This window comes from Lichenostomus cassidix, unplaced genomic scaffold (genome assembly GCF_008360975.1).
Source record: "Lichenostomus cassidix isolate B80296 unplaced genomic scaffold, HeHo_3.0 unassigened_scaffold_chr26, whole genome shotgun sequence".
NCBI lineage: Eukaryota > Metazoa > Chordata > Aves > Passeriformes > Meliphagidae > Lichenostomus > Lichenostomus cassidix.
Window position 1 is genome coordinate 798471 of NW_028147268.1, and position 285334 is coordinate 1083804.

General features: G+C 50.6%; 2 protein-coding genes and 2 long non-coding RNA genes across 8 annotated transcripts in view; 2 read left to right on the forward strand and 2 right to left on the reverse strand.

The window, feature by feature from the left end:
- Positions 1-5456, reverse strand: part of CD34 (CD34 molecule) — a 12899-nt gene extending 7443 nt beyond the window's left edge. For 2 of the 3 annotated variants that reach the window (XM_085044224.1, XM_085044222.1), the window contains exons 1-2: positions 5055-5456; positions 124-267 (exon numbers count right to left, since the gene is read on the reverse strand). In XM_085044224.1, coding sequence (XP_084900350.1) covers positions 124-267; positions 5055-5133 — 223 coding nt within the window. In that variant the 5' untranslated portion in view covers positions 5134-5456. The remainder of the gene's footprint in view (positions 1-123; positions 268-5054) is intronic. The other variant, XM_085044221.1, reaches the window with a different exon arrangement.
- Positions 5457-18664: 13208 nt separating this feature from the next.
- Positions 18665-19831, forward strand: LOC146423890 (uncharacterized). The gene is made up of 4 exons (XR_014847250.1): positions 18665-19017; positions 19150-19265; positions 19536-19624; positions 19702-19831. It is a non-coding gene; the product is annotated as an uncharacterized LOC146423890 (long non-coding RNA).
- Positions 19832-24728: 4897 nt separating this feature from the next.
- On the reverse strand, positions 24729-162655 carry PLXNA2 (plexin A2). Of its 3 annotated transcripts, none has more exons than XM_085044352.1 (32): positions 162416-162655; positions 143247-144501; positions 142639-142821; positions 108022-108156; positions 83686-83786; positions 80227-80350; positions 79214-79367; positions 77893-77989; positions 74719-74833; positions 67645-67845; positions 65852-65948; positions 65383-65576; positions 60100-60251; positions 56815-56932; positions 56235-56371; positions 53443-53610; positions 52799-52892; positions 51412-51651; positions 51120-51263; positions 49765-49999; positions 48614-48756; positions 46530-46798; positions 42943-43009; positions 42234-42380; positions 41714-41873; positions 41492-41595; positions 37570-37669; positions 35357-35547; positions 34403-34572; positions 32576-32788; positions 32118-32268; positions 24729-31156 (listed from the first exon to the last, which is right to left on the reverse strand). In XM_085044352.1, exons 2-32 carry the CDS (start codon positions 144432-144434, stop codon positions 31061-31063), a joined length of 5688 nt encoding a protein of 1895 aa, XP_084900478.1. In that variant the 5' UTR covers positions 144435-144501; positions 162416-162655; the 3' UTR covers positions 24729-31060. The 3 variants fall into 3 exon arrangements, with proteins under 3 accessions (XP_084900478.1, XP_084900479.1, XP_084900480.1); XM_085044353.1 differs by lacking the exon at positions 162416-162655 and adding an exon at positions 155613-155990; XM_085044354.1 differs by lacking the exon at positions 162416-162655 and adding an exon at positions 145727-145819.
- A 58262-nt stretch (positions 162656-220917) lies between these two features.
- LOC146423892 (uncharacterized) lies at positions 220918-223362 on the forward strand. Its single transcript, XR_014847249.1, has 3 exons — positions 220918-221216; positions 221317-221606; positions 221766-223362. It is a non-coding gene; the product is annotated as an uncharacterized LOC146423892 (long non-coding RNA).
- Positions 223363-285334: the final 61972 nt, after the last annotated feature.

Genomic DNA, 285334 nt, shown 5'->3' on the forward strand with positions numbered 1-285334 from the left:
CAGCCTCTTTTCCTTCTGCGAACACAAACCATGCCTTAATGGTGCAAGCCTGTGCACTTAATAAACCTAATTATTCATACAAAAGCTACCAGGAATCACAGGGGGAGCAAAGGGAGAGGTTACCAGGTATTGTTGTGGCAGTGCTGGCATCTCCCGAGGCTGTGGCAGCAGTGCTGGCCTTGCTGGCTGTCCCACTGCTGGTGTCCTTCTCTGTCACCGCTGTGGCTGTCAGGGTTGGGGTCTCTGCTGTGCTCCCAGCAGTGCAGCCTGAGGGAAGAGGAAGCTCTTAGGGGCTGCTGAGCCCCTGGGGAAAAGCAGGAAAGGTTTAGCTGCTCTCACAGATTCACTTTTTCTTGCCCCAAACTGGCAGGAAGCCTCGCAGCACATCTGGGAGAGGCTTAGGGATGAAACATTTCACCAGACACTGGTGCAGCCCCTCCAGGGCTCTCAGGAGGAGAAGGACAAGCTCCCTGCTATCCTCATCCCAGCCCATCCTCGGCTCACTGGTGGATGCACAAAGCTCTGCACAAAGCTGGATTTCATAGCAGTTTGGGTTTATAATCCTGGGAGGGAAGAATCAAGCCTTGGAAGAGATCACTTGTGTGCCTCAGGATAGATAAGTTGGATTTACAGTTGCAGGCACAATCTCAAAGTAAATAGAAACATTCCCACTGGCTTGGGATCAGCCCTGACTCATGAGCGAAAACATCTTTGGAGGTAAAGCAGAATGTTTGGAGAGTGCTCTGCTGTTCTAACTTAAAGTTTATGTATTGCTTCCTGCTGTGTTACAGAGATGACACTTCCAGCTTGTCCTTCTGAAATGAACTACATGAGTCAGTGAAAATGCATTCCTCCCCATTCCTCAACCTTCTCTTTTAGTGAGATCTATTCCCACTTTTAACAAACAGCTTCAGTCTCTACCCCAGGGCTCTCGGTGTTTAAGATTCTTATCCAGGCACTAAAGAGAAAATCATCCCAAATGTGTTGTTCCATTTGTAGCTCTGCCCAGGGGAGCCCCAGCTCCAAGAAAAGTTACTTCATCCTCCCAAAGCCACCCTGAGAGATGGAGCAGCTCTGGCAGGGCCAGAGGGGGAAATGTGTGCCCCAGACTGGGGCTGCCTGCTCTGCTGCTGCCCTTGCTGTTCCATCCCATCCCATCCCATCCCATCCCATCCCATCCCATCCCATCCCATCCCACAGCTGCTCTGGGGTTCCCTGCCGAGGGCTCAGCGCAGGTGTCTGGAGCTGGAATTCAGGTTCTGGCACAGCTGTTATTTCAGGGAGAGGAGTTCCTTCTTCTCCAGGACAATTCAGTTCCAACTGGTTAAATCAGCGAGTTTTCCTGATGACTTTTAGCAAATCAAAAGCAGCAGGCATGACTGCCTGCCCAGAATAAGGAGCAGCACGAAGCCAAAGCCAGGCTTTACGCACAACTTTTTGTTTTCGTGGCCACGAGCAGGAAACTTTACATCACCAGAACAATGCAGAGCCTGGGCTTGACCTCCCCCAGTGCCACAGCCACCCAAGCACCTCTGAACTCTTCCAGATGTTTGTGAAGCACCAGGGGTATTTCTAATCAAAGCCTTTTCAGCACTGAATATTGAAATGGGAGCCTGGCTGCGGCTCGGTGTAATTTGGGAGAGGAGCTGTCACTTTGGATTTCTTTTTCTTGCCTTTCTTGGAGCATGTGCAGGAGCTTTCCCCCAAAACAGGGCTGAGTTTTTTTGGAACCTTTGGGCTCATGAGATAAATAATGATCCAGATGTGGGCTGGATAATCCACGTGGTGCTCAGCTAAAGAGGGTTATTTATTGCACCATCCATTTTTAATGGCTTTATTAAACTTTGTCAATTTGTTAGGATTGAGGGTTTAGAGTTTAAGCCAAGCTATTTATTAACCTGGGAGAAATCTTCACCTGGCAGTGCAAGCACGTGCAGGAGCAAAACCATGCAGAGATGGGAAAGAAAATTGCACTTCACAGCACCCATTGTGTTCACCTGCCTGGGTTTAAAAAGTAAATGATTTTTTAAAGATATTTTAATAACGGGGCTTAGGAAGGTTCTGAGGTTGAATAAAGAAGAGGCAACAATATAAATGTTAAACTTGCTCCAAGACTCATCCCTGAGCTCTGTGCCACAAAACAGCTCTGCAGTGGCAAAGGTTCAGGAAAGAGGAGAGAAGTTTCCATGGTTGGAGCCCAATTCTGCACCCACAGCAAACAAAACTGGGGAGGCAAATCCCACTGGGAATCTCTGGGCAGGACCTGCAGCTCCTGGGCTGGTTCTGGTTACCCAAGAGGTCTCTTGGGGAACCTCTGGCAAACCCTTTGCTCAACCTTTGGCTCTCTGGACCCCTTCTGGGTCAGGGGAGTTTCTCCACTTCTGTCTTGAACAGAATTTATTTCCAAGCTCTGGGTACTTCAGGAGCTACAGCAAAGGGATGCCCTGAGTTGGCACAAGGGCACTGCTGCTCCCAGAGGCTGCAGACGAGGGTGGGGATGAAACCCAGGAGGACACAGAACCATGGGATGGAGACAAGGAGAATCCAGAACTGTGGGGTGTAGGGGAGGAGGGTATGGAACAGTGGGATGAAGAACAAGGGGGAACAGAACTGTGGGATGAGGAAGAGGAGGGTAAAGGAACCATGGAATGAAGAGAAGGGTAAGGAATCACGGGATGAAGAACAAGGGGGTACAGACCCCGGGATGCAGAGAAGGAGGAAGGTATGGGATGATGGGATGCAGAAGAGGAGCTGTGGAGCTGTGGGATGCAGAGCAGGAGCTGGAGCCAGCCCAGGCTCCCGCAGCAGCCCCTCCAAGGGCTCCAGCCGGCATTACTCATGCCTTTCCAGCCTCACAGCTCTCAGCCATGTGGCAGGAATTCAAGCGGGTGGAGCCCTCTTCCCTCTGGAAATATCTGATAAAAATCCCTTCCCTCCCCCTTTTCCTTCGCCCAGACAGGATGTGGGTGTGGGGCTGGGGCTGGGGAGCCCCCCGAGCTGCCACACCAAACCCAGCTGCTGCTCCAAGGTTTTCCTTGGGATTGGGGCTTCTCTGCAGCCTGGGATCCCAGCACCTTCCCGGGGGGTTGGGATTTCTCCTGGCTGGAGCAGCAGCCTCGAAAGGATGTTAAAATGGAGCAGCTGGAACTTTTAAAGTCTCTTTTTCCTTTCCCGATGTTTAGAACTTCAATAAGTGTTGCAAAGGAAATGAAGGGAAAGAGAGAATGCTTGAAAATGGCAAGGAAAGAGATTTTTCTGAAAATCGAGTTTGGCAGAGGTGAATGAAATATATATAAAAAATAAATATATAAGGTTAAATTAAACTCCAAAGTTTTCATTAGGTACAAACGCAATCTATACTCCCTTTCCCATGTTCACTCTGAGACAAGCACGGGACAGCTCTCCATGTGGTTTCTCCATCCCCAATTTTCCAACACAAGCTGCTCACAGCATCCTCCCAGGAGCTTGGGAGGGTCTGGGAACAGCAGCCCACTCTGCAGGGCAGGGATTGCTCTAAACCTCTCCTGTGCTCCTTGAAACTCGGGAAGAACCTCAAAGAACCAGGCAAAGGCCAGCAGGAGATTTTTAATGGGATTTACTCCTGTGGGGTTGGACCAGGCTGCTCCTGGCTCTCCAGGTACCCAAACTCCATCCTCCCCACACCACATCCACACACAGCACTTGTAGGACCCCTACCCCTGCCCCAGCATGGCAAAAGGGTATTTTTCCTACAAAACACGTGGCTTTATCTGGAGGTGTCCTGGGAGCAGGAGGAGGCTGGTGGTCCCACCCTCAGCAGCACTGCCAGGAGCAACTCCAGCCCAAACCCACAGAATTGGGATTTCCACAGGAGTTGCACAACTGCAGCTTTGATGAATTCCCTGGGACTCCCCACGGAGCTGAGGAGCAAGCAGTGCCCCGAGGGTGAGCTGCCTGATGTTCCTCAGCAGCTACACTGAGAGAAAATCAACCTCCTGCACTTTCCAGCCAGGAATATCCTGCAGGAATGATGGGTAGGGGCTTGGCAAGGACATTTTTCAGCATTAAAACCCCTGCTGCCCAGTGACTTTGTCCTTCCAAAATCCGAGCTTGTTATCACTTTTCCATCACTTTTGTTTTGTATAAGAAGCTCAAGGTTTGAAACCCAAGCTTTGCATCTCACCTTTGTCTCACACCCTCTCTCACTTCAGCCCAACCACACAGTCCTGAATGGCATTTCTCATAAATAAAAACTGGTTTTTTAAAAAATTCCTGTAAAATTAACACAGACTGGAGGGCCAGGAAGCAGCTCAGGTGAGCAATTTACCTGGGCAGCCAGGGGAACATGAAAGGAGCTCTGTGAAAGAGGAGAACAAAACACAGCAAATTCCTGCAATAGATCTCGTCGCTCACATTTGTGTGAGTAAGAAAAAATTACATTTGAGGAGACACCCGCAGGCTCCTGGCTCCTGTCCCAGCACACCAGGCAACACACAGAGCGCTGCTTCACTTTTTTAGTCCTTTTTTATTACCTCATGGTTGTTGGGTTTGGGACAAAAATGATAGTATTTCCCTAAAATATAACCCTTTCAAAAGTAGTACCCAGAAAAATCTCGGTGCTGTTATTCATTGCTTCATATGATGAATATTTGAAGAGCTGCAATAGGAGATTTTAATATTTATGGAGATTCATTTGATTTTCAGCAAATGTTTAGTTCCAGCCACAAAACAAAAGTGTGGCTCATTTACACCAGCGCAGAATGAGAGACAACTTGAACTGTGGCTGCACTCTTTGCCGGCTGCATTCATGTTATCCAGGATTTTTCAGGGAGTTTAGATCCTGATTCCTCTCCTTTTCTAAGCAGCACCAAGTTTTTTAAGTTTTTTTTTCCCCAGCACATGGCTGTGAGCACATTGGCCATGATGTGATGCCAACTCTGCTCTGTAAAATGTCACCGCAGAGTTTTTGGGGTGGAACTGCAATCCCAAACTCACAAAGAAGCATCTCCCCCCCAGCAGCTCCCCCGTGCCCCAGTCCCTGGTGTCACCCAGGATTTGGGGCAGTCACTACTCACCAGCCAGCTCCACCATGCAGACAGCAATGCACAGCAGTTGCCTCCACTTCATGATGGAGAAAGTTCCCAAAAAGAGCATTCCCTGCTCCCAGGCACAGAGATCCGGCCGGGACAGCTCCGGCTTCAGCCCTGCAGCAGCTCTGAGCTCATGCAGCTTGGTTGGAGTTCAAGCCTTTGAGATCACTCACTCGTGGGGTGGGTTTCTCTTCAGGGGTTGTGCTTGTGCTCCAGGACTGCGAGGTGGAGTTTTCTCCGCTTTGATTTCCCAGTTTTATATGGTTCGTGGCAACCTCACTATCACTTAGGTAATTTTCTCCTCCCCACTTTCCTGCCAGCAGCTTCAAAACAAACAAAAGATCAGCCCTCTCCCCAGCAAAGGATCCCAAAGCCTCGCCGGGATTAACTCTTTCCTGAGAGCTGCTGCTTTCCTGTCCAAGGCGAGGCAGGGACAGCCTGATCCAGCTGGATGGAGGGATTGCAGCTGAACTTCCCCCAAAGCACAGCAAACGCAGCCTGAGGAGAGCAGTGACAAGGAGAAGCCCCAGGATCAGCCCAGCGCTGTGGAAAACGGGGGAATGCTGAAAATGGGCTTTGGAATCAGAAAATTTCTCAGCAAATTAAGCAAGGAACTCAAGGATGTGAAATCATCACTGACCTGGAGAGAAGTAACTCCATTAGCTCCACTAAATTGACTTCAGTCAAACAGGGAGCAGGAATGAGATGGGTGAGAGAAGGTCTGGGGGAGACAAAAACCCACAGGCAAAAACTTTGGCATCGGAGCTGGAGCTGGAGAGGGACGGGAGAGCAATGACTTCCCCGAGCTCATTAGGAATGCTTTGTGGGAGCTCTGAGCACAGCCCAGAAACACCACTGCACTTTTATCACCAGGCTGAGCCTCAGCGAGTGGAAAACTTGGCTCTGGTTGTTCAGTGACTGTGCTGCAGGCACACCTGGGAGCAGTGCTGGAAATGCAGGATGGAGGATGCTCTGCATCCTAACATGGGGATGTCCCATCCCTGGAATGTTCCAGGCCAGCTTGGATGGGATTTGGAGCAGCCTGGGATAGTGGAAGGTGTCCCTGCCAATGGCAGGGAAGGAACTGAATGATCCTTAACATCCCTTCCAACCCAAACCAGTCTGTGATACGAATTTTAGCCTTTGGGTATTTAAAAAAAAAAAAAAAAAAGAACACTTGAGAAACTAAACTCCAGTTCAGTCTTAATTCCATTTTTTCTTTTACAGCTGCATGATGAGGTGACTAAAGCAGTCGTTGGGAACAGGAAATCAAAAAATGAGGTGGACAGGAAAAAAGCTGTGGAAAGAAGGATGAGGAAGCTCTTGCTCAATGTATTATCTTTTTGTGGATGCCCCTGAAACAGCTCTGAAGTCACAGAATCATAGAAACTGCTTTGGGTCTTAAGGGACCTTAAAATTCATCTGATTCAAACCCCCATTTGCCTACAACCAGAAAAGGATCAAAAGGCACAAAAAAATAACAGGTTGGTGTCACCTACAAAGAAATCCTCAAATAGTATTTCCACATTTATTGTAGGACAAAATTCCAGTAGGTTTTGCTTTTAGCTCAGCACAGGAGTTGGATGAGATGATGCTTCAATGTCCCTTCCAACTCCAAAAGCGTTCTGTGATTCTGTGGCAGGAAAATGTTTCTTGGAAGGAAACATCTGCAGCTCAGCAAAGGCCTCCAACATCTATATAAAGATTTCTATTATGTTCAGTAATCTATTACTGACTGACAGGGACACACAGCTCTATTAAAGACCAAAATATCCCAGTAAAATATGGTCTAAGAGCTGAGTGTGGGCACAGCCCTGCTGACTCCAACAGCTCCCACCAAGAATTTTCCCTTTTTTCCTCTCTCAAACACACACACACACATTGGGAAGCGCCTGACTCAGTGTGTAACCAGGTTTTACATTGCATATCAGCCCAGAAAATGAATTCAGAGATGAAATGTGAAAGGCAGAGTGAGACAAGAGTCTTATTTAAATAACAGATATGTTTTTGTCTACGAAAGTGAGAATTTGGGTTGAGTAACACAACTGAAAATCAGAGTGATGGATCCATAGAGTGGTTTGGGTTGGAAAGAACATTAAAGATCATCACATTCCACAGCTTCCACCAGCCCAGGCTGCTCCTGGATGAAAGAAACCAATGGGATCATCCAGGTTTGGCTGCTGGGTTTGTTTCACCTTTCAAAACCAGACTGAAAATAGAGAGCTGCACTAAAAATAGGCAGTGACCAGGGCTGGCAGACACTGCACGGGAAGCTCGTGGGTTTGGTTTCCAGTGGAAGTTGGTTTGGATTCAAATGACATCCCCACTGTCAAAGATGTGGGATTTCATGCCTATTTATGCACTATCCATGTCAGGACTCCTTTTGGGATAGTGGCTCAGCTGAGCACAGGGAAATCCAACATTTCCTCAAAGGAAGAGCCACAAAACCGCAAAACAAGTTACTTATTAAGACTATGCTTTAGCTGAATGCACTGTCCTCAGAGGATTTCTGTGGACAGATCTAGGGATGATTCCATCCATCCATCCATCCATCCACTCATGTTTTGAGCCTGGTCATTCCTCTGGCACAGAAATTTCTCTGCCAGACACACAGCAGAGGGTGGTGGCAGTGGGACTCTCCTTCCCCCCACAGCTGACAAAAAGCTGAGCCAGCCTAACAAGGAGCAGGACAGGCTTTGTTGTTGGATATTTCTGTGTACACTGAGCATATCCAAAATACCTAAATATCCAGCTGTAACCAGGCCCTTCAGTTATTTCTGTTTATTCCATGAGTGGGGGACAACACCTTTCCTCATGGATACAACTCTCCCTTTGAACCTGTTTAAAGTGACTCGAGCGTGTTGCAAACGAGTCCTGCAGAATGATTTCCTTTCCTTCAGAGCCCTAACACGTTTTTACAGCCCAGAAATGGAGAGACCACAATAAGGAACGTGGCCTTGAATTATCTCGCAGCACTCAGCATCAGCTGTATCAGGTTAACAACGCCTGAGCCAATTCCAGCCCAACATTTATGGGATCAAGTGTCCAAATTTCATCCAGCAGTGATGAAGGCTCGTTCACACGGGCTGGGAATTTGTCCAAGTGTTTAAGGGTGATTTAATTTAATTGTGAGTGATGCAATAGACATATGGCTGGAGAGCTATATGCCAGGAAACATGTTTTCTATAAGTATTTTAGCAGGCAGATGGCACACAATGGTTTCGGTGTAGTCATTTCCTCACCTCTTCAAAGTTACTATTTCGGACAGATGAAATAATTCGATTCCCACCATCCTCCCAAGGCAGCAGCACTGCTGACCCAGAGGATGTGCAGTGTTACAGTGATATTTCTGTGCAAAATCACATCAAATAAATCAACCTTACACTCACCTACCCATTGCCATTCACGAGTTTCAGAGCATTTTAATAACTTTCCCACTTAAACCGGAGTGAGTAATAACACTTTACAGCTCTTCCAGAGGCACGTGGAGGAGCTTGGAGCAGGGCCACGCCACAGGAAAACCCCAAAAGGCACAAGTTCTGCATCTCAACCCTCAGCCTGAGCCACCAAACTGCCCCACGTGCCAGCCAGAGCAGCTTGCTGGAAATGACAGCTTCTCTCTGACATCCAGCATGCTCAGCCCCAAAAAACTGCGGATGGAGGAGGAGGAGGAGATGCTGTGGGAGGAGAACCAGCTTTTGGGAGTGCTGTCTGCGTGGGGTGGGACAGCCAGAGCAGAGTATAAGCTGCAAATGAAGTAGTATTTAGTGAAGTTTGGGTTATTTGTCCCCATGAAATGCTGTTGGGATCACAGCTGCTTTGGGCTAGCAGGTACAGCCCCAAATCCTGCCCAGGATCAAGGGCAGCCCCTGTCCCTGGAGGGGAACACAGACTCTGCTCTGAGCTGGCAGTTCTTGAGGGATGAACTGATGGAATTCATCTAAAAAAGGGCAAAGAGCTCCAAAGCTGCCCTGACAGTATCATCCTTATTGTGATTTCCTTAAAACTTGTCATCCATTTGTTTTATTGGGTTGGGATTTGCACGGTGGTGTAATGATATTGTAACTCTTGAGGCAGGAAATTATTCCTTTATTTGGGCTTCAGGAACACCATCCCAAGCCCCTGCCAGAGCATCCTTTGTGGGAATGCTGATCTGGAGAGGTTGTGGCCTCGAATTCTGCACCAGAGTGTCCTGAAGAGCCCCAGGAGTGCCCTGGGTAACCCAGGAGGGAGCTGGGGAGACTGGAAGGTGCAAAAGGTCTCCCTGAATCCCTCTTTTCTTTCTCCTCCAGCCATTTTCAGGACTCCAGTGAGCACCAGTGCCCACCCAGTGCCAAAAGCACAATTTGAAGGGTTTTTTAGGTGAGTTTCATGGCTGTTGTTTGATTATCTTTCTCCCTCCACTGCTGCTTTTGCAAAGGGAAGGCTGCAGAGCTCCGGCACGGGGAGATATCATCTCCACAGCCCTCCTTCTTCCCGTCTCAAACCCAGCAGGGATTCCTTTCCAGGACAACAAAGGGCTTTATTTAGCCCTGGTGCTGCAGCAGCCAGCGTGGTTTCCTGCCTGCTCTGCTCCATGTGCCACCAACAGTTTCCAGGTCACGCCAGCAGCTCCGGCGAGCATCTCCCAGCTCAGTGCCCATCCTGTGCCAGAATTCCTTTCTTCCCACCCAAACCCCCCATTCCTGCAGCTTGGAAAAGCATCTGCTCCTCACAGCCTGCTGGTTTTGCCCATTCCCGCCTTGTTTTTCGAGGCAATTCCTCCTGACTCGCCCAAGCTCCGCTCTTGCTGCAGGAAAATATTCCTCCAGGGAAGGATTTCATGGAAAAACACTCAAGTGCCTTGATTTCCATGGCAGCCTTCCCCTTAAACAGGGATTAAAGGCCTGGGAATAGCCCACAAAGCGCTGAGCAGACAGGAGGCAGTAAATGAGCATTGCCTTGATTAGATTTGAACCAACAGGCTTGGAGTGAAAGTTTCAGGCATAAAACTCCTCAGCAATGTCTCCACCAGATGGTTTGCTTGACTGCAGTCGTGTGTGCACTTCATATTTGCTTTATTATTTGAAGATATTGATTTGAGCAGGATGATCATACAGAGCAATTTGTTTTAATAGACCACTTTTATTAACAGTGTGTTAGAGTTGCAGCAGCCATGCATCTTTTTTTTTTTTTTCTTTCCTTGAGGTTTCCAAAAGCTTATTGAAATAAAATGTATGATCTAGAGAGCGAAAGTCTGTGGTTCTGAGCGGTTTTTTTCACTCTGTTGAGTGTAAAAGGGTGATAAATAGCAAAGCACAGTTAAATGCAGTTGCAAGGGTTATGAAGAGGCAAGAATTTGTTCAAGTTTGAAAAATATATATACATATATTTGGTCTTTAATTCTGAGAACAATGTTTTAATTGCTGCCCAAGCAGTTGGACAGGGCTTAGAACAACCTGAGAGAATGGAAGGTGTCCCTGCTCATGGCAGGGGTGGAACTGGAGGATTTTTAAGGTTTCTTCCAACGCAAATCATTCTGGAATTTTATGTTAATCCCTTGGGAAGAGTAAATGAGTGAGTTACCCATCTCTGCAGGATGCATCAGATTCGCAAAGTGTGATTTTAGGCAGCTACACTCAGTGTGTTGAGACACCAAGATCTCCTTAAAATCTGGGTTTTTTCAAATTTTTCTGCAAATTTCCCCATTAGTTTGAATGTACCAAAATGAGTTGAACATACCAGGAGCGAGAAGGAGCTGCAGGAATGTGAGAGAGCAGAGCTGGACCAGTCCCATTGCTGTCCCCATCCATCAGTGCCCCTGGACGTGTTGGACTCTCATTAACCTGATTCCATCGACTGCTTTTCCCCTCTGCCCCCTCCCAAGTGCGTCACTGTAATAAACAGCAGCACAGCAAAACACCAATAAAAATCATTAAAGCATAAGTCGAGTAATTTGGGGTGAAGATTAGCTCCTCCATCCCGATCTGCAGCCTGCTAATTGCGATTTATTTCTCCCATTTATGGATGTCATAGGGACATGCAGGCTGGATTCATGGCTGGGGCTCTCCATCCACCCAGCAAGTCCATCTTGTTGGTGCCCCAAGTGAGCAGAATCCGAGACAGATGAGATGTTTAATTTAAAATGTAATTCCAAATAAATGCTGTTTGCAATGCTGCTCATTTTAAATGCAATTATGGAATTGTGGAATTGTTTAGGTTGGATAAGAGCTTTGAGATCATGGAGTCCATTCCATTCCCCAGCACTGCTGATCCCAGCCATGTCCCCCAGTGCCACATCCACACATCTTTTAAATCCCTCCACCACTGCCCTGGGACACCTTTTCCAATTCTTTACCAACCTTTTGGTGAAAAAATATCTCCTATTGGCTGCTTTTACATGTTTAATTTACTGTCTTTACAAATATACTTCAAATATAACCAGCTGAGGGGTTGCCTTGTTGATCCCAAGTTTACACTTGCCAGAAGCCTGGCTGGCTCCTGCTGAGCATCCCTTCTGCCCAGGGAATTAGGGAAAAAATAAAATCCAGTCTGCGTTGCCTTTGTTTCCAGGGAGATCCCCCCTCCAGCTGTAATTCATGCAAAGGAAGTACAGCCTAAGAAAAAAACTTCGGTGGTGTTTGTCGGAGAGAAACCAAAGCTGTAATTAGGAAATAAAGGAATGGCTTTCACTCTGAGTAAATAGCAGATTAGTGCCAGGTGTTCCTGCAGCGTCAGAGGAGACGTGAAGCTCGTCAGTGGCAGTGATGAAAGGCAACTCCAGCAGCACCAGGGGAAAAGGGCTGCACAGGGCTCCTGCTCCACCCTGGCAATCACCGATAATAAAGTGCTGCTGGTTTCTACCTGGGAAATGAGGTCCCAGAGGGACGAGGCTTTCCATTTTTCAAAGGAGGATTTGTTCAAATACAGGCTCGGGAGCATCCTCGGTCATTACCGACTCCTGCTGCTCCTGACCCACTGCACTGGGAACTGCTGGGGCCTGAATTCCAAACCTCCTTTTGTCTGGAGTTTGAAGTCACATCCTTGTTCTTAGGAGTGATAAATAAAAAAGAAATAGAAATCTAAGAGCCACTTCTTTGGTTGTCTCCTGAAGAGAAGGATGCAACAGCAAAACTATTTTAACTGCAGTGCCAGATGACCTGGAAAAATGACAGGGCTCTGCTAACAGTTACACAGCACACAGCTAAATTCAGACACCACTTATTTATTGATGTGTTTGTACAATAGGAGTGGCTGGGAAGGCTGCAGACTCCCAGGTACCTTCTGATGGCTCATAATAAGCACAGACAACACAGACCGGCGGTGAATAATAGAACAAAAAGCTCCCAGGATCACTGGGAATCAAAGCGCATATGGAAGTAGATGGTATCCAGTGAAACCTCCAGGGAAGGGAGCGAGGGGCAGCTCAGGAGCCTGGAGGAGGTGGGAGGTAGAGGACAGTGACATTAAATAGCAACATCCCACAGAATTACCATTTAAAACCATAGTGCTGTTTTACCTCACAAATTGCAGTGCTAGGATTGGGTCTGACTGAAGGAGAAGCACTGGAAGTGGGTTTGGATGGGAGACTGGGAAGGAATTCCTCCCTGTGAGGGTGGGGAGGCCCTGGAGTGGAATTCCCAGAGAAGCTGTGGCTGCCCCTGGATCCCTGGAAGTGCCCAAGGCCAGGTTGGACAGGGCTCGGAGCAGCCTGGGACAGTGGAAGGTGTCCCTGGCCATGGCAGGGGTGGGATGAGATGATTTTTAATGTCCCTTCCCACCCAGGCCATTCCATAACTCTGTGATTCCACGATTCTGTGAAAAGGTATCCAAATTGTGACACCATCCCAAACCTTTCCTCTCAGTACTGTGGTGATCTACAGTGGAAAAAAATTTATGAGAGAATAAAAAATGGATTAGAAATGACCACGGTGCAGAACTTGCTGCAGTGACTGAGAGTCAATGGCTCTGGGTGCTCCCAGAGCATCTAGAAGGGTTTTAGGTCCAGGAAAAGCTTCCCAAGCACAGCCCCTTGTCCCCTCCATGCTCAGGATGACACCTTGGTGGCCACAGCAGAGTCACCAGTGCTGCTCAAGGTGGCTTTGGCCGGAGCAGTGGGAGAACTGAAGGAATTCACACAGCAGTATGGAATGAAGAATGCTCTGAACTGCCTGTTTTTTCCTCCTAAAAGGACTTTTCCTGCGATCCTGTGGGACACAGCTCCCCCCAGCACCATTTGTCACAGCAGGGAGAGGTCGGTGATGGGAAGTGACGCTGCATCATTTACTGAAAGCACAGAGGTGACAAAGGCCACGCGATCGATCCGGGCGGGCTGAGCTCCATCACTTACCAGGAGTGCTTCAGAGAGAGCCTTGGAAATGCAAACCCCATCCTGGGACCTCTCCTGGACTGGTGCAGATTAATTGCTACAGGTTTGCAGGTTTGTTTTTGTGGAGGAGAGAAGGTTTGTTTGCTTTTCCTCCCCTTGGAGTTTAACCATCATCTTTTCTCATTAGGACGGTGGCAGGAGGTCAATAGAGGCTCCTGCCTGGGTGAGATTCCTCTGTAATTTGGAAGGGAAATTTCCAGAGCTGCAGTGCCCCGGGGCACCTTCCACAGAGTGTTGGAGAGCAAACTCTGGACCACACAACCCCTTCCCTGACCAGCTCCTTTGTTAAACACAAAAACCTTAAAATTACTGAGGAATAAGAGATGATTGTGGCTCTGCTGTTCTCCAGGATCAGCCCTGCTGGCTCTGTGGTGCTCCAGCCACTGCTTGTGGAATTTTATAACCAAACCCAGGAACAAAGGACAGCAAACCTCCCCAGGCAGGGTTTGTCAGTGTGTCCTACCCAGAGCACAGGTCGAGAGCTGCCTCCCCTCCCTCTGCTCCCTCCTTGTCATCGTTCTTTCTGCTTCTTGATTTCCTTAATTATTTTGGAATCTGGAGAATAATCCTCCGTCAAATCCTGCAGAACAAATTGAACGTCAGGTTTCCAAACCCTCCCAATAAAGCAGATGGCATCACACGCCCGCAAACCTCCTCCCAACTTCCAGAGCATCCAAAGGCTGACAGATTATTCATTAATGGGCAGATTAATCCTGAGCTGCAAAAACAGTGGGATGGAAAACACAGGCTTTTGTCTCCATAACAGGGAAAATGAACACGCTAATGTGGACAACTCACAGGAGAGGGGCAGCTCCAGCCGTTAGGAGTTTGTGGAGCAGAGCCTGGGCCAGGAGAGGAGCCCAAGCCAGCAGCTTCCTCAGCCCCCAGGGGCCAGGAGGAGAAAAATAACTTTATACTGGGAAGGGCAGGGCTGACTCTGGGTGGTTCTGATTATTTTTCTCCCTTCTCCAGCGAGACCCAGCCTTGCCACGGATCCTTTCCCCATTCTGTTTCTTCATCTTGGCCAACTCTCTTTGTCCCAACAGCAGCCAGTGCTGCTTCACTGGCCACCCTGCAGCCAAGTGAAGGATTTTTGGTGTTCTGTGAGCAGGCAGGGCCCCCCCAGTGCAGCATCAATGCCATCCCCTCCCCTCCCTGCCACTGATTTGCTTGGCAGGTGTGAAATATTAATTGCCTCACATGGGAGCTTGGCTCACTGTCTGTCGCGTTTGACTGAAATATCATTCTCTGCTGCAAATATAATTACTGGGGGTCTGGATTTTAAAAATAGCCTCTCGCCTGTCTGTTAATTAGGAGCCACGCTTTGCTACACAACGAGATATTTTGGTTAATTATAAAAGAGAAAAGGACAAATTTGTCACGTCTTTTGTTTTCGTTCCGCCGCGTCTCCCGGTGACAGCGGAGCGGAGCTGTGATGGAACTGCTCAGCCGACAGCACCAGATGTCCCCCCAAAACGGGGAGGGGGCCAGGGCTGCTGGGGGCCCACAGCTGAGGGGTGCTGGAGTTAAACAAAGGGAGCAAAATTCAGTCAAAACCTAGAGCTTCGCTCGAGTCCTCCCCGCGATGTTCAAGGAGCTTCATTCCAACCATGGATTTATTCTTATTTAACTGTGCAGAAGTGCTGAGCTGAGGCACCCAGGGCTGCAGCTCCACATCCAGCAGAGCCTCTCCTGGCCACCCTTGGCACAGGTGACACAAGTGACACGAGTCCCTTCTGTCCCCATCCTTCCCAAATTAAGAAATCCTCTCTTCTCCAGATTGCTCACACCACTCTTCACACCCATCTCTGGTTACTTTTTTAAAAAATAATTTTAAAAAATAGGCCTTTCCTGTGCAGACGGAGGTGATGAGTTTGGCAATGGCAGGTGAATTGCTGACAAACCTCCCCTCGGCCTCACGTGCTAATTAATAACGTGTTAATAAACCTCCAGGAGATTAAGGGTCAATGGAGGTGTTGGGCTCCTGCCAGGCAGCAGCAGAGGGAGAGGGAAGGACCAGGAGTGGCTCTGTTGGCCATGGAATCCCATGGAATCCCCAATCCTTGGCTTGTGCCAAACACAAGACACTATTCTGGTTAAGAAAACTCATTTTAACCCAAGTTGTGGAAATAACCAGATTATCCCATGACAAGGAGGAGCCAAAAAACAGTGAAAATATCCAGAAAACCATCTATTCATGGTGCCAGGGATTCCCTCCTCTCTTCCCAAGTTTTAGTCCTGTGTGTGTAAATGATCAGCAGCTCTGCTTCGCCCTAAAACCCATCAATAGACTGTTTTCTAATTATTTATGTAATTATCCAGCATTTCAAAGAATCCATGATAACAGCTTAAACTGATGTATTAAACAAGCATAATAATTATTCCAACAATATTGAATGCTGTTCTGTCAAATAATCATCTCGGATAGATGAAGAAAGTGCTCAGAAACAGCACCATAATTCATGATGCTTCCAGATTAATGTCACAAAAGTTCCACATCCTTTTGCTGGAGACACGCAGAACTTTCTGCATGGAAAATTAAATATGTATACACAGAGCATATATGAAGGTATCATACATCAAACCCAGTGAGAAACAATAGAAGGAGAGCAGAAAAAAGTCACTTTTTTAGCCTGGAATGGTTTTGCAAGGACTTCACTGCTTCAGAGATTTCTTCAGGTATCAAAGGAATCAGGAATAGAAAATGTTGTCTCTAAAATAGCCTGGATGGCATCTTTGGGGCCCAAATTTCATTCCAAGCCAGGTCCATACTGTCCTCCCAGGCTTAGTCTGCTCTCAGTAGTAGTCACTGGAAATAATAATAATAACAATAACAATAATAATAATAACAATAGTAATGAGGTTGGTTCAAAAGAGCACAGGAAAATCCCACTAAATGAACTGCAGCAAATCTGCACTTCCCTTCTCCTTCTGCTGATCCTTCAGGAACACTCAGAAAAGTGGCACAAATTTTATAACCTTGTGATGAAGATTAAAAAATAAAGCCCAGTAAAAAAAATCCCTGTGAATTATTGAAACTGTAGCTCATTATAATGGGAGAAATGAACCTTTATTTTCAGTAAGTGACACAGTTGCAGAAGAATGTCGGGATAATGATGCTCAGGCAGAACAATTATTTTTTGTGATAGAGAAGCATAAAGTTTATCACTTTGATTACTCCCCTGATTGGGGGCTTTTGTGTGCCCAGTTTAGAGGTCAATAAATCAGAAGGGTTTCTAGGTGCTGGAACTTCTCCCTGCTCAGAGCTGAGGTGCTAGGGTGGGTGTTTGGTGTTTCCTCAGGACGCTGCATCCTCACCCTGCATCCTCTGCCCTCAAACCCTCAATTTCTCACAGCCCCAACCCCTCATTTCACAACACTCTGACACAAACATTGTGAGCTTGGACAAAAGCTCGGGATTTACAAGTCCCACCCTTGGCCATGTCCTGAGGGTGTGATGCTGTTGGTAATGATCAAAACCAGCTGCTGCAGCAGAGGGGAGCTGGGGGGCTTTTGCTGCCAGGAAAAATGACAACAAAAAACCTGCACAGGCACAATCTGAGTGCCCAGAGCTATGCTGAGCACACCTTTCAGGGGCATCCTGCCCAAGGAGCAGGTGGGAAGAGCAGGGAGCTGTGACCAGCCTCTGCTCTGCTGTTTTCCCTGGCACTTCTCTCCTTTGGCTCTGTTTTCGTGACACTTCCCCCATAAACCATGTCAGCGCGGGAGTGACGTGACATAACTTTTATCAAGGGGAAATTTAAGGCTTAAGTGCCTTTAAAATGCTGGCATCAGTCACCATTCATGCTCTCTCTCTCTGAATATTACACCCATTATATGTAATTCTTTCTCCTCTTGGAGAAATATTAGCATGTACTTTTCTCCTCGTCAGTCATTTCTCCTGACCTTTGCATCAGCAGCGTCTTCAAGAGGGTCACATTTATTCTGATGGCTGTGCCTCTGTGAACACCAGCACGAGGCCAGGTGGCAGCAGAATTCTTGTGCTTTAATAGGAAATGTTTCCTCCAGGGAATTCGAAGGGTTTCAGGCTCAAGAGTGATGCTCCCATCATTTACCTGAGAGGAACACACTCAGAGCAGCCATGGAGTTGCTAAAATGCTCTTTATCCCATTTATTTCACAGATTTCCTTCTGCCACAGCAGCTGGTCCTTGCAGGGTCATGGCTGTGCTCCCAGGGGCTCCCATCCCATCTGGACCGAGGTCACATCTCCAAAATTCTTTCCCTCATAGCCCAGCTCCTGCAGTGCAGAGCATCGGGGCAACTCAAAGGGCTGATCCACAGTTCCTAAAGCATTTTGGGGTGAGAACCATCCCACTGAGTTCCTAAGTTCTCACTTCATTTTACCCTTTTCCCCCCAAAACCTTAAAACTCACCAGCAGGAAAATTCAGCACCATGTCCCTGCCCCAGGGTGACACTCTGAGGACAAGCTTTCAGATATTTTAAAGCTACTCCATTTGCAATCCACTGCCTCTACACATAGATCAGGGTTAATGTTTTGTACTGTTTTATTTACCATTTGCCCTGCTGCAAATCAGGATCCGAGTTCCCGGCTGGGCTGGGAGGACAGGACATGGCAGATCATTATTCCTTGTCCTTGAGTTCATCACCAGCATCTCTGAGCTGGAGACAGGGCTGACGTCAGTGTCTGTGTTCCTGGGGTCAGGAGCACATTCGGGGCATCAACGGCGAAAAGCTGAGCCGAACAATACCAGAAAGCGCTTTAATAAAGCAATCTGATATAAATCCGGAATAAATCCGATGTCGCTCCCCACCCAGCGCAAAGCTTTCTGATCCCTCCAAAGCCTGGCCGGCACTTCTCTCCTAACCCAGCTCGGTGTCCACGGGAGCTGCGAATCCAGGGAAAAACAAACGCTGGGAAGCCAGCAGATGGCAGCCGGAGCGGCGGGAGCGGAGCATCCCCAGCATCGCACCTCTGCATCCCCAGCATCGCACCTCTGCATCCCCACCAACGCTGCGGGGATGTCAGCGCACTGCCAGGGTGTCCCCTGGTCCTCCCGCTTGTCCCCTGGTGGGGGACAAGGACCGGGCATCACCCTGGGGACCCTGGACCGGCAGCACTCGAGCTCCGCTATCATCACCCGCGTGCGTAAATTACCCCGGTAATTACAGCGCGCGCACAGATTGCGCCGTATTAATCACTATAGGATACTAATTACAGAACCCACCGCCCCAGCCCCGGGGGGAACCTCCCTGCCGAGCCCCTCCGCCCCACAGCCGAGCTTCTGCGGCTGCTGTAACCGGAGCTGCTCCATCCCCTGTCTGCCGGGGCCGTGCGAGGCTCTGGGCACGAAAGGCTCCCCAAAGGGCAGTAATTAACCCAGCTGCGGGCTGTGCTCCCCGAGAAATCCCCGTCCTGCCCTCCGCGGGAGGCGTGGGTTTTAATCAGGCTCTTTTGTGTGCGTGCTGCTGGCTGCTGCCGAGGTTTCGGGGCTGTAATTGCGGGAACAGATGCTGGAGGAGAGAAGTTCCAGTCCGGAGCTCTTGTCCTGCTCATTACAGCCTCTCTGCGCGGCCACTTGCACCCCAAAGCTGCTGGGTAATGAGCCTCGCTCCGCAGCGAGAATCAATTAATCCTCAAGCGCCTCGGCTCGGGCTTGATGAATGCAAAGCCACCGAGTTAAAGGAAAAACAAGTGAAGAGCAAACCCTGCTGAAATCCTCCTCCGCAGGGCAGCACAACAATCCCGGGCTGTGCCATCGGGTGGAGTGTGTGTTATCCACGAATCCCATTCCCCGTCCCAGCCAGCTGTGGTGTTTCAGAGGGTTTATTCCTCAAAATTACGCGGTGAGGAGGGAATGGGAATCTGTGCAAATGCGCTCAGGAGCTCTGAGCAAGGAGCAGCTGCGATCTGCCAAAGCAGGCGGAAAATCACCGATTGTTTTACAACCACGCAGAGCACACGGGCTGGGCACACAGCAGGGCAGGGGTGGCCCTGGCTCCCAGGGTCCCCTGCCATCCCCGCAGGGCTGGAGCTGTTTGCCCGTGCTGGAAGGAGGGGATTTGCGGTGCCTCGGTTCTCAAATCGCCTCTGCCAAAGGCTGCTTTCATCCCCAGAGCAATGAAAGGCAATTGAGGGGGACGTGAGCTGTGCTTTGAGCTGCAGGGGAGGTCGTAAAGCACTTGAAAGTCTCCTTCCCTTCCAGGTCAGTGCTTTGCAGACAGGTCAGGGATCCACCTGTATGGTTAACCTCTTTTTGAAGTGAGAACCCCTCGTTTTCAGGGCTTGGCAGAGGTGGAAAGGCTCAGTGCACTTCAGAGCATGGCAGGAGCCCCACATCTGTGGTTTGCAGTGGATTTTTCTGCTCGAGACTCGTCCTGCAGCTGAGCCGAGTTCACTGAAGGTCAGGCAGCTGCAGAGGGGTGGCTGTGGCAGTGTGACCAGGGTCAGCATCCCTGCTGGAGGGCAGCAGCTCCAGCGCTGAGCTGAAGGTGGTGACAGCCCAACACCTGGAGCGGTGCAGCCTCACCTGCCAGCTGTGAGACATTCCCAGAGCCGCTCCAGGGATCTCCTGGCATTCTTCACCCACCAGGCCCGAATCCATTTCCTGCAGTGGGTTACAAGAATTCACTCTTACACTCTAATTTAATGAGGTGTCTTAAATGTGGGTTTAATCACAGCATTAAGGTAACGGTCACTGCGTTCAAACTGGAGAGTGCAAACATCTCTCCTGAGCAGACAGCTCTGCCGCATCCTTATTAATCCAAAAATCATCTCCATATTAATCACTCCGCAGATTATTGCTCTACCCATATCCATTACCAACCTGCTAATCCTCCAGCTCGTGTGCTGGGGGCATTGGCTCCCCACCAGCAGCTCCTCTGCGGAGGGAGGGAGGGAATTCTGCCTTGATTCGGAGGTGCAGAGCTCCTCACTCCTCAGCTCCTCATCCAAAGGCAGTCAGTTCATTAGGGGATGTGTGTAAATGAGGTGTTTGCTCGAGACCTGCAATTAGCACAGCGCTGAGGCCACTGCGGATGCATTTCCCACACCCTCACCCTGCCAACACACACTGAGCTCCAGCAGCTCCTCCCCGACAGGAACACAGGGATTACAGCATCTCCAGAGGGTGATTTGCCTTCTAGAAGCACTGATCTCTTTTATTCATCTACAGCAGGTGAGGTGAATTCCATCCTTTAGCAACTTCTGGCCATTTTGCTGCCAGCCTTGCTCCCGATCCTTCTGGAAACATCAGGCCATCTCCCTGAGCAGGCAAGCAGGCCAGGCCATGCACAGAGCAATGCTTTGAGTTCTCTCCCACAGTGGATTGGAGCATTTCTGGTGCTTGATCCGTTTGTTTGGTGCATTTGTTCCGTGTGACTTGCCTTGAGCCACGTCCCTCCCAGGAAGGGTGCTGGCAGGCTGACCCGGGCTTGTCAAAGGGTAAAATGCTGTTTGAGCAGATATAAAATATGCATGAGGTCCGTGACCCAGGCTATAAACCCCTGTACAGCCCGAGGCAATGCCTTTGTGGGGAGCTCAGAGACGTCGCAGGTTCCCGCTGCAAAAATCAAATGAGCGTCAAAAGAATCCTGAAAAACTCGTGCCAGAGCGCCTCTCCCCCTGAGATCCTCCCAACACTTCCCTTTGTGAAGGCTGAACACGGCGAAAAAGAGGAACTTTTAAGCATTTCTATCTTCTCCTCAAAGCTCAGCCTAATTGAGTGCGAACAAAAGAGAAAATGCTTTCTCCTCTGCAGGCAGGCAGCGGCGGCTGGAGCGGAATGACAATTCCAGCCTGGAGAGACAGCAGCTCCGGCAGCCCTGGGATCACCTGCCAGCTCTGCCACCCAGCAGCACCTCAGCACGAGGTGTCTGAGTGTCCAGAGCCATAGCATGATGTGTCCATGTGTCCAGAGCCAGCTCTGGCAGCCCTGGCTATGTCCTGGTGGCTCCTGGACAATCACTGCCACCTAAACATGAGGTGTCTGAGTGTCCAGAGCCAGATCCAGGACATCCCAGAGACCCCAGGCCACCTCTGACCAATTTAAATGAGGAGTCTGTGTGTCTAGCACTGCACCCATCATGGACTAAGGAATGGATTAATGCCTGGTGTTTCTGCAGTGCTGGAGCTCTCAAAATACCATTAAATCTCCCAACACCCTGTCACAGGGCGCCCAGAGAAGCTGTGGCTGTCCCTGGATCCCTGGGAGTGTCCAAGGCCAGGCTGGATGGAGCTTGGAGCAGCCTGGCACAGTGCAAGGTGTCCCTGCCATGGTGGCACAGGATGAGTTTTAAGGTCTCTTCCAACCCAACCCATTCTCTAACATTATTCCTGCTGCTCAGCCCACAGACTAACCCATTCCCAGGAGCAATAAAGGCGAGCAGGCATCATAAAACTCCAGTAATCAAATGTGAAAAGAACAGCCCAATTCATTAATAGCCAGACAAGCTGATAGAGACATTCTTAATTATCAAATATTACCATGGAGTTCATTTTTACCTGAGTTGTTTAAGCTTGGCCATCCTCCTTCTTTTCCTACACACATTGCCCCGGGGCAGCATCGAACATTTCTAATTAGATTCCTTCACTCGAGTTAATTATGAAGTGACAATAAAGCCTGAGTGGTTCCCATTTTCCTAAGTATCATTTGGGAGTAAAAACAAACCCTTTGTTTTTGGCATCAATATTTGCAATTTTAAGTTTAACATGAACCTCGGGCTGTACTCTTGATCCAAATAGATACAGACGTGTTCATGTTGGATTATGCTGTACATCTCTTTTATATCATGTTATTATACTTTCACATTATTTTATATCCACTTGCCTGCACAAGCCTATCAATAAACCAGAGCACAGACAAGATTTCTCTTCGGGATGATCTCTAAATTAATTAACGAGTTTTCATCACGTTGATGTCAGACTGGGACAACATCAATATTTTGCAGGTTCTGGGTTGACCTGGCACCTGGGGTAATGTGTTTTATATTTTATTATTATTACTTTTAAATTTTAATTAAATTATAATTTTTATAGCCCCAGCAGGCGAGGGGTCCCAAATGTCCCCTGGAAAGAGTCTGGAGCTGGGAGGAGAGGATTTAATGTGGGTTTTAGTGATCTGCTCCATTTTAAGCAGCGAAGTGTCCAATAACACGGAATTAAATTTCAATTACAAATGAGTTGGCCACTTAAATATAACCAGACCCTGCATAAATAAAAAGCAGGAGGTTTTTGTGGCCTTTATTGCCAGTCTAAGATCACTGTCTGATTCCATACAATTCTATGTCACCCTCTAGCTAAGCACTCACAGAAGGGAAAAGATGCTGAAATTTAAACAGGTCAAAATTAATGCCACGATTGTATTTGATAATTGAAAGTGTCACCTCCATTAGCTCGCCCTGATAACCAGGCTGGAAAAGCCAGCACAGGGATGTCCAAAATCTGCTCCACGATCTCCAGACTGACAGTGATTAAAGCACTGGACAATCCCACAGCTTCAGAAGGGGAAATAAAATCCAACCAAGGGGATGCAGATGGTGGGGAGGGACAAAGGGGGGCATGAGGGGAAACTTCAGGGTGTTTTGCTGCTTTTGCAGTGCTGAGAGCCCCAAACTCACCCCTGGAAGATCCAAACCTGCTGTTCTCCTGATGATTTCCATGCTGTGCCCTTGGTCCTTCACTCCTCTGCACTGGATGTGGAGGATGATAAAGGGATCTAAGCCATCTGCATTTTATATAACCTTTATTAAGCATCACTTGACCTTGTCAGTGCCAATAAAGCCCTGTGAAGTGCACGCCAGATAAAATGTAATTTTTAATTGAGTATCCTTATTACATCTATTAACAAGGTGCAGATGAATACAAATGACCCCACGGTCGATGCTGTCGATTCGTGTTGGAATTTCTTTCTCCTTTGTTGAGCTGAAGGAGTCAATAACCTCTCAAAGGGTGCACTGGGAGTGGAGATTTTCCTGGCAGCTGCTGTCCTTCCTCCAGGCTCTGTCTAACAACACAGAGGCCACGGATAAAGCAGCACAGGATGAGCATCTCTGAAGGTAAAACACAAACCCCAACTCCCCCAGCCCTTGGGAGAACCCTGGGAACATTGGTCTAGTTCCTGTTAAATTCTTTAAATTCAGACTTACCCGAGGCACAGGTGAAAAACAAGCATCTCCTCTTTTATTCTCTAATTCACAAATCATGTGAAAAACCCACTCCACGTAGGGTGGGCATAGCTCTGGAATGGTTCCAGCAGCAGAGCCCATGGGATCCATCTGGGGAGGTTAAAATCCGCTGGTTTCAAGTGGGAGACAGCAGGATGTGGCCAAACTGCCCCCCTGAGGCCTGTGTCAAGGTTTGGTCTCAATTTGAGGGAAATAAGCTGGAATGACCTGCCTGAGGAGCAGAGTGCTGCTGTGACATGATGGATTTGCATTCCCCTCAAACGGGAGTAGTTTCCCATCTCCCCATTAGCTCCTCACTAAAACAAGTGGATTGAGAGTCAAATATCTATAAAAACTACATCTCAGGGCAGCACTGAGCTCTGTGCTGTGACCCACAGCGTGCCAGACTTTCCCCTTCTGGCTTAGATTTATCCTTTTTAGTACTTAATTTAGAAAGGAGAAAAAAAGAAACCCTTAAGATCCTCCAGAAAAAGCAGAGAGACCTCTTATTCCATACCCACATGTTTCTTCTTTAATGCTTCCTTAAGGGTCTCCATTTTTCTGTCACTTATCATCATCCAGAGTAATTTTGGGCTGTTAGAGAAAGTTCATTGCTGTAATTGCGACCATATTGGTCATTAAAGTTGACAGACAGCTGCTGGAGAAGTCACTTGCTGATTCCTGCGACTCAGCAGATGCCTCTCAGCGTTTGCTGAGATGTTGGCTTGAATTCCTGAGATGGAAGCAGAAGTGTTTCACCTCAAGGACTGAGCGTTTCAGAGAGGGGGAAACATGAGGAGCTCACCCAGGTTGTTTATTTACAAGCAGGGGTTGCTGCTCCTGCTCCAGCTGGGGTGGAAGGATCTGGGATTTCCTGCAGGATTGGGGACCTCATCCAGCCCAGCTGCACCCCAGTTTCACTATTCAGGGGTTGTTTCCAGATGTTGTATCCCTGGAATGGTCCAAGGCCAGGTTGGATGGGGCTTGGAGCAACCTGGGATAGTGGAAGGTGTCCCTGGTTGGAACTGGATGAGTTTTAATGTTCCTTCCAACCCAAACCATCTCCACTCACCCATTTCTTGCTGTGGGATTTGGATAATAACTATTCCTCACACAACAAATGCCACACAGCACATGTTGGGAAATAAAGACCCACTCAGGAGGGCTTTTTTAACCAGTAAACTTTATTTATATATAACAACAGTACAAAGTGAGTCCTTGGCTTGCAAAATAGGAGTGTTTCATATTTACAATAGGTACACAATAATATATTAGAATAATAACAAAACCCCCTTTTATTTCCTTGGAACATTTTTAAATACTTAAACTTTCTTACATTTGTTTTTCTTTTTTTTTCCACAACACTTGTAAAAACAACAAAAAACAGACAATCATCTTTAAAAAAAAAATATAATACAGAACTCCAGTGTGTCAAGTATAACGGGGAGGGGAGGAGCCAGAGAACGACACGGTGGAATGGGCACAGATACAAATCACTTCCTTCTTCCTGCCAATACACAAATCCCCTAAAACTGGCGGGTGTTGGTTTTTAAGGAGAAGGGGCAGAAGAAACCAGGATCTGTTCCACGGCTGATACCTCTACATTCTGTGACATTTTTGGGGGACTCCAGAAGTTTTAGTACCTGTACATTCCCTTCCCCTCGCTGCTTCCCCTGGCAGCCCCCAAGGTGCCATCAACACCACAACTCAGTAAGAGGACATTTTACTGCATTGTCTTCTGAAGCCATGAAATAACGTGGCAAAATCAGCTCATTTCCCTCCCCACAGCTCCTCCTGCACCTTCGTGCTGCTCAGTCCATGGGGTGGAAATGTCACATGGAGAAGCTGCTGCATCAACTTCCAAGCTTATTCGAAAGAGAGGTATTCAAAATCCCAAAGGAAAGGCCATACAGGAGAGCTCGTGTTTGACTTGGCAGCCTCAGGAGGCCCAGGGAGTTTGGGATGTTTGGGATATTCTCCGTGCAGTTGGATGGACCTTGTGGGTCCTTTGAGCTGCAGAAAGGTCAGCTTTTCCAGGATTATTTTCCACTCTTACAAAGGAAGGAGAGGGATGGGTAACACCAGGACAAAGGGGGATCTGAAAGAACAAGCACAGGGACACTGCCATGCTCCCAGCACAGCCACACCACCTCTGGGTGCCACCTCAGCAACGAGGGTGGGACTGGAGTGGCTTTTCCAGCAAGGAGCAGCCAGGCTCTGCCATCCTGCACTGCCCCACCCTTCCAGCTCCCCATCTCCCACCCCAGCACCCAGCAGAGCACCCTGGGGTGCAGGACATGCACCACAGAGCCCCAGTTTGCTCCCAGGAGCCAGGAAGGCTCCAGGCACCACCTGCTGCTGCTCCATGGCGTGCCCAGAACAGGAGCACCACCTGAGTTTCCAGGGTGAAGGGGCTTTGCACAGAGCCTTCCAGGCAGCCAAAACTGGCCCAAAGGCTCCCATCCTCTTCCCCTGCAAAACTAAACTGCCCAAACGGCACTGGAGTTGCCTATTTGGGGTTTCTCAGCTCAGCAGATCCCCAGCAATGCCTCCTCAGCACACATGGGCACCTCGTACTCCAATATTGCCCCACTGAGGGTCTCACCAATAAAACCAAACCACCCTGTCCGTGCAGGTGGCCTCAGAGCTGTCCCCAGTGCTTTGCCCTCAGCCCCTGACCCCCTGCTCTCTGGTTTTGGGTCCAGGCTGGGTGTTTTCACCACAGAATTCACCAAGGACAGGACTGTGTCTGAGCTCTCCTCGCACACAACTGCAATGTCACTGCTCCCTGCACTATTGCCTTGCACTTCCTGCTACAAACATGATTCTGGAATAGGATGGCTGAAGCTCTGTGGCATTTTAATGCATCTTTGATGTCAGTTATTTACCCTCCTCGGAACATTTTTCCTTCTCTCCAGGGCACAGTCACACGTGAGCTCTCCCTGATGGCCCAGCTTATCCGAGTCAGTCTATTTTAGTTTCGTTTAGGTTGGGGAGCTGAGTCCCTGTGACAGGTGAGCTCTGACAGCGCAGGAAACTGGATGGAGGACAGCCAGTGACAGCAGAGCGTGGCTGGGCTGCTGCCAGGGAATGGGCTGGAGGCACAGGAGCAGCACAGGGACTGTGAGGAGCTGCTCTGTGCCAACCTGGCCTTCCTGTGCCCTGCTGGCTCTTTGGGACTCCTGGGAATGAGATTTTCAATTCAAAAAATTGAATTTTTGCCCACTGGAGGAGGGGAGTGCTCTGACCCTTTTTCCTAAGCACACAAGACTCCCACAAGGTGCTCGGAGCCAGCAGAGTACAGAGGTGCAATCCCAGAGCCTTAAACCCTCTTGCTTTACCCTCCACATGCCCACCCAAGCTGCTTCCTGCATTGTGACCTTTTCTGTGGAGTCCAGTGGAAGGTAGGAGAGGACACTGACGTGGGATGGGCCACCAGGGTTTTAAGACAGAGTGTGGAAGGCACTGCTGTGATGAAGGTCTCTGTTGGCACCGCGGCGAGCGGCTGTGCTCACTGTCCCTGGCGTGTCACAGCCCCGAGCCCTGCAGGGAGGCACCGCTGTCCCCACGGCCATCCTTCAGGGACAAACCTGAAATTCCACTCCTGGAATGCTGCTGGGATGCAGTGAGGCCATGGCAGCAGTTTGTTCCCCACGGTGAGTCCTCAGGGCTGGATATTCAGGGTTTCCAGGGATATCCATGCTGGATTTCACGGGGTTTTGGCCGTGCTGATCCCTCCTGCCTCCCTCTAAATTCATCCTTTATGGCAAAGTGTGGACCACTCACTGTCCACACCCCATGAGCTGCTGTGGCTGCAGCTCCCCAGCGGGGCTCACACAGGGACAGCTTTGCCCACGAGTTCTGCTCTGGCAATGTGGGGTTTGTGGGGTTTTCATAAAGGCTTTCAAGGTGGAGAAGCGTTTGATTAGCACCTCGCTCCCCCTCGGAGTGGGTGCTTTGATAGCTCGTGAGCAGGAGATTAAACGGAATTATTCAAGCGGTGACACCAGGCAGAGAGATCCCGGAAAATGACGTCTCCTGCTTTGATGTTGGAATACCTGAAACGGAGAGAGCCGGAGACTCCAAACACCAAGAGGCCTCGCAGGAGGAAGGGGGCAATGAGAGGGATGTGAAATCGTTTCATCTAAGGCAAGTGCCCCCTCCTGACCAAAGCTTGAGTCCAGTTTGCTGCGAGCGCAAAGAAAATGCCATTTTGAGATCTGAAGCTTCCTCCTCCCCAAGGAGGAGATGTCGGATGCAAACAGGGCAATAGATTCCCAGCGCTTTGCCCCAGGGGGATATGTTGCTTCATTCCATATAATTGCCTGTAAAGATCCATAATTAATGTCAACCACCATGAGTAGACACTTGGCAATATATTTCTAGGCCACCCTTCCAGCCAGGACTGTGCTGTTCCCTCTGCCATCCTCCTGAAGCTTTTCCAGATGATGGAAGAGGTGTTTTTGCTGCTTCCTTCGCAATTCAGTCAGAAGTGTAGGAGCTTCTTGATTTGCAAAGTGCTCCTGCTGCTTTCCGTTTTTTCTCTCTGCTCAAATCTCCCCTCAGCATGGAAGATCAACTCAGTTGTCCCCTTCTCTCCCTAATGTTCTGCTGGAGAGTCCAGGGGTGCTTGGTGACTTCCATTTCTGCTGAGAAAATACAGGGGAGTGGGGAATGACTTTGGGGTGCTCCGGCCAGAAGGGAGAGAGCAGGAGGAGGAAAACCAGGATTAAAACACAAAAGCCTCTCAAGGAGATGCAGAGAAGAGCACCAAAAGGGCTTTTGGGCAGGGACACAGTCACCAGGCCCAGGTGATGCACAGCCAGGCCTTTGCTTTGGGCTGTACTGATAGTTTGTGAATCCTGCAGAGAGAATCCTCCAGACTGATATTCAGAAGTGTTCAGAGTCTATTTGGGAACTTTTTTGGAGCGCTCTCTTTGGGTTTCAGAGTACCATGAGAATTCAGTGAACCCAAACCAACAATCACAGCTAGAACAGATCTGGAAATCCCTCACCTAAGCTGTGGGAAGGATCACTGGGAACAGCAGGAACAGAACCAGCAAAAACCTGCAGGATTTCAAAGCCTGACCCTCTGCCATCTCCTGTGGTACCTCAGTGAGGAGCAGGCCAGGCTGGGGACTGCTCCAGGGACATTCCTGGTGCTGATCTCCTCAATGCCTGACTTTTAGTAGGACTTTCACCCAATTTCTGCCTTCAAAATGAGATTCACTGTGCAGGAGCAGGATCCCTGGGAAGAGAACTCTTGGATAAAGGGCAGAACAAACCCTGCTCTGCCTCAGTCTCTGTTTCTGCCACTCTCCCCCTCTCTCAGTAAATCCAGTGCTCAGGCTGTTGTAAATGTCAAGAACTTATTGCACAAGGTTGATTATTATCATCAGTATTTTCTCCTTTTCAGAGACACTCACAGAAGTGGATTACCAAAAGAAAGTGGACTTGGCATGGCTTTTACTGAATGGTAATTAAACCAAGTTTCCTGAGTATTTCTCTACGTGCTTCTCCCCTCCCCTGTGCTGGACTGCAGGACACCAAATCCAGCAGCTCTGGGAGCCTTGCTGGGCTCCTCCAGGCAGGAATGGTGGAGGAGGGGGACGGATATGAAAATGGATTTTCCTTCAACACCCACTGGCTGCAATCTGAGGTCCCATTCTGGTGTGACACAGCCCGGGCAGACACCAGGAATTCTTCTGCTGCCATAGCCAAGCTCCTGCAGCCAACACTTGTATTTCCATCAGCCCTCCTCTCCCTGCCCTCCCCACTGCAGCCTGCACACGTATCAATATTTACTACAGAGAGAAATATTTACAGCATTCCTTCCCCTCCTGGCACTCTACAAAGGGACACACATAAGCTTTGGTGTCTTTGAAAGAAATAACACTCACAAACATTTGCCTGTCCCTGGCCACAGGAACGTGTGCCGTGGGGCCAGCAAGGAACTGAAGAGAACAACGAGACGCCGACACAGAGACACGACAGCAGAGCTGGCTGGCCTGGGGGTGCTGGTTAAGGTTTGCCCTTGCCTGGAGCAGAGATTTCTCTCCCTTTCCCAGTGGAAATGCAAGTCCTGGCCCTGGGTGAGGCGGCGAGCACTGCCGGAGAGAGCCAAAGGGAGCTGTGCTGAAGGACTCTGCACGTCCAGCAGAAAAGCAACAAATATCTGCTCTCCCAACATCCAGGCTTTTCAAGTATTGGCACCGTAAACATCAGGGTTTGTGGGGTTTTACTGCAGAAAATCCGGGGTGGCTGCTGGAGACCCCCAAAACCAACCCTGGAGGAACCTGCAGTTCCACAGTGCAGAACCAGCAGTGGACACTCAATGGATTGCTGCTGGATCATCACAGCCATGCTGGACACTGCTGGACACTGCTGGATCACTGTAGCCACGCTGGACACTGCTGGATCACCACTGGACACTGCTGGACATTTCCAGATCACCATGGCCATACTGGACACTCCTGGACACTGCTGGACATTTCCAGATCACCATGGCCATACTGGACACACCTGGATCACCACTGGACACTGCTGGATCACTGTGGCCATACTGGACACTCCTGGACACTGCTGGACATTTCCAGATCACCACAACCATGCTGGACACTGCTGGATCACCGGCAGCCAACGAGGTGGGATGGAGGAGGAAAAGGGAAAAGCGATGAAATTCAGATCTTTCCTCATTCGACAGTAAATGGGATTTAAAAAAAATATATATTGACACTATATAAATACATGGATAAAGCTGGATTTCAAGACAGGTCGGATGGTCTGATGGTTTTGCAATTCAGGTAAAGTTCCTTCTAGTGCCTCTAAGTTACTCAGCCACTGGACTGTTTTTGGGCTAAAACTGCTATTTCGCTTGTGTAAAAAGGTGTGGTGCAAACTTGTGCTCTCATTTCTTGTAAGATCCCAAAACAAAGACATTTCGGTTTTCCAGATGTTCCAACTGGCATGAGAGTCCTTTTGCAGAATGCCTGAGCCATGTCCTCGGGAGACTCTCAGGGACAGGAATCAGAGCTGATCCTTCTTGCCAGGATTATCTCTATGGCCTCTGTGATTTTTGCTCTATTTCTTCTTATTTTTTTTTCCTTTTTCTTCCTTTTTTTTTTTTTAAAAAAAAACCCCCTTTAAATAAAGTTTCATTTTCTAATATACATTAAACAATTTTCATGCAAAGCAGCAGTCATGGAGACATCCAGACTTTCCAGGTTCCTTCTTTCCACGTACGCTCGAAAAAGTGATCCCCCTTGCTTGGACTTCGATTGAGATGTTTCATCATCTTCTCTTTCTGCTCTTTCAAACTGGATCCTGTATGATTTTTGAGCACAGCTGGTCCTTGTGCCAGGCTTTACTCCCTCCAGAAGAGCTTTGGGGGGTGTGTCCAGTGCTTTCCATGCTTGTTCTCCCTCTAAATTCCCGAGAGTCCGAGCGATCCTCTGCCCTTTGCTGTCCGTGACCTTTCTTCAGCTCTCGAAGGACATGGCCCCGATGAGTTGCTCCACTTTGTAAGCCAAGCGCTGCCTCCGAGCCTGCTCATCCTGCTCCAGAGCCCCGATGAGCTGGAGAGGAAACAGAAAAAAGGGGGGAAAAAAGGATCAGAGAGAGAAATCAGTGTGAGAGAGGGGGTGGGAGAGGTGGGTGGGCAGCGAGATGTGAGCAACTCGAAATGGGGAGGTGTGAAATTCCAATAAAAGGCAAAGCAACGCCACAAGTGCTTGGCTGTTGTTGGTTTGTTGGACCCCTTGATATCCACCCAGGAAAACCCACTCTGGTGCCTTGGACTCCACATTTCTTGTCTCGTTTAGCACGAAAGTGATGAGATTTTTTCAACCCTAATGGGAAAATAGCCGTGGCGTTGTATCACAAATGGCTACATGCAGTTCAGTGACAAAACCCTTCCGTTTCACGGACATAATTACAAAATCGGTTCTTCTTGCAGGGAAATGAAGGGGTGGAACAGATGGCGAGAACTTGGTTTAAAGTGATGCATTCATTAAAGGAGCTCAGGCTGCCAGGGAGCTTTTGCAAACAGGAGCCTGCATCACCACAGTGGGGATTTGGACCATGCTTCTCCCAAAGGACATGGAGCTTTCTGGAGAGCTTCACTAGGTCATGAATATTTTCCACTGCACTGGCTGCATGCCAGGGCTGAGGAATCCAGGTGCTCCCGCAAGATTTTAGCTGTCAATCCTCCTGGGGAGGATGCTACAAGTACAGCCAAACCTCTCAGTGTGTGAGGAGAACAGCAGGGCAGCAGTGGCTCCAGCTACAGGCAGGCTGCATCCTGGGCTGGGAAGGATGGAGCTCTGGGAGGGAGCAGAGGGGTTCCTGCACAGCCCAGCACTGCATCTTCTCTGCCACACATGTGCCATGGGGCCCTGCTGCCCCAGGGCACAGCATGGCCAAGGAGACAGCATGGCCCAGGAGACACCATCACTCCAGGGAACACCATCACTCTACAGGGGTGATGGTGGAGTGATGCACAGCACAGCCCCAGGGGACACTGCTGCCCACACCCACCTCCTCACTGTACTTGCTGACGTAGGAGTAGATCTCGTTGAGTGCACTCAGCATGTTGAACTCCACGGCGTGCAGGCGCGACTGCTCGGCGAGGTAGGCGTTCATGTCCTGGTCACTGATGGCCGGCAGCTTGGCGATGTCTGCATAATACCTGTGGGAATGAGGGGTCAGGGAGGCCATGAGCAACAGGAATGCTCACAATGCCCCTCTTCCCCTGAGGATTTAAGCTGAGCTCTGCAGGGAAAGGAACATCCTTTTGCTTTATGTTTACATCCAGCAAAACAGGACTCTGACCTGTAATGAGCTGAAAACACGAGCAGTGATGCTCGGCAGGGCTAAGAACCACCCAGCAGCATCCCTGATGGTGCTTTTGCTTCCCTCCCCACTCAGGATGTTCCATTCTGAACCCATGGGATGTCAGGCAGGTCCAGAGCACCCTGCAGCCACGCTGCCCTCACCTCTCCACCCAGCTCTTGTAGCTGGGGATGTCCTTGGCGTACAGCAGCTTGTTGGAGGGAGAGTCCTTGCCCAGGCGGTGCTCCGAGGTGGAGCAGGAATCCATGAAGGTCTGAGCCACCACGGAGAGGCAGGCGTCCGTGATGCTGCCCTTGTGGATGTCGAACACGAACTGTGGGTTTTTGATCACGTTCACCCAGAAGCGCAGGGGGAGGCTGAGGGAGGCAAAGCAACAAACAAAATGAAATGTGAAGACAGAGGCGAGGAAAGGGCAATTGCTGTGGATGGTGCTCCCAGGCAGCACATGAATGGTGGGAAGAGTAAGAGAAGAATTTAAATAGGAGCTGGGCTGAGGCTGCCCAGCATCAGTGCTGCCCAGATTGCTGGTGGTGGAGCTGCCATGCTGGGAGCTGTTCTGGGCTGATCCCACATGGAGCTGTGGAGGAGCTGAGGGGCAGGGGGACAGCCTGGCTGTCCAGGGCAGTGTTTGGGGGGACTGGAGGAGCATCTCCAGGAGGAGCCCATGAGGAGGGGTTGGTTAGAGCAGGGTGTGGGCCAGGGGCAGCTCCTGCACTGATCATTGCTGCTCGGCCGCTCCACGCTCCATCCCCACCAGCCAGCAGCAGGAATCAGAGCCTTTGTCCCCAAATCCCGGGGCCTTTGCAATCAAAGGGGAATTATTATTCCTTTTTTTCTTCGGCTGTATAGCAGGATCAAAAAAGCAGCTGCTGCTTTCTATTACCTTTCAAGTCGCAGCTCTCTCTGTCTCTCCAGCTCGCTGAAGGCTGCAGCCTTAACTCTTGCAGTGCTGCAGGAGAGCAGCTCAGCCCAGCCTCGTCACCCCCAGCTCTCTCTTCCAAACCTCCATTTGCTCTGACCTGCTCCAGGGGCACAAACTCTCTCCCATCTCCCCACCAAAATTCCCTTTCTGGGAATGCTGCTGCTCAGCTGAGCCATGGAGGAGGATGGTCCAGGCCTTGTGAAGTCTGATTGCTCTGGCAGGCCAAACTCTGGTGGTCACTGCTTTTTTTCCTCATAATTTCTTGTGATTGTACAGTTTTCATCCCAATAACTCCTCTTCTAAGGCTTTAAATGAATCGTTTTGAGCTTCCCACTGCCTTAGCAGGGAACCAGCTTTTGCAGCCATGATGATTAGAGGCCTTTTAAACCACGAGGGGCTCAGGGGAAAATACAAGCGCTTTAGGGAGCAACCATGTGTTGTGCTTTTTTTCCCTTTCTTGCAGAGGTAAATTTCCAACCCATGGAGGTTTTAATCCTAAAATAGCAGCAGAGGCAGAGATGTGAGAGCTCCTACTGTTTGGAGAAGGCTGGACATGGCTTTAGCCCCTGCCTGGGGCACGCAGAGCTGGCTCCTTCTCCCTGATGCCCAAATGCTCCAGGTGCTTCCCAAAGTGATGGGAAAGGTGCAGCCACTGGCTGAGCTCTCCCCTCCCAGCAGTGCTGGCATTTGTGACCCAGCAGGGTTTTGCAGACAGCACAGGGCACTGTAGCCCTGCTTCCCTGCTTCCCACTCTTCCCAAAGTCCAGAAGTGCAGATCTACAGTCTCAGGGCAGTGTCTAGCCCAGAGACAGCCAGGCTATCCCCCTTCCCTTCCAAATCAGGGTATTTTATGGTTTTACCATCTTGTGAACACCACACTGGCAGCCCAACCCAGCTCAAACCCCACTGCCACATCCACGGGGACAGCACAGCTTTACCTCCATCCCACACTGTTGGGATGCTCCCAGCCCTTCCCAAAACAACTCCCCACTTAATTTTCTCCCCACAACCCCTGAACACTCCGCTCTGCCTCCCTCTCAGCCCTTACCAGTTGCTCTTCCAGGTGTGCCTGACGTCCGTGTCGTGGATGCCGTGCTTGTCCGCCTGCTCGTCCAGGAAATCAAACATGTACTTGATGGCGAGGGGCAGAGCGCTGCCGCGGTGCACAGTGCTGAACAGAGTCTCAAACAGGTCGTCCACGAACTTCTGCAGCGTGCCCTGAGGGAAGAGGTGGAAATTGGGCAGCTTTTAGCTTTTTTTTAATGGAATTTTGGTTCAGGGTTTGTTCGCCTCTGCACAGGGGAGGGGAATTGGAGTTTTCTCTTGAAAAGGCTCTGTTGTTTCACTGAGGGTTTGGGAGTCACTGGGTGAGGCCTGATAGGCTTCAAGCAACGAAGAGATTCCCAGAGCCAGGAGATATAGAGGAGATAAATGGACATTAAAAAACATCATCCCCTGGTGTGGTCAGATTGATAAGAGAACCAAAGGATGAGGACCAAATCACCATCAAAGGGATCAGTAACCAATAGGAGATCGAATACTAAGAATTGTGTAATTTAGAATCTATACATATGCATTTCTTTGGGGTTTTTATGTATAAATATGTGAAAAATCAGCTAAAACCCCACATGTGATGGAATGATTTTCACTGCACAACTCCAGCCTGCAGCTACTCACTCATTTACTCTTTATTTCTAACCTGAAACAAATTTTCTTTGCTTTTCAATGCACAGCTGTGTTATCCACACTGGTGATCACGTGGGGAAAGGCAGGAAAACTGTCTGGTCAAAGAAATGCATAAATATTTACAGTCCCTGCTGCTTTCACCAACTCTTTGTATTTTAAAGCTATGCAGAAATATGGAGAATTGCAGAAATCTGGGCTCCAGAACCCCCCAATCCCAGAAAAAACCACACAGCCTGGGAGCAGAGCATCATCAGGGGCTGCCCAGGACCCCTCAATGAACTCACAGAGAATTTCCCAGCAGATTCAGCCCCGTTACCTTCGTGGCCAGCAGCCTGGTCAGGTAGATCTCAGACACCATCTTGCTGCCCCTGTCTCCCTCCTTCTGGTCGCCATGGTCGTGGTTCTTGACCAGGTGCCAGACCTTGACGCCGCTCTCCAGGTCGGGGGTGATCATGGGCGCTCGGGAGCGCAGGCTGTCGGGGCTCCCGGTGTAGCGGAACGTGGAGTCTGAGCCCGGGGAGAGAGCTTGGTGAGACCCACAGCAAAGCCATTCTGCACTTCCCTTGGTGCCCTCAGCACGTTTGATAATCCCAAACCACTCACACTGGGTTTTTTGTGGGGTAGGGAAATGTGAAACCACCCCGGGACCACCATTTGACAAAGATCCGTGTTGCTCTCCATTGAACAAAAAATCTCAGAATTGAGCTTTTTTTTCCCCCCAAACACGGACTTTCCTGCTCCATTCACATCCTTTTCTGATGTGAATTCCTCATCCAGATCCACACAAAACTCCTCCCGGAGTTACAGCTCACACACATTAACCCTGGGCACAAATTCCTGCAGCAGCCGAGCCCTGATTTTGGGATTTTGTCAATAATGAGGAGCTGCCCAGCACAAAGGGCAGGAGAATCTGCTGGGCTTGTCCTGGAGGCTTTCAGGAGAGCAGTGAGGACTCAAGCTGAGCATCAACAGCAGAGCTTGATGCCAGTCCTGCACCCTGTGCCATCCCTGGACTGAGCAGATCCATTCTCCTGCTGTCCCTGCTGTCTCTGCAGGGGATGGGGAGCTCAAAGGGCACCAGAAAATTTCCCCTAATTGCTCAGAAACCAAGGAGGGATTTGACATGTATTTATATATATATATTTCACTCCCTGGATCTCATCTCCAGTGCCTCCAGGACGAGACACGAGGCTGAGGAGCCCAACAGTGCCTTGCTGGGTTTTTCCTCTCCCCACATTTCTTTGTTCTCTGGGAATCTCGTGCATTTTCTCAAGTTTAGCCTTCAATTCACTGCTCACCCTCCTCATCAAGAGCACGGGGATCGATCGTAAATCAGCTGAGGGAAACACTCAAGTCATTACCAAAGTAGCTGGATTTTCATCCCTGATTAAGGCTTAGATAAATGAGTGCTCCAACTGATATAATTAAGGAGACAGACAGGGGGACAGCTCAGGAAGCATGCAGTAATTCTATTTTTAAACATATCTCTGTGCTGATATATAACAGGGGAAGTAAATAAGTATCTAATTTAAATTCTGCCGGCACAATTAGAAATATTAATCTTAACATGAGCAATGATCGCTCACATTGGTGCTTTGCAAAAGCTTTTGCAGCTGACAGAGATCAATGAGCACTGAGGGCTCAAGCTGTGTGACCCAGCCTTGGTTTTTCCACCACCTGAACTATGGGATGTGTTTGGACTACCCTTGGCAGGGAGAAATGCCTTTTCTCCTGGTTTTTACCTCAAGACTGCCCTGTTTTTGGCTCCTCAGAACCTTTGCTCGAGGAGAAAAACAACATTATTTTGGGAGCTATAAACAAGAGGAGGAGATGGGTTTGTCAGGAGACTTTTTGCTGGTAAAACACTCTGTAAAATGAACGATAATGAAAGATCAGCACTCGAGAGATTTTGCCACTGCTGCCTTTTATGGAAGTCTATTATTACAATTATTGTGGATTTAGTGTTCTGAAGGCACACCTGGCACCTCGCAGGCTCATTTTCTCAGGCTGCAGCATCTTCAGGGACCCTGTGGAATGTGCTGAGCCCTGCTATTATGCAAATCAGGAATTCCCAGGTGTTCACATCCCTGCACTCTGTGCTAAGATTGCCCTTCCCCATTTGTGACCCATTAGCTCGGAGCTCAGGATCATGTACTGAGAGAGGAAACAGGGGAAGGAATCAGGTTTTCCCGTGGTGCAGCCCTGCTCAGGGACTGCTGAGGAGGCTCAAAGATCCTTTCCTGCATCACCCATCCCCTCAGAGCCCTTGGAATTTCATTCCCAGAGCTGCTCTTGTGCTTGGCATTTCCATTTAGCTTCTCCCACCTTTTCTGGTCCTTCTGCTGTTGTCATCACTGGAAAAGCCTTACCAATCCAAACCAAACCAAACCAATCCAAACCAAACCAAGGAAGTTTTTCTGTTTGGATTTACATTCATTTTGGGTGGTTCTCTGGGGGAAATCACTGCTTTTTCCCCATGTAAATCCCAGTGTCTGCCCATGAGTCATCCTCTCCCACCCCAATCCTTACCATATCTGCTAATGGACGTCCGGGAGATGCTGGCAGAGGCAGGAATGTTGTAGGAGGAGGTTTGCTTGGGGACCAGAGCCACCACGGAGCGGTCTGACACCTGGGGAGGCAAAGCAGGAGGAGGTCAGTGGGATTCCCTGTCCCCACTGTGATCCTTGGCTGCTGATCCAAAAAATCCTGGGAAGAGCAGCCCAGGATTCTCTCCCAGCCTGGCTGAGTCCTGTGCTGGGTCAGGATACAGCAGGAGACTGAGGGAAAGGGAGGATAAATCAAAAGATGTGGTGAAGATGCTTTTGGTCGTTGTGATTTAAGATTATGCCTCGCCCAATAAAAATGAGAATCTCAAGAATTGTTGTGATCCAATTAAAGTAACAATGCAGGGGGAATAAAAGGGCTGTAATAACGTTATGGGCCATAAAACATTCCTATTAAACCATTTTTTATTTTAGCAATTTTTACGAACTTTAAAAGTTTGATTTACAGCAGAGCAAGTCATAAAGTCATCTTTCAGGGTATTTAATTGTTATCCCTTTACTGCTCCAGAGAAGGAATTAAACACTGGGAAGTCAAACTATAAATGAACATTAGCGCTAACAAGGTTTTGTTACAGCAGATTTTAGTAGCCATGTTTAATTTTATCCTCCCTATAAATCTGGTAGTCACTGGAAGTTTTCTAACTTATTCCCCTTAATTAAGGATCTGCAGGTTTCCAGGGAAGGGGCCTGAGTGGCTTTTAATTTTGAACTTGTGACCTGTGGTGCAGCACAGTGAGGGAGCAGAGAACAGAGCCACCTCACCTTGCCAGGGCCCAGCAGACACTTTTTAGAGGCTCAGCACAAAAGAAATGCCTCTTCCTGCTGCAGGAATTGCTTTTTGGGGCTAATTCCTGCATTATTGGCCAGGAGTCTTGTGATGGACTCAGCACTGACCCTATGAAATGAGGTTTTTTGCTCCCCCAGCAGCTCCAGGGGTTTTGCACAACATCTGCAGCCCCAAGGTGAGCTGCACACAGTGAACTGTGCTGCCTCCAAGGCTTTGGGCTCCATTCAGATGAAAGGTTTCATGGAAATCCGAGTTATTATTCTTGCTGCTGATAGTGGAAATAATAGTTACTTGTGTTTCAGCAGCACAGAAGTGAGAGATTTCTAAGCAAAACACTCCAAACACCTCCATTATTTCCTTTGCTGCTCCTGCCTCACTTCATCCAATTTGTTAAGGCAGTGGGAGAAGTGATCAGTGCTGATATTATTTTCTTAGGCTGCTCTTAGCTGCCACTTCAGCTCCATTTCAGCAGGGAGCAACCCGAGCCCAGGGTGCTCCCGTGCCGGATCCGCTTCCACCAGGGCTGTGCTTAACTGGGAGAGAGGCACTAAAAATTCCACACACACACACATTTAAGAGCCCTCTCACTCTCTAAATTTGGGGCGGAATGGCTGCTGTCAGCTCAGCCCCACCAGCTGCAAATCAGCCTCGGATGGAGCAGGAATTCCTTCCCCCCTCGCTCACAGAGCACCCCAGGGACGCGCAGAGCTGCCTGCCTGCTTTACAACTTTATAAATATTCTGATTATTCTACAAGCTGGAAACGCAGCGAGGGCACAAAACACCTGAAAGACAAGGGGAAGAAAAGCTGGGGTGGGGGAGAAGGGAGCCCAGGCCATGGGGCTGGGTCTGTGGGGATGCAGGGAGGATTCCAGCTCCCATCCACACTGCACTCAGCTCCTAAGTCTCATTTTCCACCCAAACCTTCCCTTTCTCCTCCTAATTTTTCATTTAAAGCAGTTTCCTGGTCTCCTGGCCTCTCCAGACTTGCTGACAGGTATTCATGCTCTGCTGCCTCTGAGTTAACCCTGCGTGAGCCACTGTAAATCATTTGATATTAAATCCAGTGTTTCATTTTTCCTGAGTGAAACCACACGGGGTAAGACTCTCCCATGGAGTTTAATAGCCATGAAACCAAAAGGATACGACACAAATGTAATACAATTCCTTGCCATGTATGAAAGCTCCAGAGAATTTAACAAAGAATTACACTTATTTAAGTTATCCGTCTATTTTTATAAATGTAGAAATAAGCAGGAGGTGTGCAGTGCTCTCTATAATTTGATAAAGTGGTTCAAAACTATTAGAAAGATGAATATTTCCCTTTAATTCCAGTTAGGTTTTTGTATGCGAAGGCTTCCCAGGAAAAAATGCATTTGATCAGTTATTGTATTTTTGTGATTCTAATGCAGAAAACAAAAGCAACGGTGCCAAAATCCAGGAACCACACCTGGTTCATGTGTCACATTCCCATTAAGTGGTGAGACAGCAGCACTTGGAACTCCAGGGATTTTATACCCTCTTTAAGCTGGGCCTTTACCCATGGATTTGTTTTACTGTGCAGTCCTGGAGCATCTGTGTTTTTGATACCTAATAAAAATGGTTACTCCAACAGAAAAAAACCCCCAAACTGGTAGGAATAACAAAAAATAACAATAAAAAATATGTGTATATATATATATAAAAAAATATATATATTTTATATATATATATGTTGCTGCTAGTTTTTGGCAAAAGCCTCGCCTTGACAAGATTTCTGCTACAACGAAAAGATTTTGGCTTCTCTTTAATGCCCGAGACAGCTCAGTTGGGCTGTGCAGGGCTGGGGCCAGAGCAGAAGACATGTGTCACTACCTGGATGTTTGGCAGCCAACTTCTCCTTTCTTCCAGAGCAAACCTGACATTCAAATGGCAGCGAGAGCTGCAGCATCTTGAGTGCTGCAAGGATTTTGTTTATTTTCAGGGTAAGCTTTTGGCTGCGGTTTTCCCACAGGCACTGGAATGAAAGTGCTCCCTCCCCCAGCACCCAGCACACATCACACAAGCACAGCTTTCACTCCTGACTTCCTCACGATGACTTTTAAAGATCAAGGCATAATAAAGTCTGGCTGCTTCCCTGCATGTTGGTTAATCCCTTGCAACTGTCAGGTAAAACAGATTTTTTAGGAACAATGGAATTAATCTGCACAACTCCTCTGACATTTTACGGTAATCTGTGTTTAAATCCTGGGGGCTGCTTGGAAAAGTTGACCCCGGAGGTGATTTTAACATGCACTGTGCATATTGATGTGCTCTCCTGCCTCGCTCCCTGATTGCAGGGCTCCTGTCAATACTGGCTCCCATTCAAGGCCCCCAGCGTGAGCCAGCCTGATGGACTGGAGATGCTGGATAAACAGGGAAAGATGCCAGATTAAATACTGAGCACTTCTGGGGAGGTGGTGATGGACAGGAGTAGGTTACAGGTCCCAATTAATGCAGTTATCCTGAGCTGCAGACAGGCTGTGAGGGAAGCCTTTGATTCCCTGGAACCAAACCTTCCTCAGCTCCATCTTTACCTGTCTTTCCACCTTTTGCTTTGATTCCCAGAAACCAAACCCTCCTCAGCTCCCTCTCTTCCCACTTTCACACTGTAAGGAATCCTTTCCAACAGACACTGCTCTATCCAGCTAAAGATGGCAAGAATTTCTTAGGCCACCTCACCCTTCCTGAGCATCTTCTTCACTCTCCCATGACTTTATGCCTCCCCTGCTGCACTCCAGGCTGTCCCAAACCCCCAGACAAAGCCCTGAGCCCCCCGTGCTGCCCTCCCCAGGCTCCTCATCCCCAGCAGTGTCAGCTCAGCCCCTGCACTGCTCCCTCTGCCTCTCTCCCACGGCTGGCAGGTTTAATTTAGCCAATTTTCAACTCTGCTGCTTCCTTTGAGCTCCGTGTCAAGGTTGCTTTCCCCCCTAATGCTGAAGCACATGGAACCCTTCTGGTTTATCACACAAACGTGACCTCCCTGTCTGTCTGGGCACACGAGACACGTGGGAATTAACTTCCAGCTCTCCTCTCCCCTGCTGGCAGCTCTCAGGGAGCTGTCAGAGGGGCTGCTCCCTCACCTGATAGTGCACCAGGGTGTTCAGGCGCTTCCAGTCCCCCTCGATCTTGGTGGTGATGTCTTCATCCTGCAGCACCACGCGAGCGATTCGGCCCTGCCGCCACTCTGGGGAGAGGAGAGCCACAGTCAGAGCTCTGCCCTCTCTGCAAAGCTCTGCAAACCCCACCAGGAGTCACCCCAGCCCCTCTGGGAATTCCCTCCCAGCAGGCAGGGAAGCTCCTACCCAAATCCATGTCAACAGCTCTCGGTCTTTGGGAATAGGGGACGTTTTTGTACACAGCATCTAGGATCTTCTCCTTGACTTGGGTGATGGTGTCGCAGTTCAGCACCTTCACAGGGATCTCTGGGCTGTTCTCGTTGTCTGGGTTCACACAGTTCAGGATCTGGAAGAGAAGAGCCACACCATGCTCTAACCACGAGTCACAACAACCTCTTCCCATAAAAAACCCACTGCAGCCCTAAATGCATCATCATTGCTGTATCTAACATTTTTGTATATAATTTTGTATATAATTACTGCTAGGAGAGGAGTCCTGGGCGTCCTTTTCACTTGCTGCAGAAGAGCAATGCCCAGTGCACAGGGAGATCAAACATTTCCCTCAGCCCAGCCTTCCCAAACCTGCAAACTGGTTGGGACACAGCTCTTCCTCACCCAGGAACACTCCCACCTCAGGCAGGGCCCTGATCCCTGCCCCAAAGGGCAGCACAGCTGAAGGCCAGCAGGACTGTGCAGAGTCACTCACCAGGGTCTTGTACTCGATCTGCTGCCGGATCAGTTTGTCCTCGCTCAGCGAGTAGCGCGCCTCGCCCGTGATGGCATCGATGGGACCCTTCTCCATCTGCTGCTTGATGGCACAGTAGAGCATGAAGAGAGGCTCTCCAGCACATTCCTGCACGAGAGAGGGACACCAGGAGTGACCCAGGGGTGAAGGTGCCCAGTTTGGCACAGGATTCCTCCCAGCCCACTGACTCAATCCTGAGCACACGCGCAGCCCAGGGCTGGAGAGGACAGCCAAGCCTGTGAGCTCCACTGCTCCATGGCTGTGTTGTCTTTGGCAGGGGAAATCCCTCCTGAATCTGTGTGGTTGTAAAAAAAAGGAATTTGAGATCTTGATCTGGCTGTTTGCTCCCCTGGAGCAAATTCAGTGGGGCTTCCAAACCCACAAATTGAGTTAAAAACCATGAGAGCCAAGGCATGAAGATGTGAGAACTTCCCTAAGTACTGAAGAAGTGGAACAGAACCTCCTTTATGTGGGAATTACTCGGGAGAGCTGAGGGCTGAGGCAGGCTGTGATCACGGAGCAGCAGCCCCACAGCAAATTTCCACCTCTCCTTCCTCACCACTCCATCTCCTGGAGCCTGGTGGAAGAGTTTCATCCCAGATCCACCCCGGGGAATTGCTGGAGGGTGAGACAGCAGAGCAGCACAGAGTCCTGCTCCGTGTCTCCTTACCTTGAGGAATTTGTGGAGCAGGAAGGCAAACCAGTTCGTCAGCATCTTCTCTGCCACAGACTCGGTCCTGGGGAAGGCAGGAGGGCAAACATCACACACAGAGCCAGTGCCTGGTGACAGCCAGCCCTGGTGACAGCCAGCCCGGTGACACTCAGCTCCTCGCACGTGGTGCAAATTACAGCCTGGCTCAGTAAATCACTAGGATTTACAGCAGCTCCTGGCAATCAGGAACAGCCGAGTGACAATGGCAGGGAAATTGCAGCTTTCTCCCCAGTCCCACCCAGTGTCCTCTCCCCACATTGTGCCCGAGATTATCTCTAATTTAAATACAATGGCTCCTAATGATAGTTTTTAATGCTGCCTCTGCAGGACCCAGAGGCTTTCCTTAAAGCACCACAGCCCCTTTTCCTGGGGTGGGGTGGCTCTGGTGGTCGCTGGGTGTCTCACATTGGAGCCCCAGCCCTGGCCAGCTGTGACCACGACCTTGGCCAGCTGTGACCACGACCTTGGCCAGCTGTGCCCATGGCTTTGCCTGGCTCAGCAGCACCAGCCTTCTCCTCGCACAACACCAGGATCTGGTCCAAATTCCAGCGAGCCAAGAGGGATGAGTGCAATTCCCTGTTCTCTGCAGCATCCTTTACTCTGGCACTGTGCCCTCTTGTCCTCACCATGAACCATCTCCTCCCTGACTTGGAGAGAGTCACATCCCACTCCAGACCCATTTTCCCCCATAAACAAGGGGCTGCCTCATGCTGTGAATCCCCACAGCACCCCAAATGCTTGGAATTAAAAGCACACACTAGAGGAGCACAGGGCTTGATTCCAAAGCCAAGCAGATCAAGAATAAACAGGAGCCAGAGATTTCAGCAAACAAAAACTGACACCAGTCTGCCAACAGACCTGAGGTCACATCATCCATCATCTCCCAGGATGGCAACATCTGCCAGGAATTTGTGAAAATGTCTGCAGATCCCCAAAGAATTTAAGCCTAAATTGATTAACTGCCTAAAAATTCATCCTACAAATTGACACACACATCGTTCTCCTGTTTGAAATATTTCAGGCACCCAGTTAAAGAGGAGAAGAACCAACAGCCTTCCAGACAGCCCTGGAAAATGGAGAGGCAGTGACACAAACCACAGAATCGATGAAAAACTCAGAAAATAATACATTCAGGACTCCAGGGGGAATATTAATTTAATAAACTACTTTGTTAATAGAATATTAAATGAAGAATTAGCAAGTCTCCCGGTTATCCCTGCCAGTGAAGCAGTGCTGTGTCCTGTTCCTGTGAGCTGCTCATGAAAAAGAGAAAGCTCTGGAAAAAGAACTGAAATGTGGGGTGACAGAGAAGTTGGGGTATTTTGCATGGGAGAATGGAATGGGATAGTCCAGGCCTGGGTCTTCCCTTTTATTTCCTTATCAGAAATACCTGATCAGCCAAACAGAGCAGCACAAACAAACACCTCAGAGCATCCCTGTCCAATGCCATTCTCCAAGCTCCCAGCACTGATTCTCATCCCAGCACAGCATGACCATGAGGGATTTGCAATGCCCCAGTCCTGGGCTCAATATTGAGTTTATCCTCACTGTGCTGTGCTGGTTGGGAGAGAAGAGCTGCTCAGAGCCTCCCTGCTGCTGGGAATGACTTCATGGAGCATCTGCCTAGGGAATGGGGAACTCTGCCTGCCCAGCCTCTGTCTGCTGCTAAAGACCTGCTCCAAAAATAAAAAAATTAGCTCCTGGAGATCACCAGGGCAGAAGAGAATCCCTAGGCTTGGAGAAAACCCTTCTCACGTTGACCACAGAAGGAGGGCACAGCACGATCCAGAGATGATTTTCCAGAGGAGCCTGACGCCAGAGCCTTGGCTGCTCTGCTGGTGTCCTGAGGCACCGGCAAGAAAACAAACCTAAACAAAACGAGCTGAGAGAACCCAAAAAATAAATATGTATTTTATTAATTTTCCCTGCTCTATGTAGGTCTCCAAACTGCTGTTGCCAGCAACCAGAGCAGCTGTTTGATTTAACGTCAACTTTCTTGCTGTCTCCCGCGAGGGGCAGCCGTGGAAGAAAGAGAGAGGGGGAAATGAGGAAGAAAGAGGGAAAGAACTGAGTGTCAGTTATCAACTGCTGCCACCAGAGAGCTCAAAACGTTTTAAAAAACAGTGTTTCGCTTCATGGCTGATCACTCCTTATTAAGTCAGGGTGAGGCATTCCAGGCTGGGCTGATTTGGACACCAGCACTGGGGAACAGGGGTGGGACAAGGCTCCAGCCTGAGCTTTAATAGGACCTGGAGTATCAGGACAAGGAGTAAAGCTTTTAAATTAAAAAGGAGTAGATGCAGACTAGAATAAAGCAGGAATTTTTGTGATAAGGGTGGTGAAACACTGTCCCAGACTGCCCAGAGGGGTGGAGGATGCTCCATCCCTGGGAAGATCCAAGCTGCCTGTGAAATGGGTAAATCCCAGAGCAGGACAGACAGCCCTGACTCCTTGCTGGGTGCTGCAGGGAGGAGGGGGCACAGCTTTTATCGCCATCCCTGTGTTTTTTGGAGCGCCAGGAAAAGTCATTATTGATGGCTGAGGCAGAAGATGCCTTCCCAGCGACTCGTCAAACCACGGGGGAAATTAAGACGGCTTCCTTCGCCGAGATGAGTTATTGCCTCCGCAAACACAGCCAGATTTAAAGCAATTTCCTGTCAAGTATATTCATTGTGGCTGGAGGCACCCCTGAAATGTTCCTGGAGCTGTGAAATCCTCCCCTCGCTCCAGTGAGGTGCCAGCAGAGCCTCAGCACTGCCGAGGGGCAGCACTGGCCAAGGCCAGGCTCTGCAGGACCCCCGAGGATGTGGAGAACAGGGGGAGCCTTTTCCTCATGCCTGCTGATCTGCCCCAAAATTAATGCTCTTTTTTTCCTTTTTTTCTTTTTCCTTTCTGCCCCTTCCCAGCACTGTCTTGGGTGAGTTGCTCAATCCATCCTTGAGCTCCTTGCCCAGCTGTGGCACACAAATGCTGCTCTCCAGGCAGAGCTGCAGGATCTGCTTTGAGACCTGTGAACTCCCAGAGCAGGGCTAACCCCACATCCTGGAGACAGCTGAGGAAATGCATGGGAAACCTCCATGGAGAGCAGCAATTCTCTTCCAACCCCAGCACCCACAGAGCCCTCAGCTCACAGAGTCCTGGAATTACTTAGGTTGGAAAAGACCTCTAAAATCATCAAGCACAACCTGTGATGGATTGATTCAACTGGAATAGGGGAACATGAGAACCTGAGAGATTGCTGTGTGACATTGGCGCGTCCACCTCGTGGTGTTTGGTGGTTGGTTGACTTGGGCTTGTTGTGCCTTAAAGTTATGTGAACTGATAACCAGTTAACTGCTTAAAAGATGGTTTTTCCCCAATAAATTGCTCTCCTTTGCACCTGCCTGGGGTCTCAGTGTTGCTCATTAGCACCATAGCTGGGGAATGAACTCAACACTCCCCCACCTCCCTGGACAGCCCTTCCAACCCTTCCCATGAAGAAACCCCTCCTGCCTGGGTGGCTGTGCCAACCCCTGGCCCCATCCCCTCCTCATCCCCACCCTCACCTGCGCAGGAGCAGCTTGGGGTGGTTCTTGTTCTCCAGGTTCTTCTCGATGAGGTCAGAGAGCAGCTGCTTGAGGACATCAGTGGCATATTCCAGCTTGCCCTGCAGCCCTGTCATGATCAGTGATGCCACGTTGCCGCGGTCGCGCATGGAGAAGCTGCGCTGCAGCTCCAGCGTGCGGATGAAGGTCAGCAGGAACACCTTGTTGTTGATCAGCTGGGCAAAGAGCTTCAGGGCCTTCTCCACGCTCTGCTGCCCATTCCCCTGGACCTGCAGGGGGAGAGCAGGGCTGTCAGCTGTGGCGTGGGGGACAAGGGACAGGAGGGCAGAGCTGCATTGCCCTGGGGTCACCCAGGCAGTGCTGGGGAAATCACAGGATCAGGGAATGGTTTGGGTGGGAAAGGACATTAAAAATCATCTCATCCCACCCCTGCTATGGCAGGGACACTTTCCATTGTCTCAGGCTGCTCCAAGTCCTGTCCAGCCTGGCCTTGGACACTTCCAGGAATTCAGGGGTAGCCACAGCTTCTCTGGGAATTCCATCCCAGCCCCTGCCCACCCTCACAGGGAACAATTGCTTCCCAATATCCCATCTAAACCTCTGTCTTTCAGTACGAAGCCTTTCCCCCTTGTCCTGTCACTGCAGTTCCTGATGAAGTGTCCCTGTCCAGCTCTCCTGTCACCCCTGCAGACCCTGGAAGGTGTTGTGAGGTCTCCACACAACCTTCCCCTCTCCAGGCTGAACATTCCCAACTCTACCAGCCTGCTCCAGCCCCTTGAATGGCTTCCTGGCCTCCTCTGGACTTGCTCCAGCAGTTCCATGTCCCTCTCACGCTGGGGGCACCAGGATGGTTTAACCCTTGCTGTCCAAGCCAGCACCCACCTTGCAGGGCCTCAGCATCCCTGGATGTGGTTTCTGCTCCATCCTGAGCAAACCTCCCCCTCCCTGTCCCCCCAGCACAGCTCCCCTCAACCCTTGCTGGGAGCTGCACTCTGCACGCCATAAAGCAGCAGCTTGGAGGCTAACGGCCCCAGAAATGACACCCAGTTCTGCTTGTTCTGCACAAAAAGTGACACTCTTGTAAGTAAATTAAATACTAATTTAGACTATTGCTTTATTATGGGCCAAGTGTAAAAAATTAATTGAGGCTTTCAGCCAGTTGCGGATTCAAGTAATTCATTACAAGTGAAAATGATGAACTGCACCAAGCAACTCTTTACCAAACATCTTGGAGAGTTATGTATTGGTTTTACTAACGTTACATAATTAAGCAACTGTGTAATTGGCAACACATTTATCACTTCTGCAATTCTGTTTTTCATGAGTAAAACAAAAAGCATTCATATTTGTTTGCTGGAGCATCAGCTTCTTTGGCAACTCCAACAGCAAACATAATGCATGGAGCTGGGAAACTCGGAGCAGGATTGGGCTGGGAGAGGCTGCTTCTGTTTTAGTGACACCACAGCGACTGCTTGGTGCTGGTGGTGAGGAAAAGGATCCAAAGGGATGCATTAAAGGTGGGAAGTGCCTGTCTGGAAAAGGAATCCAGGTGCTCTGATGGACCCCTGTACATTCCCAATTCCTCCGTATCCTCAGTGAAAACCTTTTATATATTTTTACACATGCTGGTGGGAAAACCAGGGAGAAGGAAGCGCTTGCTCAGAGGCTGGAATGCCTGGGCATTCCCCTTGCCCTCCTGTGGACATGCACGGGAACAGCAGCAGGATGCTCCTGCAGGATGCTCCGGCCACTCAACCATCCCCTGCACCCTGAGCTGACTCAGGAGGACTTTAAAGCACACCATAACTGCTCTGCCCTGCTCTGCTGCTGCCCTACAGCAATATAAACCCCCATAAAATAAAAATAAACCAACACCGGGGAGGAGAAACCGACAGGAATCCGGCAACGTGGGAGGAGATAAAACTCCAGGCTCGGAGTTCAAATGAACTCGGGGCTCAGCCTGCTGACCCCAGGGCACCCCATAAGCTTTGCTATGGAGCCATAAAGGTGCTGCAGAGCTTCCTGCTGGCTTCCCTGAGGGCTCAGGGGAACGTGGAGAGCTGGAGCAGAGGTGAATTATTTACCTCCAGCTCCCGCAGCACGGGGTGATCCTCGATGCCCGGGAAGAGCACCCTCATGGCGTAGGTGCGATAGTCCAGGTAGGGGATCCCCGAGCGGTCCAGGTCGCTGGTCAGCTCGTTGATGTCTGTCTGCAGCTCTGCAAAGGCTGGAGGGGGGAGAGAACAGGGCAGGGAGAGCTGAGCTCCAGCAGGCTTGGGGAGGAGGTTTTGGGGAGGGGTGGTTGCCTGCTCTCCGCTAGGCAGGGCAGGATGGGTCAGCCTGGGGAAGGATTCTGAGGAGCTCAGACAGCCTTGGAGAGTCTGAGCAGCCCAGGGAGGGAGAGCAGCACTGCTTAGAGCAGAGATGAGAACAAAGCTGTGCTTCATTTGTATGCAGTTCACACCTGTGCACACACACCTCGAACACCTTTAAAGGCTGCTTGCAGAAACAAGGATCTATTTCCATAACTTGGTGCCTCCCCTATTTTCCTTTCTTCTTGCTCTCCTCCTCTATCAACAGTTGCCAAGATAATCAAATCTGATGCAGATCAAATCCAAGCTGCTGCAGGGGTCAGGAAGGGATTTATTCTTCCTCTCATAACGCCGTGTTCTACAGCTGGATGTGTCTCCTCGTGTTCCCTCTCCAAAGTGTGACACGCTGGCTCAGGGAGGCCTCTGTACCCCAGCTGGGCTCTGCCAAACCCAATCTGTGCTTTCCCCTGAATATATCTCAATTTTTGTCCTGTGCTTTCAAGGCTATCCTTGAAATCAGCTGAACAAAACCAATGCAACTCTCTCTCTCTCTCCACTATGAAATTGCAGTTTTATTTTATTTTGATTGATTAAGGCCCTTTCCAGGTGGAAGGATGTAGGAAACAAGAGCAGCACACCCCAAAAGCACCTCACCTGTGGGGTGAGGGGGGCTCAGCTGCCTCCTTGCATGGACTTGTCCATGTGGACACCATTGCCAACCCCACGGGACACCCCTGGAAACCCCATGGGGCACCCCTAAAAACCCCATGGGACACCATTGCCAACCCCATGGGACACCCCTAAAAACCCAAAGGGACACCCCTGCAGACCCCAAGAGGCTCCTACCCATCTCCCTGCTGCAAACCCTGCAGCACTGGGAGAACTGGGACCCCAGAGAGCACCCAGTCCTTGGCAGTACCGACCCTCCTTGCACTCCAGGGCCACCCGGGACTCCAGGTTGTCCATCTGCATCTGCAGCCTCTTGAGGGTGAGGTCATTCTCGCGGGACTTGCGCTTGTAGGCGATGAGGACGATGATGACGATGATGAGGAGCAGGGAGCCGCCGGCCGCGATGCTGACGATGGCTGGCAGGGTCAGCAGGCTGTCCGAGACGATGCTCACCGAGCCAGGAGAGAAGATGACTCCCCCAACACGCACCTGCAGGGCACAGCTCAGGTCAGCAGCAGTTTTGGGGTGTCTGTCAGTGCCAAACCCCGTCCTGCCAACCCCAGGGACTGTGCAGATCCCTTGGGAAGCACTGAACCACCTCTGCTTGGGAATGTGAAACTCCAGTTGCCTTCAGACACACATGGGGCTGCTGGTGAGAACACAGGGAGGCTTCAAGTGATGATAAATGTGCCAGCCCTTCGCTATCTGGGCTGTGTTCTTACTATCTGATGGCTCCATTTGACTTGCATTTTATAAGCTTTCAACTCCTTTTCGTAAGCCGTGGACATTAACAAGGCCCTGATCACTCCACTGACAAGAAACCAGAGTGAATGCAAGGGCAGAGCAGAAGAGGGGAGAGAAAACCCTGAGTGAAAACTGTGGAGCAAACAGGCTGGAGTTAACACCAGGACAGGCTTTTCTTGGATGTGCCCTGGCCACAGATGTGAGCAGCTCTCAGCCAGGCTGCGCTTCTGGGAGTCACACTGTGATAATCTGAATATGCTTTGGATGCTGAACTTCAAGGGAAATAAATCACAATTACAATCTCATTTGGGCTCTGCTCAATTCAGCAGCTGGGTTTGGTCTGCAACAGGAGCAGAGCAAGTGGTGATGCCCAAACCCAGAGCAGAGGAAGGCACTGACTGCTATCCTGGATGAGGCTGCTGATCCAACCACTCCAGGGTTCAGATGTTCCTGGCTCCTGCCTCGGGAAAAGGCAAAACCTTTCCATCCGCTTGGCAGATCAGGTCTGGCTCCGTGGGCTGATTAAATCCCTCCAGGAGGGAGAACACTGGGAATGGTCTCAGCTTCATCCGGAGAGAGGATGGCACTCAGTGCCAAAGGCACTGCCAGAAAGATTTGTTCCTTCTAGAAGGCTCTGAAGGGCATTTTTCCTTCTGGAAGGGAGTGACTATCAGGGAAGGACAAAGTTTCTCCATGCTAAAGCCCATCAATATTATAAACTTCCAATTAGACATCCATAAAATCTAAAATCTTGCACTAGGGATTGTGTTCAGCATCCAAGCGAGCTGGGGGGTTAGAGAAGGAGGAGAAAGGATGGGAAGGAGAGAGGGAGGGGAGTGTGATGAGACCTGTGGCCATCACTCACCATCACTTTGTGCTGCCCGGTGAGGTTGGGGGGCTCACACAGCAGCTGTGTCTCGGACACGGTGACAGCGCAGGGCGTCTCCCCGATCAGCACCGTGTAGTTGAGCTTGGCTCCTCCCGGGGCCGGCGGGCACAGGTTCCTGCCCTGGGGACACGGGGACACAACACCGGCAAAGATGCAGCACATTCCTCCAGCTCCCAGGGGAACAGAGCTCTGTTCAGTGACCCCATTCTCCCCACTCTCTCTGGGATTTTTGCTGCTCTCCCCACGGGCTGAGCGAGGCTCTCCTTACCTTCAGGATGATGGGTGAGCCTGGCTTCTGCTCCAGCACGCCTGTGGAGCTCAGCATCTCAAACGTGGGGTTGGGGTAGTAGATGAACTTGGTGTCGTTGTAGACCAGCAGGGACTGGACGTTGTTGAAGATGAAGCCGAACTCGTCCGGCCGCTCCACGGCGTCCAGGCCTGGCCGGTACTCGGCGGTCAGCGGGGGAGCCAGGCAGGCCAGGGCTGTGGCATTGACCACCTTGCACACCTGGGGGAAGGAAATGCCTTCAGAGGGGCAGCAGGGAAAGCTCTGCCCTGAGCTGGACAGTGATGCTCTGATGGCTGGAATGTCCAGCAGATTCATGCTTAGCTGGAAATATTTAATCCAAGCTTGATGCTCCGTGATCTTAAAGGTCTTTTCCAACCTTACTGATTCCATGAGGCATTACAGCCCTGGTTTGGGGTAATTTCCTTCTCCTCCAGCCAGCACGAAGGCACTGGGGGAGAAATGGAGGGCGAGCTCCAAATGAGCCACATTTCAGCGGAGCTAAAGGCTTGCACAGCAGCCCTTATTCCTTTTTCTTTATTTTTCTCCCTTTTCTTTCCACTTTCCTCCTCTCTAGCTCTGAAACAGACCCACAGGGAATACCTGTTCCCTGCTGCAAATGGGTGATTAGAGGCAATTCCCAAATGCCAGCGAGGGAAGGGAATGGATCATCTGACACTGGTGGGCAGGAGGGAACATGAAGGTCATCTCCTGCGGGGCTGAGGACACCCACAGCTCCTCCAGCCCTCAAAGCAGGGAAATCGCTGATTTATGGGACTCTTGCCTTGTAAAGCAGCAAGAGCCCAACCATTTGGCCTCCCTCCATAAGTGAAAGATTTAATTTCACTCAATTTTGTGTCTTCAGAATTATTTTTGTAGCACTATAACTGCAAGTGCTAGCAACAAAATTAGATGTCTTTTTAAAAAGAGCTCAGATGAAAAAGGTCTTGAGGGGGAGAAAAGGAATAGGAAAAGACCGCTAAGTGATTTGCCCTTTCCAAGATAATACAGATTCAGTCACAAAGATCACTGCATGGAAACAATATATTTCAGTTTTACTCGATCAGAATAATTTCTGAGGTCCTGGAGGTACAATTCTTGCAGCACGCAAGAGCATTGCTTGGTCCCCATTTAGCTGGGGCTTCATCTCAGTTTCTCACTCATGGACTGAAAGAATATAGATAGGGAAAGAAGGTAATTTGTCATTTTTATGTGTCAAATTCCCTCTTCCCAGTGCCCCCAGTTTGGGAGGAAGCAGGGAAATACCCCCAGAGCAGCTTTGGCTGTGGCAAACCTCCCCATGCAGGCAGCACTGGCACCACCCAGGAGGGGATGCAGGAGGATTCTCCAGCCAGCAGCAGCTACTCACGTTGACAAACTCCTTGCCGTTGTACTTGACGCGGATCCTGGGCTCCTGGATCACGTCCAGGTTGGAGCCAGTGACAGTCAGGGGTGTGTGGCCGCTGTGGGAGAGCCAGGAGAGGTCTGATCAGTGGGGTGGGGTTTGCACAGAGCCCCACAGTGCTGGGGAGCTCAGCCCCGGGGACAATATCCATTGGGGTTAGGGTGAGAGGATGAGCACGGCCCGGGGTTCTCAGCAGTGGCAGTGTCCCCCTGATGTGACAGCAGCAGTCATCCTGTTCCTCACAATAACTCTGGGATAACCACATTTTGATTAATATCAGCTTTTAGTTTTCTTGGTGGCTGCTGGATTTGCTGTATTCCAGGCCTACAAGAAGGAGCCTTTGAGGAGCAGTTGTGTCCTTCTGCAGCAGATCTGGGCTGTAGCTGTGCTCCCAGCCCAGTGCAGGCTCTGCTGTCACTGCCTGGGTAACACAACCACCCTGGTAACCCCAGAGCTGAGTTCTGGCAAATGCAGACCCCAGGAATGCCCAGCCCTGACCAGCCCAGGGTCCAAAGAGCCCCTCTTTTGGCCCAAATGTGTGCTGAGGAGCCCCGGGCAGGGCAGGGCAGGGCAGGGCAGAGCCCAGCAGGGGCTGTCAGAGTTGTCACCTGGCAATGCTCCACTCGGGCTCGATGTGCTGCACCTTGGGGTCATCGATGTACTCGAACAGCAAAGTCCTCTCCAGCTGAGCCCGGTCCACGCTGACAGAGACATGAACAGCCCCCAGGCCATGGGCTGAGGGTGCTGACACACAAACAATCTCGTTCATGGATCGCCTGCACAAGAGGGAAATGGGAAATGTTAATGGAGTGGTGGTGTAGGGGCAGGAAACGGCCTTTGTCCTGTCTTGGGTAGCTCTGTGAAGGGCTGAGCCATCAGCCAGCCCCAGACTGACACCTGGGGAGCTCCTGAGATGGGCAGGAGGGTTTGGCACGGGAGCTCTGCACGGAGCTCTGCCCACCGGGAGAGCAGCGCAGCCTCCCTGAATCCCTCTTTGTGCCAAACTGCAGCTCCCGCATCCCCCTGAACCCTCTGCCTTCTGCTGGGCGTGTGAAAACAGATGGCTGCCTTTTCAATGGGATGCATCGGCTCAGTGAAAAGCCAAATTCTTCCCCTCCCCAGCCCAGTGCACACACGAGGCTCTTGTGAGCAGCATAATGGCCCCGTGCAGCCCCCGCCTGCGAGGGGCGACGGCTCCGGCACCGCTGCCTTGGGCTTTGTGTCCCCATCAGAGCGGGGTGACCTCGGCTCGGCGCTGCCTGGCTGGACACAACAGACCATCTGCTGCCACCAGAGCCCCGGAGGAGGTCGAGGCAGCGGCGCAGTGAGCACTGCCAGAGCACAAAGGCGCCGGTGGGTGGAGGGATGGAGAAAGGGAATGAGATCTGAGCATCCAGAGCAGAGATGGGAGATTCCTTGGACACTGATCCTACAAAAAGTGCTGGAGGGACGTCCCTGGCAGGCCAGTGCTCCTGCACAGCCACCCGTGGTTGTCCTTCCTGCTCAAACCTGCCCCCAGCTCGCTGAAAAGTCAGTGTTCTTTCCGTGGGGAGAGGGCAGGCAGGTCTGCAGCACCTCATTGCCAGGCTGGCACTTTAATCAAAACCTGGCACTCCTGAATGGGCAACCTTCACCACCCTCACCACCCTCAGAGGCTGTGGAGGGGTCTGAGTGGCTGAGGCTCAAGGGCAGCAGTGTCCCTGCTCTGCTCCCAGCAAAGCTCTGAGTCTGTGCCTGGCAGGGGACAAGGTGGGGTCCCTTTTCGGGGTCCTTGCACACTCCCTGCCCTCCCTAAGGAGTATGGGCATTCAGGAGGGCATGGATCAGCAGGTACCACAGTGTTCCCAACTCTGCCTGTTGGGCTCCCTGCTCTGCTGCTGCCCACCCCAGACCCTGCTGTCCCTGCCCAGCCCTGGCACGAGCTGCAGAGTGACGCAGGGCTGCTGGCAGAGCAGCTCCCGGCTCCCTGTGATCAGCTAATTAGCTTTCTGTGCTATTATTATGTCGTCATGGTGAATCTACCCACTCCTCCGATCAGAGAGGGGAGAATGGGGGAAGCTGTAATTAGAGGGAATCTCATTAGGAGCTGCTTCATCTCATCAGGCTCCCCCACACCCTCGAGTACAATTGGAGTTCATTGCCTCAAAACAGTGCAAGGCAAACCAAGTGCACAGCAAGCCCCACGTGAGGGATGGAGCTGCTCACTCACTGCTCTCGCCTTGGTCAAGTCTCTGCTTCCTGCTGCAATTAAAACATCCAGGGAATCCAGAGATCTTCCAGGCTCTGCAGGTCAGGAGCTGCAGGCTGCCTGAGTAGGGTCAGGTATTTAAGGGATGATATTCCAGGGCTGATCCTACCCTTCTGCTGGAGGTGATGCTGTTCCCTGGGTGCCTCTGAGGGAGCAATTTGGCATCTTTGTTTTGGATATGGGAGGAAATGTTGATGGATTGGTTACACTGCTGAACACCTGGAGAACTGAGGTGCACTGGGAGGTTTCGGAGTGCCCTGACCTCCCCAAGCACCATCCTGGGATGGATGCAGAGTGAGCACTGCTGAAAACCCAATGTGCTCCCATGCCTGAACACCCACAGCTCCCATATCCAAGAACCTCTCAGGCTTTTGGATGAGAAATTCACCTCCAGGGATCTTTGCTTTCCCAGAAACTTCCTCGGTTCCCCTGGGAAGCCTGAGCGAGGATCTGAGATGCAGAATCCCTTTGGATTTCAGGTTGCCACCCACTGCCAGCAGGGTGGGCAGGGCAGGGCTGTGTACTGATGCACACAGATGTAAACCACACGTCTCTTTTTCTACCTAAGCCCCAAGAAAACCCATTAAACCCTGCAAATGTCAACTCCGTGTTTACACTGCTGGGGAAAAAGCAAATTTGCCATCGAAATCCCAGCAGAGATTGATGGCTGTGCAAGTTCCTCAAGAGGAGGTGTGAGCAGACCCTTGCTTTGCTCTGCCCTGAGGATCCCAAACCATTTTTAGGAGGTCAAGGCACTTGCAGCAGTGGCTGCAATAAAAGCAATGCAGGTCTGCAAAAAGAGAAAGGAGATATTTCTAATAAATATTCCATATTCTTCAGGCCAGCCACGCTGGGGGCAGGTACTGGTGACCAATATAAGCACATTTCCATCCCAGTGGTGCTTTTCTGAGATTTTCGGATCAGTTACCATTGGAACAGCATTAAAATGAAACAATGAACAGCACTGACACCAATGAATCCCTCCCTTGCCATGCAAGCCTCCATCACAATAAAAGGGACAATGGTTTCATGCAATAAAAGAGGGAATGGGAGCCTTAGGGGTTCCCAGATGGATTTTTGCATGCTCAGCTGCAGCAGATCCGTGCTGGGACAGGAGCAGGATGTGCTGCAGGAGCTCTGCTGGTCTCTTACTCGTGGAACTCGCAGGTCTGGTTCCCCAGGAGCACGGAGACGCGGCTGCCAGCCCCGAGGTAGTGGCCAGAGATGGTCACCATGGTCCCTCCTGACTCAGGGCCACGGCTGGGGCTCAGGAAACTCACAGCTGGAGTCTGCAGAGAGGAGAGGACAAGCTCAGTGCTGCTGCTGCAGCCAGGGAGCTGCTCTGGGCAGAGAACAACTGTCCCCGAGTGCCACCAAGGCCAGGTTGGGCAGGGCTTGGGGAAATCTGGGACAGTGGAAGGTGTCCCTGCCCAGGGCAGGGGTTGAATTGGGTCTTTAAGGATCCCTTCCAACCCAAACCATTCCATAATCACTGTTTTGGAGGTGCAAAGCTGACCCCAAATGCTGCTGGAGCCCTGATTTATTCCCAAGGTGAGCTCTCAACCCAGCAGGCTGGGCTTGTGGACTAAGCCACCAAAAATTGTGCCACACCAGGGGGAAAACACCAGAAAAAAAGTGGCAATTCCGGGATTGTCTTCTGGAGCTGAACCCCCTCCATGTGGCACGCTCAGCTCCCGTGGGACACACGTGCTGTCCCCAGCAGGACACTCACCACAAACATGTACTGCTGCGCCGACTTGGCCGTGAACTCGGGCTTGCACTCTCCGATGCACAGGAGCACTGGGCCGGAGCTGATCCCTGGAAGTGCCTGCCCCATTTCACAGACGATCCTGGAAGCAGAAATGCCGCAGGGAAGCTTTGGCAGGAGGTGCCAGCAGTGCCCTGCACAGCTCCTCGCAGGCCTGCCTGCCTTTATTTCTCCTTTCCCTCCCCCCTCCTCTTTAACTTTGATATCTGCCTCTTTGGAAGAAGTTAATTACTGAGTCTATTTTTACCCCATGTAGTAATTTAAAGGAAAAAAAAATCAAAATTAGACATAATTATTACAAGCTGTAAACTCCAGAGCAAAGCAGAGCACTAATGGCAATATATTAGCCAGTAGCAAAGTGAGTGCGAAGTCCTCAGAGTAACAGATGAGTTCATTAAGGGAACAGCTCACACTGCAGACTCCCAGTTAATCAAAACTGGAGAAAAACCTGCTGGGGGATGATAGAGACAGCCCTGGAGAGCAGCTTCTGCTGGGGGACAAGGCTGGCTGTGACAAACACACCCATGGTGGTCACAGGAGCTTGTCCTCATGCTCCTGGTGTGGTCCAGCTCAGCCCTGTGGGCACATCTTGAGGCTGGGAGAGATGCAGGGACAGGGAGAGCTGATGGGGTTAACCACAGCTGATCACTGTGGACGTACAACCCCAAAATCCCAGGGCACGGGGGATGAGTGACACCAGCTGGGGACAGGATCAAGCGGATGCCAGTCGTGCCAGCAGGTCTGAGGGAGGTTTTCAGACAGGCATCAGCTGGCAGGGCTCTCCAGATGGACCTGAGAGGGATGGATGCTGCTTGCTGCCACAGCTAGGATGGAGAGATGAATTAGAGAGCATCCCTCAGGCACTGGGAAGCTGAGGGTGGGAGGAACTGCCCCAGACTGGAAACCTGAGGGAGGGAGCAACTTGCCTCAGGACTGGAAACCTGAGATGGGTAATTTGCCTCAGGGATGAAAAGCTGAGGGTAGGAGTGAGCTGCCTGAGGCAGGAGGTGCAGTTACAGCCTCGATGGAGGAACCTGCTGGGTCTGACCCTGGGAATGAGAGCAGAGAAGAGCCAGAGCAGCCTCTGCCTGCTGAGGCTGAAGGCAAAGGGAGCACTCCTTCCTCTGCCTATCACACACAAAGACATAAAAGGCTCCAATTTGGGGAGGCAGCGCTCCAGCCGCCTTCAGCAGCATTAAATTCCACTGCAAATAAAATAAAATAAAATAAAACACAAAGACTAAAGGAAGAAAGAAGCTGCAGCTCGCCTGCACAGGTGATGCCAGGAGGCCTGATGAAATACATACATGCTGGTAAAGAGCTGGAGCGTGCACGTCCTCATTGCTGCACATCAAAAGGGGTTGCCTAGAGAGACGCTGCCTTTGGAGAGCAGGGATTGAAGCATCTCAGCTCCGTGCCTTCCTCTGCCACGTGCTGCTCGCTCTGCCTTTCAACCAGACATCGCCCCTGCACCTCTCTGCCTGTTATTCCTTCACTTCTCCCTCCTCCTCCTCCTCCTGCAGACTGGCAGGGGACAGGAGGCCACTGCTCTGAGCTTGGGGGCAACCAGAGCCTGGCAGGAGATTGCTGACACCGGCGGGCAGCAGAAGACAGGGGAGGTTCTCTCCCACGAGGAAACACCAAATTCTCAACCCTTTGCCAGAGAAGCAGCAGCTGCTGCTCAGCCCGGGCAGGGTGGGGTGTGGGATGGGCACGAGTGACCTGGCACACCTGGCCTGATCCCTGCCCAAATCCCAGCCCCCAGCAGGTACCTTGTTACAAAATGATGCATTCGGCAGAGCTGTGGGGTGCTGATTGCCGGGCTAAGTGGCCCTTTCACCAACATTAACCTAATTGCTGGCTGATAGATTGTGGGGCTGGAGCATATGGCAGAGTCATTACAGTCTTGGAATTCAGTCTGCCCACAGAACCCTTAAGAGGGTCCTTTTATCTGTATTCATCTTTAAAAGGCAGCTCTCATGCTAACGCTTGCTGTTATCTGCCCAGGGTAAATGTTTTAATGATGTTAACAAACTTTGAAAGCTCAAGAGCCGTAATTAGAGTCATGATTATAAAATCAGGGTTTCATACCATCAAAGGGGGATAATTTCATAATCTTCCATCCTTTATTGGGAAAATAAAATATAACAAAGTACTGCTCAGCAGAACAGCCCAAACTGCTCGCAGTGATGGGGTATTGATGCCATAGTTCCTGCAGGAACACAGGGATCCCAAATTCCCTGGCACTCTGCACCCACCCTGCTGCTCCAGAGGGGTTAGCAATGCCACTTCTGTCTCACAGATGGGGAAAGGAACTGAAGGAATGGACAAACCCCAAACCAGCACCACCATGTGCTGCTGGTGACATTCCTGGCACTGTGCTGGGCTCTGAGTGGGAGCCACCAAATGCATTTCCCCAGCAGAGGACAACTCCTGTCAGCTGCCCGAGGCTGGGGCAGCTCTGTGCTGCTGGAACCATTCATAGGGTCTTGGCCACCTCCACACTCTCAGTCCTACTGCACAGGACACCTTTCTGGTCCCCAACATCCCTCAGCACCACCCAGCCCAGCCCCCTAGGCAGGAGAGGAGCGTCTGCCACGTGTGGGCTTTATTCACCCATCCCCTGTTACAGGCCTATTTTCTAATTTTTGGCTGACATTTTTCTTAGTGAAACAAATGAATTGACTCCAGTGGAGCCCACTCGGATTAAGGGGCTGTCAGCGCCTTGCCCGCCTAACAAATGGCTGCGCGCAGCCGGCGGCGCCGGCGGAATTCCAAGTGGGATGGGGAGCACGGGGAGCACGGAGGAGGCAGCAGCAGCAGCAAGGTGCTCATCAGGAAAGGTGCTTAGCCAAGCAGGAACCGCGGCGTGGAAGGAAACAGAACGTTTAATGAAAGCTTAAAGGGCTGCTAACCCCCCTGCAGAGAGAGTCCAGCGTGTGGGAATGTGCAGGAATGTGCAGGAATGTGCAGGAATGTGCAGGAACGTGCAGGAATGTGCAGGAATGTGCAGGAATGTGCAGGAATGTGCAGGAATGTGCAGGAATCTCTCTCCAGTGTCCACCTCCAGAGCCCTTCCTGCAGGCTGGCATGGGGGACATTGGTGCCTGGGCTCTGGGTGAGTTTTTGGCCTCCTGAACCTCAGCTGGAGGTCGGGGAGGAGGCTCTGGGGGTGGACACTGCTGGTGGGGATGCTGAGGGGTCACTCAGAGGGGTCACTCAGAGGGGTCACTCAGAGGGGTCACTCACTGCTCAGCCACGACGTAGTGCTCAGGCAGGGGCGTGCAGGGCACTCCAGCCACCTGCACCCCCTGGGCAATCTCCGAGAAGTCCAGTCCCAGGTTGACACCACGGATGGTCACCCTTGTCCCTCCTTCTGGTGGCCCCGACACCGTCAGGATCTGCAGGGAAGAGAACACAGGGAAGCTGAGGTGACATCAGTGCTGCCACCTCCTCCTGCTCCTGCTGCCAAACCCAGCCAGTGCCACCCCCTCGTGGCTCTTCTGGATGTCTGGAGAAGCCCAAGGAAGCTGAAATCCATCTGTGCTCCCAGAGAGGACTCCAAGAGGAGTGGGAAATGCCATTCCCCAGAAATCCTTCCAGAAGGATAAGCCTGGCTCCTAGTTCCTATATCCAGAAGAGGGTAAGTCACCTTCCAGGAGCAGCCTGGTGCTTGGGAGAACTTTACCTTCTGCCTTGGCTGTTCTCTGAATGTTAATGTCACATTTTATTAGTGACTTGGCACCTCAAATGACTTAAAAATGTTAAAGGGTGAGGTGTGTGCTTTCAAGCTGCCTGTTTATGGCCTCAGCCATAATCATCCCTGCTTCCCTGGACTTGCATTAAGAACAATCTCCTCTTCAATTAGGAGTATAAATTTCAATAATGCATAGTCACAAAATTTGGACCCAGGACTCTCAGACAGTTATCCTGAATCTGCCACCGCTCTGTTGTTGCTCTTGGGTGAGTTTCTAATCTTCCCCGTGCTGCAGCTGTTATTAATAAATAAACACGATCCATAATAATGCAATTTAATTAATTTAATGGATAAATCTTGTTTACGCTTCTTTGTTCCACCCTTGTTTTTGGCACAAAAACTTGAGCTCTTCAGAACCTTTTCCTTACTGCTTCCAGATGGATTGCTGTTTTTTCTGCACCTTCTTAAGAGTGAGGAAGGTGGCCAAACACGAGGACATGTCCCAATAGCCTGTCCCATAGCAGCCCTTGTGGGATACCCCAGTCCCCATCACTTCTGCTGTTCCAAGTTCCCCAAAACATCTCTGAAACAACATCCAGACAGAATCCCACCATCCCCATTAACCCAAGTCCACTTGGTTTCTGAACAATTCCAGGGTGACTCTATCCCCTCCCTGGCCATCCTGTTCCAACTCCATCCCTTCCCTGGCCATCCTGTCCATTTTCTGCCACACATGCTGAGGTTATTCCAGCTCCATGCACCCAGCAGAGCCACCAAGCCACCCCCTCCTCCCTCCACATGTCCTTTAATTCCCACCTCCCTCTCCCCTCCACTGCCTGATGGAGGTTTTTAATTTATTCACCACACTCTGCCTGTTGTGCTGCTGTTCCCTGTAACTCACACCATGGCCTGTCTTGTATCATTTAGCTTGGGAAGCTCGACGTGCCCATAAAGCCACTGCAAAACCAAGCTGGATTGTGTTACACTGAGTCCTGCAGGCCTGGTAATGTTTACATCACTGCTTGGGAATCACCTGAACTTGGCACTTCACGCACTTGACAGTTACAACTGTCCTTTGCAGCTCGGGATGATGTTAAAATGCATTTACTGGAGCACTTACTCCGCCGGGCTCGTTGTCTCATCACTGCTCAAAGAAAAAGAAGTCACCGTTTGCCACTTCCTGACCTGAGCAGAACCAGCGGGGCCAAGCAGCCTCCCCGAACAAAGCCGAGCTGATGCTGTATTTTAAAAATGTCCTGACCTGGAAAATCCCCAATATGGAGCTCCACTCGACCTAGATTTTAGTGGCCACTAATTGAACAGTTTTGAAGTAACTGTGCCATAAAGCAGCCCCAGGGTTAGAACAGATGCATTCAATTAATTACAGCTGGAGAGATTCAGTCAAAATCGCAGAAAGAAGATAAGTCTTAAAGGTCCCTGTGCACCCAGAGCTGGGGACCCTCCAAGCAGCATCCCTGGGCTTCTCGCTGGGGTGAGGATGAGGAACCTCCAGCACAGCCAGCCTGTGCTCTGCCTTAATCCCAGCTGGGCTGTGCTGGGAGCTGCCCAGGCTGCAGGGCTGCCTGGTGACAGTCCAGATTTCTGATCCGAGACAGACGGGATTAGCAAGAAATGTTCCCCAATTTCAAGAAAATCACTTTGCTAGACTGGCTTTTCACTTAGAGCTCTGTGGAGGATGAAAAGGACCTGCAAAGGGCAGCTGAAGAAAACCAAAGCCATTACCAGGAATTGGACATTTGCTGATTAGGAATCTGCACCTCTGCTGGAAGTTCTTCAGGTTGTTTGCTAAACAGCTTGAAAGTCACTGAGATCTGAGCAGGGTGTGGGAAGCAGAATTATTCCAAGCAGGTCACCTTCCCCACTGCATGAGACAAATCCCAATCCAGCCCCTGTAAGAATCCTGGGAAGGATTTCTCCAGGTGTCCAGTGCTGGATTATTCCTCAAAAGGGTTTGGTACAGGGATGAGGGTGATGGTGGCAGGAGCTGGTCACCCTGTCCTTGCTCCCGGAAGGGATGCAGATACTCCAGGGATTTCTCTTGTTGCTGCTTCTGCCTTGAAATCAGGGTAGGAATCACTAAGGTTGGAATCCAAGGGATTCATCCCCAAGGTTGGGATCCAAGGATCCCCAAAGCTGGAATCCAAGGAATTCCCAAGTTTGGATTCCAAGGAATCCCAGGGCTCCAGGAGTCCCACCCCAGTGCCAGAACCCTCTCCTTCCACAGTGTTCAGCAGACATGGCTACAACAACAAGGGATAAATGTTCTCACTGTCATGTCCTGCTGCTGGAATCACTCAGCATTTCTGACATGCAGCAACATTTCGCCTGCAGAAGGATTCTGTGAGGAGCCAGGCAGAGCTCAGGCTGGGGCTGGCTGGGAGCTGCTGGGCTCTCCCTGCGGAGCTGCAGGGAAGCCACACGCCCTGCCCAGCAGCCCTTGGCATCTGTTCGGGTGCAGGGAGAGCACCCAACCCACAGCACAACCCCTGCTCCCTCCCCAGCCTCATCCACCTTCATCCTCTTTGTCTTTTCCCCCTCCTGCTCTAAGCCCTGGATCCCAGCTGATGAGCCCAGCGGGGAAGCAGCACATGAGCATTGTCATCCCGGCATGATCCCTCCTTGTCTCTGCCTCAGCTGATGGCACATTCAGAACCTAATTGTTATCTCAGCAGAGCAACTCCATTATTCAGCCTGACACTGCCCTCCCTTCAGCTGTTTGTTGCGCTGATGTTATATTAATGAGGCCTGCAAATAAATGAATAGGAGATCAGAGCGCCGCTTGTTCGCCAGAAAACTGATTTTTATTTATTTATTGCTAAGGCCACAGAGCGGGTGGAAGTTTGAAGCTGCCGAGGGGACACTGCTGGGGAGGGCTGGACCTCTCACTTGGTGAAAGGATTATAAATACCCCACTGCTCATTTACTTTTATAACTATTAAAGCACAATCTCTTCTTATTTATGCATCCCCCGAAGGCACTGGTCCCTGGGAGCAAGGCCCTTGACCTCAGGCTTGTCACAAAGAGTGGACCTGGCCAGATGAAGCAAAAAGAGTGGAAAACAGCCCACATTAAAGGCTCTTTTAGTCTGGGTAATCCAGGCTGCAATGTGAGCTCCAGAATGAGACCAAATCCTGCTCCCTAGTCCAGACTGTCACTGCTGGTGCCCAAGGGATGGAGGATTTGTCACCACTGCCAGCTCTGGGCAGGTCAGTCCCAGCAGGGCAGGGTGTCCTCCCCAATTTACAGCCCTGCAGCACTGGGCAGTGCAAAATGGTACCCAAAATCCTGAGAAAACTCCAGTGCTGGGAAAGGACCAACAGCAATGAAAGCTGCAAAGGTCTCATGGTCTCCTCCACAATCTCCCTCTGAGGGCTGAGACACAGACCTGGCTATGGAGTCAAGAAATCTCTAACAGCAGAGCTCTGCTCTTTTCTCCTTGGACAGAGCCCAAAAGTATTGCTTTCAAGTTGGACAGTGATAAAACACTTGGTGGCAGTGCCCTGCCTGCAGCCAGCTGCCAGAGCCAGCCTGGCACTGCTCACATGCAAGTCACTTGGTGGCTGCAGCAGAGTTTTTTTCCCCTTCTCTGCTTAGCTCAAGGAGGGGCAGATAAATAATTCCAAGATTTCTTTGACTTGACAACTTTCTGCATGGTTTATGGGGAAGCAAGTCTCAGTAGAGGCTGTTTTGTTTCTTGCAGCATTGCCTTGTGCAGCAGAGCAGCACTAGGGCAAGAAAAGTTTGGGTTCTGCCCACTGGCAGGGCAAGGGGAATGTCCAGGCAAGGCTTTAAGCCTCATTTTATGTCTTGGTAGGACAGCTGTGACTTGGAAACCAAACCAACCAACCAACCAGAGGCTTCCAACCCTTTTTAATGCTTCTCCATCTCTGCACCACCAGCCCCAGCACCTCCTCTGCTCCTCATCAGCTCCACCCTGCCTGAGCAAGAGAAACACCAGCGAAGGTCTAACATCGGTAGGCAGAAGGATTAAGGCAGAAATACCAAAAATCTGGCAATGTCCCCAAGGATGGATGGACCCTCCTCAGCAGCATCCTCCTCCAGCCAGCCCCACCCAGCCCTGGTACAGCAGCAGCCTCTCCTCCATGAAAAGGAGGTTGATGCCTCCTTCCCATGGGATCTGAGCCAGTTTAGTTAAACCAGAGTAAGAACTAATTTAATTTAAGAGGAAACTTCCACACTGACTTGGGTTCTGATTCAGCTGGCAGATTTTGGGTGCTGAGCAGCCCTGCCAAGAGCACCAGCACAACAGGAGACTTTAATCCAACACTCTTACACCCTCTCTGAGTGTGGGTACACACCCAGGGCAAAGGAAACTTTTTGGGGGATTTAATTAACTGAAAAACCCAAATCTCCCTTCATTCCCACCTGGTAAGAGCGTCACTCCTCATAGCAGCGTTAACAGAGCGAGTGCAGTTTTACTGCCAAAAATACTCCTGGGACACATTTTACATCCCTCAGCGGGCTGAACAGAAATATCAGACGCATCAACTCCAGACTAATTAGATCCCTGGTTTAATTAGCATTCCCGCAGCAGTCCGTGGCGGTCACCCTGCTGGGGGTGGCACGGCTGGTGGGTGGCACAGTTGGTGAGTGGCACAGTGCGGGTGGCACTGCTGGTGAGTGGCATGGCTGGCGAGTGGCACAGCATGGGTGGCACAGCTGCACACCTGGCCACGTGCCAGCGGTTTCCCAGAAAATCCCAGGGTGTTTTATCCCTGTTTCTCGGGCTGGGTGGGTTTTTGGACAGCACAGAGCGCGGCTGTGGCAGGACAGGGGTCGGGGAGCAGCCTCACCTCGGTGATGCGCGGGTTGGAGCACTTGACGTTGCGGCTGGACCAGTCGAGCCAGGGCTGGGCGCCGGGGGAGCCGCAGTGAGGCCGCAGGGTGCACTTGGCCTCGCCGCTGCACCAGCCGCACTCGAACTTGGGGTCGGCCTTGAGGCACAGCCCGCAGCTCTCGCGCTGCGCCGCGCACTTGTACAGGTGCACTGCGGGGAGAGAGGGGACTGTCAGCATTGGGGGATTCCCATGGGATTTCCTGCTCCTGGGCTTGGCTGCCAAGCCAGCTTTGGTTTCTTCAAACCTTTGGTCTTTTTTGTTTTGGTGGATTCCAAAGCCAAGGCTGTGTCAGTGGGGCTCAGAGAGCTGCACCAGCAGTGCAGGGAGCTGCTCCATCCTCAGGGTGACCCACAATGTCTCTGCCCCACAGCCCATCTCCAGCCCCCCTCCACCCATGGCCCCAAGCCAATCCAAGCACATTTACCTTTCAGATTCTCCGGGTTGTCAATGACGAAGTTCCCGTTCCAAACCACAGCAAAGTCCACTGCCAAGTTGCTGATGTCCATCCCATCATAGAGGTACTGCAGGGGAAATCCAGAGTTAAATGCCTGGGGAGATGACACTGACAGACAAAGGAAGTTTTTTGAAAGAAAACATCATTATTCTCTGCTTAAAAACAAGTGCTGGTACCTGAGTAACCACACTTCTACACTTCATCTCCAGGGTTCTGCTGTGAGTCCCTTCTCCTCACCGGGAAGAGATAATTAAATCAGATCTAGTCCTTGTGAGAGGTAATAGATTAATTATTCCACTTGCAGTGGTTGTTCTTGTCACTCAGTCTCTGGCTTACCAGTACAGCCCCTCTAGTTAACCAGACTGGGACTGCTGCCTCCAGGCTATTTCTCACCCAGTTTGGGCACCCCAGTGTGACTGGAAGACCCAAAATCCCTCTGCAGAGCTGTGCTGGTGGATTAGCAACAGCTGAGCAAAAATAGCTGGTGCAGAGCCCCAGCCCCTGCTCTAGGATAGCACTGCCTTGAATTATTCCCCTTCTTGTGCACATCCTGGGGCTGTGGCTGAGTGGATCTGGATGCTGCAGCTGAATTCCCAGTGTGTGCTGTAATTCCCATTATCACACCCAGCACTGGTGGGGCCTCACTCTGGTGCTCTCTTTAGGGCAACCAAGAGCTGCTAGAAAGACTTTAAAAGGTGAGCGAGCATTGCCATCCTCTCTGGGCTGAGGGAAGGGTGATGAAAGCAGGGCAGACTGCTCTGCCTGTCCCTGGGCAGGAGCTGTGCAGTTTTAACTCACATTTGACTGTACTGCTTCACCTTGCCTGGGTTTCACTCATTTCATGTGAAGCAAGAAGCTGTGAGTCCAGAATGGCCCTTACATCCTCCCCCACCACTTCCTATCAGCCTAACAGCAATAAAAGTGCTTCTCTAATGCCTATAAATCACTCTGGATAGGAAAAGTACTATATACTATTAATACATTTATTATCCACCCAGCTGCAAGGCCCAAAGACGGCCAGTGGTGTATAAATATCCAGTAAAATTTTTAAAAATTCAAAACTTCATTAACAATTTAAGACCATCTGCACTGAATATTCAAGTGGACCCTGTTCTGCTGCCTAAAACAAACTGACTGTGCCCTGTTTGCCCAGGGCCCTTTCCGAGCACATGGTGAGAAGAGGAGGTGCCACGCTTGTCCCTGCTTGTCCCTCAGGTGTGAAGGGACACAGGAGACCCAAACGTGGGCTGTGGGTCAGGGTGGATGCCCTGCATTTGCTGTCTGTGTTTTGGCAGCCCCAGGTCCCCACCAGGGTGACTTTGGGGTGCCCTGGGGTCCTGGCAAGGCTAAATTCCATCCCAGGGGGGAGGATTTTCCTCCCCTGCTCCTCGGGCAGCATCACCCAGGTGATTCCCTGCTCTGCTCTCTCCCCAGCACTTTCCCTTTCCCCTCCTTCCCTGCTCTATTCATCCAGCCACCGTGACCTGGAATCCGACAGCTCCCCGATAAGGGGGCTGTGATTCTCCTTATCTCCCCGAGTGTGAATTAGCCTGCCTAACACCTCCTGAATCACCTCCTCCTCCTCCCCTTCTCTCCCTAAACCCCACCGGCAGCCAGGGAGCTCCAGATAAAACATCTCCTCACTCTGATTGACCCCTCGCAGGCACTCTCCCACCTGGGACTCAGGATTAATTCAACTCCAAGATTTTCCCAATCTCCCCGCAGCCGTTTGGGGCTGAGTCCCCTTTTTGAGCAGTTCTCACCGAGCTGTTCTGGCACTGCACGCTGGAGCTGTTGAAGCGCAGGGCTGGCACTCTGTGGATGATGCCCTGGATGCTGAGCACACACTCGTAGCCCCTCTGGCCCGACTGGGGCTGCGGTAAGTTCCTGGCCTTCAGCGTGATGGGCTTCACCTCTCCCACCGGGATCAGGATCTCCTCCGTGGGGAAGAGCTGCGGGCAGTCCTGGGGGGAGAGGAGAGCAGGTGGGAGGTGAAGGTGGGCGGGTGGTGGAGCTGCAGGTGTGGCCAGGTCATAATCCCAAACATTGTCTCAGGTCACCTGCTCTGGTGGCAGGGCTGATGTCCCAGCACAGCCCCAGTGCCCAGGACCTGCCACTTCCCCGTCCAGCTGCAGGGACAAAGAACCCCCCGTGCCAGTTCCTCTGCCCCAGGGCTGGCACTGATCTCCTCTCTGCACTTGCACAAGGAGGATCACCCTCTCTGGGGACAAATCCAAGGTGTCCTCCCCGCTCTGAGCTTCCCACGGGTTTTATCTGCCAAGCCAGAAGCTCTGGCCCTGCTCTCCTGAGGAGCACAGCCCCTTATCAGCTGCTGCAGCCCTGCCAAGCCCCCTGCTCTGGAGGGGACAGGCTGCTCCCAGCCACGGGGGCTTCTCCTAATCCCATTTCACCCCTCAGACCCCTGGTGCTGTGCAGTGAGATGGATCAGGATGGGCTGAGCTTCCCTCTCACCGCCAGGCACTGTTCTGCTCTGCTTTATCTCAGTCAAATTAGGCCAAGGTGCTGTTAATTTCTGAGGTCACATTGAGTTCTATTCTGTCATCCCTGGGAGTATCCAAGGCCAGGGTTTGGAGTGACCTGGGACAGTGGAAGGTGTCCCTGCCCAGGGAAAGGGGTGGAATGAGATGGTTTTTGAGATTCCCTTCCCATCCAAACCATCTGTGATTCTGTGGAGCACCATTCCACAGATGATCTCCAGTTCCCCAAAGCACAAACTGAATGTCCAAATGAAACCCCGAGATGGACCACAAAAAATGACTTATCAGCACCTGGTAACTGTGTGACATCCCTCCTGCAAGATCTCAACGTGCCAAACATTATCTCTTCCCAACACACCAGGAAATACAATTTTTCTTCGATTTCCCCACCAGGAGCTGCAACATGCCGAGACAAAGGCTCTGACCATCAGCACTATTTACATTCTGCTCAGCTCTAATTTGCTTTGATCTAATGGAACAAGGTACCTAAGCACCTGTAAGCACCTGACACTGAATGATTAATCCCAACTAAAGCAGGAGTTTAGAACAAACACCCTGACAGCTCCCTTCTGCCAAATCCCACTCTGGCATCCTGAGCCCTTTGCCCCCCAGGCTGGGGATGAAAGGAAATCATTCTGATGGCAGTGCAGGGAGAGCCATCCTGCCCAGGATCCTGCTGGGGTGTCCAGGGGAAAAATCCCAGTCCAGGCTCTCCCTGCAGCTCCAGCCAGGGCCAGGGGAAGTTGTTCCACCACTGGCTCAAGCTGTAAATGAGAAACAGATGCTCCCCTGGTCTGGAGGAGCCACTAACTTAAACTGCAGCCTCATAAACCTTTTTAGTGGCACTTTCCCTTATATATATTTTATTTTATTTCTAACCGGGACTTTCACGGATTAACAGCCAAGAGTGATTTCAAACTCCATCAGCCAGAAAGCCACGCTGGGGAGGGAAGGGAAGGCCTTTCCTGCAGTGGAGTGGGCTGGAAGGGAATGGCATTCCCTGGTTCCCACTGAACTTGGCACTGTGGATCCTCAGCAAACTCCCTGGATTCATGGCATTTCCATCCAGCTCTTCCAGGCTGACTCTGCACACAAATTCCTTCCTCTCCTCACACACCTGTGTCACCTCCCACCCCATACCTGGCTGCATTTTAGGTTCTGCATTTCACCTCCAAGTCACATCGAGGACCAATAGCTCTGCTCCAGAGAGGTCCAACCCTCTGCAACACCCATGGTTTGGAAGGAAAAGCAACCTGGAGCCGCAGAATCCTTTACCCCATTATGACTGAAAACAAAAAATCTCCTCTTGCATCACCAGTGGGAGAACTTCAGCGCACAGTCCTGAAAATAATGAATATGTTATGGACCATTATCCTTCCTGGCCAGCTCCATCCGTGAGGTGACTGCTAAAGAAAGGCTCCTGCCTTTCCAGACCTGGGAACAAACTCACATCCCCAGATCTGCTCTCTGGTGCTGAAAATGCTGGTAGCACAAATGGTTCTGCTGTCATTAGAGTGGGACATAATAGATTTTTTTTTTTTTTAATTATTCCTTTGGTTTCAGTGGAAGGAAAATATCACAACTGGGATTGTGGGGAAAGCAAGGCAAGTGCAGCCTGAGCAGAAGAGAGGCAGCCCCTCTGTGCTGCTGCAGGAAAGCAGCCTGGCAGGGTGGTTTGTCCCTCCACACCTCTCCCACCTGCTCCCTGGTTGAAAAGCCAGCGTTCAGACAAATTATTTCATTAGGGATCTACCATCAGCTTCAGCAATGCCTCTGCCCATGCAGATTCCCTTTAGAGGAATTTCCTGCTGAACTGGGAAAGGTTTGCAGCCCCAGCCCTGCTCAGCCTGAGTGCCCCATTCTGCATTTCCTCCCCAGAATACAAGGGAGCCTGCAGCCAGCCGTGGAATACACAATTTGTCCCATAATCAGTTTACTTTGTTTTTTAATTCATGAGAAGTAAATCCTGCAGCGAGTTAGGAAGGCCATTATTGCCTCCCCTCGCTAAACAAACACGCAGAATCCTCTCATTATCCTCCTTGACTTCCCTGCGCCAGAATAAACACGGATCAGATCTGCTGCAGCAAGACAAGGCTCGGTGCCTGAGTGGCACAGACTCTCGGGGAATATTCTGCCTGTGAAGTATCAGCACACACAATTTACAAAGACATTTTATGCTTCTCCAACACTTTTTAGCCTCAAAGACTCCAAGGTCTATAAATACCTTAAAGACCCGCGTTCTGCAGCTGTCTCTGGAGCAGAACAGAGCACCCATGGTTATTATTTGTGTTTAACCGAGCAGTTTTAGTAGGTCAAACCTCCTTGCTCTTATTTGGGAAAAAATTGCCTAGAAATGGCAGGCAATTCTTCTGACTCCGGGATTTAGCCCAAATGGCAGAAAATAGACTGTTTTTGTACTTTTCATCTTCAAGAAAAACCAAACAAAAAACCCCACAAACTCTCCGCAAATGTTAACTTGCTCCACGTATTTTAAAGTTACAAACATAACCCAATCTGGCACGTGAATGTAAACCCCTGGTTCACAGTTGTGTTCCCAATGATATAAATTACAGTCCCTGTCACTCATGGAAACACATTATCCTTCATTTATGCCACTGGAAAGGAGAGCAGACCCTGTTCCTTAGAAACCAGACATGAAAGGAAGGCAGCTGGAGCCAACCCTGGTGAATTCCTTCCCCACACCATTAGTCCTGAGCGCCGTGCACGTGCTGTAACCTGGGTCTTCTCCATTAATTTGGGAGGCAGGGGGATATTTATGGCCATGGAAAGGCTGGAGGGAATATTTCCCTGCTGTAAACAACCCTTTGTGTGCCAGAGGTGAGGACAGGAGCAGTTTTCTTGCACAGGTTTCAGGCAGGAACATCTCCTTCTGCTCCCTGCAGCTCTTCCCTGTGCAGATCCTTCCCTCCGAACACCCAACAGCCACACCACGGATGAAAAAAGCACTGCCACAGCTCAGAGATGAGGTAATTTTGCTGAAACAGGGCTTTTTGTTCCTATTTCAGGCACAGCCATCTCCCCAAAGTCAGGTGTGACCCAGCAAAGTCATTGGTTGGCTTTGGTGGCCTGAGATGTGGCTCTGTCACCTCCTGCACATCACAGCCCCTGCACGGTGGGGATTGTCAGGCAGGCACCAGCATGGGTTGGTTTTGTTTAGCTTCCTTCCAGGCACATCGAGCAGCACTCAGGGCACTGCCAGGGGCAAAGGTGTTGCTCTGGAATCAGTGGGAATTTCAAGGAGTCAGAGCTGGAGCCTGGCTCAGCACTGAACTCCCCAAATCCGAAAGGCTCTGTCCCCACATCAGCATCCCTGCTGTGCAAATGGCATTATCAGCACCCACTGGACATCAAAGAAGGATGGGTTCCTACATTCTGGGCAGCTAAGAGGATTTATTTGGTTCTAGCCCTCCCTGGGATGGCTGTGAGGATGTGTTTATGTATCCACATTCCTCCTCCTCTGGAAGTTTCAAACATTTAGAGAGAGACATCTGAAAAGCCTCAAACACACACAAACCCAACCACATCAGACACCTTAAAATCACATCATTGGCCTGATCTGGAATTTGGTAAAGTGGGACAATCAGTCTTGGAGAATCTCTGATTTCATGGGAACAAGGTCTGAGCAGGCACCTTCTGCTGACTAATGAAGACTCTGGCCAAGAAAAGGATAGGAAAAAAATTGCTTATCCAATTATTAACTCCTAAAGAATTGGCCACCTGGAAATGGAGACCTGAGAAGAGCTGGGGTCTCCCCATGTCAGAAATTCCCATGAGATGGAGGAGATGAGGAGCAGCCAGCTCTGTCCTGTGAGATCCCTGTGCTACAAAGGCTCTGTATGCATTGACCAGTGACCCCAAACCAAGCATTTCACATTCCCACTTTTCCAAAAGCACCCACCCACCCCCAAAATCTGTCCCCAAGCTCTGCCCTAGGATCTGAGCAAACAATTCCTGTTGACAGGGCAAGTGAGGGATGAGAAAAGCTCTGTTGGTTGTATTTTCATGGAAGGCAGGGCGAAAAAGCAGCATTTAGCTCGGCCAGCAGAGCCAGGAGACTGCAAGGAGCAAGGACACAGCTCATCAAGGGATTTCTCTCCCCCATCTCCTCGTGAAGTGGCTGAGGCTTTGAGCTCCTGTTCCTCCTCCAGACAGACAACTCCTGGGAGCATCAAAGGGAACTCGTTACACATCCAATCCCACGGGGACACAAATTCTGATGGGCCAGGAGTAAAAGGGAATATTCAAGATATTTTCCCTTAAATTAAATATAAAGATGCGAGCAAATTTCCAGGCCCGTGTGAACACGTGTGTAAACCTTACGTAAGGAGAGGCACAGGGGACTGAAAGTAGGGCACAGACACAGAGATCACTGCTCCAAACACCACTGGCTCTGCTGGGGAGGGAGCCAGGGTAAGCACAAACAATTTCCTAATACATCAGGCCATGACACAATGAGAACATTGTGATCTGAATTGGTTGAGGAGAGGAAACTCTTCATGAGGCTTTTGCTTATTTCTGTGGTAGTGAAGTGCCTGTGGTAAAGGCTCTATCACTGTGCTGGGCGTGAAGAGGAAATTCATTGGTCTTAAATCAGCAGACAAATTTATTTGGGGTGGTTTTTCCTGTGCTCAGAGGAGGACAAATGATGGACAGTGAACCACCTGTATTGCTATCAAAAATAACCACCAGGATGGTGTGAGATATCCCAAAATATCCCCTGGTGAGAAACAACCTCTGCAAGATGAAGACACCAGGGGAAGTTCTTTGGAGAAATGACAGCACTGTGATCCCAGCAGGAACCTCCAGAGACACCAACTCCTCCACTCCCTCCCTCTGTGATCTCAGGCAAGGCCTGGGTGCTCCAGGAGGAACTCAGAGATAATGGGATTGTCCTACTTTGGCAGAGACTTGTCAAACACTTCTGAGATCCTGGGGTTGGAGACCCAGAGAACAGAGAACTCCAAATGTGGGAGGACAGGGAAGCTTTGAGTGGGAAGGAGAAACCTCCCCATCACTCCAGAGGAGAAGCAAAGGGTTTTGATTTCTCTTGATATGGTGAAAAGAAGTTTCTTGACTTGGAACTGGACTGAGAAAGGTTTTGGTTTGTTCCTGGGTGGATCTTCTCGCTGGGCATCCATTCCTATCCCAGTCCTACTGCCCATCCCTGGATTTGGAGATTCCCACCATGGCCTTGCCCAGGCAGCTCAGAAATGTTTCCTGCCCTGTACAGCAGCATTTTAGCCAGGGAGACACAGGAGTGGAGTTTACTCCTGCTTTAGCATCAGCTTGGCAGCTTTGGCCACTTCCTCTTAACAACTCAGGGTTTACTCCACTGACTGATCTTTTCTGTTTTTCTCAATCTCCATCACTCACTGATAAGGATTTGTCTGGATGCTGGCAAACCTTTTCCTCCTTTCTTTTTCTCATATTTTTAGATATCCTCACTGCTGCCTTTCCCACTTTCCAAGACTCTCAGGATTTCCAAAGTATCTTTCAAACCATTTTCCCCTCACAGCTTTAGGATCTGCACTCATTTCAGGTCCTACAAAGGAGCAGTGAGGGCAAAGCCCAGGATCCTGGCAGCATCAGGAGCTCATGACCATGAAGCAGGCAGGGGGATCAGGCAGGACTAAGGGTGCAGAACCCCCAGACTGAGGGCTCCTGGCAATGTTCAATCAGGAATTTGTGCTAACAAAGCCCTTTCCTCCATGGATCCCTCTGCCCTGGGACCCACAGGAGAGCTGGCAGAGCCATTTCCAGGCTGTGCCTTTTCCAAGTGTTAAAAGCATTTTTGGATTGGAGCCCCACACCTTTTATGAGCTGCTAAGAGCGATGGCTCCAGGTCCACAGCGCTGGAACCCAAACCAACCCCTTTTTCCAAAATCTGGGGCTGTGCACTTTGGTAATTCCCTTCCTCACCAGTCCACAGTCAGCTCCTGCCATAAATCCCAGCCCTGCCAACACTGACCAGCCTCACCCAGAGCTGCTGCTGGCCCTGGGACAAAGCAAACCCTCCACACCAGGGCTGCAGAGCAGAGCTGCTGAAATGTGTTTGAGGAGTCCTTGGGACCCCTGAGGGAAAGTAATTATTGTAATTAAGGAACCTGGGCGTTCCCTCACAGCAGGGTGGGATCAGCTCTGGTGTTCAGGTCAGGAACAGCACTCTGGTGACACTAACACTTTCTCCTTTCAAGCTACATTTCCCCTTTTTGACACCAAACAGACCCACGGGGAGCTGAAAAACCTCCCAAAAGCATTGCCTGTGCTACTCATGGCACAGAAAAGTCAAGGCTAAAGGGCTGAAGCTCAGTCTGGTACCTCGGAGACGTTGATCCGTCCCTCCTGGAAGGAGCAGGTGGTGGGGTCGTGGGTGCACAGGTTGCGGTACTTGCACCAGTGGCAGCGGAAGGCGCTGTTCACGCAGGACAGGCACCTGGGGAGAGAGGAGATCTTAGCCCTCCAGGCCATCTTCAGGCCTTGCCAGAAATCCAGGCTTCCTGGGGAAATAATTTCTTTAGTGGGGGTGTTTTGATATGGCAAAAGTAAGAAAGGGGTTTGGGAAAACACACACACTCACACACACACACTCAAAAACCAGACTTTGGGCAGCCTTGTAATTTATTCTGCAATAAAACACGAGCTGGGATTTATGGCACGTCATTGGATTGGTGTAGAATAGATGGCACTGCACAGCACCAGGCTTGTGTTTTTAGTTTCTAGAAAGTGGGAAAGGAGGCAAGCCTGGCAAAAATGGGATCAGTTGTTTTACAAGTCAGGAATGCTTCAAGTCAGCGGCAACACTTCTTCCTGGCCTTGGAGGGCAGAGAGCCTGCAAATGCTTTTGATTCATGTTGGGAAAAAAAATTAGTGTTTATGAAATGTTTTTGAAGGAACACAGCCCCTTTTCAGCCCCAGGGGACCCAGCTGCCAGCAGAGTGCCTGGGTGGGTTTTGTTCCCCACAGAGAGGCACGAGCTGTGACAGCTGCTGATCCTGGCAGTTGCCACCTCCTCCATCTCCGAGGCCACCCCTGGTGCCACGTGGCAGCTCTCGGTGGCACAAGGATCAGCTGTGCCCATGGATTCAGTCCCATGCCAGAACCTGTGGCTGCAGGCACTGTGGGGCTGCCTGGAGAGGGAAGTGCCCCGGGATGTGCTGGAGGCAGCCCAGGGCAGGCAGACAAATGTCACCAGGGAAGTGGCAGTGTGGCCTTAGGCACGAAGCTCTGGAGGAGGAGGAGAGCAGCTCTCCAGCTGGGCACAGGGACAGAGCGCTGCCAGCTCTGGGGAGCTGCTGCCACCACAATGAGTTTTAATAACTCAATTGTGTTTTCCTTCTGATGCATTCCTGGTGACCTTAATAGCCAAGGGAGCTTATTGTAATCATGCAGATCTGGGGAGAGCACCAAGTGCTGCGAGCGTATTTAATTACTCATTTGTTTGACCCATTTCTGTCTTCCCCTGGGTCTGTAGCTCTTCACCTGCCCTCACCTGGCCTGGCCTCCAGCATTCCCATCAGGGGCTGCTGGAGCTCCCAGTTTCCCCTCAGAGAGGGGAGGATTTGAGGTGGTTTGGTTTGGTTTTTAACCTCTCCCCATTCTGTGGTTTCTGTGGTTTCCTGCCTGCTGCCTCCAGCTCTCCCCAGGCCTGGCAGCAGGACAGGGAGCTCCCAGAGGGATTCACAGCTCCCAGGCTTACACCAGCTCACCACCTTGGTTCTTCCATCCCAATCCAGCTTTTTTAAGGACCACTGTGTTTCTCTTGCTTCTTTCTCCACCTCATCAGCTCCTTACTAAAAGACACTTAACAGGGAAGGTTTCCTGTCCCACCTGCAGCTCCCTGGGGACACAGAATTTGTGTCCCTGAGCCCTGAACCACCCCAGCCCTTGGGGCCAGAGCATCACAGGAGGCTTCCCAGGACCAGGCTGCAAAAGCAGCACATTCTCATCCATTCCCAACCCCCTCCTGTCCCTCTCTCCCTGGGTCACCTCCCAGGGGTGAGTGCATCACACATCCCTAAAGGGCTCAGCTGCTCTCCAGGCACCCCAGCACTGCAGCAAAGAGCCTCAGGATCAATAGATCTCTCCTCCCTGCTGGCTGAGCCCTGAATTCTGCCTCCTTTTTGCATGCTGTGATTCATCCCTGCCAGGCTGGCTGTGCCCTGGCTGAACTCTCAGATAACGAGTCCAGAGTGATGTAAGTGCTGCAGAATTTACCACCCTGCAAGCACTTTATCTCCAGATACAAACAGGAGGAGGGCACGGCCACGTGAAGCCAAGTGACAGGTTAGGAAGGATGGATTGCCTCTCCTGATCCAAACCCTGGCTCCTCCATGAAAATAGGGGTCCCTGGAATGCCATTCCTCATGCAAATCCCACACCAGGAGAAGGCAGAGGAGACTGGAGGGTGGTGCTGGTGCTGCACGGCCTGACTGAGGGACAAGGATCTGAGGGCACAGCTGGGCATGAGGGACAGCAGGACAGCAGCAGGAATCATTGGGATTATGGATTTGGATCCCACAGGCAGCACGGAGGGACTGAAGGATTCCCTGTCATCCCAGCACCTCTGCTCTGTGCTGTGGTTTACAACCAAATTAAAAATGAATGTGTGCCTAGAAAAACCAGAGGCCAGCCAAGCCCACGAGCACACAAACACATAAACCCTGTTCCAAGCGCAGCAGGAAAGGCCCTGGAGCTTCAAAGGCAGCACAGAAAGGCTGGGAGTGACCTTGTGGTGGCCCTTGGTGGCTCCAGCAGCTGCCCCTGCCCAGGAGATGCTCCCAGCCCTGCCATCCCACCCAGCTGCTGGCAGCTCCTGCCCACAGTGCTGGAGCTCGCTTTGTTTCCAGAGAGAAATCCATACATGCTGCAGGTCTGTGGATGTGTTTTTAAGGCCAGCCAGCTGCCTGCTGCCTTCCAGTGCCCGGGGGGATGTGATTCCATCCTCGCAGCACTGAGCCCTCCATGGAGCCTCCTCTGGGCCTCCCATGTGCCTGGGCTGCAGCCCTGCCTGCATCCCATATCCCCATCCCACATCCCAACTTCCTCATCCCACCTCCCACCTTCCCCTGCCTGCAGCTCATCTCCCACTGCCCACATTCCCCTCCTCCTCTGCCCACATCCCACCTCCCTCTGCCTGCATCCCACCCCTCTGCCCACATCACCTCCCCCTACATTTATCCTCTCTCCCCACATTCATCCCCTCTCCCCAGCCCTTCTGCTCTGCTTCCCCGTTCCCTGCCCATCCCTTCCCGTGTCAGTTCTCAGTTGCGGGATCGCGCAGCTTGGGGGCACCAGCAGGTTAAGGTTGCTCCCTGCTCGCTCCACCTGCTCCTCCCAAGGCGCTCGGAGCTCAGAGCAGACCCGGCTGCTGGCTCTGCTTGTCCCACCCGGCGTGTGTGTCACTCAGGCACTGTGCCAACCCTCCCAAAACCCATTCCCCAAAGCTTTGGGGCTGTTTTTTGGCTCTGCTCGGGGCGGGGAGGGAGCACTCACAGCTGGTGGGCACTGCAGTTGTAGAACTTGAACTCGGTGCTGACGAAGGTCCTGCCTGTCTCCCGGGACTTCAGCTGCAGCACAACGCCGAACCAGTCTGGGGACACAGAGCAGAGCAGAGTCATTCCTGCCCGTCATTCCTGCCAGGGGAATGCCAGGAGCAGCAGCAGGCATGGGAGGATCTGCTCCTCACCTGCTGCTAGGGAAACTCAGGGTTTTCCATCTCCCTGCTCCCCCAGCACCAGGATCCCCAGCCAGACCCTGTCTTGAGCACCCCGGGGTGTCTGTGTGCAGCAGTGCCTCCAAACACCAGCCCTGATGGCAAAATGTATCAGAGACATGGGGAAATGCTGCCTTGGAATGGTTTGGAATCTCGCCCTGCTCCCTGAAGATTCTGGCTCCAGGACTGGGATCGTGGAATCACAGAAGAGTTTGAGTTAGAAGGAAAAGATAATCTCATTCCAGCCCCCTGCATGGGCAGGGACACCTTCCACCATCCCAGGTTGCTCCAAACCCCATCCAACCCCATCCTTGAACACTTCCAGGGATTAGGATCCACAGCTTCTCTGGGCATCATCTCCCAGAATCATCTCCTAGAGCAGGAGACACTGCTGGAAACAAGAGAAGCACCAGGGGAACTCTTCAGGAGCCTCAGCTCTGGGTTAATTAAGAGCAGATTGCTCTTTTGGAGCTGCTGAGGGAAGCCTTTCCTGGCCCTGCTACCATGGGGCTCTGGGCTCCCCCAGTGTTCCCGAGTCTCAGGCTCCATAAAATGCCTCAGAAATACAAAGACATCAGCAGGGAAGCACTGTGGACACCTGGAAGGATGCCAAGAGGAAAATGAGCTCCAAGCAAGTGGCGTTTTGGTTACGGGAAGAGAAAATATGACAGTGGTGACATTAATGAGGAGCCAACCCAAGGATCAGCACTGAAACAGAAACTGCTGAAACTCCTCGTGGGTGCTTAGCCAGGCCTAGGGGAGATCCCTGCTTCTCAGACTGACCCAGTCTGGCAGGGCTGAGAGCTCCTGGCGACCCCTGAGCCACCCTGGAGGGGACAGACGGCTCTGTCCTGCTCTGGGAGCTGTCTGGCAGCTCAGGAGGGAGTGAGGACAGGGCAGCACTCACTGCTGCCTGCTGCCAGCCCATCCTTCCCTGCGTGGGATGCATTTCCTGAGGATGAAGCTCCCCGGGTTCAATAGGCTTTGACAGGAGCATGAATTTCTCAGTCAGCAGCCCCAAAGGCTCTGCTCCACTCAGCGATACTCCCAAACCTTCCCTGCACTGTCTGACGCTGTCACCGCCCAGGAGCCATTGCTTACCTTGATCCACGGGGATGGCAGGGACATCTCTGGCTGCTGGTGACACACAGACCACCTGGCTGCCCGAAACCTGCCCCTCCACCTCGCTCAGGTTCCCGAAGAGGCAGCTGACGCCGGCGCTCAGGTCTGGGGCGTCGCTCACCCACAGGCTGAGCTGCAGCAGGGAGCAAAGCAGAGCTGTGAGCTATGAGCTGCCCAAATTGCCCAAATTTCCAGTCCCTGCTCTTTCCCCTTTCAGAATGACTCCCTGAAATCACCCAGGTGCCCACAGGGGGTGGTCAGCTGCCCTTTCATGAGGGAGGGAGAAGGAGAAAGGAAGGCAAGGATGTGGTTCCTCATGGATACAAACCCACCTCGCTGAGCCTTGGGGCGCTGCAGGTCAGGAGGGGTGGCACTGGCAGATTTTTGTGCCCTGGTTGCTCTCCAGAAGCTTTGCCACCCCCAGTGACAGTGCCAGGACCCCAAGAGTGACTGTCCCCAAACCCCTCAGCTCACACCACCTCCCTCTCCTCTGCATGGACAGGACAGACCCCACTGCCCTGGCCTGGCTGGAACATGTCCCCAGTGACCCCTCACCAGTCCCCATGGCAAAGCAGTGCCTGCAGGGCTGAGCCCCCTCTCCCCACCCCATTCTGACATGAGTTTTGGGGTCCAGCGTGGGAAGGGACAGCAGCAGGACCAGCTGCTGTGGGGGGCTGGGGGGCTCTGGCAGCAACAGCTGGGAGGCTTCGGAGAGCCAGGCCTGAGCTCAGCTCACAGAGCAGCTTTTTGGGAAACAAAGCCTTTCCTTTCAGCAGCTCCAGAAACCAGACCGAGGGAAATGTGAGCTGAGGCAGCAGGGCAAGGGGAATTTGTTTCTGCCACCCCCTCTGGCTCCTTCCCCAGCTCGGGTGACCCCTTGGCTCCCCAGGCCCTCCGTGACTTCATGAGAAAACATTTGTGCCAGAGGGGAGGGAGAAAGGCTGGCAGTGTTGTGTCCCCCCTGTCCCTGTCCCTGTCCCTGCCCCACTCACCGGGACGCTGTGCTCAGACACAGAGATGCTGCTGGGCTGCACGGTGACACTCAGGCACTGACTGATGCTCCCTGCGAAGCGGAACGGCTCCTCTGCCCGCTCACAGCTGTCCCTCGGGGAGCACCTGCCACACGGGAGCATTCAGAGTGCTGAAACACCACCCAGAGCACAGAAACACCACCCAGAGCAGAGAAAACACCACCCAGAGCACAGCAAACACCACCCAGAGTACAGCAAACACCACCCAGAGCACAGCAAACACCCAAACCCCCAGGGAGATGTCCCACAGCAGGACGTGGTGATGCTCTGCACAGGGAGCAGCTGTTGGGTACCACATTAGGAGCAAAGGGTGCTGGAAAATATTCTGTGCTCAGCAAAATGACAAATAGCGAGTATCCTGTGAGGAATTCCTGCACTGGGACACAACCCAGAGCTGGTGGTGCTGGGGGTGTGGGATGAGCCCTGAACTCATCATCTGCACACAAGCTAAGCCAGGAAGCAATAAGAGGCAGCAAGAAGATGATGCCTCTGTCCTAATTAAAACCAAAGCTCACTAATCATCTCCTCCTGGAGCTGAGGGTGAGACTTGGCCAGCTTTGGGAGCTTCCAGCTGCTGCCAGTGGTGTTTGGCTGCTGTCCATGCCTGCAGCTCCCAGCCTGTTCCCATTCCCAGCAGCAGGAACACATCCTCCGAGCGTGCCAGGGTGAGTGGGATTGTTCCTAGCATTCCCTGTGCCCCAGCAGGGCTCCTTATCCCTGTTTTGTCTTGCAGGTGTCCTTGGAGTGAGGGAAATCCAGCAGGGAACCCGCTGGGAACCAAGGGAGAGCTGTTGGTGTTTCAAACCAGGCTGCAGCTCTGGCATCCCTCCAGGAGTTCCTGTTTTATGTCATTTGGGGAAAATCCTTTTCTTCTAATCCCTCCATGGGCGCAGATGACAAATTTGCCTTTAAGGTCCCTTCGAACCCAAACCATTGTGGGATTCTATGGAACAGTGGGAGTGAGGCTGCTTGCTTTGGATTCAGGGGAGTGAAGTTTCCACTTTCCCTTTCCAAGCCACCCCCATGATCCCAACAAACGCTGGTGCTGCTCTCCTCACCCTCTCCCTTTTGCACCTTCTCCTCTGGAGCATAATGGAGCTAAATATGAATGGTGCCAAAGGAAGAAATATCGAGGTTTAAGTGAATCTCTAAGATAGCCCTAAAGTGAGCTCTTGACTGGAGCCTTTATCTCATTGACTCGCTGGAATGGCTCTTTTTTATCATACTATTTATGGCAACAGCCCTAACAGAGATAAATAGGCCTGGAGACAATAACACACTTGCAGGGAGCAGCACAGGGGAGTCTTGCAGCCTTCAGATCCCACTGGGCTGGAGAGATCCTTTAACAACCTCCTGGAAGCTCTGATCACTCCCAGAGAGCTCTCACTGCTCGTGGGAGAGCAAAGGATCCCTCTCTCCATGCAGGGGGTGAGTAAATCACCTCCTCCTCTGCCCCTCACCCTTTCAGCCATCCCTAAACACAGTGTGAGCATCACCCCCTGACCCAGCGCCTTCCACGGAGCAGCTGGAGCAGCTGGAAGCAGGAATGGGTGAGAATGAAGGGGGAGAGATGACAAATTAAATACAAACACTCCAGCACTTGGGGCCTCCCAACAACGATGACAGAGGCTTCAAGGAGCAGCAAGAGAAACTCAATTATTTACAGCTTTAAAAAAAAAAAAAAAGCTAAAAAATGATCATGGCTCCAAAGTGCTTGAAGGGAGAATTGAGAAATCCCATCAGGGGAGGAAGCCTTGTTGGGAATAGGTTAATGCTGAAATGTCATGGCCAAAAGGGCAGGGGAAATGACACTTCTCTCTCCTCTTGTCATTGAGGGTTTTGTCTCTGCAAAATGAAGATAACAACCTTTACCTGCTTCCCAGGTGGCTTGTGCAGATCCAGCTCATTAGCATGAGGGAAGTGTTTGGTGATCCTGGCAGAGGAGCTGCAGCAGGAGCAGCACCAAAAACCCCCAGCACAGGTCCTGAGCTCAGCATCCCTCCCCACCCTGCTGTCCCAACCCCTGGAAGGGCACATGGGGTGGCTGCCCTGAGGACAGGGCAAAAGGGATGGAAAGAATTCCCTTCTGACAAAGGAGCTGAGACAGTGAAGACTTTCGGACACCACTGCACAAAGGGTGGCTCAGCTGTAGGGCTGGACAGGCTCATTTGGAAAGGAAAAAGCTGAAAGGATGTCCAGAGAGCCGTGGGTGCTGCTGTGGGATGCTCAGAGCTCCGCTGGTACCCCCAGCCCCTCTCTGTGAGGGATGCTCAGGGGCTGAGCTGCTTCTCCTGCACCTCCCCGAGGCTGACCATAAACCCACCCTGCCGTGGGGCTGCTCTGCACCCCAAAGCCCCGAATCCAGGCCGGATTTGCGAAGGAGCCTGCAGTTCCTGCTCCCCTCCAGCACCTGCTCCCCAGGCAAGTGGCCAAGGCTGCTGTGTGGGTCCCTGAACGGTGCCTCCCCCTTTTCCACGCTCTCCGTGCCTCTCTCGGGGCTGCTCTGCGCTGGCACGGGGCCGGAGGGATTTCTATTCCCTGCTCCAGCCTCTCCCCTCCTCCCCCAGCCTGGTGGTCTCCCTTCCGCCCTAGGAAGTGCTCGTTGTTATGGCAGGGCAGAGAGAGGAAGGACACAGACACCTCCTGAATGCAGAGAGAATTTCCTGGAGTTCCCCTGGAAAAAAAGGCACCCTGAGTGCTTTGTGCCTGGGGATGTGTGAGTGGGGGGCTGCCAGCTCTGAGCCTGCTGCTGGATCCCCCTGGGAAGGGCTGGAGCAGGGATCCCTGACCTCCCCTTGCAGGATTTAAATCTCCCTGCCTGGGGCATGTAAAAGGGCGCAGTAACCTCGCTGGGAGCAAAGCCCCATTTACAGCATCTGCTGCTGCCTTGGAAAATTCCACATTGCTTGGGGTTTGCAGCCTGGGCAAGCAGGAGTGTGCAAAACAGCAGGAGGAGTGTGCAAAACAGCAGGAGGAGTGTGCAAAACAGCAGGAGGAGTGTGCAAAACAGCAGGAGGAGTGTGCAAAACAGCAGGAGGAGTGTGCAGAACAGCAGGAGTGTGCAAAACAGCAGGAGGAGTGTGCAGAACACCAGAAGTGCACAAAACACCCAGAGGAGTGCAGAATACCAGCAGGAGTGTGCAGAACACCAGGCCTCCATTCCCACCCTTGTAAATCCTGATTTTCCATCGTGTCCCCACCACCCTGTCCACCCCTGTTCCTGGAGCAGGAGTTTAATTTCCTTCACCTCTCCCCAGGAGCTCAGGGATCTCCAGTGGCATCCACGCTGCAATGCAGGGAATGTCCGAAGGAGAGGAAAACGGATTGAAGGAACTTCAGCCCCATTTGTTGTGCGTGGGAGGCACAGGGAAGCTTTGAAAGCTGCTTTTATCACCAGGAAACAGCCAGGGCTGGACTTACATGTGGTGCAGGGAGCACCAGCCGCAGTGAGGATCCCCCGAGCTCAGGCACTCCTGGCAGGTCGTGTACTGCTCGCAGGACTCCACGGGCACCCGGGACACCTGCAAGGCAACCAGACACACTCAGCCAAAGCAGAGCAGCCCCAGGCTCTGCTTCACCCCTTGGAATCATGAAACACCACGGCAAATCCACGGACTGACATGAATTTGTTCCAACATCCAGGAATAGGAACTGCTGGAGACTGAGACATGAGGTCACCCTGTCCCTTGGGTGGCTCCTGGGCACACAGAGCCCCAGCCAGGCTCCCACGGTGGCACTGGCTCCTCAAACCCCCCGACCTCCCTGCCCAGAGGCTCCCCTGGGGCTGGAGCTGAGCCCTCTCCTCCCTGATTTACACTTTGCTGTCTCACCCTTCTCCCGGGGGAGCTGCTGCAGGGAATAAATCATTGGGATTTTGGCAGATTGTTTAGTCTAGGTGGGTATTTCACTGCTTTGGCCATTCGAGCCCTTCCAGCAGCAGCAGCCACTTGGGCCCCCAGGCCTGACCCTTCAGAGGATTCCTGTCCCTTCAGAGGATTCCTGTCCCTTCCAGGCAGGGATGCCAGAGAGGGAAGCTCAGGTGGGAACAACCCCAAACCCTGCTGTAAACTCCTCTCACACTCCCAGCACAGTCCTGACCTATTTACCAGCACTGAAAACACCAAAGGCTTCAAAATGACACCAAGCTTTAACCACAGGTCACTGCTTGGCTCCAACAAAGACATTTTTAACCTTTTTAACAGGTTTAACCTTTCCCACCTCCAGCGGGCAGGGTGGGTTTGTCTCTGTGCAGACATCCTGCACTTTCCCTCCACAATGCATGGAAGAAATTCCTTCCTATAAAGTTGGGAGGCACTGGAATAGGTTTCCCAAGAGGCTGTGGACTCTCTATCCCTGGAGGTGTCCAAAGTCAGGCTGGACAGTCCTTGGAGCAGCCTGGTCTGGTGGAAGGTGTCCAGATGTACACAGATGCTCTTCAAGCTCCCTTCCAGCCCAAACCACTCCGTGTTTCTCCTTCCATTTCTCCCACCAAATCCCGCAGCTAATCCTTGAGGCTCTCTGGCCCCGGGAGCGCTGCCTGCAACTGGCTGGGAATTCAAACAACTGTTGGATGGCTCTGGCTCTGTCCGTCAAAACAGCACCCGGCTCCCAGCAGCCGCTCTGAAAGGAGCAGTGTCTCCCCAAACAACGGCCGCTGTCACGCCAAGTGCTGTTGACACAGTGAGAACCCAGTTCCTCTCCGAGGACGACACCAATAGGGCTGAGATTCTTCTTGTTTCCTCAGCCCCACTCGACAGCTTTTCCGAGAGCAGAGGTTGCCCGGGGAGGCGCGGGGCTGGGTGGTTTTGTGCCAAGGTGGGTGGGTGGAGGGCTGGGTTTGGGAAATGAGGGGTGTGAGGGTCAGAGCCAGCTGGGCTGGGAGTGCATTCTGCCCCCGAGGGATGGGAAGAGCTTTAGGGATGGAGAGATTTGGGTTCACAGGTGGAGATGAAGGGTTGGGGTTTGGTTCCTGGCTGCAGGAGGTGCCTGGGGTGAGCCTCGAGTGTCCACAGGTGATGTGTTTTTCCCTGCTTTGCTTCTCCCTTCTAAGGAGCAAAAAGCACTTCAGGGAGTTCACAGTGCAGCCCCTCAGGACAGCCCAGCCAGGACTCATTCCTGCCCCCTGCCCGATGCCAACACTGCCCATCCACCCCAGTGATCACCAGCATTTCCCAGTTCAGACCAGTGCTGCAGCCATCCAGCTCCTGGCTGGAGAACCAGAGGCAAACCTGTGTTTTCCAAACCAAACCAGCATCCCGTGGCTCTCAGCATTCCCAGCCAGCACAGGATGCACCCAGGGAGGTCGCTGGGTTCCCCTAAAATCAGCCCAGCACGTTGGGCTCTGGCCCAGCCTGGAGGTCAGGACAGCCCCAAAATCCCCTGGCACTGCAGATCCCCTGCTCTGATCACAAAGGGAGACCTGGCAGGATCTGTCCCTGTGATTTAAATGCAGCTCAGGGCTCGTTTCATGTTTGTGAGGAGCTGGATGCTCTCGCTGCGCTCTATAAATAACGGAGGATTGGAATTATGTGAATAAGAGTTCATTAGAGATGATTTGATGTTGAGCGCTTCGTTTCTTTTCCTGCTCAGAAGCTGCGGCTTCTGCACATGATAATTCTTTAAAAATCACCCAGAGGTTTGGAACAATGTCTCCAGAGGAGCATCTGTGTGAAGGACAACGGATAAGGATCCAACTCTGCTGGGGATCTCCTCGCTCCTGAGGACAAAGCCCTGCTGCCCCCAACCCGACTGTGACCTCTGTTCTTGCTCAACCATTAAATGACAAAGCCTCACTACTGCTTTCCCTGACTGCCTGACACATAACAGCAGCAAAATAAAATAAAAATAAATAAATAAACAAAGAAAAATCAATACAGACTCTCCAAAACACACGAATCCCATCTCTGCCAGCCCCCGGAGCAAATAAGTGCAAGAAACCACTTCCAGATAAATAAATAAATAAATGAATGAATAAAGCCTAAAATAAACAGCCAAAGCAAAGTTTCCACAGCTTTTGCGTGCTACCAGTGCAGGCCTGTGACCTCTCCTGGCTGGAGACAGCCCCTGGAGCATCCCACAGCCACGGCACGCTGCCCACAGCCCCCTCGGGGGGCTGCAGTTCAAACAGAAAATCTATTTTTAATGACTTTGGGGAGTGGAGTAGAGATGCCAACTAGTTCAGTGTAATTAAAGCCATCTATCACTCACTGAGCAGGAGCCCAAAGTTGATGAACTTTCCAGTGAGATTTGATTCTTTCCTTTATTCGTGAGAAAACTCCGCTTTGTGCTGGGGCAGGAGATGTGAAAAACTGTGGGAAGGAGCGAGGAGGACGCCTCAGTCCCAGCCCTTAACGTGTCAGGGTGACAGGGAAAATAAAGCCAGGCTTTCTCAGAGGGCTGTAAAGTTTGACAGACTCCTCTTCCCGCTGTCCCTCCTCCCTGTGCCTCCATGCAGAGCTCCAGGTGGAATATCCTGGATATTCAGGAACATGCTGGGGAACCTTTGCCAGGAAAAAACCCAGTATGCAGGGCTGGGAATGCTGAGCAAGGCATGTGGGTGCAGCCTGCCTCAGGCTGTGGAAATTCCTACCTGGAAATTGCTGTTCCTGCCTTGTGGAGATCTCAGACACACTGAGACTGATGCCAGGAATGAGCCTGGGAGGACCAGGGGTGAGTGGGATGTGGGGAATGCATCCATGGGACAGAGCCAGGGCACAGGGGAAGAGGGAAAAGGGGGAGTTTCAACCATAAATAACTGAGGAGCATCCCCAGGATGCTGTGGAGCTCCCAAAGGCAGGAATGGCTTCTGCAGCATCAATCCCTGTGCTAGGGGAGACACAGAGCAGGTAAGGGGGAGTTGTGCCACTCCTGCAGGACCAGCCCTCCCCTCCCACAGCACCCAGAGCCCCCGCCGGGCTGTCAGAACCAAATCAACGCCTGGAAGTTCTGGCAGAGCAGCAGCGAGTGGGAGAGGACACGGAGACAACGTTGCCATGGTTACCAGGGATTATTTAATTACGGCGCTGCAGATGCACGCGGAGAGAGCCCCTTCAACTCTGATCCAGGCAACCTTTGCAGTGGGCTTGGCTTTGCTGCCATGAGAACCTCATTAACATCTGACGAGGACAAGCTGTGCTGGAGCACAGGGGAGCGGATCAGCTCCGGAGTGAGGATCACATCTTCTCCAAACATCCCCATCTCCTTGGCTCCCTCCGTGTGCCGCGCCAGGCTCCTCAGGGAGGTGATGAAAGCAAGGACAGCCTCCTCTGGGAAGCAAGAAAGGCTGAAAAAATAGCAAATACCCCGAAGTGAGGCTTGCTGGAGCAGGAAAATTGTCGCCAAGCCAGCGTTTCCTCCATCCATCCGGCCCAGCATCCCGGCAGGGCTCGGAGCAGCCTCATGTTCTGGCACAGAGGCTCCTGCAGACAAACGCTTTCCTGTGGTTTACCACGGCTCGAGTTAATCATCACATCAATATGGAACATCTGAGCGGGGTTTGTTGGAATAACAAAGTGCCAGGCACAGATCCCATTCCCGCTCCCAGGAGCGGCACAGGCTCAGTGCAAACCTGCGGGAGGGGAATGGGTTTTCATCTCCAGCACGAGCTGCACGTGATCCTTCAGGGGATGCTCGGTCTGTTGGCTCTGGCAGCTCCTGCTCTGCCCCTGGCAGGTGACAGTGACACTCTGGGTTGCAGGGTGGAGGTGGCACAGGCTCTGGGTGTCCCATCCCACACCCTCCCTTGGTTCCCAGCTATGGGTGGAGGTTCAGCCCAACAACTGGGATCCCACAGTGGCATCCACCCCCTGCTCAGACTGGCACTGGTGCCAGCTCTGTGTGACAGTCACACTCCAAAGTGCCTTGGCAGCACCAGCTCTGCCTCCTGTCTCGCTCAGACCATCTGCATCTGGGACTTGTGGGGCCAGGGATGCATGGCCACCTTCAGCTCCATGTGCCCACAGCCTCCAGAGCAGGAAAAACCTCATCCACACCCAAAATCAGGGAGCAATTCTTTCATCTTCAGCACAGAAATAGAATCTGTAGTGCAGACCTGGCTGAGGTATTTACAGGAGCTTGTAGAATGGCGAATGCAGCAGAATTCATGGATTAAATAATATGATGAAGCCATCATTTGTTCCTGCCCGGATCCTCTGAGCTGCTCCTGCTCCCAGGGTGCAGGTGACAGCCCAGTGTCCCCACCCAGGGGTGGCAGCTGGGGAGGACGGGGCTCTCAGCAGAAGATCCTCCTCATTTGGGACACTGAACCACTATGCTTCTTGCACAGCTGACCCACAGAACCTCTCCCTGACAGGAAAAGGGGCGAGTAGGGTGTGAATGTGCTAATAATGAGGAATGAGATGCTAAAGATCTCCTCCTCAAGGACAGGGTTATACTATGATGGATCCACATCCCTGGATCCCTGGAAAACCACCACACCCCTGGGGTGCAATTTTGTTCTTGACAGCAAAAAAAGGGTCACAGGAGTTCCCAGCAATCAGGGTCCATCCCTTCTCCTCATCAGCCAGGGCACACAAACTCCCTACTCACAGGAGTCCCCTCTGGATTCCTTCCTCCAGGACGAAGTGCCTGGAGCAGCCAGCAGCACATCCAGTCACTCCTGCCAGGGGACATCACTGCTGCCATCACAAGTGGCTCCCTGGCGCGTTGGCACCGTCTGGGCAAGGCCACCATGCCACGGCCAGCAGCTGCTGAGCACTGCCCTTTGCAGCCTGATTAGCCAGGCCTCGGGGGAGCTCATTAATCAGGATAAAAGGGGGGCAGCTTTCCAAAATTTCCGGGCTCAGGTGGGGATCAATCCAAAGCAGCAAACTTTCATCTCGCATCAGTTCACGGCCTCTGCGTTCTGCGCTTTGCCTGCCTGCCATGGAACTCCTGACGTGCTCCCTGCAGCCATTTAAAAGTTTTAACAGAGGCTCAGAAAATTAATTAAGGTGAATAATTATGAAGTGTGCGCTTCTTCCCCCTCTCTGTTTGGCGAGAAAACGGCAAAAATAGAATGCAGAATTCGGAATAATTTTGGAGCGGTAACCGATGTAATTAGGTGTTCAACGAACACTCGCGATTGGGCTGCGCTTATTAAAATTACTGTTTTAGTGGGAACATTTTGCCAGAGAGTCATTAACAGCACAATGCTCTCGTTCCCTGGGACTCTAATTAGGCTTGGACGCCTCCAGCTCAGGGATGCCCAGCTCTGCTGCCCACCCAGCGCTGCAGGTGATGCTCTCTGGGATCCTCCCAGCTCCAGGAGGGCGAGGAGAGGGACAGAGCCCCTGGCATGGGGCAGTGGGAGGAGATGCCAGCCTGTGAGGGAGGTGAGGCTCTGGCACAGAGTGCCCAGAGAAGCTGTGGCTGCCCCTGGATCCCTGGAAGTGTCCAAGGCCAGGTTGGACAGGGCTTGGAGCAGCCTGGGACAGTGGAAGGTGTCCCTGCCATGGCAAGGGTGGCACTGGATGGATATAAGGTCCCTTCCAACCCAAACCTTCTGTGATTCTGTGACATCCTGAAGGTGGGGATACCCCATAGTGGGGAAAGCCCTTGGAAGGGATGAGAGCAGCCAGCTGGAAACACCCTGAGCATTTCCCAGCAACATCCCTGCTCTGACTGCAGCTGTGTCCAAGCAGGGATCTCCATCCTGGGAAGCGTGGAAATCCATCCAGCTCCTTCTCAAAGCCCCGAATCTCCGGGGTGTGGATCCCAGCAAAGCTCAGAGCCTGCTGCCTGCAGTGCCTTCTGTTTCTCCTGTCTCCCCAGGAGAAGCTCCCGCCAGACAGCAGAGCCCCTTCCCCCAAGCTGCCAGCCTGCAACTCACAAATTCACTTAAGTTGTTAAAAAGGATTGTGGCAGGCTAAGATAAAACAGAAGAGTTTAAAATGACAAACAGACTCCTAAATGGGACTAGAGTCTTAATGAAAACAGTAATGAATGAATGAGGCAAGCAAATATTCCCCATTAATATTAGACAGATAGATTAGATCCCTGGGCGCTGCATTTAAAACCGACATGAAATTACTTCAATTACTCTGCATTGATAAATAACAAGGCCCTATTTACTGTTAAAACACATTTCCTCCACCCTCCCCCATGCTTGCTTTGGCTCCTGCTTCTCAAGAGGCAGAGGATGGAAAATTCATTTTTTTCCCAGGGTTGGAGGCTTTTCCTGCTGCCCACGGGAGAGTTGAGCTGCTCAGTACCCACCGAGGTGTTCCAGGGCATCTTCCCAGACATCTGAGCCCATTGAGCTCCATCACCACCATCAGTGCTGCCATTCCAGCCCTGGCAGTGCTGTGCAAGAGGCAAAGCAATCACTGCTGAGCCACTTCAAACCTGATGCTCGCAGCATCCTTCCCTCTCAGAAATTCGCTCCACTTCCCCTCGCTGGTGGGTACAGCTGCTCAGCATCCTCCTTTGCACGCTGGGAAAGTGAGATTAACCTGATCAGAGGCCTCTTCTAATGAAGAGATCATAGATGGATAATTCCTGGGTGTTTGGTGGCATTTACATGCTAATGATGAAAGGCATTCTGGTAAAGGTAATGTCAACACGAGTCCCTTGTCCTTGTGTCTCAGCCTCCAGCCCAGCCATCTGTTCTCAGGGTTCAGAAAAGCCCTGGAGAACAGGTTGCTGCTAGAAAAGCTGCAAAAGCTCCTTCCCAGTTCTGCTGCCTCGGCCTGGGAAGGTCCAAGCCTGGCTGAGGAGTCCTGGATGGCTGGGGATGCTCGGAGCTGATGGGATAAACAGCACTGTGAGCACATCCAGGCTGCACCACCTCCAACCACTGTTGTTTGCTGCTACAAGATCTTAAATATCTGCAAAAAAAACCCTCCTCCAGCTTCATCACTTATCAGTTAACAAGAAAGACATCAAATCTCTCATTTCAGGGACACAGGAGCAGCCAGAGTGTGGAGCAGAGAAGCATCCAGAGATGCTGAGCCCAGAGTCCAGGTCCCTGCTGCAGATCCAATATTTATATTTAAATATTTTTAGTTATATCATCCAATATGCAGATCCTCTACTATTTCCTGAGGGAGAGGAGGGGAATAACCCTCTGCTTCCCCTCGGCTGGGATGCAATCCCTTGGGAAAGGCCACACAGCAGGTCCTGGCTGCTCCAGCTGGAATGTTAGTGCAGGAAGGATTCCCTGAGTGTGGGAATGAGGGACAGGAGGACTGAGGGGGCCCTGTGTACCAGGCAGACATAAATTCACTTCCCAGCAAGGCAACAAAACCCAGCCTTGGTGCTTTCCCAGCCCAAAACCAGGGGTAAAATAGCCACGTGAAGAGGGAGGAATGCGCAGAGCTCTTCCCACAGCTCGGGGGATGGATGACCTTTCCAATACTATACCTGTATAAATCTTATTTAATGAAATAATAATAATAAAAAAGGAGAATAGATGAAGGTTAAATCATTCCCTGCAGCAGATTTACACCGAAAACAAAGCCTGTTCAGGCAGCGGTTGGTTTACACAACATTCCTTTCCTAAGGGCTGGGGTGACTCCTGAGCAGCCCTAACCACAGGATGAGAGATCCAAACCCCTGGAGCCAAAGGCAGAGAGCCAAGACGGAGGCTAAGGAAACAGCTCCAGCCTGGGGTTTGCTTTAAACACACAATTAGGGGTTTCGCTGGGTCACGAGTCACAACACGGCGGTTTTCACCACCAAACCTTCCCCACAACATCCCCACCCCTCGGGACATGACTTCATCTGCGGTGCCACCGCCAGGGAGCACTTCAGACAGCCCCTGCCCCTCCCTGCTGCACCGCAGAGCACACAGCACAGCCTGCGGCTTGGAGCTGCCCCTGGGAAAGTGGGAGCATTGTGGGGAACCGAATCTGGGATGGGTTTTGTCGCCAGAGAAGGTCGGGCAGAGGGTTTGGCTTTGCTCTCTACCTGCTTTTCCTTGGGCTGCTGCTGTGCTGCACGGGAGCTGTGCAATCCAAGAGCAGCTCTGGGGCTGTGGTGCTGCTCTGACAAGGCAGGGCTGATACAAGCTCAGAGCTTCCCCAAAAACTTCAGCATTGCTGCATTCGTGCTCCCAGGGCTTGTCACTTGTCCCTGGAAGCCACATCAGCTCCCGTTGTAAACAGTTGCTTTGACATCAGCGTCTCACTGTCCAGATCCAGCGCTCAGAACGGTGACATTTTGGGCAAATAATGCCATGAAACTATTTCTGCTCCATCAGAGCCCGAGGAACTTGTGCATATATTTCCATAAATATCCCTGGCGTCAGTACAGCAGCAGACCCAACAGACTGCGAGGGGGATCCTGCAGACTGCTGCTGAGCCTACCTACAGAGCAGCTCCAGGAAAAGCTCTGGGCTTGGGAGGGATGGGGAAGGACAAAATTAACCAGCTTCTGTGGGAATTGGTAGCCCTCAGCTCCCAGTGAGGCTGGGAACAAGGGGGAGTCATTGCCCAGGAGGCTGAATGTAGATGGCATTGAGCAGAATTGCAGAGATCAGTTCATTAAGGACAACTTGGGAATGCCAAAAGGCAGAAGAAGAGCTGGTGGATCCCTGACCTGCTCTGTCTTCTGCCTCTGGCAGGGGGCTGAGCACCAAGAACCACCAGGGTGGCTCTTCCTGCCATACCCAAGGCATGGAACCATCATCTCTGGACCAAGCTCAGTCCCTGGCATGATGTTTTTCAGCTGCAAACCTCCCAGTAGGGGTGAATCCCCACCTGTGCCGGGGGAGCAGGGCTGGAAGAGCTCTTCCCTCGCCTCAGCTGCCTTCCTGCAGGGAGCTGTGCTGGAGCAGCTGCTCCGAGGGCATTTCTCTGCAGGGTGGCTGGCAAGGCACAGGGTTAATAGGGCCACTCCATGTGTGACCTCTCTTCCCCCTCTCTGAGAGCTCCTAATCACCAAGCTGGAGGAAGAGGGGCAGCCTGTGGCTCTGCCAGCCCCCAGAGCTCAGCCCGTGCTGGTGGAATGGATTTTGGCACAGCAATGCCTTCACCCCTGAGAGATCCCAGGAAAGGCAGCTCCTCCCATCCCACCCAGCTCATCAGGGCCAAAACCTCGATAAGAACATGAGCACCAGCAGGTCTCTTCCTCCAAAAACCAGAGCAGCTCGGGGGGATGAACACAGAACTCTGCTAATGGAAAGGTGCCTGCTATGGCTCTGTCCCTGCTGCCCCAGCAGCCTGACAACTGGCAAATGAACCTCGGTGGCTGATGTGCTCCCCCTCTTCATTCTTTGCTCGTAAAACTGGCAGGAGCAGGGGTAGGACAGAGCTGCTGGCGGCAGCTGTGTGCAGGATGAAAAATGAGCAGCACATGCAGGGGAGGCAGCTGGAGCACAGCTCTCTGCACAGCCAGAGACCCCAGGGTCCCTCGGGTTATTTCCCTCTCTCCAGAGGGGCCCTGAGCTTAACCCTTGCTTCCCTCCCTTGCTGCATGGCCCACGCTGGAGCACAGCAGCTGAACACAGAGCCCTGAGTCACACCTGATGTCCCCAACACGCTGTGTCCCAGGCTGGCAGGGCATTCCCCACGTTCCTGGAGTGCCAGGAGATTAGAGAGGAGCTGCAGCCCTGCTGGAACAGGCACCACGTGTACCCACAGCAAAACAGAGCCCAGCTGCTGCCAGCAGCACAGCAAACATTCTCCTCAGTTTCCAGGCTGGAGGGTGGCCAGTGGGGCACAGCATGGGGGTGGCAGTGGCTGGAGCAGTGCCCTGTGGCCATCCCCAGACTGCCCTTCCCCAGAGCCTGATGGGCTGAAGGTCTCTGCTGGCACTTTCAGAGAGCACCCAGGCAAGGTGTGCCCAAAATCACTTGCAGCACTGTGGCAGGGCCACTGTCCCAAAGCCACCCCTGTCCTGCCACCTCAGAGACAGAGCTGGAACCTTGCCTTGTGCCTTGTCCCCACTGCTGTCCCTACAGATCCCCGGAGTGCCTGGCCTTGTGCCACCCCTGGCACACACGGGGACGTGGTGGCCACATTCTGTGTGCCCTCCTTGCTGAGGAGCAGGCCCAGGCCATGTCCTGCCACCCATGTGTCCGAGTGGCCGCAGGGCAGCGGGGTGGGCACGGCAGGGTGGGCACGGCAGGGTGGGCACGGCAGGGTGGGCACAGCAGGGTGGGCACAGCAGGGTGGGCACAGCCCCACATCTGCCCGCTCCCAACAGCCTCCCAGGCTGGGCTGAGCCTCAATGCCGCCTTTGTTCCCGGCTCTGGCACGTCCGAGGGTGTCAGTGACACTGAAAAGCTTTGACTGGCCCTTTCTGTTTGTTTTCTTGGCACACGCAGGCATCGTTTCAATGCCCACCCTCGCTCTGCCCCGCACCTCGCCTGTGACTGACAGCATCGCTGAGCAGCAGCTCTGCCCAGGGAAGGGGCTGAGCACCAAACAAGGATATTCTATGAATCCTGGCTGGCAGAGCTGCAAGGTTCACCCCTCCAATGCCCACAGCCCATGGGATGTTGCCTTTCCAGGTGAGCTCTGGGGCTCTGCTGGGGATGATCAGTACAGCCATCCCAGACCCTCTCAGGTCTCCACAGCCACACAGGTCTGCTGCACACAGGGCTGGAACATGAGCAACCCTCAATTCCCCATTTCTGAACCATTCCAGGCTTCAAATTGCTCAAACACTGCAGAAACCTGGGAGGAACATCCCAGGCACGGCCGGTTTGTGTAATTTCATGGAGCCTTGAAAATCCACAGTGTTTGAATGCCCTAAGTAGCTTTAAAGGTCACACAGTGGTATCACTGCTGCTTCCCCAGCCTGTTGGAGGGCCCTGCTCCGTGTTTACTCCAGGAACACTCCGCAGTCTCCACGGCTTTTTAGCAGGAATTGCTCTCTGACTGCATCTCGCTGTCCTTGCCAGTCAATTTTCTGCTACTCCATCACTTTCCCATTTGTATATCATTACATGCGGCTGTCAGAAATAATTTAGGAACCTGACCAGCAGTGTGAGGAATGAACCTTCCTAAGTATATCCCAAACTCTCTGGTTCTGAAGGGAAATGAGCTCCAAGCCCTTTTCCCCACAGAAGGAGCCCAGTGTCCCATGGTGGGTGCAGCACACGGGGCTGTTGTCACACATAGACACATCAGTGAGGACAAATAAACATCTCAGGAGACAACACAGCTGAGCTTCAGGGCCACCCCAAACCTGGGGAACACAGAGAGCTGTCAGAACATGAGGTTTGATCATCCTAAGGTGCTGTGTTTGCTCCCAGCACGGCAGATCCTCCCCGCCCTGTGCAGACCAAATCAGTCTGGGCTGAGCTTTAACACATTGTTTGCATTAAGAGACTGGAAAATACACTGGATTCTCCCAATTTACAGCACAGACAAGGCATTTTGCTTTTCTCACAGGGAAGACAGAGCTGGGCTGGCCCTGCCTGTGGTAACCTTGGGCATCTTGCCCTGTGCTAAGGTGCCAGACTTGTCTCAAGGCCAAAGAGGAGCCCTGGAGGGATGGTTTAGGTTCCAAGAGCAGATTTAGACCAGCAGGGACATCCTGCTTCCCTCTCCCGATTCCCAAGCTGTGGAATTCCACTGGGCAGAGATGCACTGCAGGCAGGGCAGGAGGAACCCATCCCTTGGAGGCTTTTCTCCTATTCCTGAGCCTCTGCCCTTCCCTTCCTCCCAAAGCTTCCCTGGTTCTTGCAGGAACCTGCAGGATGAGCCAGGCTGGTGCTTCCCATCTGCACAAAGCTGCTGCTGGTGCAATGCTTTAACTCATTTTCATACATTTATGCTGAGACTAAATTTGTCCCTGCATATTTTCCTCCCAAGCCTAGTAATCAGTGGTGGAAATAATTTACTGTTGTCTGCTCTGATGTTGCCATCTCTTGCACATATCCAAGTGACAAAGACATCAGGCCCTCAAAGTCCGATTGAAGAATAATTGGAAATCCAAAGTGGCACTAAATGTTATTTTCTAAATAAAATGCATTCAATTACAGAACATGAGGCTGTCAAGCATTAAAAAAGATTAGTTAGAGGCGAGAAAGAGATACTGTTCAACCCTTCAGAGACTTCATTACATGCACAGGATACTCCTGTGTTCTTTGGGACAGGCAGGGAGGAAAGGGAATGCAAAACTATGGAAATATTTCCAGCAGCCTGTGCTGGTCCAGATGGGCCTGGATGGATCTGCACTGCTGGATTTTCATCTCAGTTTTTGGATATATATAGAGAGAGATAGATATATAGATGTATCTATATCTATTCCTATATCTATAGATATATCTATAGCTATTCCTATATCTATATATAGTTATATGGATATAGAGATATATATATATATACATGAGAAAGACAAGACAGGTGAGGAAAAACCAGATAAACCAAGAAATAGCAGAGAACAAAGCAATTCCTGCCTCAATGGCTGCAGGGAAGAGAAGGCCCAGCAGAAGGGTGGGCTGGAACAGGAAGGATCACAGATCTCTGCAGGAATGGGGGTGGCAGCCAGCCAGGGGTGTCTGGGTGTCCCCATGACCCCAAACCTGCAGAGAAGGCACCAATCTGGGCACAAACCCTGCAGCTGAAGCCCAGGGCTGTGTCTCTGCCTTGTCTGTGTGTTAATAACTCCAAATAGCACAGCAGCTGCGCTCAGAAGTTCAGCAAAGCCCAGGCTGGCCGTGGAGCAGGAGCACAAAGACAATCGTATTTCACCCAGTAGGAGCTGCTAAATTCACACTCGGAGCAATAAAGGCTCAGCCAAACAAACATGACCCCGAGTGGGATCTATGGCTGTGGCAGACACAGCCCCAGCCTGCACAAACAGCCCCAGACGAGGTGCATTTATCTCACATCCCTCATTTCAGCAGCTTTCCCTAACAGCTCTGGCCCCTGGAATTAATACCCAGTGCCCAGTGAGCTGCAGGGGAAGGCAGAATTATTTGCATGGCTGTTCTCTCTTCCTGCACAAGGATTAAACACCAGGTGAGGTTTCTTTGCCTGGCAGTTTTCATTTTATTTTATTTTTCTTTATGAGAAGATAATGATCACCTGGAATTGTTCAGGTGCAGATGCACCAAACGCTGACCTGGGGCTGCTCCCCAGTGATGTTTCCCCCAATCAAACACCCCCGTGCAGGGGGAGAGGGCAGAGCAGCCCACACAGAGCTGGAGATGGATTTATTCCAGCCTTTGCTGCGAGGCTGAAGGCTGGGAAGCCAAATCCCTCTCTCCCAGGGTTTCATTAGCTGGGAATGGCTTTCTAACGAGATTTACACAATCTAGCCTGCAGCCTACACATTCTGCTCTGCACCCAAAGACAATAAGAGCAGGGAGCTCAGGAGGAGCCTGCTGTCCCTGCTGTCCCTCCTGTCCCTGCTGTCCCTCCTGTCCCTGCTGTCCCTCAGCGCTGCCATTGAGGAGATCACACAGTACAAACCCCAAATCCAGCTCTGCCCCTTCTGGGGCATCAAGGCTCCAATTGGAACTGACCCACAGCAGGAAAATTTGTGGTTATGGAGAGCACATCCAGGGCATCAGGGAAGGGTGGGGAAAGCCAGCTGGGGTCAATACCATTGTCCCCTTTCCTGTCCCCAAGGAGTCCAGCTGGGTGAGCAGCACATTTCTCCTACAAATCCAACATTTCCTCCATCATCTCACTTGGACAAGGTGCCAGGGATGGGCTGAACCCCAGACCACCAGCCTGGGCCACGCAAAGCCCTAAAATGGAAAAATCCAGCTTGTTTTTGACAGACTGGAGCTTGCCCTCTCCTCTCTGCAGGCAGGGGAATGCTGTTTCTGGCACAGCTTCTCCAAATAAAAGTGTGGTCAGCTCTTTTTGGATGGATTTGGAGCGAATTGTTATTGTGGGCAGCACTGTCTGCTCGCTCCAGCCACACAGGGAGGAGTTATTTTTCAAACCCCGTCCTTCCCGCTGGTTCCTCCACAAATAAAATAAAAATGCAAATGCAGATAGTCAGGATCGTGTTCTTGGGGAGGTATTAATAGCACCCAAGGCAGTGACAGTTGTGAGTCACTGAAACGGATGGGGAAAAACCCAAACCAACTGCAGGAGGCAAAGGAAACCTCATTCCTGATCCACAGTGCTGAGTGCTGCTCTCATTCCAGCAGACAGGGTGGGAATTGCTCCCCACAGCTCCAGAGACTTCCCAAACGAGCAGCAGGACAAGCAGCCAGGCAGGCAGCAATCCCTGAGCAAATCCTGCCCTAAATGCCCAGGGATTTTGGCTGTTCTGGGTTTGGTGTGGCACTGCAGGCCACAGCACCAAGCAGGGTCATCAAGGGCATCACTAATGAGGCAAAAGGCACATCCCTGCCTCTGAGAGCCTTAGAAAATCCTGGGATGGCTTGGCTTGGAAAAGACCTTAAAGCTCATCTCATTTCACCTCCACCAGCCCAATCTTCTCCAACAGCTCCACCACCCCCAGTTGCTGAGAGACCCTCAGTGCCCAGGGCTCCTTCCTGGCCCCCACTGCCCCTCAAACCCCCTATTCCTCCACTGCTGGAATGGCATTCCAAGAGGGTCTTCCAATTCTGTGATCTGAAAGCCTCTCTGATGCCCTGCCAGCCCAGGCTGGTGTCCTGCAGCCCCTGGTGTGGAGCAGAAGCTCCACGTGCTGCCCTCACACAGCTCCTGCTCCCCCAGCACTGCACACAGGCTCTGCTTGAAAGGAAACACGAATGCAAATTCAACAGCCAGAAGGACACGGAGCAGATAAATATGTGCTGCAAGAGAAACTGGAGAGACACACTGTGAAGTGGAGCCAGGGAGGGGAGGAGGCAATGTGTCACTGCTTCTGGTGGAACAACTTCAGCACAGTGCTCGTGCCTTAAAATACCCCCAAACCCAACCAGACTCGCTGCAATGCGAGAAACAACTCCCTGAAAAGCTTCCCGCTCCTCCTCTGTGGCCTCCATGGCCACCCTGAGCTGGGCAGTGCACATTCAGAGCAATATTTTGCTCCATCTGAAGGGCAGATAAAGCAGCATTGCTGTGCCAGCTTGCAGCACGCTGCAGAACGCCTGTGCCAACTCCTGTGCAACTGAGCAGCCTCTGGGCTGCAGGGAGAGCCATCCTCCCAAACACAGCCTTTTCATGCCTCCTCAGAGGAGAAAATCACAGAATCACACAGAATCACCAGGCTGGAAGAGACCTCCAAGATCACCGAGTGCAACCCATTCCCTAATGCCACCTCAGCTTAACAATGGCACTGAGTGCCACATCCAGCCTTTTTTTAAACACATCCAGGGATGGTGACTCCACCACCTCCCTGGGCAGACAATTCCAGAAATTTATCACTCTTTCAGTAAAAGACTTTTTTCCTAACATCCAACTTAAATTTCCCTTGGTGCAGACTGAGACTGTGTCCTCTTGTTCTGTCAGTTGCTGCCTGGAAAAAGAGACCAAACCCCATCTGACTACAACCACCCTTCAGATAGTTATAGAGAGTGAAAAGGTCTCCCCTGAGCCTCCTTTTCTCCAGGCTGAACAACCCCAGCTCCCTCAGTCGTTCCTCATAGGGCTTGTGAAAAAAACCCCAAACCCAGCAGTTCCAGTTTCTCCCTCGCAAAGGATGGTGAGCTGTCCTGGCAGCTCGAGTGGCTCGTGGAGTGTTTCTGCCTCTCTGCTCCCCATGCAAACACAGCACAGAGCTGCTGGCTGAGCCCTCAGCACGGTTTTGAGCCCCAAATTCTCTGCCTTGCCCTGTCTGCAGCTGGAATCAGTGCTGATGCTCAATTTGGAAGGACAGAGCTGTGGGGATGCTCTGTGGCATTGGTGCTCCAAGGCAGGAACAGCAAAACCCCCCCTGAACTTCTGCATTTTGCCCTCAAACTCAGAGATTTGGCCCTTCCAGAGTTCAAGGAGGCTTGGAGGAATGAGAACTTCCAGGGTGGGAAGGAGAAGAGCCCAGAATCTATAAATACACCCAGGTGTAGCTGGCAGCAGCAGCAGCTCACACGAAAGCTCCTCTGCACCTCCAGGGCTGCCAGGAAGGATCAGCCCAGGGCTCAGTCAAGGCTGGAAAATCGCCGCTGGCTATGGCCACTTCCAGCTGCTCTGCGGGGAGGGAAAGCACTGTCACAGCTCCAGGGACACGGCTGAGGTGTCCAGCACACCTGTGTGCCCTTCCCAGAGCATCCCCCTCGGGGACAGCCACTGGGGCATTCACTGCAGCTTCCAAGTTTTGTGCACCGGAATCAACTTTTTGGGAACGTTTATCCATTTTAAGGGTTCCCTTCTAGGAGTCTGTAGGAATAGTTACAGTTTGAAGGTGATACCTAAATTGATGGAGGCTTTATCAGCTATTTGGCACTGCAAACAACATCCAGGGATTTCTTTTCCCACATTCTCCTCGTTGGAGCATCAAGGTGGACAGCAGGGAAGGGAAGAATGGCCCTTGGTTGTGGGAGGAAGGGTCTGGGAGGTTTCACTGATTTCCTGTGTGATTTAGAATAAGTCACAGAGCATCTCCATGCTTCAATCCTGATCTAAAAAGTGATATTGCTGCTCCATCTCGCAGGGCTTTGGGGAGGATAAATCTGTGAGTGGAGAGCAAAACATTCACAGCCTGGGGAGGTGAGGTTGCTGCAGAGAAACTGGTGGAAAAGGCAGAGGAAAAATAAAGAGGGAAAACAACAATCCCCCTGTGTGTGAGCAGCACGTTAAAAGCTTGATTACAATAAAAATAATTTCTTTAACACCCACACAGAAAGCTGCAGGCCATGACTGTGGTTTCCCCTCTCTGTCTGGCCCCCAGCACTCTCATCAGGGCCAGGGCTGAGCAGGGCAGGGCTGGGGCAGCCCCAGTGCAGGGGGGCAGGCAGTGTTTAGTCTGCCAGGCACATTCCTGCTCGCTGCTCAAATAAATACAGGATTATTGATGGAGCTCCTTCCCTCCCCAGCATCAGCCAGAAATGCCAGAGTTACTGAGTGGCTCCTTGGAGCAGCACAGGGATGGGACTGGAGGACACCCAAGGCTGGAGGGACATCAGGGATGGAGTTATTTCTTGTTTAAAAAGCTCTGCCCAGGCCCTGTGTCAGGTCTGGTGCTCAGGATTTGCATTTGGGATGCTCAATGTGCTCTCCAGGAACATCCCAGGGGAATCCCTGTGCCTCCCTCCAGACCCACGCTGCAGAAAATCTCAACGTTTTTTGCCACAGCCAAGTTATATCAGGAAATGTTTTTCCAGGGAAGGAGGAGGGAGAGAAAGAGCAAACCTCACAAAAAGTTGGTTTTTTCCTGCTTTACAACCAGCCTCAACTTTTATATTTAGTCCCAGCCTGCAACACCATTACAGCCACTTTCCCTGGGGCACATCCATAATTTCCAACCTATTCTGGAACCTGCAGAAGCTTGAGTCAAGTTCCACCTCATTTTGGGGAATTTTTCAGAACCTTGAGGGGAAAAGGAGAAAAAGATGCTCAGAGTTTAAGTATCAGGGTGGGTTTGAACTCTCTTAAATCCTTCTGCCCCTCTGAGCCTCAGATCCAGTCCAAGGAGGAGCTGGGAGCCAAACCTGGAGAGGTCAGTTCTGAGCTGCTCCCCAGCCCACATGGCCACCAGAAAAGTGCCACATTGTCCTGAGCTTTTGAGGTGACCAGGAAAAGCCTGATCCAAGGCAAGCACTGCAGGACAGAGCTTGAACTTTCTGCCCTTCCTGGCAGAGTGAAAAAAACAGGATTTGGAAAAAACCAGAAAAGCCAAAACCATTTGGCTTGGAATGGATCTTAAACCCCATGCTGTTCCACCCTGCCATGGGCTGGGACACCTTCCACTATCCCAGGGTGCTCCAAGCCCTGTCCAACCTGGCCTGGGACACTTCCAGGGATGAGGCAAACACTTCCAGGGATGAGGCAATCCTCACAGGGAGAAGATCCAGCAGGACAAGCTCCTGCACAGTCTGTGTTCCCTCCCTGCAAAGCCCACAATAATAAAGTGATACTCCACACCGCAGCCCTTTTTCCATTTCACCCTTCACTGGATCATTTTATGCATCTATTCCCATTGCTAATTCAAACTAATTAAAGTATAAAATAGAATAATTTGTGCTGTTTCAGAGCTCCCCTCAGCATATTGTGAGTTATGTTTCCTTTCTGCTGGCGCCCGGTGTGAGCAATTCCCGACCTCGCCGGCTCAGAACCCCCAAACTCAGCTGCTGGGAGCACAAACTATCCTGGGATCATGGGTGTGGGGGAGATGGGAAAGCTTCAAGAGTAAGAGGAATCCAGATTTGCTTTTAAATTTCACAGCTGAGCGCTGAGTGTGACATTTCGGGTCTCTCCATCAAGCCATTTCCCTGCTGGGAACAAAGCTCTCTCCTTGCTGCTGGTAAGGAAGGAGACCTGGCTCTGTCTGTCCATCCAGACAGGAAATCCTGCAGCATTCCAAACCCAGCTCAAACACATCAACATCACCCACAGAGCTGGCTGAGGCTCTGGACAACCTGGGACAGTGGAAGGTGGCCCTGCCTATGGCAGGGGTTGCAACAAAATGATCTTTAAGGTCTTTTCCAACCTAAAAAATTCCAGGATTCTGTGAAGTCAGCTCTTTTCAGGATGGTGCAGGGGTGGTGGCATCAAGTCTGGAGGGACATCAGAGCTGTCCCCAGCTCCTGATGATGTCACTGGTCCCTCCAAGCCCTGCAGAGCTGGGGAGCAGAGGCTTTGTGCCTGTGAACCTGCACGAAAGGGAAATTCTAGAAATGCTTCAGGGCTGTGAAGGCTTCATTGCAAACGAAACAATAGGTCTGTGGAAGAGGAGGGATTGGAAAGGGAAGCAAATGCCGAAGCAAACACATGGGAGCCCTGTGGCTGTGACTGGCAGGGGAAGAAACAGCCCTAATACAAAGAAAAACCCAAGCAAAACAAACAAACTGGAGGCAAAGGCAGCCAGCACTTGAAAGGAACAACCGCATGAGCAATGTCTGAAATATAACTCATCTAGAAAAAACAAACCCACTGACCCCGAGGTTACACTGCAGCCTTTTTCACCACTCCTTCCCGGAAAGTTTATTCTTCTCGTATTCCTTACCCTCAAAGGCTCCTGCCCTGGGCTGCCACCATTAGCTTTGTGTCTGCACAGAAATTCTGGCTGGCTGGGGGCTGTGGGGAGGCACTGGGACCAGTCTGGCCAGCAGCACGAGAGCCCAGCTCGGCCAGGGCTGACAAATGCTCTGTCAGCAGGACACCGGAGCGGCCAGCAGGCTGTCCCACCTGGCTGGGCTGAGGCTTTTTTGGTCAATTGATGTTAATTAACACATCCTCCTTGTCAGGGAGGTATTGTTAATGATCTCAGACAAGTTTTTGAGCGGAATTTCTTAATTATTCCTAATTGACGGCGGGGAGGGAAGTGGGAAGAGCCGTCAGGAGTCAGGAATTTGAGGAAGGTGGAAGAGCAGCAGGTGTGGGGGAAGAGGAGCTGTGCAAACACCCCGCAGAGCACAGCCCTTCCTCCGAGGAATCCTCTCCCCATCCCCAGCTCCCTCCCAGCCCCAGATTGTGGGCAAAGGCTGGCACAGGCTGAGCAGGTGGAGGAGTCCACGGGAGGCAGGATTTTGGACACCTCTGGTGGGATTTAGCTGAGCCTTTTTCCCTGTGCCAGTGTTCAAAGTTTGCTGAGATTATGTCCAGCTAACTGGCTGTTCAACTAGCAGATAATGTAGTTAAAAATTTAATCAGTTCATTTTTTTCCCTCTTGATGACTCCAGCCCCTTTTATCCACATCTCTTGCATTTTTTATCATGTTGTCTCAGTTCTTTTCAGGACACCATCAGTATTTACAGCCCTGCTACTCCAGGACTGATGAGCTCCCCTGTTTTTCTCAGCCCTCACTCCAATCCCAGCCTCTCCTAAATCATCCAAGCAGCTCCCATCTGCCTCCCCCTCCATCAGCATCCAGAAAGTTCAGTCCAAAGCCAAGCAGTTGCCACAGGACTGAAACCTCTCGGGGTTACAGGACAGGGGAATGCACAACAAATTATCCTCGGAGAGCTGCAGCTCCTGACACAGGGGCACTTGCAAAGCAAATATTTCACTGCTCCCAGAGCAGCCTAAAAGACAATTTCTTTACCCAAAGCCACGGTGATGGATGTGGAGAGGGAGGGGGAAATTCAGTCAGAAAGCAACAGGTCTGGGAATAAATAAAGAGAAGGTGTGGATGCCCCTGATCCAAAGTCAGGCTGGCAGGGAAGAAAAGAGCCCTCGTGGGATGTTTTCCTCAGCCCTAACACAAGGATATTCCTCCCAAGCAGTATTTCCTGTGAGCATTTCGATCGTGCTGATTGAAATTCCACGTTTGCAGCCCTTGATTAGGTGGTGAAATCTTCTGGAGCTGGCAATCCCTGCCCCGGCTTTGATTGAGCTCCTCTCACTCGCGGCTTAAAAATAGCCAAATTCCTTCTTCCATCAGGAGCTGCGAAAATCTTTGGCCCCAGTTTTGCTGCTGCTTACATAATGCCTGAGCTGATGGTGCCCAAAGCCCTGCCAGGGCGAGCTGGGCTGGCTGGGGGTGGAGTGGAGCTGCTGCCACAGCCTCAGCCTGCACAAAAGGGCTTCAAAAACAAGGTTCCTAATCCTCCTAATTTTCCTAATAGAAACTGTTAATTGAATTTGTTTGTCCATAAAAAATGAGGCAGCTCACACTGGGCAGTGGCTGAGAAGAGTCCTCCCAGCGTTGACCCACCACAGAAGCCAGGGTGAATTTTGGGGGAAGACCCAAAAATTAGGATTTTGAGGAGAGGAACTGCCAGCAGCTGCCAGACCCACTGCTATTCCCACCCTGGAACCCCACAAAGCTCCTCCAATGCCATCCATCTCCATCTCCATCTCCATCTCCATCTCATCTCCATCTCCATCCAGCTCTCCCTGAGCCTTGGCCAGCTTGTGGGCAGAAGGGATTTTATTTGCTCCAGCAACATTGAGAAATGAATTTCTGCTTTAAATAGACTCAGAACCACTTCTCTTTTTCCTTCTGAGTATTGGAACCCAGGTGCTGTGGGAGGAGAACCCAAACAGCTCCTAATAACCACCCTTACACCGCGTGGTTCAAGAGCTCCGAGCGCCTGCAAGCAAAGTTTCTCTATTCCTCTCTCCCCCGGATTGGGCTGTGCAACTGTTGCTTCTGTGCTTTGTGGGAGTGAAATCAAATGTCAAACGCTCTGCTTTGGAAGGAGCTGGCAGCGAGACATGAAAGGCTCGGGGAGAGCTCAAAAAGAGGGAGGAAAAAATTGGAGCAAAGCGGAGACAGGGCTGGGCTGGGAGCCAGGGGAGCGGGAAGGGCTGAGCCTACAACTCCAGATTTGAGGATGGAGCAGCTCCTTTCCCCGTGCAGCTCAGCACAGAGCTGGCCTGGCTGCTGCCTGCACGGAGGGGAGGTGGCTCTGGGCTGAGGAGCTCCATGTCTTTGTCAGGAAGGATCACTCTGTTCACCCAGTCCTGACAGACCCCAATGTCTCAGGCTGGCTGTCCCTGAGGCTGAAGGAGCTCAGGAGCTGCCAGCAGCATGGTTGGGGTGTATCTTCCTCAGCTCAATCCCACAAACCCCCATTTTTAGAGCTGTGTTTGACACCAGCACATGGCCTGGGTCTGTCTCAGCAGCCACTGAAATCCCCAGCTCTGGACAATCCTCCCCACATGGTAACATGCAGCAGATCCCTGCTAGGAACAGCTGCTCTCAGTGCCATTTTCATGTAGCAGAACTGCAGTTTGTTCTCCATTTCCAGCCCTCAGAGGCCATTTCTTAGTTATTTTTGCTATATTGCTATTATTTTGCATGTTCTCAGTATTTCTGAGGTTGCCTCCCACCATTTACAGCCTCAGCCCTCCGGAACCACTGCATCTCTCTCCTCCTCTTGCTGCTGACCCCTTTTCAATCACCAGCCTCCTTCACACAGAACCCAGGAAAAAATATATTCTAGCCTGCACTCTTCTGAACTATCACATTGCCAGGCTGGGGGCACTGGGGTCACAGGAGCTGACAAAATCCATATGCATTGGATGCTGGGATTTCGGGACCCAAGGCACGCATTGCTACAAGGGCAAAAGGCAAATCCTATGGCAAATCCTGCAAGGAATGAAGGGCTGCAGCCCCCAGCTCCTGGAGTCTCCCCAAGGCAGAGCCGTGGCTGAAAATGGAATTAATGTTCCAGGAATATTCTATTATTTGCTAATTCTCTGCACATCTTTTTGTTTCACAATTAAGCAAATTAGCGCTTTGATGAATATTAAGACACTCTTGCCTCATAAAAGATGAGTTAGAGGCATTCCCACCGGATTTTGCTCCTAATGAAAACAGTTCCTCAACTGTTTGAGATCCACACTGGGTCGTTTCCTCCCTGGTGGCAGCACGTGGCTGCAGCACCAAGTGACCAAGCATTAACATTTGAATAAAGTAATTCAGTTGTGAAGTTTGCACAGATCCTCGTTATTGCCATCTAATCCCAGCCCAGGCTGCAATGGGATCCGAAATTTGTGGCTGCTCATGCAAGTGTCTATTCCTGAGTGGCTCTGACAAGCACAAAATGCCTTCCTCAGCCTCAGGGATTCATTCACTCGAGCCTTTTAACAGGAAGAAGCCTTTGCCCTCTTCTAAAACATTTCTTCCCTGCTTTTAAATGGCTTTATAACCAAGGAAAGGATTTCCCAAGTTTTGCTTTTCTTGCCGTAGGTCAGAAGAACAGTTCTGCTGGCTTTGGGAGGAGCTGGGAGCTCCCAGTGCAAGGTGAGCTGGTGGGACATTGCTCATTTACCTGCACCAGGACATCCCTGAGCACACCAACACCTCTGCAGCACTCAGAGCAGCTGGCAGGGAGGGCAGGTGGGAAGCTGGCAGGGAGCAGAGGCTTCACTCCACACAGAAAAACTGAACAGCCCCCAGACACCTCCAGGTGTCTTCTCTCCCTCCATCACCCCCAAGGCACCAGCCCTGTTAATCTGAATTCCACAGGCCTCAGTAACAGGCAGGAAAAGGCTCAGCAGAGCCAGAAATCTGCGTGCTGGGGGCTCCATGTGGTTCCGTGCCTCGGAGAAGAACAGAAGGTCCCAGATTATTTACATCACTCTGGCTCCCCTCAGCACCAGCCTCCCGTGGGCTGCCAGCCATCAATTCCCATCATAATCATTTGGGTTGTGCATTTTCGGGGTGGGCACTGCCCCGGGGCAGGAGCAGGAGTGGCACAGAGCAGAGCCAGGGTTAATGGGGCTTGGTGCTCCCTCTGAGCAGCAGCAGCTCTCACTGGCAGCCACTTCAAATACGCTGGGAAATAACCAAACAAAGAAAGGAACACACAGAGAAATGAAGTCACCATAAATCCAGCCATTTCAGGAAGAATCTGTGCACAGAGAGGGTGGTCAGGCCTCGGCAGGGGCTGCCCAGGGAGGTGTAGAGTTCCCATCCCTGGAGGTGTCCCAGGAAGTGGCACTCGGTGCTCAGGGTGGGGATGAGGCACAGGGTGGATTTGATGATCCCAGAGGGATTTTCCAGCCCCAGTGATTCTGGATTCTGCAGCAAAGGATTCTCCCAGACAAAACCATCAACCCCTCAGCCTGCCAGCCTTGTTGCACGAGGAGCAACCCCAGAATCCCTGCAGCTCAGGATCCAGGCAGGAATGGCTCTGAGCCCCAAACCAGCTCCATTCCCAACACTTCCAGCCAGGAACAAACAGGCACAACTCCCTCCCTGAGCACTGATGACAATCCCTGCTCAGGGAACACAAAAACCTGACCCTCCAACCTCTCATCCCAATCCTGGCACCACTGGGCTCAGCCCTGTGTTCTCCAGAGCACATTTCTCAGGGAAGCAGCCACTCACCTGCCGCTCTGCCATGACGTACAGGTACTTGTGGTCGATGGAGAAAGCCATGTCTCGCAGCACTGGGCTCCCGTCCTTGAACACTGTCACCACCTCGTACTGGATGCCACCCTGGGGAGGGCCATCTGCCCGGATCTGCAGGGAGAAAACACGGATTAGAGGTGATTTCACTGCAGCCAAATTCCGGGTTTATTTCGGGGGATGGTGGGGAGAGGGGAGCAGGAGGAGGAGAAGGTAGGAAAAGGAATTAATTCAAGATCTCAGCTCCCAGCTGGAGCCGGAGCAGAGCCAGCAGGCAGCTCGTGGGAGCAGGAGTTGGAGCAAAGGTTCCTTCTCCACTGGAGCCAATGGGATTTTCCCAATCCAGGAGAGAAAATTAACCAAGTTTTGTGATTGCAAGGTGAGCATGGAGACTGCCAGTGTGCTGTGATTGACCGTCCAGGAGTAAGGAGGATTGTAAACTTTTTAGATTCTCACTAAAATAAGCCTGAAAGGAAACCACAGGGCTCTGCAGGTGACAACAAAGCCAAGATACTGCAGAGGTATTTTTTAATCCCCTAGACACCTATGGAATGATACTTGGACAACATCCATCCCCTCTTCCTGCCACAGAATCCTCCTGGAGCATCATCTGCGCTTAAAACCTGGAGATGCTGCTGCCACTGTCCTGTCTGCAGGATCCAGTGAGGCACAGCCAGCCCAGCTCTGCTGAGCGACAGAGCACTGACACAGCACCGCACGGACTGCTCACCTCGGGCTCCGAGCATCCCTCCATCCCTCCGAAACAACTGCCTGCTCCGGCAGGAGAACCTGCCCGGGCTGTGACAAACCCCATCCCTGCCAGCAGCGCTGCTGTTGAGGAAACGCCTGCTCTTCCCCCAGTTAATAATTGATGGCCTCGGGGGCTGCGCGAGGGGAAGGGAGGAGGATAAACTATTTACATTGTCTTTCCCACCAGGATTTGCATATTTGGAGAGCCGCTGGATGGCAACGCGGCGTGCGCAGGGCTGGGAGAGCCAAGGGCTCGCAGCGCGGTGGGATCAGAGAGCTGGGAATGTGCCGGGATGTGCCCATCAGGAGAGGGAAAAACCTCTTATCCCGGAGATGCCATCTGCTCCAGCCGGGCTCTGCTGCCCCAGCCTGTCCTGCTGCTCCACCATTCCCTGCCCGGCTGCAGAACGGAGCGAAAGGCAGGAAAAGCTGAAGCCTAAACCTCGGGAAGAGGCAGGAGGGAGCAGCAGAGAGGGTTGGCTCTTTTCTGGTTCACATCCCCAGGAGGTAAGAGAGCAGGTTGTTAAGCATCTTAAGGTTTATCTGAGCAATGAGCCACCCCAGCTGGAAATACCAGGAGATCTTCACACTCCGAGAGCAGAGCTGCTCCCCTGCACCCTGCTCCGAATAAATCCTCTCCTTGGAAAGAGCCCCGGTGCCTCCTGCCATCAGCAGACATGTTGGGTATACACAAACACAGTTATTTTTCGGATTTCTCTCTTTTTCCCATTACCTCCTGAGATTTCAGTGCTATAAAAGAACATCAGGTGGGAATGTGAGTGCTCTGTTGAACACCCACAGCCAGAACAGAGAGCCTCGGGCAGGATTAAGCTGCCAACCCAAGCCTGCCTCGAAAGCCCTGAATTTCCAGAAAGCAAAATCTTCCCAAAAGGCAGAAGGTCAAATCCTGCTTTAATTCCACCTGTGAGAATTAGGATCATCACAGCCCCCGTGAAACACCGAGGATTAGAGGCAGGTTGACACCAGTATGAGCCCAATGCCACCTGAGCCACCCACACCAGGGAGCCACCAGCCTGCACCAGGGGACAGAGGGACAAAAATCACCTGAGGAATAAATAGCAGGAGCACTGGGCTGTCAGGGATCCACAGCCACTTCCATGCAAACGCCTGATTAATGGCCAGACGGGAATGGAAGCGCCGGACATGAAGGATCAGCAGCCTTTGTGAAAAACAACTGTTTTGCAGAGTTCCCTCAGGGCACCGGCAGCTCGTTAAATTGAGCTTCTTTCTAGTAATGAGGTCAGACAGGGCTAATAAAGAGAGATACCACTGGACAAGGCTGGTGCAGACCAATTCCAACTGGGAATTGCCGCTCGGGGTTGGAGGCACAGCTCGGTGCCTGATGGTTCCTCCAGCCTGGATCAGTGCTTGGGGCTGTGCTGGGATGGGAGTGCTGGGGCACAGCTCGGGGTGCTGGGTGCTGCCTGCACCCTCCTGCCCACAAAGGCTGGGGAGCAGCCCTGGGGCTCTCCTGTGCTCTGTCACGGCTCAGGGCACAGGACAAGGGGACAGCAGAGCCCACTGTCCCCTGCCCCGCTCTCTGGGGTGGGTGTGGAACCCCCAAACCCCCCCAGACACCCACAGCCCAGGGCTGAGAGGCACCCAGTGACACCAGGATGCTCCACTGCATCTCTTGCTCAGGGCTCGGTTTCCATGGCAACAAATGATGATGTCAGAGAAGAGCGATGATTCCTGCGAACGCGGAAGAAGAAAGGGATCATCTCACACAGCAGGAAGCTTCTTGTTGACGTTTGGAGAGGGAAATCATTCCTCTGCCTCACGTATGGGTGATCTCCCGTGGCCAGACAGCTCCTGACCTGTCCCTGGAGCAGCGGCGTGGGACCAACCCTGCACCTCCGGGCTCATCCCAAAGCCAGGGCTCATCCCAAAGCCAGGGCTCATCCCGGCACGGCGATGCGGGAGAGGGGAGCAGAGGGATGGGGCTGAGCTCTGGGGGTCTTGCTTGGTCATGTCCCCTCACTGTCCCTGTCTGTCTGCTCCCCTGACAGGATGATGGGCACGGGATGAGTTCAGAGAGAGGCAGGGAGGGAAGCAGGGCTGGGATGGGTGGGGCAGGCAGGGGTGGGCAGAGGCAGCTCGGTGAGCTGCAAACCAGGGTCAGAGGGACAGGGAGCCCAGCAGGACACACCACAGCTCCTGCACTTGACCATGCACTGCAGGAGCTGTTCGGGCCGGGGACAGCCCTTCCCTCCTGCTGGATGTTTACAAATCTCTCCTGAAAAGTGCCTAATGACATAATCTACAAATCCAAGCTCATCCCTGCCTCGCAGACCAGCAGCAGCCCTGGTGCTGGAGCTGGGTGCAGGGACAGCAGCCCTGCAGGGCTGGGAGCTCAGTAATACCCCCACAATGCAGCTGCAGCCCTAAGCTGGGCTTTATCACCAGAGATTAGCAAAATCCCAATTGTGCCACCGAGATGTCGCCGTGGAGCTCCTGTGCAGAGCCATTCAAGGATCTAATCTGACACGAAGCTCCAACACACCTACTGTAGGCAAGTTCCCCCCAGGTGTTTTGCCCAGGCAGTGCCAGTGGTGGGACAGATCTGCACTCCCTTCCAGTTCCTCCCAGCAGGCTCCCATTAGAAGACACTGAATCTCTTTGTAGGAACTTTCCATGATTAAATTACCTGTCTGCTTTCATTACGGGTGTTTCCACGAGGCTGACTCATGATGGAATGCCTGATGCCAGAAAAAACAGCTGAATAAGTCCATGCATGAAGGCACTGATTCCTCACCCTGGATCCTGCAGCAGGGCCACCCATTAACTCCTTGAGAGCTGCAGGGGCCTGGTGGGTCCCAAAGCACTTTGGATTTCCATCTGGAAGAGCCACAGAGGCAATGGAGAGACTCCTGAGATGATTCCAGGAATCATTTCCAGGTCATTACTAAACCAGGGGGTTTTGAGGATCGTTCAGCCAGTCAGATCTGGGATCTGAATTTGCTAATGCAGCTGTGCAAGGGGCTTGAGCCCCCAGCAGGATCCCTCACCATGTCTAAATCCACAGCAGGAGAAGCCTAGCCCTCAAAAACATTCCCTGCACAGCCCTTCTGCAGGCAGGAACACCAGGAATGGGACTTGGCTCCTTGCTCCCAGAGTGGGAAGTCTCCCCCTAGGAATTCAGGTGAAATAGTAATCCCATTAAGTATCTTTCCTTTAAATCACAGATGTGTCCGTGAGGAAGTTAACGACAAACCTTACATGCACATTCAATTCAAATCAGCACATCCAATTAACTTCATTACCTGCAGGCTCCTTCATCTCCCAGTCTCTTTCTCTCCTGTCACATTTTCTTTATGCATTTCTCCCAAATTAGGGTGGAATGGATCTGTCACAGTGGGCATCACCTCTGTCTTTGCCCCAAAGTCAGGGGAAGGCTCGATGGATGAGTTCCCTGCAGGAAGCCACAGCACTCTCAGGAGAAGTTGGGAGCAAAGCAGCTCCTGGAGACTGATGGATCTGGTCTGGGAGGGAGGAAAAAATCCATCCTTTCCCGAATTACACTGTCCAGCTAAACATTAAATACACTCACTAATCACTGCTGGGGTTGCCCTTGCAAAACCCTGGGTATAAAAATCAGTTTGGTGGAGAGTTTGGTGCAGGGAGCTCTGCTTGGAGTTGGGTTGGAGCTGAGAGTTTTCCTTGAGTGCTGCCTGCCAGTGCCAGGAATATTCCCAAAATTCCCACAGACAGATCTTCCTTTAAAAAGTGCCTGAGGAGGGCCTTGGGCAGGGCAGTTGTGGCATCAGTGATGGGTGGCAGCTCTGGCTGGGAAGGGGATGGAGCAGTGGGACCAGTGACAAGGAGCCACCGGCATCGTGTCACCCCTTCATCCACAGGACACTGCACCAAAACACAGCTCTTCCCATTCCCACGGGGAAAGAGGATCCCTTGCTGCCTTTCTGCAGGATTCTGGAGGGAAAGGAGCCAATTGCTGGGCTGAAAACAGCAGCTCAGACATCCTGACAGGACATACCCATCAGAGAAATTGCCACTGGAGAGGTTCTTTCCCCTCTCTACATCTTTATTTCCTTCTCCCACCCTTCCCCACACCCTTGTGCAGAGCTGATCCTGCAGGATAAGGCAGGGAGGATGGAACAGAGGCACCATGCAGAGACTAATCAGCAGCCCCCATGTCTTTAATTTATTACTGCACGAGAGGCTCGTTTAGAACAAAGCTGCCAGTTCGGAAGATCATGCCTTGAAAAGACTTTTTATTTGAAAAGCTGTCAGCTCACACCTTGTCACAGCCCTACTTGCAGCAGCAGAACTTTAATAACATGCCACCTCATGCAAATGAGCTGCTAATTAATTAAGTAGTATTCTTCCGGGGACGGATTCATTAGAATCAAATTTGGGCTGGTGAGGTTGGATTGCTTTGGATGGTGCTTTAAATCAGCAGCATTGTCTTTTCCTCAAGGCCCAGCTCTCCCTCCCATCCAGAGGGAAGCTCTTTCCCATCCTGTGCTCTCAGGAAGGCTCTGGTGCTGGAACCCATCCTGCATGGGCCAGACCAGCCCTAAATCAGGTGAAAGCAGTGCTGAGATGTAGAAAATGAACCCTAAATCAGCTGAAAGCAGCAGCGAGATGTAGAAAATGATGTATGAGGTGCCCAAAAGATTTTCTTCTATACCACTGAGGAAATCCAGTGCAGGAGGTGGATAAAAAGTACAAAAGCAGGAGGTAGAGGGTAATAATCTGGGGGCTGCAGGGATCAGGGAATGCTGAGAGGAAGCAGAGCTCCTTTTTGTGCAGCACTTGTTGCAAAGACACAACTGCTGGGAGCTCAGGGCCAGCAGCCTTGCACCTTCCAGCAGCATCAAACACAACCCTAAAAGCTGGGAACACTCAGGGTCCTGGGGATTTCCCCACAGAAGGAGAACTGCAGTGTGGCACAAAACCTGTCCCCTTCTCATCTGTCCCCTCATGGAGAGCCCCAGTGTGCAGTGACTTCCTTTCCCTCCGTTCAGCAAAGCCCATTCTCTCCTCCCACCCCTGTTTGATATTTGAAGAGGTGTCTCAGTGTTTCTCTGGGAGCTGGGAATTGTTGTTAGCAGCACTGCTCTGCTCCAGGCTCCACATCTGGGCACCGAGCAGGGAAACCATCAAAGGAGGGAGCACTGAGCTCCCCAAGTGGGAGTTGCTGTCACCACAGGCTCTGCACGCCAACCCCTCTGCCATCCTGCACCTCAGCCTGCTCCTCCTGCTCTGAGCTTCACTCAGATCCTTCCCTTCCAGCTGGGAAGCAAATGAGAGCACAGCCGAGGAAAGAGAGGGACAGCTCCAGGAACAGGCAGAGAGAGGTTTTTATTCCTAAAGCATCCTGTTCTCCACAGCCCTGGCAGCCTTTAGCTCTGCAGGGTTAGCTGGGTGTGCAGAGAACACAGCCCAGGCTGCCCTTCAGCCCTCTGGGTGCCACAAATCCTGGGGCATTCCCTGCCTTTTCCCACTCTTGACCCAGAAATCCACAATCCAGAAATCCACAACTCCCTGTCGCTGCCTGCAGGACAGTCAGGGATGGATGGAGCTGCGAGTAGCATTTTGGGGAGTGAATAACAGCCCAAGTGAAGGGAAACAGGCTGAGTGCTGAGCCTGAGCCTCTGTGATGGACAGGAAACATGAGAGGAAGCCCTGAGCTGGTGTTTTTCTGGTGTTATTTAGGGCAGAGGAGGTACCAGGTATCTGCTTGTCACAAACCATTTGCAGCTCTTGCCCAAAGCCCCCGAAATAGCCCTGCATCTGTGTTATCTGTCCACACCTCACCTGTGCCCTTCCAGCTGAATAATCCTGCACAGCTCCGTGTCAGCCTCTCTCTCCCCACCAACATCCTCCTCCAGCGCTGCATTTCACAGCTGAAGGGATTGGTCTTGCTTAGTTTGCTTTGTTGACCTTGAGTGGCCATGTAAAATGGCATCAAAAGCCACTTAGACAAGACTGTCTAATGTGAAGTTTGCTCTAAACGAGCTTCAGCGAGTCGTGATTCTCCCCAAGGAGGGAAAAACTAAATGACTGTCAAAAATTGCCACACAAAAAACCCTGTTTCTCCGAAGCCACGGCTTCCAGCTGATCAGGTGGGAGCCACAGAGTTCCTCAGGAAATATTATTCTCTTTCCTCTTCAAAAACATCATGTAAGTAATATGTTTCAAATGGCTTCGATTTCCTGCCCAGCGCCTCCCGGGAATGCTGGAACACGAGCCAAGCTCGGAGCCGCCGAAGGCCAAAACCCAGAAGGAAATAAGAGAATCTAAATTTTATTGTCTTTGGGGTTTGTAAAGCTGTGGATAAATCCTGCCCGGTGGTTCTGAGCTGCTTTAGGCCGGGCAGGAGCGATCAGGTGAGCAAGCAGGCCGTGCATATTTTTGGTTTCACTTGTGCACGCAGAGCCAGTCATGTGCTGCTGATCACATCTAACCTTGCTCGGGCAGACGAGGTGAGAAAATTACCGAGCGCTGGGCTTAGCTCAAGTCCCAGGAAATGAGGCTCTCCCAGGTCACCCCAGCGCCCAGCAGGAGCACAGCTGGGTGGGGAATGGATATTCCTCAGTGCAGGAATGGCCCAGGGTGTCACACAGGGCTGGCTGTTGTCCCCAGCCCTGCAGAGGGGTCGTGTGAGGACACGGAGCCCCAGCCAAGCTGGCAGTGCCCCACGGCTCCTGGAGGGAGCAGCTCCTGCCCTGCAGCCTGCCTGGGCTCTGCTCACACACAGAGCAGGACAGGCTCATGTTTGGGGCTTTTTCATCATCTCTGGGCACCAGGAGCTGCAGCAAATGTGTCTCCTGCAGGAAGGCACCACACAGGACAGCAGGAACATTTGCTGTACAGTCCCTTTCATGGAAGCATTAAACCTCCTGGTGGGAAGCTCTACAAGCATTAATCCATGGGGCTGAATCTCTCCTTACACCTCCCTGTCTGCTCCTTCATGCCCCAATCTCCATCAGACTTTGAGGTAGGTCAGGTTCTTGGTGTGTGAGAAATGCTCCTCCTGCCCCTCTGAGCTGCTTCCCCAGTGCTATTCTGGGACAGATCAAGGATAAAAATAAAAATAAAAAGCAAAATCTCTTCCATCTCCACACTGTAACTCCCTAAGCCTTCGGCACATGCCCTTTCCAGCATCTCAGAATTAATCAGCAGATAAGCAGATGAACTGGATCTGAATAATCTGTGTATGCAACACATGGAACAGTGCTCAGCACGGCCTTGAACACAGCAGGATTTGCTGGGCTGGGCTCAGGGCACATGTCTGTCCCTGTCCCTCTGTCCCTCTGTCCCTCTGTCCCTCTGTCCCTCTGTCCCTCTGTCCCTGTCCATCCCTGTCTATCCCTGTCCATCCCTGTCCTGGCAGTGTTGGAGCTGCAGCTCCACAGAGCTGGGCCAGCACACTCTGCCCTGCTCTTTATCAGGCTGGGGAGGATGGATGGATGGATGGATGGATGGATGGATGGATGAGCTTGCTGGTCCTCAAATACCCCAATCCAGAGTTTAATTCCGAATTCAGCCAGGAAGGAGAGGAATCCTGGTGCTCTGTCTGTCACTCTGAACCAGCCAGGACCCAGGAATTGGTCTAACACTGTGAGAATCCCTGCAGAGCAGCCCCAGCCCCGTCCTGGCAGAGCCACCAGTGCACACAGAGCTTCCCTCTTCACTCATCCACAGACAAAACACATCCCAGAGAGGAGAGAGGACATGCCCATGGCCTTGGTGGCAATTCCAAGGTCACTTCACTGATGCCACAGCTCTTCCTTGGTGGCCACAGGTGCCACTGGCACATGGACAGCAGGCCAGCTGCAGCAGCAGCACAGTGTAACCCAGGCAAAGCACACCAGTGGTGTCAGACACCCCAGCCTGGGAGGAGGGAGGGAAGAGGGGCTGTGGCTGCAGGACTGGAGCTGCAAATGGGTTTGGAGCACACGAGCAGCACATCTGAGAGCCTGAACTCCCTGCTCCAGCGGGACACAGCAGCCCCAGCCTGGTTTGTGCTGAAAGGTTTTGCTTGTAGTTCCTGAGCACGAGGAGGAGGAGGAACAGAGCTGCCCTGGAGCTGTCAAACCCCACTGGGGAAGGACACAGGCAGCTCTTCCCCCACAGCAGCCAGCACAGCTCATCCCTCACTGCCCACGGCCCAAAATCAGCAGCTGAGAGGGGTTTGGGCTGGGATGGGAGAGACAAAGCTCCGGCACATTCCTGCTCCCATAATTGACCTGTAGATAAACACATGGCTTCCGCCTTAATCCCCTGCAGCCTCATGAACATCAGCCGCGCTAAATTTTTCATGTAATTAAGAGAAAAACCCTAATCCAGTGTAATTAGCTCCCTGATTGCCAACGTCAGGCAGCAAGGCAGTGTTTGAACAGCAATTCAGGTCTAGCTGGTTAGGCAAATACTGTGTGTGTGGCTCAGTAATTCAACACTGAACAACTCCCCCTGTGCTGTCCTCACAGGCTGCTTCCCCAAACACCACTAAGTGCTTTCATTACTGCAAGAGGCCTCATCCCCCCGAAACTGCTGCTCCACCATCTCCAGTTACATCCCGGAGGGGCTGGGCATGGAACAAGGCAGGCAGCTCACCCAAACCCCCTGCTCTGCTGGAGCTGCAGTGGTACCTCCACCCCATCTGCATCCTGCAGCCATCACACCGAGATTTTAGGACAGCAACCACCCCTGCCTGCCTAAATTCAGCATCTGAGAGTCACAACTGAGACCCTGATGGAGAAACAGTCTCCTCATGAGGGATGCTCAGCACCAACACCACAGCCTGGCAGAGCTGGAGGCAACCACACCTACGGGGAGGTTTTATGGTGCAGAACAAAACTTATCCCAGCTACTGAGCCCTTATGGTTTGCAGTGATATTTTTCTTTTTCATTCATATACATGAAGGCAAAATTCTAAGAGTGAAATGTTCAAATTTTGGGAAGTGGGAGCAGATGGGAGAGGAACAGAGAATGTGGATGAGTGTGCCAACGGGGAGGCAGAGAAACCAAGAAAGCACAGAGAGAAGATACCTTCACTTAACCCTTTCATCCACCCCCAGCAACAAGGAGCTGAGCCACTGAAGCCACTGTCAAATATTTCTGTTTTCTTTCTAAAATCCACCTGTGATAGAAACTACAGACACCTCCAGCTCTCAACTAATCACATCTTCATCCTCAGACTTAATGCCAGTTTCCTGTAACACAGGTTTGAAACCAATATTATTGTAGTATTTGCTGGTGTCTCTCAGGAGGATTTTGCTCCTCATCCCAGGCAGTGTCACAAAGGGGTTTGGAAAAAGGCTTTTGTCTCTGTTTTGCCAGGTTTGGTTGCTGCTGCTGTTGTAGAGGCCAAATTTCTGTGCCTGGGAGGCTGCAGGGCACCCAGAGCCAGCCCTGGGTGTTTGTGCAGCTCAAACTCTTGGTTCTGAGAGGTCCCAGTGTCCCCTTTGGGCTTTAGGCTTTCTCCCCTCCTCACCCCCCTGCTCCAGGAACGAACCAGCAGTGAGCAGAGCAAGCTGCTCCTTTGTAGCCAAGCCAGGCAGATTCTTTACACAAAAATGAGTGAAAATTTATCAATTCAAAGCTCCTTTTAAAGAGAAGCCCCCGAGGAGAGCGAGCCCAGATGCTTGCCTGCCTTGCTGAGCCAATCCCTGCCCTGCCTCCCTCTGGACCCAGGCTGTTTTCCATGGACAGCGCTGGGATGGAGCAGGCTGGGAGCAGAGCCTCCTGGCTGCATGGCAGCACATCAAGATGGATTTCAGCAGCAGCAGCAGGGAGCTGGCACAGGTTGGTGCTCTGCCATCCTTCCCTTTGCATGGAAACAGTGCTTCCAGCCAAAATCCATCTTTCTCCCCCAGTGCCTCCCGGAGAACACACAGAGCCCATCCCACAGCTCCTGGGATTGTGTTCCCAAAGGCAGTGCTGGAATTCTGTGTGTCCCTCCTCCCTGCTGTGCCTCAGGAGCTGGGGAGCTGCAGGCACACCCCAAATTGCATTTATAGACCCCCAGGCAGGTGGTGTGCTCACCCTGCCCTCTCTGAGCACCCCAAACCCAGGGATAAGAACACCCTGGCTGCTGCAGTCCCAACAGGACATCCCATTGGCACACTGGGGCTGTCAGTGTGGGGGATTTGTCTGTCCCGTAGGAATTATTGCAGCTTTCAGGCAGCTCTGGGGACATTCTTCCTGCCCACATCCCTGCTATCCAGTGCCACTGCCACATGAGTCTGTGCTGGCTGCTCTGTGGTCTCTTTGCCTTAAATCCAACAAATTCCTCCCTCCACCTCCCACTCCTGCCCAAAGCCAGGCATCCTAATGCTCCATGGGGAGCTGTGAGGTGATGAAAGGACCTGCAGGCAGCTCAGTGGGGCTGGATGTTTTTTTTCTCTTTTCCTGCCTTTTTTCCCCATTTCACATCCATCAATGCACAACTGGCAGAGCAGCCCCAGGCTGGTCAGACTGGGAGCTGAGGCACCAACTGGGGATGTGCAGCAGCCTCCCAGAAATGTCTGCTGGTGGCTCTCAGGTGACAAAGCCACAGCACAGCCATGTCCCAGCGAGCTGGGTGTGCTCTGAGCCTCTGTTTGGCCAGAGGATGGTGGAAGTGTCTCCAGCCAGAGGCAGCACTCTCGGGAGGTTTGGCACTCACGTTAACAAGCGCTGGCAGCAGATTTGCAGCCAGTCAGGGAGAGGTGTCAGGGCTGCTGGAAGGGCACAGGGAGGTGTTGGAAGGAAAGGGAGCTGCTCACATTCACCTCCAGGCAGCTCTGGGTGACCTGAGGGACACCAGTGGGGCCTGAGGCTCCTGTTCTCCCCCTGCCCCCAGAGGCTGGAGCTCTACCAAGGGGAGCTGTTTGAATTGCTCACACTAAAAGGAGAGCAGGTATCAAATGTTCCTAAAGCTTTTAGAGTCAGAGCTCTGAACTGAGCCAAGGCTCAGAACTGATATGGAAAGCTCCCTTGCAGGACAGATTTTCCCAGTGAGGGAGTGCTGGCAGCAGCAGCAGCCTCTTTGCTCCTTGTCAGAGGAGCTGAGCTCCTTTTTGCCTTTCCCTCCCATTGCTCCAGAACCAACACAGCCCCTGCTCCACATCCACACATCTGCAGAGTAATCTGCTAATGATTCCAGGCTCGTGTTTTGTCACTGTCATGATTTATTGGATGTGTCATGCTTTGCACTCAGCTGTGAAGGGATCTTACAGTGACCTAAAACCACGAGACTCCAATTTTCCTGGTGCTGGAGGCCTCTGGCCCAGCCACTCCAACACACCAGGTATTTCCCTGTCTCTTCCTGCAGTTTGTGCTTCCAGAGCCTGGCTGGGAGCTGAGTCCTGCCCTGAGCATCTGGAGTGCTGTGGGTTGTGCCTTCACCAAAGGGCTCAGGCAGCCGCCAAAGCTCCCGAGAGGCTCCATGCCTTGAAAATCTATTCCAAAGCAGCTTCAAACCCTCCAGTTTTCATTATTAATACGACTCCTTTCATCAGAGTCCACTCATCTTTTTGCTTTCTATTTCTGTCTCTACCCTTTCATTGTTTCCCTGGTGCTTCCATGGGAATGGCACCGAAACCCCGACCCGGCAGCACCCACTCCCTTCCAGCAGCAGGAATTTATTCCATCAAAGCTTCCTCCTCCAATCAAGGGTTTGTTGTGGTTTTTTTTCCTCCCTTCGTTTTAATTCCATCTGTATTTAATCCCAGACAAACACAAACAACAATCTCAGCTCCCTAAGGCCATCGCTTTCTAAATCAGTTACAGCCAACTCCAATTAGCAGGCAGGCAACATGAGCAGCTCCTGGATCTTTGGGAATGAGCCAGCCCAGAAGGTCCTTTTCCCCAGACTGTCCCTTTTTTCCCTTCTGAAGGACTTGCACCATCATTAGAGTCGCAGGCTCGGCAAGATAAAACATCCTCCCCTTTGCTTTTCCACCGCAGGGATGATGTTCTGCAGCCTCATTAATGCAGTTTGTGGTTCTGTGCTCTCACACCTGAGTCTACCTGCGGGCTTTGATTTATAAGAGGATCCCAAAGCCTCTGCAAGTGCTAAAGAGATACTTTGTGGGTCACTTTAGCTTCCCTCTCAGCCTGCACTTGAAACAGCTTCTTGACAGGCTCTCTAAGCCAGGCTGAGGAGAAGCAGCAATGCCAACTCCTGCCCGGCACAAGCATTTCCCTTCTCAGGCTGTGAGAGGATCTCTCAGAGGTATCTTGGAGAAGCCTCTCCCCTTCTCAAGCCACAAGAGGATCTCTCAGAGATACCCTGGAGAAGCCTCTCGCCTCTCAGTCCATGACAGCATCTCTTGCCACCAAACCACGCCGCAGTGCCACCTCCACTCATTTTGTGAACACTTCAGGGATGGTGACTCCACCCTTCCCTGGGGAGCTGTTCCAGCGCCTGACCACTCTTCCAGTGAAGAAATTTTTCCTAATATCCAACCTCTCCACTCTCTCCCTAGCAAGGGCCCCTGTGGGAGCAGAGTGGAGGTTGTGCCCTGACAACCCAGGGCTGTAAAGGATGGACAAGCAAAGTCCATCTGGAGACACCAATGGGTTTCTCTGTCTTCCCCTGGCTGGCAGGGAATGCACAGAGCCAGATCCAGCATTGCAGGGCTCCAGCTCAGTGTGCTGCCAGCAGCTGTCAGCGGGACAGACAAGGATGGGAGAGGAAATCCCTTGCATTGCTGGAAACCCCTTCTCCAGCCACGTTGCCCCACCTCAGTATCCAGGCTCCTCTGCTCTGACAATCCTGGGATTTCTCCTCTCATCTCCCATTGCCCCTCCACACCTCCCCAGCAGCCAGGAAAAGGCTTTCCCCCATTCATGCATTTTCCTACCACACAGGGCTATCAGAAGGAGCAGTGTCTGCAGGAGACAGATTTATCCACCTGCCCTACCTGGCAAAACTGATTGGGTTTGACAGACGTGCCGGGATGTGCCGGCGCATTAACGACCAGTTTAGCATGGAAACGAGCAGAGCAGAGCTCCTCGCAGATGTTAGGAGGAGAAGTTTATCTAAAGCATATTTTATGGCTGTGCAGAATGTATTAGATCAGCAGCCTCAAGGAAGATCACTACAGGCTCCTTCCCTAACAAATACACAAAAATTTGTAAATTCAAATAAAACAAAACCTGCCCTGAACAAAGCACGACACGTTTTGTAAACCGAATTCTTTGCTGCTGAGGTGACTTCAGCTCTTGGGTGAGGACTAAAGAGATCACCAGGAAGGAGAGAGGGGTGAAAAGTACCCAATCCAGCCCCACACAACCCATCCCTGTGGGTCAGTCATTCCCAGGACCTGCCTTCCCCCTCCGAGCAAACGATTGAAGTCCCATTATTTCAGAGAGTTCTTGAGACAGAGCAGCATTAATGGGCTGCAGTGTCTGCAAAGTGCTCATGCTTAGATACCCTCAGAGCTGAGCAAGAGAGGCAGCAGGCTAAAAAATGTTCCCTCTCAAGCAAAACAGACTCTTACTTGGATTGCACAGAAATTAAAGCAACAAAAGGTCTCTGAAGCCAATTGCCATCTAACTGAGAAACAGGCTCGTCACTCTGTACACCCATCTGGCAAGGACATACTTTCCATTTCAGCAAGAGCGAGAATGGGTGGACAGCGAGGGAAATGTGAAAACAGCAAAGAAAGGAGAAGAATGCAAACCTGCGGGACAACACTGCTGCCCTGTTATGAATACTGTACTCTATTCATATGAAAATCCATACGGCTGCTACTGTTGCATGCACTCTTCTTACACAGCATGAAATTAAAATTCCTCCTCAGTCTCACATTGCCAGCACCACAGAGCAACTCCAGAGCAGGCGAGCAGACAATTTATCCTTTGGCTTCCTCAGACGGGCTTGTGCTGGGATTGGAAGCCAGTGGGGTGAGGGAGACGAGTCTATTGCCCACGGTGACAAATTCTGCTTCCAAAACAAATCCCAGAGAAATATTGCTGGCCTGGAGTCTGACTGCTGGTGCTCCTCTCCCAGTGCAGTTTCACATGCGTAATTCCCCCCAGGCCCCCCTGCCACTTCCTTTCTTATCTCCCCAGAACAAACTCAACGTGCAGGCTAATTTCAAGGAGTGTTTCACCCAGAGTCCAGCCAAATGTCAGTGGATCTGCTGGAAATGCAAATCGAGACAATCATGCAAAAGAGGAGGGCTTATGGATTGTGCGGGAGGGCAGCAGAAGGCAAATAAAAGCTGACAGCGAGAGGGAGCAGGGGACAAATCTCCCGTCTCAAGTTGTTGATCATTGGCAGGAGCGCTCGGTGAGCGGCAAAGACAGATTCCCAAAAATGCCCAAATCCCGTTGATTATCGCGGCTAAATTGCCTGTGTGCCTCCAAACCCCACCTATCTCTGAGCTCCCAAATCAGCATTTCACTCCCACCGTTCCCACCCACTCCACGGGGTGTAAATGACAGGGAAGAGATGGGGAGGGGATCTGGAGCAGAGCTGGGGAGCCTGGGAGGGTTTTTTGTGGTTTCCCAAATTCCAAAGAGCCATTGAGTTGTCAAAAGCAATTGCAGCTCTCGCAGAAAGTGTTTTATTTTGTGCTTTTGAGAAAGTCGGGATAACTGTGAGATCATCTGGGGACAAAGTGAGAGGAAGATGCTGGAGATGGGAACTCGATTATCTCAAAGCCAACCACCAGAATTTTTTCAGATCCCAGCAAATTTGTACCAAGGTTTGCTCATTATGTATGCAAAGAAACAGCAAGCAGGACGACAGGATCCATACTATGTGCTGTAACATGATATAGAATTAATCCCCTCAGGTTACAAAATTCCTCACAAATTGCAAGGGGGACGGTATCTGCTGTGTTATATTTTATCGCAATTCCTGTCAAAATATCCCCGCCAGGGAGCCTTTTTGGAGATGCAATCAGCACCAAAGCCTTGTTTGGGGAGGAAGATTCGAGCTAAACAGCAGCAAACTCCAGTGTGTTCCTTGAGAGAGCTTTGGAGAGAAACCCCTCAGAGCGAGGTTAGTGGGGTCCTTTTTTCCTAAACCACCTCATTTTATGGCTTTTCCCAGCCCCATCTGGAGCAGAGATGCTCTCAAGTTCTATTAACAGCAGCACTAATCCAGGCTGGCTGCTCCAAGCTGCCCCAGGGAGCACAAAACACTTCACAAAAGCATCCCACGAGAAGTTTGCACCTCCCGGGTGACAGGGGGCAAAGCCAACATTTCACGCCCCGAATCACAAACCCCAAATCATCACCCTGTGGAGCAGAGCAAAGGGAGCCAGGGCTGAGCTGATGGTGGCACTCGGGCTGGGGACACCGAGCTCCTCCAGCCTGGCCTCTCTGAGTGCTCACGCTTGGCTGCGCCCCGCACTTTGGTGAGGCACTCCGGTGTTTTTGGCAGCCACTGAACTGGAAGGAAAAGGGTCTGATTATCTCCTCCAGCACCTCAGTGCTGACCCAGACCACTGACCCCTCTCCTGTCACTCTCCATTTGCTCTGGATGTTTTACACAGCGAGGGGGCAAAGCCTTCACAATTGATCCAGGCTGCAGCCAAAGGCTCCATGCTCAGCACGTGATTTCGGCTCTGGCTCTTGCTCGGGGCTCTTGATCTGCCTGTGCACCTTGAGGAGAGATGTGGGGGCACTGCTGGGGTCAGGACCTCCACTCAGGCTGGGCAGTTCTCACTCACACAAAAGCTGCTCTGTGCCCAGTGTGTGTTTAAAGCCACATAATGCAGCCTCTATTTATGCCAAAGTCGTTTTTGCCACAGATTACAGACCCCCAGAATGGTTTGGGTTGGAAGGAACCCTAAAACTCATCTCATTCCAAACCCCCTGCCATGGTGAGGGACTGTACCATTATCCCAGGTTACCCAGAGCCCAGCACTGAACACTCGCAGGGTTGGGGAGCCCAGATGGTGACACTGCCCCAAGATTAAAACATCTGCACTGAGTTTGTGTCACCTGAGTCCTGCAAACCAGCCTGAAACACTCACTGCTGCTGTGTGACACTGACTCACAGCCTGGCCTGCAGCTTCAGAAGAAAGCTCTCTGCAGCATCCAGCAGGAGCCAAATCCCCCAAAGTTTCTCAGTCCTGCCTGATGTGAGCAGAGGTTTGCCAGCCCTTGCACACCGAGCTGTGCTCAGCTCCAGCTGAGCCTGGCGTGAGCAGATTGTGTGAAAAATGAAAAGTAGCCATCTGGATTCCTCAGTGGAGACAGCCAGGAAAGTTTTTGGAGAAGGCACTGCTCTGTGGGAACCTGCAGAACTGTCCCTGCAGCAGCAGCTGTGGTGCTAGAGGAGCACAGGGGGGATTGGGACACAAAGCCTTTGTCCCTTCTCCCCTCATCCATGCCTCCCTGTCCTGCTCCCAGCCCTTTCCCAGGCAGCAGGCACAGCTCTGTGCACAGCCACACGTCCTTGGCATGATAGGTGCAATTTGGAGCAATTTCCCTGCCAGTCTCACTGCAATCTCGTGTAATCTCCCCCCAAAGGGGATCAGAGATCCCACAGAGCCACAGAGAATGCAAATCACATCCCCCCGTGGTTCTGAATAATGCAGAGGAGAAGGTGGGGTGTCTGCCTGCTCCTCTTTGGGATACTGCACTGCAGCTCAGACACACAAAGAGCTTCAGCAGTGGCTGGGGAAGGGAAATCATTTATTCAGACCATTCCAACAGGCAGCTTCCTGCAGCTCCCGTGGTTAAAGCTGCTGGGGATCTGTCCAAAAGCCAGCAGGTTTTGTGGGGTTTTGTGTTCCAATGGTGTCACCAGAGCTCGGGGATGACTCTGTGCTCACACAGCCCCCAGGTTTGGGGTTTGCTGCCACTGAGGCTCAGAGGGAATGTCCAAAGGATGGGAATGCAGAGGGAAATCTCTGCACCTCCCTGTTCCCACCACCCCCAGCAACATCACCTTCCCTCCTCCCCATGCCATTTATCTGCTCCACCCGGGGCAGGCAGCTTAAGGCACATCTCGTGGGGTGAAGGTTCAGAGGTAAAACACGTTTTGCCTCTCCCAGCACTGCCCCAGCTCAAACCCAGCACAGTGAGCCACGCAGTAAAAATACCTGCTCCTTGCAGCCCAAACCACAGCTATTTAACAGTCCAGTTGGCTATTCCAGCAGAGCATTATAGCTCCAACATTTCAGGTGCAGTTGAAATTCCCGGCTCTGGCAGATGCCCCTGGATGCTGCAGTTCCAACCCCAAACTCTCAGAGCTGGTGGTGGATGTGGAGAGGAGCTGACCCCTGAATTTAATGTTTCAAACTTTATCTCTACCCAGCAGCACCAGAAAAAGCAAGAAACAGAAATTCCAAACACAGGGAGGCCCAGAAATAAGGAGAGAGCAACCAATGAAATATTTTTACTTTGTTATCCTAATGGGATGTGAACTGGGAGAAAGTTCCCAGAAGGCACAGAAAACTTCTGCCAGCTCCATTTTCCTTTCAGAAACCCCACTCAGGCAAAGCCCTCCAGATTAAACAGGGATTTGCTCATTCTGGGATTTTGCTGTAATCCAAACCACAATTCCCTGATAAGCTGTTACCACATTTGCAAACCGACGTGTCCCAGATGCTCAGGCTGCCAGGAGAACCCACAAACCAACTCCTGCTGGGAATGCTGGCCAATTCCCAGAGCTGCCAATCTCCCTTTCATGGCAAAGGCAGCAGGAGCAGCAAAGCCAGGTAAGAACACGACAGCCCTGGGGTGTCTGTCATGTCCCAGAGCATGTTGCAATATTTATCTGCCTGGCACATGGGGCCCACGTGTGCCTGCAGTGCTAGGGATGCACACAGGTGGGGAGATAAGGGAAGGCTGATTTGGGAGAGCAATCCTCAAAAAATCACAGGGGCTGCAGAGCTAGCAAGCTCTGCTTTTCTAAAAATTACTCCCTGTAGTTGGAGAAAAACTCCTTCAAAGTTTTGGCATCCAATCCCCTCTAAAAACCTCCTTCACCAGTGCAGAACTCACATAAAAAGACTCACTTTTTTTTTTTTTGGAAAACACATTGCCAAGAGGCATTTCCAGCTGCTCACAGGGCTCAGGAGAGGCTGACCCTGCACAGAGGAACCACGAGCATGGATGTGATGAGCACAGGGCACCAGAGGAGCCTCCTGGGTACTGACATTCAGATCTACCTGGAGAGAATTGGGCTGGACTAATATTGAGCCAAAATTTGTCAAAATCAGTAGAATGGATTATTTGGCAGCACTGATGGGAAATGGAGCTCATTGTTTAGACAGGAGCAGGAGGGAGCAGCTTCCTCTCCTCTCCTCTCCTCTCCTCTCCTCTCCTCTCCTCTCCTCTCCTCTCCTCTCCTCTCCTCTCCTCTCCTCTCCTCTCCTCTCCTCTCCTCTCCTCTCCTCAACACCTCTTTTCTTTCCCTTCGAAGAACATGAGCCTCAGGAAAACACAAAGCTCACTTTAAACAAAGGCTGACATGTCTTGAAACAATTATTGCCCATCTTGGGGGAGGAGGAGGGCTGGCAGGAGATTATTTTGGGAGATTAGGTCTGCAGTGACTGACAAACCGATATGCAACAGCGTTTGTTTTTAATCTGAAACAGGTTTGGGATAGAATTGAGTGAAAAAAACCTGCACCACCCACTGCCATGAGCTGCTCGGAGGCAGGAGAGCTGCAGCCAGCAATGCTAATGTGCTTCTCAGTCACCAGCCAGCCTGTCCCTCAGAAAAACACATCCCTGTCCCCAGCACGGCCTGGGATTGTGCCCTCTGTCCCTCCCTGGGCAGGGACAGACCCACGGACACACAGGAGAAGCTGTGCCACTCCTGGGGCATCACCCGAGGGTCCCCAAAGCCCCCCAGGTCACAGGGCTGGGCTTGAGCTGTGCAGTGGGACTGGTGGGAGATGATTTTTGCAATTGGCCACTCCAAGTCAAAACTTGAGTCATTATTGGGGTTTTCAGTATTGATTGGTTTTTTTTATTCCTGTGCAGCTCTGGGAATTGTCAGATGCTGCATCCCCCAGCCCCCAGCCCATGGGGACAACCTCAAACCAAGGATTTCCTGAGCTCCAAACCTGGGCAGAGCCCCAGTGATGCCAATAAAAACACCACCAGATGAGCAGGCACACACCAGCTGCGGGAGAAGCTCAGGCTGAGGGCGAGAGGAATTAAATTAATCCCTTCATTATCAACCTGACCCCTGGAAAAATCTGCAGGAATGGCTGTGAAGGTTCACAGCAGAGCACCAAAGGCACAGATCAGCTAACACAGCAGCTGCCAGAGCAGCCGGGCTGGGCTCTAATCCCTGCTCCAGCTGGCACCAGGGGCTGCCAGGGCTGGGCAGTGCCACCAGAGCCTGGCTGTGCCACCAGGGCCGGGCAGTGCCACCAGAGCCTGGCTGTGCCACCAGAGCCCGGCTGTGCCACCCTGGCAGTGCCACCAGAGCCTGAGTGTGCCATCAGAGCCCGGCTGTGCCACCCTGGCAGTGCCACCAGAGCCTGGCTGTGCCACCCTGGCAGTGCCTCGGGGCAGGGAACAGCACAGAGCCATGCTGGAGGGGAAAAGGACAGCAAAAGGCAAAGCCACACAGCCCTGGGACAACTTTTACAGCAGGCGCATTTTGGAAATGTCTTCCTGAGCACAAACCAGTCCTGTGCCTCCAGCAGTGCCTCTCCTGGGCTCCTGGGGTTTTTTTGCTGCCCTTTTCTTGCCCTTTTTAGGAAGAAAGTCAGTGTTTTTGTCTCGCTGCCCCTGGCACCTGTGCTATCAGCAGAGACCTGGCTCAGTGTCCATCCAGCTCTGTGCTGCTGAGCAATGCTGGAGCCTTGGGGAGATTGAAATCCTGGGGGAGCTTTGGATAGGCAGGGAAGGGAAGGGGAAAGGAGGTGAGGAGGAACCCCTGGGGGACTTGAGGGAGGAAAAATCAGCCATGTGACTCCAGGGGAAAGCCCAGACCTTCCCTGGGGTCTGACAGCCACACTTGGTGTAAAATTCACAGCCAGCACCCTGAGAGAGCTCAGCAAACACCCCCAAAGGTGGATCCTGCAGTGACAGGAAGATCCAACCTCTGCCACACTCCAAACCTTCCCCCAAAGCTGCCAAGTCCCTTCAGAGACACAACCCTGTCTTGCCCCACGTGCTGCTCTGAGCTGAAGATGCTCAGAGCTGAGAGCAGCTGCCTTAGCCCAACTTTCAGCAGATTTTTAATCTGCTGAAGATTTTAAGAAGTCTTAAAAAAAAAACCCACCCCAAAGACACCTGAAGGCAGTGGCCATGCTCAGTTGGTGATTCCCTCCACAGAGCAGCCAGGCCACCCCCAGTGCCACCAGTGTCACCTGGAGCGGGGCAGGGACAGGCAGCATTCCGAGGCCAGATGCCACATGGCAGAGTGAAACCAGCTCCCAGTGTGGAGGGATTTCTGTTCCTGCAATCCAATCCCCTCTGCTGAGCTGCTGCCAAGAGCCCTCCTGCCCCACGGCGTGCTGCTGCCAGCAGATCCTTTGGAGAAGTTTGGGAGGGGGAGAAGCAATGGAAAATAAAGGAAAAAAACATCTCCTTGTTGAGATTAACATCTCCAATGAAAATTATTGTGAAGAATAGCAACCAGAGGGCCAAAGGCAGAGAGCAGTGCCTGTGTCCAGCACGGCCCTGGTGGTCCTGGGTGGGATGGAAGTGGCAGCACACCTGGGGAGGGGGATTAGCACTGGGGGCTGCTCCCTGCCATTGCCATTCCCAGCACAGACAGGCAGCTGAAAGCAGATTTATCTGCTGGATAATGCAGGCAAAAGATTCTCAAAAGGGACGAGTTTCAAGCCAAATCGCCGGGCTGGTGCACTTCTTTCTTTAATCCCTCTGAAAAGTGTCAGTATTAGGGGGAAGGGGGAGGATGGGGAAAGGGAGGATGGGGTATCTTCACCCAAAAAAGCAGCAGAGCCACCCTGGCTGGAGCTCCATGAGGCAGCCAAGAGCTGCAGAGGTGCCTCGGAGGCACAAAGAGGAGATTAAGGCTGAAAGGCTTCAGGCAGGCCAGGAGGCTGCTGGAAAGGATGGGAAGAGCACAGGGGAAATATTCCTGGATGGCTGACAGGAGCTGCAGAGACCATCTGGGTGAGGGCAGGGAGGGCAGAGTGCCAGGGAGAGCCAGGGGAAGGAGCAGCCTGGGCAGGGGAAGGCAGAGCCTCCCTGCTGCCTGGGCAGGACCTGCTCTGAGCCTCCTCTTCCTCCTCAGAACGGGAGAACACCAGGCTGGAGCTCCCAGAGGGACACAGACATGTCAGTTCTGCAGGGAGGGTTTGTTCATCCAGCCAGGGGTGGAAGGGACCTCAAATCTCACCCCATTCCATGGGCAGGGACACCTTTGATGGGTTGAGCACCTAGGATCCTATTAAACCAAGGTAACACCCTTTTCCCTACACTGCTGTGTCTGCTTCATATTGTAACCATTTCTCAAGGCATCATTCACAGGGCCCTGAGCAGCCATCACACCTTCACTGCTTGTGGCAGCTGCTGGCCTGGGTCACCTCACAGCAGTGACCCCACAGGGGACATTTGGCTTCCCCAGCAGCCCCTGGGATCCTCCCAGGGAAAAGGGAGCTCAGAAGGGAAGGCAGAGGTGCTGGGCTCCCCTATCAGCATTCACTGCAGCCACCGGCGGCTGCTCCCCGCCAGGAATCAAAGCCTCATTGAGATGTGAATTATGAATGAAACCTTAAGCTTTTAAACTTTTAACCTGCACGTTTCTAAGAAAGTCTTAATTTAGCCAGAGACGTGGCAGGGAAGAACAATGGTTCAGGGGGAGGGAAGGATTTTCTGGGCTTTGAAAACACACCCTTTTCCCAGATGAATATTTCTTTTGCAGGGGCAAAAGGAAATCCTGATCCACGCTGACCAAAGCTGGGGACTGAAATCTGTGTTACCCTGAGCCTGTGGATGAGGCTGATGGACACCAACTCCATCCCTGCTCCTCCCTCTGCCAGGTTTCCAATTTCAAGGCACACTCTGGGATGCTTTAGTGGTGAGCAAACCCTCCAACATCACCCGAACGTGTTTGTGAGTTCATCCCCGAGCCCAGCACTGAAAGCTGGGGCTGGAGTGAAGCAGCAGAGCAGGAATTCAGGGGATTCAGCAGACAGGGGTCAGGTCACCTCACACCAAACAACACCAGGCTGGGTCAGGCTGCTGAAATCAACCCTCATTAGAAGAATAAACTGAACACTGAAGGGGTTGGAGGTGCTTTGCTCAGGGCTGGGGAGGGGATTTAGACCTTTTCCCATCAGCACAAATCCTGCCCAGCTTCCCCTCCAGCAGCTCACCCAACCTGACCAAGCTCAGGGAGGTTTTGGGGATTTTCCTTTGCTGCCATCAGAGCTTCTAAAAAACACCGAAATCACCACATTTGGGTCCTCCAGTGCTCAGAAGTCCAAGACCTGAGAGAAGGACCTGGGATGGAGCAGGACTGAGCACAAAAAAATCAGCCAAGGAGGGATGGAGAGAAGATTTGGTCCAGGATGAACCCAGAGCTTTCCCCCACTTCTGCTGCTGGGTGGTGGAAGATGCTGCTGCTCAGGGGGAGGAACCAGGCAGAACTGGGGCAAGAGAGGCAAAGCCACCCTTGGGAGCGCAAGGATTACACACCATGAGCCAGCAAAGCTCCTCGTTTTCAAAGGAGGGAAAGGCGAAAAAAAAATAATCAATCAGCCACAAATTATAAATAAAAGAGATGAAAGTTAAGAGCGAAACGAAACAAAGCCCCAGGTGGCCTCTGCCTGGGGCACTCCTGCTAATTTTAGTTTCTCAGCTCTTCCCAGAGCCGTCTGCTTCCATGACTGCACAGTTTTAGAGAATTTCCTGCAACTCCTGAAAATGCTGCACACTGGGATGGCCCAGCCTGGGTTTGGGTGGGAAAGGGGAAGGGGAGGAAGGGGAGGAAGGAGCTTGGGGGATTCCTCTCTGCTGTGACAGAGCCAAGGGGGTCCCTGAGCTGCTGTGGGGTGGCCAAAGAGCTGCTGCTGGCCATGCCATTGCGTGCCCAACACCTCCCCAAACTGGGATTTGGGACCATCCCAGTGTGGATGTGCCAATCCCAGTGTGGATAGAACCATCCCTGCAGCCCTTCCAGCCCCTCCTGCTCACCCCTCTGCTGGGATTCTCCCCCCAAACCCCCATAACCTCTGCAGAGGCTGAACAAAGCACCCCCAGCCCTTCCCTGCCCCATTCCAGCTCCCCCTGCCCAAACCTGGCTGGTCTGGGGGGCTTTGGGAAGGGGCAGAGCTGTTTTGCAGCCCCCACCTTTATTCCACAGAGAGAAACAGCAGCAGCCTCCCTCACAGAAGCAGAATGGGTTTAAATAGCTAATGAAGGAATAAATCTGGGAGCAGGAGACATTTACTGCATCCTCATTCCCACAGAGCCCCTGTGGTGTCAGGGGGGCTGCAGCACCTGCTCTGGGTGAGGCAACATGCCCTGGGCTGAGCCTCTGCCTGGCAGGGATATCAGCCCTCCCAGCCTCCACAGCCCTGCCAGGACTCGCAGGGTGAGATGCAGAACTCTATCGACAGGGACCTTCCCAGGGGGACAGAGATGGATTGGGCCACTCTGCCTCAGTGTGACACAGCAGGGATTCTTCTCTTCTGCTTGAAATCCCCCCAGGCAGCGTGTGAGAGAGCAGGAGTCATGAACTCAGCAGGGCTGGAGGCCAAGGGCTGTGCTGCAGCAGGGATGAGGATGAGGGTGAAGATCCCAAGAGGACAACCAAGGGGGTGACTGTCCCCTGTGCCCCAAACCCTGGAGCCACCCTTCCTTCAGCCTGGCAACTGTTCCTCTGCCATTTTCCTGCAGGTGGAACAGCTCTGTTTGCCTTTGTTGCTGTGCAGGAAGGAGAATCCCCAGTGCTGCTCTGAGCAGGGCAGGAGCAGCCCAAAGCCATGCTGGGATGAGCTGGGGAGGGAGGGAGGGAAGCCTGAGCAGAGCAGAATTTTGGGTTTGTCTGGGTTCAGAGCAGACATGCCCCAGCCCAGGCAGGCTGAGCTGAGCCCCACAGCCCCAGACAGAGCAGGAGCTGCCATGAGCCCAGGGGCTCAGAGCTGAGTGCCACGAGCAGCCCAGACATCCCTGTGCTGCCCACCCTCAGCCCACAGCCCAGCACTGAGGGCAAGGCAAGCACAGCCTGGGGAGACATTCAGGAGCTCAGCCCTCGGTGCATTGCACATTTCAGGGAGCTGAATGCACAGGAAAATATTCCAGATGGATTCTGAGGGATGGAGCTGCAGCACCCCACACATCCCCACAGCCCCGAGGTCACCCCTGGCATCCCAGAACAATCCTAGTGCATCCCAGAGCATCCCAGAGCATCTCAGAGCATCCCAGGGGATCCCAGAGCTTCCCACAGCATCTCAGCCATCATTTGGAGTTCAGCTTTGCCTCCCCCACCTCCCAACCACAGCCAAACTCACTCTGCCCTTTCCCTGCCCTGCTGCCTCTCCTCCCTCCCCCGTGATCCCAAAGGTCGGGTTTGAAATTCAGGGGTCAGCAGGAAGAAATGGAGCAGGGTCAGGGGTGAGGGAAGCACACAGGGGAGGAATTTCACCTCTCCAAGCGTTTGCTTCTATGAATCAGCAGCCCCAGAACTCCTGCCAGGCTGGGGGTGCTGAGCTGGGCCAGGGCAGAGCAGAGGGGACTTGTGGGGACTCAGGAGGGTGTCCCCCACCCCACAGCCCCACAGAGGGCTGCTCCTCCCTCCTGAAGGCTTCTCTCCTGTTTTTTAGCTTATCCTGAGCTTCTCGAGATGCCAGCAAGAAAACCCTCCACCTGAATGCCAAGCCCCAGAGCAGAGCTGCAGCAGAAATGGAGCGAGAGGAAATGAAAGATGTGCTTTACACATCTGGAATCTCCATTTTCCATCTGCAGAGCCAAGCAAGGCAGACGGAGAAGGGAAAGGTGCTGCAGGTTCCTCTCCAGGTGTCCATCCAGGGCAGAGTTTGGCTCGTGTTGCCTCTTCCAGCAGGGCTGGAGTGGATAAATCTATCATCCCACATTGCTATGTCATCACCATGCCCTAAACAGCAGCCTTCGGGTTTTTCCTTTAATTTACATTATCACTGCACTCCTTATCTGCCAGACATGTCCATTAGCTCTCCTTTCCCAAACTGCTCCACAGGCAGAGCCAGGCACTCAGGGAAAGCCTGGGAGGATTCCTGCCTGCTCCAGGATTTCACTCTGCTGGAAAGTGCAAATAATTCCTGTGCTCGGGAGGGGATGGATGCACCCAGCATCCCAGTGAACCTGCACGGTGGGGAAAGGGAGTGGAGAGCTGGGGATGGAGGGGGAAATCCCCTCTGGAGCACAGGGAGAGAGAGAAATCCTCATCCCCGTCCTCATCCCAATCCCTGATCCCCAGGAGAGAGGGCAGCCCCATTCCCAGGGAAGGTGGAGATCTCCTTCCATGCAGCTGCCAAGGGGAAATGTGCTGCGAGAGCAAAAAACATAAATGCTGTTTTCATGTAAATGTCCCTAATAATAAAAGTGAATGAAGAAAGCAACACATCCAAACAAGCAGTAGTACATTTGTGCTGGAGAAGCAAAAATGATTCTAAAAAAGAGAGCTTTATCAACAATTTCCAGAAGGCACGGGCTGCTCTTTAATGCTCCTCGAGGAGTAGCACAGCTCCTGCTGGACCTGGGCTGCCTGGTGCCTCTGATCACAGGGCTCTGAACAAGGCAGGCTCGCTGCAGCACACTCGAAAAACATGAAACTTGTTTGTTTTCTCAAGCAAATGCTGAGCTGCCTGTCTCACCCCAAAGCTGGTGTTCGGTGCTGTTGTTCTGTTCAGTTCCTGCTGCATTGCCCTGGCAATCCCCACTCTGGGGCTGCTGGAATCAGCCTGGTCCCAGCCCCACACCTGCACCCTGCCATGGCCAAACTCCCCGAAAAATCAATGGCAAATAGTGAAAAATATGCCCTATGCGATGAGATGTGCTTTGTTCCACAATATACAATATTCTGGAATACAGCAATCATCTGTTGATTGCTGACAGGGAAGGTCAGTGTTTATCTTGCTTTCTTTGCACTTTGGATTACAAGCCCTGGGCTGAACTCCCTGTGAAGTCAGAAAGTGTTGTTATCCCTTTTCCTGGTGGGGAAAACAGGGGCAGAAAGCAGCCTGTGTGTGTTTGAAACTCCTCAGCCTCTCCTCCACTAAACCTGCACCTTCCAGATATTCTAATTATTTATTTCTCAGTAACGAGCCCGAGCTCCTGGTGTGAAAGGCTCTGCACAAAGAAATCCTGAGAAGAAAAGCAGAGAGGATCACAGCCTCTGCCCTTTGGCTTCAAAGCCCTGCAGAATGATTTAGTCCAAATATACTCCAGAAGTGCAATTGGGCTGAGAGTCAGGAGGAAGGGGAAGGCTGGAGGAGGAGCCTCTGGTTTTATTCCAGCTCTGTTATTCACTAATTCCAGCACCTAAGGCCAGGGCAGCCCTGGTGGTGTGAATTCTCTCATAGTGAGGAGCTTGAAGAGCATCAGGCAAAGAGCATCAAAGGAGCTGGAAGGGGAGCAGGGAGAGAGATGCTCTGATTCCCCACTCATCAGCCACTGGTGACAGCAAACACTGCATTAGACCCCAAATGTTCCCTGCAGCTCGAGGTTGCAGAGCTCTCCTGGTCGCTGGGAAGGTGGAGCTCCCAGCTGGAGGCACAGCCCTGGCTCTGGGCAACACCTTCTTTCACTCTTTTCCCCTTTCCCCTTTACTCTCAGCAGCTCAATGGTCTGACTCTTATTCTTTACACTAACAGGGAGCTGGTTTGGCATCCTCTCCAAGCCCAAATACAAATCACACTCTAAACTGGTGGCAGTGCCCAATTTAAGGGGTGCCACTGCCTTTCATGAGCAACTCAAGACAAACAATTCCCACCTGCAGTCCCCCAGCTCTGTGTGCTGCTGGCTCCCAGCTTTCCAGGATTCTCAGGCTGCTTTGCCTAAGGCCTGCAGGCAGCTTTATGAGATTAAAGCCCGGCACACAATAAATAATTTAGCAGCTAACCACAAAAAAACCCCTTCCCGTGCTGTATAGGAGCGAGGCTGTATGATGTGTACATTCATTTTAAATGCACATCACTTTCATGTACATGGATCTGTTTGATGCAGAGCTGTGTAACTGAGTGAGAGAGAACAACTCGAGAGGTGCAGGGCAGGAGATGCTGGCAGGGGTGACGGGACAATTGCTGACGAAGCCTCTTGTTAATTATTGCCTGTGCTGCTGCCTGTTCTCCCCTGTTTGCATCTCTGTCCAAGGAATCAGAGCCTTAAACCCTCTCTCTGTTCCTCCACCATCAGCCCCTGCTCCCAGTGAGCTCCCAGTGTGAACTGGGAGTGACTGGGGTTCTCTCCCCCAGCTCAGCAGCAAACCCCATGGGAATGACAGCTTTGGCTCACAGCCTGGGCAGTGCTCAGGTTAAGTTTTGCTGGTTTTTTTGCCCAGGTCGCAGCCAGGAAACCCCATGGCCCTTCCACACCTCCAGGGAATTCTGGAATTCCCAAATCCCCTGGGGTGCTGCATTCCCTGTGCCCAGCAGCTCCTCAAAGCAGGGTTTCTCTCCTGCTGCTATTTCCAGGCTGGGCTGCCTGCAGAGCTCCCCGAAGGCAAGGCAGAGCTCTGCTCGGCAGGAAGGGGCAGAGGCTCGTGAAGGGCAGGGGAGGTGTGGAGCTCATGCATCATAGCAGGACTAATGGACTCTGCTAATGCACAGACTGCTCGTGCCCCATCCCTGCCTGCCTGTAAACACCGGGAAGATGCTCTGCTGATGGATTTGCCATCCCAAACCTGCACCATTTCACAGCCCTGCACACGCTGTGCTGCCCCAGCCAGCAGCAAAAGGCACCCAACGGGCTGAGAGATCCATCAGGGCATGGAGAGAATGTTCAAGGAGCATCATCAGACACCCAGGGAAGCCTCACAGCCATCCCCACCTCAAACCACAGCCCTGCTGCTTTTCCATGGCATCTCACCCCCTGATTGTCCCCAAATCCCAACCTTTTTGCAGCAGCAGCAGCAGCTCAGGGGCTGTGGCAGTGCCCAAGGCTCTCCCTGCACATTCCCCAGTCTCCCCCAGCACATTTGTGGTTTCCACATTTGTTTTTTCTGCCTCGAGGAGGCATTTAGAGAAGCAACACAGCCTGGTCTTCTCACAGTATTTCTTGCCACCCAGGGATTGAAGATCTTACAAATGGACCAAAACCTGTGTTATTTTGACCTCTGAGGATTTTAAAAGCCTGCAGAAAAATATGTTTATAGTAAAGAGAGCATGAACTTCTTGACTCTTGAGTGGAAAGGCAGGAGGCTGACACTGCCCTACTCCCAAACCCAACACCACCCAGAGCACAGCAACTCCTTCAGCTCCACACTCCAAGAAAAACAGGACAAGGCAGGAAAACTAACAGGAGTTCCCAGAAGAGTTTGGAATTTTGTGATGTTTTTCACCAAGATCATTCCGAGTAGAAACTCATTATTGAACTTGATGAAAACATTGTGAAACGGAGGAGGAATAACTTCTGCCTCACTTGATGCTCATAAGGGAGATAATACCTCCGAGGCAAGGTGTGAGGATGAATTATCTCCTAGAGATGTTTGAGATAAAATCCCTGTTTGGATGGAGTCCTGAGCACCCTGGGGTGGTTGGAGGTGTCCCTGCTCATTGTGGGGCTGGATGGCCTTGGGAAGTCCCTTGCAGCCCCAGCAATTCCATGATTCCAGAGGCAGGATGGATGTATTCCAGGCAGGATGTATTCCATGGATAAAGCTGCTCAGCCACTCACAGCCCCACTAACCCCACTCCATCCAGAACGGAACCAAATGCCCTCCAAAATTCCGGGCTGATTTTTCAAGGTGCCTGAACCTGCGTAAAACCCACAGTCATCCCCATCTCCTGAGCCAAGAAATGAGATTAAAGCAGCCTCAGAGCTCACCTGGCTCCATTTCCCATCCCCAGCACTTCCTGAACACCTGCCCCTTCGCTCTCCAGCAGCTCTGGAAATATCTGCCAACTCCTGGCTTTTTCCTGATTGGACTTGCTCTGGCAGGCAGCAGACAGCAGACCCCGGGAAGGGATGCTGGCAGAAGGAGAGGCCAATTTCGTGCCATGAGGAGGTGGCAGGGACATTCCTGAGTGCTCAGACCTAGAGATGAGAGGGCTCTGGCAGCTCTGCCCCATCCCCAGCTCCAAACACAGCCCAGTTCACTCCTCTGGCTTCCATCACTTTCCCTATATCCTTGCACAAATTCCAATTAATAAGACTCCAGCTCCTGGCTATGAACAGTGCAAATGTAAGGGACCATGGGGCATTTTGGGGACTAATTTCTGAGGTTTGACAGCACAGATGGAAGCAAAGGGGAATTACTTTCTGAGGCTGGAAAATCCTTGTTTAGGGAGAAAATGCATCCCAGCTCCTGCAACCACAGCAGCAGTACAGGACCAAACAAATCCCCCCTTATTTCACATCCTAGCACAAAAACCAGACTTTTTCCCTCAGACTTTTCAATTAAACAACTTCTTCAGCCAAACAAGAACCATCTGCCCTCTCACACCTCTGCTGGGATGCCGGGATCTGCGCTCTGAGGGTGATGGATTGACCACAGAACCAGCAGAGCCCCTGACCTCCCAACCCACAGCTAAAACCAGGCAAATCCTTTGGAAGGCGCCTGCAAATGGATGATTTTCATCTGTTCAGTAACAGCCTCGTGTCCTCTTGGCTTCTCCACACGCTGATGCAACCGAGTTGTTCCTGAAGTGCCACGGAATGCGCGTGCGGGGGAGATAATGAAGGATAAACTACCGGGATGAGATAACCATCCATAGAATGAAGTCATCTAAGGACAGGTTCGGACATATATATTTCATTGTGAAAGACCTCTTTTATTCCCACTAATGGAACAAATTAAATCAGCCAAGCTGAATAAAACTCTCACGTCCCAAGACGTAACAACGCACTTAAAAGTTCTCCTTTCCTCTGGCGGCACAATCCAATCACTCATCGCTGTCCCTTGGAAAAGTGGAGGTGGGGAGCAAGGACACAGTTCAGCAACTCAACAGGTAATAGTTTTCCATCATGGAAAGAGTCCCAGCGCTGTGTATTTGTCTGCAGACAGATCCCAAGCAGCTCTCTGGGAGTGACCTCACACTCTGGGGTGGATTTGAGGCACGTCCTGCATGGCTGTCCTTGGGGCAGAGTGTCACAGGTATCCAGGACAATGTGGGATACTCATTTTTCCAGGAGAATTGGGGGTGATTTCATCTGCACACTTTATCCTTCACCTCAGGGCACCTGAAATAAGCACACCTGGGCCCTTGCCTGCAGCACTGCAACACCTCCAGCATCTCCTAGCACACTGATTAAATCCTTATCACACCTGAGCAATTCAGTGCTGGGTGAAACCCAAGTACAACATCACCATTCCCACTTTTCACTTGCCTGTGCCACCCAGCAGCATTCCCAGCTCATGGGAAGGCAGGAAAGGCTGCAGGAACTGCATTTTTCCAACAGCCAGCATAAACAGCATGATGGAAAAATAATACCTCGACGGCGACTGGCAGACAGAGAAGAGACATTTATTTATTCTTGATCACAAACAATGTCCTGCATTGACAGGCTGAATGAAGGGCACTTCACTGATTTATTAGACCTAATAAGAACCAGACCTTTCGGGATGAAATACAAGATTGATTTTTAGTGGTGAGCCTCTCTGCCATCGCAGGCTGTGCGCTCAGGCTGATGAGATGGAACCAGGCGTGCACAGGGACACCGAGCTGACACAGCTCGGGGGTGAGCAGGGGAAATAAATGGGAGGGTTTGCACAGGGAAGGGGAGATGGGATGGAAACAAGGCCATAACAGCCCTGCACACCGAGGGTTCCTCTCTTCTCCCTGCAATCCTCCTCTCTCCCACTGTGTATCCCAAGAGCAGCAAACTGCTGGGAAGTTTAAGGGCAACTCTGGTGCAATTCCTGGGAAATCTCTCAGCCAGACCTTCCCCAAGAATCTGCCTTCCTGAGGAGCCCCTCTGAACAGAGCAATTTTCACATCAGCCTCAGCATCTCGCAGGCAAACCACATGAGCTGAGTTCCGTGGATGCCGTTTTTCCATCAGGAAAAAGACAACTAGCACAGCAGTGCTTAGCTTGAGGCCCTATTAATAGCAGTTCTAATTATATGGCTGCAAATTTAATTCATGGCAATGATTAGTGTCAAAATCAAAGGCATCACACATCAATATTGATAGAATTGTATGAAGCCCATAAACAGAACAAGCAAGCTGACACATCTCCCCCCAGCACTTAGTTGCTGTTAACTGTTGCATTAATGTCCCTTCTCATTTTGCTTGATGAAAATGGTTTTGTTGGAGGAACCCACGATTCTGAGTGGTTATGTATCCAACATGATCCTTTCCTCTTGTTCCCACAGCCAGGAGGCTGAGGTGCTTTGGCAGGAGAGCAGGAGGGAGGACATAGGTGAGAGAACTCAGTGTTTCCAGTAAGGAATTCTCAATTTGAAAGGTTTCAGAGCTGCCTCCCTGACTGCTCCAGCCACACAAAAACGCCTTCCCTGAAAGCCCAGACTGAGCCAGCAGCTTGTTTCCAAAGGAAATCAACAGCTGTGGGCGAGGGAATAGGTGTGACAGAGCTTTCAGACATCAATTGTGTGGGCAGATCTGAGACGGAGGAGGACACCAAGGAGATCAGGTGGAAAAGGCGTCTCCACAAATCCCTGGCACTTACAGAGGTGCTGAACATTTCCACCGTCCTTTCACAGATGGGGAAGGAGAGATAAGGAAACAGTCCTGAGCATCCTGAGCACTCGCTGACTTCAAGACATGTGTGGTTATCTTGGAACAGTCACAAAATCCGGAGACAACCTGTTAACTTCCCCCAGGCCTCGCCTCCTCTGCAGCCAGAGCCCCTCAGCCCGGCACAGAGCTGCTTCCCACGCCTCACCTGGGCTCTCTCAGGCCATGCAAAAGATAATCCCACGTGTCAAATGAGGGAAAATCTGCTGAAGGTGTAGACAGGACTGTGAGAGAGAGAGCAGCAGCATCCCCAGCCCCACAGAGGGGAGGATGGGACCATGATTGTTCCCGTTAATTCCAGGGGGATGGATCCCATCAGCTGCAGGCAGCTCTAATGTTAAATAAGGGCAGATGCCATGGAAGCCTGACTGTAGTGAATGTCTGGAATGCATTCACTCCAGAGATGGGGCAATTTTCATCAAACAGATGAGGGATTCCAGGTGAAGGATTCCACAGCCCTCCCTCTGGACAGCGGAGCATGAATGGATTAACTTCGCATCAAAAACTGTTCAGTGTAGACTAGCACCAGGAATTAAACCCTGCTGGAGAGACTGCTGCTTCTGTAATCCTTCATAATTCATGGAACAAGCCCGTAAATACCTCGTGTGCAGGCACAGCCTCTGCATGAGGAGCCTCCCCTGTCCCCAAACCCTGCACAGAGCGAGCTCCAGGCTGCATCCCCAGGCTGCATCCCCAGCTCCGAGCTTGGCACGTGCATTTGGGATGTGCTGAGGGCTCCTCTTCCTTCCATTTAGCTAAAAAAACCCCTGCAGCTCTCCCCTGTGCCACACAGGGAAGCAGGGAAGTGAAGGGCTCTGCTTTACAAGCTCCCTCTCCCCCACGTTCAAAATTGCCCCACTGACACTCGAGAGGCACCAGGGAGGCACCTAATTTACTACTACTCAGCACTTGTAAAGTGCTGAATGAATATTAATGAACTGATGTAATTAAAATGATGCCGACATTCAAGTGTAGTATCTGCCTGTCCTTGTATCTTCCTGGATAGATGAGGAAGAAATTCCCTGCTGCTTAAGGACTCAAAAAATTAACAGCCTGCTGTTGATTACATTTGTTAACTCTTTCCCTGGCATGAAGGAGCAGGGGCTGCATTTAGCAGGTTCACCTAATGCTGTCATTTAGAGCTGAGGTTAATTAGAAGGCTCTCAGCTTGCCAGGGCAGAATTTCCAAGGCTGGTTTTGCTGGAGCTGGATCAGACCCACTGCTGAGCTGCCTTCCAGCTGCAGCTCCAGCTCGAATGAAGACCAACAAGAGCTCTTACTCCTCTGTTTACACCCCAAGGCCACTTCCAAACTAATTTTAAACACAGAACTCCTCAGAGTTCCATTCCAACTCAGAATATTCTATGATTTTGTAACTCAGAAGTCACAGTTGGACTTCAAAAGGCTAAAAGTCATTCAAGGTCAGGTTGGACACGGCTTTGGAGCAACCTGGTCCAGTGGAAGGTGTCTTTGCCCATCTCCCTTCCAACCCCAAACATTCTGTGACTCTCAGCTGAGCCCCACCAAAGCCCTCCTCAGTGTGTGTGATGCAGAGGATGAGGAATGTCCCAGGACTGATCAATCATCCAGCACTGGGGGGAAGAGCAGGAGGGAAGCAGGAGGACTCTGCCCTGAGGCTCTGTTCCAGAAGCAGCCACATTAACCCATTCCTATCTCTCCATGACCAAAATCCTACCACCATCAGCAGCTCCAAAGGCTTTGCAACTCACAGTCTTCTACACCAGGTGCAGAAGGATTGCTGGGAAGCAAAACTATTGCAAGATTTCCATCTGACCTGGTTTGGTTCTTTTTCCAGGACCATCCTGCAGCAGCTTCCACTGCACCTTTCCCAAAACCTGGCACTTCAAAACAAACCACACAAAGAGCACTGAGGGCTGAACTCTTCCTCACCAACCCCAGGCTCTCTGCAACTCAAATCTTGAGATTTCCACTCCTGCTTCACTCCCAGTATCACACTGGAAAACACCCATAAGACACAGCAGCAGCAACACACATCAGAGCATCCTGAGAGAGACAAACCCAGCTCTCCACAGCCACAGCCATGGGCTTACCTTCTTCAGCCTGCCTGTCTTGGTGCCCACGAAGACCACGCTGTAGCCGTTGTAGACGTAGGAAGCCACGGAGGTCATGCGGTCGCGGCTGGAGGTGAAGAGTGTCACCCCATCCACGGGCACTGAGCCCCCCAGGGGCTGGTTGATGTCCAGCCCACAGAAGTTGTCATCGATGGGGACTGGCTGGAGAGAGAAGGGTTGAGAAGCTGTGAGTGAAACGGAGCCCAGGGCAGCCCTGCATGCCCAGGGTGGTGTGGGAGGAACTGGTGGTGCCGCAGCAGGGTGGGAGCCACCAACATGCCACCCCCTGCCAGCTCCAGCCACCTTCTGCAGTGCTCCCCCAGCTTCCAGAGCCCTGGGGTGGGAATGGCAAAGACTGCCATGAAGCTGCACACCTTTATTCTGCCTTAACACCATCCCTTCCCTCATTGCCATCACCACTGTAGGGTGAGAACATGGATTAAAGGGAAAGAGGGCTATGCCTGCTCTGAATTCAGAGAAACTGAGGCACAGACGGGCTGATCCTACCCTGCAAGCTTGTATTGCATTGGGACAGGGATTGATCCTGGCTCTCAAGGGCTCCCACAGCCAACCCAGCCCATCCTTACCGCTTTGGTGCACTGGACATCCTTGCCCAGCAGCCAGTTGAGCTCCAGGTTGCCCTCGCCCTGGTAGCAGGACTGCAGGCGCTCCTTGATGTGGGTGTTGATGGTGCGGATGGGGAAAACACAGAGCGCAGAGTCATCAGGAGGGTGGTGGTACTGCTTCTGCCCCTTGGAGAAGATGGCAAAGAGCACATCCTCCTGGGCTGTGATGTTGAGGGCCCTGGCCAGCACCTCCCCGGGCTTGGACAGGTATGCAGCCTGCAGCAGCCGGTACTCGGTGTCCCCCTTGACGCAGCCGAAGGGCAGGGACACGTACGAGTGGAACTTGGGGTCGTCCTTGCAGAGGCGCACGATGCGCGAGGTGTAGAAGAGGTCGCTGGCCGAGTTGATGGAGACACCCTCGGGGGTCTCGGGCTGCACCGTCAGGAAATACACGAAGTTGCCGCTGGCGAAGCCATAGATGTAAAAGATGTCAAAATGAGAAACCAAGGCCAGCGTGTCCGAGGGGATTTTGATGAGGGACGAAACAAAGTCACTGTGGAGCTCGTAATCCAACATCGCCGACGACTCCGGGTCCCGCGGCAGCTTGCGGCTGGACAGGGTGGGGAAATAATCCTGCTTGCCATCCACCGCCGTGCCGATGAAGAGCTTCCCGTCCTCTCCCTCGGAGCGCACGATCACCCCGTACATGGTGCCCGTCTTGTTGACGCTGGACAGGTAGTGCTCCTTCTTGTGTGAGGGCTCCACCAGGATGAAGAGGTCGTCGAGGCGCAGCAGCTTGCAGACGCCCTGGTAGAGGCTGCCGCACGCCAGCAGCCTGTTCTCCGAGTAGTCGATGATGAGCAGCTTGTTGACGTTGTTGGTGAGCGTGAGGATCTCGCTGCATGGCTGCACGATGAGGGGAGGGTAGCAGGACTTGTTGTCCTCCTCAGGACCGGTTTTGTGAGCCACCAGAATGGTCAGGTTCCCCGAGAGCTTGTAAACCCTGTTGATGGCCCCCACGTAGACGGCCCCGGTGCCCCGGTGCACCGTCAGGTGGTTGAACGTCCAGTCCCGGTGCTCCGAGTGGAAAGTGTTGAACAAGGCGTTGCTGGACACGTTCCGGGAGAGCGAGGCCAGGAAGAGGCAGAGCAGAGCCACTGACCAGCCATCAGAGTCCAGTACCCGAGGCCAGTTCCTCCTCTGATCCATCCTGGGAAAGGCAAACTCCGTGTCCCCCGTGCGTGTCCTGAGCCCCGGCAACGTCCCTCACATGGTTCTGTGGAGAGACAAGAACCACCCAGAGCAAAGGATTAGATCCCCTGTGCCCTGCAGATAAAATTCAAAGGAGGATTTCTAATTACACAGTCCTTGAGATAAAGTGAGGATGTCTCTGAGCACAACAAGAATTAAGCAAGTCCACAACTTAGTGGTGAACAGCTCAGGCTTGATGCTTTGCCACTTGTTTCAGCCCCTGCATGTTAATTTGTGCTGTGCTTTGGCTGTTTGGAATGCGCTCTGCTCAGCCAGGGGAGGGAGAAGCAGCTCCAGCCCAAGACAAAGCCTGCAGCTCACACCCCCGAGCATCCATCTGCAATCTTGGCTAAAAGGATGTCTCCTGCAGGGTGTGTTGCTGGAAGCAGCAGAGGAAATAAGAGCTGTTCTTTACCTATAAACCCTCTCTGATTTAATTTGGAAACCTGAGGAAGAAGCCTCGTGCAGGCAGGTTCATTGAGCACAGACACACTGGAGGTGCTGACATCTGCCCTCAGCCCCTCCCCAGAGCCAGAGGTGCCTCAAGCAGCTTTTTGGCAGAAACTCCTTCACAAGGTACTTTCCTGCCAAAAAGCAGCTGCCACCGAGGTGGGAGCACATGGTCAGACCAGCCACCAAACCCTTCCAGCAGCACCACAGGCAGGGGAGAGACCACCAGTCTAGGGCAGCTTGCTCAGCCTGACCACAGGTGGGTCTGAGCGCACAGACACAGAAAACCACCACAAAGTTCTCCTTTACCCCAAATTATGCATTCCTTTCGTGCTCCAGGTTGGGCAGGCAAAGGAACCACTTCAGAGACATCATCCATCACCTCAGGGTCACCCCAGCCCTGGGGAGATGCTGAGGCTGAGGCACCAACCCTGCACCCATCCCCTCCCAGGCCAGAGCCATGGACAGCCCTGTGCTGGGTGCTGGGGCAGCAGGCTGTGCCCTCACCCCGATCTGGTGGGTGCTGCCCTGCTTAGGCATTTCAAACAATTCCCAGCACTGCACAGCCACCCTGAGCTGGTGAGTGTCACCGAGCAGCCTCTCCTTAGGCTTGTTCCCGCCGGGAGATGGAGACGGCTGCTGCTCAGAGGTGACAAAGGAGCTCTGTCCCCGCGCTGCCGTCTCCGTGTCCCTGACAGGAGACACGACAGGAGAGAGGCAGCGGTAATGGGTTTCTCATTCTGCTCAGGGAGACATTTCCCCAGCTGCTCCCCTCTCGCTGCCAGGCTCAGCATTCCCACCTTTGGCTGTGCAGTTTCTCTGTCCCAGGGAGGACACAGACCATGCCATGTCCCTGTTTTTTTGGGATGGTTGTGGCAGAGAACAGCTGCTCCTGCCTTCCCCCACATCCAGAGCAGCACCATGGGGACTCCCTGATTCTCCCCATTAAAATTCTGAGTGAACATCCCAACACCATTCCCTGAGCTCAGAATCTTCCCAAATGCCACAATTCAAATGTTCCCAAGGATCTGATGGAGGAAGACTCTCCCTGTGGTGGGCAGTGACATCTGAGCTCAGGGGCCTCAGAGCAGCTTTGCCTGGAACCCCACAGTGCCCCAAGTCCTGGGACATCATCCTCTATAGGCTCTGGTTCCAGGGAAGCCCCAAAAGGGAGAGATCCTGCAGAGAACAGGAGGATGTTATGCTGTAAAGCTCAGCACCCACAATCTTCCTGCTCAGCAGCTTCCAATTGTTAAAAAGTTGTTCCATTGCAAAGTGAGACAAGGACAGTGCAGGCTAGAAATGAATGCATTTAAATAATTCAACTTTACATGCATCTGGATGTGTGGGACAACAGCAGCTCTGCACTTTGACCACAGCAGTTTTACATCTTTTCCAGCAATGTTTCCATCCCGAGGCAGCACAAATCCAGCACAACCTGGAGCTGCAGTGAGCAGAGCTGTCAGCTGCAGCCCAACCTCTCTGCTGTGCCTCACCGTGAAGGTTTTGTGGACTATTTTGAGCAGTCACTTCCCACGGCAAGAGACATCATCCAGGAAGGAGGATCTGTGCTTTCAAACGTGCTCTTTGGGGTGCAGGGTGAGCAGAGCTCAGCAATAGACACCAAACAGCCAGAGGAACCCACTGCCTGCAGGGTCAGCTGGGATTTTGGAAGGAATTCTTGGCTCAAAGGGTGGGGAGAGGCTGGCAGAGGTTGCCAGATGTGGCTCCATCACCCCTGGAAGTGTCCAAGGCCAGGCTGGACAGGGCTTGTAGCAACCTGGGCTGGTGGAAGGTGTCTCTGCCCCTGGCAGGGGTGGAATTAGATGAATTTTAAGGTTCCTCCCACCCCAAACCATCCTACAATTCCCTTTGGAGGCCAAACACCTGGGGAGTTAAACACCAGCAGAATGGGAGGTTTTAACTCTGATCCTTAATACCATTTGATCATTAATTTTTCCTCTCTCTCTCTCTTTTTTTTTTTCCTGAAGAGAGTTTTAAAATACAGCCTCAGAAGCAATCTGCAGCTATTAGTAACGCAAGGTGAAAGCGAGAGTAAATTCAGGGACACAATATAAACCCAAGCAGCTGAAAGGCCTCAATTAGGCTGAAAGGAGTTATCTGGTATTTAAATAATTATTAGATTGAAGGAATAATCACAGGTCTGAGCCGATTTTTTTCCCCCACTGTCATCCTAATGGAGACTATAATATTATTATTCAAATGCCCATGATTCTCATTGAGGGGGGAAGAAAAAAGGGCTCATTTAATCTCCATGCGACAGGGCTTCAGGAGGCACCATTAGTCATTTCTCTCATTTCAGCTGTCACTCACTCATGGGCACCACGGTTTGTCATTAGGGGCATTTTGTGCACACACACACACGCACAAAAAAAAATTAAAAAAGGGAAAATTAAAGCCAAAACAACAAGAGAATCTCCTGTGGCAAATGACGGCTCAAAGGCACAATTCTGATGTCACCAGAGCGGCAGCTGTGTTTGCCTGGTGGCCATGGTGGCTTTTCTTTTGGGGTGGGGTTGGTCTGGTGAGCAGTGATTGACACACTGGGCTCTCACCCATCCCCTCTGCTCCATCAGCTCCTGTATTCCTGGGATATTTCACCCCCTTGGATGTGCTGCAGCACCTCCAGGACACAGCAAAGCATCCCCAGTGCCTTCAGTGACCCCAGAACCTGCTCTGACCCCTCCATCCTCACTGACCCCTCCATCCTCACCTCACCCTCCCAGCCCCACAAGCTTTTCCCACTCTGTCCCTGTGTTTCCCCTGCCCCGAGGCCAGCAGGGTCCCCAGGGATTTATGGAGCAGACCATAAATCCCCCGCTGGCTCTGTGGGGTTGTCTCCCTGCACAAACCCTGCTGAGGAATTACAGAGCCTGCCAGGAGGGGCAGAGGGGCTGGGATTGCTTTCTAAGCTGGGGGTGGTTCTGCCCTTTTCGTAGCCCCACAAGATTCATGGCCAGGAGCAGGGAGAGCAGCAGCTCCCAGTGCTGACCTCCCTGCAGGTCACCAGGCTGTCACTGGGCTGTCACCAGGCTGTCACACCCCCAGCATTGTCCAAAGGGTCACCAGGAGGGCAGGCTGCAAGTGAGAGACCCAAAGGCAGAGCAAACCCTTTGGAACAACCTCAGCCTTGCAGCAGCCTGAGCCTTTCCCTGGGCATTGGCTCCATATTGGATCTGCCCACAGAATTAGGGGAAAAACTATGAGTTTGGGAATTTCTTTGTGGCAAGTGGGAACAGAATTAGGGGAAAAACCATGAGTCTGGCCATTTCTTTGAGCCCACATCCCTTCTGGAACCCATCGGGAATTTTCCTGTGAAACCTTTCCAAGCCTTAAAGCTGCTGCAGTGATTGATCCCCTTGAAGGAGTGACATTCAGGACACATTTGTCAGCTATGGAGGAAGACCTTACAGTAGTTAATAGGGTTTGGGTTTAATTAGACAAAAGGTCTGAGCCAAACTGTCTGCTGGAAGCTTCTGCAAGGCCTGGGATGTTTCCAGCATGGATCAGAGGTCTGGATGCTCCGTGCTGCCTCTTTGGCCACCAGGGCCAGATGAGCCTTCCTTGTTCTCAGGTCTTTCTCCAGCAGGAGAAGCCTTGGCACATCCATGCCCTCAGCAGAGGGTTTCCCTGGCCACCCCTGGCAGGGTTTTGGGGAGCCTTGGCAGTCATCCTCCCCACCCAGCAGTGCCACCACCCTGAGCAGAGCCTGACCCCAAATGGAGTTAGTGGCAGCTCAATGTGAATCACTGGAATTCTGCAACAAAGAGCAACCAGGACAGCTCCCACCACCTCTTTGCATTTTTTTTCTTTAATATGTTGACCCCAACAACAATAAGAGCAAGTTGTAAATCACCAGTGAGGTGCCTGGAGTCAGTCTGAGGTTTCTCCAGAGGTTACTGCCCCACAGGGATGACAAATAACAAGCTTTTCCTAAAACACAACCTGAACCCTTTGGGTTTTGGACCCAAATCCACCTTCCTGGCTCGCCCTGTCCCTGCTCTGTGCTGGCAGCCACCAGCAGGAACCACGCCAGGAGCTGTGTCTCCCCTTCCCAGAGCTGCTCATTCCCAGGGATGGCATTTCACAGGCTCGGCAGAGTTCTGAGAAAGAGTTAAGAGGGCAAAACACAGCATTGTGATTATTGCTTCCTCCAGGCCTGGGACAAGGAAGAGGAGGGGAAGAACAGAACCCAGCCACGAAAAGGCATTTCCCTGATAACAAACACCAGCGCAGGAATTATGCACAAAATTTGTCCAGAGCCCAGATATTTGTTTAGCCAACACACACTGTGCAAACCTCCTCTCGCCTCCACCTCCCTCCTGTGCTCACACATCCCAACAGGCCCAGAGAAACAGAAAACCCAACCAGGGACCTGCCCTGAGCCCCAAACTGACAGCTGTGGTTTGGAGGGCAGGACGAGCACATGTAATGCCACCCCTGGCCTTGTCCCACATTTGCTGGACAGGCCTGGACAAGCTGTGCTCCTCCCTCCCCATCCCTGGGGAGATCCAAAGCAGGCCCCCAGCTGTGACTGTCACCCAGCTGTGCCTCACAGCTGGACTCATTTAACCCACCAACCCCCAGGGCTCCTGCAGAAATCCATCCCCAGCCTGGACACCTCCGCGGCAGAAATGAGACACCTTTTCCTTTCCCCGCGCTGACACTTGACACCTGCTCTCTGAGAAACCACAGCTGGCAGCTATTGAGCCTCGAGTGCACTGCTGTGAAATAGCTCATAAATTACCTTGCTGGGAGAGGGGAGCTGGGCAAGGAGGACTTGATTCCCCAGGCAGTCCCCGAGGACAAACTGGAGGCTGGTGACAAGCTGACGTGCAGCAGCGCGGAGCAGAGCAGACCAGGATTTTCCCGGCTGCCTTGAAGTCTGACACCGAGGGGAAATTTAACACTTCTGAAGTTTCATAGCTGCTTTAGTCAAGTTTTGGGAAGGCTCAGGTTCAGCCAAACGTGTGTAAACAGGTCACTGGCTTTGGACAGAGTTAAAATAATAAGAGTTGGACAGAGAGTTGTGAGTGTCTGGTGCAGCCTCCTGCTGCAAGGCCAGCTGTTATAACCATCACTGCAGTGGTGTTGCTCTAAATTGTCCTTAAGGACCCCCAGAAACAGAACCCACAACCCCTCCAGGCAATCTAGGCCACTTTGATGTGCCTCAGAAAGTGCTTTTCCTGCTTTCCTACCTGAGTCCTGCTGGACTGAGCTTTATCCACCTCTCCACCGGTGCACCTGAGCATCGTTTGATTATTCATGGACTTTATTCCCAACAAAATGGGATTTAATGGCTGCTGACCTTAGGTGCAAGCAGATTAAACGATGAAATGATTTGCCCAAGGCTAAGCAAAAGGTCCCAGTGGCAAGGCAGGGAGTTTTATCTCCCCAGCCTCAGCCCGGCGCGCTGTCCCCAGGTGACATCCAGCTGCAGTTTATTACAAGAGAATATTACAGCGAGCACGAGGGAGGATCACAGAGCGGCCACCGAACTGGAGGAGAAAAATAAGCAGCAGCTTCTCCTGGCCTCACTCCAAGCACACCACAGGCAAGTGAAGAACCCCAGCTTCAAATTAAATGGGTCCCCAGCCACTCCATTAAACAGAAATGCTGCAACAGAGCTCCTTTGGCTGTGCCAGCGCCGTGCAGCGAGCAGTGCTCGTTATCCTGTGCTCCCCACGGCAGCCAGATGTATTTACACAGTAGCCACAGCGCTGTTACCTAAGTAAACCAGGAAATGGTGCATTTGCTCGAGTCAGGTTGTGGGATGCTGAATCCCAGCTGTGCAGGATGGATCTCATCCAGGCAGCAGGGCTGGGGTTGTGGTCAGCATAGCCCTGCCTGGGAGCACCTCGGGGCACGTTGGGGTCACTGGTGTGGTGTCCCTGCCAGTCCAGGATGGGGTTATCTCCTGGGATGGTCAGCAATAACCACTAATCCAACCCTCCACACCCTCAGGTCATCCTGCTGTCCATCCCCATCCCTGGCAGGACAGGAACACCCCCAGGAGAGGCTCATTCCTCACCGTGCCCAGCTCCAGCTCCCTGCCTCCCTCCACATTCCAGCTGCCACTCACAACACCAGCCTTCCCACCTCACACACCACAGGAATCATCATCCAGGTGCCACTGTGGGATCACGGGGCTTTGGGAAGGCAAAACAAGGCTGCAAAAGCCCTTAAATGAACGGGATAAGCGAAGCACACAGGGTGATGCAGGACAGAGGCCACACAGCTCTGAAGAACCATTCAGGGCCCACTGACCAGCCCTGGCCAGGCTGTCCTGGTGGAAGAGAGTGTTGGGAGCTGCAAACTCCACTAGCATCAGCAGCCACCCCAAGGAAATGCCTTGACCCCCAAATCCCCTTCACCAGGGCTGGCTGCCCTGCCAGGGGCACCACTGGGGTGCTTGATGCCACTTCTCACAGTGTTTCAAGGTGCCTGAGCCTTGAGAAGGGTAAACAGCTTCACCCCTGCCCAGTCTGCTCCACCCAGCACGGGAAGTAACCACCACAGAGGTCAGGGCCATGGGGACTGCAGCTGGTATTTAAATAATAAATTTGAATGCCAGGGCCGTGGGCAGAGTCCCTCCATGTCCTGCCATCAGTTCTGGCCACCAGGTGCCCCCAGGCTGCTGTCCTGAGCTCCAGCCAAGGAGCCCAAAGCCTGCAGCCACCTCACCTCTGTGCCACCAGCAGCTGAACTTCATCTCCTGCAGCCTTTGGGCATCAATGTCTGCTTGAGAAAGTGGCTCCTTCACACTCGTGTGCTCCCTGCTCCCCTGCCCTGCTTTTCAATTTCAGAGCTCTGGCAGATCTCTGATTAATTCAAGCCTGTTTAATAACCCTTCTGTTTAGATGAAACGAGCTGTCTTGTTTCCTTTATTTTTAACACTAACTCTCGTTTCTTTGCTAAGGATCTCTGTCATTTAAAAACTTCTCCCTCTCCAACCAAGCTGTTAATAAGATGGAGAAAGCAGCTGCTTGCGTCCACATCTGACATCAGCCAGAAGTTCTGAGGCTAAAGAGGGGCTGGACGCTTTGATGGATGAGATATCCCTAAATCCTGAGCAGAACCAGGAGCTCTACAAATCCCTGTGCAGCTCAGAGGGGACAAACAGCAGGATTGTGGGGACAGTGGGGGTGACAGGAGAGGAGACTCAGGGGCTGGAGCAGCCACACTCCTCACCCAGGAACGGTCTCTGTGTTTCTGCCTGTGGGGGTGGAAAAGGTGCCCTAAAACCCCCTGGAAGCTGCTCAGGCTCTGTCCCAGGCTGTGCCCCTGGTGTGGCAATCAATCAGCCACGGGCTGCTCCAGCTGCTGCTATAACCATCCTTCCAGTGGTGTTTCAGCGCAGCACCCACAGCCTCTCCCTGCTCCAGGGGTGCCACCTCCCCTTGTCACCTGCTCTGCGGTGACATCCCCACACCACAGGGTCCTGAGCTATCGTGGCCACTGCCCAGCCAGGCCTTTTCCCTGCCCCATCCCTCCCCAGCCCGTGGGAGGAACAGCCACACCGGGAATTCCGCGGAGAACGCGCCGGAGCCTCTCAGCTGTCTCCTGCCTCTCTGGATTTCAAAGCTGCACTTGTCTGGAGAGCAACTGAGTCATTTCCTTCCTAGCTCCAGCCTATCCGACGGGGTCCAGCCGTGCCCGGAAAACAATAAATCCTTCAAGGACGTGTGAGGCCATATTTCACAGGAATGCAGGGAGCCTGCCTGCCCGGGAGCTCCTCTGCACCCTCTGCTTCAGCCCTGCTCTGGGGACATGGCTCAGCCTGGCCCAGCTGTCCCCAAGTCCCCAGGGCACTGCTCTGGGGTTCACCACAGGGATCAAAACCACCCCATCACCCCTGAGTGGACACAGCACTGAGATGGGCTAAGAACTGACCATGAAATTTCCTTGGTTCCATAAAATACACAGAGGATCCCTCAGGGAGAGAAGCTGCAGCTGGATTTGTGGCAGAACCCCAGGGATCCTTTGGCAAACCCAAGGGTATGTCACAAAAGGGTTTTTCTCCATAAACACAACAAAACCACCTGTGAGAACCAGTGCAGGTATTGAGAACACTTTCTGGCTTGTTCAGTTTTACAAATCCCCCCTTTACAACCACAAACTGCCCTTCCACGTCCCCAAAACATTCCCACAAAGCTCAGAGATTGTGGGGACAAAGCCAAAACTCAGCGATTGGAGCTGTTTGTGGCCCCAAAAGCTGTGGAACTTCCACCAAAACAACCCAGCTGAGATGCTTGGCCATAAAGAACTTCCCAGATCTGAATTTCCCCACAGCTCTGAGGAAAATCGGTGATCTTGGAAAACCCAGGAGCACTTCAGTGCTTTTTCCTTTGTCTGTTTTGAAGCCAGAAGCAAAGACCAACAGAGTCACATTAAGATTCACAGGACTTTTAGCCAAATGATCCCACAGAGATGAGAACAAACTAAATGACAAGGAAATTAATATGATATCCCCTTCAGTAACAAGATGGCTAAAGCAGATAATCTGCCCAAGTGTCATGTTTATAATGGGAATTTGCAGAGAATGAAGCAGGAATTCATGGGGATGAAGAAATGAGCCAATATTCTGCTTTTTCTCATGCTAAAATTTGCACTGTTTGTGGTTAAAAATAATGGGTTTTTAAAAATCATGGAAGGAGAAGAGAATGAAGCTAAAATAGTTTGGTTTTCAATAGATCTTTGCAGGTCAAAGGGTGTGAGATCACGTTCTGGTGAGGCAGGTGAGCTGTGCCAGCAGGACTCACCCCTAGGGAGACCATTTCATCATTAAAAGCCAATTAAATCTCATTTCAATGACAGGATTGACACAGAGCTCATTTGGTACAAGCCTGTGAGGAAGCAAATGGTTAAAACCCTGACACACTCAGAATTCACACTCAGAAGTGAAAATCTCCCTCTGCAAAGTCACTTCAATCCCACCTAACCTGTGGCAAAACCTCCCAGCGACCTGGGCTTGGCTTATTTTCATCTTTTATTCCTTTTTAAACAAGTTACACAACCCCCTTGGAAGCTCTTCCAAGTGCCTCTGCTTTTGTTTCTCTCTGGGAAGCTGTCCTGGCAGCAGGGCTGAGCCCAGCACAAGCCGTGGCCACCTCGACTCCAGGGAATTCATGTGGTGGAACCGATGGGACCAACTTGTCCCTGTCACAGCATCGCTGCCCTGAAAGGCTGAGTGGCACAGGCTCTTGTAGCAGCACCTCGTTCTGGCTCGGGGGACAAACCCAGGGTTTGCTGCCTCTCTCTGCCACTGAACTCAGCGAGTTTGGCCCCTGCTCCTCGGTTGCTATGAGGATTTTAAAGGCAGGCTGGACCTGTCGCCACTGAGCAGGCTGTGAGCACAATTGCTGCTCCACGAGGCTCCTTGCTGCCTCTGGAGCCAAACACTCCAGGACAGAGCTTGTCCTCACTGCTGCTGGAATTAACTCCTTGGGAGCTGCAGAGGGAACTTCCCAGCCAGGGCAGAGAGAGCCTGCTGTGCCCTTTTTGTGCCACAGCTCCTCTCAGCCAAGCAAATTGCTGGGGATGTTTTTCCATCTGGTCCTCCCAGCTCCTGTGGCACAAGAGATGATGCCTCTGATGTTCAATGAATTCAGAAATACAGAGGGGCAGAGAGGGTTTTTAGAGGGTTGAGGGTGAACACAGTGTTTCACATTTCAAGGTGGATTTTGGAAAGCTCTAACTGTCAATTTGCTTGCTCTGGGTTTATCATGGAATTCCAGAGAGGTTTGGGTTGGAAGGGACCTTGAAGATTATCGAGTTCCAACCCCTGCCATGGGACACCTTCACTATCCCAGGCTGCTCCAAGCCCTGTCCAGCCTGGCCTTGGACACTGCCAGGGAATGGACTTTCAAGGTCCTTTTCAACCCAAACCATTCCATGGTTCTATATTTTAACTTCTCTGCAGATTCCAAACCTGTGAAACGGCAAATTTTAAGTATAAGAATAATCAAGAAACCTCCAGGCACTGTCCCTTTTCCTCCCCACCTCTTCGCACTTCCATTAAAAATCCAAAGGAAATTCACAGGCTATTTTCTTTTTTTTTTGTTTAAATAACATTCCAGGCTGTGACATAAACCAGCAAAGACAGGAAATATGATCATGAGGGCAGTGCTCCATCCTCTGCTCCTGTCACTGCAGGACTTTTGGGGACTTGGCAAATGACTGAGCAGAGGAGACAGCCGGCGTGTTTTATGGAGTTGAACTGTAACATCCCTGTTCTGCAGCCAACTCCCCGTTCCTCTGCTCTGACACCAATAAATCTGCCCAGCCACGGGGAACAAAGCTCTTCACACCAGCTGGCCACACGTGAACCCCTCGGATTTGGCTACCTGGGCAAGCACCCAGCCCCTGGGCTCTGCCGTGTGTGAATAATCTCCAAAAAGGGGGAAAAGCCCATTAAAAACCATCACCTGGGGGGTTTAACCCTGCTACCAACACACTCATATTCACCACAGCACCTGCTCTGCCCAACTGCCAATTCCCACAATCTCAGCCTCCCATTCCGAGGGGGGAAATCACCACTTTGGGCTCTGAGGAAAACCTGCCAAGGCTGAACCCCTGAGACCCCAAAAATCGAGATGCAAATCCAAACCACTCAAAGCCTCACTGTCCAAGCATCAACCTCCAAAGCCTGGGGCACAAACTCACTTTTTGGAAGCTCATTCCCAGGCGAACAAACCACAGCAGGGTGATTCAGGACCACCTGGAGAACACCTCCAGCTCGCTGCCCTTCTCTTGCTGGACACCCAGTGCCCTCCAGCAGGACATGAGGGATCTCTGCAGAACCGATGACAGAACAGAGGAAGAACTGCACATAAACCTCTGGGAGGAATCTGTTCCCAGGCTGGCTGAGCCTGGAAATGACACGAGGAACTTCTTCCACGCTGAGTCAGGGAGTGACGGTGGCAGCAGGGTGGCTGTGCTTCCTCCCCGGCGCGCGTCAGGAGCCGACAGCAGAGCCAGGAGCTGCCCTGCAGCTTTCCTGTTTTCCCTGCAGCTTCCCCAGACTCGGGACAGGGAAACAGGGCTGCAGCCTGACACTGCGGGGGTTAAACTGCTGCCTGGGAAGTGCTGGTGGAGCCAGGCAGGAGCTGAAAGGAAAATGAGCTGTTGGCTTCAAGCTGTCCTGTGCACAGCAGGAATGGCTTCGCCAGGGACTGTTGCTCTCCCATCAGCTGCTCCTTCAGCAGGAAAATGGAATAAGATTTGTCTGTGCATCCCGAGGGTTTCCCTGCACAGCCCAGCATTCCCAGTGCTGATCCCTGTGCAGGTGGGAGCTGCTGCTCCAGCCTGGGAGAGCCCTGCCAGCCCCTCCAGGTCACACAGAGGAGCCAAGGTGGGACCCTCAGCCCTCCCTACCTGTGCCCTCTTCCCTGAACGCTCTCCTGCTCACAGGTTTTCCCTGCTGTGACTTTCCAAAGAAGCTCCAGCACCTCCTCAAGCAGCAGCTCCCTGTGCTCCCCCAGGATGTGGCTGGGCTGTGACACAGGGACGGTGTTGGTGGCTGTGACACCCCCAGGGAGAGCTCACACCGCTGACCCAACACCCACTGACCATCAGAGGCGGCAGCCAGGCTGGATCCTGCCCTTCCTGTCAGCTCCAGCCAGGAGACACCGAGCTCCAGCTCCAGCCCTGAGCCCCACAGAGCCCCCTCCTCCCAGCAGAGCCCTGGGCAGGCAGGCAGAGGGAGGAGGGGAGGTGAGAGGTCAGGGCAATATTTACTCAGACATCACCTTTCACTTTTATGAAGTGGGGAAGCAGTGCTGAAGCAGGAAAAGGGCTGTGAGGGCCATTCCTGCCTGGGAAGCTGCTGTCACACCGAGCACAGCACAGAGCTGGCTCCAGAGAGCCTGGGCCTGGCTGGGGCAGGACTGCCCAGGGACCCTCACAGGCTGGGATGAGCTGCCAGTCTCCAGTGGGAATGGCTGGGCAGGCAGGAGCTCTGGAGAGCCTCTCCTGGGTCTCTGGAGGTCCCCAGCCAGACAGGAGTCCATAGCACAGTGGGTCATGCCTGAGCACTCAGGTTTTTAGGAACTTGCAGGAGACATGGAACAGGGAGCAGAGTTATTATGGGATCAGCTGATGGCAGAACTTGCACAGGAGAAGCTCTTGGAAGGACCAAGGGGGGAGATGGAGCCGAGGGTGCTGTGCCAGGGGCAGGGCTGGGCCCAGGGTGGGGTCAGGGTCCTGCTGGCAGTGCCAGGCGAGGAGGGACAGCACCAGCTGCCACCCTGGCACAGCAGGGCCCTGGCAGGGCTCTCCCAGCCTCACCACCCCTGTGCCTTTGGAGATCATCTGGACTTTGTTATAACGTGACTCCAGTGCCTTTTATCTCCTGCTCTGAATGCAATTTTAGCCCAGGCAAAGTGGGATTAAATTTTCATCGTACGATACATTTATCTCGCTTTTCACTCCCCCCACCCCCAACTCCCAGGGCGACTCCAGCCAAACAGGAGCTGTGATTACAGGGAGAAACACGAGATGGGCTCTCTCTGATAAGGAGGGGACACCTCTTTCCCAGCACCCCATCCCAGCAGCTCCCCCGGTCCTGAGCCCCTCTGAGGCACACAGATGGATCAGAATTCCCATTCCAGCCCAGCAGGGAGCACACAGCACATCAGGCCTGTCACTGACACGTGTTGCACTCGTGTGTTTGGGGAACTTGTGCTTCCTCGGGAATGTCCTGCTGGAGCAGCCTGGTGCCACCCGAGCAGCTCCTGGGCTGGGACACAGCAGGACAAGGAGCCACGAGCCACCTCTCCAGGGACAAGGAGAGGGACACACAGCCATAGCCAGCTGGAAGGTCTAAAAAGCACCAAAATCCTCCTGTCCCCCTGCCCAGTGCTGCGTTCAGCTCAGATCTCCAGTCCCTGTGCTCCATCTCCAGTCACCACCAGCCAGAGGCTGCAGCTCAGCGCAGCTTTGCTCCTCGCCGGGTTGATGTTCGGATTTTAGTTGGATCCAGAGGATCCCCTCTAGTGGGATGAGGAGGAATTTCAAGCCCACATCCCACCCCAAATTCCCCCCAGCTCTCTCCGTGCTGTCTGTAGGGCCCAGGATGGTGCTGGGCTGCCCCGGGGAGCAGGCTCAGGAATTACTCAGCCCATTCTGCCATTTTTCCATTGGAGCTGAAGCCAAAACCAGGCTGAAATGTGGATTCCAGGGAGGCAGCGCAGGTGGGGAGAACCGGAGAAAAAAGAAACATTCTAGCGGAGATGAGGATAAATCTCCTTCACAGCAGCAAAAGGGGATGACTTCCATCAGCCAAACATCTGCCTTTGGCAATTGTGGGCCACCAGGGCCACCAGCACTCAGCACAGGACACGGGCTGGGGGACAGCAGGGCCACCGTGTGCCACAGCAGCAGCACGTGGGGACACAGCCCGAGGCTCTCCCAGCCCGAGGCTCTCCCAGCCCGAGGCTCCCCCAGCCCGTGTCCCTGCCGGCACTGCCCGCAGTAAATACATTTATTTTCGGCAGAGAGCGGCTCAGAGCACGAGCCCTGCTGCCGCGCAAGGACAGCGCGCTGCCCTCAATTCTGCTTTTGTTCCTCTCCGCCTCTCCTGCCGGGCTCCCCCTGCGCCACTTGTGCTCACAAAGAACCCGTGGCTCCTCCGACCCGAGCGCGGCGAGCCCCGCTGTGCCCTCGCCCTGCCCGGCAGGGAGCCAAGAGGTCACCAGGGGATGCTCCGGTGACGCTCCGGTGACACTCCGGTGACACTTCAGCTCCTGCCCGCAGCCCCAGCTCTGGCTCAGCCCCAGCAAGAAGTTGGAAGCACCTTTTCCCCCTCGGTCCCCCCTGCCCTCCCCTCTGCTGTTGTGGCGGTGGCCTCCCAGCCAAGCTGGTTAAGAGATTAACACTCTAAAAACCACATTTACTCTAATTAGCCATGAAATCTTTGTAACTAAGTGAAAAAATGTTTCCCTTGAGGGATTTTTGTCCATTCATCACTGTTTGAATTGCCAGGGAAGGGGGTGGGGAAGAGAAAAGAGGGGGGACGAGAGGAAAAAAAAACCCCTCAGATCTAATGAATTAATAGCAGAATGCCCTGGGGGAGCAGCGGCTCCTCCGCAACACGGGCACCTCAAAGGGGGCTTTTCACAGCTCGCCGAGGGGACGCTGCTGAATTATTTCGAGTTAACAGACTGTAACAGCTCCGCTCCCGTTTGAGCCGGGCAGCTTGGCCAGCGCTCCGCTCCTCCCCTCCCTTCCCTTCCCCTCCCCTCCACGGGGACGGACAGACGGACAGACGGACGCTGTGCCCGGCCAGCTGGGTGCCCTGCCCTGCAGACAGCTGCTGGCAGCACCGCCAGTGCCCCCCAGCCCCTGTTGTACCGCGAGAAACATTTCGGAGTTAGGTGGGAGGGGAGGCACAGAATCTTGCCACAACTTAGGCCCATAAATATTTCATATCGCTGGAAGAAGAACGATTATATTCCTGCCAGCACTTTTCTTGTGTATTTTAAATGTGTCACCGCCTTCTACTTTCTCCCCCGTTTGTGTTTCTTGTAACAGGCCCATGAAATAAAGATTAGCTGAATAATCAAGAGTGTTTAGAAATGTGAAGGGGCCTGTCTCAGGAGCACTGCATGCTCAGGTTCATCTTTTTCCAGGTTTTTTTTCCCCCCTCTTTTTAAGGATGCCAAAGGCAGACGGGGGAGCGCGGTTTGCACAGGGTGGAAGTGAGCGTGAGCGGAGCCCGAGCGCGGGGAGAGCGGAGAGCACGCGCTGCCCCGTCAAAAATGACAGCCTGAGCGCCGTGAGGAGCAGGGGGGCACTCTGCCCCATTACATATTTATTGTTCAGGCTGCAGAGGGGCCAATTAAAGCAGCTTGATCACTGCCGTGTTCCAGCAGCCGCCGATGTGCTCGGAGAGGAGCGATGAGAGGGGCAGGTGTGCGTGTTCCTGTTGGGATGCGGAGCAGTGCCTCGTCTGAGAGCCACAGAACAGCTCTGGGGAACAAAGGTACCTCTGCTCCCACAGATTGTCACCTCTCAGCAAGCAAAAGTACCTCTGCTCCCCCAGGAGTGCATCCTTTGGTGAGCAAAAGTACCTCTGCTCCCCCAGATCATCACCATTCAGTGAACCAAGGTACCTCTGCTCCCCCGTATCATCACCCCTCAGTGAGCAGAAGTACCTCTGCACCCCTAGGAGAGCATCCTTTGGTGAGCAAAAGTATCTCTGCTCCCCCAGATCATCACCATTCAATGAACCAAGGTACCTCTGCTCCCCCAGATCATCACCCCTCGATGAACCAAGGTACCTCTGCTCCCCCAGCACAACGTCACGTTGGCACCCAACAGCCAGCCCGGCTTCCCACCTTCAGCTCCTCACCACTCACGCAATTTCTAAATATCGGCTTTGCTTTCTTCCCCGGTTCAGCTCCTCATCTCAGCTGCCCACGGCATGAGACAGTCTGCACCTACATCTGCCCTAGCTTTCGGGCAACCTTTCCAAGGCATGCTCGAGACTCCCACATTTAGCTGCAGCAGGAGTTCCCAAAGTAAGTTCTGGAAAGCCTCCTGGCGGTACCTAAATGGGAGATGTCGGGAAGAGCCTGCAAATCACACATTTCCCCGAGACTCCACAGGGTCTGCCCGGCAAACTGCTCCAAATGCCAATTCCATTTAGCTGCTTTGCGAGCCAATTTGTCACATCCTAATGCAATTTGCTGAGGAGAGTTAAAGAGCACAGGGCAGGAGCAATCACCCCTTCCTTCTGCAGGCTTCTGCATCTGCAGTTTCCCTCCTGAAGTTCCCTTCTGCCGGGAAGATGCTCAGCGTTAATGCAAAGAGTAAGGCAGAGCATGGGAAGAGCATGGGAAGAGCTGCTTCCATCATATTGGTGGATTATGTGCAGATCTTACGCAGCATCTGTTACCTGTTTCTGCCACGCCGACTTGTTCTGAGCCGGGGGGGAAACTCCACAATTAATTACATCAAACAGCACCATAAAGACAATGAGGAGTAAATTGGGTTACTTTATCTTCTTGCAACAAGCGCTGGGGATGTGGTTAGGAGAGTGGAGAGGGATGACTGCTTTGGCAGATAAGCCATTTCACAGCTGACACTGTTGGGTCACGTTCCTCACTGCTCGCACCAAGCTCCTCACATCAAAGCTGCTTTATCTGGTCCCCTGCACCACCCCAAAATACCACATCGGAGCTCTCAGGGTCCTCAAAGTGACAACAAATGGCAAGAGGACAGCAATAAAGACCAAAAAAGCCCCGTTGAGTTTTAAAGGATCTAACACCTCTGTGTTAAAGGTAAAAAGCCAAACATCTGTTCCGAGGATGGCACAGATTCTTGCGAGGCATCTGTCCCTCCGCTGTAAAGTAGGTCATCAGATTTCACTTTAGACACCGTTATCAATGGAGCCATCCAGAGCAGGAGGGACACGACCATGTCCCCAGCTCAGCCGAGCTCTATCAAGCACATTCAAGCCACCAGCGAAGCATCAAGTGCTCAGCAAAGAGCAGGAGCAGCCCTTCAGCAGTGCTTTTACATCATGGCACTGAGAACTTCACGTTCCCTCACCTCCAAGCCTGAGCTGCTGCTCGCACACGCACAGGGGATTTTTTTCCCTCTGCCACTTACTATTCAGCTCACTTAAAATTAACCTATTGACTTTCTGATACCCCTTAGAACACAGATTAATTGAACATCACTCACTTCACCTCCAGGAACGTGCGAGTATTGGCCATAGCGTGAATAGAGACAAAGCCGGGAATGCCTGACCGTGCCAGGTTAAACGGAGGTCACAGCCGGCGAGGACAGCTCGCAGAGAGCAGCCTCGGCTGTCACCACCACCCATCCGACAGCTCCGGGGCTGCAGACAGCGGGACCATCACCCACGAGTTGGGATTTCCCTCAAGGGAGCACAAGTGCATTCGGCATCTCTCCCCTCATCACCTTCCAGAAAGGATCTTGCGAGGATTTAGGAAAGTTGTAGTGGGGATTTTATGTCTTTTCCCCTAAGATTCAGGGGTGTTTTCCAAAAAGTGCCTCCTTGCTAGCAGGAACTTTTTATGGAGATGAGTTTATCGCGCTGCATTGGCTCCAGACCGTGACTGAGCGGTACCAAGCGGCCGCAGGAATTATCGGGGAAACACAGCGATGTCTAACGGGAACGCGGAGCAGCCCGGGGAGGGAGCGGGAGCTGCATTCCCCGGAACCGGGGAGTCGGAGCCGCTGCTCCATCCCTTCCCCAAGCTCCCCCGGTACCCCCGGGCAGCTCCGCGGGCACGGCAGAGCAGCACCCCGCGCTCCGCAGCCCCGCTGCCACCCGCAGCCCTGCTGCCACCCGGCTCGGCCAGCCGCGGGCGGCACGGCGACACCGATCCCGAGCCTCCTCCCTCATCCTCCGGCTGGAGATGCCCAGCGGAGCCCCCACCCCGGGGACCCCCCGCACCCCGGCGGGCAGCAGCCCCTCGCCATCCGCCGCCACTCACCAGCCCTCGGCGCTCCGGTGCCGCCCGCCTCCGGCTGCCGGCTCAGCGCGGGGGGATGCAGGCGGCCCCCGGCACCATGGAAATCCGGGGCCGGGCGGCCGCCGCTGCCCGCAGCCCCTCCGCCTCCCCCGGCGCGGCGCGGCTCGGCTCGGCTCAGCCCCGCCGGCCTCTCATCGCCTCCGCAGCCGCTGCCCGAGTGCGGCGGCGAGCGCGGCTCGGCTGCGCTGCGCCCTCCCCGGCATCCGCCCGCCGCCAGCCCGGGCGCGCTCCCCGCTCCGCGCCAGCCCCGCGCCCGGGCGCGCTCCCCGCTCCGCTCCCCGCCCGCCCCCGCGCCGCCCCCACTCCCCGCGTTAACCCTTGCCCAGCCTCGGCGCCGGCAGCGGGGCTCGGCACCCCCTCCCCACTCACCTGCGCCCCCCTGTCCCCGCAGAGCGCAGCCCAGCCGGTGCCGGCGAGAGGCTCGGCGCTGGAACAAAGCCCCGCGGCGGCCCGGGCAGAGCATCCCGGCCCCGGCACAGCTGTCCCCACAGAGCCGCGCACCTGCCCCGGCAGCTGTCCCACCTTGGCGGGGCCGGGGGGAGCCGAACGGAGCTCTTGGTTTCTGTCCCCAGCTCTGAGCCCCTTGTTCCCAGTTCTGGTGAGAACAGTGACACCTGAGCTCTCCGTTCCTCAGTTTCCCCAGCTATGGAAAGAGCTGATAACCTGGTTTTCTGCCCGGGGCCAGAAAATTGGTCTGCATCCAACAGAGCTAGGGCTGGACGTGTGCTGCAAAGCCCCTGACCTCCACACCTTGTGCCAAAAGCTTCCACAAGCCAACCACAGTGGCCATGGCCAGCTGGGACACAGCACCCTGTGACCACCCACTGCTGGCAACCAGGACATCCCTCCTTGGGGCTGAGAGGGTCACCACAGAGCCACCACCATGCCTCTCCTGCTGCGTTGGCACAGGAGAAACACCTGGAATCTGCGCAGTACCCACAGTGAGGACATCTTCAAACCCCTCGAGCCTCACTGGTCACCTGCAGCAGCCCACAAGGCTTTGGGAACACCCAGAGTCAGGGAGGCAAGGCTAGTCCCAGTGCCACAGCAGGAAATTCTCTCCCCGAAGGCCAGGAGCACCACAGTCCAGCTGCCCCTGTCCCAGGAAAGGGCATGGGAGAGATTCCAAGGAGTGCAACCGGTGGAGGGAATCAATACCATGATGGATTGCTGTTTGCCACATCTTGTCATCAGGAATTTTTAAACTATTTTTCTATTACACATTGGAACAGTCGCAAGAGAAAATCAGAACCATCATCCTGGGCCTCCTCCACAACAAACCAAAGTGACTAAACTAACCCAATCTACTCTTACAGCTCCCCTCCTGCCCAGCCTGCGCCACTCTCATCGCTGTCACCATGGCCACAGGAGTGGCCTTGCTGCATCTTCCCTGCCTGGTGCACGTTAGCAAGACCCTGCAAGAGCAGTTTTGGGTGGAAAAAGACACAGTTGCCATTGGTTTTGCTGTTTGCCTCATGTAGAAGCATCAGGAACCCCTTGGAGGGTCCAGCAGGGAATGCCTGTGCATCCCACTGTGCACATCCAGGTCCTACACTTTCCCCCTGCCCTGGGGGTTATAACCACCCTGCACTGCCCCCTCCCCAGGCACAGAGCCACAGGTTGGTTTGTCTGTGTTCCTCACCATCCCAGCACAGTCACCATCCTCTCCAGCAGCCCCTGCAGAGCCCTCAGGGGAGCGTGGGCACAGCACAGCCAACCACCCACAAAGAGTCCCCTCGACATCACTGCAGCTCCAGAGCTGAGGACTTTGACAGCCTGGAGAGATCCCCAAGTTGCAACTGCCTAGCTCAGGAGAGCAAGCAGAAGGCTCTCAGTGGATGGCAGCACTGGTTCCTGAGCAAGCTTTTCTCTCTCCCGTTGTGTTCCCAGCACAGTCCTGTGCTGCACCTTCCCGCAAACAGAACCAAATCCCACTGCAAACCCCATCTCTGGCTAAATGCACATCCCACTAATGCAACTCCTCCTCATGCAGAAGCTTTACAGGGCAGGGCAAAGCCTCTCAACAGCCATTCCTCCCCTCTTTGCAGGCCTGTCTGCATCCTGTCTTGTTTATTATTTATTGCTGCTCGATTGTGCTCCTGTTTGCAGAGTCTGTTTCCAGCTAATTCCGGGATTGCTGGGCTGGGGAGCAGCGCCCAGAGCTCCAGCACAGCTCCTGCTCAGGACATTCACCTTCTGGAAAGGTCTAAGAGCTGGAATAGTCTGGAGCTGGAGCAGAAGGAAGGACCTTCTGCAATTCAGTCCAGTGATGGTGATAGATGTACAGGTCCTGATCCATGCCTGACCTTCCCCTCTCTTGTCCCCAGCTCTGGGGACAGAACAGACCCTTGGACCCACCTGGGTGCCAGTGGATGGCACCAACACAGTGCCACAGGGGCACCAACACAGGTACACAGAGCTTTGGAGAAGAAACCAGGAGCTCAGCAGCCGCTGGCCAAGCAGGGATGATAGGCTATAAATCCATCTCCAAACTCTTGGCATGAATTCTCATCCCTATTTCCTGAGCCGGGGAGTGACACTGAGCTCCCCTTTCCCGTGGGGCTGCAGGTGACAAAGCAGTGTTTGAGCAGCTGGGGAAGCCAAGCACCAGAGGGAGATCAGGCTGTGTTTGGAGCATGTGAATCACGATTTTTCTCTGTCCGTATCTTTGATAAACGCCTTTGCTGCAGGGCGTGGGGGTCAGAAATCTGTGTGATCCAGCAGCCTTTCAACCCTCCCGTCAGCCAGCGCTCCACATTCCCCAAAAGTCCTGGCTAACGTGGCTGTAGAATGGCCTCGGGCACTTCTCCCTGTACCCGCAGAGGCACAACACCCAACAGCAGCCTTTGCCCCGCATTTGCCATTCCCGGGCAATAAAACAACACCAGCTCTTCTCCGATCACCAAACCAGGGAAACAGCGGCAGGAAAAGAGCCTTTCCCCCCAATTCCCTGCTGACATTTCGGCCACGGGGAGCAGGTCCAGCGCAGATTTGCGGCGGCGGAGCTGTGCGAGGCCAAGAGCACCATCTATAGGCACCGGCTATAGGCGCCGCCCGTCAGCGCTGACAGCTCCCGCTGCCATCCCGCCCGGCAAAAGCGCGCCGAGATGATAATTATTCAGCACTAATCACTACAATAGAAGAATCATAGGCAGTTATTTAGAAATGATTGTTTCCCCTCAGTTATTACTTATGACAGTGAAAGGAAGTATCAAATAGTCAAACCCACATGTATATGGGAAGCTGAGTGAAAGATCAATGGGAATTTAACCAGCACTTTACACTATTCTTCCTCTTTACAAGAACCTTGTCAAGAGATTTTTGTTCTCTCTCTCTCTCCTGTTCATAATGCCTTCTTGGGAAATAAAAAGGATTTTTCTTTTCCTAGAGCTCCTTATCCTTTCCTCTCCTCAGATTTTCTCATAACTCTCATAGCTCTGGCTCCTGCCTCTGGATCCCCTGGTTTGAACCGAGCTGAAATTAACTCTGGCTTTTTCTTTCTAAAAACAAACTCTGGTTTCATTAAGTGCAAGGGCAGGAGAACAGAAAGTCTCCAAATCCCGAGTTCCAGAGTGTCTTGTTACTGTCAGAAACACAATTGCCTGTGCCGAGGTTGTGTCAGGAATTCCAGGTGCAGACAATGTGCCATTTTTAATCATCTTCCCACAGCTAAGAGCTGAAAGAAAGGGGATCATACCGAGGAGAGCACAAAAATAACCCTGAAGAAAGTCCCAGCAATATTTAGCGACGTTAAAAAATCAAATCCAACACGAAAACAGTGCTCATGCTGGCACATACCCAGGAGGGGCTGGGTCACCTTCTCCTCTCCTTCCTTTGCTCCTCAGTGGGACCCAAGCTCTGCACAACACCCCAAACTCTTTTTTAAACAAATATTCTGCTGCATCCTCGTGTTTCTCACTCCTGGCACTGCTCATGGCTCTGCCAGCAGCAGGGAGAGGTTTCCTATCTCGGTCACAAGCCAAGCCCAGTGGCCAAAGGGAGGTCACCTGCAGAGGCTGTCAGCTCCTTGTGGCCCTCTGGTCCCACTCTGGATCCCAGCTGTGCTCCAAAGTGTCCCCAAAGGAACCTGAGAGCCCAGGGCCACCACCCAGAGCAGGTGCTGAGAGAAGGGAGCAGAGTGCTCCCCAGAGCCAGTCCAGGGGACTGGGCATCCATCCATGGCTTTGGGAAGCATCACCCATCCAGGTGCTGACCCCAATCCAGCTGTGCTGCCCTGGCTGTTCCAGCTCCTGAGGCCAGGAGCTGCTTTGCTGGAGCCTCCCAGGGATGCTCAGGGCCAGGCTGCTCTCCAGCCCCACTCTGATCCAAGGGGGTGAGGAACTGCAGCCCCTGGAGCCAATCACTGACCCCTGATGTCACACAGAGCCTCTGGCACGAACTCACTGCCCTGTCCCACTGAGAATTTACAGCTTCAAGCTCTCCTAAGGGCCATGTCCTGCTCTGAGCCGAGCTCCTCAGCCTCTCTGAGGGTCAGGAGCACTGTCCCCTCCAGGAGGGGACATTCCCTGCTCCAGGTGACCCCTGGGCAGCCTCAAGCCCCAGCTGTGCCTTCTCCATCCCTCTGTGCTGCTGTTCCGTGGCTGAAGGAGCTGCAGAGAGGAGTCTGTGGCTTTTCCTGTTGCTGGTTTGTCCCTGTCATTAATTACTCACTAATGACACAGCTACAGCCCAACCCACAGCGCTTGGGGCAGAAGGCAAAGATTTCCCGTCTGGGTTTGTTCCAGTAACAGGGCAAGTGTTCAGTGCTGGGAGCTGCAGGGCTCATCTCCAGCCTTACTCCGAGCTGCTGGAGATCTCCATGGGCCCAATTCCATCCCAGGCTGCTCCTGGGGAACCCTCGGGGCTGATTTTGGGGTCCTACAACCCACAGCAGGATTTGCACGAGGATCCCAAATGCAGCAGGGCCTGTGGTGCCACAGCTGTCCCCTTTGGAGGGATGGACATCCAAAGGTGGCTTTGGCAGAACTCTGCCTGTGGTTCCCCAAAATCTCTGTGTTTCCTCAGGTCTGGCTGAATTCCACCTGCAGGGCTCCCCCTTCCCCAGCTCCCTGCAGGGGTGTCTTGGGGGAGAAACATCTCCACCATCCAGTTCAGGTGCTCGCTGTGATTAAGAAGCTGCTTTAGCAATAAATCTCCCCTGCCTGCTCCCTGCTCCGTGCTCATTGGAAATCTTTAGTTCCTTCATCATAAAGAAATGAGTATTTCAAGCTCCCTGTCCTAATGAAGGTAAAATACAGAGCATATTGTCAAACACGCTGTGGCTCTGCCTTTTATTCCACAATAATCTTTCTAATTCTTCTGTAGGCACTGCGTATTACTGACAATGCCAAACGGAATGAAATGCAAACCTAAATGATTTTAAACCCTAATTTCATCTCTCTTTTCTCTCTTGTCTGAGGAGATGGAGATTTTTTTTCCCCCTGCATAATAGGTGGGAAGGGGGTGGAACTGGAAATCCTTTGATTTGTGGGTCTGGCAGTGTTAATCTGCTGCTGCAAATTCTGCAAAGCATTTTGTAAGTGATGGAGGAATGCGGAGCCTGCAGCCTGCTTATCCTTCCAGACTCTTTTCAGGATTGCTTAGGAGTTTTGTTAGGAAAGGGAGGGAGATGTTTGCAGTCAAATTCAAAACCAGAAGTTTATAAAACTCCTTTTTTTCAGGTAACTCAGCCAAAAGCAGAGAAAGGCAGAACAGCTACAAGCTCATTTTGAACGTGATTATCAATTTTGATGCAATCACAAAGAACACAGGCTGGTAAAGGATAAAAACAACAAAAGAAGAAAACTTCAAGAGCAGCAATTCTCTCATTTACCTCTGAATTTCCATCTTACCTGCTTCTCCAGGACCTCCTTGCATCAGAGTGAGGAAAACTCAGTTCCATCTCTGCAGGGAGAAGTTCTGCAGACCAGGCACTGTCTGGGGCTCTCCTCTCCTGCCTTGCCCCATCTCAGCTCTGCAGAGGCTGCCCTGGGGTGGAGAAATATGGATCATATGGAGAGATTTATTTCATGTGTGTCAGTGCTGAGTGCAGGCAGGTCCTGGGTTTAATGGATGTGTTGGATCATGTGTGAGGAGTGTATCCAGGGAGTTTTCACCTCACAGATGTACAGAGAGGGACCTCCTCTGGCTCCTTTCTTTGCCTCAATACCCAGCAAGGGGCCCAGGAATATTGGGGGATTAATGTCACAACAGAAGGAAAAAGTCTGCCATTCAATCTATTTAAACATTTGATTTCACCAGTGCACCAATTAGACATTCCCTGTCTAAAGAGACCACGGATTAAAGCAACAGCAACGCTGAAAAAAAATCATAATCTCTTTGGAGATCTGTCTGTGGATGGATCTTTTCTCTCAAATGATCAAGGCAAATATATGAAATTGAAAAAGAAAAAAAAAAAGAGACAAAAAAGACCTCTTAGAAGTAAACTTTAGGGCTCTGTGAATAATTTCGCCGTTCTTGTCTGTGTTCCCTTCAATGAGCTGCTTTCCCTTTCACTGCCACCTTGTCCTTGCAGCCCATTTGCATTCCCCTAATTAAGGAGCTGCCAGCCCTGCAGATGCCACCAACTGCCCTCTGCAGGGTCTGCAGGAGCCTTGCTGGGGCTGAGCCCAAACGCCCAGGTCTGGGACAGCTGGTGAAGCCACTCCAGCTCCTGCTGGGGACAAACCCTGACCCCAAACCCTGACCCCAAACCCTGACCCCAAACCCAAACCAGCCAACTCCACTGCAGCCTCCACCAAAACCAGGGGAAAATGTTGGATTTCCTCAGTGACACCCCGGAGGTGCCACAGGTGTCTCCACTGAGCTGCTGTCACTTGGCAAACTGCTCTGCTTCTAGCAAGTTTCCTTTTGGAAAAACAAGGCCCAAAAGCTCCATTTTTCTCCCCAAAAGGCAAGTGGATTATTCTTCCCAAATCCTATCCCTCCATGGCTGTGCCAGGACCGACTTCCAGCTCCTCACTCCTTATTGAGATGAGTGGAAGGTTGAAGTGGGGAAGTTTTCCTTGGCAGATATGTATTGGCAGTGGAATTGGAGCAGTTCAGTGTACCCAGCCCAGACAAAAGGAAAAGGCTGTTTCCAGTTGGGAACACTGATATTTTTCTCTTCTGTGATTTCTGATGTTCCTTGGGCCAGAGGTTCAGCTCAGGGAGAGGGGAGGAAGGGCTTGGGGAACCCAAATGTGCAGATTTGGCCAATCTGATCAACATCTCTGACCTCCCTGGTGCTGCAGCATCCTCAGGCTGGAGCTCCTGTGGCACTGCAGGGCTTCAGTCATCTCCAGCTCCTCATGGTCAGTCCAAAGCCAAGCCCTGGAGCTCATTCTCCATCAGATGGAGCAATTCCCAGGCCTGCAGATCCCTCCTCTGCTGCTTGGCTGCTCCAGGAGCCCTCATGCCCCTTGAAGGAGGCACTAGAGGGGTTTCAATGAGGATGGAAACCTTCCCTCTCTTCCCTCTGCTTTGCAGAACTCCTCAGCCTGGAAATAATTCAAACTAAATTTAAACAAGAAGCGACTTGGGCAGGCTATCCATAAATCTGATTATTTCATTCTAAGATAATTTTATCATTTATTTCTTCTGTGGTGCTCAACACCAAACATGAGAGCTGCCAGTGCCCACTGAGCTGCTCCAGCACCAGCCATGGACAAAGGGGAATTTCCTTTCTGCTCAAGAGGTTCACCAGAATTCCCCCAGGGTGCTGCAGGGAATATCCATGGAAGGATCCCAGCTGGGATCCATCCTGCATGGATAAACCCCGAGCTGGGCTTCATTACAAGATGGAAAAGCAGGAGACTCCCCGAGCCCATCCCTGGCAGACAAAGGAGCACAAGCCATTAACAAATCTAACCCAAAAATAATAAAGCAGAGCCAGAAAGCCTGAATGTGCTCCACGCCGGAGAACAAAAGAACGGGGAACCGTTTGTTACCTCATAAAGGAACTGGAAAAGAAAGTCTTTGACAGGGAGGGAGGACGATTTGCTCTCATGGGCCACTGCACAGCCAAATATCTACAAGCTGTTCGCAGCAGACTGATTGCAGCAGGGCCAGAATGCCATTGTACGTGCTTAAAAAAAAAAAAACGGGGGGGAAACCACCACCACAGAGAGGCACTTCAGAAATAAATCACGGCCTATTCATTAAATCAGATTATTTTAGTGAAATCTATTTTCCCCCTCTCTTTATGGCTTTGTTTTCTTTTATGTTAATTCCGCGTCTGCTTAAAGTTGAATTCCTTGATCTGCAACATCTTTAGCTTTAATTTTTATTTTTTTTTCCCTTTTCCCTTTTCTCCTCTTCCCAGCGAAATGAATTCAAATCATTTGCATTTATTGCAGCGAACACCCAGCCTCGTCTGTAGCCCTTGGTGTGACTGAATTGCTTTTCTGCTTCACGGGGCACACGGAGGAGGCTGCAGAGAGCCTCTCGCCACTCTGGAGTCAGCAGCCTGGCACTTCCAGGGGCTGCAATATTTATCATATTGATCCTCGATAAAATAAATAAGCAAAATGATATTATTGGGAGCAATGAGCTGATGAAGCCACGGACTGAATCAATCACTTGGCGGGGACTTTAGAACAAGCAGCAGCTCGCTCTGAGCTGTTCCCAGAGTCAATTTTCCTTACAAATGGGTTTCTCATCAACCTAAGCACCTCACAGAGGGAATGTGTCCTTCCACTGGATCTCCTCTGGAAATAGGAGGGTTATATATGGATGTTGTACCAAATCTAACTTCTTTATAGCCACACACTTCCATTCCTTTAATTAACTTTGAAATCTTTTAAAAAATACTCGATTCATTTCATGGATTTGGCTTAGAGAGACCCAAAATTCTCTTCAACACATGAAAACAGTGCTGGCTTCACACTGCTTCTGTTTGTTGAAATAGATTTGTAAAAATTATGGATGCAAACACAGAGAAATCACACAGCTTGTTTTCCATGATGATGAACAGGGACAATATTCCTCCTGCAGTCCTGTATGGCAAAGGGAGCTGGGGGGAGGAAATTGGAGACCCTCAGACCATAGGAAAAGTGACCAAATCCATAGTCAAAACACTGAGTTTGTTCCAAGGGCTCCATTTCTCCACCAGCTCCCATTTCCACCGTCCCTTCCTTGGAGAAACTGGTGGTGAAGCAAAGCTGGAAATGGCTGGGAGAGATTTCAGTGGGTGGAAGAGGAACCCTGGAACCCCAGAGGGAAAACATTCACACTCTGTGAACTGCAGGAGATGCTGCAGTGCTTTGGGAGATGGAGCTGGACATGGCTGAGGGTGCTGGGATTGGGCTCAGAATTTGGGGACACCGAGGTGGGTGACGATGGTTCCAGGGATTGTCACCAGCCAGGAGCAGCCAGGGTCCCTCCCAGGCTGGGCTGCTCCTCTCCCCTTCCTCGCAGCTCCCTGAGCAGCAGATGCTGCTGCAGTCAGATGGAAACAACACAAGGAGCTCCCCACATGGCGTCTCGTCACAGGGAGGGGAGAGGAGCTGCTGGGCTGGCTGGGATCCGCGGGAATCTGCTCTGGAAGCAGCCCTGGGATTCCAGGTCAGGAATTCCACAGTGTCCATGGCCCCACAGCCCTTGGGGTGCAGTGCAAGGCTTGGCTGGACCTTGCTGAGCTGTTCCCCTGGTGGGAAGGGACAGCAGGAGGGGACACAGGCAGGAGATGAGGCTGGAAGTGTTGGCAATAATCTCATGGCATATTCTGTGCTTGTAACCCAATGCCATGAGAATCACATTTCCTGAGACTTCCAAGATGTTCAGGAGCAGAATCCACACCACCTCAAGGGGCAGCAGCTTGGGTTTAATTCCCCTTTGCTGCCTGTCCCTTCAAACGTGGAGGGTCAACCACACCCTCCCTGGTGTCCCCAGGACCCAAACCCTCTCCCCAAGGCAAAACTCCCACCAATGACCTCTCTTTTCACACAGCAAAGGGAAAGAATTCAGTGAAAAATCAGCCTGACTGGGGAAAAGACTCAAACTTACTGATGCCAGCATCAGATGTACACAATGCCTGGAATTAAACACCGTGCAGGCTGCGAGCTGCTTGTCTGCCCTTGGGTTTGTTCCTCTGCAGACAGACAGACAGACAGACAGACTGCTCCCTCCTACCACTGCAGGCCTGGCGAGGAGGAATAAATTAATCAAGCTTACCTCTCCTTGCAGGAAAGCCAATCAAGCTGGCTGTTCAAAGGATAACTGCTATAAACCCTGCATAAAAAAAAGGGGGAAAAATACAGCTGGGACCTCCACATTGGCTTTTTAACAGCTGTTTGTAAATATGGCTAATAACTCATCCTGTCAACATGCTCCCTTCGCCATTGCAGGGGAACATTCATAAACGCTATTCCCAGTGCTGATGGCTCCATTTCCTTAATGAAATCCACAGAGTTTACTTTGCAAAGTTTAATTGCTGGAAGAATGGGTGTCGGGTTTCTGCAGCCGACCTGCTGCCCTGAAATCCTTCCAGCTCCCGTGTACAACAAGGGAAGAACTTAATGGAGCTTTTGCAGCAGTGGCTTAGTGGCTAAGCCACCTTTAAGCAATAATCCCAGCAAATATAGATGGAGATGCTGGAATCTCCTGCCTTCCAGGAGAATAGATTTTAAGTAATATGAAATTCAGTCCTGCTAATTGACTGAGCAGGGGATTTCTGTGGGGAATGCCTGCAGCATTGAAATCCAGGCATTGATTCCATCTCGTGGATGTGAATGTCTGCAGCAGGGCTGAGCTGGGAAGGGAACAGCTGGATGGCAGGGCCAAGCAGGGATGGGGTGACAGCACTGTATGGGCTAAGTCCTTGTGTTAGTGACACCCCAAAATCTTGGTGTTTGCCACCACTAAATCTGTGATATTTGGAGGGCTGGGATTGCTGGAATTGCTGTAGAGTCTGATTTAACAAGGAGAACGTTGCATTTCCCAGGAGGGAGGTGTCTGGCTCTGCTCAGGGAGCTCAGCCCAGGTGAAAGGATCCCCAAAGGGGCAAAGCCCAGAGCTGGAGGTGTGTTTGACCACAGAAATCACCCATGCAGGACCTGCCAATCCCATCCCTGCTCCCATTCCTGACTCTCCTGGGCCTCAGGGGGAGCATCTTCCCCAGGGAATGGCAGTGCTTTTCACACAGTGATCTCATCTGACCCCAAACAAACCAGGAGATATTTCAACCCAAGCCTGAAACAAACTGCTGAGCCAACAGCAGCACTGTGATTTTTAGAGACATTCAAACCCCTGAACAAACTCCTTCCAGCACCATCTCCCTCCTCCCCTGTGCTAACATGGAAAATAGCCTGGAAAACAGCATGTGCTGCTGCCAGCAGGAAGGGGAGCTGGGTGCCAACACCTCAACCAGATCAATCACTTCCAAGAGCAGCCTGAGCAGGGAAGCAAAGCTCCCTGGCTGCCCCAGCAGCTCTGCACTGCTGAGGTTCCTCCAGAACTGCAAAAGTCAGCAAAAAACTTCCTGCTGGCTTTGGGAGGTGTGGGAGGGGAGCAAACAATTCCTCATTAGTAGGAACTGTTAGGCATTAAATCCAATCCAGGCCACAGCAGTTTCTAATCTGCTTTATGACCTGTTAGCCCAACACCTGTAATTTCGTAGATCACACAGAGACTTTGCTCCATGGAGTTCCAACTACAGACAGAAGAAAACGTGATGTGTTTTCCCCCTGAATTTTTGTAAAATACCATTATTTCATGATATTTCACATAAAAATGTGAGCCCTCCAAACCCTTTGTAAAACACCATTAAATTTTTGTAAAATACCATTATTTCATGGTATTTCACATTAAAAATGTGAACCCTCCACACCCTGCCTCTGGTGAGGTGTAGCTGCATCATGCCCTGCTCAGCACAGGAGAAAGGGGATCAAGGAGCATCCCTTTGGGATAACCCCACAGCATCACCTGGGCACTCCCTGGGAAAAGGGAAGAGCTGAAATCCCTGCAGGAAAAGGCTGGAGGGATGTGCAGGAACCAGCAGCTGGAGCTGGGAACAGAGCTCTGTTTGTTTTCACTTCTGCCTGACTCCAGCAAAGCAGAAGCTGATCATATGTGAAAGAGGCAGGATTTGAACAAGACCTCAGACAATAAAAAGGGCAAGGCAGAGGACCCTGCAGGAGGAAGAATGATGCAGTTTTATTCCCAGATGGAGGCATTCTCTGCTGCTTCAGATGTTCAGGTCAGAGGAGGACAGATAACTGAATCCTCTTTCAAGCTCAGGAGGTGAGTGACTCTCGTGTAGCCTTCTCTGACAGACACAGACAATTTCCCCACAAGCCCTACAGGAGTACACAGCAGAAAAAAAGGCTTCATCCTTTGAAAAATCAACCTGCAGAGGCTGTGTCTGCTCAGGTTCCTGAGAGAGGGGTGTGGGATGTTCCCAGCCCTGGCTGCCAGCCCGGAGCAAGGTGCTGCTTCCAGCACTCCCAGCCTCACCCAGACACTCCAGCCTGGAATAAAGGCTCCAGCCAGGAATAAAGGCTCCAACTGGCAGGTTTTTGGGAAAAAAGAGCTGTTAAACACAAGCAGCACAGGAGGCGACCTTGGCTGGCAGAGCTGAGCTCTCCCAGCCCATCGACAGCCTCAGCCTGCTCTGCCTCCTCCCAGTGCTTGGGACCAACTGGGGCAGTGCAGGGGACAGAGCTGGACAGTTGGGGTTTGCAGTGACCATGCAGGAGAGCAGCTGGCTGAGGGTGGGATGGGGATGTGCCTGAGCACTGCCCAGTCCCACTTTCCCACCCAAATTCCCAGTTTTCTCCTCTCCTGCTGGCACAGAAGGACCTGCACAGCTCCCCTGGCTGTGCCACAGGTGCTCAGGGCTCTGGCAGGACTGAAGGGGTGGTTTGGGTGAGAAAATCCACCTCTGGCCCTGCTCTCACCCTCTTATCCCATTCCTCTGTGCTCAGACTGGGATGATCCTCCTGAATCCCTTTCGTTGAGAATATTCCACATCCCAAGTGACACCAACCTCAGGAATAAAGCCCAGCTGGTGATTTACAAAGCCACAGGGAAAAGAAACCACAAATAATCTCCAGTTTGGGCTCTCAGAGCATCACCCAACACAGACAAACACAGGCTGAGGCTTGATGGGGTGAGAGCAGCTGGCAGGAGGGATTTGGGAGCCAAAAAGGAGCAGCAGACACTGATCACTGATCATTCTGTGGGCACCAGGTTCACATGGAGAGTGGGCAAAGCCCCCCAAGCACCTGAATACTTCTGTCAAACTGTCCCCAAAGCTCAGCCTCGGCTGTAGGCAAATGCTGCAATTTCCCGAGGAACCTTTTCATCCATTTTTCATGCAGCTCACTTTCTTCAAAGGCAGATTGGGGCTGGATGTGAGAAGGGAAACCAATATTTCACTTTCCTTCTGCTGCATGTTAATCCTGGAGTTTGGCACTTGGCTGAGCCCTGCCCCAGTTTGCCACCAGGAGCAGTGGGTAACTGAGCTCAGAGCCATCAGTGCACAAGAGGACAGACTCTGGTTAATTATCTTAAAGGCTCTTCCTTTCTAATTTCATTTTTGTTCTCTTTTATTTTAAGAATCAAGCTTGCTGCTCCGGCCTCCCCCTGCCATCCAGCCCTGGTTCTGTTTGGACAGGGCAGGTGGTTAATTAAGAGTGATTTTGTTTTATCAAATCATCCTCTTCAGGGACAAAGGAATGGAGTGAGCACTGAAACGTTTCCAATGGAGATCCCTAACATTTCCATAATTCAGCTTCACTCCCCTGGGAGCTCTGCAGGGAGTGTTCCCTGGGAGGGGTTTGATCTCTGGTTCCAATAAATGAAAGCCCAAAGCTGGCCCTGGTGCCATCAGCTCCTACCAGAGAGAGTTCAGCACCCAGACAGGATCAGTGCTGAGCCTGAGCTGCTCTGGGGTCTCACTGACAGCATCCCCACACCTGCAATGCCTCTGGCACATCCCAGCGAGCTCCCAGCACACCCAGAGCCTCTCTGGCTGGGGCAGTCCAGGGATATTGGTGCCTGAGAGGCTCTGGGTGGTTTGTGCTCTGCTGGTGCTGCTGGAGGGAGGAATGGATTTGGGGCAAAATGGGTAAAACCTCACAGTTCTCCAAATCTGCAGCTCTGGGTCTGCCATGCAGGCTGTGTTCAATCACAGGAAATCCTCACCACGAGAGTTCCCTGGCTCCAGTCTGCTCCACCTGCAGAATTTCCCCCCAGTACCATTTATTAATTTCTCACAGATGCTCAGCTGTGGGCAGTGTGTCAGGCTGGAGGAGATCTTGTAGCACATCAGCTGTTGCAGCATCACAAAAAATTCTTTTTTCCTGGCTTGAGCAGAAGGTCAGATTTGTGTCCAATCCCTTCTGCTCAGAAACCTCAGTTTAAAGCCTTTCCTGTTGCTCCAGAGAGAATCCAGTCCTGATGCAGAGATGAGTCTGCACTGCCTATGCTGTTAAAAATTAATTGTACCTGATGACTCCTCAAAGGCAAGGGAAACACAGCCAGGATTTTGGGCAGAGCCCTCCTCCCCTCTCCACCTTCCTCTGCTCTCCCATTTCTCATCTTCATCACTCCTCATTTCTGATCATTTGTTTTAAACTGCTTTAGTTTTAATTAAACCCGTAAACAGGTACAAACAAACATGAAGAAAGGCAAGATTAAAGTCTCTTATCTACTAATTATAGTCCAGATGAGATGTTTCAGATAAATGATCAGAGTGTGGTGTATTTATGGAGCTCATCAGCCTGTAATTAATTCAGCATCAGGGTTACACCCCATGTGGGTTCTCAGGCTGGGCTTTTCTTTGTGGCACAAATTTGTTACCTCCTCCTGCCCTCACCGAGAGCCTCATTGACTCCAGCCTGGAGCAAAATAAATCTTTCTTGACCCAAACGTTGTTTCCACCTTTGGGGAGAATTTATTCCTCCTGCCTGTCTGCTCAGCATCACCACAGGCTTGGAGCTCAGGGTGGGAATCCACAGCTTTGGTTTTCATTGCTGCCTCATCCCTGACGTGTGACTTATGATGGGCAAAGAGCTTCCTCTCCATCCCCATCCTCAGCTTGTTCTCGTGTCAGATGAACTCTAATTAATAAATGTCCAGCTGTCAGCTTGAGCTCCTCAGATGGGAGCCAGCAAAGATCTACAAGGTGTCATTAATTCAGAATTAGTTCCAGAGACATCATTTCTTTAACTTTATAACTGTCTATCCCTTTCCCCGATCCATCTCGATGCAATTTTACATCATCATCATTTACCAAAATATCCCACAGGCTGTTATATTTTAAGCCTTTTCCATTTTTCTTCGTGCTTCCTCTGATTTAGGCTGTGGGTTCTCTGCAAAGACAGATTTGCCAGGCAGGGAATGGAGCTGCTGCCAGGGATGAGGTGTCTTTGACCCTGCCAGGGCCACAGCCAGGGGCAGAAATCACTGTTTTTAGCAGATTCTTGAGCTATAATTCATCTCAAAGTGCTTCCCCTGGTTGGCAGTGCCCATCCATATTTAACTGGGGACTGGGAAAGGGCTTAGGTCAAGGGGAGGGAAGGACAGAACCCCCAGAGCTGGAGGAGCCATGAGGCACTCAGGGGAGTGCAGGCACGAGATGCATCTGGAGCCTCCAGGGGATGCTCTGAGGAGCTTTGCTCACACTTTGTGGTCCTTTTCATCCCCCACTTCCCCACTCTTAACTCTTTTTGAAAGAAAACAGATTATTCCCACATCAAAAACGACCCATGGAAGGAAACCATCGATCTTCATTGTCCATTTCTCATTATTTCCATGCTGAAAAGCAGACAAAAAGCCTCCAGGGACAGGCTGGCTTTGGGATGAGGCCCTTGGGGTTGGGGTTTGGTACCTGGGCAAGAGCTCAGTGCTCTCCTGCTCCTGCAACCACACCAAACCTGCTTAAAGTGTTCAGGAAATGAGAGCCCATAAATCCAGAGGGTTAAACACCACTGAAGGACACTCTGTGCACTGCAGTGCCTGGGGAGGTTTTGTTCCCACAGTTAATGTGTCTGTGGGGCTTTGCTCTCCTGCAGCCCCAGCTCAGCCCTGCTCATTCCAGGAACAAACACCTTCAGGAGACCCAGGGGCTCTGGTTGGGTCAGGAATGTGGAACTTCCCTCAGTCAGAGGGATAACCAGGAGCTGAATGCTATTCCAGCATCAGCTGTGGTGGCACAGAACTGCAGCACAGATCTGGGGAAAGCTCCCTGAGCCTCCTGGGACTGTCCCAGGCTGGAGTCCCAGGAATTCCCTGGCAGTTGTGTTCCCTGGACACCCAGGAGTTTGCTCAGAACCAGGTAAATGCTGAACCAACAGCTCCAGGATTGACCCAGGAGGTGAGAATTGTATTACAACCAAGCTGATAAAACCAGAGCTATTACCGCTGGGAAAACTGCTGGGTTTTGTCCATTTTAGCCTCCCAGCCCTGGCCTTGGATGGCTTTGCAGTGCCTCTGACCACTTCCCACACAAACAAACACAAAAGCAGCCAATTACCCAGAGAAACAATTAAAAACTGAGGTTATTACTCTGCATTAACACCAAATAAGTCTCAGAAGTGCAGGAGAAATTGCTCTGCATTAATTTCTCTGCGTGTCCTCCTGCTCCAAGCGGGGTTTTAATAAGAACCACACTCACTGGAATTGTTTGCTGATCGCACTCATCAAACTTAAAATGCAAATTCCTGGCAGAAGGGATTTATAACCCTTTTAACACGCTCTGACCTTGGAAAGTGCTCAGATTTGGGCAAGGAGAGGCAGGAAGCATTGCCCTGGACAGAACCTCCTCCAAAGGGACAGCAAACAGGAGCCAGGATGATCCTGAAGGGGTTTTTTCCACAGACAACACCAAGAAACAAAACAAATTGTTTGTAAACTCAACTCAAACCCAGATTTCTGCTGGTTTTGAGACCCTGCTTCTTTTCTTGACCAAAACTTCAGAGGCAGCAGAGCATTTTCAGCCTCTTCATTACAAGCAAAACATTTCCAGGAAGCAGGTAAAAAAAAAATAAAAATCTTTGCTCTTAAACTTTAGCTCTTTCTCAAACGACGCCAGTAGAGGGGAAAAACAACCAAGAGAATGGATTTAAAAAGGAGAAGCAGGTTTGTGTGCAGAGCTGGGAGCAGCCCCTGGCTGCAGTGATAGCTCAGCTCTCTATCACCCCATCACACCGAGCTGCAGTCGCCTGTCCCCCTCGGCTTTCCCTCCTCTTAATCCTTTTCTGCAGCTTTACTGAGTTCTTGACTTCCCTTTTATTATTTCCGGGGGCTTAAGTCAAGTTTGCAGTCAGGCTTCAAGGGGTCTCCTCCGTTTGGTGTCTGTAATTCCTGGGCACCAACAAATGCCAGAATTATGTTCTCAGGGCTCTGGAGGAGCCGCTGGAGGGGGATGAGACATTCAGTGATCCCAATCACACTTCCTAAGGGCTGCGAGGAGGAGTCATTCATCCCCAGATGGTTCGGGTGTGCTTTTGGGGATAGTCACACCTCAGCCCCGAGAATGAGCTCACCTCAGCCCTGGGGAGGTCACACAGCATTTTAGGAGGTTCCACACAAAAAATTGATTGAGAAGCTGAGGCAAAGCTGGAACTCCCCACCTGGGACTGACAAGCACATTACCTTGATAACTCCTCTGCTTATAAAGCCCAGATATAGATATTTCTTCCATGTCTTGAGCAGCACATGCACTATTTCATAATTAATAGATTGCACAGTTTGTAATCAATCATGGTTGAATTTACAATGCAAACTTTTAGCATCACAAAAAAACCCTGTGCCTGATTATCCAAAAATATTTATTCAAGATTAAAAAACATGTAGCATATGAATATTTTAATAAATATTAAATATTTATTTCTCCTTCCCAACGCTCTCATAACTGGGCTTTTAATTAATCCGTCATTAAAAATTTATAGAGCCAGGTAGACTTTTAAACATAATTATTAAATTATATCTTTCAGCTGCAGGTATTCACTTCTTTCCTGTGCCAGCACTAGAGGGATGAGCTCCAGCAGGAGCAGATCCTGCTGCAGGGAAGGGAAGGATGTGATTTGACCCAAACACCACCTCTCCTTCCCTGCTCCACCACAGCTCCTCATTTCTGGACACATTCCTGTGCCACAAACAAACTGCTGCTCCCAATCCCCTCATAGGGAGGAAGGCAGAGCGAGCTTTGCATGGCCAAAGCACTCGGAGAGAATATTAAACTAAATAATAGCAATTAATTAGGCTTGTGTAAAGCTATTAACCTTCAAATCCCTACAGAAATAATAAGTAACGCTCAAACCCTCCGGGATGCACGTGATATTCCCCGTTCCAGGCAAGAGGCAGCCCAGCTGCAGAGCAGTGCAATGAGTTTTGCCCAGGGCGATGCTGCAGCAGGCTGGGATCATTCCCAGAGCCACAGAGCCAGGGGAGGAGGGATTGCAGTGATACCCACAGAGCCCCACTGCCAACTCTGCACTGCAAACTGGGTTTGCTTTTTCCTTCTGGAAATGGATTTGCTGGAAAAGGTGATCCCAACCATCCTTTTCCTCTCCCAATTCCCTGAAATCATGAGCAGCTTATCCCTCTCCCCTCCTCCTCCCCAGGATTGCAACAGAGGGAAAAAGAGATTTGATCTCCTCCTCAGCACTCTTCCTAAATGCCTTCCTCAACTCCTCTGGGAAAAAAAGATCATAAAATAATAGCTGAGCATCAGCTTCAGCTCCAGAGTCTCTCCAGGGTGTCACATCCACAGCACCAATAAATCTTGGGGTTTTTTGCATCTCTGCCCTTCAGCCTTCCCAGAGCACACAGGGAGTGTTCTCCAGGCTCTCCCATCCTGTGGGATGGTTGTTGTCACCACCACACCATTGCCATCGTGCTCACAACACCAGCAGGTTCTGCCTCCTCCCTGGCAGCTCCATCCAGCACAGCTTCCCTGGGTTTTGGACACTTTGTCCTCCCTTTTCCCTTTGTTTCCATCATGGCCCAGAGCTCCAGGCCCTATCACACCTCACTTTTGGGAGAAGCTGCCCAGAAACACCCAGAAACCCTCAATGCTCTGCTGCTAACTTGGTCTCAAACCTCCCTCACTGCCATGTGTGAAAACAGCTCCAAAAGTGAGATTGTCCTTGTCCCAAACCCACTCATGTCCATGTGGGTCATCATTTCCCATCGTTTCCCAGCCTCATTCTGTATTTCCCGTGGATTAGAGGCAGATTCCAATTAAATGAAGCCATTGTGGCTCAATCTCAGTTACCAACACAGGGAAATTCAGCCCGTGGTTGGGTTCCCCACCACCATTAAATTAAATGGGGAATTAATAAATAACAAACTCTCACATAACAACTCTGGCCAAAGCTTTCAGCTCCCTGGGGTGGATTGTCCCTCAGTAAATGATGAATCCTGGGCTGGGGGTTGTGCTGCTGTTGGGATGGAGATTGGGATGGATGAGGAGAGGAGAGGAGAGGAGAGGAGAGGAGAGGAGAGGAGAGGAGAGGAGAGGAGAGGAGAGGAGAGGAGAGGGAGAGGAGAGGAGAGGAGAGGAGAGGAGAGGAGAGGAGAGGAGAGGAGAGGAGAGGAGAGGAGAGGAGAGGAGAGGAGAGGAGAGGAGAGGAGAGAGCTCAGAATGCAGCTCAGGCCATGGGAAGGCTGAGCCCTGGCAGTGTTGCCTCCTCAGGGGTGAGAGATATCCTGCTCTGCTGCAAGGCAAGTGCTCTCCTCCAGCAATCTGCCTTTAATGGGGTTACCATTGCAGAGGGAAAGCATTTTATATGGAACCAGGTTTACATTATCCTGCTATTCGGAGATCTGCCTGGCAATGCTGTTCAAATCCTTTAATCCATAAATAGGATTCCAGCCAGAGCTGGGCTGCCTTCCAAAACTGTAATCTCCAGTATATGAATTATTACAAAAAGATTAGGGTGTTTCAAGTAATAACATTTCAAATAAATCAGCTTTCATGAAGGAACAACAAACTAATATCGGAAATAACAATATAAAGACATTTATAGAGCCACTTGCTGGAATAACTTCTCTAACCAGGGGGGATTCTTTGCTCATTTACGTATTTCATTTTTTTAATTTTTATTTGAGGAGCAGACCTTTGCCTTGTCCCTCCCTGCTGGGCAGGGCAGTGAAGGTTCTGCTGCTTCAGCTGATCCCTTGGAGGCACAGCTCTGGTTTTGGGGACTCAGGGCTGTGCTGCTGCTGCTGCTGCTGCTCTCTCCAAGCCCTCAGCTTTCCCTAGTACCACAGCCATGCTCACATAATCCTGAGGGCCACAGCCACTCCCAAACTCCATTTTAATCACCATCAGCCAGGCCTTTAATTGTTATTATTCTGGTGCATTTGCAAAAGCTCCTCCCCTCCTCACCCCCTGCGTGCAGGGAGAGCTTAATTCTCCCCCCTTGGTGCTTTCCTGCTGCTTTTGGCATTGATTTCATGATAAATTCATGGTGCTTTGCTTCCCCACAAACTGCAGGAACTCTGGACACTTTATCTGGCTTTTTAAAGCAAACCTCTTGCAAAGCTGTGCATCCTAAATATAAACTGAGCCTGGGGCCAATTAGGAGCCCCTGGTTTGAATTCAGGCCTCGTTACACCATAAAAAAGGTGAAAAAGCTCCTGCCTGGGATTGCTGCCTGCCCTGCTCTGTGCTGGGATCAGCAAACCCCAAAAAGTCCTCCTGGCACCTCATTTCCACCTATTGTTCTGCTCCTTGTCAATGAACCACCTGAGACTTCCCAAATCCAATCACACCTGAAGCCCCTGAAATTAGATCTTCAATAAAAGATACACTGGGTATTATCAGAAACAGCTCTCTTGGATATTTTATATCGAAAAAAAAAAAGTTTGATGGTCCCCATAATTTTTGGTGAGTTCCTTCAGCAGCTCAGCTGTGATTTACACAGGACATTTTGCCCTTTATGGGATAAATTACTCCAGGACACACAGGAGAGCGAAGAGCAAGTGAATCAGACCTCCAAAGGTGTCCTGACAGGGAAAACTGGAGAGAGAATGAGTTCATTGTGCAATGCTGGGGATGCAGGGCTCACCTGAAGGCACCCAGGTGATTTCCAGAGCAGCCCAAACCCTCCTGGTGCTGAACTCTCCTCCCCAAGGGACATCACTGCCGTTAAATCCCAACCTCTGCAAACACCTCAGCCACTCCAGGCTGAAATATCCTCAGCTGAAGGCTAAAAACCAAACAAACCTCACCCTGCCTGCTCTCCTGTTTACTTCCCAATGGCCACGACTACAAACAAGCCATAATCACAGGAAATACAGCTCTTTTTGCCAGCCTGTCATTGTTTTTTCTGCTGTGCATTAAGGTGGAGAGCAGCACCTTGGGCAGGGACTGTCAGCACACCCAGACAACGTTATTTCTCCCCTGGAATTCATCTTTCAGGCATTTCAAATCGAGCTGAAACTTTGACATGCAGACTGTCAGTTCGGGGAGGAATTATTATTATTATTCTGGGGAAATGAAACCAATCAGGTCAAACTTTACCACCAGCTTTGCCTCCCAGCGTGCAGAGAGGTTCTCCCTGCTCTGCTCCTGAGCACCTTCCAGTTAAATAAAGCAAAAAACTGCATTTCCCAGGGAGCTGGGTGAGCCAAGCTCAGGAGCTCAGCCACAAAAACCCAAACTAAACTCCACCAAAATCCAGAAATAAGGAGGCTGAAGCTTTTGTGGAAGAAGAAGCTTTGACTGGAAGCAGCCACCTCAATCCCATTTGCAGCAGCAGTCACCTTGTTCCCTCAGCTGTGTCACCTCCCACCCTCCCAGGTTCACCAAAAGCCCAAATATTTAATTTAATCAACTCCAGGTCACGCACAGCAATGATTTCCTGCACTTTTTTATCTCCTGCACTGAACTCTGTGCCTCACACCATAAATCTCTGGGTTTTTTCAACACTATTTTTTCTCATACCTTTTTTTTTTTTTCTTTTGGCTGAAGGAGATGAGCTGCTCCAACCTGCTCCTGGATGAGTCCCCAGGGAATCTCTGCTGCTTTTTCCAGAGGCATCCTCTCATCGAGCAAGCACTCAGAGCCTGTGAGCAGAGCTCCCCTGGCCATTCCTGCAGGGTCACTGCCAGCCTGCAGCAGCTCCTGGGACGCTCTGAGTGTTCTTCCCAGCCTGCTGAGGACACACCTGGGGATAGTTCTTAATTATCCCCTGCTCGTTATTGTTAATTCTCATTTACTGGGGGTTGGAAGGACCTTAAAGATCATCTTCCAACCCATGCAATGATTGATTAACCCTTTCTCACCAGGCTCCCTCCTCTCAGGGCTGTCAATTCCATGGCAATGTGATCTATGATTTCATGGATAACATCCTCACCCTGGACACAAAGAACCAGAGCCCTTGCTGAACGGGAATAAAGTTGTTTCCCTGATTTGCCAGTGTTTCTAATGCCTATCATTAGGTCCTGATTGAAGCAGATTAAATAAAAGCCACCTTGCTCAGCTTTGCCCTCCCTCCTGCTGTTCCCACCTGACTTTGGCTGCTCCAGGAGGCAATGAGGCTTCCCTGCATATTTTACACCAGGATGTGGCATTCAGATCAAATAATAACAACATCTGACGAAGTTTATTGTATTAAATAGAAGGTTGAGAACTCCTTTAACCTGCCCTAAGTGCTGCACAGGAGCAACAGAAAATAGCACAGAGTGCTGGGAAATAATTTGCTATTCATTTAGCTGTCAGGTGTGCTTTGGAACAGAAGTTCTAGCACAATTCAGCTTTAATAAATAGATGCTTTAAATACACTTTGTACTCCGTAACCATCTCCTTGCATTAAACTAAAAACCTCCATCAAGAGCCCAAAAAGCCAGCAGGTTAAACCCAACCCTGCAGCAGGTTGTTTGGCCATGATTGAACCTTTCTGTCCCCAAACCTGGGCAGAGCAGTGCCACCACTCTCTGCCCTGAGCCTGCATTGCTGGCACCCATCAGCACTTCAGACAGGCTGTAATTAGGCACGATGGAGCCCTGGGGATGTTGGAGCTCAGGCTCAAATCCAAAATTCCCTGGTGAAATTTGTAACTGGCTGCAGGGCGTTGGTGTTAAGTGGCAGCAGGACTTGCACAAAGTCTCAGTGTCCCAAGGGGATCCCTGCTCTGCCCCAGCCCTGCAGAGTCCTGGGAGAGGAGCTGAATGCTCCCCAGCCCCTTCAGACAGCATCTCACTGACCTCTGAAGTTCCTTTTGCCACTTTCATGCGTTTTCTCAGTAACTTTTTCATTAGTTAGTCTTTTTTAATGGAGTCCCTTTGCTTTGATCCTCACCATTTCCCCTCCCAGTCCCTCTGATAATTTTTTTAAAGGCATCACGGTAACTTTGAAACCTTCCCCACGTCCTGGCTGAGATTCCTCCCAAACCTTTAAGAATTGTAAATGTGACCTTGCTGAGAAAATGCAGCAAAGTGTCATCTCTCCTAACATAGAAGACAGGCGAAGACTGTAATTTATAAGGCTAAGTACAAAGGGCTGTTTTTCCTTGAGCTAATTAACTGGAAGAAGAGGATAACTAATTAACTGCAGAGACACCCAAGGAAATATGAGGTTGCAGCAAAGCCCTGTGCCTGTGGATGCTCCTTTTCATCTCGTGGATGGATTGCTGGGGCCTGAGCTGTGCCAGGGGAGAGGGCATGGCCCTTCCCTCTCCTCTGTGCCCCTAAAAACTGGAATTTGGGATCCCAAATCCCACTGACTGCAGTGGGAAACCTGTGGGGATGGAGTCAGAGCTGCACTTCCCGAGGTCAGGCTGTGGTTAATTCCCATTCACACATCCCAGTAATTCCAGTGATTCCTCCCAAACTCAGGCTGCTGTTACTGGGGTTTCAGCCCAGCTCCTGGATTTGCACCAGGCTGCAATCCCATCCTCAGGGACAGCATGGATTTTGGGAGGTGCAGGCAGGGAAACTGAGGAATCTCAAGTGGTTGCTGCCTTCCCTGCCTCCCTCCCCTGGAAATCCATTAAAAGCCACGTTTAGGGGAAGAGGCTTCAAAAATAAGGAACCAGTGTGCATGCACTTGATAAGAGCCCCAGAATTAATCACAATAAATGACACTGTTTAATGGAGAAAATGGTACCTGCCGTGGCTGTTACCTAGCAAGGAAGTGGTTCAATTAAAAGCTACCAAGATATTTAAGACTTTTCTAGGCAGATAGAGTTTCTTGCTGGATTCTTCAATCTGGCCCGAGCTGATAAAAGGGCAGCAGGAAAACCTGTGCAGGGAAAACCCCTCATCCTGAAGGAAGAAGGATCCTGCAGGTTGCTGCCAGCCGGAATTTGCTGGATGTTTTACAGTGTGGGGAATTTCACACTCCTGTTCTTTCAAGGCTGTTTTTGGGGGATTCTGAGTGACTCCCATTAACCTTCCAGCCGCTGCCTTTCCTGGGAAAAATTCCCAACCTCCCCCAACCCTCTGAACTTCAGTTTCTCACCAGTCCCTTGAGTTCAATCCCCTCTCCTCAGTGGGATGTGGCCCATAGTCCATCCCAGAGGATCACACCTGGCAACTCCAGTGGGAATTTCTCCCATGCAGGACCCCAAAAACACCTCTCCCAATCCCTCTGTGCTGCCCAGCACCAGCTCTGGCTGTCAGGTGCCATAAAGGAACAGAAAACCATGAGCAGCACAAACACAGCTCATTATTCCCTGCTGGTGCTGCAATTATCATTCCCTGTACCACGGGCAAGGAGTTCCATAAATTACAGGGATCTGAGCTGCTCCTGGGACTGCTGGGGACTTTCTCCCAGCCCCAAACTGTCAGGCAGCAGCAGGCTGGGATTTAATGGCTGCAGACACATCGTGAGATGCCTGGGAGCAAAGCTGAGGCAGGAGGGATGCTTGTTTAGGGATTGCTCCGCAGTGCCTCTGAGGATGCAGCTCCAGGATATCTCAGCCAGGAGGGTTCTTAGTGTCATTAAATTCGATAAATGGCATCATTCCATCTGCTCCTGGAGTGTTGTTCTGTGGAGTCCCAGCCTGAGCTCTCCCTGGAGCAGGAGGGACCCCAAACCCAGCCCAGGATTTGGGGTTCTGGTGATGCCTTTGCCAGAGAAAATCTCTGGGAAGGGATTCAACTGATAAATCTGGACCAAAAGGTGATCTCCCATTTTTTGTCTCCAAGGGAAAACATCTCCAAGGATCTCCCTGAGGAGATTTTCCTGCTCTCTCCCCGCTCCAGGCTCCTGCCCAGGCTCTGATCTCTCAGCTGCCCTCAGCCACAGCGACCTCATTTTCATCTGCTCTGACATTTCCCTCTCCTGTGGCATCCAGCGCCAGAAACAATTGGTCCAGGTGCTCTGCCTGTTCCCTTTTATTCCCACAGCAAAGTGAAACATAAAAATCCCCGAAATTAGAGCAGGGAAAAGACCTTTTAGGCCGTTCCAGTCTCCCCTCAGGGTAAGAGCCGCCAGGATTCCCACAGTCTGTTTGCTGGTGCTTTAATCAGTTCAATTTTCATCCTGTGGGTCACAGAGGATTAGACAAGAGGAAGGGCTGGGGAAGCAGCTCAGCCTTTGTTTTTATCAGCAAAATTCTGTTCTGGGCTGAAGCAGCGGGAAAGCAGGAATATTGTGCTGAATGCTGGATAATTCTGGGTTCTTGTGCCAGGGAGATCACAGAGTGTCCTGAATGGGGAATTCAGCTTGGGTCAGGCTGCAGCTCCCAAGGACTGATGATTCCTGTGTTTCCAGCAAGGCTTGATGTGACTGTTCCCCCTGGCAGCTGTCCCTGTCCCAGAAAAGTCATTAAATCACCCCAAGATGGGCTGCAGGTAACTTGGCGAAAGATAACTGAGGGATTTAGGACTTAATTCCCTCTGTCTGTCAAAGGCAGGGATGTCTGTCAGCAGTGAGCACAGAATCCATCCCTGCTGCCATTGCTGCCAGGATGGGGTCAGAATCCCCCTGAGCTGAGGGGGAGCAGCTTTGGAGCTCCAGGAGCTCCAGGATGCTCAGCCCTGGAGCCCTGGGAGTTCTAGCAGAGCAGAAATATGAACCCAGCCCAGGCAGTGTTCCTGGGAGAAAATCTGTGCCATTTAAAGAAAATGTGGGCTTAGAAATGCCTGAATAAAGTGTGATGGGCACACCAGGGAAAAGGTTCACGAAGAGCAGGAGGATTCATCTCCAGACTGAATTGAGTTGGACTCCTAAATTCCAGGATTGGATGTCCAGGAGAATTCATCTCCGGATTGAATGAACTGTGTTGGACTTCTAAATTCCAGGACTGAATTTCTGCCTGGAGTAGGAATTGTGCAGCTGCAGGAGGCAGAGAAATTCCAGTTTCCAAAGTTCTGGGAGAGGTGAGGGAGGAGCTGGAGCAGCAGGGCTGGGCTGGGTGTGACAATATCCACACCCAGAGGGGAAACAGTGATGGAGCAGCTGCATCCCCAGTAGATCCTTCCTTCCAAGAGGGAATTCAGGAGGTTTCAGCTCGGTCAAGTAACATTAGCTTGGGGCAGAGTTAGGTTGTTCCACATTTTGACCTGATTTTGTAATTATCGCTCCTTCAGAGAGGGATGTGTTGTTTAAATATCCTCTAATTTGCCTTCAGAGATCATAAACCCTCTTTATTATCTGCTGCCATGTATTACAGGCAGATAATGACTGACTTTTGCCTTCCTACTCGGAAAAGCACATTTAATTTGGTGAAATAATGGAGGCATTTGTTCATCTTTAATGCCATTTTCTGTGCTTCATTCCCTTTTTCCTCACCGAGGTCCTCTCCTCCTCTGCAGCTCCTGGGCACAGCTGAGGGCACTGATGTGGGGAAATCCATCAAAAACCTCGGGAAAAAACTGCTGTCCCAGGGAAGGATCTGCTCCCAGGTTTAATCTGTTCCATTCAGTGCATTCACAGCCATGAATTTTCCCCCAAATTCCTGCTAATGAAGGGTTTTTTCAGCAGGATGAGGGTGGCTGAGCCCACACTCAGCAGGATGGGGCACAGCCAGGAATTCTCCTCTGGGATTGAAGGGAAAATCTTTCCCCAAGCAGCAAAAATTGCCCAAACCCAGGGATCACTCGGGTTTTCCACATTTCCTCCATCTGTGGGTTTGTTACACTCAGATATTCCCATAAAAAAGGGTTTCATTCCATCATTCTGAGCAGATCTCAGCTCTGGCTTTATGCAGGCGCAGCACTTTTTTTTTTTTCCTGGATATTTGCAAAGCTTTTAAAAATATGAAATAGTTCCTGCTCGTGCTTTGGCGAACGTATCAATTATTTTTAATTTCTCCAAACTGCTACTGTAGCATACAAATAGAGCAGAAATGAGAGGGCTTTTTTCCCCTCAAGAGGAGGCTTTGAGCATCCCCAGACAAATCCAGAGGGGGAGGAGAACTGTAACAGTGCCTCGTTCCATGCGTATTTCTTTCTGCTTCTAAGGCAGTTGCTGTTTGTATATTCAATTATCTGGCTAATTATTCATTCTCTCTCGGGCACGGAGATTTGCATTGTGTGTTTTATGATTGTTTGCATTGCAGGGGGTTTGTTTAGGAGCTCTGCAGACACCCAGAGGAGCCAGGGTTGTCATCCCCACAGAACCTTGGAATGGTTTGGGTGGGAAGTGACCTTAAATCCCATCCAGTGCCATCCAGGGACATTTCCACCATCCCAACCTGGCCTTGGACACTGCCAGGGATCCAGGGCAGAGCTGAGGATGGCATTTCCCAAAACTGCCCAGGAATATGGAGCATTTCCCTCATTTTGCTGCCAGGAATTGAGGCCAGGAGCTGCTGGCAGATTAAATTCCACCACCAGGACACACCAATGCCTTGACTCAAAAATCCCTTGCACTCCAATTATCCACACTCAGACCTTAGGGCTCCTTCATTCCCAAGGAAAGGGATTTGCAGGCAGAAATCAGGGATTGAACCCAGCCAGGAATGTGGGGAAAGGGAGCAAGAAAAGGGAGAATAAGCAGGGAAACACAGTCAGCATTCCAGGTTCCACCTCTGCTCCTGGAGGGAAGCTTGGGAACAGTTCTGAACCACAAAGCAATTACTGCCAGAGGATAAATATTTTAATGATGAAGGGTTTTGGAGCTGGGGGTTTGCTCAGGAGGAGCAGAGAGGTTTGAGCAAAGATCAGCCATGCCAGAACCTCCCTGTGCTCGAGGCTTCCCAGAGTGGCACCTGCTGGAATTCTGCATGGAAAACTGACTCAGCAGAGTGGAGTTTTCTACCCAAAATCATGCAGAAAAGCACCCAGGCCCTGCAGGAAGGGTTTTGCTGTGTTCTCCCCGGGAATCCTGTCGGATTTATGTTTTAAACCTCACTCCAGCCCAAACTGGGGATCATTCCCAGCATGGCTCAGCCGGTCAGGTCCCTCCTGGTGGGAAAACACAGTGTGGATTCATTTCCTAAATGAATTATTATTTTTTTAAAAAAGAAATTATAATTATGCTGGGAGAACATTCATTTGCTTGTTAAGTGAAATTTGAAGGGGAAACTTTAATGATGGTGGGAAGAAAATCAGATCTTCTTGTTAAAGTACATTTTGAGAGCTCGTGCTGGACAGCACATTGAGCATCAAAGACTCATCAGTGATTCATAGAAGACTTTTTTTCTCAGTGACATGAATTATTTTCATGGGAAAAGATATGAAGCTATCTTAGATGAAGAAGAGGAGTGAAGAGTTTTTTAATTCTGTGCTTGGGAAATAAATGGTGTATAAATAAATCTGAAATCTAAAGGCTATTAGAAAAACAACCCAGAAACTTATATTTATTTTTTGCTCTGTTAGCACAGAAAAATAAATAGGTTCTAATCCCTCAAATTCGACTTGGAATTGCAAATTGCTTGATGTGTTTGCAACTAAGCTGTGGGAAAATGAATGTATAGTGCAGGTGGGTTTGGATTTTTCCTGAATAACTCCTTGCTTAGAGGATGGAGCAGATTTATCCCAGGTTGGGTGAGATCTGCTCCCAGCTCCCAGTGCTGCTCCTGCTGCCCTGGGGTGCTGCTAATCCCTCCTTGATTTATAGGTACTTATCACCTATTGATAAGAGTTCAGCTACGATCAACACCGCTGCAATAATAATATTATTGTTGCTAATAATCCCCTTTCTGAGGCAGGATCTCACACTGTTAATTAGGCATGACATTAATAAATTGAGCCTCCCTTCACACCAGCACTAAGGCGTTTATGGGAGATTCTCCCACAAAGAGGGACACTGAGGCAAGGAGAGTTAATCTGCTTCCATTTGCACACTCCTCATTCCAGAATAATTCCTTTGCATTCCCTAATGTGCTTTGGAAGGGCTGACACAGGCGTGCAGCAGATTGCCTTAACCCGATTTGGAAGGGAAGGGAGCAAGGGGAAAATGCATTTCCATGGGATGTTCCATGGGATATTCTGCAGGAGAAGAGCCCAGAGCCAAGCCTTGCCTTTTCCTGGCGCCCACCAGCATTCCCAGGGGACTCTGTGGTGTTAAACACACGAAATCCACAGTGGAAGGGAGAAGACACTTTATTGCAAAAATCCAGGGTCTTAAACTGTTAGTTTATTATGAGTTTCCATCCTTGTGAGGCACAACAAATGTGCTGAACCAACACCACAGACCAGATAGGAACATCAGCTGTAACCAACCACAGCCCCACTGTGAGCACTGATTGGTTCTAATAATTGTTTTACAATTATGTAACTTTGTTTTTCACCTCTAGTTTAGCTGAGTCATTCCCAGAATGCTTTTCTAGTTAGCCAAAGTAGCAGAACACTTTGGCTAACTAGAAAAGCATTCTGGGAATGACTCAGCTAAAGATTTTACAAGGACCTCACTTTGCAAGGCTTTTCTGCTCCACAACAATTCTCCCTAATTCCAGTCCTTGTTCCCAGCTCCCCCCTCGGCTCCAGAGCTGCTCTGCTACTCCAGAACAATTCCTGCAATGCAAATAATAACTCTGCCATGCTAATGAAGGCTACAATTAAAGGCAGCCAAGCATTTATCCCTGGAAACATCCTCATAAACCCCAGCTCAGAGGAGCAGGGGATCCCCCAGGCCGTGCCCCAGGTCTGGCTGTGCCAGGATGGAAGCTCAGGATGGTGGGAAGAGCTCCTCTGCCAAACCCACCCCAAGTATCCACGTTTCATTCATTTCCTGCCAGTCAGAGGACCAGCAAATGTCCAACACCAAGGTCTTCCAGGCTGTCCCTGTGCCAGGAGCTGTGGGTGCTGTGCCTGTGCCACCCTCAGTCCATCCCCAAGTGTCCCCAGTGCTTTCCCACCATCCATCTCCCGAGGTTCCCAACCACAAATCCATCACTCCACTCCCTCAATGTCCATCATGCTGCTCTCTGAGGGAACTGAGGAGCTGTGAGCTCCTGAGCAGCTAGAAACCCTCCCCAAACATCTCCTCTCTTCCTCCTGGTTTAGGAAGTGCTGGGAATTCCTCCAAGGGTGATTTCTCCCTCTCTCCCAGCTCTCCTCCCACCCAGCAGTTATTAGATGACATAACACTCGCTTTGCTGAAATATATTATTCAAACAGAGTGGCTTAAAATTGAAATGCTCCCGTGGTCACGAACCCTGGCTGCAGTTAAAAATAAATCCCTTTATCCGCGCTGCATCCGCGGCTCCGCGCTTTCCGCCAAAAGTCCTTTAAAACCCTCCGGACTCGCGGCCTGAGCGAGATCAAATGTGACTTCTCAAAAATAGGATGCTGCTCCTCTCCCCGCTCCTCCTTGGGCCCACAATGGGAGATAAATGTGCTCGGCAGGCGCCCTTTGTGGGCAGTGCTGCCGAGGCAATTTGCGGTTTGCTGTGGAAAAGGCATCTCACGGCACATTTATCACCCCCTGCCGCCGGCGAGCTTCCTGCCCGCTCGGAGCCACCGCGCTGAGGTGCCTCCTGCTTTATGATTCCCCGGAATAATGGGTGTTCAGGGAAGCAGCAGACAAATAGAGAGGCTGTTCCAGAAAGGCTCAGCTGGGGAATGGAGGTGGAGAGCCGGGGGGTGGGCTGGAGGGGGGAGGAAGGGGAGAAAATGAATAAATGTGCTCAGCAAACGAGGCCTTTGCCTTGCGGTGCTTCTGCCTCAGCTGGTGGCGTTGGATGTCATCAGCTCCCAGCCAGAGCTGCCCACGTGGACATGAAAATGCTCAGTGGTGGCAGGAGGGATTGTTGGCAGAGGAATTCCCTGCCCTCCTCCCTCTGGCCGATTCCACCCTGAGAGGCTTAAAGTAAGGACTTGAACGGTGAATAATAAAATATTATACCAAAATAACAAAAATTCCTGGTCACGTCAGAGGTCAAGGCACTGAGAAGTTAATTACCAGCCCATGGGCACAAGGCAAGTCACCAAGGGATCCGAAATTCTGTGGTTGAACCCTTGGAATTTGGCCTCCATTTCTCATGTGCACATGGATCCTTTTCCTCTGCCATAAACTGAGAGCTAATGCATCCTGTAGAGACAGCAGAAAAAGCTGTATAGCAGATTATAAGCAGATTTAGATGATCAGAGGACAGTTCTGTGCTTTCATATGGTTATTTTTTAAGGTTTAAAATCAAAAGAGAGATAACTTTACCAACGAGAGCTCACAGGCAGATACTCCTTTATCTTGCCATCCTACACACTCCCAACCCAGAGCTTTGTTGGAAATCTTTGCTGAGTATTTTGGGTAGCAAATGCCTGGTGAGGAGACATTCTGAGCATGTCAAGTGGAGGAATTTTTCTCACATGCCTAAAAAAAAAATTTAAAAAAATAACATTCCTCTCATGTTTGGAGAATTTCACATCTGCGAGGGTTTTATTTTATTTTTCGAGCTCAAGAACGAAACACAGACTCCTGTCTGGAGATGTGGGGTTTGATCCTCGGATTTCATCATCTCAGGGTTTGGCAGTGTCCCTGCCTGACACTTGTCATTACCATTCCCCTCCATCCCCCTGTCAGCTCCTCCACTCGTGTCAATACTCATTTTTCATTGCCACGCCGAGTTGGTTAATCAGACCTCTGCAAGCCAAACTTTCAGCTGGGTATTTGCATGCAGCCCCTCGACAGAAATGCAGATTTAAGGAGGCAGCCATATGCAGGCGTGAAGGGAGCAGCTGTTGTACAATCAGGGGTAATTTAGAACAGGGGGGAAGGTGAGGCAAGGACGGCACGATTCCAAAGTCAAGGATATTTTTGTTGTCGATGCAAACGCAGAAATGATGTTTTACTTCACACCTCGCGGTCCCACAGAGAAAACACGGCTTGCTGTCTGGGTCACTGCCGCCAAATGCCACCTCCCTGCTCCCAGATGTCATTGCAGAGCTGTGCCATTGTTCCCTGTGCTGAACAGAGAGTTCACCCCACTCCTTTGTACTCCTCCAGCCTTTCTGGAAGATGGAGAATTCCTTAAAGTTCATGCAGTTCCACGCCCTGGCACAGGCAGGGATCTCCTCTCTGCACAGGGTGCTCAGAAAGGCAGAACTCCCTGGGAGCTGCTGGGTCTCAGTGCTCCTGGCCAGGAAAGAACAGCAGAAATAGGACAAATTCCTGTGGAAAACTGGGGATCAGCAGGTCAGGGCGAGGTGAGGGGCAGAGCTTTGGGTTGGCTGCACATCCATCAGCCACGGCTTTATCTCCCCACCACTTCAGCCTTCCACATCCACAGAGATCAAACTTCGCCTTCATTCATTGTAAAAGGCTTGAGAAAGCAAAATAAAAGTAATTTTTTTTTTTTTTTTTTTTTGCAATTCAATGCAATCCTAATCAATTGTGACAGGACCTGGAGAATATTTTCACGGTGCCAATTACTTAAAGGGCAGAGATGCCACAGTGCCATTAAAGGAACAGTTCCAGCAGCTCCTGGGGACACGGCAGAACAAGGTACTAAATGTTGTTCCACTCGTTCCATGAAATAAAGGATTGGGTCATTAACCTTACCAATGTCAATGTGTTGTCACTATCAAATCCAGCTAAATGAGTGTCCAAGGTAATGCTGAGGAGCTCCCTTCCGCTCTGTGCAGGGCATTCATCCATTCCTGGCTGCTAGAAAGGAGTGAGGAGCTGGGAGCTGAGCCTGGGTGGGACCAGAGGGACAGGAGCAGCAGGGTGGGACAGTGCAGGGCACGGCTGGGTGGCCACAATCAGATTGATGCACTCACCCCCTCACTTTACAGCCCACGGAATGGCTAATGGGAAATTTATGGGAGCAAACTCCAGAGCTGTAAACATGCATTACAGGAGCAAATGTTTGCAAACTTCCTCTGGAGCAAGGTTTTCATCTTAGGATATAAATATTGCTGACAAGCTGCCTGGAAACCTCGCAGGGAGAGTCACCTTTGTCAGCTCTCCTCCAAAAAATGCGTCTGCAGGGCTGAGGGGTCTGTGCTCTGCTGGGATCTCCAGGCAAGGAGGGATCTCCACCATCCCCCTGTGCCCCAGGGAGAGGATGCTGGTGCATCCCAGAGCAGAGGAATTGATCCAGGGATGGGTGTGGAGAGGGAAAAAACCATTCCTGAGGGAAATGGACACTGCTTCAAAGAGAAAAACGTTGGCACTGAGGGGGGAAATGGTCAAAATGCTTGGCTGCTGTGAGATTTCAGTATTTTCAGGTAAAAGGAGAGGGGAAGGAAATTTTCCTTCCCGATCATTCATGGGAATGGGGATAACAGGGTGGGTACAGCATGGAATCATTGGATGGTTTGGGTTGGAAAGGACCTCAAAGCTCATCCAGAGCCACCCCACACCTTGCACTGCCCCAGGCTGCCCCAAACCCTGTCCAGCCTGGCTGTGAACAATTCCAGTGATGTTCCCACAGTTTCCCACAGCAGATGTCCTTCAATCCTGGCAACCCTATTCCAATTTTCCAATGAATTGGAAGGCAGAAATCACACGGATTTAAGATATGCAGAGGTGGAAAAAACCACCAGGATACCGGGCAGCGCTGCCATCCTTTCTGGGCCGACTTCTGTTTCATAATTAATAACTTAAATGGGGTAATTTAAAATTGTTAATTCTTTTCACAGAGCCTGCACGAGCTCAGGTGATGTCAGACACGCTGTCACCAGGAAGGTTAAATACTCCTGGTAGTTGCTAATTACCTAATCACCATTGCTATCTCGTATTAATTCTGCCCGAAGCACAGGCTGCATCCTGCCTGAGCAGGGTGATTAAAGAAGAGTTGGAGAAAAAGCCTCGCTGGCTGCACTCAGTGAGAGGAGAGGAAAAATCTCCTGCTCAGGGTGTTCTCCCCAGCATTAAGTGAGCCTGAAGAGCAGGAAGTGGATTTAGGGACACAGGGAATGGTTGCCACTGCCAGAGGGCAGAATTAGGTGGGATTTTGGGGAGGAATTCCTCCCTGTGGGTGCCCAGAGAAGCTGTGGCTGCCCCAGCCCTGGAAATGGGAGGGAAAAATTCCAATATTTTTCAACACTTCCTGTCAATAAATTTTTCCTGATATCTGAATGGAACCTTCCCTGGAGCACCTTGATGCCCAGAAGGCCAGGATTGCCTGAAATCCCTGTGGATCCAGCAAACAGGACATTCTCTCCCCACCACTTTTAGAGCTGTCAGCCTTCCACATCCACAGAAATCCAGTTTTGCCTTCACTCCAGTAAAAGGAAATTTTCCTTCCTGCTCATTCATGGGAATGGGATAACAGTGTGGGCACAGCCTTGGATGTTTGGGGTTGGAAAGGACCTTAAATCTCATCCAGTGCCACCCCTGCCACAGCAGGGACATTTGCTCTCCAAACAAAGCTGTTTTTTCACCATCCACACCTCCCAGAGCCCATCAGGTGATGGGAAACCCTTGGATTTGTGTCCCACTGCCCTTCCCTGGGCTGGGATCAGCTCCAGGCCATGTCCCCATCCTGTCACCCCTGCTGAGGAGTGGCAGGAATGCCCTGGATGCACAACTCCCCATTTCCATCTGCCAGGAGCTCTTCCAAGGCGGGGAGAGTTTATGGCTGTTTTTAGTGCTGTGCTATTAATCTTTACATCTGATTCCAACTGTGTATTAGGGGATGGCAGCTTCGGAGCTGCAACCTTTTGAAATGCTAATTGTCAACCCAAAGTTTAGAGAGACTCTTTCAAAGCGGAGTTGCCATTATTTGGAGGCTGTGCTCTAAATGCAAGAGCTCAATTATCTGGAGTGTCAAACTTCTGACACCTTTGCTGATCCATAAAAACAAGGCAGATTAAAGAGTTTTCTGGAGGAGAATCTCATTTTTATGCTCAAGGTTATTTACTGAATCATGTGCTGTGGCCAATCCCAAGCCCAGCTCAACGATCAGCTATGGAAATATATATTTATGGTTACCTAAAGCACCCGGTGAAGGGACAAGACAAAGTTTGTAGAAACACTCTCATTGTTTAACTGGATTTTTCCAAGCCAGGATTCTGTTTTTAAGACTTTGAGAAGAGGAGCACTGGTGATTCTTTTCTGACTGTCTTTTTAGAGACAACAAAGTGTTTCCTTCATTGCTGCCTTGATTTTCTCTGCTCTTAATGCATGGAAGAGCCCAGGAGTTTCTTAGGGGACAGAAGCTGAGAGTTACACAGAAGATGAAAGATGCAGCATGAAAATGCAGTTTTGGTGGGGATTTGCATTTGCAATTCAAGGCTCTGAGGAGCTGTGGCTGCTGTGTCTCCTGGGAGCACAGAGGAGGTTGTGAAGATGATTTCTGCAGGTTCTGCACCACAAACTGCAGCTCCCTGTGCCCAGCAGGGACTCAGCTCCAGCCAAAACTCCTCACCTTCAGTGCTGGAGAAGCATTGCCTCGACAGCTTAAAGAGAAAGCTTATCAGGGAATGTGAAGTGGAAAAGGTCTATCTCAGAAAATACTGCACAGGGCCTGAGTGCAGCTGAAATCCCACTTGTGCTGAGGGTGTGATAGCAAATAGGAGCTGAGAGCATCTCCTGAGCAGCCTGCCTGCTCCTGGGGCCACCAGCTGCTGTCCCTGCTGATCCCCCGAGCTGGAGCTGTGCTGGCAGCCTGTGCTGCCTGTCCCAGCCTCACCCACAGCTCCAAAATTCCTGTTCTCCTCTGAAACTCACCCCAGGATTCCAGCTGAGCAGCAGCCAGATGAATTCCAGCTGCATGACAAGGTTTGGCTCAGCTTGAGTTTTTTCAAAGAGCACACTGTGTTTTCCTGATGCAAAGGAAACAGCTGGAGCTTTTGCTAGAGGAACTATTCCATTTTTGTCCCATCCAGGGGATCATGTCACACTCCAGAGCACCTCACAATCCAAAAGCAATTCAAGGCCATGAGCCCCATCCATGCCCACATTGCTCACATGGAATTTCTGCACTGCATTTCTGCTGGATGGTGCACAGGATGTCATTTTCCAGGACCTTTCCTTTTTCTGGTGTCCCTCTGGTGCTGAGAAGGTTCCCCTCATCCCCATGACCCCCCGAGGCAGGAATGTGGGACCAGCATTTCCATCCCAGCCCTCCCACATGAAGCAGAGCAGCTCAAACACAGAACTTGGTTAGCTCTCCTGGTCAGGAGTCCTGCAGCTGAATAAAAATCCAGCCACAGCCTGACTGGCCTTTAGCATCAATAGCTAAACCCTTAATGGTGTCCTGAAGGCGTTTTTATCCCACTTGAAACACGACCAAAGGTGTTTCTTCCTCCCTCTCCTTTCCTGAAGCTCCCAAACAAGGCCAGATGTCAGTGGCAGCTCTCAGCTCTGCCCAGCTCTGAGCCTCAGCCTGTTCCCTTGGCTTTTCCTCTCCTGACACCCACCTGGACAGCCCAGCCAGGGGGGATTTCATCCCTCCTGGGGGAAAAACTGCCTTCCCACCTCTGCCAGCCCTGCCCAAAGTCACCTCTGCAGCAGCCAGGGAGGAGGGAGGAGAGCCAGGTACACTTGGAATTGAAATCTGCTCGGCTTTCAAAAGGAATCATCATAATTTCATGGGGAGCTCGGGAGCTCCGAGCGGAACACGGAGCTGCTGTTTCCAAGGGAAGCTGAAAGTTTTCAGCAGGCTGCACAGAGGATTAGCAAACTGCCTCCCTCTCTGTTTTAAAATGCACAAACGGGGCTGGGAGGCAGCACTGAACAGCTCCAAGATTGCCAAGGAATGCAATAAATCAGCCCTGAACAAGTGAAGGACTTGAGCCCTTGGCATAGATAATTTTATATAAAACAATGCCCTGGTGCTGCTGTGGAGCAGCAGAAGGACATGGGATGGGGATGGACAGCAGGGCCTGGAGAACCTCACACTTCACTCAGAATTAGGGGGAAGCTGCAGCAAAAGCCAAGATAAACCAGCGCAGAAAATCAGGGGACAAAAGAACAAAACATTTTGAAATGAAGCTCATGGCAGAAAGGAGCCTAAGGAGCTGTTGTGCTGCTTTAAGATCTAATCCATCACCTTTTCTTCTTGCTGGCCTTTTAAATTTTCCTTTTTTTTTTCTGTTTTTTTTTTTAACAGTCCAATTTCATAAAAATAGATTTGCCTCTTGGATGTTGGTGCCGTGGGGAAAAAGAGATAAAAGGCAATAATACAACTAATGGAAATAAACTTTACAGCATGAACTGGTCAGGAGCACAGGAGAAACCCCCAGCTGGTAGGGAAAAGATGTCATCTTTTTACTTTTTACTTCTTTTTTTTTTTTTATTCCCCCTCTGGCATCTCAATGCACAAAACTCAGCTGTGAAGACACAGGTTTCCAGGGGACAGATAAGAGAGACAAAATGAGTCATTTCAGAGCAGCAAGATGACAGCAAAGATTTGAGCTGCAGCCTCCTGCCTTCCTTCTCCTTCTCCTGCCAAACCAACCTGCAGATGTTGCTGCAGCTCACTTTGGTCTCTGCAGCTCTGAGGATTGTGCTTCTCACCCCAGGGAGTGCAGAGACCCTCAGACCTGAGGAGCAAAATCAGCTCGTTCAGTAAGGATTAAAACCAGCCCAGAAATCCCCTCATTTTGGGTTTATTGGGTCACATTGCCACATTCACTTGAGGCACCTTTAAACCTCAGAGCAGTTTCACCTTGGGGAGGATTTTGTGTCTCTGCCTCCTGCAGCCAGGAGGGAAGGAGGAGAAAAGAGCAATCCTGGGGGTTCAGCCACCTGAGGTCACCCCATGAGACAGGGATTTGTGCTCCCTGTCCCTTTCCCAGAACACAGCCATCCTTGCCTTGCCTGTGCTGTCAAACACACTCTGGGATAGAAAATACACCAGAATTATCCATGGCTCTAACAGAGTTCCTGTTCATGAGCAGGTCTGAGGTGCTTTGGCCATCCAAGTGCTCTCAGGATGAAGTGGTTGAACCTTGCAGTGTTTTCCTGGTGATGAGTTTGGGGAATTATCCCACAGGGGTTGAGGAAAGTGGGATGGGACATGGAGGGGAGATTCCCAAACCTGCCACACTCCTGACTTTGACTGGGAAATAAAGTACTTCGGGCTGTGCTGGCACAGGGTTGGGGTCTGGCATGGCCTGTCCTTCCTGCCCTCCAACATCCACCCAGGAAAAGAACTCCGAGACTGGGAGAAAATGAAAAAAATCCTCTTTTCAGTGCTAGGTTTGCTCTAAATCTGCAGCACTGAGAGTCACCTCACTGTGCTCCACGGGGCTGTCAGCACTGGACAGCTTCACCCAGGAAAACCAGGAAAATGCCCTCTTGTTGTCCCCATCTGCCACCAGACCTGACAGGAGAAACAAGCCCTCATTAAGGCAGGATTGCTGCTTGGGACAGGCAGTAATGAAGGATGAAGGGAATCAAAGACTTGCTGCTCACAGTTATTAGCACCAATCCAGATGTCTCGGAATTATTTTTTCAGCCACAATAGATAATTTTTGAATGATGTGCCTAACAAGGGCGAATCCTGCAGCCAGAGGAAGCCATCTATTAAATGAACAAGTGTATTTGCAGTTCCTTCCAAACGGAACAGCCTTTAATCAGATCTTCAAAGGCAGGACAGAAATGTTCCCTGGCTTTCAGAAGGAATTCAGGAAGAGGGGATTGTGGCAGAGGAGATCTGACAGAGCTGCAGCTCAGGGCCTCAGGATGGGGATGTCACCAGGGGTGTCACCAGGAAACAGGGATGTCACCAGGGATGTCACCACGATAAAGGGGCATTCCCAGGCAGGGAACAGCAGTGTGTCCCACAGAGCCCCTGGGCTTGAGCTCAAATCTCTTCACTTCCCACTATTTCCATGCTCCCTTCTGGAGAGAGAGACACTAAAAGCTCATTTTTCCCTCCCCTGCTGGGCAGCAGACCCCGAGGAGCCCACCAGAGCAGGGCAGGCTGCAGAGCTCAGCTGCATCCAACTCTGCAACTGGAACATTTAGGCAGAAATCACTTCCTGATTAACAGGACGATCATGTCATCCTGCAGATAATTCCTTGGCTTCGCAAGAGGATGGCCTAGAATCCCTTCCCAGGAACAACAGCCACAGCACCACAGAGTCCCCCCAGTGATGGAGTTTGTCCCTCCCCCCTTCCCTGTGCTCCCCTGACACCAACTTCAGTCATTAGCTATCGAATCAGTCCTGCCTGCAATCTGCAGCAATGCTTTCCTGGGCCTGCAGGCAATTCCCTCACCTTTCAAATGCTGCCGGGGAGTGCTTAGAGTCCTTCCTTTTTTTTTTTTAATAAAACCAATTTCAGTTAATTTAATTATAGCTGGGATTTAATGTTTAAAAGCCATCAGCTTAATAAGTGGCGGGGATGTGTATCTTTGTTATCAGCATCTCTGCAAACTGCTGAGCAATGTCTGTGCCATTTAGGGGAGGCAGAGATGGAGTTGGGAGATGGCTCCACACAGCCAGTCCCAGGGGCAATTCCAGCCTCTCCAGCCCGAGTTTCTGCATTCCCAGAGTGCTGTCCTTCACCTGAGAGGGTCACTGTTCCCTCTCCATCCCCACCTGCCTTGTCAGGACATTTTTCCTTGGGAGAAGTGGGTCTGAATCTCATTTGCACTGGAGTCAGGAATTCCCAGCTCCTGCCCAGCCCTTGGAAATACCTCCAAGTCCCTTCAGGGACAGGCTGGAGCTTGGCCAGGACTCAATTCCTTCCCCTAAACACACACAGAACTCTCACTGCCTGCTCTGGGGCTTTCCTGCTGCTTTGCCAGGGTGGAAATCTCTGCCCCAGGTGGAAATCTTTGCCCAGGGTAGAAATATCTGCCCAGTGATGGAAATCTCTGCCCCAGGTGGAAATCTCTGCCCCAGGTGGAAATCTTTGCCCAGGGTAGAAATCTCTGCCCAAGGTGGAAATCTTTGCCCAGGGTGGAAAGCACAACTCAGCTCAGCTCTGAGCCCAGAAGAGCCTCGCTGCACAAATGGCTCTGCTGAGAATAACAAATTATCATCTTATCTCCACTGATGCTGCATTTTATTGCTTCTTAATATTTTTCCTGGGCTGTCCATGGCCTTTTATCATCTCTCCTGCACTTGATCACAGCTTTATGGCCCTGCTGTTCCCTCCCCATTTTTTTTACCCCCTGTCTTATTGGTCTCTATTTCTCTCCTGCAAACAAAGGCTTTTTGCAGGCACCTCATCCCAGCCTGGCTGCGAATATTCCTCAAGGTTCAGTTGCTTTCTGCATTGTTATTTGCAATTTATCTGATTCCAAAACCTGACATTATTCTTGGCTGTGATATACAGTCGCCTGGCTCTTGCTAACCATGTGCAAAGCACATTATTCTGCATTGACAAATTTTATTTATTTATTTAGCCGCCCTCCCCGGTTCAGAGCAGCATTCACTGAATTACGGATTTTGATGTCTGCAAATCATAACCCCATCACGCAGATAAGACAGGATTCATTACTGCAGGCCCTGCCATCGCATGGAGGAATTTAGGTCAGGCTGCTTTGTCCTTGGACAGCATGGCTGGGTTGCAAACTCACAGCATCCTCCTGCTGCTCGAGGTGTGTCTGCAGCACCAGGGACACCTCCCTCTGTCCCAGGCTGCTCCAAACCCTGTCCAGCCTGGCCTTGGGCACTGCCAGGGATCCACAGCTGCTCTGGGCACCTTGTGGGCACCTCACAGGGAGGGATTATTCCCAATATCCCATCCAAGCTAATCCATGTCCGAGTGAAGCCATTCCCCTTGTGGGTCACTCCCTGCTGCTGTGAATGGTCTGGGTGGGGATGTGAGGGGAGCAGGCAGGCAGGAGGAACCATTTGGGATGCCCAGGAGCTGTGTCTGTCACTGAGCCCCAAACCTGGGCAGGATTATGGGTTAGCTTGGGTTTCCCTAGTTTCTCTACGAAATCTCCTGTCAGGGATTCCCAATAACTGCTCCATACAGAAGCTGTGCAGCTCTGGAGAGGACAGCAGATCTTGGATCAGTAACACCTCTGAAACAGCCAACAGCAGCAGCTCTGAGCCCAGCAAAGGGGAAGGGTTTGTCATTAAAGGGTTTGTCACCAAAGGGTTTGTCACTAAAGGGTTTGTCACCAAGGGGTTTGTCACTAAAGGGTTTGTCACCAAAGGGTTTGTCACCCTTTTCCCACACAGCCCATTCCTGAGCAAGATGTGCATCCTGAATTCCACAAAGATCAAATGGCACCAGCATCACCTTCCAGCTTCTGCTCCGTTGGCACTGCTGACCTTGAGGGGAAAACACCATTGAGCCCTGGGGCTGCTCAGCCATGGCTTCATGACAGATCTGTCCCTTCCTGTGCAGGGCTGCTGTGTGTTAAACAGCCTGGGAACCCTGTGCAGGAGAGCCCTGCATTGCAGGGATGGAGCAGCTCCCTCAACGTGCATGTGAAACCTTCCTGAGTTAGAATTCAGCCAACGACACAAATTTAGATTATCACCAAGAGCCATCGAGCACAGAGCGAGGAAAATAAATCACAATGCAGCTGCTTAGTGCAGGAAGTGGCGAGAATTTGGTGGTGGTGCTGCAGTTTCCTTGGGCTACATCCCATATTTTACTCATGATGAGCTTCCAAAGGGAAATTTGAAGACTGGAGGCTCAATTTGCAGAGTGACTTCAAGCAGGGTCCTGTTCTCTGTGCCCACTGGCTGTGCCCTGTCTGGATTCACTGGGATTGTGTCACACTGGAATTGTTGGCAGCTTACAGCAGCAGGGCAGAAAATGCAAGAGAATTTAGCAGGGAAGGGATGTCATTAATTTATACCAGCTTCAAACCTGGGTTGAAAATTAAGGGATATGAGTAGCAATTAGGAATTCTCTCTATCTTCCTGCAGCCACTATGATAAGACAGTGGTTTTCATTTTTCACAGGGATGAGTTCTCTCTGAACCCCCTGATGATCCTCACAGATTTTTCAGTGGAAAGTGCAAAACAATGTCAGAGCAAACCATTGCCCAAGAGAACTTGTGCAGAACCAACCCTGACTCCCTACAGAACCTCACACACCAGATCTTGGGGTTTTTAACACACAGAACCTGGGGGGAAATGGGATTTCTTCCCTGAAGTGTGTAGGTGTTTTTTATGGTGTCAGGGGCAATCCATGGATGGGAAATTCTGATGGTTCCTAAGAACTTCACACCTTTTTGATGCACTCTGGTTTGATACAAGAGCCTGGCCACAAATCTGCATTTCTGGTTCAGCAGCAGATGTACTCAAAGCCAAGCCAAGCCCACAGAGAGCTCCCTGCCTTGGTTCTGAGTGATTTCCCTTTACAGCTTCGTGGGGATCAATCCCCAGCAGAGCCCACATGGCAAGGGAGGAACAATCCTTCCCGAGCCTCAGGAGCAAACTAATTGGTGTCTAACCTAAATCATAAAGAGCCCTGTAATTATGCTGCTCAGAATTAACACGGAGGGCTTCGGGAAAAGTCCATTTTTTGCAGTTAATTTACACAATTCCAAGACCTGTGGCTCCCCAGCAATAAAAGCAGGGATGTTGTGTTCAGCTCTGGGTTCAGATCAGACAGGGCTTTGCCAGCTGTGGCTGCACAAAAAGCACTTTTCAATTTATTTTTATGGCCCAGCTCTAAAAGCATTCCATTACAGAGATATTACAGGGGATGAAGTTCCCAAGCACCACGGGCAGTTTATTTGCTTGTTTTGCTGGGATGGGAGGAACAGGGACTGGCAGGAAATTTTGGCAAAACTCTGTGGGTTGTTCAAGGGTTAAGCCCTGTGTGCTCAGGGATGCCAAATTTTCCTTCCCCAAAGGGCTTTTAGTGGGTTGAAACCTCACTTTTGGTGTCACCAGGTTGTATGGAGGAGTTTGGGGACATGAAATGAAGTGTTTTGGTCAGTTAGGACAATTTAGTGAAGGTCTAGCTTGGGGCACAACCAGCAAAATATTCCGAGCAAAAGGAATTTTGGTTGTAGTGTTTAAATCAATCAATCAATCAATCAATAAATCATAAAACTATTGAAAAAAGCTTCACTGTAACCGAAGCTCTGGATTTGCAGCTTGCAAATAAAGCCACATATTTTTACCACTTATTTTATGGCCTGTGAGCCTTGAATAAACCAGCAGACTTGGGCAGGAGTTACACAATTGTGTTCTTCAATAAACCAGCAGACTTGGGCAGGAGCTCCAACCCTGTGTTCTTACCCTGATTTACAAGATGTCCCTGGAATACCCAACCTGGGAAAGTACAATATTTCCAACTATTAAACCTGGAGCCAAAGGGAATATAGAAAAGAATTCTTTCTGAAAGGCCATTCTGGGGTTATTTTTCCAAGTGACTACATGAGGTACAAAATCTGAGCTCACACAGTGTCCTGGCCAAATTGGAAAGTTACACTCAGAGTAACTGCTACCCAATAAAGGAAATAAATAAAAATATACAGCCAGCTCCTCCTTTTCATGTCTTTAAATCCCTCCACGAATGAGTCTTTCCCCTGTGGTGTTGCACTGAACAATTTGGTATTTTATTGCTTTTAGGGTTAGAAATTCACTCGCTATATTATGGACTCAAGGTGAAAAAAAATTGGAAGAAAAGATTTGTGTCTTCTTTGGACAGCAAAGCCAACAAATCTCTTCCAGTGCTTGGTTAGAAAATACAATTAAGTAGACTGTAGTGGACTCTCTTGAAAGAGAATTGTCTGGATTGAGATGTGAATAGCCTAAAAGCCAAATGTGTAAAAATCAATCCTTCCCAGTCCTTTGGGATTTGGCTCTTTGGGAAAAGTTTGCTCTGATTTTCCTGTGCTCTGTCTGTGTGTGTAATTCTTCAAGCGATCAATAGAAATCCCTGAAATGAGAAATTGAAGCTCTCCAAGGCTGGCCCAGCTCAGGGGTGAGGAGGATTTGCTCAGAGTTCTGGGTTGGATGTCACATCTCCTCCTCAGGGTCCCCAGGGTGTCCCCAGGGGACAAATCCCTCCAGGTGGGCTCAGCCTGTCCCCCTGCCCAGTGTCCCCATGGACAGGGACACCTTCCAGCATCCCAGGGAACCTTCCAGGGATGGGACAACCTCAGATCCCCTGGGAATTCCATTCCAGAGCCTCCCCACCCTCACAGGGAGAAATTGCTTCCTGACATCCCATCTAACCCTGCCCTCCTTCAGCTTGTATAGATATCAAACCAGGAAAATATCATCTGTGGGTTCTGGGAATATAGAGATAAAATCAGGAAAATGTCATCTATGGGTTCTGGGAATATAGAGATAAAATCAGGAGAATATAATCTGTGGGTTCAAGTTATATAGATATAAAATCAGGAAAATATCATCCATGGGTTCAGGGAATCTAGATATCAAATCAGGAAAATATCATCTATGGGTTCTGGGAATATAGATATAAAATCAGGAGAATGTAATCTATGGGTTCTGGGAACAGGACACAGTGAGGACAAAGCTCCACAGGTGACATCCCAACCCCAGCAGCCCCTGATGCCCAGAGCTGCCAGGCTGCTCTCACAGCTCATTTCTGCTCTCCTGGCACCATCAGCCCCGGGAGGCTCCAGGCAGAGGCAGACCAAACCATAAATCAGGCTAAGGCTGATGGCTGTCAGGAGCTCTGTCCCCAGGCTGTCACCTCCTGCAGGGGCAGAGCCAGGGGTGTCAGCTCTGAGCCTGGACCTTCCCTGCTCAGGCTGCACTCGGGGCTGTGCTGCTCCAGTCAGATCCCATTTTATGAATCATCAGTTAAATATATGTAAAAATCAATTACATTCTATCAGTGTGCCCTGCATCTTAACCGATGCCATCTTTCATCTTCCTAATGATCCAGAAGATCTGGAAATAATTAAAAATCACTCTTGAGGGGCCAACCTTGTCTTTCCTTTTTCTTGCACAAAAGAGGGATTTCATCTGCCAGGGAGATGTGACATCCCCAGCCAGGGGAGCAGTGCTTTAATGAGGGGATTACTGCCGGGGGAGGCAGAGCCAGAGCTCAGCAGGACAGGCTGGGCTGGTCCAGCCTCTCCCTCAGGGAATTCCAGGGCTTTTCTGGGAGCAGGGAAATGCAGACTGAGGTGCTCTGATGGGAACTGTGTTGTGTTGGAAGTGTAGAGCAATGCAGGGGAAAATCCTGTTCCAGAGGGAAAGGAGGAAGGAAAGGAAGGAAAGGAAGGAAAGGAAGGAAAGGAAGGAAAGGAAGGAAAGGAAGGAAAGGAAGGAAGGAAAGGAAGGAAGGAAGGAAGGAAGGAAGGAAGGAAGGAAGGAAGGAAGGAAGGAAGGAAGGAAGGAAGGAAGGAAGGAAGGAAGGAAGGAAGGAAGGAAGGAAGGAAGGAAGGAAGGAAGGAAGGAAGGAAGGAAGGAAGGAAGGAAGGAAGGAAGGAAGGAAGGAAGGGAGTTGTAGGAGTAAAACAACTGATTTATTTTCAGGTGAACTAAAAATCCTGGTGATTTCAGCTCCCCAGATTTATTTTCTTCAGCCAGATAAGGAAAGATGAGCAGACCTGAGAAAGCAGTGGCTTGGAGTGCTCCAGTGTTACTTTTAACTGAGATTTAAACCCCTCTTGCTTTCTCTAAACTTCCAGCAATAAAACAGCATTGAAATGACAGCAAACCTATCACTCTTGATTCCTAACAAACCACAGAGTAAGTGGATTTGGCCTCAGCCATTTCTAGAAACCCTGCATTTCCTAGACAAGCTCTGCTAAAAAAAAAAAAGGGGGGGAAAGAAAATCAATACATATTAGATCAGCTGCATTTCAATTTGGACTCAGCGTTTCAGACTTGGCCAGTTTTAGGCAGATTAAACTCCCAGTATTGGATCCCTCCTGAGTTTCAGGGTCATGGAGCTGACCTGTTGGAAAGTCCATGGATTAGGGAGTGGAAAGGGCTGGAAGACATCGTGGTTCTGGGGAGGAACTGGAATTACAGCTCCAGTTCTGAGCATTTGCTGCTGCTGAAAACCTCAATTCCCCTTCAGACAGGGAATGTTCAGCTGGAGCTGAACCCCTTCCAGCCAGGAGGGGTTCTCTGGAGGGATTTTGGAAACAATAGGAATTGCAAGTGTTCCACGTTAGAGCAAGCAAATGAATTTTCAGGTTAGCAGGCGAAGCCAAAGATTCACAACAAAGTGCTTTCCTGAGGAACTTGGACAGCATTGAGCTCAGCAAATTATTTCCTAAAAGGAGCTAATCACATTGTGTTCCACATTCTCTCTCCTCTCAGGCTCTCCAAGACTGGATTTTCACAGGTGCATGAGAAAATCATGTTTTGAGAATTGCTGTTAGACCAGCAGTCCAGTGCTCTCCACAAACAGGAACTGTTTGGCTTATCCTGCAGATTTCTGGTGTTTTCTACCCCTGGGATTGGGGGTTTAGGAATAATTCCTCTGACAACATTTCCAATTAGTTTTCATTGAAAGTATCTGAATGCAACTCTGGAAAAGAAGTGCCAATGGCTGAGGCAGAACCTCTGAACTCCACCTCAGTCCAGGTGATACTTCATTCATTTACAGATTTTTGAGGTCAAAATAATCTGGAATTATTTCACTCACCCTCCTATCCAACAATGACTGTTGACTTTTCATCCTCTCTCCCCATTCCTTTGAAGCTAAAGAAAATTAGATGAACAGGAGAAGCAGAACTCCAGAGATTCCCTGGGGATTTGGGGCAGTGATTCACTCCAGGAACAACCTTCACTGAGTCATTCCTGCTCCCCTCGTTTCACTTTTCCAATCTGCAAAATTCTCCATTTCCTCCCTGCAAGATGCTCGGGAATCTTTCAATGAGGAAAGCAGGGCTGGGGATGAGCAAAAACAACCCCAAAAATCACTCCAATCTTCCCTTCAACTCCTTCCCATTCAAAGAGAGAAAAGGCAAGGAAGGGAGAGGCAGAAATGGCATTTCCATCCCACACCGTTATGCAAAGGAGGGTTTAACCTGCTGCTGCTGCTTGCTCCCTTTTGTCAGAATTTGCATGGAAAGGAGCTTGGTTCACCCTAAGTCAAAGGCTGCCCTGGCCTCAAATGCAAATGGGCTGAAATGAAATAAATCCAGAGCTGTAAATGATATTCACAGGGAATAAAGTCCATCGGCTACGAGTGGGTGCTTTGTAGTCTTGATTGAAAATTGTTTTCATGTGACAGAGAAGGTGCTTAGGAGAGTAAAAAAAAGATCATTCAGTGAGTTAGAAAATTACTCCAACTTCTAGACCATGTCAAACTAAATAAAACCCAAACAAACTCTGGCAAAGGAATGAATAATTTACAGCAGCAGCTTCTGTGTCTGAGCAGGGAGCAGGCAGTGAACTCACAGGCTCTGTCCATGGGCTGGTGCTGGAAACTCTCCTCACCCTCAGAGCCTCCTGCAGCCACAGCAGCTCCCAAAATCCCTGCTTTCCTGTGGGTTTAGCCCCAGTGGGAAGCAGCAGCACTGCCAGGAGCACACCTGGCTCTGTCCCTGACCTTCCCACACACCTCCTGCTCTGGTTTTGTCCTCATTACACGAGCAGAGTGAATCTCCAGAGAGAGCCTGGTGCTTCCCAAAGCCCTGCCAGCACCTCATGTCCTGCTGGAGGTGATGGAATTCATCATGGAATCCCACATCTCCCCTCTCAGAACCCGAAATCATCCCCTCTGTGTCCCTGTGGAGTGTGCTGCTCTGCTCCACATCACCCCAAATTTGGATTCCACACCTCGTGCTCCTCACTGAGCTGGGTCAGCTGAGCTGCTGACCCAGCTGGGAAATGCTCACATCTCCCCCATTCCCATCCATGAGGAATGCTGAGGAGGAGGAATATCGGAGATAAGGAGCTGGAAAGGTACAATTAATATAAACAACATCCAGAAGAGACGAAGCAAAGAGATAGGGGAAACACAGAGAAGGTTAATTTTAATTTCCTTACACAAAGGCACACAAAAAATAACCAGGACCAGGACATACCTAAGGGGAAAAAAACCCCAAACAAGAAGCTTGTTGAATTGAACAGAGACATCCTTTGCACGAGCAGCTTTGAGCCAGGCAGGGAGATAAAGGAAAGAAACCAGAGCCTGACTGGGATAAAAACAGGCACCAGATGCCAGATTCCTTCTGGTAGCTGCCGGGGTGATGGGTCAGTGGTGATGGATTGCAGAGGAGGAGCCAAGAGTGATGACAGAGCACTCCTGGCCCAGGGCCAGCAGCTCTCAGGAATTTGGCTGCGTTTGAAGTCCACCATTGGGTAACTTGTCTCTGCCAGGCTGTTTATCAGGACACAAATCCCTGAATGGAAAACACAATCTCGAGGACGTGCTTGTGTGTAGCATTAATAATCTGTCAGAGCAGATGACAACAGGCCTGATTAGAGCCATGGGAAGGAGGAAGGGCTGGGGGGGATTTGTTCAGCTCTGCCAATCCAGAATTCCCATGGTTTGCTCAACACTCAACCAGCGCCGAGCAAAGGTTCCCTAACAGGTGAATTAAAGTGGTGATTCACCTGAAGTGAAGATTCATGTCCTCACTGGTGAGACACTGGAAATGACATTAATGCACATAAATATTGATCAGAGCAATGCAGAAATCAATCTGTATAGTCCTTGTGAACTGGAATGGGAGCTGAGTCCCTGAGCAGGCAGCAGGAGGCAAAAGCAGGGATGTGATCCCAGAACAGGTATGGAGCAGGCAGGGAGATGGATAAATGGGAAAGGAATTGCCCAGAGCTGGAATAGTGCTGAAAATGATGTGTGGAGTGCAGACAAACATAAAGCCCCAAGCAAACAGGCAGCTCAAATTAAATGTACACCTCTAACAAAGTCTCCATTAGCACAGAGCCATAAGAACATTAGTTTGTGTCAACAGAGCATTAAAACAAACTATCTCTGTTCTTGTATTTACGTTCTGCAGGAACAGAAAGCTGCCTCAGAAGCTTTTAACTTCTCAAGTAAAACAACCACCAATTTCTGACCAGTTAATATAAATAATTCCAGGCCTAAATTTCCCCACAGAAAAAAAAAAAAACCAACCCACCAAAAAACACCTCCTACTTTAAGCATTTCATTTTGCAAATAGATTGTTTACTTCAATGAAAACTGGGGAGGAAGCAAAGAGTAAAGATTAGAATGGACATTTAAATTAAGCTATAACTGTTTGGCATCCAATCTGTCCATAATAATAAGATGAGGATCTGCAGCTTCAGGAGCTGGAGCTCCCACACTTGCTGAGATTAGGAGCCCTCATGCTTCAGGTTATGAAATGATGGAGGTCAGGAAGCAATTTTCTTGCATATATTGCTGACAGGCTGGAGACACTGCAGGGATTTTTGCATATTTTTTGAAACATCCGTTATAAGTCACTGTCAGGAAGAAGAGCCCAGACAAGGTGGGGATTACTTGTTGTATCAATGGATTTCAAAAGAAGAGCTGCAGCTCTCACTGTGACAAAAGTCCTGCCATGGGGCAAAACCCTGCAAAAGGCAGATCCCTGAGCTGTCCTGCTCTCCATGGAGTGAGTGACAGCACTCGGGAGGCTCTGGGACCTCAGCCTTCAGTAGGGATATGTGATGAAGGCATAAAAACCATGAAAGCCATAAAACACATAAAAATAGGGTGCAAATAGCAGAGCCCTGCAGGGACCCTTGGGAAAGGCATCACCACATCCCTGCATCCCAAATCTCATCCCTGCATCCCAAATCTCATCCCTGAATCCCAACCCTCATCCCTGCATCCCAACCCTCATCCCTGCATCCCAACCTTCATCCCTATCCAGCAGCTGGTGAATTCACCCCTCCAAAAAACAGCTTTCCTTGCTGTAGGAATGAGAGAATCCCATGTTTTCCTGAGCTGGAAGGAACCCTCAAGGCTCATCCAAGCCCAAACCCTGGCCTGGCTCAGGCCAGCTCCTGCCCTGTGCCCTTTGGTGGCTTTGCCTGTGAGCTCCTGGGATAAACCCCTGGAAAACCCTGGGATAAACCCCTGGAAAACCCTGGGATAAACCCCTGGGAAACCCTGGTATAAACCCCTAGAAAACCCTGGGATAAACCCCTGGGAAAACAGTTCTTTCTTTTAGAACAAAACAAACCCAGTCACTGGAGAGGAAAGGAGATTCTACTCTACACCAGTACTGTCCACTCCTCTCCTCATGGGGGAATAATTTCTCCCAGAACTTCCCGGGATGTGCTGAACCCACAATTCCTGCTGGAGTTTGTCCCATGGAGAATCTTCAGCCAGGACAGTGGGAAAAGCATCAGAGACTCCAGGGCTGCACCCTCTGCAGTGAAAAGGAGAAATAAAATTATCCCACCATGATGGGAGTGTGGGGGATATGCCTTTGTGTCTTTGCAAGGAGAGGAATAATGGTTTATAAAAATAAATCTCTCTTCAAAGTGAAGTGAGTCATTCAGAGCAGCCTCTTGAACATGACAAACAGCTCGTGGAGGAAAACAAAGAGGAGATCTTTCAGTCTCATTACCAAGACTGAATGTACTCCCCGAGCACTAAGAGCCACTTATGATTTATGCTGCTGAAAATCAATGGCATTGATTACCAAGATTAAGAAATGACAAAAAAAAGTTTGGTCAGACTTGGGAAATGGTTTTATCTTCAAGTCTGAAGCTAAACCTGGCTGGAATCCTGGTAGCTTCCAGTGCTGCCAGGTAAATTGATCAGGAGGAGGGTGGACACGTGTTTTACATGCAGAGCTGAAAATTTCCCATGGAGCTATCAAAGGATATCAAACTTGGGTTTACACCACGAAATTCCTGTCAGGTAAATCCCAAAGTCAAAGCCAAGGTCATTTCTGAGAACAAGATGGCAGAATTTCACCCAGCTGAGAGGAGGGAGGGGGAAAAAAGAGAATTTTGGCAGTTTTGGTTTGCATTGATAGTATTGAAGCACTTTGAAGGCTGACTCATAATTGGTGCCAGATGCTCTCAATACACATAGGAAAAGGCAGCCTTTGTTCCATAAATTAATATTCCATAAAAAGCCAGGCAGCCAAAGGCTGAGGGAGGGAGCAGGGAGGGGTGACAGAGGTGACACACAGACACTCTCTGGGAATCCCACGGGGATCCCATGGGAGAGGCCATGGGGACACAGGGATTGTCCCCTGGGCTGTGGGACACCTATGGGACAGGGCAGGGAAACCCAGGACTGCTCAGCCCAGCCCAGCTGAGCTCTCTGACCAAGATTCACATCAATAAATAGTGTCTGGATCCCTGCAGTGTCCCAGGCCAGGCTGGATGGGTTTGGAGCACCTTGGGGACTGCAAGGTGTCCCTGCATGGAACAAGAGCAGCTTCCAGCTCCCTTCCCACCCAGCCCAGCCCAGATCCTGGCTGGGTGCACAGAGCATTTTCTCTGTTTTTACCAGGGCTGAGCATGGTGTGAGGATGAGGACCATGGCTCGTGGAGGGCAGTGTGGCAGGAGCAGCATTCCCAGGGTCAGCTGTCACCTCCCAGCCCGGCAGAGCTCCTGATGCAGAGCAGAGCTGCTGCAGCTCCCCAGAGTGCCCACCAGGCTCCAGGGGTGTCCTGACAAGGCATCCTACACCAAACACTAAATTCTGCATGGCTGCAAGGCCTGGGGAAAGTGAGAACCATTGCAGGGGATATTTCCCTGTTTGTGCATTTTGCAGGCGCCGAAGCAGCCGATTGGATTTGCATAACATATTGGGCATTTGTCACGTCGGGGTTGTGCATATAAAGTGCTTCCTGGAGCAGAATTTGATGTTGTCTTGGCCACATCAGCCAGGCGAGGAGGCAGAGCTAGTGCTGGGAGTGACACAGGGTTGCTGCAAAGCTGCCTCAGAGCCTGGGAACTGAGCTCCCCAGCAGTGGGGAAATTATCCAGCAGAGAAATGAATCATTTAGGACCAAAATAATGACAATATAACTTCTGGAATCAAATGGGGCATCTCCAGAAGCAGCTCCATCACCCAATGAGCCCAGTGGGTCACCCAAGGAGAGCAGGGAACTTGGCCCTTCTCTGAAACATCACTATTTAAATAATATTTCCTTTCAATGTTTTTCTTACCCTGATCAAAATTTCTTTTTTTAAAAAACATTTCTTTTAACTTAAATGAAGGAACTGCTATCAAATGTCCCCCACACAGGTTTGAGTTTAAAAAAAACCCTTCTAAATATGCCTGCTTGGGAGCAGGAGCCATCCACACTGGCAGATAATGCAGGAGATATTTTTCCATCTCCCTTTCATTTATTTAGCTGCTCCACATTTCAGCCTTCAAGTTGATTAACATCACCTGCTGAAGTTAATTAAAGTATATAGGATGTAATAAGACTAATATGTTTGAGTTCTATCAATCACAGAATCTGGTGAGTCAATATTTGAAATTAATATATCACAGAGGGAAAAAATCCTCGACATGGAGCTGAAATTAAAGAAGGGGGGGGGATTGCAGAGCACAGGGGGAGCACATTTTGGGGATAACAGGAGAGCAGTGCTGCACATCCCACACCTTGAGGGATGAGGACCATGCTCAGACTCATTTAAAACCCTCCTGGTGTATTTTTAGGATATCAAGGACTAGTCAGGAAGCTGCAATCAAGGCTGTAACTCTGAGAATCAGACAAATCTGCTGGGTTTCAGCCTTTGAAATCCCTTGCCAGGGGATATTTCCCAAGAAATATTCCCTTATTTCCCCAGTGCTATCCGATGGTGCTTCCCAGGTACCCCAGAGGAGAAGGGGAAAGGGCAAAATCCCAGGGAGCTCTGCCATGGGGATGCCAAACCCCAAAAGGAAAATCCTGCTGCCTGTGGGGCACAATTCCAGACCCTCAGCAAGGAGAGACTGGGGCAGGGAGCCTGGGAACACTGTGGATGTCCTGGTTCTGCATCCAGCCTGGATCTCCTTTCTGTTGCAGAGCAGAAAGATCTTGCAAAGTGATGCTTTGCTGCCCTTGGAAAATCCCTGCTCACTTCTGTTACTTTGGCTAACTAAAAAAGCATTCTGGGAATGACTCAGCTAAACTAGAGGTGAAAAACAAGTTACAGAATTGTAAAACAATTATAAGTGCTCACACCGTGGGGCTGTGGTTGGTTATTCCTGATGCTGTTCCTATCTGGTCTGTGGTGTTGGTTAAGCACATTTGTTGTGCCTCACAAATATGGAAACTCATAACAAACTAACAATTTAAGAACCTGGATTTTTGCAATGAAGTGTCTTCACCATACCATTGTGGAGTCCATGTGTGCAGTTAAAAAAAATAGCACTTCCTAGAGCAGAGTTTTGCTCTCTGGAGGCACAGCTGGGAGACACTTCTTGGCTGGCACAGGAAGCACCAAGAGGAGGGGAAGGATGGAAGGATGGATGGATGGATGGATGGATGGATGGATGGATGGATAGGTGGATGGATGGATGGATGGATGGATGATGGATGGATGGATGGATGGATGGATGGAGCTCTGGAAGAGCTGAAGATCTCCAGAGAAGATTTTGGGAGCTCAGAGCCAGTATGGGGCTGCCCAGAGCAAAGCTGCCCCAGTGTGTGAGCACAGCCTGGCCGAGCTTCAGCTCCCTTCCTGCATGAAATATTGAAATACAATTTTATCAGCCATTCAAATCACCAGCTACAAGATCCAGCAGCACCGTACAGCGAGGCCACGGAGCATTAATATTTATTGAGCTTGATTTGTTTAAGGAAATCCACGGAGCTCCTGGGCGGAGGCAATTTCTATGGAATCAAACAGTGAAAGGCATTAATCACTGTCAGTGGTGTGTGTAGGGTACACAGAGCCTATGGAATAAAGCTGGATAAACACACGCTCTGGGATGGGTGGAGATGCAGAGGACTGGCAGTTGGCAGGGCCAGGTGGTTGTGAGCAGGAAGCTGCCAGGGAATGCCAGGGAATGCCAGGGAATCCCGGAATTCCGGGATGGTTTGGGCTGGGAAGGAAATTAAACCCACCCAGTGCCATGGGCAGGGAAAACTCCCACCATCCCAGGTGTCCATTCTTTTCCTTTGGCAGAAAATTATCTAAATTATCCAGAAAATTATCCGAATTATCCAGAAAATTATCCGAATTATCCAGAAAATTATCCGAATTATCCACGAGTCCAGTGTGACCCCTGAGGGCAGGGGGTGCCAAGGACCAGAGGTGTCTCTGTGCTCCTGGGGGTGACCAACAGAATCCAGCTCTGGAGCTAAACTGGAGCTTTTGCAAGGAAGTTTTCTGGGAGCAGCCTGCCTGCAATGCAGCTTCTGCCATGGCAAATGATGCTGTGGCCATGAGGATGCTGAATGGCCACTGAAATATGGCATTTGTGGTTTCCATAGCAATTCTGTAAGAGGTTAAGGGGAAATTAGAGACACTTTCATTCTCCCCTCAACGTCTTTTTATTGGGGTTTAGATGAGAGTGCTATTAAGAGAGAGAAAGGTTTCAGGATGCTAAGCTTTAAACAGAAAAAAAGTGTTAATAAAGCAATTTTGGTATTTAATCTGAGAGTTTATTTTCTCCTTTGCTGCCTTTCCTCCCCTGGGGATAGATTTCCTTCTCGCCCTGCTAAGGCTTTAGGATGAAATAGTTTATATTTCTGGAAGCAGCACGAGACAGTCAGAAGCGAGAAGAGTTTAGCAATTCAGAGGTCAAGGCAATGCTGGCTGCTGACCCTTTTGCTCTGCCCATAAACAGATGAGGAACATCCATCCCCTTCACCCAGCCTGCCTGGGAGCCTCAGAGAAATTCGGGTAAAAATAATTTGCACTCTCAGTTCTGCTTCTGACACTTTCCAAGCCCACGGAATGAGCTGGAAATGGAAACCCCAAGCAGGGCAAGAAAGGCTCTTTCTGCACATGTCCAGCTGACCCCAGGGGGAAGGGCTGGAAATCTTATCAAAACCCCACTGAGGGTGAGATTTCTGCTGTGCTGCTCAGGCTCAGCCCTGATAAAGCTGAGTGTTTAGTTCAGGGGCTGAGAGACACAAGCTGCAAACCCTGAGATGGCTGCAAAATCAGCACCACTGAGCACCACAAAGTATCTCCTATTCTGAGATATAAAATGCTGATTTTTCCTCAGCCCTGCCTGGCTGGGGTCAGCAGGGGAGTCCCAGCAACGCCCAGGAGGAGCAAAGGCAGGGTCAGTGCAGGGACAGAGCTCTCCTGTCACCCCTGTCACCTCTGGTCCCTGTGCCCCACACTGCTCTGCCTGCACCTCTGGCAAGCCTTTGGGGGTGTGACCCTGATTTCTGGGTTTTAGGGAGATGGTAAATGCTGTCAGGCTGAGGCAGAGCCCCGAGGAACCTCATTTTCTTGCTTCTGCTCCCCTACACCCTGCCTAGAAATCCCAGCCTGGGAAAAGCTGCCACTGGTTCTGTGCCAGAGCTCATAAATCGCCAGATCCTGGAGTGAAGAACTATTCCTCCATTTTCCTTCAAACTTTTATAGTGCTGGCTTGATTAATTAATTAAATTAAGCAAAGGTTGCACTGGCTTGCTGATAGTTGTGAGTGCTTTGCAAGTGGGACTTGGTGTAAAAGCAAATGAAAAACTCTCACACTTCATCTCTGGGTTTTGTTGAGTTTCCTGCCTGTTTACACAGTTTGGGGATAATGTTGCAACAGAGGAAGGAAGTGGACAGCAGCAGGGAGCAGCTCTGGCAGCTCCAGCCCAGCTGCTGCTGCCTGCAGCCAAGCTTGGAACAGCATGGAGCATCTGGGAGCTTGGGAGGGAATTGGGACATGGAAAAGGCTTGATGGAGCTGCTCTGGGTGTCAGGGGGTCAGGAAAACAGAGCAGACTTGGCCTTTGGAGGGAAAAACAAGGCAGGGATGGACATGAGGGGATGCAAAATTGACCTCAATCGTTGCGTATTGACCTCGGCTTGCAGATGACCAGATCCAATTAACAATCGTTAATGAGCTCAAGGCAGTCAGGAGTGACCTCCTCGAGGACCAGGTGAACTCTGAGAGATGTGATTTTGCACAGAGCACCAAGAAATGCAGGAATGCCAAGGCGTGGAGTGCAGGAATTCAGCAAACCCCCATGGAAAAACCTTTTCCTAAATCTGTTCCAGAGCAAAGCTGCTTGGGAAATTCATTTGTGAAGAGCAGGTGAGCCCTGAGTGTGTTCAAGGGTTTAAAATGACTCTCATTAACTCCTTAAACGAGGAAGAGTTTCTGGAGTTTCAATAATGTGCCCAGAGGAGCAGTAAGAAGTAAGATTTAAGGAAACTTGAATCAAATCTGGCTTTCATTTCCACTTGCATATGATCAGGGAGGCAGCAGGGCTTTGTGCTTTGGGCACGAGGAGGGCGGGAAGGAAATCTAAAGCGCCCCAGAAATCCCAGTTTAAAAGCACTGCTGGCTCAGGGAGGATAAAATCCATTTGTCTCCTGCTGAGAGCTGGACTTTGTAAGGACCTGAAGATGCTCTTTGGAAAGCTGGGGTGAGGTTTGCTGAATCCTCCAGGCACAATCTGGATCCTTAAGGTTGGAAAGCCCTGTGGGATCAGATCAGCCCCACGGTGTTCCCCTCAAACCACATCCAGGGCTTTTTTGGGGTGCTGATGGAGCTTTGCTGGGTGGCTTTGCAGGTCCCAGGCAGGTCCATGGATGAGGAGCAGGAATTCCTGGAAGAACTTCACTCCAGGGCTTTAAGCCAAGCCAGGGCAGCATTTTCTCCTCTGAAATTCCAGCTCCAGCCCTGAGGTGAAGCTCAACTCCAAAACAAACAGAAACCCTGCAGCCCCAGCTAGACAGCTAATTGATCCTAATGATCCCTTCAGAGGTGGAAACCTGAGAGGGGAAAGTGCCAGCCCATTAAAATCCCCTTTGTGCCCCAATGGCTGTGCTTCCCTAATCCCTGCAGCAAATAAAACCCCGCGGGGATCATTTCCAGAGCCACGGAAAGGTGTGCAGGGAAAACGAGCTCTGCTACCCACACCAGACTGCTTTTTGTTTTAATTTTTATTTTTTAGTCATACAGAACCATCTTCTCTTCCCAAAATGTGAAGGAAAAGCCATATCCCTCCAGCTGTTGAGTTAAGCAGAGTCTTATTCAAATTATGTAGGGGGAAAAAAATGTCATAACATAATGAGAATCAAATGTTGGCTCCAGGCGCCTTCATATTCGAGGGCTTTAAAAAACAACAATAGCAACAAAACACTTCAATCTTTTATCTGCCAGTGGAAAATGGTCATTTAAATAAACATTAACTAAGCTGGGGAACTTTGATGTTGCAGTAGCAATTGGTTTCTGACAGAGAAGATAGTTAAAGTCTTATTCTTTTTAATAGGTAGCATTTTTAGAGACAGATTGGCTGTATTAAAGCCCATAACTGCTCCTTTCCCGGTGCTGTTTGCCTCCCAGGAGTGGAGATTGAGCTCCCAGTGCCAGGGGAGGGCAGGGAATTGAGCCAAGGAGTCACAACACCCAACTGTCCATTTCCAGTGGAGATGTGCAGGGAATCTTCCAAACCTGGGGTTGTTTGTTTTTGGGAAGTGCAATGCAGAGAAATCTCTCCTGGAAGGTGCAAGGGGGTTGGAACTGGGTGACCTTTAGGGGTTTTCCAACCCAAGCCATTCTGGGTTCCTATAATTCCATGGAAATGGTGAATAATCATTTTGCCACCACTCAGCTCCTGCTGCCAGGCTGAGCACTTTTCCTGTCTGAAATCAAGCCTGGCAAGGGAAGTTGGGCACCAAAAGCCTGGGGAAGAGAGCTGAGAGCTGAAAGGAGCCAAACCCTCCAAACCAAAGAGCAGTCAGGATCCATAAGCAGCCAGGAGGAAGGAAAGGAATTATTAATATCATTAATTTGATTTGATAACCACAGGCTCTGAGTCAGCGCCGCGCGGAACCAAAGGGAAGCTCAGAGCAAACATTTCCCTCCAACATCCCTGGAAGAGGATTTCCCAGGATCTGGAGAGTCTGGGCAAACAGCTCAGGGCTGCCAGGGTGGATTTGACTAAGGAGCCCAGAACAGAACCCACCGAGCTCAGGAATCAGAGCCCCAATGAGAGGGGAAGAACAAAAAGCTCCTTTGCTGTGCTCACCAGCACAATGCTGAGTGCCATGCAAACCTTCCCTCGTGCTGGAGAACACTTATCAATATTAAGGCAAACAGGGAGGAGAAGAAAGGAGGGAGAACAAAACACAACGCTCAACGAGAGGGTAATTTAGCCTGTTGGCAAGTGCTTTAAGGCGAGTTCATGAAAAATTACCGGCGCGATTGTTTTGCAGGGTTTTCGGGGCTTTTATGCATAAATCATGCTATTGATCCGATGGGAGGCTGGGGCTTGCTCAGGTGTACAACTGCACAGGGGCACTGCTGAGGCGAGGGAGGATTGGAGTGTGGAAATTGGAGAGGGGAAAAAACCTTCCCCCCTGTTGCTCCTACAAGCTCAGCGACAATTGTCAAACAGCTGGAACAAGCGTTGGTGTTAATTAAAACACGGTGGGGACCACCTTGGGCAGCCTCTCAGGAGAGCATCCAGGCACACACAGCTGCCAGCCTGCAGGGTTTATCCACACATTCCGTGTTTTCTGAAGGAGAAAAAAAACCAGAGGGCACTGGAAGCCCAAGGATGGCCAAGAGAAAGGGAAATAAAATCAATTGGATGTTGCAGCTACGGCAAATATTGTGGTCAGGGCGAGGGGAGGGAGGGAGGGAAATGTCAGGGATAAGTGAGGGTTTGTTTCATGGTGTTCCTATTTCCCAGCCACAATTCTGTTTCCTGTAACAGAGGGAAGAGCTCCTGCAGCATCACCACTGCACAGGAGGTCAGCAGGAGGCTCTGCCAGCTGGGAAAAGGCAAAGTTCTGGAAGTGAGAACAGGCATGAAACACCCACAGCACTTGCACAGACATGCAGCTCTTTAATTGCTTCCTGTCCTCACTCATCCCTCAATCTCCTCTGCTTGAGCACCTTGGATTCAGCATCCAGGGAGTCCAGCTGGTCCCACAGCCTGGAAACTCTCCTCATCCCTTCCTCCATGACATGGAAATGGAAAATAAAGGCCCAAAGAAGCTTCAGGTAAGAAGTTCCAGCTTCCCAGAGCCATGGAGGAGTGGAGCTCACAGAGCACTGATGCTCCTTCCTAACAAACATCCTAATTTCCAATCTGCATTCCCCTCACCTCGTGTTATCCCTGCCATTACTCACTCCTGAAGAGCTTTAATCTGATTATTGCAGGGACAAACCTCTCCTGCACATCTGCAGCTGCAGAGGTTCTCGAGGGAAAAGCCAAATGAAGTTGTGCTCTGGACAGTGACCATGGTTCCACCTGGAGAGGGCAAATCTGAGCTGCAAAACCTGCCAGCAATTCAGTGTTCTCAGAGAAAAGCACCTCAATTCTCCATTTCTCATTTCCCAATCTGAAAAGTGGGAATAAAACCACCTACTTCTGCAGAAGTCCTGGGGATGTGCCCTGGAGAGAGCTGCACGCCCCTGGAGTAAATGATACTGTTAGAGATGAAAGCATTTTTGGGGTATTTGAGGAGTTCATTCTCAAAAATGTCAGTGATTTGTGAGTTTCTGTAGTTGTGATGCAGCATTTCCTCGCTCCATTTGCAGGAGAGACTAAATTGCCAGGACAATCACAGCCACTTCTGCTCCCAATCCTAGAACAGGATATTGCTTTTTGAAGACAGAAATAGAGCCAAGGCTTCTCCTTTTCCACAAAATCCTATTTGTTTTGTTTTTATTCTTAAAATTACTTCAGTCTATTTAATAGAAGGAAAACCAGCGATAATTTTTTAGCAACTGCTGCAGAATTTATTGCTGCAGAATTTTCTATTTCACTGCTGGTGCTTTTTGAGGACAGAGGAAGTTTTTCCTTGATTTTCTTTTATTTCTAACAGTTCGCTAGAGCTGACCAACCCAAATCACTGCCAACACCCAATAATTCTCTTTAAAACAAAAATGACATCATCAGCCACGATCACATCCATCCTTCATGCTGCTGCCAGTGCCACAGGGATGAAGCAATAGCTCAGAGCTGAAATATTGCCTTGCACAGCTTCTGGAGAGTCACAGAATCCCAGAAGGGTTTGGGAAAGGACCTTAAATCCATCCAGTGCCACCCCTGCCATGGCAGGGACACTTTGCAGTATCTCAGGCTGCTCCAGCCTGGCCTTGGGCACTGCCAGGGATCCAGGGGCAGCACAGCTCCTCTGGGAATTCCATCCCAGCCTCTCCCACCCTCCCAGGGAATTGGGAACAATTTCTTCCCAGATCCCATCCCAGCCTGCCCTGCTCCAGCACAGAGCCATTCCCATGGTCCATCCCAGGACAGATTTGGGTTCTTGCTCACCAAGACATTTCATCCCAACTGCTCTGACTGATAGCCACTCCTGCCAATTCCTCACGGATTTGCCCCATTCCTTCCCAAACTCCTCTGCACTCTGTGCTCTCTGTGAGGCTCCAGAGCAGCCCTGCACAGCTCATTGTGCCTTGGGTGACAAATGACCTCATCTTGCCTGTTTTACATCAGCTGGGGAGGATTTCCCTGCTGCTCCCTCACTCCTGCAATGAAGGAAATATAAAAACGAGCCCATTCCTGCCATGGCTGCTCCAAGGAGTGGCACTGAGCAGGAATTTCCTGCTCTGTCTCCCAAACCCTGCAAGGCTTCTTCCCTCCATGGGATACACGCAGCCACACTTGTCATTCTGCTCCAGCATGTTCCCAGCATGTCACAGAGCTGGTGGCACAACACTCATTTTTAACATGCCTTTTCCCCCTTCATTAAAGCAGAATAATTGTCACAGCATAATGAACCTTCATGTCAAAGCAGAGCCCCCAGCCCATCTCCCCTCTCAAGGTAATTACATTTTAACCCAACAGCCTGCAATGTGTTTGTTTTTCTGACACCTGCGAGGCGTTTTGGGGAGTTATTTAAAATTTGGGGTTTTGCAGGAGCATATTGGGAATGTGGACTTTGCCAGGGGCAGTTGGGCTGGAGGCAGCAGGGAGCAGCAGGAGGATCCCAGCAGGGCACAGCTCCCAAAAAAAGCTCCCAAAAAAAGCTGCTGAACTCCCAGCACGCCTCCCTGGGGTGAAACACCTGTAAAAAGGTGATTTCAGCTCTGTAAATGCTGCTGTGAGGAGCCTGAGTCGAGAGCTGGGGGAATCAGTGTAAAAGCAGCCCAGACAGCCCTCTCCGAAATGAATTTTTCCATAATTAGGCCACAAAGTGGAAAGTCCTCTTAACACTGCATTACTGAGCACCTGAAAGGAGAGAATGAAAAGTTTCTCAAGGGGCCACCAGAGCTGGAGAAGCAAATCACTGAGGCCAAAGAAAATGAGATTAAATGGAACTTCTGAAATGCGGTGTGTCTATTGACCTCCCTCATACCAAGAGCTTTCTTCATGTTCCTGTTCTTAAAAAAAGGGGGAAAAAAACTCTCCAGGAGAATGCAGGCTGCTGAGCAGATAGCTGGAGGCTGAGTTGGATTTGAATTTTGATCAAAGTTTCTCTCATTTGCCATGCTTTCCTGTGTCTGCATTCCCAATCTGCCTCTTTTGCTTAAAATAATGCTTCCCATGTAGGGAATCCTAGCTGCCATACATAATGAGGGAACCTGGGCTCCCGAAATGGGCTGTCTGGTGGTTCCTCTGCAGGATCCAGGAGAAGGAGAAGGAGCACCAGGAGTCCTCTGGCTGCCCCTGCCCATGAGGAGTGCTCAGGCTGGGCACCCTGGCACTGCCCTCCCACCTGCCCTCTGCCCTTCTGCATCCCCAGCTGCTCCGTGAGCAAGGAAAATGGTAATTTCCAGCAAATTGCATGATTTCCTCGTTCATTGCTTTCCCTTGAGTTGGAATGATGTCACCTGCAGTCCTCTTCCTCCTCTTTTCATGACACAAAATGTGCAAGAAGAGCAAACACAGAGGGTGGCAGGGGAACCACATGGGAAAGGCTCTGTGCAGCTCCCAATCCACAGGGATTGGCATTCCTGGCAAAGCTGCAGGTTGTTGCTTTGCTTTGAGGAATTGTTCACTCTGGGCCAATGTGGTATTGATGGAATTGTTTTATAAAGCACTTTCCTCGTGCCTTTGTCACCTTCCTCACACCTGAGACTGCACTGGGGTGACTCACAGCTGGGCCAGCCAACACCAGGGCAATAAATATTAAATATTAAATAATGAAAACATCCCGTGGGGAGGAATGAGGGGAGGCTGTGCCCAGCTTGGGGGTTTTGGTGCTGTTTTTCCTGCAGCCCCTGGAATGCTCTGATGGAGATTTGCACACTCAACTGAGTGAGATGTTGGCTTCCCCTCCGGGCTGCTCACGTCTCACTGCAGGGCAGAGCTGTGGGTCCAAAGCACAAAAAATAGAGAATATTTCTTCCTCCAACCACTGCAAACCACTGCAGTATTTTAAAATATGGATTATCTCCAGCTCCCTCTCCTCTTGATGGTTCCACCTCATTTGTCTTGCTACTCTAATTTCCTTAAATGTGTGTTTTCTTTACAGGCTACTAACTGCAGACAACTTGCAGCAATCAAGTGGAGTTTATGCATCGACGTCGCACTTTGTTAGCTGGGAATTCATTTCCAGGGGATGGTGAACTTTAATGAACTTGGAAATTGGCTCATTCTGTTGTCTGGGGACAGGCAGGGCACTGGGGGAGGGACAGTGGAACAACTTCCAGATAAAAACACAGCTTTGTTTCTCTCAAACTCTGCCTCTCCTGTGTTTGAGGCCATGGTCTGGTGGTGAACACGGTGAGGGTGGTGGGCTGATGATTGAACTGGATGATCTTACAGGACTTTCCCAACCTTCACCATTCCACCATTCCATGGTCTCTTTTTGGCCACATTCTGTTTTCCCAAAGAGTCCCCAGACTGACCCTGCTGGGCCTTTAAAGGTTATCTTTTCCCCTTTTTTTACTTTCTTTTTTTGGAGATGTGACATCATTAACATAACTTTCATCTCAGAAACTCAGGAGTGTTGGCACAGAATTTGGCTCTCCAGCAGCACCTGCTCTCCCTGGCTGATCTGACAGATTTTCCTTTGGAACAACTTTGTCCCTTCATGGATTTGTTCCCTGGGAAGGTCAGGGTGCTGCACTGGATTATCTCCTGCTGAGTCCCCTGGCTGTGCAGCAATCACACCTTTCCTGCTCTCCCCAATCCAGCTGAGACTTCCCAGGACTTTAATTAATGAGATAACAAAAGGGAAAACACCCAAAGAGTGAACCCCTGAGTTGAAGACTTTATCTGCTCTTTGCAGCTGCATCTTTCTTCCCTCTTTTTTTCACCTCCTCCTTTTTTTGGGAGCTGCATTCCCAGCCCATCAATACTGTTTCTCATTAAATTAAATAGCTTATTGACTGGAGAGCGCTGGAGCCACGCGGCTGACGGGATCCTCACATGGAGCTCTCCCCGTGCAAACAATCACAGGTCAGTGCACAGTAAATCAGCTGGTAATGGAGTTTGAACTCGGGGAATCACTGCTGTGTACCCTTTTTATTTGTTTTTAATTTGTACCAATGGTAATTCTGTCGCTTCCAATTTAGGTGATGCCGCAGGTTGCGGAGCAGAGGAAACCCCATTTTTCTTCCTGTTAACCTCTGAGCTGGAGGTGCTGTGACAGCCAAGAGCCCCTGAGCTCACAGGGTTCAGGTGAGGCATCCTACACTGCTTTATTCCCCTTTCTGTTCCACCAGCAAGGATCTCTCCTCGTGGAAAGGGTGGTGAGGGTTGGAATGGCCCAGGTGGAGTCTGCATCCCTGAGGTGTCCAAGGGACACTCAGAGCTCTGGTGACAGGGTGGGGATCAGGCACAGGGGGGAGTGGATGATCCTGGACATCTCCAACCTCAATCACCCCATGAGCTGCTCTGGAAATGTGAGCTGGCCAACCCCAGCCTTCCCCCCATCCCAGTGTGCTTGGGGACATTGGGGTTGGGGACAGCTCCAGCTCTGGCTGCAGATCCCTCCTGACCTCATTACCCCAGCCAGGGAACACCCTGGGCTGTTCCTATCCTAAATTCCTATCCTAAACCCAAGCAGTTTGCAGGGATTGGGATATTCCTGCTGTCACTGCCAGGAGGGGATGCCCATTTTCCCCATGGAATTTGTGAGTTTCCCTGGCTGCAGGGAGGGGAAGTGCAGCACACTGTGTCTGTTTGCAGAGTCACACACACACGTTTCTACCCTGCAATATTTTGGGAAGCTCCACAGACGTGTTAGGAAAGCTGTCATTGCACAAACTTCCCTGCAACCAGAGTGTGATTTTTTTTCTGAGCTATTAATCAAGGGCTAGCGTGGAACCAGCTTGGCAAAAAGGAGCAAAAATAAACACCAGGAACCTCAGAAATGAACTGAAGGAGCACTGGGATGAGGAGCATGGAGGAGTCAAAGCTCCACACAGGTTTGGGCACCAAGAGCTGCCATCACTCCCAGCCCATCCCCTCAATCCCTGGGATAATAAAACCACACCAGGGTGGAATTTGCTGTCTTGGGCAAGGGAGGAAGCAAATGTTGCTGTTTAAACCCTCAAACCTCTCTCAGGGCTCCCCCAGAGGAGAGAAACCTTTGCTTATGTTGCTTTCGCTCTGCTTTGCCTGCACCAACTTAGAGCTTATTCCCTTGAACACTTCAGGTTTTTTAGGTTTTTAATGCTAATCTGCAGTGAATTTCCAGCTTTCTATTGACTCAGGAAGAAGAGCTGCCTGGTGGACAAAGGCAGGTTACCTTGGAGCTCAGCTCAGTGCCACCCTTGGGATGCTCTTTCTCCTGCATCACCTTCCCTGGCAGAGAACAAACCCCAGGGAGGGAAGGATGGATTGAATCTCCATGACAAACCACTGACAGCTCAGCCCCAAGTGCCATCAACCCGTGCTGAGCAAGGAGAGGATTCATGAAAGGCATGATCTGCACAAACAGCAAAGGGCTGAATCCCTGCAGTAAATGGCTCCCAACAAATAATGGGAGCAGCTCTCATGATCGGCTTAGGCCCTCGAGCATGAAGATTATCAGCCCCATGTAATTTTCTCTTGGCTGATGTAGCTGCAAAGACCATTCATATTCATATAAATGTCTAATGTCTAATCCTCTAATCTAATCCTTTTTTTTTTTTTTTTTTTCCTGCTCATGCTAAAGCTTCCCAGCCCAGGCTGCAAAGGCCTCTGAGCAATGGAATTATTGATAAATTACTGCAGAGAGGAGGAGCACGGCATGGCCAGCAAACCCACCAGCTCTGCCTCCTCAGTAAGAGTTGGAATTTCTCTGTTGGTGAAGTGTGGAGGACAACTGGAGGTGTTTTTCCCTCCCTGATGCTTTCCACATCCTGGCCCAGTGCTGGAGGGAGGTGGTTTCTCCTCCACTGTGGCTCTCAGGGAGCTTGAGGAATTGTCTCACTTTATCACAAATCAATAAAGCCTCAATTGTGCAAATTGCAGATACAGAACAAAAAATGTAAAATATAAACCAAAAATACAAACATTAAGAAATCCTCCAGATAATCATGGAATGGTTTGGGTTGGGAGGGACCTTAAAGCTCATCCCATTCCACCCCTGCTGATGGGGAACAGATCCAGAGGCAGTGAAATCCCAGCCTTATTTCTGCCTGTTTGCAGCCCCACATTTATTTATGGATATTCCTCCCATGCTCACTCGGGGGGAAAGATTTGTACCACGGGCAGGAATTATAAATCCAGGCACAGTCTGTGGCCTCTGAGCATTTCTATAATAAAAATTATCATTCTGGAACTGGTTTTCACTGGAATTAGGCTGAGGCTCATCAATGCATTATCTCACTTAGACCAACAAATAAGCATCAGAAGGCAACTTCTTTCAAATCACGGCAGACTTGGACCAATTTTGAAATCCTGCCCTAGAGCAGCAGACTCACTATCCTATTTATTGCTCCCCCGAGGCCAGCCAGTTCTCCATTAACTTTTACCTCCAACTAATAGCACATTCATAAGCAATTTTGTGGGTGACTCTGAGACTTTAAGCTGCTGTGGTTTTTTTTTTTTCCCTTATAAATTATCTTTTTGCTTGATGATATGGAATTATTTAGATGACAACTCCCATTAAAAGAACCTGTGCTCGTGCAGGCAAAGGCATTTTTTCCCAGACAACACTGCTATAAAATTGTTCTAAATCTGCTGAATTCACGGGACAGAGTTTTGCCACGATTAAAAAGGAAGAGAGACTTTTCCATTTGAATATTGCCCTTTTTTCATAGCTCAAACAGGCATTTCCAAGTCAATAAGTTTTCAGCTGTGCTGCCAGACAAAGCTGGTTTGTATTAAAATTCTCCCCCATGCTTTCCACAGATCCTGGATGTTTTGTAAATATAATTTATTTGTAAAATGCTGCTCTCTGCCCCTGTTGTTGGACATGTTGTGCTGTTCAAGGCTGGCCCTGGACACAAGGACAATGGCCCCACTTGCTCCTGGAGCTCCTCTTGCTCCCATCTGCTGCCCTCAGCCAGGCTGAAGGGGTTTTGTGTGGATTTGTGGGAGTGAACACAACTCCTGTGTCCTTCAAAAACACCCCCAGGGCTGGAGCAGCACTTCCAACCCAACAGAAAGCTCTGGGAAGTTCGTGGAGAGAAATTCCCCATTAATTCAGAGATGCAGTGCAGGTAAGAGCAGACATGGAATCACAGATGGTTTGGGTGGAAAGGGACTTAAAGTTTATTTAAGTTTATTAAAGCTCTTCAGACCACTCACCAGAGCTCACTGGCAGTTTCTCAGCCACTTTTAAACATCTTTCCAACTGTTTTCCAAGCTCTGACCTTTGGCTGTGCACGGAAATAAATAGGAATACACAGAACAACAGTGTGTATGGAAAGTAAAAATGTTGACATTAATAAATCATTAAAGGATTTTGATGCCCAACAGCAAGAGCAGACCTTTTATCCCTTATTCCTAGCTCTGCATCTGGCAACTAATCTTGTGAAAACAAGAAGAAATTATTTATATTCTTTTAGCAATCTGTAAACCAAGCCTTGCTGTAAGGACTGAGCTAATATTTTCCGAAGTGCAGATGGGGTTTGGTGAGGTTTGCTGCCTGCACTGAATCTCTGGCTGGTGGGAAAGCAAGAGGCTGAGATGAAATCTTGGAGAAGATTTTCAGGAGTCTGAAATGTAGGCAGCAGAAGGAAATAATTTCCCGGAGCAGTGCCCAGTTTGGCTTTGTGCAGGGAGAGTTATGGGCTGCAGTTATTGTGCTTTCTGTGAGGTGCTTGGCTTTTAAATGCAGATCCTGCGAATCCATCACCAGTTATTTGTTTGCTTGTTTCCCTCTCCCTGCATGCACGAGGACATCGATAGAGTTTAACTGCAAAAATACATCCATCCACCCTCTGCACCTCCTTTATGAAGCTACAGCCTGGCGAGGAAAAGGAATAATAAAAAAATAGCCATATAGAGCCACTTGTGTTTTAAAGAAAGCAAAACCAGGAGCTACAAACTCGAACCTGATTTACATCCCTGGCAGAGGAGCTCTCCCAGCTACAACCACCTGGAAAGGAAGTTTATAAACCCCTGCCAGACCTTCCACTGCAGCCCAGAGGGCCACGAGGGCTCCTATAAACAATATTTTATTGATCAGAATAGGCAGAAACTCCTGTTATTTACACCAGGCCTTTTCACGGCGTTTATCGATGTTGCTGAGGCTCGAAGGAGATGGAGAGAGAGAGATCTGGAAAATGGAAAATGTGATGTTTCTGGGCTGCTCCTGGAATTCAGCCCTGGCGGAAAGAGCCCTGAAGGACCCTGAGCTGGGGAACTTCTCTGGGTTCTCCTGCCCATGGGCAGATGTACAAAAGGCTGCTGGAAATAATTCTTTTTCAAGCAATCACAAAATCCCACCTGGAACTGACCACCTGCTGCATCCCAATCCCTCTGGAATCCTGCAGCACAGCCAGGGTGCAGGTGCTGGGAGCACTGCAGTTTGCCTCTGGTCCCCTTTGGTTTTATTCCCAATTTTTCCTGGTTCCAAGCTCCCTCCCTGTGGCTCTGATCTCCTGCCCAGCAGCCCTGGGCAAGCTTCAAAGGATCCAAGGGTTGGGCAGAGCACAGAAAGGGATCTGTCAGTTTTGGATGCTCTGCTAAGGCTGATCTGAACCTCAGCCCAGCCTCTAAATCTAGGCTCCAAGTCCCCTAAGCCACATTTTCACTGGGGATGGATGGATGGATGATGTCCATGCTCAGAGCTGGAAATTCCTTTAAAATGATAAATCCTTCTGTGGCCTTGCACCTCTTTGGTGGGTGAGGGAGAAGGACTTTTTCAGAGCTCATAAATGCAGAAAATAAGCAGAGCACTGCATGGATTTATCCCGAGCTGTTACCACAGCCACCACTGCCCTGAAGGGGTTTTCCACAGGTGGTGTGGATCAAACTCCTCCTCAGCAGCACAAATCGAGCTCCAGGCTTGGCCAGAAGTCTCCAGTGCTGGTCTGACCCTCCCTGAACTGAAGCTGAGCTGGGTTTGGGCTCTGAGAAGATCCCTGGCACCCTGCAGGAGCTGGGGAGGTGACAGGGACAGCAGGACTGGGACCATGGCTGCCCTGCAGGGATGTGCATAATTCATAGCCATGGATTGGAGATATCTTTGCCATGAAAGTTTAAACAGCCTGGTTATTACTATTGACCATTAAAACGTGATTTTTCCCTGTGCCACAAGGACGATTGACGTTCCCAGTCCTGGGGAAAGGAGCAGAGGATGCTCTGACATGCACACAGGTGTGGAGACACCCAGGGCTGCCAACGAGTCAACAAACAAAACACCTCAAAAAAAATCTGCTTTTTTAACCTTCAGCAGAATGCGATGTGTCACTAATGCACTGCTAAAATCCCAGTCGGATCTGATGCATTCAGACCCAACCTTCATCCCTAACGAGGTGAGGCAGCATGTCCTCCTGCCCCAGGCAGTGTGCTGGGCTTTGCTGGGGGCTGAATTATTGCATTATTGCCACCCTGCTGCAGTGCTGCTGCTGCTGAGCCACTGCAAACAGCGAGGCAAGGTGCAGAACAGCCCTGGGGAGAGATCTGGGGGCTCTGCCTGCTCTGGACTCCATTGCAGCACCATTTGGAGCTGCAGCCCTGCAAAGGTGATGCTTCCAGTTGTCACAGGGAGCAGCAGTTAATGCTCAGATAGGGAGGCTGATTTTTTCTCCTCTCTGCAGCCTGTAAGAAAATTAAATTCATGCCCAATGGGCCTAAACATTCCTGGTAGCATTGAAGTGCAAAATTGAGCTAATACCTTTCTGATGTTTAAACAAGTACTCATGATATTTTTATGCCCATCAAGGAGCAGCTCGAAAGCTTTTGGAGCTGCCATGGCAAACCAGAAGGGATGGAGGAAATAAAGGGAAGGGGAAAAAAATCTATTCATGGGTCGTGGGGAGTTCTCTGGATAACAGACAGGATGAAATGCCAGGATGATTCTCAAAGCTTCTCCCTCTGCTGTGGGACACACAGGGTGGGAGGTGCTGGAGCTGCTGGGATTTCTCTTTTCCCTACTGAGGCAAAAAATCCCTTGGTGAAAATGCAGCAATTTCCTGCAGTTCTGACCCAATATTCATCCAGGCCTTCATCTTCAGGAAGGAATCCTGCCCTGGGAGAGCAGTGAGGCACAGGGTGCCCAGAGAAGCTGTGCTGCTCCTGGATCCCTGGGACTGCCCAAGGCCAGGCTGAATTAATTAATTAATGAGCAATTAATGACCATGTAAAAAGTGGGCACAACGCAGGGAGGAAGGAAAGAGCTCTGCAAGGCTTTATCTCCATCCCACCCTGCCTGCTGGAGCACACATGGGCACAGGGATGGTTTCCCTCTCCACCATTCACAGGGAGAGAACCAGCAGCAGATGGGAGTTGGGCACTGCAGACTCCAGCAGATAAAACACAATCACCAGCAGAAAATGGAGCTGCTGATCACAGGCAGCTCCCACTCGGGGTGTTCAGCTCGGCCAGTGGGATGAAACAGTATTTAAAGAAGAGGGTTGGGATTTGCCCTGCTGGCAGCAGCCGTCTGGTGCTGCAGACCTGCTGATTCAGGCGTGGTGCAGCTCCTTGCAGCCGTGGGGAGGAACGTTTGAAGGCTCAATTGGAGCTGTTTGTCTCTCGTTTTTGGAGCTCTCATTAAAATCATCTGCCCTGATTGTCTGCAGGAGCTATTTTTTGCTCCTCTAAACGGTTGTGAAAGGAGGCAGAGATGAGGAAAAGAGAATCAGCCCTGGTGAGGCTGTGACTCATCAACTCCAGGCTGCTGCTCCTGGAGGGGGGAAAAGCTCTGTCCTGCCCTGCCTGGACAAGAGGTTTGGGGAATTTTACCTTCATTAATCCACACACAAGGGGTATGGAGCACCCTGAGCCCTGCTGGAAAGGGCTGGCAGCTCTACCAGCCCAGGGAAAAGGGGTTTGGAAGGAATTTTTAGGAGCTAAGCAGTTCTTTTCTATTCAAGCCACATCCTACCTCAAAAAACCCAGAAATTATAAAAAATTGTAACTTCCTTCTTCTAGTCCTCCCCTCTGACTGCCCCATCTCCATTATCTCTGGGAATCCTGGGGTTCCTATCAGAATAATTTCAATTCCTTTGGATTATCATCCCCTCTGGCCTGGGCACTTGGAGCTCCTGACTCAAACCAGCCTGGGAGACCTGAGTTTGCACTTTGCTGAGCTTCTCCCGAGGCACAGGCACTGCCAGGGGGTGCAAAACTCTGCCCTTCCCGAGGAAAAGGAGCTCAGGAATTGCTGCAGCCCTGGGACAGCCTGAGCCTGCCTGAGGGTGCTGAGCTCTGAGCAATTCCTGCAGGAAAACCCCAGGGGATGCCCTGGATCACCTCTTGGCTTCCCAAACCATGGGCAATTTGGGTGAAAAGATGCCAAACAACCTCTCCATTAATTCACACTCATGGGTCAGCACCTCTGCACTCCTCCAGCACAAAGGATTTCCAACTTTTACTCCATTTTTCATCTCCCTTTCCCCATAAACTCCCAGAAAATGCCTTTTGTTGCATTGCCAGGCTCCAGCGAGGCTGTTTGTTGTCTGGCTATTTCAATGTCCCCATCACTGACATTTTTAAAGCCACGAGAAAGGATTTTAATTGGCTGAAACGCTGATTGCCATAACAACTGGCTAATGAACCATCTGTTAGCATATGTAATATTTATTTATACATTTCGGAAAGGCAGCTCAGGGTCTGGACAGGCTCTGGTGCAGACTGCAGTGGGGTTTGGGGCTGCCCTGACCCCAAAAGAGCTGCTGGTCCCTTCCAGAGGGGGTGATGCCTGAGGATTTCTGTCCTTTTTTTAAACCCTTTTTAATACATTTTTATACCCTTTTAAATACATTTTTATATCCTTTTTATACATTTTTATACTCTCTCCTTGCACCCTTCACAAGCATTCCTTGTTCCTCGTCTCTACATGTTTATAACTCTTCTAGTCTGATATTTAGCTTGGTTTGGGGTTGTCCAGGGGGGAAGACAAAACATTCATAACTATCTGAGAACTAGTGGATCCAACCTCGGATGGAGTATTACATGTTTTTGTAAACCAGGCTGAATTTTCATTTAGGGGGAGGTAATTAGAATAGGGGGACAATGACTTCATTTATTAAGTTTCTGATTGGGGGATTTTAGGCAGATTTAGGGATCCATATTTTAGGTAGATATGCAAATTTGCATATCCATAAATTTGGTCCATAAATTAGTATATTCCTTGTCCAGGATGTGCTCTCAGTGTGTTTCCACCTTTGACGAGTTGAGCACCTAAAATCCTGTTAAACCAAGATAATATTTTCCCCTATACTGCTCTGTCTGCCTCCTATTTTCACAAGTTTTTAAGGCACCAATAACCCCTTCAGGAGTCCCAGCCCGTTCCCCATCCTGCTGCAGGGAGGTTTCACTGGGATATATTTATTTTTAGCCTGTTGATAAAGAGTGGAGAAGGAGGAGAGGAGAAAGCCCAGCTCTGCACAAGTCACATGCATATGCAAAAGGCTCCTAATTGCCCCTCTTTAGAAACCAATCATTGGGGATTTCACAAGCCACATTATAGAACCTGACATGCTTATTTTTCCTTTTATTATGTTTGTAAGCAGTGATCCTATTGAAAAGAAAATCAAACCCTATTTTTACCAGTCACAACCATCTCCTTTTCTCTTTCTGCTGGCTTTATTTTATTTTATTTTCCTTTCTTTCCATCGGCTGAATAGAGCAGCATTTTCATGTCTATTAATTGCCCTGCAAAATGCCCTCAAAGTCATTAGAATTCCCCATTCAAAACTATTATCTGTGCCATTATGTCTTTGCATTATTTTTATTTAAATGTGGCTCTTCTGAATTAGCTTATTTTTAACAGCTAGCCATGCCTGAAATATTGTTCCAGGCCAAGCTGTTACCAAATCTTTATATGTATATATATATTTTTTTTATTATTTTTATGATAACTTCCTAGAAACTCTTCATGTTTTATCCCAAGTGGAATCACAGTTTTAGGCATTAAACCCTCTGTGCTTTTTCTCTGTTTTCAGAAGGATAGGGAGTTGCCTTGCAGAGTTTTTCCTGTGGACCCACAAGACTTTCTCCTCTTGGAACTGCAGGATTTACAGTTCACACGGAGTTAAATCCAGTGACTGCCGAGTTGATTAAAACACACCTCAGTTTCCTGAATGCAAGGCAAAGTGGTTCAGTTTCCTCAGAATCTCCACACATGGATTTCCCCCCATCCTGGCAGGTGATTTCAGGGAACACGACGGCAGCAGGTGGATCTCTGGAAGCTCAGGATGGTGCAGAACTGAAGGCAGAACTCTCTACCCGCTAGGATTGACTCTGAGGAAGTATTTCCCGGTGGGGAGAGGAGGTCTAGAGTGGGAATTTGGTTTCCTGAGCGATCCCCTCGCTGTTTGATGATGTTGTCCCAGCAGATAACAGATGTTTTCCCATCACTGCCTGTGCTTTTCCATCCGAGAGCCTCGTGTGAAGCTCGGGCAGCTCCGGGCTGACTGCAGACCCAGAAACAGCAAAGAGCCCCAAAAACGGGATGCTGGACACTGCAATGATCCCTCCCCGGCAGGATTCCCCTCCCTGCTCCACCAGATCATCCCTGGGGAATCAGCCGCTGCCTCCCCTGCTCCGGGCAGCAGCATTTTCATATTTTAATGAAGCAGCCGTTCCGCGTCTGCCTTCATTAACCGCAGCCGCAATTAGCGGGCGCTCAGCCCCGCCGTGCCACGAGCCCTTTGTGCTCCTGTTAACCACTGATGAGGGTTCCCTCGGGGGCACACAGGGTGTCCCCAGCCTGTGTCACCCAACCTGTGTCACCCAACCCGTGTCACCCCCTTGCTTGTCCCACCCAAGGACATCCCTGCATCCCCGGGACACCCAGCAGCTCCCGTCGGGGATGCTCTGGGAATGTTCCTCCAGCAGAGCCCTGCCTGCTCTCCTCGCTGCTGGTTTGGGGTCAGGATTTGACCCCAAAAGGTCCCCAAGTCCTTGGCACGCTGAGAGGACACAGCCAGGGATGTCTGGAACAGTCTGGGAGTTGTGTTGGTTGGTCAAACCACGAGAGAAGCTTTCCATCCTGCCAGGATGGAGGAAATCCCAGGGAAACCAACACTCCCTGCCTGCAGAAGCTGAATTGATCTCAATTAGGGGTTTTTTTTGGCTAAAAAAGAGGTTCAGCCAAGGCACTCAACTCCTCGGTCAGGATTTGGGATGGATCACCTCCCCCAGCCCAGCTCTGATCCATAAAACCCAGGGCAGATGGAAGAAAAGCCTCACAAGGTCTGACACAGGAGGAACTCAGCAGTTTCCCACCTTTTGGTGCCTCCTGGGCTTGGAGCAGAGGGGTTTTCTGCAGGGAGCAGAGGGATTTTCATGCAGGTTTTCCTGCAGGGAGCAGAGGGATTTTCCTGCAAGCAGCAGAGCTCCAGGCCAGGCAGGACCAACCTTCCCCTGCAGCCATCTGCCAGCCAGCACAGCCCATTGTTGTTCCTCAGAACCACCTCCTCCTCAGAGCATCAGCAGAATCTCTCCATTTTAATCCCATCCCTCATAAAATTCTTTTGAATATTTAAGAGCGAGAGCAGCGCTCAGATCCTATCTGCTGTTATATCCTCCTTCATTTCCTCTTACAGGGCTCAGATAACAGTGACCCACACGGGCCAGTGGAAGTCTATAAAAGATGGACAGATACTCCTGACACCACCAGCAGCTCCTGCTTTGCCAGCCCTCCAGAATTCCCTGCAATTTTCCCCTTTATCACGCCAGGATTGGTTTTTTACACCACCAAATGCCTTCATTATCAGGGCAGAACTGCAGCACAAGGGGTTTAACCCTTGGGAGAGCAATGCCTCCTGGCTTGGATGGAGTTAGGAGTGATCCAGGTCAAGTTTCCACTGCCATTGAAGGAGCTAAGCACATTTTTGGGGGAGATCAATTCCCACCCAGCCCCACCAGAGCTCTCACCATCCCAAAATAAAGAGATTTTGCCACTAGATGGAGTTCAGGCAGCCCGGAGCTGGCTGACCCCACATTCCCTGCCCTATTTCAGCACTGCTGGGGTTTGGGGTCAGCGCTGTGACACGCGGGCTGGGCTGAGTGGCAGCCATGGAAACTCGAGGTTTGGCATCTGCTGGAGCACAGCTGCAAAGCCACACGATAAAATAATAAAATGTCACCCCCAGCTAGGCTGAGCCTTTCTGCAGGGGTCAGAGCTGGGCTGGGGCACAGGGACACAAAAATGGGAGAAGGAATTGTCACCAGCCCGGGGCTGGCACAGTCACAGAGGTGTCCCCAGCCTGCCCCAATCTGCCCAGCCTGGCAACTGCCTGAGGATTTATATAAAATAATAAATATCAATCACATTGGGCAGCGTATCGATCCGCAGATTTCACTGACATTTACAAATAAATGATGTATTGCAGTTTTCATTTTGCTGGCTGGGCTGACCCTAATGGCCTTTACATAATTTACTTTTGATTAAAGAAGTGCTTTGACGCAGAGAACCGAAGGAAAAAAAATAAATCAATACAATTATGAGATCAGCTTTAAAACAATGTGCTGTGGCAGAAAAGGCAGATCCTCTGAAGTGTTCAGAAGGTTTCTGATGGACTCAATGCCCACTGCAGCTCCTGGGAAGCCAACCTCGTTAAAAATCAGGGGCTGAGTGAGCTAATGCGATGCCATATGTTCATTAAAACCCCACAATGTGCAAAATAATGGTGACAGTGGGTTAAAGTCGTATTCTGGCGAACAATATCCAAAAATACGATTTTTTGGCAACCGAACTGTGAGCATTATACATAATTAATGAGTGTTCTTGCACTTACTATGCCCCTGCATAAAGGGAGGAACCACAACCTGTTTGCGTTCGTGAGGCACGAAAAATCCCCCACATGCACTCCTTTCACTCCTCTCCCTGCTCAGCAGTGCCACGAGACTCCAACTCATTCTGTCTTCTGAGCAAAGTGAGGAGGAAAATGTGGATTTTTTTGGAGCTGCAAGTCGCTGAGATGGCGCCAGGCTGATGGTGGATATTTGGGAATTTCCCTGTGTCCTGTTTTCCCTCCCTGGTGCTCTGAGAGCTGAACTGATGCTCAAGGGAAGGGAAAAGGGACAAAAGATGTGAGCACAGGTGACACTGTGGCTGTGCCACCCTTATGGAGGCAGGCAGGTGCTGCCAGCAGCTCCTCCTGCTCTTTTGGCATTGTTTAGCCAATTCCAGCCCTGGGAGAGGGAAAATCCCCCCAGGTGATCCCTGCATGGCAAACCCAGGCTGCTGCAGAGCCAAAGTCCTCAGGGAATTGCTTTTGCTATCGGTGGGCACAAGATGGAGTGTGGGAAGTGGAGTTGTAGGGACAGTGTGGGAATTCCTGCCCTGTCACAGCCCCACGCAGGGAATTCCCTGGGAATTCAGCAGGACAGAGGATCAGTGTGGATTGCATGAACAGCTCTGCATTCCCTCAGTCCCACAGCTCATCCTTCCCTGATTGCTGTTACCCCAAAAATCAGCGCTCTGCAAACCCCACGTGAGGAAAGCTAAAAGCTATTTGTGTTCCCATTTCCCTCACCACAAGTCACGATTGCAAAAAAATAAAAAAAAACCCACAAACCAAAAGCCCAAGACAAAACAAAAGTCCCAGAACTACATCCATAAAATCAAATAAATACAAATGCAATGACTGATCTGAAGGAAAACAATCAACTGCGAGCCAGTTTATTCAATCTGCCTAATGTAAGAAGGTTGCAAACATCCCACTGTTTACTCTGACTTATTTTTTTCCCCCTTTTGGCAGCAATAAAAACAAATAAAGCAGAACCACTTGTTATTCAGTCTGAGGTCTGAATACACCCGAAGAACCAAAGCCAGCAGCAGAGGGATGAAAGGCATTTGGCCCAAACCCTATTTGCAAGGAGTCCTGCAGGATTTCCCCTTTGTAAACTGCATTTTGGAGGAATTTTTTCCTCACTGCTATGCCCCCCAAGATTCACTCAAACCACTGCATTTTTCCTTGATTAACCCTTTGAATAATTTCCTTAAATCTCGCAGCCATCAGCTCCTGTCACACCTTCCTCTGCCAGGTTAAAAGCTGCTTTGTCCCTCAGCACAGATTTCAGCAGAGTGCCCAGGTTGGTCTCTGATCTCCAGGGTGGGATATCTGTACATTGAGAGAGGCTTCAAATCCAGAAATTCCTGGATTCCAAGGGTGGTTTAAAACCCAAACCCCCCTGAGAAGGTCTGGCACTGGATAGCAGCATCTATCATGCTTTATAAAATAGTTATTGGGTAATAGTCCCTTTTAAGGCTCTTCTTTTCTTCTTTAAAACAAACTTTGCCAATATAAAAAGAAAAATTCCAGAAATCTCTTCTCTTCACATCCATTATTCAGCAGATCTGAGTCAGAAAAGCACAGAAGCCCCAGGGTGACTTTGTACCCCTCATGGAAATGAAGGTTGAGGTTGATCTGATCAATCCTGGGGTGACAATTCCCACCTTGTCCCACCCTGAGCTCTGAGTGTCACATCCAGGTGACACCTGCAGGGACTCCAAACCTCCCTGGGCAGTTCCAATCCCTGCCCACCCTTTCCATGGGGAAATTCCTGCTGCTGTCCACCCTGAGCCTCCCCTGGCCCAGCCTGAGGCTGTTCCCTCTCCTCCTGTCCCTGTGCCCTGGGATCAGATCCCAAATCCCTCCTGCCAGGGAGCTTAGAGAAGCACAAGGTGTCCCCCCAGACCTCAGGAGAGCACACAGGTTTTCCAGGATGGATTTCTGGTTCCCAAACACCTCCCTGGCGTCGTTAAGCCACAAATTCACTCTGAAATCCTCGCTCAGCCTCCCAGAGGAGGTGAAATACAGTCACTGGTGAGGAGAGAACAACAATAAAAGGAGAATGAACGCTCCCTAAGTGCTTCCTAAAACAAAAAAATCTTTGATATGCAGCCTGTGTACCCACGCAATTATGGAGCCTTCTAGCTCTGAGCTGGAACAGATGGAATTTTCTCCCCCTGTCTCTCTTTGGAGATGAGGTGAACAGATCCCTCAGGGGAAGAGCAGGCAGAGCTGCTGAGCTGGCAAGGTTTGTGCCAAGCAGCTGGTTCCTGGGCAGAGGATGGGCTGGGTGGCCTGGGAGGGCATTGCTGTCACCAGCCTGGCCAGGGAAGGAGTGAACAGAGCATGGATTTACTCCCTAAAGCACAGGGAACAACGGAACAGAGCAAGGAGTCACTAGAAATTAAATTTGCTGTTTGTTTATTGCATTTGCATCTTTCCTTTGGACCTTTCTGTGCTGCAGCTCATGAATTCCACCTGAGCTCTGGTTCCTGGGACAGCTCAGCAGAGAGGGGAAGGAGAACTCACAGCCTTCCCCAGGAACCTGGGGAAGGGAAACTGCTGACAGCACAGCTCTGCTCCTAAACTAGTTTGCTCTGGAAGGTCTCAAAGCTCTGCTTGAATATTAAAATCAATCTGTGCCTGCACAACCCTTAATTAAAATAAACAATTTTAACCTCATTTCACAAGGATGAGGCAGAGAAGAGGTTGGATGTGGCTTGGAGCAGCCTGGGATGGTGCAAGGTGTCCCATGGCAGGGGTGGAACCAGATGGGATTTAAGGTCCTTTCCAGGCCAAACCGTTCCAGGATTTGGGGAGATAAGTGCAAATAGCTGGATTTTCTCTCACACACGGCAGCCCCTGCCTGTGAGCTCACAAATGTCACAATTCCATGTCCTGCACACCCTGAGCAGCTGCTCAGCCAACACAAGGACATCTTGGGACATCCCAAAGCAGAGCCCTGCAAACTCATCTCTGAGAACTCAGCAATGGAACTTTACATTAATGCAGTGAAGAAGAGAAAAAGTCAGAACAACTCCTGCAAGCTCCAAATCAAAACCACTCCGTTCTGCCTCCCAGTTCTTTGCCAGTTGCAGTTATGAACTCCCAGAGCAGAATGTTTCCTGCAGCAGCTCATTTCTGGAGGGCCAGAGGGCTCTGCCAGCCCTGGCTGAGGAGCTGTTGGCAGGCTGGAATGTCAGAGGCTCTGCCCTCCATTCTTTTCCCAATCATAACACAACAAAGCCATTTGGATCTGTGAAATGTCACCGTGCCTGCCCAGAGCCCTGGTGCAGACAAGGTAATTATCCCTGCCTGTCACCCTTGCTCGCTCCAGCTTGGTTAAAATGAAGTGTTTTTACCAAGTCTGTCAAGCAGTTTCCAGGGGAATGATTCTGAATTGCAGCTGAGGTGGAGCAGGGCAGCTCTGGGCAGAGGGGAGGTGGTCACTTGGTCACTTGGTCACTTGGCTCCTCCCCAGCCCTGGGCTCTGCTCCCTGCTGGCATTTGGTACCAACCCTGAGTTACTAATGCTGCTCCTCTGCTGGAAAACCCCACATTTCAAAGGGAGGAGAGCTTATCTTTCATTTTCTATAGATCAGCTCTGCGGCGTGTTGATGTATTTATCGTTTTAATACACACCCATAAATGCCCCCTAAGCAGGGGATATTGCACCTCTCGATTACTGTTATTGCTTTATTGCTCCTGGGAACCATAAATTAACAGCTTCCCCCAGCAATGCTCACAGGCTACAGAATTAGATTACAATGTACATACACAAGAGCCTATTAAGGCATTGCCTTTCCATAAAAGTCTTTATAGTTTTTAAGTGTACACCTATAAGTGTTTCAATTAAAGAACTACAAGCTCGCCTGGTAATTGCCCTCCCATTTGTGATAGGGCTCGGCAGCAAAAAGAGGAAGAAGCAAGACTAAAAGGTGGAAAATTGGAATATAAAACACCGAATATCAAACTGCCATAAAAAGAAAACCACAGGTTTAAATTATGCTTATTAGAGCCGTTTGCATGGTTTAACTCTTGCACTCTGCTGCGAGGGATCTGTTGTTTGTTTCTTACTGAGGAAACTCTTCTCTCCCTGTCTTGAGTTCCTGAGTTTGGTAGGAATTAGGCATGAATTAGGCACTGGGGGAGATGGTTTTGCTTTTCTGCAGAGCAGTGCCACCAGGAATCGCCCTGGAGTGACCACAGAGGATTCCAGAGTGACCACAGAGGATTCCAGAGTGACCACAGAGGATTCCAGAGTGGCCACGACAGCCAAGCCCAGGCCAGGCTGGCCAGGGAAGGGAAGGCAGAGCTGTCGGAAGGATGACATCTGCTGGTAGCATGGCTCGGAGGAGCAGGGACTCATTAAACCCTGCTAATGAACCAGCAGCCAACATCCTGATCAGGACACAGCTCTGTGCAGCCTTTAGAGAGGGAAACTCCAATCCACTCTGCTTTGGACTCGGGGACTGGAAAGGGCAGGGAAGGGATTTCTCACCTGGGCTTTGGGTTTGTCTCCCTGGCAGGGAGATTCTGCCAAGCCAGAGGCTCAGGGGAGCTCTGCTGCTGCCCAGAGAGCATCTCTGGGGGTTCATGGCCTGGGAGATGGCTGGGGCTGCCCTTTGGGGTTCACTGGAGCCACAACGCTGAGTTTCAAAGTTCTGGCTCTGTTTGCAACCCCACTCCGTAACGGAGGCACGAAGCTGAACCTGGGATGTTGTGGAGAATTAATAAGGAAATTCGTCAGAGAATCACTCTTGAAAGTGGTCTCAGCTCCTTGGCAAACCTCATTTCACTCAGTTTGGTGGCAAATGGTGGTTTTTTGACACAAGCCAAGCGTCAGAACCCAAATTTGACTTCTTGCACCCCGTGGAGGTTGTCTGGCACCAGTGGCAGCGCCTGCAGCAGCTCCATGTGCAATTCCTCAGGAGTCAGGGTGGGATGGAAGGGAGAATTGGGCACCCCTTGATAAGCAGAAGACATTAATTAATGCTCCATTCCAATGGAATCCAGCTGGAATAATGTATGGAGGCCACATGAACAGTAAAGGGAAATTCATCATGGTTAATGTTATTACACTGAATGTCAGAGGAAGCAGCGATGATTTGCCACTTACTGGAGGATGGGATGTAATCTAAATGCAATTGTGCTTGGATTGCCTGGAACATCCATATTGAGGAGAACTGGCAGGAAAAGCAGGATTCACTCCTCCTCCATGGCTGCTTCGTGGGACCCTAAACTTGCAGGTCCAGATTGTGGATGGTGCCTCTGTTTGCCAAGACAGATTTTAAAATCAAATATTCTGCATTTTCCCTCCCTTTTTAAGGCTGTAACACTTGGGCATGTTTGGGTTTAACAGGGCAAGTTGTGTTATCATTTTGGGATGACACTAAAAAATTAACTCAACCCTTGGTGGCTTTTTTCTCCTCCCCATCAGCCATTTGTATCTCATCCTCCTTCCTGACAATCCTCTTGACCTGCAGATGCTGAAAACCTTTTCCAGGGGAGGCTCAGGTGTCCATTTAGCAGAATTTCTCTGCCCTTTCAGAGCTGTGGTTGGGTTTAGCTCCCACTGGTGGCACCCTGGGAGCAGCCTGGGGCCCTGAGAGGCAAAGCAGGAAGGCTTTTCCAAAGGAATCATTTATCCTTTAGAATAAAAGCTTTTCCCTTCAAAAATAACAACTCTGCCAGATTGTTCCTGATATTTCTTCAACAGAAAAAAAAAAATGCCTTTTTCAGAGTTTAGTATTTGTTTGGATGGTTTAAAGCATTCCAGAGCCAAAGCCATCTACCACTGTTATGTCTGTGAGATATCAGCACATCCACTGCACAAAAAGGGATTTCCATGGAACTGCAGGATTTATGTTGTTCTTCTCCCCAACCACTCAGTGCTGGGTTTCACTGAGGACTCTTTGGGAACAGAAGCCAACAGGTTGTTGCAAAATCTCCCTAATTTTCTGCAATACCACAACTCTCAGCTGCCTGCTGTAACATTATTCCAAAGCACTGAGAGCCACCATCACACATTCCCTTTTGGAATAATAAAAAAAAAAATATCTACAGGGAATTATTTTCTTTTAACTATCTATAAATCAGCATTCATTGCAGCACTATAAATTCTAATTCCTTAAAGGAAATGGTGTCTGACATTCACAGCTGATTCCATTGGAGTCCCACACAGCTGTGCCAGGGCTGCTTTGTCACTGAAATAAAAACTCCGAGGTTTCCCTTAGCTTTAGGTCTGTGCTAAGAAATACACTTATGTATCTTTCAGAAGATTCTAAATAGTTATTATTTATTTATACAGCCCTGGAAGCTTGCTAGGCATTTCACAGGCACGCAAGGAGAGCTCAGACTAAACCACAAACAAATAAACCCAGCAGAGAAGAGAAGGAGAAACAAAATTTGTCCTCTCGGCGTTGTCAGCCTGTGACACACTGCCCCACCTCTGCCACTTGGCCCCAAGCTCTGGCTGATTTGCAGCTGCTTTGCATCTTTTCCAGCACTGTTTGAACCAAAGCAGGGCAACCTCAGCGGGGTGGGAGGGAAGGAATTCCTGCAGGGAGAGCTTTTGGTGAAGTTCAGGGGAGGTCAGCGATCAGAATCCCAGACTGGTGAGGGTTGGTGTGACATTAGAGCTCATCCAATGCCACCCCTGCCATGGCAGGGACATTTCCACTGTCCCAGGAGCTCCAAGCCCTCTCCAGCCTGGCCTGGAGCTGACTGTGGTCAGAGTTTCACACCATTCCCTGTCCCCTGGAGCTGACTGTGGTCAGTGTTCCCCACCACTCCCCATCCCCTGTGCTCTACACACTCCACCTCTGCCAGAATGCAAATGAAGAATCCTTATTTTCCATTATTCTCCCCTCCCCATTCAACAGCTCCAGGTCTCTCCCCCACCCCTCTGCAGCCAACAAATCCAAAACAAAACTCTGGAGAAAATGTTTTCTTTTGCAGGAGCTAACAAGCCAGGGTGACATTTATGGATAATTAAAGGCACCACTGATGAGCCCAATAGTTGTAATTTCTCTTTTCAATTGCAGAACCCTTTTTAATCCGGGTCATCTCTGGTCAGCAGCTTTAGAGCTGTGATTTTTTTCTCCAGGAACACTGGTAGAGGTTGTAAACTTTAATGACCTTTTTTACTTTCTGGGGCCTTGTTTTTCCCCAGCTGTAATTAAGCAGTGCTGGGTGTATATCTATACATTTAGAGGATAAAAAGGATTCACATTACACTAAAAATCATCTCTGTGCTCCCCACTACAAACTTGCCCAGCCCAGGCTCAGCTGTGGCCAACAATACAAGAGGAGTCATTACTGTAACTAAATTAGACCGTTTGTTTTCTTTCCCTCAAATCGAATTGTGGAGGAGCTGCTTTATTGCAAAACAGACATTAAAATTCCAGCTAGACCTCCGAGAGAAAGTAATTTCTATTTTATCAGCACTGTAAAGCTGTCTTTATGTTCTGAAGCAGGAAATATTGCAGGGATATTTATAGCTCCAGCACCAAAGCCAGTTTGAATAGAAATGTTACTGCGGTCGGCAGAGCTGTCACATTGCTCAGTGGAGCAGGGAATTTTAGTGAATTTGTGAATTACCCTTTCAGTCTTGACAAGTCTTTCAACGAGCCTGGTGTGTGTCTGGAGCTGCTTTGTGCTTTCGGGATAATGATTAAAGACTCAGATCCCTTCAGGAGGAGATTTCCCTGGGATCTGGGGGATGATCTGTCCCCATCACCTCCAGGACACCCTGCAGGAGATTTCCCTGGGATCTGGGGGATGATCTGTCCCCATCACCTCCAGGACACCCTGCAGCAGCAGCCAGAGCTCTCTGTGTCCCACAGCCCACCCTGGGCTCCTCCTGGCACACTCTGCATGGCTCCTGCAGCCCCAGCACTGCCCATCCCACACTGCCGGCTAAGATTCCCAAAGGATTCACAACTTTTTTCCTTCCATCCCCTGAGTGGTGCAGGAGGAATTCTGCTCCATCAGCCTGTGCTCTGCCGTGGGTTCAACACAACCATTTGTCTCTGCAAACTTTCTGGCTCGGTGGCAGGGAGTGCCTTGGATCTCCCCCATCTCTGTGACCCCCTGGCCTTCGTCATTAGCCAGGATTGCAAATGGGCTGTGCTGGGAGAAAATCTCAAATAAACACTTCGTGTCCCTGATTAAAGCCATCCATTATCATCCACGTGCTAATGGATTGGAGCACTGAGACATAGCAGAGGAAACCCTGCAGAGCTCAGCCTAACAACTGCTCCTGTTGGGCTGGGAACAAAATCATCTTTGCTGGGCTGGGGAAGCACAGCCAGAGCCCAGGGAAGGTCACACTGAGCCCCCCAGGGCTGGGCCAGCTGTGCATTTACCTGAGGGGCTCCTGAGGGATGCAGGGAAGGCTCTGAGGAGCTGCTGCTCCTGCCTGTCCTGCCCAAACCAATGGCAGAATCCCCACTGGTGTCTCCCAGCCTCACTCCTGACTGTGCTGAGGGAAGATTGCAACAGCAGGGAGGAGAAAAACCCTTCAGGGGTGTGGGGAAGTGTGGTTGGAGTCTCAGAGTCACCCAGATCCCTGCCTGCAGCCAGGGCAGCAGTGGATGTTATTGCTGATGGGTTTCCACTTCACCCTGGGCTTGATCTCTTGCCTGAGCTGATTTTTGTTTCAACTCCCCACTTTCCTCCTCTTCACCTTTTATCCTCCTGCTTCTTCTCCATCATCACTCTCATCCATCAATCTGTGCATTTCCTCTCCTCTCTTCCCTGTCAGCTTCACTTCAACCCTAAAATTCACCTGCACTTTCCAAATCCCACTAAATCTTATTCCCTCCAAAATCACCTGTGAACCATTCTCCTTGTCCTTTTCTCCGAAATGCTTGGATTGTTTTGGAGTTTTTTCCCCCCATTTTTATTTTGTATCCATTTATGCCACATTTAACTGCTGATTCCCATCCCAGACCTCACCCAGATCCCCAGTGGCACCAACAGGAGCTGGGCAAGGAGCAGCTTTGTACCTGGGGGTGACATTTAGGGACATTGAGGGCTGAGGATGCCACAGAACCACCAGGATCAGCCTGGAGTCCCTGAATTGTTAATGCAATCATCCTGCTGGGAATAAATGCAGAAATGCTGCTCCATGGCCCTCGGAGGATGTTCTTCCCAAGGATGCTGATAATCATCAGCTGTTTGAAAGGAATTAGCTGCCTTTTCATTCTCTGCTTCTTTCTATCTCCACTTCATGAATTTTCTCTTGTGTTTGGCGGAGCCATTTATAAAATCCAGATTCCTATTGATTGCCAAGGAGAATGAACAATAATGTGCTCCAGTGTCCATCTCTGCTCTCCCCCACATGGCAGAGGGAAGATTTATATGATTTTCTGGGTGTGCTGCTGCCCTGCAATTGAGTCAACGATCAAGTCACACTAAATTAAACACAGATCTATTTCTTCTCCTGCCCTACACGAGGCTGCTCTGCCAGGCTGCCCCTGGGGAAGGCACTGTCCCTCCCTCGGGTCAGGAAAAGCCAAATTCATTTGGGCCAGAAGGAAATTTGTACACAGAGAGCACCTGAGCAGATGGAGACATTTCCCAATTTGTGCTGCTCCAGGGTGTTTGAGATAACAAACATCCAGGAATGTAGCCATAAATACACCCAGGAATGTATAGATACAGAAATTGTGGGATCAGAGAAAGGCTGGGATTGGGAAGGACCTTAAAGCTCCCCTAGGTGCAATCCCAAAAATCAAATATACACATTTCTATGTGTGCTGGGTGGGTATGAACACAGCTGGCAGTGTCCTTGTGGGATTCCCTATGAATACCCAGTCCTGGTCACCCCACTCCCTTCATCCTCTGGGGAACTCTTCCTCACCAACAATGATCTCTCTGCTTCCAGCAGTTCCCATCAAACCCTTTCCTGCCATGGGAAAAGCTCTGGAGAAGGAGAGGTGGAAAACACCACAAAACATCTCCAGATCAATTGCTGTAATTATTCCTTGAATAATTTCCCAGCCTGTTTCTGTGAAAGGCTCTTTCCAGGCCAGCCAGAGGCTGGCCAGAGCTTTAGGATTTCCAGCTGATTGTGTAGAGAAGATTTAGCATTGCTCCCTTAGGAAATTCATCTGTAGATCGTGGTGAAGATAAAGGAAAATACAAGGAAATATAAAGAAAATATAGAGAAATATAAAGAAACATAAAGAAAATATAAAGAAAATACAAAGAAAATATAAAGAAAATACAAAGAAAATATTTTAAAAATAAGGAAAATATAAAGAAAAAATGAAGAAAATAGAAAGAAAACAGTATAAAGAAAATGTAAAGAAAACTACAAAGGACATTAAGGTTAAAGGTGCTGGTGGAGCTCATTACTGCTCCATCCCTGTCCTGGGAAGGCTGTGCCAGCCCTGCCTCGATGGCTCTGCCCGCACTGCTCGCTGTCCCCAATCCCAGGGTGACATTTGCAAACTGCCAGGCACAGCAGGGATGGAGCAGAGAGCAGAGCTTGCCTCATCCCCCCTGCATTAATTCAAGGTTCAGTCTCCCTGCTCTGCCAGGGGAAGGGATAACAGAAGGGACAGGAAGGTTCATCAGCTCATAAATATGTGACAAGCAGTCTTGTCTTATTGCTGCTTTTAGCAGCCGTGGAGCTGCAATTGATGGTGTAATAGACTCCTGAACACCCCGAGCCCATCACCAGCTCTCCTCTTTATCAGCCCTAATTCCTGTGCTGACAAAAAAAATTATCAGGGAGAGGCGAAACCCGCGAGCTGTTTGCTGCAGCATTAATTTTAAACATCTGGAATGGGGCGTAATGCATGCAGATGTTTTGTAATGGAGACAGGTTACAAGGCAAATCAAATATAGTGTGTGTTGCCTCTGCTCGTTAATACAAACTGACATGTGCTGAGGGTGGAGGTGAGCTCTGTGCTCTGCTGCCATCCAGGCTGGAATAATGCTCCATCTGCTGTGCTAATGCAGCTGAACATCCCTTGGCCCTTAAGTCATCCAGGATGGGAGCAGAGCTGGAAACAACGAGTCCAGGTTATATGGGGGTTATATATTGGCCTGATCTAAATATCTGTTACAGCACATGAAAAACTGCTGGGAAATATCAGTGCAGGGTGCTGAAGCTGAGCTGGAAAATATCTCATCCTCACACAACTTCCTCATTCAGAAACTGAACATCAGTTGGGATTTATTTCCAGAGCATTATTTAGTAGCAAACAGTTGGAAGCTGAGCTGACAAGTCCAGGAATAAAATTGTGTTCCAACCTGTGAAACTCATTGGTCCAGAATGGGCCCAAATGGGGGTTTTACACACATTTGTCCATTTTCCGTGAATTTCTGACGTTTCCAGGGTGGGTTTGTGGTGTTCAGATGAAAACTGGGCCAGCAACAGCAGTGATAAGGAAATTAAAACCAATCAGATTTGACTTAATTCACCAAAAATGAGCCAAGAGGTTTAAATGGGGGAATTAAAGGAGCTGAATTTCTCATGTTTGAGGCAGGGAATTTCTGACTTCAGCCAGTTCATCTCCAGGGCCAGGAAGTCCTTGGCTTCCCATCAGTGTTTCCCTCACAAAACACTCCCTAACTTACAGAAACTTCTGCAAATATTTTTAAACAATAATCCTCATCTGAAATCCTCCCATGAACAGTTTCTTGGAAAAGAACAGGAAAACTGGAGAAGGAACAGGGAAGCAGAACTTTCTGCTATCCCAGGATTCCCTAATTTATATTTCTTTCTGGAAACCTCTCCAAAGCCACACAAACCCTGTCCACCATCTAAAACATCACCGTGGGTTTTTCTCCTCATTTGCTTTTTTAAAATTGTTCTCTGATTGAATCCACAGGGATGCTGAAGCAGGAAAATGTGCTCTGCATGCTGAAATCCCCAGTAAGGTTGTGGGGAGAACAGGAGCAGCTCCACTCCCACGGGAGGAATTGGGTCACATGTCAAACATTTCCAAACACAAGGGGGAAAAAAATAAGCTCAAGGCAACTCCTGGAAGAAGAAAAAAAAAACCCTTTGGGGACTCAATGAAAAATTGCCACCAAATGAAAGCATTACAAGAAAACAGATGGAGAGTAAGAGAGGAACATCAAAAAAATCAAATGACATGTTTAAAAGGGCAAAACATCAATACTCCCCAGAGAACTGATAAAATGTGTCATTTGAAAGGATGCTGTAAAGCAAAGAAATCATGAAATGCATCATGACTATGAAAGGGAATGAAAGAAAAAAAAAACCCAGCACCTGCATTTACCTTTATAGATGGTTTCAGCAGCCAGGAAATTAGATTTGATTTCCCTGCCTGCTGTATATCTATGTAAATACATAAAGGCAGATTCATTCCTGCTCACAAAAGGGCTGAAGTCATTAGAGGGTGTCAGGATGTGGCACAGGAATAGTGGGAAGGTTTGTTCAATTCCCTCGAGGAAAGTTCCAGGAGCTGCTGGTGGTGCTGAGAAATCCCTAAAATTGCATTTCCTGGGTTTGCTTCCCCCTGAGCTGGGGGTGCAGGGGGGAAACTCAGCTGTGTGTTCACAGGCAAATGGAATGTTAAAAACAATTAATTAAAGCACTCAGATCTTAGGATCAAACCCTGGTGTTTACCTACAGGATCTGGGTGAAGATGCTCTGAGCACATTTCCCAGACTTTAAGAAATGAGACCTGAGATGTTTCAAATATGTGCAAATTTACTTTTTTTTTTTTTCCCCTGCTAGAGGGATTAATTCTTTCATTTCTTCTGCGTGCAACACTCTTAAAAGTCAAACTGAATCCTTCAGAGGGAAAAATGAGGGCAGCTTAGGAATTAAGCCTGGCCTGTGATGTTCAGTGCAGCTCTGTGTTCATCTTCCTAATTTAGACCATCAGGACCTGCAGCTACTCCATTCATCAGCTGCAACAGGTGCTGAGCAGCAGAAATGGAGTATAAAATCATTTTTAATGGGGACATTCCCCACTCCAGATGGGAGGAGATGTTCAGACAAGCAGAACTTGAGGCAGCAAGCAAATCCCTCCCATTCCAGGTGGCACAGAACTCCAAGGTAGGAAAATTTCTTGCCCAGAGAAGCTGTGGCTGCCCCTGGATCCCTGGGAGTGCCCAAGGCCAGGCTGGACAGGGCTTGGAGCAGCCTGGGGCAGTGGGAGATGTCCCTGGATGGCACTGGAGGAGCCTGAAGTTCCTTTCCAACCCAAACCATTCCATGATCCCAACAGAGATGTTCAGAGACTTTGAAACTGTACAGCCAAAGCTGCCTGGAGTTGCTCTGCACAGAGCAGGGAGGGGAAAGCAGAGTGATGCCTCATTTATTTATTTGATTTCCTTTAATCCCACCAGATCCAGAGCCTGCATGGCAATCAGCCTCACTCCTTCATCTGCAATCTCTGCAAGAGGCAGGAATCCCTGAGCAGCCTCAGCCCTGCTGCAGCTCTGCAGAGGTTTTGCAGAAAGCCCACGCTGGGATGCTCAGCTCACAGCTGGATTAAGGCTGGGAGAGCTGCAAACACGGAGGGTCAGGTGGATTGCAAACAAATCACACGAGGAGGGAGTGTTGGTGGGAAATCAGCTGAGTTGGCTGCTAATGCAGCCCAGCAGCCAACAAAGGAGAACAGCCAGAGCAGAGGAAGGACTTGGAGTTCACATCCAGGGCAGGGAAAATGGGAATGGGAAAGGACTGCAATCTGCATCCTCTTGGAAAAAAACAAATTGTAATCAGGAGCTGGGGATTGTGAGGCCAAACACTGTCCATGCAATCAGGGATGAGCTGCAGTAACAAAACCCACTTTTCCCATTTCAGAATTCTTCAATGAGCTGCCTCCCCTCTTTCTTCTTTTTTCTTTTTTTTTTCTCTTTTTTTTGGTTTCCATTTGTTTTCAAAGAAAAGTAGATGGAAATGCGGATATAATTTTGGAATAATTGCCTGTAATCCATTGGTCACAGCAGGATGAATCACAGCACTTTCTCTTTGAAACTTCCCAAGTGGGTTCCCAGCTGGGAGCTGACGGAGCAGCAGAGATTCACAGAGGGGATCAACTCCCCCAGCTCTCCTCCTGCCTGGGCAGAGCACGATGAGGCTCAGAGGGAGCTGGAGAGCACCTGGGAAAGCCCTAGAGATGTAGGACAGAGCCTGGCAGGGCTGGGGTTGAGATAAATACAGAACAGGAGAGTGAACCTCGTTTGTCACAAGGTGGTGGGAAGGTTTGGTTCTGCTCAGAGCAAACTGTTCTTCCAACTCCCTGCATCCCACCCAGGGCTCTGAGTCTGCATCAGACACAAACACCAACTCCAGACAGAGCTTCCTGCAAGGTTTGCTTCTCCCTACACCAGGAAAGAGCAGTTTTATAAAGGTAAAGCACTTTATCCTACAGTGATAGGATCCTCACTTAACTCCGAAAGTTTTCCTTGTGTCTCCACCTCAATTCCAACTCTGTTTCCAGAAGAGTTTCTGCTACCAAGCCCCAGTTATCCTGCTTTCCCCTGGCCTCTCTGGGATTCCTCCCAGTGAATATCTGATGCCAGTTTAGCATAGGAAGCAGAGGGAAAAGTCTCCCCGAGGAGCTGTGGATCCCTGATGTGCTGTGCAGCCACAGCTGCTCTGCCAGGGAGAGACATCCTGCAAGGCTTGAAAGCAGCAAACGAGCAACTCTCCCCCTCTGACTGAAAATTATGGAAAGCAGGGCTTTGTTGTGGCACTGCTGCCTGGATCTCCCCGGCAGCTCCAGGCACACCTCCACCTCCCAGAACAGATGAGATGCAAAACTCATTTTACAGCAAACTCTTAGCATGGCAGTGTTTCTCTGCAGCTCTGTGCAAAGGCTGCTGCTCACCTCTCCCTCAGCACAGCTGAAGTCACAGCCACGACTCCAAGGATGCCTCAGGGGGGATTTACACACCTGGACCCCAAGCCCAGCTTTGATGTGCATTTATCCATCATTTATTGACTCAGATAAGCAATCACTGCCTGGCTGCTGACTGAGGCCCCTCTGAGTGACTGAAATCCAGGCAGTTCTAAATCCCCTGACAGATCTGACATTCTGCAGAGCTCCAGCTGTGCCTCTGCACCTGCCTTTGGAGGCCAAGATCGTGTGCCAAGGAAGTGGCAGCATTAGAGACAAGATAACGAGGCAGAGATTGGTGCTACCAGAGCAAGTCAGGCAGCCGAGCTGGAAAATCAGAGAATAGATCTGTTCCATCCCAACTGATTTGTTTCTAAGAAAAGCCTTGATATTTGCAAGGAAATATTCGCCGGGAAAACAAACACCTCCCCAAATTCTGACTCAATTCACATGATTTCTTTCCCAGGCCCAAAGTTCCATTTTATCTGCCCTGGGAGCTCAGGAATGAGGAATTGCAGGGCTGAGCTGCACAGGCACCTGGGGCTCTGTGCTCCCAATCCCTCTGCCTGATATCCTGGATTACACAGCCTCGAATTAATTTCAGCAGCACAACTCCAGCGCGTAAACCGCGCCGCTTGTTTTCAGATGCCATCATTTAGAGAATGTTCAGGGGAATTGTAAAACAGGATTCACTTTATGATGCGGATGAAGTCGGCGCTGAATTCCAAATGAGCTGGGTACCACATGCTAAATTGTGTCAGCAACACCTCAGTGAGCAGAAATATGAGCTTTTCTCTGTCTCTGAGACACCTCTCCTCGAGTGATCCATGGAGTGGCATCCTTATCAGCGCCGACAGAACAGAGGAGATTTGATGACAAATCTGTCACTCGCGCAGGGTTTGAGATGTGATTCCAGCAGGCAGCAGCCAGCAGGTGGAACAGGCTGTGGGTGCTCAGAGCAGAGCTTGGAGGAGTTGTTTAGGGAATGCATTCAACCCACCTGAAATCCCTTGTCCCATTCCTGCAGGGATTCAGTCCATCTGACACTCCATTTCCCATCCCTCCAGAGATCAAACCCATCTGACATCCCATGTCCATCCCTGCAGGATTAAACCTATTTGGAACCCTATTTCCCATCCCTAAAGAGATTAAACCCACCTGGAACCCCATTTCCCACCCCTTCAGGATCAAACCCACCTGAAATTCCATTTCCCACCCCTGCAGAGGTTAAACCCATTTGGAATCCCATTTCCTACCCCTACAGAGATCAAACCCATCTGGAACCCCAATTCCCATTCTTGCAGAGACTAAACCCACCTGAAATCCCATTTCCCACCCCTACAGAGCATCCAGATCTCTCAGCCCTGACCCCACAGCACAGCCCAGCTCCCTCCTCCCCTCCCTGCCACGAAGGTCTAAATGCTCCTCCACCTCCCAAAGCAGTGATTCCCAGGATTTCAGGTGACCCCTGGCACAAACTGGGGGCAAAGCTGCACTTCTGGCCCTGAGAGTTTGGAGCCCAAGCATTCTGCAGGTAATGGTGATGAGAATGAAGCAATGAAACCCCAATAAATAACCTGAAATGACCCAAATCAGCCTTTCCTGTGATCTCCCAGGCAGAGCCTCGGTGACCCTGTGGATCAGAAAAACACAGGGATTAGAGCATTTCCCATATCATGGCATTTGCAATATTTCATATATTTAGAAGGAGATGGAGCCTAAGAGCTAAAGCCAGGATTAGCTGCCAAGCTCTGGGCTGTGCTTACCCAGAGCACTCTCAGGACCTCAGGATTTCTGCCCTGCTCAGCTGAGCAGAATTAATCCAAGCAGCTCCTCCCAGCCACCACCAGATCTGAGAGCAAAAGAGTTGTGATTTTTGAAGTTTGTGCAAGCAGCCATGGGAGGAAATAGGTGATTGCATCTGGCATGAAAGTGAGAGATTTTCTCAGGAAGGCTTCAACCTGAAGCACCAGATACAAGCACTTGATAAAAGCAAGGTGCTTTCATGTCGTTTCATCTCTCACTCTCCCCTCTGCAGTTGGATAGAGCAGACCCAGGCTGGAGATGAGAGGTGTTTAAAATTCCCCTGCCAGTGCCACGAGCTCGATTGGGCTTTACCCATGGCAGGGCAGGCTCTTCAAAGAGCATATTTGATTATCTCTCGATAAAATCCGTGTGGTCAAAACAGCACCTGCCAATTTGCAGGGCAGTGTGGGTTCCAAACTGTCTGACAGTTTGTGTTGGGATGGAAATGTCACAGGATCAAAGCAGAGACACCTGAAATTGATGTTTTGGAAAAGGAGCTGCAGCTTCCCTTGGTTTTCCATCGGGGGATGGAGAAACACAGAGCCTCCAAAAGGGCTCCATCACATGGGAATTTTGTACCCCAAATCCATGGAAATGCTGCCAACTCTCCATCTCCTGGCTCAGCAGTCGTCATTGCCCCATTGATTATCAGCCCAGATTCATTTCACAGTGAGCCTGAGCACATTCCCTTTGTCAGCCCACCCTGACCTTGCCTGTGAGAGCTGGAACACCACGTTCTGTAGCATTTGCACAATGCAGGAAATGATGACATTTACCAGCAATCACAGCTCTGGCAATGAAAGCCCCAAGGTCTCGGGTAGCAGGAGCAGCAGTTATGCAAGTGCTGAAATGAGTGGCTGCAGGCAACAAAAACAACCCAATTGAACACTCGACAGCAGGGGCTTGACAAAGAGAGGTCACCTGGGATGCAGCTGGGTGACAGATCTGAAGCTGCTGCCACACTGCCTCTGCAATCAAACACCTCATTTCTGTCCAGTTTTCTGCTCCACAGACCCCTCAGTGCCTCTCTGGTGATGAGGTTAAACAGCTCCCCGAGGTTAAACCCACCTGGGAAGCACTGACACCCCAGCCTGGCACAGCCTGGCTTTGTGGGACATTTCCACTCACCACCATCACCTGGCACCATTCACCTGTGCAGATTTTGGGTAGGAGATATCTGAGGATCAGCTCCGACCATCCCTGCCCCAGGTCTGATTTTTAACCCACCTTCAAGCCTTTCCAGAGCCCGAGCTGAGCAGTTCTGCTCTGCAGAATTCTCTGGTTTCACCCACCACACTCTGGAGAGCCATGACTTCGAGTTCCTCCCACATGCAGGTTGCAGGCACAGTGTGAGGAATACAACAACAGACCCTGGTGGATTCCAAATCATCTCCAAACTGCTTGTCACAGGCTTGTGCTGACCTTGCTAAAGCCTTGTTGTCTCAACAAATTTGGAATGTGTCATGTGGAAGGAGAGAGAGCTCCCTGCTCACCCGATGGGTGTGAGGATGCAGCTTGTTCCTCCCCTTGATTTGGGTTTTGGTGGATTCTCCTTTTCCCCACCCAAGCACAGCAAACATTCAGGTCAGGAATAGACTCTCTAAGCTGGTAAAGTGGAAATACCCAAGGAACAGAATCAGCAGAAGCCAAGGCAGCTCTAATGGCTTTCATTCATCTGTTATGTTTGCCTTCTCCCACTGATCCAATGTTCATGTTTTTGTAACAGAGCAGTGCAACAGAACTTTTTTCCTTCCCAGATTTATGAGTAATAGGCAGCAAATTGGGCAGATGAGTCATGCAAACAGTAGCTCTCCAATTCTCAGAAACATCCATCTCCAATAAAAATGGCACTTGAAATCTTTTAGAAATGTCTCAGCCCTCGTGCAAGCCCAGCTATTGATTTCACCTTTAGAGGAGCAATTAGAAGATATATTTGTGATGTCAGCGTTGGTGTTAATGAAACAGCTCTTTCCCTACTCAGTATTCTGCTTATTTTCTTGGATGCAGAACCTGAAGGAAGTTAAAAATGGTGCTGCAGGACGAGTTGGTGAGGGATTACAAAGGAAAATCACATTTTAGAGAGCATCACTCATGCTGAGAGATCCCAAACTGCTGTGAAACTCTTCCACAGACACCCAACCTAAACCTGGGCAGGACAGAGCCATGGTGAGGATCCTTCCCTCCTTCCAAATCGCCCACAGAAAAAGGAGAACACATTAAAGCTCATCAGGAAAAGGACAAAGTGAAAGAGAATAATTTTTAATGGAGAATTAAATTAGTTTAAATATTTAGAGAATATGAAATAATTACTGAAAAGATTAAGGAAAAGAGGGAAATTGTTAAACAAATAAAATGACTACAAACAAACACATTCCTTGATGAAATAAAAGGATTATGGCAAAGCTTGTGTGTGGAAATTGATAAAAACCTTATTCCCAATTTTCCCTCGATCCGTTAAGCGCCAGCCATGTGGAGAAATTATTAGAAGCTGTAATATCTCAACCTGTATTTTTAATCAGTCATTCAAATTAATGCAAAGCAGATGGAATGGACCATATTTCCCTAAATCACACACATTAAAATATGCCACAGAAGTTTTTGAGCTTGGAACCTAAAATGTGCTGCAGCCAAAATCCCAAATGCCATGGTCACTACCCAAACCTCCCAACCCTTCATCTGAGGGTTTCATTTGGGAGCTTTGGACTAAAGGAGAGGGAGGTTATTTTTTTCCTACATTTCCAAGCTATTTAATGATCAGAAACTCAAAATTTCCACTTCAGATGTTAATGGCTTTGCTTTCTGATTTGCAGAAATTGCCATGTTGATACGCTAAATGGCGAGCGCCGAGTGATGATAGATGAAGATGTGCACTGCGAAAAAATGAACTGAGATGGGGAGGCTGTGCTAAAAAAAATGAGTTTGAAGGAAAAAATTAAATCTCCGGCGAAAAACAGAATTAAACATGCCACAATATTTCCTGCTATTTCTATCAGAAAAGCCAGATAGACTCAAAAATGGTTCAAAATTCACTGGAGATCTCTTTGCAAGGAAAGCATTCCCAGTGAAGATCAGTGTGTTTTTTAGCACAGTGTTGCTCTTTAAATTAAAATAGCATTGTTTCAATATAATCTATTTAAATATATGTTATAATCTAAAAGTATCCCTGGTACTTATTTCAGTGTTCTTGCCAGAGGAGTCACTGCTCTTCTGCTTCACACCAAATACACATTTTTCCTCCCTGCTGGAGTGAGTTTGGTTTTGCTGTTTCTGGCTCTGTTTGCATTAACTCCTGCAAACAAACCCAAAGCTTTCCTTCCCTTTCCAGTTCGTTTTGCTGCTTTTCCCAGCTGCAAACCCCACGGAGCAGCAGCACTGCTGCCCCAGCTCAGCTCCTCCAGAGCCGCCTTGCGCAAACCTAGCGCTTCATCCCCAAACATTTTCCTCCCGGCAAAACGATGGATTTTTTCCAGGTGAATCCGGAGGGAAGGCAGGCCCTGACAGGGTGTGATGAGAGAGGTTTGGTCAGTCTGGGCACAGAGCTGGGCTAAAGCCCCCCGGTTAATCCTGCAGATTGCAGCCAGCAACAAGCACAGCCCCTCTGCTGGGATAAATCCACGGGCAGGGAGCCAGAGGAGCTGTGATAGCGAACACTGACTGAGAATCTGCTCTGCTGTTTCCAAATAAATAAAAAAACCCACCGACAGAAGGCTGGCGACGTGCGGGAGGGGAGGGAGCTGGGAGCAGATAAATCGGGAGGGAAGCGCGAGGTCTGCAGGGGTTTGTGATGGATTACGTTGCATGTTTGAACATAATACACATTAAGGCTGGAGACACTGATGCTTTGAATGGTGTGAAATTCCATCTAATGTGGGTTGTTTGCCTGACACAAACATGTTTAACACGAGATGGAACAAAGGCGAGAAAATCGCAGCAGAGTTTCTGAGTGATGCTCGAGGAATTGTTTGCTCTCCCTCCCGCCGCCGAGGCTGGAAACGCTGCCTCTCCTGCAGCCCCACGCCTCTCCCCGCTCAGGAGTGGGTTAGTAAATAATTCAGAGCAAAAAACAAGCACCAGGACTCGGCGCAATAAAAATGATGTCTCTATCCAGTGCCGAGGCGCCTCGTGCCACTTAAGGAAGACAGATGGGAGAGGATGCTGCTGCTCTGCTCAGCAAACTGCAGGGACAGCAATGGAACAGCCTGGAATGGCAGAGCTGGGCTGGCTGTGTGCTACCCTGAGCCCTGACAGACATGCAGGCAAAAGTCGTTTACTCCGAAATGACAGCTTGAAGGGGGAAGAAAAATAAACACACGGGAGGGAGCTGAGACTCATTAGCCGCCCAGCCGCAGGATTTCATCATTAATAACAATAAAGGACCTGGCTGGAGCAGAGACTCAACAAGAGCCCAGCCCTTGGGGCTCCAGTTTGAGTTACCACAGCAGAAATGACACTGCAGAGGGACCTGGGATGGGGATGGGGCTGGAGTGGGATGAGGAATGGAGCAGGCAGGAGTGGGATGAGGAATGGGTTTGGGTGGGGAATGGGGTTGGATGAGAATAGGGCAGACAGGAGTGGGATTAGGAATGGCATTGAATGAGGAATGGGACAGGCAGGAGTGGGATTAGGAATGGGTTTGGATGAGAATGGGGCACACAGGATTAGGAATGGCATTGGATGAGGAATGGGGCAGGCAGGAGTGGGATTAGGAATGGGTTTGGATGAGAATGGGGCAGACAGGATTAGGAATGGCATTGGATGAGGAACGGGGCAGGCAGGCAGCACCCAACATGCTGCAATCCTGACAATGTAAACTCTTCTATCGGTGCCAAAATGGGAACTGAGCTGTTTAGAAGAGCTTGTCTGTGAATTGTGAGTGTTGAGAGTTTGGCTCCCGACACCCCTCAGACTCTGGCCTTTGGTATTTTGCTTTTGGAAACCCAAATAGAGCCCAGCACCCCCAGAGCTGTCAGGCTGGAGCATGATTTACAAACATTGATTGTGTGCTGGAGGCTCAGGGTTGCAGTGCTGAGCACACACCCAGCCCTGTGCACAGCCCCAGAGAAAGGCCCTTGAGAAATGCCCAATTCACTTATTCCAGCAGGAGGAAGTGCCAAGTGCTGCTCTGGTCCTGTTCCTTCAAGCACCAGTGCAGATTTATTTGGAGAGCACACACATAGTGGAAGTTGTGAGGTGGAGGTAAGACATTAATTATGTCTCAGCATGAGAGCTCTGACAGATTATGGGCAGCCTAATTAAAGTCTTTAATTAAAATACATGGTCTTTGCAAAGCTCGGGCTAGATATGGAGAACTGGCTCTAGGAGGGTTGGAAATCACCTTAATGGAGGCACCCAGGACCAGAGAAAATTCAGTGGTTTTGGTTTGATCTGTGCCAGGAGAACATCAGGATATCTTGGGTGTCTCCTGGGGTGGGAGTGGCTGATTCCAAAGGGGACTCCAGTGCTTAAAGAGGCTACAAGAAGTGTGGAGAGAAATCTTCCACAAGGGCATGGAGCAGCAGGAAAAGGGGAATGGTTTCCAAAGGAAGCAGAGCAGGTTTTAGGAAGACTTTAGGAAGGAAATCCTCCCTGTGAGGATGCTGAGGCCCTGGCACAAGGTGCCCAGAGAAGCTCTGGCTGTACCTGGGTCCCTGGCAGTGTCCAAGGCCAGGCTGGACAGGGTTTGGAGCACTCTGGGACAGTGGAAGGTGTCCCTGCCCTGCTTCCTCTACAGAGATGCTGTTTTAATGCTCTGATCACAACCCTGGAAAAATGCCCCTCTGCAGATCCCAAACTCCAAACTGGGAAATGTTTCACTTTTTAATTAAAGCAAAGCTTCTGGTTTTCCCTTCTTTGTTCCGTACCAGAAAGCACAGCATTTGGGTTGTAAAGACTAAGTCTCAATTTATGTTTTATCATGAAAACCTTGGCTTTCAGACTCTTTCTATAGGTTCAACTGAATCTTTTCAACTGAGTTATGGTTTCTATTTACATAAATTACCATATGAAACTTGTTAATATTTCCTGACTATCCTTTTTCATAGCACTATTAGACAAGGTTCTGTGCTTTTGTTTGGGACTCCGTGTCAGCAAATCAGAATTCATGACTCTGATCAGTTAGGAACAGAACAAAATAATTTATTCCCTAACACACAGTCTGGGTGTCAAATAATCCATCCTGAGAAATGCTCTCTGAAATCAGCAGAATTTTCTCAGGCAGATGACAGGAAGTGTCTGTGTTGGGAGCAGCAGGGAGTTCCTGATCTGCTGCCATTTCCTCTTTAAATGAGCTCAGCCTTCCCTCGTGGAGGCTGCAGGTCTGGAATGTTCCCTGGGCTCAGGGGTTTTTATAGAGCCACCAATAGCAGGGAAGGGCAGGGAGAATTCCACCTGTTCTGAGGAGTTTGTGGTGGGATTTCATCTCGAATTTAGGCTCCCAGGAGGGGCTGAGGCTCTGCTGGATCTGTGGGATTCATGTCCATCCAGCCTCCCTCCTGCTCCTCTCCTGCAGCTCAGCAACACCCAAAGAGGCTCTCCATGTCCATCCCTAAAGAACCTCATCCTCCCATTCCAGCAATTCCTCTCCTTCCAGGCCATGTTGATGTGAAATCAGTTTTTCATGCATTATATGTGGGGCTGGTTGGTTTTTTCACTCGATACAAGCACCCTGTTCCCAATGCAGCCCCTTTGGGAGAGCTGAGAGCCTGTTCCCATTTCTGCTGCTAGATGTTCTGCACTCCCTGGTAATCCCTTCCTCCTGATTTGCTGCCTCACCCTGCTTGCCTGGGAGCAGGGAGAGCTGAAGCTGAGGAAAACAGGCCAAAGTCCCTAAAACGGTGAGGGGATGAGCTCACCTGCCATCTGGAGCCTGTGGTCTTCCAAAGAGGAAACTCAGAAACTAATTAAAAATACTCTGTCATAGAGGCTAGGCTGCCAGTGGGACTGAGAATAAATTGGAGATCATTAGACCTTCATTTCTCAGTGATTCTCCACTGCTGGAGCAGTTTGTGGAAGGAAATAAAACCAATATCAGAGGTGAGGCTGCAGCCATCGTGGAGCTCTTTCCTCTCAGGATGGTGGGATGGAGATCCAGCTGCTCCCTCCTGACAGAGGAACAATTCCAGAGGCAGCACTGGGGAGGAGAAGCTCAGATCCCACTAGAAATGTCTCCTCAGCTCTCCAGAGCTCCTCTCCCTGCTCACACTCACCAAAATCCCTTCCCCACCCCCTGATTTTTGACTCCAAGCTCTCCCCACCTCCACAGGAGCAATCCCAAGAGCAAATCCACCTCTGCCAGGCTCATTCCCATCACAGACAGAACAGAACCTTCTTGGAAGTTTCCTTTCAGTGACAAATCCAAGACATCACCCACTGACAGCAAAACCCCGTGACCTTCAAGGCTGCTAAATGGAGTTATTTTTTATTCTTCTCCCACAAAAGGTATCCCAGCAGGAACTGACATTTCTTTGCTGCTTTGGGGGCTAAGGAATAATTTCCTTTTGCCAGACTGCACAGGACCAAGCTGCACACCCACCCTGCAGAAGGAGTTTCCTTTCCCTAAGGGGAATTTCCCATGGGATTGCAGTAAAAATCCCTCTTGATCCTGAGCAGCTCATGACTGACGAGATCCTGATTTTCCTGGGGTTTCTCTTCCTTTGCTGATCCTTAAACAGCAATTCCTGCTACTCTGTGTGAGAAAAAAATCAGTTGATGGGAGAGAGAAGCTCTGAATCATCCTGGAGCCAACAGCCACAACCTCATCAAAGCTCTTTGGAGAGACGAGGAGAAGTGCTAATAGGAATTGGGGTTGAAATTGATGACTCAGTCAGGATTATTCAAAGGGATGCTCTGAAATTTGTTTTGCTCAGATGTTGAAGCCTCTCTGAGGGCCGTGGAGGCCCAGAACAAACACTGGAGATGAGATGAGTGGAAATTCTGCGTGACTTTGCTCCTTCACCTTTGGAGAGATTGTTTTTTTATCTCCACACAAATGAACAGGACTTTCATTCTGGAGACCTTGCTGCGCTTTCAGAGCTTCCCTTGGTTTGTTTGTGATGCCACTCAAAGGTGGATCTGTGCAGTTTTATTTTCTGTGCTCCCATCAGTGCTGCCCTTGGCGCTGGCTGAGCAGCTCCTGTCCCTGGAGCTGCTGTGGGGTGAATCGAGGACTGGGATGTGGAGAGAGTCAAACCACAGGGAATTCTTCTAAGCACAAATCTCCTTGCTTTATGAATTCCTGTCATTTGGGGAATGTATTAATCCAGCCTCTGTTCCTCTGTAATTTATGTTCAGGCATAATCTTGAACATCGCAAAGGAGAAGAGTTTTATTTTCAAAGGAAAGCGAGCGATTCATAAAACATTATATTTTGACATTTTTTCTGGAGAATATAAAGGGGCTCATTGCTCTGATTCAGGCCCTATTTGCATAATTTTTCCTTCACCCACCACAGGTAAATCACAGTTAAATATTGAAGCATTTATCACCTGTGTGTTTTCAAGCCAAACTTTGCGTGAGCCGAGGAGAGAAGATCAGAGTTTCTCAAGCACAGGAAGCAAACTGCACAAATATTTTGTCCATCCAGTTCTGCACTCCCAGAATGAAGGTCCTGGCCAGCTCTGGGTGTTTTCCTTCTCTCTTGGGAGGAAAATTCCCCTGGGATTGTTTTTCACATGATTCCCAAGGCAGGTCCCAACAGGGCTGGAATTCTGCACAGATTCCATCTGCACAGGGCTGAACATCCCTGGGACACCCATGGGAATAAATATCATAAAAAGGGAATATTTGGCTGCTCAGTCAGCCCCACACAGCCCTGCTCTGTCTGCTGACCTGTTGTTATCCGGGTTTATTGCTCTGTAATGCTGAGCCATTGGATCTGGCTGGGAATTGCAGCTCCACCCGAGCTGATGGAGCCGAGGTGACTGTCAGCAGCTGCTGACACAGGATCACATCTCCTCCTTCCAGTTCCTCTTCAGCAGCTCCACAATATGGAAATGCTGGTTAATTAAACATACATATTTCACACAGTAGAAGCTTTCAGCCTTTCACAAGTGAAAACATGACAGAATAAAGAGTGTCTGTTCCTCTGTCCACTTCCATTTCCACCCAAACCGTGGCTGGGGGCCAAATGAATAAGTGAAAAGGAGCAACGCTGCTGTTTGTCACATAACATCAAACATTTCCCTTTGTCTCATCCTCCCTTTTCCCTTCTGTTGTCCTAATAAATAAAATAACACTGTGGGGATTTGGATTTACAAACAAGCCGTCGCTGCAGTTGGCTGTGTCTCCTGGAGCAGCGAGGGAGGAAGGTTCTGCTCCTCAATAACCACCCAGAAAATGCATACAAATGATTGCAGCTGTCGCTAGCACAACTTCGGAGTAAATGCAGATGGCATGAAATAATATTCACAAACAGCTAATAGAATTTTAATGGCTGTGGAAAGAAAATGAAATGAAATGAAAGACGCTGTGTTTGCTTGGGATGTGGAGGGAGTGTGGAGTGTGCCAGTGCGAGGGAAGAGTCACTTTGGACCTTGCATTTCCCCACATTCAGGAGTGGGCAAAGCCCCGTGGGTTTTGTTTAGGGGGAGTTTAAACAGCAATCAGAATTTGTGAAATATATTCAAGGGTGCATCTGCATAAAGTATGATGTTGGCATTATGCAAATGTCATGTATGATGAATGAAATGCATCAAATGTCTTGAGGACACCCAGATGTTAAAGCTGCCAGGATGCCAGCAAACATGGAAGGAGGTGAAGAACATGATTTCTTCTTGAGTTAATTGATTCTCGTGTTCCAGCATCACCTTCTAAACACTTCCAATCAGGAAGCAAGCTCCAGTCACAGTTCACTTGGTGTGGTTGTCTTTTCCAATCATCATTCCCAGCCTCCTTTTCCCAGCCCCATCCAAGAGCCACCCCAGCCCTTGGATGGAGAAATGCAATCCTTTCCTCACTCACATTCCAGTGCTCACCACTCAACAGCTACATTTGCAGCTCAGCTTTCTTCACGTTTTTGCTGTGTGGCCAAGGAGATGGGCTCAGGGCTGTGCTCCAGCTCCCTGCAGGGCCTCTGGGAGCTCAGGGATGGAGCAATTCCAGCCCTGGCACAGCTCAGGGGCCCCAGAAGCTCCGGGCAGATGGGGCTTTGCAGGGTAGCTCCTCCTCATGGGTCTGGGAGTGGAGATCAGAAAGATCCATATGTGCTGAGCAGGGAAATTGATGGCAGAGCAAAAGGCTGTCCTTTTAAAAGGATCAGAAGCTGTGCCTTCGACTTCATTTGGGTGTTATTCATGCCCTGCATGGAGCACACCCAGCCCCCTCACCTTGAGCCTGCTCTGCTTTGTTGTATTTTCACTGTGCAGACAAATTAAAAACACCTTGAGCCTTTTCTCCCGTGGAGCTGAGAGCTCCACCCTGATGTGCCAGAGCTGGGGGAATCCTCTCCTGCTCAGCACCACGTTCTGCAGCTTGTGGTGCAAATGAAATCCCCAAAATTTGGACATGGCTGGGGTCACACCTGAGGGCAAGGAACACCACAGAGGGTGTTCAGGGGAGAGCAAGAGCTCCTCATGGCTTTGCTGAGGGTGATGGATGAAAAACTGCTAATTAGCACACAGAATTTCTCCTGCTCTGCCTCGTCTTTGGGGCACAGGGACAACAGCCACATTTCTGTCCCTTTGCTGCTGAAGAAAAGCAGAAGATTTATTGCAAGGAGCAGGGAGTGCAGTGCAGTTTTCCATATGGCTGCAGCAGGTGGGTCCCAGAGCAGATGTTGAGGATTCTCACCCAGCCAGGACCTGGCTCAGGCTGGCTCTGCTAAAATCCTGAACGTGCCAGCACTGGGAGCAATCCCTCCTCGACCCATGGGGAAAAGATTTGGGATAAAATGCTGAAAAGTATTTTAGGAACTGACAAAGCAAATCTGTGCTTTGTCCTTTTCTGGGCTCAGCAGCTCTACCTGTCCAGGATGGGATCCACCCAGGGATCTCTGCAGAGCATCTCAGAATGGGCTAGAAAGGACCCAAAGATCCCCCAGTGCCACCCTGAGCCATGGACTCAGACAGGACTGCAGCTGCATCCCTTGGGAATGTGTTATCCAAATTTATTCTCTTGTTCACTGAGGCCTCGAGTAAAACTGAGAGCTCATCCTGAAGTTAGGAATGTAAATCTCCCTGAACTTCACTGGTGCTGATCTCATTGATAAGGCAAATCAGGAACTGTCTGGCAGTGACAGATTAAAACTGATAAAAATAATTTTATTATTGAGCACATCATTTGATGTTGTAAAAATGGGACTGTGAGAGCCTGTTCCAGTGATGGCTATTGAATCTGCTCTCGGTGATAAATAGCTTTTAAATGCACCAAACTTGCCCACCAGCTGAAATTCATAATAACTCCTGAAAAAATGTCCCCATTAAAGGCACACTCGCCCATAAATACACATTTTTGTCTGACAGGAGACGTATTCTGCTTTAAATATGGATGTATCTCCTCCTAGCTGCTCCTGAGGGTGGCTGTGGGCAGGGCTGGGCTGTCCCTGTCCCTCAGAGCTCACACCCTGCTGCTCCCTCTCAGCCTCAGTCCCCTGCCAGGACCCTGCAACCCATCAGGAAAAGTCAGGAATATCATTTTTCTTGCCTGAGACACTCTCAGACAAAGTGATTACAACTCCATCAGTCATTCTGCACCAGGACTGCTGCCTGTGCAGAGATCAATAGCTGCTGGTTTGTCCCAAACCCCAATTCCTGCTCTGCCTGCAGCAGTTGGGCAGTGAGGAGCTGTTATCCCATGGCAGCTCTCAGTTCCATGGGCAGCTGCTCCTAAACGTTATGGATTCCCAAAGAGTTTGGTGGAAATTCAGGTCAGGAAATTCAGGAGATGTCACTGGAGCTGCTGCTCCTCCCTGGGAGCTCTCATGGGTGAGTGAGGTGAGCCCTGAGCTCCACATCCCATTGCAAAACCACCAAGCCAGGCTGCAGCAGTGAGGCTGGAGGGGCAGGGGGAACCCACAGGGTGCTCCCAGCCCCTGCCTCAGTTTCCCCAGCAGCAGGGATGAAGGATCATGGCACTCTCCCGCTGTGTTTGGGGTGAATCCCAGGCTGGTTTGGGTTTTGAGGGACCCTAAAGCTTCCCCAGCCCCTTCCTGAGCCCTGCTGGGCTCTGAGCTCTCCTCGTGGCCCAGGGGGACACAGCCAGAGGGATCTCCCCCTCAGAAACCACCTCTGACATCCAACCTCAACACTCCCCACTTAATTCCAGCCCATATTTCCTCCCTCCCGTTCAGCACTTGCATTTGATTTGTCATTAATAACACAAAGGAGGAAATATAGTGGCAATAAGATAAGAGCACATGAAATTGTTCTTCCTTTGACTCGGGACTTCCTCGCTGCTGGCTGATTTGTGGAGCAGCTCCCTGCATGTATTTCCTGGCTGTGAGGCTGAATTGATGCTGCTCTGAGCAGGGCAGTGCTGAGAATGCCTCTCCTTCCCTCTCCTCCTGCCAGGGCATGAATCTTCCCCCTCCCCGAAGCCTCAGATATTAAACACATTATTCTGCTGTGATTGAATACTGGGGAAATTAAATTTCTGCAGTGCCTTGCTCCTCCCTGGTGGAGCTGAGCAGGGAATCTGCACCCAGGAAAGGAGAAGAAGAGAGGCTCAGGCACAGAGCTAAGGATGCCCATCTTCACCCCATGAGCTGTTTTGGGTCAGAGATGATCCATTTTAGCTTCAGAGGTGCAAATTCCAACATCTGCTCCATCCCAGCCGTGCTGCCAGGTGTGATCTCCTGCTCAGCTCTGCCAGATGGAGTGGCAGCAGTAAATAAAGGGTGAATCCCACTGGCAGGGCAAGAGGCTCCTGAACTTCTCCTTTGTTTTCCCTCACTTGATTTCACATCTCCACACTCCCAGCACTCCCTCAACAGCATTTAGCGAGGAATCTCCTTCTCTTTAATCCTTTCTCTTATCTCCCTGGGGAAGATGAAAGCTAAATGATGTTAATCTGCTAAATATTTCTGATCAGTGAGAGCGCAAGAGAAATTACCACCCTGACTGGGAATTAATTGCAAAATCAAATGGGCTTGGAGAGGGATGTCAGCACCTGAACATCCTTTCTTCTCCCACAGCCAAGGACAGCTCTGGAATTCAGGGTAAAAACTCCACAAAAACTGAGCATGAGATGGTTGGGGGATCAGAGATTTTGAAAACTGTTCAGGCAGGCTGAGCCTTCCCAGGCTGAGGAGCAGCTTTCCAGGGCAAAACTCTTCAAAGACAGAACTTCCATGAGAAACTCTGTAATATTTGGCTTAAAAAATATTAATTTGGGGAGCAGGGAGGGGGGTTAATGAATTTCACACTCGCGAAGTGCTATCAGATTTTGGTGCCATCTGCTTCTGCTCAAGACAGTTTCCAAGGCAGTTCTGCTGTGCTGCCTGGAGCCTCTGCTGGTGAGAGACCATGGACAAGGGAGAGGAGAAACCTCCTTGCTTGGCCTCCCAGGGCAGCCTGGATCAAACCCCCCAGTCTGACACTGAATTTATGTGCAGCCAATTTATAAATAGCAGCAGCTTTTGACTGCTTTGGGGAAGGAAAGGGGGAAGGGGAATAATATCAGGGGGGAAAAAATGGTGCATCATGTGGCAGAACAGATTCCCACTCTCACAGAGATTATTTTGTTCTGTGCTGTATTCATTTTCTCTCTTTTAAATCCTAAAACACAGCGAATTAATAGAGGAATTACTTCACCCACCGAAGCAATAGAACCAGCAAAATCCTCCCACCAGCATAAGGCAGAGAGGAGGGAAGGGAAGTTACTGCACATTTTGGAAGGAAGGAAGGAGAGCAGAACTGCTCTTATTAGAGACTCCCCAGGCCAGCAGGAGTGGCTCAGAGGCCAGAGATGCTCAGCCCAGTGATCTGTGCCTCCAAAGGCAGAGGTGCTCTTTGGGCAGAACAAGTTCCCAGTCCAGTGGAGTCCTTTCCTGATGGGAGGAATTCCAGCAGAGCTCTCCAGATGTGCAGGGAATCCTCCCTGCCCTGCAGCCTCACCCTGGGACACAATCACAGCTCCAGGGGTAAAACCCTTGGAGAGACTCAGCTGAGAGCTCAGGGATGACTCCTGTAAACCCCACTGGCTGGATGATGCTGTATGGTGGAGCATTCTGGGTTGGGGGATTTGTTGCACATTTTCCTGCAGTTAGAGCTGGCAGACAGGTGACACCACACCTCCCAGTTTGCCTGTGGCTGTTTTGGGCACTTTGGCTCTGTTCAGTGCCCAGCCCTTGGTGCCCTGGGCAGCTCTGTCCAGCTCTGTATCCACGTTTCACTCCAGCCAAGTTCCACTGATCCAACTAAATGGCACCTGGAGACACAAACAGATCCTGCTTAACCATTTCTTCCTTCAAATGTCCCTCAAAACATCCTGCCTGATCATTCCCCCTTCCTCCAGTCCCACAAACCTGACCCTCGAGGCTGTGGAGCTGTTCACAGGATATCCAGTTCGAGAAGGAAAACAGAATTCCTTGCCCAAAGCAGCTCAGAGCTCAGAGGAATTTTGCCAAAACCACAGCTTTGCCTCATGCAAAAGGACCCACAAAGCCCCCATGGTGTCCTGCCCTGGCTGGGTGTGATGTTCCACATCCTCTGGGTGCTTTTAGGGAATTTCAGGAGGAGATGGGAAAGAAGCAACAGTTCTGCAGAGATGCACTTGAAATATTGTATTGAGGATTTCACAGAGAGCTCAGTGCTGTTGACCCCAGGTGGTACATCCATAACTCCTGCAGCACAGAATGCACACAAACCTTATCTGGAGACATTAAAGAAAGCTGCTTGACATTGAAAATCAAATTGATTTCTTGCCAAGATTTCACAAGGGCATGTGTGACAGCAAATGACATGCTTAAGCCTTGCAAGAAGAAAATAAACATGTCCAATGCAAAAGCCATCAGTTTCTGTGCCAGCTTGAATTATGCACATCTGTAGTGATTTGACACCCAGCTTGCTTGGCAGCACAGGCAGAGGCTGCGTTGCCACAAGCTGAAAGAGATAAATAGGGTAGAACTGAGTGGCTGCCTTATGTAAGGCTGCAGAGAAAGCAGATTTAAGGCCATAGTGTCCACTGCCCTGGTTCCTCACCTTGCTGTTTGATCACAGCTCCTTGGAAAGCTCTGCTGCTGCCCTGGGACTGCATGGTGGGAATCCTTCTCCTGTGCTGCTGAACGAGGAGCTCCTGAGCAGAGTTCATTTTCTGCTTTTCCCAACCAAAAACCAACCTTTTCCCCCAAAACAACAGCTGAGTGGGTGAGGCTCTCTGATGGACAGGAGATCACTGCCTGGCTCCAAAGGTGGCTGAGCAGGCACTGGACACCCCCAGGGACACCCCAGGGACACTGGACCCGGGCTGACCTCTCTCCATGGGATCTGGAGGTCTCTCTCACCTCTCCATTCCCTGGCAATCCCCAATCCTGTGTGCAATGAGGTCAGCTGTCTGAGCTGCAGTTTCTGCCCAGAGGCCATGCAAGCAGCACTGCCCACGATGCCCTGCTGGCTGTCACCAGGTCCCTCCCAGGTCACTTCTCTTTGAATTATTTCTCAAAGCTGAGCTGAGGCTCTTCAGGCCAGGAAGCCAGGAGGGGATGTCCTGCCCAGCCTGGTTCCAGGGCCCTCTGGGATGCCATAAACGACCCTTCCCATCTCCCACCTGCAGAACAGACCCCAAAATTTGGTTCCCTGGCTGCTCCCACCCCGAGGTCGATGGCAGTGCCACCTCCCACCAGGCCTTGGCTACATGAACAGAAAGTTCCCATTGCCCAGCAGTTTGATCCATTTGTGTTTGTTTAACTCCTGTGTTCTGACAGAAGAAGATGGAGAATCTGCATAATTAATAACGACCCAGGCAATCTCCCCTAATGCCTGCTCTGAAGCCCTGACTGTCCCTGCTAACTGAGGACATCCATAACGGTGGCAGCAAAAGGAAAAAGCTCCTTGAGGCTGCTGAGCTATTATTCCCCTGGGATCAGCAATGGGTGCTTTGCAGCTCCAGCCATTAGCTGGAATTGCTCAGCTCATTCATAAAACTTCCTTTCCTTTGCACAAAGGCAGAGCTGCAGCGCAGAGCTGGGCGTGACGGTTAATCCCTTTTACATTTATAGATCTATGGAATTCCTTTTACATTTATATATATATTTATTGGCACAGTGCCCCTGGCCTGAGCAGGCCTGTGGGTGCAGGATGGTGGCTTTGGGCAGCCCAGGGTATCATCACCTGTGTGTCACCTCTGTGTCACCTCTGTGTCACCTCTGCCACCCCTGCTCCAAGCTGAGAGGCAGCCAAAAGGCAAATCCCTGTGGAGCAGGCAGGCAGGAGCACCCCAAATTCCAACACCCACACCCCTTGGCCACAGAGCCCTTTGGACAGAGGCTGTGGGAGGTGTGGAGCTCTCAGCAGGCAAAAGCTTCATTTCCTGCAGTGAAGTAAACTTGTAATTCCTGCTATCGGAACAATGCTCTTTGCCAAATCAGATGAAATGCTTGTAACAGGGGCTAATCAGATTCTACATTAATGAGAGAAAATATGAAGCTAATCAACACCCAGGCAGGTCTCTAGGCTGCAGGCCTATTAAACTTCATCAAAAATTAATGACTGAAAGAGCAAAATCGTTTGTAAGGGGTCTCTGGTGGCACTGGGAGCTCTCCAGCCCTGCTCCCCTCTCATCACTCTGCATTTGCCTCACCCCAACCCCAAACTGTGCCACTGCCACCAGACCCTGTCTGCTCCAGGACAGTCCTGATGGGTTCATCCCTCCTCACACCTCCTGCTCCACTTCCCTGGTGATTTTCCATTGGAATTAAGGGCATTTGGACTCGTTGGGTTGGGTTGGGAAGGAGTTTAAAGCCAATCCCATCCATCCCATCCCATCCCATCCCATCCCATCCCATCCCATCCCATCCCATCCCATCCCAATATCCCAATATCCCAATCCATCCCACCCCATCCCATCCCATCCATCCCATCCCATCCCTATCATGGACAGGGACACTCTCCACTGTCCCAGGCTGCTCCAAGCCCTGTCCCACCTGGCCTTGGACACTTCCAGGGCTGAAATCTTCATGATTTCCACAAAAAGGATTCTCTGGCTCCCACTGGAGCTGCTCAGTTCCCTCTGGAATTCAGCCCCAGAGCTGGCAGCTCCCCTGTGCCACCTCCAGCAGGTTGTGCATCAATGAGGATGTGACTCTAATGAGATGCAGCAATGAGGATTGTAATACAATGAACTGTGCAGGAATGGAAAGGAGGAAGGTTCTCCTGCCTTACATCTGTTGAACAGAAAAGGAGCTCCCCCTGATTTCGGCTCTTCCAGCCAAATTTCAAGCAGACAGTCCAGTCCAGTCCCTTTCCTCCCAGGCATTGTTCAGCTCTCAGGTAATTGCAAGGTTGTGCACAACAGATCACTTCCAGTGATCCTCTGTTTTCAGTGTTGTGGAGGCAAAACAATCATTTCTTGGATATTTTTTGGCTGGGAAAAGAAGAGACCATTAGAGCAAATCCTCAATATTTAATGCACGATGCAAATGAGCTGTTTAAGTACATCTCTGGTTGAGTGCAAGAGGAGGAGAGGAGGTGCATTAAAAGTGTGAGAAGACATCTGGAGGATTCAGTAATCACTGTTCCAGTGCATGGCTCTCAGCAGAGCCCCAGGTTGGGATCTCTCCATGCCTCAGTGGCTGTCAGGGGTGCAGTCCTGAGCCTATTTATAACCTGAGCAGCTGAATGGAGCTCCTCTCGTTGGTTAATCAGGATTCAGGGATTGCCATTCCTGTCCTCAGCACTGAGATGTTTCATTTCCCCCTAAAGAGGAGCTGCACTCCATTAATGGGAGCTCAGTGAAGCTGCTGGGAGGGAGGAAATCCCAGGGCTAATCAAGGCTTCATCTCCCCACAGGGCACTGGGGATGAGGCTTTGTTCTCTGCTGCCTTGGACTTGGGAATCCAAATAAAGTCTGTTTGTGGCACTGAGGTGGAGCAGCAGCTGAGATCAGCCTTGTTCTGGTGCAGAGTGAAGCAAAGAGCATTTTCTGTGCCCCAATCCCACCAGAACCCCACAAACCCCCCAGGAGCAGAGATCACCCTCAGATGATTACAGCAGGGAAGCTGTGGGCTCCAGGCTGGATCCCAGAGGTGCCTGGGTGAGGAATGACCCAGCCTGGAATGATGGATTCACCCTTCCCCTCCCTTCCCCTGAAAGATTGGAGACAAATTCTCACCTGGCAGAGGAGCTCTCCACTACACATTTGAGGTTTTGGGAGTCCAGAGAGTTGAATTTCACAGATGAAAGGAAGGAGCTTCTGTAGGTCAACGGCAAAGACAGATCTAAAATTCATCTTCCCTGCCTAACAGCCTAAAGTGCCTCTGTTTAAAAAAACATGCAGCCCTTTGGAGATGCAGCTTTGCCTCGCTCAGACCTCACTCCTACAGAAGATAAACCCAAGATGAAAAATTTATTGGAATGCAAACTGTGCAGGTAAAGTGCTGGCTACAAGTGCAAAGCAATAAAACTGCTCTTAATGTCTGCATCTCCTGTTCAGCTCCCTCAGCCAAAATATCTGGGATATTCTGCAGCCATCAGTCCAACTTACCTGGGCCTGCTGGCCTCAAGCTCTGCAGAACGACTTGAAAAGGATAAATCTTGATTTTCCTTTAATGTTTGATGCATAACAGAGGAGGAGGAGGTGATAAAGTTGCCCCTGACTTAAATATAAAGTTATCATCCACTGCTGTTTGAAGTTATTCTGTACCTGTGCCACTGATGTGTTTGTCGAGCACTTTGAGTTCCTTTAAAATTGTATTATTTGGATATTATTAAATAACAGAGGTGGCATTCCCCTTGCCCACTGAAATGAGGAGAAAGCTCTGCTTTTAAAGCAAACTAAGTGTGATTTATCAGCCTTGTGGCTGCAGGTTGGGCATGCTGGGTACAGAAAGGAGAGAACAAAGCAGGTGGGAACAGGTGGTGGCAGCTTTTGATGACCACACAGAGAATACAACATCATTAGGAAGACAGATGCAACCCTTCCTCTAATTTTTCATCCGAGTTGTCTCCTCCAGGATCCCATTGTGTGCAGGGCAGAGGAAGGGGCTGTGTGATCTCACATGAAGGAAGGAGGCAGGAGCTGCAAAGAGCTCTGAAAAAAAGGGAAACAAATCGATTGCTTTGGTCCCTTTATCCTGAACTTCTCCAGGCAGGGTGTGTTTACTGCTGGATCTCATCCTGCTGCTGCTGCTATCACTTGGAATGCACTGAGCGCAATCAGCTCGTTAGAAATCCAAGCAAGGCATTCATGTGGTTTTTTCGTCTCTTTTGGGACTCCTCTCCTGTGTAAATAAGACACATAATAACCCTTCTCTGCATTTTACACATGTGCACAGCTTTTCAGCCAGAAATGTCACAGTGCTGCTGCAATTATCCCCATTTTCCAGGAGGAGAAAAGGGAGCACAGAAGGGTGTGATCCACAAAGGGTGGATGTGACAGCTAAATTTGGATGCCCAAATACAGGGCAATTTCCAGCCCTCCCAGCCTCTCCCCTGGAACTAGGAGGGATCAGGGAATGGCATAAAAACCCCAATTCTGCAGTCCTGGGGTCACAGGAGGTCTCTTCTCCTGGATAACAAGTGACAGGATAAGAGGAAAAGGACCCAAGTAGGGCCAAGGGTGGTTTAGATTGGATATCAAGGAAAAAAAACTTCCCAGAAAGGGTTGTAAAGCACTGGGAAGGTCCCTCAAGGACCTCCCTGTTTTCAGCTGACACTGCCTGAGATTGAGCTCCATTTAATTTCTGAATTCACACAAAGACCCTGTAAGTGATTGTGATTTTCCAGTGGAAAAACAGGGTCTCGCTGTATCTAACCCCCGGAGTATTTTAATCTCTAAATCAATAAAATCCATTAAACAAATTGCTCTCCCCCCCACTCATCCCGTCCAAACAGAGCTGCTTTGCCACTATTTATTTAATTTGGAGCACGTTCCAGAGCCCTGCTGATGGATTGAGCACTGCTGCTGGTGCAGCTCAGCTGGCAGAGGGCTGCAGCAAAAATCAACAGTTTCAAACTTTGAATGGAAACAAATGGAGGGAAAAAAAAAAAGAAAAAAAAAGAGACAACCCACTCCACAAAAAGCCTGGAATGTTTATGGGTTTTAGGCTTCATGCTCTGTATGTGCAAATCAGAAGTAATGATTAAAAGCAGCTCTTCTCTTCGGAAAGGTTAAGTGTCTCCTCTCACACAAAGGAACTCTGTGTTACCAGCACTCTTCAATCCTGGAGTGAGATCAAGTGCTGCAGTCTTGATAGCAGAATATTTAGTGATAAAGAATGAATATCAGGCAGGATTGAAAATATGGAGAGCAGGCAGATGTGCTGCAGCACTTGGGGCTGTGTTGACAACACTGAGTTGGAAATTCACCCAGTGGGGAACTGAAAAAAGAGCAATAGTTGGGGATTGATGTGTTTAGGTGAGGGTGGGGAGATAAAGGGATGAGAAGATTTCCCACCTCCTCTCACAAGGAATTCTTGCTTTGCCTGGGTACAGATGAACCAACAGACAGAATCTCTGGGAAAACTACTGTTAGTATAAAAGGGATTAATTGAATCAGATTTTTCTCAGGTTTTGGGGCAGCAGGAGCCTCTCTGTTTGTCAGGGTGAGGGGGAAGCTCAGGGCTGCTTTGTCAGGCAGAATTGCTGAAGGATTCTGCCCAGCTGAAGAGGTTGGCAAATTACAAACTGATATTTCATAAAGTGTTTGAAAAGGTTTTTGGGTTTGGGACATTGAGCCATGAAAGGGCAGAAGGACTCTGCCCAAGCTCAGGTGGGAAGCAGTGAGAGATTTCCCTCTCTGTGCCATCAGCTCCTTCCACACTGAGCAAAAACCTCCCTGGGACAGAGATTTCCTTCCTGGGAATGAGAGTTCCCTGCTCTGAGTCTAAATGTGACACGAAGCAGAATGGGGAGGAGAGTGAAGGGGCTGGCAAGAGGCCATAATTAATTTTCTGACATTTGGAGAACTGTGACATTGGGTCTTATCTGTCTGTGATGAAACACTCCACAGCCCTAAGGCAACGAGGAGTATTTAACCAGGCTCTGATAGCAGACAAATAACAACTCATTCTGTCTCTGACTTGACAGAAGGACAAAAAAGAAAAAAAAAATTAGTTAAAGACTTCAAATTAAAGCATTGAAGCATTGTCATAACAATGAACCTTCATTTTTGGTGCACTGGCATTATAAAAGCAGGGTTGAAACCCTGGGCTCTGCTCATTTCCAAGCCAGAGCTCTGTGCCTGCAGCTTGGGAGGGAAGGGATGTGGAAGAAGTTGGCATGGGAAGGGCAAAGTGATGGGAAGGAAGCACAGAGTGCAGAGGAATGTGGAGAACATGGATATGGGAGATGGAGAATCAGCCTCAGAGGGAGTCTGGGGCTCTCTGATGGTCCCAGCTGGGAGGGATTGTGTCTGGGGCTGCATTTGGGGTCTCTGCAGACACAGCCAGCCAGGGCATGGCCAGGCTGAGCTCCCAGCACTGGGTTTCCTGTCCCTGTCACCTCAGCTCTCTGTCCTGATGAGAGGGGAGGGAGAGGGAAATGCTGTCCTTGAGCACAGAAATGATGAATCCTCACAGCATGATCTTCCCCCAGTGAGGTTAACCCAAAACCACCTCCCCAGCAGCAATGCTGAACCCCACAGGCTCTGCTGGGCTCCTCTGGGGAAAACCAGGGAAAACAGCAGAGTTTGGGTTTCCCAACATGAGGAGCAACAACCTCAGGGGATTTTCCCCCTCTGGCCACAGGAGAGGAGCAAGGGGAGGTTTGGTGAGGAATCCTCCACTGTGCCTTGCTGGGTGTGCAGAAAGCACAGGGAGTACAGGGAACCCATTGAAACTGTTTAGCAAGATAATTGCAGCAGCTAATTGCCAAATAATAATAATAAAACATCTTGAAGTTTGCTAATGGAGGGGTTGGAATGCTGTAATTCTTAACAGACAGCAATTAATACAGGCTGGAGTATCCAAGAAATTAAAAAACCTCATCCATTCTGTCTGGAACCACATGATGACATTTTATATGATGCTCAGAAATCAGATCTGTCTGGAATTCTTTTCTTTTTATGGGGACAGACAGACATTCTCTAGTGAAAGTTAAATGAAGTTCGAGCCCTTCTGTAAACAGTTTGCAATCCTGTATTCATTAAAGTCAAAAGGAACTGTGCTGTTAATCAAGTCTTCATTTGAAAAGGATCAGAACTGGACCTGGCCTGTTGCCCTCCCTCTCTCCCTGCTCCTCCAGTAATCACAGATCAGCCTTGTGCAAATTAAAGCCTAAATTTGGCTTTCTGTTTAATTGAGTTCTGCCCAGCTCTGCCCTCTCAGCCCCAGGATCATTTGCAAAGTGTGACCAGGAGATCTGGGGCTGAATTGTGTCCTGCTTTTCCTCTGGTCCAGGATGCAGGGTGGGAATCCTCTCTCCTCACAGAGTTCTTTTTGCATAAAATACAAATTCTCTGGCAAAATCTGAAGCTGATGAGCACATTCCACGCTCTGCAATCATTTTATTCCAACCAGCACATCAGGAATGTCTCAGGGCTGGGAGTCCAAGGCTGTTGTTTCAGGCAGTGTCACAGAGTTCCTTGGCTGGGAAGACAAACCCACCCAAGCAGGCTGTGACAAACTCCATGTGCCAAAATTCCTGCCTCAGGGTCCTCGAGGTGCCACAGCTGGAGGGATCTCACAGCTCTGGAAACACCTGAGCAGAGTTCAATGAAAACACCTGAGCAGAGTTCTCTGAAAACACCTGAGCAGAGCTCACTGAAAACACCCAAACAGAGTTCACTGAAAACACCCAAACAGAGTTCACTGAAAACACCCAAGCAAATTCCTCTTTCCAGGCTAAAGCTAAAGTCCCAGGGAAGCCAGGAATGAGCCTGGAGCTCACTCTCTCATCCTCCCTGCTGCTGCTCTCAGAAGGAGCTTTTTCACAATGAAGCCAAAGTGTGGCTGGAATTTGGCAATGGCTGGGGTGGCAGTTTGGCCCTGGCTCTGTGCTGGTGCTCCAAGTGTCCCCTGTGTCACCTCAGCCCTGCTCTCTGAGCACCCACAGCCCCAAGACATGACATATCCCTGGCTCAGGAGGACACAATTCCAAATTCCAGAATTCCTGCTCCTGCTTGGGCCTTGCTGGCTCAGATATCCCATTTACTCCTTGAAAGGATTCCCATTTTAGTCCAAGGCCAGCATGAAGATGTCCTCTGGGGGAGGCAGCAGCTCCTGAAATGCCTTCAGCATCTTCCCCCCTGCATCAGAAATGTCCCATCTGAGCTGCTCTTGCTGCTGACCCCAAACTCACCTGTGCTCAGCAGGAATCCCAGCCTGATCTCTGGACAGCACTCAGTGCCTGGGGGTTCATTTTGAAGAAGGGAACTGTGGGGAGGGATCTTCAGAGGGATTTTTCTCTCTCTGAAAGGTTAGAACAGGCTAGGTTGAAATGAGAGGTTAAATTTAGCCAAAAAAGGGAAGTGGTGTCTTCCATCAGTGAGCATTCGATTGCAGTGACATAACAATGCCACAAGAGCAATTTAATTCTTGGCATATTTAGAGGTGGCATTAGAGAGTCTACCAAGGTAGCAATTTTCTAGATAATCAACTTAATGTCTTCATTCCGAGTGCGTTTATATGTGTAAGTTAATTAGGGGAGTTAATTTTCACGAATGGCAGAAAATCTGCATTTTTTCCCTGATTCAGGGGAGCTGGGAAACACAACCTGAGGCTCCTGGCACAGCCAGAGCCTGGAGAACAGGCAGATTTGGTGCTGCTGCTGCCCAATCCCAGCATCTCTGGGGGAAAAGGGAAAAGGGAAAAAAAAGGAAAAGGGAAAAGGGAAAAGGGAAAAGGGAAAAGGGAAAAGGGAAAAGGGAAAAAAAAGGGAAAAATCCCAGAGGCTTAGAGAACACTGATCCAGCCCTGAAAATCGTGCATGGATTGCAGGGAAAACCTGTGCTGGTGAAAAGGACAAAATGGAAATAAGAGAGAAGTGACAGAACCATGGAATTCCAGATTCCACCATCCCAGGCTGCTCCAAGCCCTGTCCAGCCTGACCTTGGACACTCACAGGGATTCCAGGAGCAGCCACAGCTTCTCTGGGAATTCTATCCCAGGCCCTCCTCACCCTCCCAGCCAAAAATTCCTTCCCAACATCCCATCTAAACCTTCCCCAGCACAGCACCACAATGCTGGGCTGGAGGGGAAAAAAAATGCAAGAAAGGAGCACGATGAAAGAGTTTGCAATTATCTCCAACCCTTTATGGCAAAATTCTGTAAAGGAGATAAAAGCAGACAGTGATATCTGGCCTCAGTGAAGCAAAAGGGAATTTTACCACATGCTTTAAAAGGCCTGGAATTTCAAATGGAGTCTGTAAAAGTTAAATTGCTCTGAATAGCAATGCCGTCTGTCCAAATTTAGCAGGGCTAGCTGAGCCCTCAGCAAGTGCCTGTGGATTAAAATAATGACTCCTTCCCACTCTGGGAAGCGTTAATGCCTCGGGTTGAACAAGAAAGGATTTTTGGTGATTGCCTTTGCTCGTGGTCCTCTGAGGAGCTCTCAGCATCTCTCCCTCCCGTCCTCCTTCCTGCTGGACTTCTGCATTTTCCCCTCCCCACGTCCTCTTTGGCCCCATTTTCATATTCACTTATTTTCATTTCACAAGGGACAGTGGCTTTAAGCTGAGGGAGGGTAGATTTAGATGGGATATTGGGAAGAAATCCTTCCCTGGGAGGGTTTGAGGCCCTGGCACAGAGAAGCTGTGGCTGCCCCTGGATCCCTGGAAGTGTCCAAGGCCAAGGTAGACATGGCTTGGAGCAACCTGGGACAGTGGAAGTTGTCCCTGCCATGTGAAATGTGATTTAAAGTCCCTTCCAACCCAAACCATCCCATGATCCACCCCCAGAGGCTGAAACTCGAGCAGTTTGCTCCTCCTGCAGCAGCTGAAGGATGCAGAGTGCAGCCTGGGAGAGGCAGGGGAGCTGTGCTTGTCCCTGGGCTGAGCAGTGGGAGCTGCACAGCCACTCCTGGCTCTGTGGGACTCTGCTGTGTGGCTGTGCAGCAGGAGTGGCAGAGCAGAGCAGATGGGAACCCAAATCCCGACATTTGCACAGTTCCTGCCATCCTGGGGTCTCATCCAGCCACTGTTTGCCACATGAAATGTCATCATCTGCACACCCCAAATTCCCCTGCAGGATCCAGGGGCCAGCACAGCAATCCAAAACCTTTCCTTGCTCCCAGGAAAGGCCAATTCCTGCCTCTTGTAAAAGGCTCTGCACCCAGGAAAGGCTCTGCACCTTGCCTTGGGTTTGCCAGTTTGTGTCTGCACCACACCTATTGCAAGGTGGTAGGAAAGTGTTGGTAACTTACTCACCCCCGAGCTGCCCAGCCACCCTGCAGGGACAGAGGGAAGGACAACCACTGGAGGTTTTGTTGGATCCTACAGGCTGCAGTTTCACATCCTTTGGGAATTGCAAAACCCCACGTTTGCCTTGCAGTGAGTCAGCTCCTGCCTGCCTGCAGCCCCATCCCGGGGCTCTGGGGAGGAGGAGGAGGCTGCCAGAGCAGCCATGCTGGAATTTAAGGAAGTTTTTGCATTTCAGAGGGAGGATTTGAGCTGCAGAGCAGGCAGGACCCATCGGTGGGCTCAGCTTTCCAAACCCTCCCACCCTTTGCCTTTCCCACCAAGCAAAATGGAAATAAAGCAAGAGGGGAAATAAAACACGAGAGATTGAGAGCTGCTGCTTCCTCACAGAGCTGTGAAACAGGAGGGATTGAAGTACAGGCTATTTTCTATATGAAATAAACACCATTAAGGTATCCATTAACCTATGTGAGCCTTCAATTAGATCAGCCCTGCTTTGAGGGAAGAACTGTTTCTGATGTGTGCTTAGAGTGAATAATGAAAGATTGGCCCCCAGGTACTACAGCCCTATCAATAATAAACATTATTACTAAATAATAGGAACGAAGAGTTGGAGTTAATATTCAAAATGTGCATGAGACCAAGGCATGCCCAAGCACATTTCACGCTCATTTTAATTGCCACCAGACGAGCAGGACGAGGATGGCTGTTCACTCCAAAGGGTGTGATTCAGCTCTGCTGAAGCACTCAGATTTTAGCATGCTATTGTCAGGCCTATTTGGAGCAAATTGTGGGGAGAATTGCAATGAGAGCTGTAGTTGCCTAGCAAAGGTCTGCGATTTCCATTTGAAATTAATGTGAACTGTTTCTCTGGGTGTGACATATGGGCTCTGAGCAGCCCTGCCAAGATGTCAGGAGCTAGACTGCTCCCCCTGCGACTCCCAAAAACGCTGGAGGCAACTTTCCCCTGGTGTTTGGGTGTTTGGCTCCAGTGCCAAACAAAGAGACCCCAAGGAGGAGCAGCAGCTCTGCCCAGGAACACCTCAGGAGGCTCCTCATGCTCTGCCCTGCGGCAATGCCACCCTCAGGTGTCACCTGTGTCACCTCCAGGGAGAGCCCCTGGTCCTGGCACAGCAGTGAATGCACTCAGCCACCCCAAAGCCCTGCAGCCTCTCCAAAAAAACAACAACCAAAAGCTTTTCTGGCAAACTCAGCCCTGCCAGGGAGCACCAGGCAGGTCAGGAAATTCAGGTGCCACTCAGAGCTTTGGGCCCAGCAGAGAGGAGGAGCAGCTGCTGTGGGGTGACAGATGTGGCACTGAGGTTAAAATCACCACACTGCTGCCAAGAGGAGATTTGGGGAGATTTGGGATTTGTGCAACAACAGCAGCCACTGAGTGCCTTGTGGGGCAGATGGATGGAGGACAATTCTGTTCCCACTGAATCCCTTTCCAAACCTCCCAGATATTCCAAAGGCTCTTTATTAGGGTTTCTGGAGCCCCCAGGTTTTGCTGTGGCAGCAAAATCCCTTCCAAACCCCCCAACTCCTCACCTCCCTCCCTCACCTTCCACTCCAGCAGAGCAGCTGATCTCCCCTGCCTTCGATACCTGAGCTTGCTCAGCATTTGAGAAAGTTCATTTCTCTTTAAATAAATTCCTTCTCCTCCACTACAAAGAATGCACATTTCTGTTTGCTTTGCTTTCTTATTCTTTTTTTTTTTTATTTTTTTCCCATTTCCCAAATTATACCCTTTTGGATAAGTGTGAAACTCCTTGCAGGGAAACAGGGGGACAATAAGAATGAAATCTGCCAAGGGTTACACAGAGTCACAGATTAAACTGGCTCAGGAGGCAGCCTGGGGAGGGAAAACTACAGAGGAGGGGGGAAAGGAGAAAATAAGGTGTCTGAGGGATAAAGAATAGGTTCTAAAATGCGAGGAAACAATGGAGATGCTAAAAATGGCTCCAGAAAGACAGCAATGAATGCTCAGCTTCCCACACCATCTTTAGGAAGCTGGAGGAAGTTCACAAACGAGACAAGACTGTCTCTGGATGAAGAAACCTCCTGTGAGACACACAGCAGGCTGCTCTGGGCTGGTTCTGCATCCCTGAGCTGCATATTCCTCCAGAGCTCCATCCTCGTTCCTGGCTGGACAGCCCAGCCAGCTGTGCACAGCTGGACAGAGCCAGTTCTGCACAGCTGCAGCTGCAAACTGAGTTCCTGAGCTGATCCTGAGCTATTTGGGACCAGAACTTGTTGTCATTGTCCTCTCCACAAGCACAGCCTGCCGAGGCCCTGATGTTCAGAGGAGCCTAGCAGTGAACCATGAGCAGAAATTATAATTCCAGTTATTCCTTCCTTTGAGATGCCAACACTGAGCTGAGTCCTCTGTGGAAGTGGGAGGAGAGGCAAAGCTGAATTCAAAAGAAAGAGGAATCAGAAGAAAAAAATCCCAGTGATGCTGTTCCTGTGCAGTTCCACCTCCCAACCATCATTCCAGCTCCTTGCTGTCACAGCAGGGCAGAGCCCAGGAAACAGCAAGGGACAGGCCGAGGTTCTGGGGAAAGGAATGGAAACACGATCAGAGCATGGGCTGGGTGGGAAAGAACCTCATGGATCACCATGGATCTCATTCCATCCCATTCCCACTGTCCCAGGCTGCTCCAGCCTCACCCAGCCTGGCCCTGGGTGCTCCAGGGATGGGGAATCCCTGAGCTCTGTGGGCAGCAGGAGAGTTGCTGTTCCTATGAACCAAGATAGACCTGGCCCAGGATAAACCTGGCATGGGACAGACCTGGCCCAGGATAGACCCAGGGTTGCTGTGGCTCGTTTGGCACCTGCAGGCAGGGCAGGCTCTGAGCCAGCAGCTCAGTCAGTGTCACCCCCAGCTCCCCAAAGCTCTGTGCTTGTCCCAGAGCCACACTGGGGCAGCCCTGCTGTCACTGAGGTGCCATCAGTCATGTCCCAGCCAAGGCTGGGTGTCTGTGAGGCTCCCAGGGCGCTCTGAGCCCCAGCCCTTGGCTCCCAGACAGACACGAGCAGCAGTCACTCACTCTGCTCTGCTCCTTCCCCTGCAGAGACACACCAGGGAAACATTTCCCTGCGGTGCAAATAGTCTGGAAGGAGAAACAAAACATGCAGACGCACACAAAGACGTTGGCTTTTTTTGTTTAATCTGACTTGGACTCTGCTGAATTGGTTCATTGTTTGTGGGGGAATCTGAGCAGAATTAATGACTGGCGCAGGCAGGAAGAGGCACTGTTTGCAAATGCAGTGGCCAGACATTCTCCAAGATCTGTAATCTAATTTAGCTTGGAGAGTTAATGATTTTAATGATTTGTTGTGATCTCAAAACAACTGTTAGGAGATAAATCTACATCATTAAACCTATTATGATGTTTTGCTTCATTTAGCAAATGGTGGTTTTTTGTTCTGAAGACGCCCACATTTTAAACAAGCTGAGGGGTCAGCTGCTGATGGTGAGGAACAATTTATTCCCAGCTCCCTTGGAGACTGAAATGAAAGGTGTCCTTGGGAAAAAAAATAATTCCTCACGAATGTTATTGAGTGTTTTCCAAACAGCAGGCTTTGCTGGTGCTGTGCTGTGCTTGTCTGGGACGAGGCAGACAAGATTCCTGCAAGGAGCCCCTGATGGTTCAGGATCAGTTGATCAGAATTCCAGTTCCTCCTCGAGGAATGCCAAGCTCTGGGAGCTGAGCTTTGGGCAGGAGGCTCAGCAGGAGAGAGATGGCAGCATCAAGGAGCCTTTTGCTGAGCTCTGGATGGGGAATTCCAATCCTGATTTTGGAAAGACAGGTCAAGGTCTATGTTGAACTTCCTCCTGCAGGATGTGGGGAAAGCAAAGAGCTCCTGGCTGATCCCATACTGTTCCTCCTGCCCTGCAGCTCTCAGGAGCCATGGAATGGTTTGGGTTGGAAATAACAAAAAAAACCTGGCCTTGGACACTTGCAGGGATGAGGAGTCCACAGGCTGTCCAGGGAGGATTCCTAACCCTTCAGGAAGGAAAGGTTTATGTAAGGCTGAAGCATAAATGTACATTTAACTGCCTGAGAGGAACTGACCCCATCACTGTCCCACCAACACAGAGCACAGTCCTTCCACCCCCTGTGCTCTCCCATCACAGCTTCACCAGCCTGCTCTGTCCCAAAGCCCTCAGTGCTGCCTGGGGAGGGATGGAGGGAAGAGCAGAGATGGCTCTGGTTTGTGCCTTTTTCTGTTAGTTATTTACTCAGCACAGAGCAAACAATCAGCCCCTTCTCCCTGCAAGCTGCACAAGTCTATTACGAGGTGACTACATTTGCCTAAGCTAAATATTTTATACATTTCAAATATGATGCCAAGGGGAAAAAAAAACTCTAATTCTGTAAACAGCAATGTCTGACTGACTATTTTCTTGCTCAGCTGATCTTTATTCCCTGGGCAGGGAGGGATGTTTTGGTTTTTCACTCCCATTCAGCACCAACCACCTTCAGCCTGCCTGGAATGTCTGCCTGGCACAGGCGAGCATGGGAAGGAGAGGGAGAGGAATTCATTTGTTTGTTGTGGAAGTGAAGCCCCAGTGGGGCCTGAGCTCTGTCCTTGGAGCCTTTCTAATCCCCCACACCGCCTGGAGAGCACAGACTTGTCACTTCAATAACCCACAGCAAATAAAACCCAAAGAAAATTCCTTTCCGTCGTGTTTGTTTTGGGGAGGCTTCTTTCCTCAGCTCTGAATATGGGGAATATATTTTATTGCCCACTGTGACATCTCCAAAGGCAGCAATTGAACTTCACTGGAACACAGAGTCATGTTCTGCCCTCGTGCTTTGCTTTCATCCCTGGAGACTGCTGTTTGCTCTCAGAGGGAGAAGGCAGGAGGATCTGGAGCTGTGGCACTCCAAACACGCAGAAAAGGCTCTGAACTCCCAGAGATCATTCCCACCTGGCTGGCAGCTCTGTCTGACACTGGGCTGCAGCTCCAGACAGCTTTGCATTCCCTGTTTTATGAGGAAAACCTCAAAGTCCATAAAAACCCCAAATCAGGGTGCTTGTATTCCATATTGGAGAGCAAGTAAATAAATAAGCCTGCCAAAAAAACTGAATTTCTCCAGCTTAGGTGGGAACAAACAGTCATATAAAATAGTGGAATTAGGGGATTGTTTTCTAATTTGCAGTTTAGCTGAAGTTCAAGGTCATTTTGGTGCATCCAAGCCTTTCCTCAGCTCTGAGCCATTAAACTCTTGGTGGCATTTGGGCACAGAAAACATCTGGTGCCACACTCAACATCAAGGCCTGTAAATGATACAAGTGCAGCTGAAATGTTCAGTTTCAGTTTCAAACCACAGTTTCACGGTGGCTGTGCCTGCCCAGGAGATCCCCA

Bases quoted from the DNA above. Each gene is read 5' to 3' on its own strand.
- PLXNA2 (XM_085044352.1), bottom strand. From the start codon at position 144,434: ATGGATCAGAGGAGGAACTGGCCTCGGGTACTGGACTCTGATGGCTGG. The intron at 53,611-56,234 runs GTAAGAGACCAG...CCTCTTGTGCAG, and splicing joins CAGACCTGCGAGTTCCACGA to GCGATCCATGAACGAGATTG. The intron at 51,652-52,798 runs GTGAGTAGCTGC...TCCTTCCCCCAG, and splicing joins ACGGCAAGGAGTTTGTCAAC to GTGTGCAAGGTGGTCAATGC.